This window comes from Mchenga conophoros, linkage group LG19, assembly GCF_057382185.1.
Source record: "Mchenga conophoros isolate Kocher_MC1m ecotype Shallow Benthic linkage group LG19, M_conophoros_male_GT1.1, whole genome shotgun sequence".
Taxonomy (NCBI): Eukaryota; Metazoa; Chordata; class Actinopteri; order Cichliformes; family Cichlidae; genus Mchenga; species Mchenga conophoros.
In genome coordinates this window covers 7,462,092-7,750,449 of record NC_140544.1, presented here as the reverse complement: position 1 = coordinate 7,750,449, position 288,358 = coordinate 7,462,092, and the positions used below count along the sequence as shown (strand labels likewise).

Below are 288,358 nucleotides of genomic sequence, written 5' to 3'. Positions count from 1 at the left end.
TATGTCATTTTGTACAAAACCTGAGCCAAAATGCAGATGCATTTATGAGAAAAACTAAGTACACCCTTGCTGCTTCCACAGGGTATGAGAGGGTAAGAAGCAGTCAGGAAATGCTAATTAAAATCAAGTATAAAAGCAGAGGTTTTAGCAGGTCTGGAGCATCCAGGTGCAAAGACATCAGCACTGCTCTCAAAGAAGCAATTATTTTTGTCCACCAAACTGGGAAAGGTTATAATGTCATTTTCAAATAATCTGAAGTTCATCATTCTAAAGAAAAAGCAGCTGGAAACATTCAAGTCAAATGCCACTCTCACCAGAGTTGATGTTCCAGAAAAACCATCCACAGTCAGACCGAACAATGTCAGAGAAAAAACCCAAATACTTAATCTCAGACTCAGATTAAATGCTAAATTTTAAATGAATAAATATGACTTGTTTGGAAGGATTGCCAGGAGAAAGCCTCTCTAAAAGCAACATAGCAGCATGGCCTAGCTTTACAAAAATGCACTCAAGACTTCTTGAACAGTGTCACTTGGATGGATAAGATCAAAGTGGATACGCACAGCAAACCCAAAGAGAGCGTATCACAGCACATACTCCTCACATATCTGGGGACCTTGTAGTTAGGATTTCTCTCAAAGAGGAGAGGACAAGTTTGAGGCAGATAAGAGGGATCCGGAGAGACCTCAGAGGTGAGCAGTGAAGAGCATGCAGGCAGGTAAGTAACTACTAGATATTCTGTCCCTTGGCAGGTGGCAACCAGGTTGAGTGTACAAGGTGAGGTGACTTTGCTTAGCTTAGAGAAAACATTAGAGAGCCCGATTACCACCATTCAGCAATCTGGCAGAGTGTAGAGGATTGAGCCGGTTTTTAAATACTGCATGCTTGATGAGTTGATGACACACAAGTGTGATGGCTGGAGCTGCAGAAAACTGTAAAGCCCACCTAGAGAGCAAAGCAGAAATGGCAATTCACTGCTCCATCTGAGGGAGAGAGAAAGGAATATAAAGCCAGGCCCATGTGGATGATGACAGCAGCAAATCTTAAACAGAAAGGCTAAAAAAACGAAAGAATCGAGGCGTGGCAAAGTCAAGACTTCGATCCAGCTGAAACCCTTAAGAGAGCTGTGCATAAATGAACACCTGCAAACCTCAGTGAACAGAAGCTAGGCTGCACACTGTTGTGAGGCTGAAATTGCCATACAGAAAAAGAATAAGTTACTTAAAATGATTGACACTAAAAGTTGTTCTAGAAAATACAGAATTGAATGAGTGCTGTTTATAAACTCTCATTTTTAATCAATAAGAGATTTTTTATTATCTCCTGATATGTAAAAATGTGAAATTTAAAGAGGATGTACTTTCTTCTCTCCATGACTGCAGCTTAATTTAGATAACAACATACTGCAGATGCATGCAGAGAGGCATGTGCTGCATATGTGTTATCTACAGTCTGGCTGCATGCTTCCCTAATTACTGTGCAGAAAAGGGTATCAGTTCCCTCATTGCTAGCCATTTGTAAGCTAACCATATGGCATAGTTCTCACAGTAAATATACATTGCAAATATAACTCTACGTTTCCATTGCTATTTATAGCAAAAATGTGAAAACTTCCACTCATATAGAAGAAGAATGTTACCATGCAGGCATCACATGTGCAACACTGTCTGGAAAAAAGAATTTGTTGCAATGTGGCTGAAAATCAGTCCGGTTGGGTGATTGTTAATTTGGATTCATGCTATGTTTTAAAAAAGAAACAGGACTGAAAACTGATCCAAGTTAAGAAAAGGGCACAACCTCGTACGTACACTCTATGTCTCTTGACTCGAGTTAGTAGGTGTTCTACTGATAATAACAAACTTGAAATCTGTCCAGTTCCTACTCATATAAAACCACTTTACGCTATGCCTTTAATAAAATCTTTGCTCTTATCACACTAGAAAACAATCTTAAGACCTCTGCGAGAAATGCTGTTTTTCAATTTTGCCTGTCTGTGTGGGGTTGCCAGGGAGTTAATAACAAAGACAGCAAAAGAGAAACAATTTCAACTAGATGCTGTTACACATGGCCGTAGTCTCAGCTTTCATGCGAATGCTTCTTCTGCTTGCCGTGACGCATCATTACTGGCTGATGCACTCGTTCTGTGATTGCAGCTTTTGTTTTGTTTCAGATGCCTATAGAGCTCATTTATTTGTTGATCACAGCTGTTGTCTCATGAAAGCCTGTAAGTATGCCTTCTGACTGCCAACTTTTCCTGTGTTGCTCATTTATTAAACGCTCAAGTTCCATTTTCTTGGGCCCGAGAGTCAGCTTTAATTAGAAGTGCGTCTTGTCTTATTGCCTGATATTGATTGTAGCTATTTGGGATTCGATCGCACCTACTGCTAATTTTCTACAGCATATTAGAAATGTGCACCTTGTTGTTCTTGTTTTTTCGCAGGGTCCAGATGAAGGCTTCTAAATGAAAATCATGTGGAGGTTATAATGGCAATGACAGGACGGTCGCAACAAATTTCACTCAGATCTTTCTGCTTGCTTTACTCTAATTTGCTTTCTCTTTGTTTATATCCATGCAACAGTTGTGAGAGCTGTTTGCTTTCATATCATTTTATTCTGCCTTTTACTGCATTTATTTTAAATTATTGTTTATTTGCTGACTGCCGTCAACAAATATTTGCTTATACACTTCCTCTTTCTTTATGGCTCGCCACAGTGCATCGTCTGTCTTCATCTCACCCTGTCTGAAATGCCTCTTCTGTCACCAACCCTCTGCATGTCTTCCTTTGCAATATCAATGAATCTTCCCTGGGCTCTTCCTCTTTTCCCCCTGGCCCCAGTCTCTCCACTATCCATCCTTTGTCCTTGTCCAAACAATTCTTGTCTCTCTAACTTTGTCTCCAAACCATTCAAAACCCTCTGATGTAATTTCTAATTTTCTCCATCCTGGTCATTCTCAATGTAAATCTCCACATCTTCAATTCTGCCACCTCCAGCGAAGCCTCCTGCCTTTTTTGTCAGCGCCACTATTTCCAAACCATGCATCACAGCATGTCTCACTACCCTTTCACTCTCGCTGGTTGAATGCTGACCCCAGGTATTTAATCTCACCCTCTCTACAACTATTCCTCGCAAATTGGCTGTTAAACTCGTCTCCCACACGTCTCCCGCATTCTGTCTTGCTTTTATTGGAGATTATGTATGGGAATTTCAGGAGCGGGACCACACCTCCAAACATGCTCCTTCCTGTTGTCATCTACAGTGGGGCAAAAAAGTATTTAGTCAGCCACCGATTGTGCAAGTTCCCCCACCTAAAATGATGACAGAGGTCAGTAATTTGCACCAGAGGTACACTTCAACTGTGAGAGACAGAATGTGAAAAAAAAATCCATGAATCCACATGGTAGGATTTGTAAAGAATTTATTCGTAAATCAGGGTGGAAAATAAGTATTTGGTCAATAACAAAAATACAACTCAATACTTTGTAACATAACCTTTGTTGGCAATAACAGAGGTCAAATGTTTACTATAGGTCTTTACCAGGTTTGCACACACAGTAGCTGGTATTTTGGCCCATTCCTCCATGCAGATCTTCTCGAGAGCAGTGATGTTTTGGGGCTGTCGCCGAGCAACACGGACTTTCAACTCCCGCCACAGATTTTCTATGGGGTTGAGGTCTGGAGACTGGCTAGGCCACTCCAGGACTTTCAAATGCTTCTTACGGAGCCACTCCTTTGTTGCCCGGGCGGTGTGTTTTGGATCATTGTCATGTTGGAAGACCCAGCCTCGTTTCATCTTCAAAGTTCTCACTGATGGAAGGAGGTTTTGGCTCAAAATCTCACGATACATGGCCCCATTCATTCTGTCCTTAACACGGATCAGTCGTCCTGTCCCCTTGGCAGAAAAACAGCCCCATAGCATGATGTTTCCACCCCCATGCTTCACAGTAGGTATGGTGTTCTTGGGATGCAACTCAGTATTCTTCTTCCTCCAAACACGACAAGTTGAGTTTATACCAAAAAGTTCTACTTTGGTTTCATCTGACCACATGACATTCTCCCAATCCTCTGCTGTATCATCCATGTGCTCTCTGGCAAACTTCAGACGGGCCTGGACATGCACTGGCTTCAGCAGCGGAACACGTCTGGCACTGCGGGATTTGATTCCCTGCCGTTTTAGTGTGTTACTGATGGTGACCTTTGTTACTTTGGTCCCAGCTCTCTGCAGGTCATTCACCAGGTCCCCCCGTGTGGTTCTGGGATCTTTGCTCACCGTTCTCATGATCATTTTGACCCCACGGGATGAGATCTTGCGTGGAGCCCCAGATCGAGGGAGATTATCAGTGGTCTTGTATGTCTTCCATTTTCTGATGATTGCTCCCACAGTTGATTTTTTCACACCAAGCTGCTTGCCTATTGTAGATTCACTCTTCCCAGTCTGGTGCAGGTCTACAATACTTTTCCTGGTGTCCTTCGAAAGCTCTTTGGTCTTGGCCATGGCGGAGTTTGGAGTCTGACTGTTTGAGGCTGTGGACAGGTGTCTTTTATACAGATGATGAGTTCAAACAGGTGCCATTCATACAGGTAACGAGTGGGGGACAGAAAAGCGTCTTACAGAAGACGTTACAGGTCTGTGAGAGCCAGAGATTTTCCATGTTTGAGGTGACCAAATACTTATTTTCCACCCTGATTTACGAATAAATTCTTTACAAATCCTACCATGTGAATTCATGGATTTTTTTTTCACATTCTGTCTCTCACAGTTGAAGTGTACCTCTGGTGCAAATTACTGACCTCTGTCATCATTTTAAGTGGGGGAACTTGCACAATCGGTGGCTGACTAAATACTTTTTTGCCCCACTGTATATAGGTTCCCCCAGTTCTGCAAACTGTTCATTCTCATTTACGTGCCCCACCCTCCCTCCGTCCTTGTTCTCAATTCTTTAACACGGTGATCTCCCAGGCCCGGGAGCCGTCGCCGCCCCCAAACCACAGCTCAATTCATGTCCAAGCGTTCACCTTTACCTACTAAAACGCTGTCAAATCTAAAATGAGGACGTGGGCCCAGCTAGTGAACTGACTTTTAATCCTCTTCTCTACAGTCCATACCTCCACCTCTCCAGGCTCTCTTCCACCTGCTTCCTGCTCTCAGTACATATCACAATGTAGTCTGCAAACAGCATAGTCCACAAAGACTCCTGCCCGACCTCATCTGTTAACCAGTCCATCACCTGATTTAATCTCACGCCCACCTTAAACCCATCTGTCACTCCTACTGCACACATCAATACTTTCTCAGAGTCCCCACACACGTCCAGCCTCACACACTTTTTTGCCACTCTTAACTTCCTCATACAGTACCACAGTGTTTCTCTTGGCACCCCCGTCATATGCTTTCTCTACATCAACAAAGACAAAGTGCAACCCACTCTCCTCACTATTCTTTTCCATCAACACAGTCAAAGTAAACATCACATCTGTGGTGCTCTTTCTTGGGATGAAATCATACTGATGCTCGCTGATCGTGGCTTCCTGACCTCAAAATATCTTCAGCAAAAATACTTTATCCAAGGCCAAAGCTGAGAAGCGGAGATTGTGATCATATTTAATTTGTTAATTTGATGAATTTATGTGACTAATCTTAAATTTGACAAATTAAATATCAGGTATATATATCAGGTGTATATATCAGGGTGTTAAACATACTTCCCGGGGGCCAGAATCAGCCCAGTAAAGATTCCAATGTGAAGAAAAGCATAAATTTAGAATTTGTAACTGTATTTTCATACATTTTACAGCTTTTCCTACTGATAAAGACCTACCCCACAGCCATTCACACTGCACAAAAGTAATAAATAAACTATTAAATGAAAGAAGGTGCTGTTTTTTTTTATGATCTACAACAAGAATTTCTGATTTTTACAATTTGTCAAAAGTCAAATGTATAAAAGAAAAATAGTTTCTGCATTATGATTAGAGGACAGTCTGGGCAAAAATCAACCATAACATTTTCTGTAGTTTTATTACATATATTTCAATTTAAGCCCAAAGAGTCATGGTGACAGATTTCTTTCATTTAATAAGGCAGTATTTCTTTAACGTGTTCTTTAACTGGGACATAAAGTTGAAATTGCACTTCTTTGTCTTATTGAGACATAGGGATTAAATGTGTAGTTAAACTTCTTTACACTGGCCCACTTAAGATCAAAGTGGGCTGTATGTGGCAGACGATGTAAAATGAGTTTTGCATCCCTGATGTAGCTTTTTTACAGTGATGCTTTTCCTAGTTTAAGATGTGAGAAGTATATGGTTTGGGCTCTTCTTCCTGGCTGACATTACCTATGTGCTGATGTATCTGGATTGGGAAGAATTTTCATTTATCTGATGATAAATTATCATTTAAAAGTAAAGAAGAGACAGGAGAAACACCTGTTATCTGTTGGCAGAGTTGAGCAGAGCATAAACAGGTAATCCAGGACCTGTTAATTTTTAACACTGTCATATTATGTTTAAGTATACATATATGAATAAGTAATAAGTATCAGCTGATCTGATTTCTAAATAGTTAAATACCAGTATTGTTCTTAAAAATCTTATACTGGTCTGACTGTAGTTGGAAAGTATCTATGTTTTAGAATTTGAAGCTTCTTCATAGCAAAATCTATGTCTAAGGATTTATTTCATCCTCGCAAAAATGTTGTCTTCTGCTAATATCAGTTGTATTGCCTGACACCAAGACTGACACCAACTTTTAGAATGATTCTTCAAAGTTGTCTTTCACCTGCATGTAAAGTATGTTTATGTTTTATTTCATGTTTCATCAGCAGTTGTAGCTCAGGAAGTCAAGCAGGTCACCACCTGCTCTAGCCTAGTCTAGTAACTCCAAGTTATTATCCAATGCACCCATTAGAGTATGATGGATTTAAGCATGTAGTTGGTTTTGGTCACATCAAACAGTAAAATGAAATATTGATAATACAGTAATACTGATATGGATTCAGTGCAAACATGCTGTCATAAATTGCGCTTAAATAGACATGAAAAAATAAAAGTAAGAATAAGAATTAAAAGTGCTACGTAGAAAGATATATGCATGAGATATACATGAGATATATACATGAGAATAAGAATTAAAAGTGCTACGTAGAAAGATATATGCATGAGATATACATGAGATATATACATGAGAATAAGAATTAAAAGTGCTACGTAGAAAGATATATGCATGAGATATACATGAGATATATACATGAGAATAAGAATTAAAAGTGCTATGTAGAAAGGTATATACATGAGTGCAGGTGGTGATCAGTGCCAAAACATGGAATCATGCAGTGAACACAGCGTAGGGTCATGAGTTAGTGGTGGGGACAGTCGTACGTTTATTGTTCATGTGTCCAACAGCAGAGGGGAAGAAACTGTTCTTGTGGCGAGAGGTTCTGGTGAGAATGGACCGGAGCCTCCTGCCTGAGGGGAGCAGGTCAAACAGACTGTGTCCAGGGTGAGAAAGGTCAGCTGTGATCCGAGCTGCACGCCCCAGTGTCCTGGAGGTGTACAGGTCCTGCAGAGATGGGAGTCTGCAGCCAATCACCTTCTCAGCAGAGCGCACAACATGCTGCAGTCTCTGTTTGTCCCTGATAGTGGCTCCAGCGTATCACACGGTGATGGAGGAGGTGAGGATGGACTCGATGATTGCAGTGTAGAATTGCATCATCGTCCGTGTTGGCAGGTTGAATTTCTTCAGCTGCCTCAGGAAGTACATCCTCTGCTGGGCTTTCTTGATGACGGAGGTGATTGTGGGCTCCCACTTCAGGTCCTGAGTGATGGTGGTACCCAGGAAGCGGAATGAGTCCACAGAGGTGATGGGGGTGTCAGTCAGGATGATGGGGGGGAGTGGGGCTGTGTGCTTCCTGAAGTCCACAATAATCGCCACTGTCTTCTGGGCATTCAGCACCAGGTTGTTGTGGCTGCACCAAGACACCAGACGTTCAACCTCCCTCCTGTAGGCAGACTCATCCCCGTCCGAGATGAGCCCAATAACGGTGGTGTCATCTGCAAACTTGATTAGCTTGACAGACTGGTGGGTGGAGGTGCAGCAGTTGGTGTACAGGGAGAAGAGCAGAGGAGAAAGAACACAGCCCTGAGGGGAGCCGGTGCTGATGGTCCGAGAGTCCGAGACATTCTTTCCCAGCCTCACGTGCTGCTTCCTGTCCGTCAGGAAGTCAGTGATCCACCGGCAGATGGGATCAGGCACATTCATCTGGGAAAGCTTGCCTCGGAGATGGTCTGGAAGGATGGTGTTGAAGGCAGAGCTGAAGTCCACAAACAGGATCCTGGCGTAGGTTCCTGGGGAGTCCAGATGCTGCAGGATGAAGTGTAGGGCCATGTTGATGGCGTCGTCTACAGACCTGTTGGCTCTGTATGCAAACTGCAGGGGGTCCAGGAGGGGGGCCGTGAGGGTCTTGAGATGGGAGACAACTAGGCGCTCAAATGACTTCATGACCACAGATGTCAGAGCCACGGGTCTGTAGTCATTAATCCAGTGATCCTAGGTTTCTTGGGGACAGGGATTATGGTAGAGGACTTGAAGCAGGCAGGCACATGACATGCCTGCAGTGAGGAGTTGAAATGCAAGAGTACAGCGTGTTTGCTTGATATCTGGTGCTAATTAGCACTAAACAGCTGAGACAGATGGAAATATGATTCATTTAGCTTGGTGACATAGATAATGCAATACTGACAACCTTAGTCCCACTTTTCCTGTCTGGGATGTAAATGTCTCTTTCTCTTATCTTAGAAACATATACGTACCATTTTACAAAAACTAGATAAGTCAACCCAGTCAACACAAAGGCTGGTATAAAAATTAATTGGGGTCCAATCAGGAACAAAGTAACCAGCAAGTCATCGCTTCCATGTCTAAAGCCATGTGAAAAACATCCATAAAACAAGTGATTACATGTTCGCAACAAGCAGTGCAAGACTTCAGACTGCAAAAAAACACAAAAAAAATCATTTTGGAAGCCTCAGTGTTGCTGTCAAGCTTCTGCTCCCACTTGTCTGTCTAACGAGTAGCCAAGGAAAGTGCCACTACCAAATCCTAACTACTTGTCAACTGTCAGCACAACTCCAGGTACACCCAAGTCTTTCAACACACATCACTGGGGTGGGTGGTGGTGCAAGAAATCTACTCCAATATTTCGACTGCATTATTTATTGAGGGGGAAACTTACTTCTGTTGCCTCGTCTGGAAAGCAATGATGACATTTCTGATTTTCATATGCATAACGATCTGCTCTTTTTCATACTAAATTCAGTTGAGGAACTGATTTCTATTTCTTTGCTACAGCACAGAATGAAATGTCTGGCAAATCGACTTTGTGACATTGCTGCAGAAATCGCATCTCGCTTGGCGTAATCTAAACAGCTTACTTATTTGAGGTTTGCATCCAGTACAACCAACAACATTAGGCGCTTTCACACTTGAAATGAAACTTGAAATGAACACAATCTCATTGTCTCGTGGTAAATACTGTCATATCTCCGGAGCCTAGTTTCCAATATTTACTTTTCTACTCATGTTGTAGATTTTCTGCCAGAAACTGCACTTACCATTTTGTGACAGGCCGGCATTATAAATGAGCTCTGCCACAGTCCAGCATGCTCTTTATTAAAGAACGTTATGATGAGCCAGCTCTGTTAGGCTTGAATCATAGACTCAGTCCCTCCCTCATTAACACCTAAAACTGACTGCACACTGCTGTTGCTTCCCCATTAGACAAGGATATGCTAATGCACTGTTGCTGATGACAAAAAAGTATTGCATATTTTTAATCAGCAGTATGTGCCTGAGTGCTTTTGCGCGTATGCTTGTTTTATACAGTTTTGTGTGTGTGTGTGTTTCTGCACGTGCAAATGCTCGTTCTTGTCTGTGTACACGTGGCTATATGGCTGTCATAGCACTTCCGCTTATATATATGTGTATCGGTCTTGGGTGTGTGATTTTGCTGAGAGAGATCATTAGCAGTAATGTGCGCTGGCCTGATTCTCTGCCCGTCCTTTGCTCCTTTAGATGTATTAATATTTTGAAGGAGTCACCTGGTGAAACTGAAAGCTTATGCAAGCACAATTGCCATGAGAGCGTTGCATTGTGTACACTGGGCCTCATTAACAGGATGAAAATGGATAAAATTTGCACACACAGTATGTTGATACATTTGCGTCGAGGAGATTTGTTATGTCTTGCACTTCTGGACCAAGCTTTTACCATCGCTTTTGCACTGTTATGCTATTTACAAATTTTCACTGCTCATGTGCGAAACGTTTTATGGTTGTAGCTTTAAAGCTGCAGTTACAGCAGAACTCATTTTAAAAATAGTGAAGATTAATGAGACTTCAATTAGCTTGGTGTCAATTCACTGGTGTCAAATCATATATAGGTCAGATAACACAGTGTGTTAAATATACAACATTTAGAAAAACAAATTTAGCCTCATAGGCCTCTGCCACAAAGGCCTAGAGAGCAAACAGCTACATAGCCCCCAGCCTACAACTGCTGACTAGGGGAAAATGGGTATTCCCAGGTGGTGAGTGGTCACAGTTGGAGTTTGCTGGTAGTTTCTCTGGTTGCCTTTCTTCTGGATTCATATTATTATGACGACAAGATTTCCTTTTTTGACCTAATTATTATGAAAAATCACAGCAGAATGAGTTTAACACTAGACAAAACTATTTCCTGTTTAACCAAGCACAGGTGAAAACTCATTTTCCATCACAGCACAACTACCAAAATACACTGTTATTTGTGAAAAGATTGAATCTTCATAACACTTTGACATGCATGTTTCATTTATCAAAGTAACTTTCAACCACTGCAGCACTTTTATCTTTCTGATAAACAGCCTCCTTTTTCCCCTGTAGAAATGGTGTCCAAGTCAAACGTAATCTTCAAAGCGATGCACTGAGGCATCCTCGTGGCTCAGTCGGCTCAGTTGTGTATCCAGTCCTTTGTTTGAATCTGGAACAGGACCTTTGTCACATGGCTTATTTTATTCCTTTTTTTTCTTCGCCATCCTTCTTCCACGGACTAATTAAATAAAGCTTAAAAACAGCAAACTGCAAAAAGATCAAGGTGAAAGCTAGGGTCAAAATCTGACAAATGAGCTGGAAAATATGAAAAAGCAAATACAAATGTATAAATACACATCTGATTCTAGATAATTTCATTAAAAACACTAAAGATGAAAAATGGTGATTCATGGCTGTAATATGTATTAAGAAAAAGGTGACAGTGAAAAATATAAAAACATGCCCAGTTTTACTCATAAACTTAACTTCCATGTTTCCTTGGTTTGAGGTAAACAGATGTCCTTTATTTTTTCTTACCTTCTTTTTACCTTTTATATAGATAGATAGATGTATATACTATAACTAGTAACTATTTGTAACTAGTTGGCCTATACAGTCATCTTCCATCACTGGCTTGTGTGTGCCTGGTTATTTAATGTTTCCATGAGTTCCAGTCCAGATTTCCTGTTGTTATTTTTTAATAAATAAACTAACAGCAGAATGTGCCGTTTCGTTAGCCTGTAAGAGCCAACTAAATTCAAAGAGTGAAAATAAAGTGACTTTAGTGATACTCTTTGTCCCACTTCTTGGTAAGGTTGTAATCAAAAAGTTGGGCATCAGTGATATGGGCAGAACTTTGTGCCATCAGAAACTGAATTTGAATAAGTTAAATTCAAATCTGAATTGTAACTTGAATAAAATAAATTGAAACTGAATTTTATATTTTGAAAATGAATTCATTTGCTTTGGTCATTCATGACATGACGAACAACTTCTTCTGAAGTCTTAAGACGCTGTAGATTCCCTTCAGTAACACTTTCATTACGCTGGTAAACGTAGCACTATTAATCTGCGCTTGATTACTCTGGAACTGGAACCAGATGTAAGTCCCAAAAAACTGAAGTTTGGAACTGAAATTGAATGTTGAGAAGTAAAATACAGTTTCAAAGCAAATGAACGACACTTAAAGAAAAGCAACTGTTAGCTACTTAGCTAATATATATTTTGGCATTTAAGACTTTAAGAAAATTAATCTGGCACACCTTATGAAAGAACTAAGATAACCTAGTGTAAAACCCCAATTTTGTTAACAATTAAGTAAACAAGATAAAGCAATAATACATTTTAATTACCACCAGTCATAGGCAGTCAGTTAAGCTTAGCTAACCAGCTTACCATCAATGTTGTTTTTAGCTTAACAGAATAAATGTTAAAATACGTTTTCCCATTTTCTCTAAAGTGTGTTAAAACTTGTGCAAAGAAAACTTTAGAGCAGCATGATTGCATTAACAAACTATGCTGCACTGAACTGAATGTTCAACCATCAAGCCAGACTTTCAATTAAGGCAAATAAATGCAAGTTAGAACCCACTTTTCCCCTACCTCCACCATATTTAACTCAAGTTAATGAACAATGCATTTAAACCACTTTTATCCCAATAATTCCTTCTTAATAAACTCTGTGTACACATCAGGCTCTACTAAGTGAAAAAGCATGTAATGCTTTCACACTTGAAAATGACAAGGCCGACAGACAGACAAACAGCCTCCACTGCTGCAGATATCAAAGCAGATCATGGAAAACAAGAGCGCCAGAATTAAATTTACTCTAAAGACTCCAGCCAAAGTTATCCTAGTAGTCTCATGTTCAAATTCCCCAGTCTCAGCTCTCATCTCTATCTGACCAGCCCTTAGAGTGCACAGACTGGATGGTGTAATAATTTGTCCATTATCTTGCCTTGTTTGCTTGTTATATTGACAGATAAAGTGTTTGTTTTGTGGTTTCAGAAAGCAGCTGGAAAATTGAAGCAAAAACAACGTTAGACTTTTCCCTGCTTGAGGCCAGTGATGATGCAGATACTGAGTTCACCATCTCTCTCTGTAAAGTATGAACTGCAAACACTGATTACTCACTTAAAAGAAACATTAACATTTCAAAAATTCCCTTTGCTGTTACAGCGATTAGACAAAATTATAGGAATGTGCTTGTTTGATCTAAATAAAAGGAGCACTAGTTACATATTAACCAGACAATAATCGTTTTTGGTGTCCCCACTAGGGCATGACTACAAATTTCAGACGTAAGCATTTTTATGCGGGAACTGGCCCTGCTTTGACAGCTCACAGCACAAAAACCTAAATAAATAAATGAAATAAACTTGAAAAGAGCTCACAGTCCTCCTGGAAAAACTACCAGCTGCAGCAGCTTGTTGGTAAGAACTTTCCCTTACGAAGGCAATATGTGGACTGAGTTTCTTTTACCAGTGGAATGATGGAATGCCAAGGCATTTTGAGTGTTTTCCATTAGTCTAACAAATACTCAAGAGACATAATGTACCAGTTGAACACCTCCCCTTGGAGTCTGTGAGGCTCTGAGTGTATTGCAATGTAAGTGTTTTGGAGAGTTGGAGGAATGAGAGGTAGGCAGGAAGAGAGGGAGGAAAAAATACAGAGAGAAAGACAATAGGATGAAGGTGGTAAAAAAAAAAAAAAGAGCAGGAGAACCAGAGAGAGAAAGAGATCAAGAGGGGAGAGGAGACAGAAATTAAATCAGGGGAAAGGGAGGGAGAGAGGGGGTTGAGCCAGCAAGAGAGAAATGGCATGTAAGCAGCACAGCAGAGAGAAATAACATCTCTCAGAGAGCATCTTGGTGTGAGTTTGTTGGTTCAAAGTAAGAGCACGTCAGGCTCCACGGGGAACCGTGGAGAGAAGCTTTTTGGCTTTCGATGCCTCCCGCAAAAACTGACGTTTGATTCCTAACACAACCTAACAGTTGTGTTTGGCCAGCAGGCCAAGGCTCTGATAGCAATCAGAGGGGCTCTGGGGATGAAGGCTGGTTGCTCACACCAAACATTTTTTGTAATGTGCTGCTTTAGCGGTTCAACATCTCAGAAAAGGTGCAAATTCCAAAGTTCTATAGGATGGTTTGCACCAACAGTCAGATTCATAAAATTTGACACGATTCTTTGAGCAGTAAACACTGCAGACATTTGTTTGGGGAGAGCAAAACTACACTGGACACTGGGTATTATATAACAGTGGTTCATCACCTACTATCAATGGTAGTGATAGTTAGATATGATAGTTAATATGCTGATCTTCCAGTATTACATGTTTTGATTCATACTTAGCGATCCAATGGAGTGTTCCCTGTTTCCTATTCCTTGCTAGAATCATTGTTACATGTTACGAAAAAAGGTTATGATGATTTTAAGTTTGTTTTCCACCACTTCCTAGTTCATTTTAGAATTACTCATCTTGTTTTATTCCTAATAGTTGTTTTCCCACTCTCTGTTTCATTTCCTGCTTTTGAACCCTACGTACCCTAACCCAAATTACTATATCCTGTTTTTAACTCTTTTCACTCTTCTTTCTGTGTGATCTCTTACCTTATATTAAATATCTGGATTTTGAACTGCAAAGAAAGGGTGACCTAGAGTTTACACTGTCATTCACCCAATTAAAGCTGGGATAATCTCCAGTGCACCGTGACTCTAACCTGCATAAAAAGCTAAGAAAATGGATGGCTGGATGGGTATAATGTATGTAGAAAATCGTCATATCTCTCAATCTGTGTGTCATTTATTCATATTACTTGTTGTTGCATCAACTTTACCTTTTCTGCCTTCAAGATATATTATAATGTTTCCTCAATACAGCAGTTTTCCTTGAATCACTGAGGACTTCAAGATATCCTTTTGTTTCTTTTTCAGTCTAGTTTATGCACTGACTGGCTGCTTACCATGCTAATGTCTATCCTGTCCCTCCTTCTGTTTCAAAGTGGGCATTAGGCACAATTTACAACACAATGCTCTCATCAATGCAGGCAGTTGGCAGAAATATAGAACAGCAAGAGGGAGATAATTTTTTTGAAGTTACATTGGAAAACAATCCAAACTGAAGCCAAAGCTACATGCAAAATAGCAATAAAAAAAGACTCAACCAAACCTGGCCTGACACAAAACAATTTGTGGAGGCCTATCAGATATACCAAGCATATGTACTCACCTCATTTGATTAGTGCACAGTCCTGAAATCTACTTTTAAAAACCTCAAAACTGTTGTTTCTGTTTTTTATTTGGTAATTTGCTACTCATACAGCAGAATAATGTGAGAAATGTTACGTCAAGGTGCATTTATAGTTACATATTAAATATGTAACTACCTAATAATTATTTTGACATTTGTAAAGCACGTACAAAAAGTTTCACATTTAACTTGTGTGCTTGTGTTTCACAGAAAAACACTAGATAGCAAAGGTACCGTGATGTATCGTGTTCGCATTGGAGATCATTAACTTTCAACCCAACTTTGACTTCAGAGCAGCTGTCAAATTTCCACTAACAAAATCAAGAGTGTGCAACGTTGATTCAGATTTTTTGTGAATATACATTATATTGAGTCTCTTTTATACTCGCGGCTCATTTGGTGCCCCATTTTTACAAACACTGTAAATGTAGCTAAAGCTACATAGGTATGTAATCTACTCTGTTTTGCCCTTACATTAGTCTCACTGAAGAAAAATGGTCTAACTTTCTAATCTGCTGCTTAACTGCTATCATCTAATGTTCCCTTTATAATATATAATAAGGACAAAATCTCCCTCTTGCCCTTTTAGAAAGTTTCTGGCCTTTTTTCTTGAACCTTACAAAAGGTTCAAGAAAATTAAAACTCACACTCAAATGTACCTTAGGCAGCTTTTAGCTATTATAACTATGATTATGATAGCTTACATATATTTTATAAATTTCAGCTCCTGTGCCATTGTCTTGGTGCTAACAATGGAAAAGCAGCAGGTTGTGGTTTTGCTGGCACCTACCACGCAGGAATGAGATGTAACTACTGTATCAAGGCAAGGTGTTTCTATAGTAGAGAAATGCATACCCAAAGTCTTTTCAGGAGTATAAAACCATAACATAAACAAGTCCCAGGACCACTGAATTTAGTGTATATAAAGTATGCTTTACAGACTGCCTCTTCTCACAAATAAAAATTGGTTTAAATATAAATACTCAAGCATTTCTGTGAATCTATGTAGTAGTTTTCATGTTGTGCTTTGTTTTGTTTTTATTTTAGAGCACTTAGTACCATGACACAAATAGTCGTGGTAGTAAAACACGACCACTTTTGCTTCATTTCACTTCTTATTTGTAAGTAATGACTGCTTGTGTCATAAGTCAACATGCTAGCAAGCATCTGTTTTGGTTTAGTTTTTTTCTGATTATAGCATTACAGTAACACCTTTGCAGGGTGGGATATATTCAGCAAGTCAACAATAATATTCTGAAGGTAATGTGTTGAAAACGAGAACTGGCAAAGGATCTGTAAGGAGCTCATTTAAAATGGATGAGGATCCAATTCATTTGAATTCAATTTTATTCATACAGCACCAAATCACAACAATAATTCCCTCAAGGCGCTTTATATTTTAAGGTATACCCTCCAAAAATACATACAAAGAAAAACCCAACAATCATATGACCCCCTATGAGCAAGCACTTTGGCAACAGTGGGAAGGAAAAAGTCCCTTTTTACAGGAAGAAACCTCTGGCAGAACCAGGCACAGGGAGGGGCGGGGCCATCTGCCTTGATCGGCTGGGGAGAGAGAAGGAAGACAGGATAAAAGACATGCCTTGGGAGAGAGACAGAGATCAATAACAAGTATAGGTCAAATCAGAGTGGTCTATTAACACATAGGGTCTCATAAAAGAGGGACTCATCCAGGCTGGAGAAACTGATCAGGAAGGCTAGCTCTGTGGTCGGCATGAAGCTGGACACTCTGGTGACAGTGGCAGAGAAAAGGACATTAAAGAAACTGCTGGACATTATGAACAATGCTGGGCATCCTCTGCACACGGCCATAAACAATCAGAAGAGTCTGTTCAGTGACAGGTTGCTTCTCCCCAAGACAAGAACTAACAGACTTAAAAACTCCTTTGTCCCACACACCATCAAACTGTTTAACTCCTCTCTGGAGGGGAGAGGGAGGGGAAACAGGAGGACAAAGGAGGGGGGAACAACTAAGCTGTAGTGCCTCTTCACCTCACTGTACAATACCTTGTGCAATACTTTTTGTAAATAGTCAACAGTGCAATAGACTCAATACTTGAAATGTGCAATTCACTTGTATTTTTATTTTTTATTCCTATTTATTCTATTTATCCCCTTTGTATATTTTATTTATATTGTCTCTGTATTTATATATGTGTGTGTGTGTGTGTGTGTGTGTGTGTATATATATATATATATATATATATAACAATTCTGTAACTGTAACTTCGGTCGTTGCTGTGCTTTTTGGAAGTCGAATTTCCCAGAGGAACCCACCCGAGGGATTAATAAAGTTCTATCTTATCTTAAAAATCTGACCTTCTGGGGTATTCCTAGTAAACAGTGCAGTCCAATTGCATAGAAGGCCTGCATTGTACAGAATCCTTAAAAACTTAATGTTGGCTAGAGTGCCAATGAACAGAAGTGACTACATTGTGTTACGACCCGTCTAGGGCCAGGCCATAACATGAGTGAGGCACTCGCTTCCCCCCCAAGACCCAAGCAGCCACAAGAAACAAATCCGTTAGATACAATGCGATTTATTTACAATGTGAAATAAAGGAACCAAAACGGGAGTGTCAACACTTCAGGATGAGCCAAGGCCAAAGCAATAAACAAAACAAATCTACACACATCCCCGCACCCCTGACCTTACCAAAACAAAGTCAAAAATAAAGACAGAGTCTGACCTCCTTAACTAACTCAAAACAGGAGAAAACGGGTGATCAAAAGAAACGGCAGCTCACCCCTACCCACTCCACTTCCACAACTTTTAAGCGCACTGCAGCCAGCGGCTACCACAGGAATACTGCTGGGTCATGAGGAGAAACGCAAGGACCTCTCCCGCTGTAGCACTCCAGCCTCCTTTGACTGACTGGAACCAGTCACGTCGGGGCGGTGTATCCACGCACCAATCGGAGCAGGGCTCTGGCACAGCTAAATTAACATAAAAAGACACAACACCTGCACAAACAAACACATGGACATGCAAGTTCGTAACAATTGTCAGACTATTGAGCAGTGGTAGAAGGTGGCCTGGGCAAATGAATCACATTGATCTTTTGCACATTTGTGGAAAAAGTGAAAGATGGATGCGTAATGGGAAAAAGGAAAGCCAGTGGAAGGAATGCGATGCTCTGGGCAATGTTTTGCTGGGAAACTCTGGGTCATGGCATTTGTATGAGTTTTACTTTGAAACATACCCCTGATAGTGGTGATACCACACTGCAAACATTCTTCAAGAACTCTTTGAGACAAAGTGGGCTATACAATATTAGAGTGGTGGTTTTGAAGTAATGTCTTATCAATAAACTGCAAATGGAATATATCATCAAATCAAAACTCAAAACCAAATCAAATCAATCAAATCAAAACCAATCAAAACCACAAATTACTTCTTGCATAAAGATTTGTTAGGCCATAATTCTGCCCCGAGGGCCACAGGAATTCCATATTAAATAATTTTAATGGATTTTTCCTAAGTTAAGTGTGTATCATCACCAAAAACCACATCCTTCAGCATTATCGGATAAATAAAGAGGCCTAATGTGAAAAGCTGTAGGTGTTAGGAGGACAGCTTGCTAAAACTTTATCTGAAGGTGTTTAAAGTAAGTTAAATAGAGTGTGGTTAATGTATCATTAATGTTAAATTAAGGCAAAATATGTTCCTAGACATACTGCAGCTATAATATTACCAGCATGAGAGCTGGTTGTGCTGTGGCCGGAAGAGCATTTAAACTACTAATAGTCATGGCTGTAAAACATGACCACGTTAGCTTCATTTCACCTCTCATTTGTAAGTAATGACTGCTCGTGTCATAGGTCAGTTTGCTAGCAGGCATCTTGTAGTGTGATCCCAGTGCAAGAGGTTCATGTTTATTTTCACAAATACATATCTTGTTTAATCAAATTCTCTATCCACGCTACGTATCACATGCTCTCTGTTTGAAAAAAAAAAATATTTGTGAGTCTTTGTGAGGAATATTTTTCACTAACAAACAATTATCTGATCAGAAACAAGATGCTTGGGTTAGTCATTTTAGTAGTAGCATTTAACCTAATCAATTAATAATGTCCAAGTAATCAGTTAGAGCAGACCTTCCCAAAGTGTGGGGCCCGCCCGCCATTGCAGGGGGGGTGCGGTATGAAAAGGAAAAAACAAAACAAAAAAAACAACGCTTGGACACTGCTAGCACGGGCGCCTCCACAAACGCAAAGCAGGAGATGAAGCATTGCTGAATATGTTTCCAAACCAACTTCATTCTAAGCCAAAGACTAGAAAATATGGTGAGGCATATCTTTCCTTTGGTTTCACCTGCACAAGTGCTGAGGTAGGTCTCCCTGCATGATTGGTTTTCCCTTTGTCGGGAGCAGCGCTGGACTGTTTAAATCACGGACAAAGAGTATCCCACATTCGTGATTTTTAGTTCACAAACACTTGACTAACTACTCCTGACATTTTAGAGATATTAGCTCTTTATACAGTAAAGTTACAGCAGGTTACAAATAATAGCAGGCTGATCCTGTCATGGCTACTGAACGGACCCACGCGCAGACAGTTCTTTCAAGGAAACAAAAGGGGATTTATTTACAATAGGGATCACCTTAGTGCAAAATATATGTACAGTGAGTTGGGAGGGGGTCCAGGGCTCCAGGGAGAGAAGGGGGGGGAATCCACACACACGCTTCCTCTTCCACTCAGTCACCGCCACCGCTCCTCCGCACACACGCACTCCTCTTCAGCCGCACTCGCTCCAACACTCCACACACTGCCCCACTTGGACAGGTCCGGTGATTCGGTCCAGAATCTACAGACAGAAGGTCAAAGGTTAGTTCCACAACATAAAACACGTGTAAGCGATTCTTCTTTGAATATGCCGCGAGCACGAACTCAGGTGGTTCGACGTTCCAGCGGTGAGCTGCTCTGTGCCACTGCCTTAAATAGCAGCTGGGGAAATCAGCCAGATCAGCCGCAGGTGGACACCATCCACAGGGGTGCGTGGGCCAAGAGTGAGAGCCCGTAATGAGCTCCACCCAGGCAGAGAGGAGGAGGAGAGACAAAAAACTAAAACTAACAACAGCAAAACCTGTAGCCAGCGTGGGCCAACCAGAGAGACACGGGGACCGTGACAGATCCTGCCACGATTTGTTCCCTCGGTTCAAATCACGGACAAACAGTATCCAACAGTTGTTTATGTTTTTGAACCCATTTTGCAGAGGGATTGAAAAATTTATTGATAGCAATGTTGAATATTGTAGCACATGAAAAAAAACAACTACGTGTAAAATAATCACACCATGACGCCTCTGCCTTTGTAAATGGAGGGACAGTATCTGCGTGTTTATATGCAAGCGTGTAAAACCTGCAGATGGTCAGATTAACAGTATTTTGTCTCTATCTGCTATTCTGCAATTCATCTCATGTAAACAATAACGTGGCGCACAGTGTGACGTGAAAAAAGGCACATACCTTTGACATTGCGTGATGAACTCTGTATTCCTCGTCCACACGTAAACGCAAAAAAGGAGTTTTAAAAAATCTCAGTTTTCGGTGATTCGAAACGCCGTTTACGTGTGGACGACACAGCTGCGTTTTCAAAAATACCCGTGTAGGTGTAGACGTAGCGTAAAAGAGTTAGTAGTTTATATTCTTACTACCTGTAATTTATTGCAGATTACTTGTATTTGCTTAATTGCTTAGTAAATGTTTGAAGTGTGAAATAAACCGCAATGGAGCAAAATATGGGTGTGTGTGGTTGGAGGATGTATCACTGTTGTTGTGATTTGGTGCTATATAAATAAAATTGAATTGAACTGATTAGAAAAAAACCTGTTCGTGGTGTATCATGACCGTTCTGCCTGAATTGGGTTCTTTGTCCTTGTCCTGATGTAGTGATCAGTTGAGGCTGTGCTGCCTCTGCTTACACTGATCTGATCTTAGCAGGCTCACGTGGAGAGACTTAATGGTCAGGCCATGGCAGCAGTCCTGTACCTCCTTCTCAAAGGTGTTCAGTCATGAAGGTCATTACAGTAATGCAAAAGGTTTTTTGAGCTCCACTTGCCTGTGTGCACAACATGACTGGGCCAGGACCAACGGGAGCAGAAAGTTAAGTCAATTTTCAGACCAATATGACCAACACGGCATAAAGCTACTGCAGAGCCATATCCCAGCTATGCCCGCTCTGTCTCACTTCAACCGAATTCCTTACATTTGTTCTTTCTTCTCATTCCCTGTTTCTTATTACATCTGAGTTAATTTACATATGATTTGCTGTAAAACTCAGAGCTTTACGCTTTACTCTCTTCTCCAGCAGCTTTAGCGAACAGAATCATGATCTGAATGCACTGATGTGCCAGACACATTTCGCTTTGCCAAGCTTAGCTCTATAAACTCCTGTAGGTTCCTCTTTATAAAGTAGCCAGTTTCTTTTTATTATATTAATTGTTATCATTCACATTATTTTATATTGTTTAGTAATGCCAGCGCTGACATGTAAGAGGAAAGGAGAAGAAAGTGAGAATTAAAAAAAAGTAGACCTGAGGCCACGTGTCCCAATGACAATTGTGTGCCCGCTCCAGCAGAAGGAAGAGGGAGGCCAAACGACAAGAGCCATAGAAGACTACTAGAGGCTGACCATTGCAGAAATGGCCAGCCTTTAGCACAAGCCAAAGAGAAAAGCCCACGCCCCCAAGTATGTGAGAATGCTCCCTTCCTGCAGGCACCTGAGAAAGAAGCAGTTCAGCAACCACGCTAAATACTTTTAAAAACCTCAAGACTGTTGTTTCTCTTTTTTATTTGGTAATTTGCTACTCATACAGCAGAATAATGTGAGAAATGTTACGGCAAGGTGCATTTATAGTTACATATTAAATATGTAACTACCTAATAATTATTTTGACATTTGTAAAGCATGAAAAAATTGTCTCACATTTAACTTGTGTGCCTTTGTTTCAAAGAAAAACACTAGATAACAAAGGTACCGTGATGTATTGTGTTCGCATTTGAGATCATTAACTTTCAACCCAACTTTGACTTCAGAGCAGCTGTCAAATTTCCTCTTCCACTTTCCTAACAAAGTCAAGAGTGTGCAACGTTGATTCAGATTTTTTGTGAATATACATTATATTGAGTCTCTTTTATACTTGCAGCTCCTTTGGTGCCCCATTTTTACAAACACTGTACAGCAAGCACGCTAAATCACACATCCGCCTCGAAACTCACATCCTGGGTGATGCAGCAATGAGCTTTATTCTGAACGACAGTGTTTGTGTGTTCATACTTTTCTCCTTTTTCTGAGTGGAAAAACATAATTTCCTAAAACAATTTTAAATATAAATGTCATTTATTACAAAAAAGCTACTCTTCAAAAGCCCCCTCAGTCCCAGTGTGCTTTCTTAACAACTAAAATAATTCTGCCTGCTTAGCTAAACTAATGCATGACTGTTAAAAAATACTCGTACGCCTGCAAAGCAATAATCCAAACATTATTTAGTAGGAGTTAATTTGACAGTCAGGACTCTTCAATCTCCACACAACGTGCACAGACATCTGTACTCGGCAACTCGCTGAATCCTAATGAGTACGCTTCTACCAGTAACCACAAAAACAATGGCTGCCTTGCTGTTCATTTGTACCTGTAGCAGCAGCTCTGCTTCGCTCCTGCGATCACTTACAGACACATGAATATTCCTCATTACAGATTAGTGTCTCTAATCAGCATTCCATCTGAGACCTGCACTGCGACTGAGATTCATCCACACGCCTACCTTCAGAGAGAAGAGAGACTACTCAGATATCGCAAATCAATGTGAAGATACTTTGGGATGAAAAGAAATCATGTCTCTCTGTAATTAGTCTGTATTCACACGCAACAAGACTCACAATTGTTTTGTGCATGTACTTGGCATGTTTGTGGTTTTGATGATCAGGCTGCTAGAGTAGCGGTGTTTGGGGAACTATCCTAATAAATACTGCTGAAAAGGAATCTATAGCACAGTTGTGTAAAACTTTAATGTGTCCTCAAAAATTCACATATGCTATCATTAGCTTTGGCTACAGTAGAGTCTTTAACATGATCAGAATCAGAATCAGAATCAGAATACTTTATTGATCCCTGGGGGAAATTATTTTTTGTTACAGTGCTCCATTTTAAACCAACATTAAGACAAGACAGACAATACGCTAACTAAGAATAGTACAATATATACATATATATACATACATACATACATAAGTCACTTATAAATATGTATGTAGTGATGAAAGTGGAGCAACACATCACACATGACCTCATAGCTTCAAGCATGCCATCGTTAGTGTTGGATGAAAAAATCATGAAGTGCTCGAGTGAGCTTTTCACAAAAGAAAAACAAAGGTTTATTTGCACATTATGCACAATACATTTGCTTATAGTTTAGTGCTTCAGCCACTGTGTTCAGCTTAGAAGTCTAGAATACTTTTTTTTTTTTTTAACTCCAATTGCTTATTTATACTATGCTTTCATTTCAGAGTGTAATTAGACATTAAACTGCATAATTTTCAATTAAAAAAACATGTAAAAAATCAGGGTGTTCTTAAATTTTTGACCGGTAGTTTATTAAGCAGTTTTCAACTGTGTAAAAGTTGTGTCACACAACAATGGGAATCAAGTAGTTCAACTAGTAGTTCCTGGTAATTCCTCCTTGTTCAGTTCATAGGAATTATTCTGCTTGCTCATTGATCCTGGTTATTGGTTCCACCTGCACTTGAGCTACAATCAGCTGATTTCACTTCATATGCCAGAGGAGGAAAATACAGCCTGCAGCATGGATATGGACATTACTTATTACTAGTGCTGTCAATAGATTAAAAAAAATTAACTAACTAATCTCACAATTTTCTGTTATTAATTGCGATTAATCTCAATTACTTTATTAATAGCCTGGCTCCAATTACATTTTTTTATTCTTTATATTTTAAGTAATTATCGTTGTTCACCGAAGTCCAGTGGTCTCCGGTGAGAGCGACATTCCTTACTTGCACAAGCTTGCTGGACTGCTGAGCCCTCTGGTCCCCATACAAAGTGTGCAGTCTCGACACAATGGTTCCTCTCGAGGGCAGATTGTAACACTCATCTCCTGATGCAGCACGAATGACTTCTCTCAGTCTTCTACTATGCTAACTGGTCGGCAGTTTTTAGCTATCCAAACAACCAAGGAATTGGTTACCTTTTCTCTCACATTTTTTGTTATTCGTCCACAAGCACCATACTCCTGAAGCGTAGACTGGCGAGGTCCCGTAGAGGTGGATTCAGTTGGGTGTTTTGCTCTCAGGTGATACGCCAGTGATGAACTGCTTCTGTGGTACTTGAATTCAGCGTTGCAAATTGTGCATCTTACTCTCGTTTTGTCCAACAAGCCATCAGGCAACTTCTTAAAGAGAAACTTTCCACCCAAAAGTCCGCCCTCGTCCATGCTTGCGTGTGTTAGCTAGTGTTAGCTAGATAGTAGCATGGTGTCACTTCTTCTTCTTCTTCTAATCATTTCTGTCAGGCCAAACGCCAGCATAGCACACTGTTGCCTCCTCCTCCAGAGGTGCTCATGAATTTAAAGGTCTTAGATTACAGGAAATTAATAAAAAAACAAAATCAGCGTTAAATTTTTTTAATGCATTAAACATTTCGCGTTGATCTTAACAATTAACGCGATAATTTTGACAGCACTACTTATTACTTACTTATTTTTATTGCACGAAAGGACAAGAACGCGATGGTCAAGTAGAACCTGCATCCAAGACAAAAAAAACTGCATCATGCTGCTGACACAGTGTCGGCTCTTTGCAAGGATCTGCACAGGCAGCATGCTAATGCTAAGCTAGCCAAGAACCCGGAGTAAGAGAGTCTTGGGTCGATTTGTGGCTATTTTCAAATTTCGATTACATGCCATTTGCACAGTGTTGAATGGAATATAGCGAAAGTCTGCAAAAAAAAGTTCGGTCACATTTACTGTTAAAATTTCAGTATGACTTCCGGAAATTAGCTTCAGTGGCTAAGCTAGCGATAAACTTACACTATCGGTCCTAGTGGTCGATTTGTGCCCCATTGAAACCCATTATAAACGCTATTTTTCACGGCAAAAAAATTACGGTCAAATCGATCGTGATCGGTTATGTTTCCGTTTCCGCTTGCAGTACTGGCCTTAGAGTTGTAATTTTTTTATTTGTCCACCGGGTGGCGCCCTTGCTCCACATGTGACGCCTGCTGGAACATACACACCTTCTCCAGCGGCCTGCTCGAGACAGATACCCGGAAAAGGCAGACTAATTTCCCGCGTACAGCAGCAGCTTGGCCCGCTGCTCGTTCCGGACCATTTTCTGACCTTAGGATCGTTTGAGGGTGCATTAATTTTTTTTAATCAACAGGAAATGACGTATTTGTTTTCACGTGGTAGCGGAAGTGTGTGCTGCAGACACGGGAACCGAACCATATGCTCCGGCGCTGCGCGAAACACACCCGCGGCAGAGGCACTCCTCCCCGGGGGAGCAGGAGCAGCAGCGCCGCCTGGGGACATTTTCGGCTTCTGCAAAAAAAATTAAAACCGGATCGAAATTAATGTTGGTGCCAATCTTTTGTCCATCTAAAGGCCTAATTATAATAACAATAAAATATTACTTCAAATGTTTTTTTTGGAAAATATTTTATGTTTTATGTTTTATGTTTTTGGGGCAAAAAAAGCAGTGCGCTCATGTGACGAAACCGGGATATAAAGGGTTAAAATCCGCGAAATGTAATTAAAACTTGACATGAATATTTCAAGGAGAAGTAGGTCTAAAAGATTGGCTAATTTAAAGTGGAATAAAATATTAATATATAAATTTTTTATAGCACTTTTTGGGCGTGGTCGATAGTGTGCATTTTATGAAATGCGCTCCTGGAAAAAAAATAAAAGGCGATCGAAATGACTGTTGGTGCCAATCTTTAGTCCATCTAAAGGCCTAATTATAATAACAATTGAATATTACCTCAAATGTTTTTTTTGGAAAATATTCAAGTTTTTTGTTTTTTGGGGCAAAAAAAGCAGTGCGCTCATGTGACGAAACCGGGATATAAAGGGTTAAAATCCGCGAAATGTAATTAAAACTTGACATGAATATTTCAAGGAGAAGTAGGTCTAAAAGATTGGCTAATTTAAAGTGGAAAAAAATATTAATATATAAATTTTTTATAGCACTTTTTTGGGCGTGGTCGATTTGTGGCTCTAAGACCGATAGTGTATGCATTTTTCTAAGACCCTCCAGTTAAAGCTGAGTGAATGCGGCCCAGCAAGCAGACCCTTAACGTCAACAGGTGACACAGGGATGAGCAGTCAGGCTGCAGCCTGTTCATGTTTCTAAAGTAGAATCAGCATAGTGACTGCTTTAAAGTCTCCTTGTGCTGGTTTTCATCTTTGCTTTGTGTTCATACCTAAACATTAGGAGAAAGCTCATATGTGTGCCTCATTAGAACAGAGATTAGTGTTGGTGTGTGGGACTGTAGCCTATAGGTTTATATTGTTAATTATGACACAATGTGCTTCAAATCATTTTTAATGTACCATACTGCCTTACTTTAATGTCTTCTGTGTAATTTGTGTAACACATTACTTTTACAAAGAGTAGAAATACCTCAAACATATAAAAATAAAAATGTGACCACATAGCATACAGTTAATTTGCATGAATCTAATCCTGATAACTAATATCGATAATGGATTCTGAATCACCCAAATCTGATGAATTCCCATCCCTAGTGACAAAGGGAAAGCAGATCTGTTGATTGTTCTGCTGTTGACAGCATTTTGCTGGCATTAATGGAACATTTCTGTCTTTCCCTGGATGACCATACCTCAATCCATAGGGTTGGCCAATATCAATATGATATGTGGTATGACTTTTTGCAGCAGAACACCTATGGGATCATTTGGATTGGCTTTATTTCACTATAATTAAAACAGTCTTCTGGAAGATCAGTGTGTCTTCCCTGCAGTAGAGAATTAAGACCAGAAGAATTAAACCCAGGGTACACTGAAGGCGCTCTGGGGCACGTGGTGGAAATAACCTTAAGTTGCTTTATGTTGGGTTTAAATTTAACACTAGTTTATGTGAATCTAAAATACATTATTAACATGCTTCAGTTTGCCACCTAACTTACTGGGATTCACTTTTTCACAAACATGTGACATGTTTCAAGTAATGTTTGGTACTGTTTAAGACAATTCTTGCGCTGCTTTTTATCTTTTTTGATATGAAAGGTGTTCTGTATACATCTTTTAATGCAAATTGCTGAATCTTCCAGTAGATATTGATTTTGGGAATAGGTCCTTAATAAAAAGTTGTCCCTGACTATAGAATGAATTCATATCTGAAGAGACTAGATCCATTTTTATATTCTAGAAACGGAGAAACCCCCATGTCACTTGTTTCCGTTGTTCCTGGATTACATTGCTAAAAAAGCTGTTTTCTCACTATACAAAAATGTTCTGTAAAGACACAGAATATAACTAAAGTCTCTTAGCCCAAGCAATAAAATTGTGCATATGTGATGCAGAAAGACAGATTTGGTCCAAAGAGACAACTCTGCTCAGCCCTTCAAAGAAAACAACATCAAGGGATTTTCAATAGATTGTTATTGGAGCGCTATGCATGTTTGTCTCTGTAGTGAGCACGCATGAGTGGACTTCACTGGTTCACTGCTTCTAATGTCCTGAGTACCTGGACTCCGTGCAAGGAGATGCTCCTCAGACCTTTTCGCCTAGTAGACAGAAAGAAATGACAATTGAAAAGCAGAAAACAGACAGATGCAGAAACAACATAAACAGATGCAGACAGACTGTACTCTGGATGTACCTGTATCTCTCAAACATGCCTACATACACATAAAATCAAAAACACACTCATGTTAACATGTGCAGGCGCATAATAGGAGGTTTGCACACATACACACAGAGGTGCAGCCACAGAAAAGCAAACACAAATTATGTTCGCATGCACGTTCACAGTCAAAAACGGGACAGATGGATGTGCGCGCACATATCAACCCTCACCCAGCAAGGAACTGACAGTGATGCACAGCAGGCAGGAAGATTAACACCAAGAAAGTCTGCTCAAAATGCTGATAATATCATTTGTAATAAATGATATTGAACCACGCAGGAAATTAAATTAAATTGAAATCTAAACTAGAGACCATCTTGCACTGGGATCTGCTGTGGTACCAGTTGACTCTTCAGGTTACAACAATATTTTAAATCACCCTTCAATGCATGTCAAGCTGCACACCGCATCTTGCGTAGATGACGTTGGGTTTTTTTGTCATATGAATGGCAGAGAAACAGACATGCAGATTAACTGTCTGTTTCACTCTGGTTCTGGAAACAGTAACAGATATGCTGGTGCAACTGTGAAAACACTGTGAAAGGCAAATATGACATTTTCTTCTTTTCCAATATTGGTATACTTAAAAAAAATTATAATTCAATTCAATTCAATTCAATTTTATTTATATAGCGCCAAATCACAACAAAAGTCGCCTCAAGGCGCTTCATAGATAGCTGCATCTTGTTTTGCTTGATGTTATTCTTAGTGAGAAACAAATAGTATTGCACAGATTTGATGAATTTATTTGAATTTAATTACAGTTCATCGATAAGCTAAATGCTAACTTAATTGCTAGTTTTTTCATAGAGGTGTGACAAAATAGTGCGTGTTGTTTCTGTTTTACTAACCAAACCCTACAAGTATTAAGTAACTATACTCATTATTTGGTAGTTAGCTAAATGCTAAAATATTAAATGCTAAATGACGTTCTTCCTTCAGAGCTACAGGTAAACTTAAAGTGACTGCTATGTGTTGAAAGTGGCTGTTTCACAAATGGCAGTAACAGCTTTGCAACTGAAATTTACTGTTCATAAAGAGGGAAAGGTTTATGTGAAGTACCACATGAAACTTGTATAATTTGTTGAAATGACTTTAAATGTCTTTACAAATTACATGTTTTTGTTGTCAGCCAATGCTACAAATTTATTGACCTACTAAGAGAGTTTGATGGTGACGTCATGGAATTCCAATTTTAAATAGTTTTTATAATAAAAGTTTTTCCATTTGACGTGCATATTTTTGTATAGAAGTGTCTAAACAGAGTGATATCCATTTTTAAAATTTTTTTAAGACAGTTTTTTAAATTTACATCTTTTAAAAGTGTTTATTTCAACAACAAACAAACTTAAGGCTGGAATTTGTTTTAACGTTCTATATAATATAATTGAAGTGCCTTAAAAACAATAGTGTTAATAAAAGAAAAAAACAAGGAAAATCAAGGAAAAAGGTAAATGTGGGGTACCTGTGGGGTACCTGAGAGACAGTAATGTATAAATACCGGTACGTGTGTGTAAAAATATGCTGTAGGAGGTGATTTCCAGACAGAAAAACAACTCCCCTGAGTTTTCAGAAGATGTTTTGATTGATAAATTGCATGTAAATACGTGCAGTGTTCATTATCCACTGGGTTAATTATGAAACAAAACAGACAATTAGAGCAATGCGATTATTTAAAAAGTCTGTCTGGAAAAAGAGCTTGGTAGAGGTGAATTATAGAGTCAGCAAACAGCTTGATTTTGTAAGCTGTAATTAGTATTGCATGCAAATCTGCGCAAGGCTGATTATGCAGGCAGCTTATGGTGACCAGTGATCACATTAACTTCACACTTCTCGGTCAGCGTAATGTCTGTGTTGAAGGTGAAAGGTAACATCTCCATGGTGAAGGGAGGTTGAGGGAGAAGGTTATTAGATTAGTGTGAGAGAAGTGTTTCACCAATGGTCCCTACAGTGCCAAGTGATTGAGCTCTGAGGACAGATTGTGTGCAATTACAGTCCATTTGTTCCAGTCTAGCCTCCCCTCCCGTTAGAGAGGACCTGGTAATAGAACAAGCTCGCTGGCTTTCGTCGGGCTCCTATTGTCTTTGACTTGGCTCCTTTTCCCTTCTGTCTTATTTCCCTTTCTTTTTCTATCTGTCTCTATCTCACGACTCCCATCTCACTTTTCTCTCGCGATCAGAAACACTTTGCCCTCACCAGTTCAATAAATACACTAGATCTCCCCTTTTCTCTTTAATTCCTCTCCTTCTCCCTCTTTATCTCTTTATCGCTCCTTCTCTTTCCTTTCTGTCTCTCGTTCCTTTTTTCTGTCTGGCTGAAGCAATTATATGCTTTCCAGCTTCCAACTAAGGGCCTTTTCCTTTTTGAAATCAAGAATGTCCCCCTCCCCCGTCATCCCACTTGGCCTCCTCCAAAGGACCGGGCAGAGTCCGTCTGCTTGCAAGATATATCAAGTGGAACTTAATTAGATGAAGCTCATGGAACCTTGCATGCAGTGCACAGAGACACAGAAAACATATAAGTAACACACCAAACTACAAAAATATACAGAGTCAACAATTCCACATGCCCTTATCATCATTTCCTCTTCTTTTTTTATATTTCTATATTCCCATAAGCTTTGTAGCTCCTTGCTAAAGCTCTTTCCTTTCAACACAACCCCTTTCCTGCCTTTTTGTCTGTCTTTGTTGCTTCTAAAGCAGTCCCACTTTCTGCCTTCCTCGGTACCTCCTGTCCCTCCCTCAAAGTCCCTAAGGAGTCAGCCTCTTGGGTGTATCTCTGCAAGGTTCAGAGACAAGCACAATTAGATTGCAGTGCAGCTGGAGAAAAAGGTAGAGTGACCTTGCAAACAGTCCAAATGAAAGGGAAGACCATTGTTTTATATCTCAGTCAAGCAACATTCATTGTTCAGATGTGGTGTTATATTTATGTGAACACAATGTTGTATATGTCTTTGTTTTAACACCTGCACTTCATTCATGACCAACAGTGCATAATGCAGTAAAGGGGCAAATTTTAATCCAACTCCAAACTTTTCCAGAACTTATTGAAGCCGCTTTTAGTGTCTAAATCCAACTGGAAAGTAAGGAAAGTAAAAGGGGATGAAAGTGGAGTGAAGCAGTAAGTAAAAACAAAGTCAACAAAGGGGACAAAAATCAAGCACTCCTGACTGGCAAACTTGTGAGATCCTCTTCCCACAAATGTGCACTTTGTTGTTCCTAAAAAGAATTCTTAAAAAGCTATTTACTAACTAGGCACAGTGTCTATTTTGCAAGAGAAAGACTTGAAAACATTTATTTTTGTGTCTTGCCAGTAATTTATTTTCAGATCACAAAACTTCGGGAAGTTATTTGAATTACCCAGACAATATAGAAGGGTCGAAAGGAAGATTGCATGGAGCAGTGGTAGTAAAGGTGAGTTTGAATAACAGGTGTCAACTATCCAAAGAAAGGGACAGTGCACAAGAAAGGTGGACAGAGTGGAGACAAAGGGAAGGTTTACAAGGTGGCGGTGAGACCTGCATGTACAGTATAGTTTGGGAACATTGGTTTTCACTGGGTGTGACCAAGAGTGCAGTTTTCATAACCAAGGCAAGGCTGAGTTTGCACATGTGCAGCAGAAAGGTAGCTGATATTCTGGGCAAAAGACCACCACAGCAACCCTTAAGGTATCAACCAAAATAAGCAGAAGGGAAACAAGTAAATCTGCCCTTTTAGTGTGTATCCAGTGTTTTCCAACAAAATGGCACAGAGAGGGACAAGGTAAAATGAAAAGTACAAATGAATGTCTTGTATCCCGTCTTCCTTCTTTCACCCCAACCGGTTGCAGCAGATGGCCCCGCCCCTCCCTGAGCCTGGTTCTGCCGGAGGTTTCTTCCTGTTAAAAGGGAGTTTTTCCTTCCCACTGTCGCCAAAGTGCTTGCTCATAGGGGGTCATATGATTGTTGGGTTTTTCTCTGTATGTATTAATGTACAGTGTACCTTACAACATAAAGCGCCTTGAGGCGACTGTTGTTGTGTTTTGGAGCTGTATAAATAACATTGAATTGAATTGAATAGTTTAATCAAAGTTATTCAAGATGTTTTAAAAGGTGTTCCACTTTTATCCATGAAAAAAACTTAAAGTCGTTATCTTACAGATAATGAACTGCACTTGAATAACCTTTAAAAAGAAAAAAAAAAGATAATTAGTTATAGAGAACAACAGCCCACCACCTCAACCTTTCAGGGAATCTTTTTTTTTCAATAACAGATTTAAGTTGGATGGACATATATTTTACAAACAGGTGTATTTTTCCATTGTTTTCTCTGCTTTTTAAACCAGTTTTTATTACCATCTTCCTTCCTCGTCTTTACTACCAGCCCTCCTGTTGTGCCCTGGCTCTTCTCTCGCTGTAGCTTTTGACCTGCTCCAGAGGACCTCTGGTAGTGCATGCCTTTGTTTCATGCTTGTAAGTTCTCTAGTAAAACTTAATTAGATGAACTGACTGAGTAAGACAAATATAGCTATAACCCACATACAGTGTGTTGCAGAGAAACAGTGTTATTCACACAGATCATGTTCATGTGCAGTATGAAATTAGGGCTCAGTGCTCCATGATTCCCATGTTCTTTGTCACTCTTTTGTCTTCATTTATCTTTCTGTCTGACTCCAGCAATTACCTTGTATTCTAGCTCTTTGCTAAAGCCCTATTTTTACCCTCTGCTTCTTCGTGGTTTTTCCAACTTCTCTGATTTCTTTTCTCATTCAATGCTATGACTCCCCTGAGGGGCACTGTAAGTGTGCCTCTTGAGTGTGGGACTGAGTAGAGCACAATTACATGAACTTTCTACAGTCTGAGCAGATGTCAAAGATCACCTCATTTCAAAATTAGGTGGACAGGCTCTGTTAGAACACTGCCATCAGATGGTAATTAGCTTCAGATTTGATGTTGTTCTTTTGACCCTTTGCTATAACAGAGGCTTTAGATTCATCTGACTGCGTGAAAATGTTGATAAGACAGGGGACAGAGGGGGGAAATGTAACCTGTCAGAGATGAACTGTTGCGGGTAAACAGCTACTCCCACACCTCACACACGCTTCCCCTGCACTTAAATTTCCAGCCATTAATTTTAGTATGGACAACCTCATCCATCACACCAGATGCACTTCTGAGAGTAGCCCGGTGGTTTTACCATTAAGGCCTGTCCTCTGTAGCCCTTTAGCATGAATCTGAGTGCTAACACTCAACAACCCTATAATTTTTTACTCATTACACCAAGTTTCAAACTAGCCCAGTTAAAAAAATCAGACAAAAATATACTTTTATTTAATAAAACACGTGAGGAGAAAAGCATGAACTTTTAACCTCAGATGTTATCTATTGATGGGATGACAATCAGGTGCGCAGCCAGTCTGAAGAAAAGAATGGAGGATTATGAAAGATGGATCACTTAAACACATGTGAAAAAGTAAATCATGCCACAAGGTGAAGATGGGAGGACATCAGAAAAAATTGTTCTTTATGCTTAATAAGGTTGTAAAAGATTACAAAATCATAAGTTCAATAAGGATTGATGGTTTCTCCATAAAGAGAAAACTACTGTCCATCTGCAGTTTGCTGTGTATGATATGGGCAAACCAGGATGCTCTGTTATGTTTTTGTTTAAAAGAGAAATATTGTAGGCTGGAGAAATGAAAACACTACAGGCCAACCTAAGAACTTTATCCTATCCTTCAGAAACTGTGGGGGACGTGTCATGATCTGGACTTGTTTTGCTGCGTCTGGGCCAGGAAGGCTTGTCATCAGTGACGGAGGAATGAATGTTGAATTATTAGCAGCAAATTCTTAAGAAAAATGTCAGAACGTCTGATCATGAACTCAATCTCTGAGGACAATGGGTAAGGCAGCAAGAAGACAACCCTAAGTAACCTCAAATCTGATTTGATCTTTGCTAAATTCAAATGTTCTGTTGCAGTTACCATTCAATACCATAATTTCTTCGTATAGCAGTTAAAAAAAAGCACATGGCCGACCAAAGTGCTGTACAGCAAAAATATAACACACTACATACTGAAAGCAAGCTTTCAACACTTCATTCATATGAATCTTTTTGTCCTTTTAGAATTTGTGTGGCAGTTAGTATAATTGAATCCATCTGTCCATCTATTTTCTGCTGCTTATCCGGGTCTGGGCAGCAGGGCAGCATTTTAGGCAGAGATTCCTAGATCACTTTCTCCCTGGATACTCACTCAGGCACTTCTGAGGGCACACCAAAGTGTTCCCAGGCCAGCCAGGAGACATAATCTCTCCAGTGTGTTCTTGGTCTGCCCCAGGGCATCGTTCCAGTTGGACATGTCTGAAACACCTCACCTATGAGGCCCCCAGGAGGCATCCTATTCAAATGCCCAAACCACCTACGCTGGCTCTATCGACGTGGAGGAAAGTGACCATATGTGAGGGCAGGAATGTAGCTCGACAGCTTTGTTTCACACTAAGCTCTCCCTTCACCACAACAGACCGAAACAGCATCCGTATTACTGCCGACACTGTACCTATCAGTCTCTTTGTTCCTCTCTCTCCTTCCCTCACCCGTGAGGAAGACCCAGAGATACTTAAACTCTTTGGGGCAGCAATTCCTTCTGAAGAGTGGGGCAACCATCTCCAACTGAAGATCTTATACCATTTCCTGCTGTGTAGCTAGACTGCAAGGTCTTTTCACAAATTCACATTCCAGATGGGAACCGCTTAAGTGCTGAATAATTGTTGGGTTTAGATTAGATTAGGTTAAATAGTTTGCAACCACAAAAGTGATGCTAGCGGTTCTCCGTGTTGAACTGAATGCTACTTTCTTAAAAACCCAAAGCTAGAAGTCTGATGTTTCTGGTCTGTACGAAATATTGCTTATACCATATAACAACAATAAAACAGGAAATCGAGTTTCATGTGCAACAGTAATATTTACACTTACTGTTGATTTTTTTTAAACTTCTCTATTTTTGTTGAATATGTCCAAAAAGTGTTAACTTGAAAAAAATTGAAGACCCCAACAAAATGCTTTGCAGTTGAGGGCAAAACACTGGCTGTAGTCTGTTGAGCTATAAGGGATGTATAACGCAAAGATGCTTTGTTAACTATTGCATGCATCCAAAATTCCAAATGCAAAACACTGGATTCTGGATGTGTTGCCATGATCTAGTTTTTGAACAGGCGGTTATCAGCAGGCTATAGGTATTAACATCCCCAGTCATGCGGGCATTTGCATGCAGGCCAGCTTACTTCACAAAACAGATGACATATCAGAAACGGAATGCAGAATGAACTTTCTAAGCCCCTCATTTCTATGCAAGACTGATCTGCTGGGGACTTGTCATCAGATCAGGTAAAGCCAGTGAGAAATCAGTGGGACAATTATAGAATGCAACCAGTGAGCAGTTAAATGAACAACATGAAACATACATAGAGCGGAGTGTACAAAGGGCAATAACTTTCACAGTGTCAATAATGTGAGGCCTGAATATAAGTGTGTTGAATGTGTTGTTAAACAGCTTATTCAATAAGTGAACGCAGCTCTCACTGTTCCACCTGTCAAGTAGGGAAGACGAATAGAAGCCTTTATGTTAATGTGTTACATAATGCATGGACTTTAATCTTTAAAAGCAGTATTTCTTACAGTGAAACCAGATGAGAACTACCTGGGTGTTTGCTGGGCAAAGAGGCATTGCAGAGATTAAGAGACTACACATGTATGAGAGGGGATGTACAGTGCAAGCTTTTGCCTTGAAAGGAATAATTCAGAGGCATGTTTGCAAAATGTGTATCAGTGATTCAATGGGGTGCACAGGACAACTTGCATCATTTGGCAGCTACAGAGAAGCATCCATATAGACCCACTCGTCTGAAATTTAGATTTAAAAAGATCAAATGTTTGTATTACAAAAGGTTTGGCTGAAGCAAAATACATTCACTACACTAATGTGTGAACATTATCAAAATCGCCAAAACATGAAATGTGGATACAAATAAATACAAATGATAAATACAAAGTAGTGCACTTGTTGTTCTGTAGGCACAGGAGACAATACTTAACATTCACAAGCAGAACAAACACACACACACACACACACACACACACACACACACACACACACACACACACAGACACAAGTGAATAATTCACCTCAAGATAGAAATGTTAGATATGTGTTCATCTGGCATTCATTACATTCATTAATTATTCACATTAGTTGTAGTTCAAAGCATTTTTTGTGCATTTCATTTTGATCACACTATGCTGCCTTCATGAAATTGCATTCAAAATTAATTTAAAGCATGTTGTCATGCATCCAGAAATGAAGTCACATGATACCCTTAGAGGGCTGAGCCTGGCCTAGGAAGCGTTGCACTCATGTCTCTGCTGTTTGATTTCTAGAATATACTGGCTCTTGATTATTCTTTTAAATTAATATTTGTGGCAGTTCCCCACAAATGTCCATTTTCTTCTGTTAGAAGCTGAATTAGTAATATACTGCTTTAGCCAATACACTTGATTCATCAAATGTTACACATTTGAATTTTTATTCATAAGCAGCAGGGCTTCAGTGATGGCAGTTTCTGTTTTTTTATGGGTCAGTCAGGTGGTTGGTTGCCCACTTCAAACTGTTAGATGAATTAAGATACAAATATGTGTAAACATCACCGGTGCCTTGACGATAAAGCCTGCTTTGCGCCTGCTTGCATAACACATTTTAGATTTTTTTGATCGGCCATCAGGCGAACAGATACACACTATTAAAACCAGCTGTCTCCACAGGTGGTGTAACAGGTTGGTTTACTTGCACTTTGCACTAAAAAACATCAGGTGTTTCAGATGACTTCAGGTCAGTTTTCCTTGATTTTGCATGTGCAACTAAAGCAATCAAGTTCTGGTAGCTGGTAAGTGCAGCCAAATAATACAGGGAGTGCAGAATTATTAGGCAAATGAGTATTTTGTCCACATCATCCTCTTCATGCATGTTGTCTTACTCCAAGCTGTATAGGCTCGAAAGCCTTCTACCAATTAAGCATATTAGGTGATGTGCATCTCTTTAATGAGAAGGGGTGTGGTCTAATGACATCAACACCCTATATCAGGTGTGCATAATTATTAGGCAACGTCCTTTCCTTTGGCAAAATGGGTCAAAAGAAGGACTTGACAGGCTCAGAAAAGTCAAAAATAGTGAGATATCTTGCAGAGGGATGCAGCAGTCTCAAAACTGCAAAGCTTCTGAAGCGTGATCATCGAACAATCAAGCGTTTCATTCAAAATAGTCAACAGGGTCGCAGCGTGTGGAAAAACCAAGGCGCAAAATAACTGCCCACGAACTGAGAAAAGTCAAGCGTGCAGCTGCCAAGATGCCACTTGCCACCAGTTTGGCCATATTTCAGAGCTGCAACATCATTGGAGTGCCCAAAAGCACAAGGTGTGCAATACTCAGAGACATGGCCAAGGTAAGAAAGGCTGAAAGACGACCACCACTGAACAAGACACACAAGCTGAAACGTCAAGACTGGGCCAAGAAATATCTCAAGACTGATTTTTCTAAGGTTTTATGGAATGATGAAATGAGAGTGAGTCTTGATGGGCCAGATGGATGGGCCCGTGGCTGGATTGGTAAAGGGCAGAGAGCTCCAGTCCGACTCAGACGCCAGCAAGGTGGAGGTGGAGTACTGGTTTGGGCTGGTATCATCAAAGATGAGCTTGTGGGGCCTTTTCGGGTTGAGGATGGAGTCAAGCTCAACCCCCAGTCCTACTGCCAGTTTCTGGAAGACACCTTCTTCAAGCAGTGGTACAGGAAGAAGTCTGCATCCTTCAAGAAAAACATGATTTTCATGCAGGACAATGCTCCATCACACGCGTCCAAGTACTCCACAGCGTGGCTGGCAAGAAAGGGTATAAAAGAAGAAAAACTATGACATGGCCTCATTGTTCACCTGATCTGAACCCCATTGAGAACCTGTGGTCCATCATCAAATGTGAGATTTACAAGGAGGGAAAACAGTACACCTCTCTGAACAGTGTCTGGGAGGCTGTGGTTGCTGCTGCACGCAATGTTGACGGTGAACAGATCAAAACACTGACAGAATCCATGGATGGCAGGCTTTTGAGTGTCCTTGCAGAGAAAGGTGGCTATATTGGTCGCTGATTTGTTTTTGTTTTGTTTTTGAATGTCAGAAATGTATATTTGTGAATGTGGAGATGTTATATTGGTTTCACTGGTAAAAATAAATAATTGAAATGGGTATATATTTGTTTTTTGTTAAGTTGCCTAATAATTATGCACAGTAATAGTCACCTGCACACACAGATATCCCCCTAAAATAGCTAAAACTAAAAACTACTTCCACAAACATTCAGCTTTGATATTAATGAGTTTTTTGGGTTCATTGAGAACATGGTTGTTGTTCAATAATAAAATTATTCCTCAAAAATACAACTTGCCTAATAATTCTGCACTCCCTGTAGTTTCCACTCTATTTTGAGATCACTGCAGCTGACTCCTTTACTTTTCTCAGGTTTAATATTTTATTTTGTCTAGAACTTTGCTAAACGCTGGTGTTTTGTAAAGCTACATTCACATTTCCCCTAATACAGCAAATGCTAGAAATTAGCATGTAAGCTATCATTTTAGTGCACTATAGTCTGCAAGAGCCGCTTTTGAAAAATGCATGGTTCAGAAAACATGTTTTCTGGGTGCAGCACAAAAAGTTGCGCGAGCTTTACTTTGTTGGGAAGAAACTTTTGTGTACCAGTGTTTGTGCTAATCTGTCCAACTGATGTTGAGACATTTCACTGGATTGAAAACTTACACTTGCCGCTTGGTGACAGTGAGGAGCTATAATAAGAATGATGTTGATCAAAAGTGAGAAATTGTGACTTCGCAGTGAATAACACCCTTCTACCATTTTTGTGCCGCAAAAGCATCTTTCATATTTCCTGTCAAATCTAACCCTGGTGCTCACAAGGTAAGGATGAGGCTGTCACAGGCGCTAATTCTCCGTGTGACGGACATGTTTGTTTACTGTAATTATAGTGACACTAAAAATTATTTTTGTGATGATTTATTGATGTTAAATGTAGGGCCTTCAATTAAGCAGTCAATTCATTATTTATTACTTTTCCCTGTCAAATACATGAACACATTCGCTCTTTTCTGTCTTTGCATAAATCATACCCACAGCTGTCTTTTAATCTCACTTTAATCTTTAATCTTCTGGTCTCAGATTTGCTTAAAAACTTTTAAATTAATTAAAAATCCCAGTCTGCAATTAATACAATACAAAATACTTCATAGAGTGCACTATACAGGTCATCGGATGTTCAAGATGGGCTTTACATCTTCCAACAACTGCTCACACTGTCAAGGCAATACACCAGACAATTACATCCACGCTCTTTGGTTCTGTCCACCAGTGCAAAAGTTTTGGCGCGAGATATGTGAAGACTTATCAAAATGTCTGAAATGTAACATTCCAACCTCCCCCTTAGTGTGTTTGTTGGGCAGCTTAGATAATGTCACTTCAGAAAAGAATATAGCCCATATGATCTTCACTGCCCTATGCATAGCCAAGAAAACAGTCCTCATGAACTGGAAAAATAAAAATAATCTTAATTCTAACCAATATAGAAATTATCTATTAGATTACATTAGTCTTGACACAGCCTCTGCCACCACATTAGATCAATTGCTCTGGGCCCCTTTTATCAGCTCCATCACCTAGTGGGGGTGGGGGGTCATAGTTTGGTCCCGCCTTCACTGTTGTGATTGGTGAGGGGGTAGGGACAGGCTTAGGGCGTCGGGGGGTTCCCCGGAGGCATCTTCCTTGGGGGGCTCAACCCGGGGTAGCGGTCACGTCCGGTTGAGGGCTCTGTTGGCTCTCAGGTGACTGTTTCCTCGCGGCTGCGTGCAGCGGGGCTAGGGGAGGGTCTGTGCTGACGGACGCGGGTTACTGACCTGGCAACCTGGCTGCCCCTGGGTGGGTCCGGGATGGGCGTGAGGTTCTGGGGGCGCTCCGTCTCTGGGCTGGGGCCCGGGCCGGGCCTCGGGGGCTCGGGTCCTGGTTGGTGTGTTGCCGGGGTTGTGGGCGGGTGGGTGCATGGTGGCCCGGCCCTGGAGCAGGGTGCCGCCGGTGCATCGAGCCGCCTGGGGGGCTCTTCAACTGGTGGGGGGGATGGTCACATCTTGCAGGAGCTTTCTTCTCTCAGGAACTCTCTGCAGGAGGGGGAGATACAGGAGAGGTGGAGGAAGATCTCAGCCTGGGCGTTTACCGTCTTATGTAGTCTGGAAGATGTGTGGTTGGTGGGGTGGGTGCAGTTTTCTCTGTGGTGGGGTTGGGTGGACTGTCCAGGGCTCTGTGGAGCCGGGGGGCGCTACTGCACTGGGCCCCGGTCTGATGGGCCTGGGCCCCCCTTCCCTGGCGGGTCGCGGAGGGTGGGAGTGCCTACTGGGGTCAGCGGGGGAGCTGGCCCCAGGGAGGGGTTACCTGTCCCTCCCTTCCTTCCCTCCCCATCTCCAGCTGCCTCCCTCTTCCCGCTCCTCCACAACCACCCACACATGCAGGGCCTTGGAGTGGGGGTATGTCACCAGGGTGCAGAGGAGGCTACCCCCCCCCCCCCCCCCCCCCGTCCCCTTCTGGCTGCCTCTGCCTCAATTTTATCCCACAACTTAGACATTCACATTATTCACACTCTCATTACACATACATATAGGATCTTGGGGGTGGGCACAATCACGGAGTCCAAATCACCATCAGGGTGTATACCTCACCCCTGACGTCGTTGCCCACCTCTCAATTTTAAATACACTTAGTCATTGAGGGTTAGCAGGAGGGACTATGCGCTTACCTGCTGCTCCTTGGCAGGTAGCTCCATGCCCTCCTGGGTTTTAATTGCACCTTAGAACACATATGCATCAACACTACAATGAGCGGGTGGAGGGAGGTTTGGAGTCTTCTCCCACCCCCATTCTCTGCGGCCTGCTGGAGCGGGAGGGCTAGTAGGAGGAGTTGGCCGTCCGACTGCGGTCTGGGGTGTGGGGCCTCCCTGCTGCTGCGGAGTCGGGGCGGTCTGCCTCTCCCCACCGCAGGGAAAAGGGTAACACCACCTGGGTCTGGGTGCAATTCCCCCCTCCAGGGGCAAGGGTACCTAGACCCGGTTTGTAGAGTACGCTTGGGGAGTGTGATTGTGTGTACAGCGTCTCTTTATGTCTGTCTCCACGTTGGTTGAGTGTGGAGTGAGTGCATATGAGAGCATGAGGGTGGGAATGGATGTTTGTGTCTGTGTGTGCCTGTATGTCTGTGTCTATATGTCAGGTTGGGTATCAGACGCCACCTCTCTGGGGACACCTCAGGCCCTCCAAGGTTTGGAGGCCTATCTCCACCCACCACCACTTCCCCTGCCGGTGGCGGACTCCCTCAGGTGTCGGTGTGTTGGTGGTTCTTTGTGTCTGGGGGTGGGCGTCCGGGTACACACCGGCTCACTCCTTGGCGGCCGCTTGTCGGGGCCTGGGGCCTGGGGCTCGCTCGGGCCCCTTTGGAGGTGGGGTGCCCCCGGCCTCTCGGCCTAGGGCTCGGTCACTCAGGCGCAGCTGGGGGCCGGCGGAGCTCACGGGCGCGTCACTGCAACTCCCCCTGACTTCTGCTCCGCGGCTGCTGGGCGAGCCCTCATCTGGGACTCTCCTCAGCTCTTACTGGGACAGTGGCGCGGCTGCCCCTCTGTTGGTCTTCCATGGTCTCTTGTGTTCTGGGGGCCTCTGGATGTCTGGAGTTTTGATCTCCTCCATACCCGCTTCACACCCTGGAGGACGGGGCTGTGGCCCCCCCACACTCCCTAGCAGATCATTACATGGAGAAACCTTTGGAATGCAAGCATGCTGATCCACACAGGTATGCACACATGGGTATTCACAGACGCGGACTAAAGCTTTCTTGGCTGCTGCCTCAAAGCACACTGTGCGCTGTCTATCTTGCGTGCTGCACAATATTGTTTATTACTTAGTAAATACTGATATCTATGACTAGCTAGTTTATTGTGATGGTGCTTTGTTTTCTCTATTATTATGTTGCTCTTTGTTGTTTGCTGTCTCCTCTGTTTGTTTTTGTTTGTTTGTTTGTTTGTTTTTTTTCTCCATACAGGTGACCCAGGAGTTTTTTTTTTTTTTTGTCTCTCTTCCCCCCCCTTCTCACCGTCTCTTCTCCCCTTTGGTTTTCTTTCTTTCTCTCCCCCTCTCTCTCTCATTCATTCCCCCTGTCCTATTTATTAAAAAAAAAAAAAAAAAAAAAAAAAAAAAAGTCTCACTAGGTCGCTTTCTTTTGCAAACATATCAATGTCAGTATACTGTATTAACGCTGAATTTATTTTTCTCCAACTCTTTTCCGCAGCTCTCCCACTGTCAACTTGCTTTTGTTTTAAGTTTTTTAAGGGTGAGGCAGAGACCCTGTCGTAAGTCCTTGGAGTTTTCTTTCTTTACTATTATTATTCATTTTCTTCACACTAAAACACTTATAAAAGCAAAGGTGAGACCTGGATGTGGTTTCAAAGTTCTCTTACGACCCCAAACCTGAGGTAAAGCACCCATAAATGGTGGTGTAAACTTTAATTATATGTTTGTGAAAGTATTAGAAGTTGAAGTCATTGATGCAACATTTTTACAATACTTTATTCAAGATATGATATTATTACAGTTTTTAACATTCTGCAATATGCTGATTATTGCCATAACATATATTGCCATTTACTGTCTTTTTTCAACTGCAAATTATGTCCCCAAAGTTCTTTTTTATCCAATAAGGGAATTCGAATCTGAATCAGTTGATGAGTTCTCAAACTTGGTTTGTTTTCATACAGAGAAAAATCCAGGTCAACTCCAGGTGAATTTAAATACGTCACTACAAACCACGTGCTCAGTCCGCTCTCTGGCCAGATGTGTCTGGGGCAGGAGCAACAAAGGTAACTCAAACTTAAGCTCAAGCTAAAAACATACACCTGATTGTTGGTTGTGGTCGGGGTCAGGTCACATTCACACCATAAACAAAATGCTCTGGAGTTTGTTTGGAACCATTGTCACGGTTCTGGGTCCGTTGGACCCAGTATTTTGAGTTCATTATGTTTTGGTACTTTTGCATCATGGATTTTCCTTTATGTTTCTCTGGTACTTGGTGTTTCAGTTATCTTGGTGTTTTTCTATATTATGATTTATGATCTGATACTGTTGTGATTATGATTATCATTTAGTAGCCTTTGGTCAGTGTCAAGTCTGTCTCTGTCTAGTCTGTGTCTTAGTAAAGTGTGTTTTGTTTCCTGTTTTACTTTGAGGGTTCTTGTTCCTGTCTGATGTTAGTGTGTGCAGCTTTGTTCCCCCTGTCTCGTTAGCCCTGATCTCTCCCAGCTGTGTCTCCCTCCTGTTGCCGATTCCCCCGTTACTACCCTGTGTATATAAGCCCTGTGTTTTCCCATGCTCGGTGTCGCGTCGTACCATCAGATTATGCCTGTGTGTCCTTGGTCTCAGTGTTCCATCATCACTTCATGTTTGTTTTCCTGCCAGCAATAAAGCTGAGGTTTTTGAGTTTCAATTCTGTGTTTGAGTCCTGCATTTGGATCCTCATCTCTGCCTGCCCGCACACAGAGCCCTGACAGAACGACGCGACCAGTAATGGATCCAGCAGACTCCGTATGGTATCGGCGACCCGCAGTCTCCACCTTCCTCAAGGAGAGGGAGAGGCAGGGGGCTAGGTGTGCCTGGGAGCACGAGTCACCATTCGATGGGTCTCGTTTGGCTCTGGGTGGGCCCCGCAGCTTCCAAACTGCGATGGCTACCGCTGTTTCATCAGCTGTTCCGTCAGGGATGCAAGGGGCCAAGCGCTCTCCCTCGACGGCAGTAGCTCCTCCGTTTTCTGGCGTCACTCCACCGCTGCTCTCAGAATTCAGGCCCTGCAGGAGGGGCAAGCAGCGACGAAAGAAGGATTATGTGGTGGAAGACACTGGGCTTACTCCACTGCAATCCTTTGCTTTGTTTTTGGGACTTCCACGTTCGGAGCTACACAAACTTCCCGCCTCTTCGTCCCAGCCCGGCCCACCGAAAGACTTTCGGCCCGGTCTGCAGGAGGATTCGCAGTCTGGCTTATCTCCCTCTTCCCAGAGTGAGCGACGCTCACGCAGCCGTCGCTCCGCTTCCTCTGGACAGTCAGCAGTGGTGAGCAACAGACTGTCTATCTCATGCACCTCCTGAACTCATGAACATAACAAACAATAAATCCAGCCCTAAGATTCTGAAGACTACCTGCCATTCAAGTGAATCTAAATCCACTAACTTAAAGGTAGTTGAGTCTGTGTTTGTGAACCCCTGCTCTGAGGATTTAAGAACCGGTTTTCATTCTGCCCAATCTGAACCTAGTGTTAAAATGAATAAGACTACTCCACTTAAATCTGGGGGGAGAAATGTTCGAACTGCTGTGAAATTTCCGGAGGCTTCAAGTTCTGTTTTCAAGTCAGCTGAAAGGGGGGTGGTTAATGTTTTTAAGACAGCCTTTCAACCATGTACTGTTCAGCAAGGGCGCAGGCAGTTGGTAGGGACAGAAATTGCAGGCTGTAACTCAGGCTCTCTGAAGGAAGGGGCTGTCTGTTCCCCAAGGACATTTAAGGACTCTAGTTGCACCTCTCTACAGTCTATTAAGACCGTGGCTCTTCCCAGGGACTGTTCTGTGTCCCGGTTGAATGTTTCTGAGGTTGCCCACTCTGCTAAGACTATATGCCCAGACCCAGTTGGCAATATTGGGCATTTTGAGACCATTCCTGAGCTTCTCGCTCCTCCTGTTTCTGCTCCTAGGGTAGCTCGGGCCCAGCGTTCCCCTCCACCCATTTCAGTTCCTCGGGTGGAAGGGTTTGGTGTTCAGCTGGTGCCGGCACCCGTTCCTGTGTCAGCTGGAGGCTCAGGTGAGCCCTTCCAGCAGTTTTTGTCGTGTTCAGAAGGCTCAGGAGGATTAGCTCAGTCACCATCACAACCACCATCACTACAACCTTTATGGCAGTTCCCAGCTCAGCTTTCTGATCAGCAGCCACCTTCAGCTCTGTTTTCCGGTCAGCAGCCGTCTGTAGCACAGTTTCCAGTGTCACCTGGTCAGCAGCCGTCTGTAGCCCAGTCACCAACTCCACCACCACCACCACTATCACCTCAAGTTCAGTTATCCATGGCTCAGTCGCTACCTCAATCAGACTTTTTGCAGACTTTATTACGGTCCATGGCCCAGTCAGTAGCGCAGCTAGTGCAGGAATCGTTAGCTTTGTCTTCTGCTAAATCAGCCTCTCATCTCCACCCTCAGTCAGGGGTCCCTATTGCCTCTGGCCCTGCATCTACTCCAGCTGGAGGGCCCGAGGAGCCCGTCCAGCCTCAAGTTTCGTCTGCTGGGGGTTCGGGAGAACCCAGCCAGCCTCCTCAGGTTTCGTCTGCTGGAGGGCCCGAGGAGCCCGTCCAGCCTCAAGCCACGTCTGCTGGAGGGTCTGAGGAGCCCACCCAGCACCACGCCTCGTTAGCTGAGGGTCCTGGGGGACCCAGCCAGCCCATCCTCACACCTGCTGATGGTCCGGGGAAATTGGTTCAGCCATCACCTGCTGAATCGTCCCCCGCGACTTTTACATCATCACCTGCAGCCGTCCCACTGCCGGCAGGTTCCGCAGCCGCATCCACGCCTGGTCCGGCCTCCGTGTCTTCATCCACGCCTGGTCCGGCCTCCGTGTCTTCATCCACGCCTGGTCCTGTGGTTGCCACGCCGCCGTCAGAACCAGCTCGACCCGTTCCGCCTCGCCTCTGCCGGCCGTTTTCCGGGCCTCTAAGGTGGCATCATGGCCTTCGGGGACGGCCTCCGGAAAGGGTTTGTCGCCGCCGCTGGCATCGCAGCCGCCCTCCGAACCTGCTCAGTGGCCGCCACTGCCTTCCAAGTGGTCGGCCTCCGGAACTGTTCGCCCGTCGCCGCCGTTGCCGTGTGCACGGTCGGCCTCCAGAACTGTACGCCCATCGCCGCCGTTGCCGCGTGCACGGTCGGCCCCCTGAACTTTTTGTGGACTCTTGGTGAGCTCTGGTTTCGTTTTGTTTTTGATATGCTCTCCTGCGTTTTTTGGACTCTGGTGCTCCTTTTTTTTTTTTGTTTGGGCTCTGTCCCTCCATCCTGGACCCCCTCCGCCTGCCCTGGCCTGGTGCTTTGTTGTGCTTTTTTTTGTTTGGGGCTGTCGGGAGTCAGCCCTTAGAGGGGGGGTACTGTCACGGTTCTGGGTCCGTTGGACCCAGTATTTTGAGTTCATTATGTTTTGGTACTTTTGCATCATGGATTTTCCTTTATGTTTCTCTGGTACTTGGTGTTTCAGTTATCTTGGTGTTTTTCTATATTATGATTTATGATCTGATACTGTTGTGATTATGATTATCATTTAGTAGCCTTTGGTCAGTGTCAAGTCTGTCTCTGTCTAGTCTGTGTCTTAGTAAAGTGTGTTTTGTTTCCTGTTTTACTTTGAGGGTTCTTGTTCCTGTCTGATGTTAGTGTGTGCAGCTTTGTTCCCCCTGTCTCGTTAGCCCTGATCTCTCCCAGCTGTGTCTCCCTCCTGTTGCCGATTCCCCCGTTACTACCCTGTGTATATAAGCCCTGTGTTTTCCCATGCTCGGTGTCGCGTCGTACCATCAGATTATGCCTGTGTGTCCTTGGTCTCAGTGTTCCATCATCACTTCATGTTTGTTTTCCTGCCAGCAATAAAGCTGAGGTTTTTGAGTTTCAATTCTGTGTTTGAGTCCTGCATTTGGATCCTCATCTCTGCCTGCCCGCACACAGAGCCCTGACAACCATACTGAGACCACGTCCTCCAAAGGGTCTCGGTGTGGTGGTTTTTGTTGGCACCTGAGTGCAATTACTGTGTTCACACCTGCACATACGGCAAACAGCAGTAAGTGGGAACCAGAGTTTGATTTTGATGGACTAAACACTGGAGGTGTGAAAACAACCCAAAATACATGATTTCACGCCACTTAGTTGTTGCTGCAAACTGAAACTGTCAGTAACACGACACTGAGTCAGTCTGATGTCGGTCTGTGATTGAATATCTGCTGTTTACATAGACAAAATTTTAACATTTAACAGAAGAAGTTCAAGTGTCACCCCAACCTGTTTCTTCCTGTTAAAAGGGAGTTTTCCGTCCCACTGTCGCCAAAGCGCTTGCTTACAGGGTTCATATGATTCTTAAGGTTTTCTTTGTATTACTGTAGTGTCTTTACCTTACAACATAAAACACCTTGAGGCAACTGTTGTTGTGATTTGGCGCTGTATAAATAAAATGGATTTGAATTGAATTATTACATTTATACTTAGCAAACTTCCTGTTCTATAGGTATATAACCAGAAGACTACTAGCTGACGGCCAGTCGAGGGGTTCAAGTCCCCTTGAGTTGGCAACATGTTGGCAGTCTGTCTGCATTTATACAGTTATTTTTTTTTTTTTTTTTGAAAGGAGGTTGCTTCCCTATTTTAACTGGTGCCACTGAACCATTAGCAATTTAAACTATTATTAGCCTAAAATTCTTTGGACTCCAAGTTACTTACCAGTCTACTGAAAACGGACTCAGGTTCCTCTACACTCCAAGTTATTAATGGGATTTTATTTTCCAAGTCAATTAATTGTAACTAACATGGTGATTTAGAAAAGCTAGCAATACTTTAGGAACTCTGGGATATCAATCTGAAATTTTAAGCTTATATTTGAGTGTCAAAAACAAAACGAAATGCATATCTGTAAGTGAACTGAAAAGTCTGTCAGTCTGTATCTTTTATTAAGCTATATAAAATCAATTCACATGTATGTCAGTGCAGAGTTATTTAGACGTTAATAACACTGACAGTAAATCTTTGAATACAGGCTTCACATAGATCATATGTTTTTAAATGGTTGTCAGATATGCTAAATGATGACTTCACAGTCTATTAGCATGAATTAATACTGATTAAGATTTTTTTTATTTGTCCAAAACCTGCAGTTTGATTTTTTTTAATTTTTTGCAGATATCTTTGCTTATAAGTCTTTAAGTTTGCTTTTGAATTTAATAATTGACGCCACTGCCGTAGCTCGTTAGATGGCGTGTGGAAAACCTCCCTAATGGCACAGTCAGTAATGGAAGCTTGTGGTATGTTTTGCACCTCAATCACTTGAGGCTATTTTTTGAAAAAAAAAAAAAAAAAACTGTCTGTCCGTAACAGGGTCCAGGTGCAACTCAGTGGGAAATTTCTCCTTCCTCCGGAAACCTGGTGATTGCAGGACAATTACAGTAAACACTAACAGCCAAGCTTCATCCTAAACACAGGCTTTATCAGTCAGTAGGCCACCTCTCTCTGGGCAACACTAGCATTTATCTCTATCTAGACAGACAGACAATCCTTCTGGGCAACAGAAGTAGCTTCACTGTAAACATGTTCTTCTCAAAAAATTGTTTAATCTGGCACTCGGTTGTATCATCTCAGCGGAGAAATCGTAAACATTGTTAATTGAGGCAACAGCACCTTTTCCAGGGGAAATACATGTTCCAGGAATGTCCCTCAAATGTCCCTCAGATCAGTCACAACATCTTTAAAATTGACTGATGATCCCGGTATTAAACAATAATGCTAATTTCTCTGCTGTTATCATATTTTTTCTTATAGGCCTACTAAATGTAAGTAGGTCCATAAGATTTTGGTACTGACACTTACTTCTATGGAGTCTAACAAGATGCAAAAATGTAAGTGAAGCAGAACTTTATTAGGCTGAAAACAAAAATAAACATATCAGAGAGATATTTAAAAAAACAACAACTAAAACTAACAGTATCCGCTTATTTCTACAAAGCTTAACGCCACCTTTAGACACGTTAGATGGCTGGATGCTTCCTGTGTAGTTTCTCTCAGTTATGTCCACAGCCTTGTCCTTTTGATTTACTTCAAGCAGCCTTAATTTCTCAGAGCAGACTTTCATGTCCATCCAAGTGTTGGAAGACTTCCAAATATACATGGGGGATATGATTAGGCATTATCTATTTAACACAGTCGCACACAAGAAAAAACACATCTCAACTGTCTCGTTATCAGGTGGCTGCCACAGATGCACGCCTAATACAAACGACTTACAAGTGGGATCTTTAATTTTGTGTTTTATTGTTGGTGTAGCTCTAATGTAACTCTCGTGACTCGCAATGCTGGAATCAGGGCTGGGCAAATACAGCATAAATATTACATAAACAGTAAGTATCAAAAATGTAATGTTCCCCACCGAGGATGCCATACGCTGTAATTTTCTCAACGGGGTATGTTATTTCACACCGCAATATTCTGGTGCTTTGCAACTACCAATCAGGTCAGCTGCACAAACTGCACCTTCAACCCACACACACACACAGTAGTTTCAGTTTGACGGTCTATGAAAGTAACAAAACAGATTGAAATGTAACATGAGTGTTTTTTGTGCTTTTCTTAATGTGCTGTTTGTGTTATTTAAGAGCATGCCACCTTTAATGTTACAGTCCACCTGAACACATGTTTGTTATTAGTATTACATTGAGATTCTCAGCGGGTTGCTCTGATGTTGACCAGCTGTCCTGCTGTTGGCTGTCAAATACAAAATAAAATAGTAATTTAGGTTAATGATGCCCATTCAGAGCCGAATATACTGCATAGCCACGAGGAAAGACAACTTGAAACACAAGGGCAACGCAAAATCCATCTGTTCTCCTTCTCCACCTCCGCAGTCTGTCACGTCTTTCTCTTCTGCACCGTACGCCGCCGTGAACTCTAGGAAACAACTATCCCGCAGCTGTGTGTACACTGATCCTGTGGTAATGTTGCCTGCACTACTTGCTGATTGTCATGCTGTTGCTTTCTCACAATATGCAGTGTTGCACAGTGTGTTCTGCAAGCACTTCTCTTTGCAGAATCAAAGTAGTGTGTGGGTGACGGTTTTCTTTTTTTGTACGAGAAAAGAAACAGTTTTTACTTCTGCTGAGGTGCACTTACAGTCTCTTTGTCCAAGGGTAGATATTTTTAGATGTTCTTTACTTGGGCACTGATATTGAACACAAGTAAATGCAGCTTCTAGTTATTCAGGGATATATTAGCAATTCCATATTAATGCAGAAAATGCCTGCCAGCAATTGCTACATTTCTGTGTGGAGTTTGGATGTTTTGTACCTAAGGCTGGGCAAACACTGTGCGATTTCTTCAGTCGCGTTTTTCAGCTCCTGCTTAAACTGTATTATTGAATCGCAGGGGTTAGAAGTTCGTAGGTCACGATGCAGGGTCTCACACTATACGGCCCGATGCTCTGATGTGACCTGAGTGCTCACACTGTGCATCAATAACACGAGGCTTATAACACAAAATCTGTCTCTCGCTCTCCCTCTGTGTTTCACTCACACAGACACACACACACCACCATCAACTTGTCTAAATTGCTAATAAAAAACACTGACCAGGCAGCTGCAATTGAGCAGCAATGTCCATCCAACTCTTTTCACGGTTGTTGTGGTCGTGATAATTTTGTGAGGCCACATCGAAAAGGCTCGGAGGAGCTTGCCAAAGTTCTACAAGTTGTGCCTCCATCGCTTGTGTCGAGATCACACGCTGCACTGCCGTGCTACTCCATCTTTTTCACTTCCATTCCTGTGTTTGCGCGTGCGCAGTGTGAGAGGCTGCGTTGACACCTTCACGAGGGGCGACAAGATTTCAAACAGGTTTGATTTTCTTGCGACCATACGATTGATGATTGGGAGCTGGTCGTGAGGTGTTAATCGCTTCTTATTACCCCATGTATACTACACAATGCACGACACACGATTAAGGCAAAACTCAGGCCAATCCCCAAAACAGTCACACGACTGAAAAATCGGTTCAAAATGGGCCAAAAATCGCACAGTGTATGCCCAGCTTAAGTGCATGGGATTCTCCTTGGGTACTTTCACCAACCAACCATGATTTCGTTTTTCCAAACAAATAATTGCACTGCTTAAACATCACCAAGAGAGATACCTTTAATGAATAATGTATTCAAAACTGATGATGAGACAAACTTGGGTTTCTGGTGTGAGCAACCAAAGGTGACTATTTCATGAACTTCTATGAGACGGGGTTGTAGCATGACCTTACCTCAGTCTCGCTTCTGTAGACTTCTGTAGAATCTTCATCACATTTCCTGGATAACAGATTTTCAGGATCCTTATCTGAAACTTTAGGTAAACCTCGGTTTTCTTAACATCAAGTCTTCTTCGTCTCTGCTTGTTTGCATAATCAATCATTTCAAATTTGCAAATCTTGTTATCTTGCGCAGGGCCACTGGACCAACATCAGTTAAGCGCTTGGTATGTGAAATTAAAATGTACCAAAGCCCTCAGTGTTTTCTTTGAATACCTCATTTTCTTTTGGCTATGCAACCCGTCTATCACATTTGCATTTTCGTACAAACACAACATCATAGCGTAGATTGTTCTTTTCTTTTAATCACAGCCAACTGGCCGTGCAGGAAAACAAATAGGGTTGACACAGACAAACATTACGGCGCAATCGAAGCCATGATCTAAAGTGTTCTATTTAACGTCAGCCATTCATATGCTGATTTTAAATTGCTACAGCACCATGCTGTGCCAAGTGTCTATAATCACAGTGACAGTATACAATATTCTGGCCCGTAGGCGAGAGCTCTCTCTCCAATTATGTTTCTCTTGGCCTGAGATTGAATCTATTACTGTGTAATTGCCTCTATATCTCCAACTATCACCCCGAGCAGTTCCGCGGATTATTCACACATATGGTGAGTAAATGTTTGGTGGAAATCAGAGCTATTTTTAGGATGTTGTTGATGTTGAAGGAGCAGTGTCCTGATACTCGCAGAAATTGTTGAACAAAGTTATTCAAAGGACTGTTTTATCCTAAACTGTAATGGTGACCTGGAGAGTGCCTCGATATATGACTTTTTTTGGATTGCAGTGAGACGACCACTCTGAGAAGCACATGTGTGCATGAAGCCAAGGTAGTGACAAATACTTTTTTTTTTAAACATTTCCTCTCATCCTTTTTACCCAGGTGGGTTCAGCTCACTGAGTCAAGACATAGACAGCATCACTCAAGCTGTCAGGGACTAAGAAGTAGATTTAAGCTCCAGGTTTTACACTGGCCAAAAAATACCACACAAACTTCCACCCTTTTCTCATCAGCAGCAAAGTGTTGGCATTCATTTCCAGGTGAACCGATTATGCAGTAAGCACAGGTATTTATTGGCACCAACTGAAACATGACCCGTATGCAGCAGTGCTGTGCAACAGTGCAAATGTGGAAACTACATTTTGTTATTAAATAATTGGTTAGTATTGCAAATGCAAATATTCACACAATTCAGTGGGCTGCATACCAAACTAAAGGGAAATAAACAGAGTCATGCTACTATCAATCAATAGTATTGACACTATTACCAGCATTGGTATCTATACTATTGATATTTGGATCAATGCATTAACCTTTTTACAATTTTTCAGTCTTATACAAACTTCCTTTTGGTGGTGCTTTGCTCACGGGTGCAACATTGAGTTCTGAAAACACCCATTTACTGACAGAAGAAGTAACAAGAGTTCTGACAGTGACGGGAGCACAGATGCGTGGATACAGAGAGACGTGAGAGATCCCTTTTACTGTTCTGAACACCAGCTAGCAACTCACTCTCAAATGCACTGTGAATTGCTGTGAATGCACTGGCACCTGCTGTTGTGGCCCAGACAGAAATATTGCTACAACACTACATTTTAAACACGACATGCTCAGATTTTTCTGTCTTTACTGGAATGTACAGGCTACGTTTTGGTAGCATGGTATGTCATACCAATGTATCTCAGCAGGCTGAAAAGCCGATAAACTAAGCAATGGTTATCATTTAGCGTAATACTCACACTTCCCTGGTCAGCCATGTAGAGTTAGCTAATCAGTGGACATTTCCGTCTGTTTCACACAGCTAAAATGTCTGAAAAAAAGTGCACACCAAATGGCTTCTTGCCATTTAGCAGCTGTGTTCCTGTTCCACAGTCACACAACAGATGATAGCTCAAATGCCCTCTTTTCCCCACCCAACATGGACAACAGGAGGGGTCAGGTTCCATGTAGAGTCACTCCAACAGCTTTTACCAAGAAAATAATTACGAATGAAAAAGAGAGAAAAAAAAAATCAAACAGTACTCATGTTTTTCACATCCTGCATCATGTGACATTTTTTTCATGTGCTGCTACTTTTCTGAATTCAATAGTGATGGGATTTTGGTTCGGCTCACTAAAAAGAGCCGGCTCTTTCGGCTCCGAACCGGCTCTTCAGGTTGTTTTGTTGCTTTAATTAATTTATTATTAACAATAATATAAAATTATGCACAAAAGGAATTACTAACGTTAAAAAAAAGTGATTTTATTTATATATGTTTATATATAAATATATGCGATGGCCCCTAGAGACAAAGCACGTACAAACTACAAAACACATTTCTAGCATGAACTGAACTTCCAAAGCAGAGCTACTAGATCACTTAAATTACACAATTGAAAGCATGTGTGTGTTGGTTGTGTATTTATACACAGGCACTCATATATATTCAAATAATTTAAAAAAAAGTTCATTTACCTGTTACTACCACACACCAAATCCGGTCGTTGGTACTTGCTGGCTTGTGTAGCCACAAGATAACAAAGGCTCAACACTGCGCCCAGCATCCTGGAGCACTTCTGTTGTCTTTTGTACGTGTTTTGAGTTTTTATGTGCTTCTGAGTTTTTACGTGCTTTGGAGTTTGTACGTGTTTTTACGTGTTTTGGAGTTTTTACGTGTTTTGGAGTTTGTACGTGTTTTTACGTGTTTTGGAGTTTGTACATGCTTCAGAGTTCGTATGTGATTTGAAGTTTGTATGTGCTTTGTCTCTAGGGGCCACCGTAAATATACTTTTATTTATTCACTTCACATAAAATGTAATAAATAAATCATATAATACAAAAATCAACTATTCACATTTCAACTTTTAACTATTTAAATTTTCAGCTTTTTTCTTTTACAAATTTAAAGTGAAACAACACAAAACACTGCAAGCCACAACACAATTAAATATAAATTATAATATGAAAACAAAAAGAACATGCACATTCTCTGTCATATTAGCCTGCATGAATAAACTTTCTGAATCCTTCATCCACAACCAAAAATAGTTGTGGATGATTACTATACCTTTCTAATGTGACGTTGTTGTCCCTGGCTCTCTTTCTCTCTCTCTCCCTCTGGCTCGGTTCCTGTGCTACTGAGTGTAACTACCGCCCCTCCCCCCTCTGCCCAGCATAAAGCACAAGGCTCGCATGCAGAGTGAAGCGGAAAAAAAGAAGCTCCTTATCGGCTTGTGATAAGGAGCCGGCTCGCGTCGTTCACGTCAAAGATCCGGCTCTAAGGCTACGTTCACACTGCAGGCGAAAGCGCATCAAATCCGATTTTTTTGGACCCTATGCGAGCCATATCCGATCATGGTATGACAGTGTGAATGACACAAATCCGATATTTTCAAATCCGATCTGGGTCACTTTCGTATGTGGTACTGAATCCGATACATATCCGATGTTTTAGAAAGTGACTGCTGTTTGAATGGTCATGTCGCATTAAATCCGTCTTTTACGTCACTGACACAAGACAGACGCCAATTATCAGCTCTGGAGAAGCGCCCGAGAAGACATCGCGAACACTTCCTTGCCATCCAGTGTAGATGTTAGTGAATCTGTTGGGAAGACAACGTTGGGGAAACGTGAACATTTTATTTTCACGTATATTTTATGTACTGTATAATCTGCAGATTCTGACAGAAATTTGCAACTATCCTTTGAAGCACTGCTCCTCTAAAACAGCAATAAGGATCATTATTAGGTTATTTACATTATTATGTAAATAACAAAATAACTTAAAGCAAAAATTGGGAAACGTAAAGTCGGAAGTCTTTATATTAAGGGCCATCAGCCAAACAAAACAATATTGTTTGCTCTGGGTATAAACGGGGTGCGTTGTGTGTGACGTCTACTTTTGCGCATGCGGGTCGCTTTGAGCGTTCACACTAGAGCGCGTTTGCATTCGCATTTTATTTGTAGTGTGAACAAGCAGACAAAAAAATCGGATTTGATCAAAAAATCGGAATTGAGCATTAAGACCTGCAGTGTGAACGTAGCCTAAGAGCCATTTCGTTCGCGAACGACCCATCACTAGAATTCAATCACCCAGTGTTGATAAGGAGGCTCTCTCTGCGCCTTCCAGTTCCTGAGAATCATTTGCCATCTTGTCATAATAGCAGTCTGAATCCAATACTTAAATGATTGTGAAATTCCAGATAACATGTTCCAGTCTTACATAAAATGTTGGCTATCACATTAGCTTCAATTTTTTATAACATTACCAACATAACAGTAAGTTTTGATATGAATTAACCAAATGAAGTTTAGCGTTCACTCATGTTTAATAAAAACAAAGGTTTTGACATGTCACCACATGCTGAGAAAACATAGATCATTGCATTGATTCAGCAAGCCTGAAGCTCTACAGAGGGATGGAAAACCTTTTTTACTTCAGTCGTTATTAAACTCAACAATTGAGCAGCTGATACCTGTTTGCTATTTGCTTCGGCTATGATGACCTACATGTATTTTCTACTATAATGACATTGTGAACTCCGCTCCATTCCATTTAAGTCCATGATCAGGCCATTTCCACACCAACAAAAAAAACCAAGTCATTTTAAATAAGACCAATCACAGAATATTAGTTACCGACAGTTTTTAACAATTTCTAGATTTCAGGCACACCAAGCAATATAAGGATGACCCGTAGGGATGGGTATCGAAAACCGGTTCTTGTTGAGAACCGGTTCCCACTGTTTCAATTCCTTGGAATTGTTTGCCATTTTTACAAACGATTCCCTTATCGATTCCAGACGCCTCGAATGACGTCACCACGTTGCATAGCGTCTTTTACTCAGTAGGAAACACGGCGCCTAAGCGGCACAAATGCTCAAAAGTTTGGTTACCCTTTATGAGAAAGGATGACAACAGGGCAACGTGCAATACTTGCAAAGTAGAGATTTCATCAAAGAGAGGAAACACTACGAATATGCAAAAGCATTTGCTCAAAAAACACGTGATTGCTTTAAATGAATGTCGTGTTTTTGATCCGCTCCGGACTAGCAAAGCTCAACCCAGCAGCAGCGTTAGCGTTTGCACGTCCTCTCCCGTTAATACTGCAGGTAACTAATCAACTAGCATTGCATATTATGTTAGCACGTTTTGCCTTATTACAAAACCTGCCATTACTGTGCGCTGCATTTAGATGACCATGACGAGAGAGACAGACAGAGTCTGTCTGGCTCAGATGCTGGCAGTTCTCGCTGCAGTCTACAGGTGGCTTCTCCTTTCACAGAGGCAGGGAAAAGTAAAATGACACAGGCCAGGATAGACGAATGTCACCGAGCAGTGACTAAGTTTGTTGTAAAAGGCTTGCACCCTTTTGCCACAGTAGATGCCCCCGAGTTTCGGTAAGTGAATGTTTAATTGTAGGCTAAGTCAGGAAATGTCAAAGTTTAAGGATGAAGAGGTCCCACATGGCAAAAGTGGTCCTGAAGGAGAAGCAAGAGTTGCTCAGTAAGCATAGTAATAGTTTTTTAAGATTGTGTATATTATAATCATTAGATCATGATCAGATTAAATTTATAAACTAAGATAAGGAATATTACATTAGCATTTAAGTTGTGAACGCGTTACCCCTCAGAGCTGCCCAAGCATATGCTGCTCCTAGATGTAAAGACCAGATGGAACTCCTTGTATTTGATGATGGACAGATTCTGCGAGCAGTTTCCTGCCATCCAGGCTGCAGCCATCGATCCACAAATAAGAAAGTCCATGGAAAAGGAAAGGTGAGTAGTATTGAAAAATAATGATAATATGGCTTAACTTGGACTCAGGTTTTATTTTTGTTTGTTTTATGCAACATATCTGTTGTATTTTTGTTTTGTTGATTTTGCAGACTGGCTAAAATGGGCAATGATGACTTAAGAAAAGCAGAGGAGTTTGTGGTACTCATGCGGAAGCACTACACCTCCACACTAGCAGTGTCCAGTGACAAAAGTCCGACCTGTGGTGAGATTTTGCCCATCCTGCAAAAGCTACAGTAACACTACACCGTACAAGAAGATGACTCTGCCTTCACAAGGAGCATAAAGGAGAACATTTGGAAAGATCTTTCCAAACGATACCAGGTACAATTGATGATTTATTTATCATAAATAAAATGACAGTCATGATGTCACATTTTCCTCCCTCTTAAAAATGTAAGGACGCTGATATCAAGAGCTTCCTGGAGGAGGCCACCATCTTGGACCCCCGATTTAAATCCAAAGTGGAGAAGGATGAAGTCTGGCACAGGATCAGGGAAGCAGCAATTGCAGCAAAGGCAGAGGCAGGAGCAGATGAGGTATTTCAATATGACAGTGTTTTTCATTGTTGCACATTTCCATTGTGAGAGTGAGACCTTTCATCTATGGAGCTGTGGTACTTAGTTCGATTTGCTTGTTTATTTGTCACTTTCTACTCAAGCACCTGGAGCAAGGAGACACACAGGGAGAGTTGTTCGAAGATGAGGATGAAGAAGACTATGTAAGTTTAGTTCATTGTGATGATAATTTAAATGTCATTGATTGTTCATTTTTTGCTTATTTTTTTATCATGTCAATTTAATTTCAGGCGCCACCAGTAAAGCAAAGAAAAACGGCCTTGGAGGAATTCTTTGAAGAAGAGGACAACAAGCTGCAGTCATTCCAACAACGGCATCCCGTTCTTTCCCTGGGCCACAGAGTGGATCAGGAGATCCAGCTGTATAGAAGCCTAACCCCCAACCCCTGCAAGGATAACGCTGCCCTATGGTGGTGGAGCAAGAGAGGGGGCTGTCAGCACTGGCTGAAAGGTTTCTGTGTGTGCAGGCATCCTCCACCCCGTCTGAGAGGGTGTTCTCCACAGCTGGAGAGACCATAAGTCCAGAAAGATCACGTATCCTTCCTGAAAAAGCAGATATGCTTACATTTCTGCAAAATAATTTTTAATTCTCTATAGTTGATGGATGCAGAATTGCACAGTGCACTGTTCCATTGGACTTGAGTTGATTGTATTTTTTGCTGGCTGATATAGTTTTATTTTTGAGTGCCCAGCTCATATATACTTTTAAAAAGGAGAGTGTAAATGTTGCTGGACATTCTTGTGTAATTGCCACTGAATAATTTATGTTATACTTTGTTATTGCTACAACAGAATATTTATTTTATTATTATTTTACATTTACAACCTTTTTTTTTCTGGGGTCCTCGTGGCATCTTAAGATCTCACTGTTGGGTTTGTAAGGTCATGTTACTCCTACATTTCTGTCTGTTCAAAGATAAGATATAAAACAAAGTTCAAAGCTAATCAACCTGTGGGTTCTCCTTTTTTAAAAATAAGAATCAATAAGAAAATCGATAAATAATCGAATCGTTAAACAGAATCGAAAATGGAATCGGAATGGTGAAAATTAATACCCATCCCTAATGACCAGTGCTACTGAAAACTTCTCGTAGACTTGTAAGCATAATTCTGTGGGTTTACAGCTTTGACATAACCCAAAGCTGGATGGCTACTCAAGGTCACAGAATTAAAGCTAAATCATGGCTGGACCTCCAGGACCCTTGAGGAAGCAGATCAGAATCTGCTTTCATAGTTATGGTCGTGCAGGCGATCATTTGTTTTTGAATATCTAATAGGAAGCTTGGAAAGCACAAACACATCTGGCCTAGTAATTATGGTGCAGTGATTGTCAGCTAACAGCCACCAAAACAAAGACATGAATCAGATCGTTTGAATGCACGGTGTGGAGGGTGCTTTCATGCTGTTTTCTGAAAGCAATAAGGAATAATGCATGAAGATTCTGGTCTATTTAATCCAAAACACACTTAAAGAATGAACTAAACTGCAACTATCTTTTTCACAACAAACATATTCATGTTATACACTATGTATAGAAAATATATGCGTTTGCTTAATGGCTCAGTGAGACTAGAGTATAAACAGGACTCTTCTTCTAACTCGGAAAATCCGTCACTGTGTCTCTTTGCAGTTGGGCTCTCAACTCAACTAGTTGTCAACTGGTTGTGTTGTGATTGTATTCCTATATAAATAATGTGACAGCAACATTTTTGGATGGATGGATGAAAATAAACTTTCTACTACAGACCTGCTACTACATGGTAAAACGAGTAACTCAAAACATCAGCATGATTTGTACATGGCTTGATCAAACCTTGAAAGACATGCAAGAGTGAACATTTGTTGACTTTCGCATTCATGATTTGAACAGTAACGTGATATCAGGTTTCAAACCACTGGGGTATTTTTTTTTCCTGTAGTAAATCAAAATCATATTCCCTCACTGACCTTAATTGAGAGCTGTGGGTTTCAAAACTTGAGACCGTCTTACAGTGAGATTGCACCAGTCATTGCATCAATGAGCCACCATACTTATCTTTGAACATTTTAACCCTGTAAAGCCTGAACCATGAAATAACTGACAGAAAAGCCAAAGTTTTTGACACTGGGTTGCTTATATATGTTTATATTTTCTTTCAAATTAAAGAAATAAATTAAATACAAATTTGCACATGTACATTTTTTATCATTTTTTTTTTTTGCTATATCCAACATTTTTGTGCAATTTATTACTTAAAAATGTATTGTGTATGTATTTATTTTGATTCCTCTGGAGAATTTTTTTTTTACTCATTTGACATTAAAAGGTTCATAAAATGAAACACTGATAAAGATGGCTCAAATGCAGTGTTATGAATATTAACAAGAGTGTGCCAATGGCATAAAGTCCAAGGCCCTATGCTTTTGATGAGTCAGACCACCCTTGACCCATCTCCCACTCTCTTGCACAGACACACGCACACACACACACAAGTGGTTGGTTAAACTGTGCATCCTTGTGAGAACATTCATTGGCATATCGAATCCCCAGCCCCCCTATCCTACCATTAGCCATTTTCAGTCAGTAGTTAACCCAAAAAAACATCAAATCTAATACCAGGTCTTGGAATTAGGTATCCTCAAACAGTCATATAAAGGTGTGCGAAAACAACATCAGCCCCGTCATGCACTCAGCATTCGCAGATGTTGCACTGCATTATTAAACAGATGGTTGAAATATGTAACTTGCTAGATACCTTAATCACCAGCAGTTCCTTATTATGTATGTATAGTAGAAAACACAATAGAAGTATTATTATATTTCCAGTACAACACACTGTATTTGCTCTGGCTGTTCCTTTTATACAGGTATATAGCATGTTTGCTTTTGTGTGTACCTCACTCTTATATTAGCTCCAGCTCGAGGCGGGCAAGTCAGTGTCTACACAACAGGTAGATGTGAAAGTTATTACTTATGGTATGTTTTTCTGATGCAAGTAGACATGTACTGTTAAAACAGGTCATGTCTACTTGCATTTCTTGCAAATGCATAATTGGAATTGAAAATAAATGTCAATGCAATGTGTACCACACAAAGTTACAGTATGAGAGAAGTGATTGGATCTTACATTCAGTTAAATAAAAAAATTCTACTTTTAGTCTGTGTTTAGTAAGTAAGTAAAGTAAGTAAAGTTTATTTATTAAGCGCTTTTCATAGACAGGTAGTCACAAAGCGCTGCACACAGAGATTAAAATAAACAGTACGATAAATAGCAAAATGCACAGTATACACAATATAGAGTTTAAATGTAAATTAAAAATATAAAAATGTAAAACGCATTGGTCAACAGAAAGATTGTTTAAACAGTAAAGTTTTTAACTGTTTTTTAAAGGATTCCACAGAGTCAACCAAACGTAGTTGTAGAGGTAGACTGTTCCACAGCCTTGGTGCCACAGACTGAAAGGCTCTGTCCCCTTTCGTCTTCAGACGTGTTCTGGGAGCAACCAACAAACTCTGAGTCTGTGAACGGAGACGGCGAGTGAGAAGCTTGGATAAATAATCTGGGGCTTGGCCATTTAGTGCTCTGTACGTTAAAACAATAATTTTAAAATGAATTCTAAAATCTATCGGGAGCCAATGTAAAGAACATAAAATAGGAGTGATGTGAGCTCGCTTGCTAGAGCGTGTTAGTAGTCTGGCTGCTGCGTTTTGTATAGCTTGGAGGCGAGAAAGAGATGATTTATCCAAGCTGGTAAACAGGGAATTACAATAATCTAAACGCGATGACACAAATGCATGGACAATTTTTTCCAGTTCAGCTAAGGAGACCACATGTCGCAATTTAGAAATATTCCTTAAATGAAAGAAACAGGAACGAGACAGAGATTTTAGGTGTGAGTCAAGGCCCAAAGAAGAGTCAAATATTACTCCAAGATTTTGAATATTTGGCTTAGCAGAAGAACAGAAAGGGGCAAGAACCTGACTGATTTTAGAATATAGATCAGGAGGAGCAATGATCATGGTCTCTGTCTTGTTCATGTTTAAAGCAAGGTAATTGTAAGAAAGCCAATCAGAGATTTGAGTTAAAGCCTGGACTAGGGTGGACAGCCTATCCAGCTGACATCCAGGACATATACAGCTGAATGTCATCGGCATAGAAATGATAAGACAGGTCACTAAAAGACTAAATAATGCCAGCTAAAGGAAGCATATAAAAAGAAAATAATAATGGACCCAATACTGAACCCTGTGGAACCCCGCAGGTTAGGGCAGCAGTGTTAAAGAACCTATCAGTCCTAACAGAAAAGGTCCTGTCTGATAAGTAGGAAGAAAACCAGTCTAAGGCGGTGCCAGATATACCAGCCAGAACCTTCAGCCTGTTGAGTAGGATTTTGTGGTCGATGGTATCGAAGGCTGCGCTAAGATCTAGCAAAAATGATCACGGAACAATTTCCTGCATCAGATGCCATTAGTAGATTATTATAGACCCTTAAGAGAGCGGTCTCCATAGAGTGCTGCTTTTGAAAGCCAGACTGAAAAGGGTCAAAAATCTGCATAGTAAATCGGCATAGTAAGTATCTGAACTGATTTTCTACAATTTTTTCTAGTAATTTACTTATAAATGGCAATCTTGAAATAGGACGATAACTACTAGGGGAGGTAGGATCTAGATTCTGTTTTTTTAACAGAGGGGTTACCTCAGCATGTTTAAAATAGGACGGAACACAGCCTTGCCTCAGTGAATTGTTGATGATGGATAGTGTGGGACCAATGCTGGTGAGAGTCCCAGACAGGACAGAGGGAGGTAATATATCTAAGGAGCATGATGAGGATTTCATTTTACCTATTACTGCAATTAAGTCATTGAGTGTGATTGGAGAAAAAGAAGTAAATGACCCGGGACAACAAGGGGCATCTTCATAAGGGGAGGCACTTGAGGGGATTTTGGATCTCAAGTCCATCACCTTATTTACAAAGTAATTGAGGAAAGTAGTGATGGGATTTCCGGCTCTTTCGGTTCGGCTCACTAAAAAGAGCCAGCTCTTCAGGTTGTTTTGTTGCTTTAATTAATTTGTTATTAACAATAATATAAAATTATGCACAAAATGAATTACTAATGTAAAAAAACTGGTTTTATATATAGGTGTATATGTACACCTATATATAAAAATATATATATATATATATATATATATAAATATTTACAGTGGCCCCTAGAGACAAAACACATACAAACTCCAAAACACTTTTCTAGCATGAACTGAACTTCCAAAACAGAGCTACCTAGATCACTTAAATTACACAATTGAAAGCATATGTGTGTTGTTTGTGTATTTATACACAAGCACTCATATATATTCAAATAATAAAAAAAATGTTAATTTACCTGTTACTACCACACACCAAATCCGGTCGTTGGTACTTGCTGGCTTGTGTAGCCACTAGGTAACAAAAGCTCAACACTGCCCCTAGCATCCTGGAGCACTTCTGTTGTCTTTTGTACGTGTTTTGAGTTTTTATGTGCTTCTGAGTTTTTACGTGTTTTGGAGTTTGTAACGCGCTTTGTCTGTAGGGGCCACCGTAAATATACTTTTATTTATTCACTCCACATAAAATGTAATAAATAAATCATATAATACAAAAACCATCTATTCACATTTCAACTTTTAATTATTTAAATTTTCAGCTTTTTCCTTTAAAAAATTTAAAGTGAAACAACACAAAACGCTGCAAACCACAACACAATTAAATATAAATTAAAATATGAAAACAAAAAGAACATGCACATTCTCTGTCATATGGGCCTGCATGAATAAACTTTCTGAAACCTTTATTGCTGAATCCTCTGCAACTGAAAATAGTTGTGGATGATTAGATTAGATTAGATAGAACTTTATTAATCCCTCGGGTGGGTTCCTCTGGGAAATTCGATTTCCAAAAAAGCACAGCACCGACCGAAGTTACAGAGTTACAGAATATTATATATGTATATATATATATATATATATATATATATATATACATACATACATACACACACACACACATATATATAAATACAGAGACAATATAAATAAAATATACGAAGGGGATAAATAGAATAAATAGGAATAAAAATAAAAATACAAGTGAATTGCACATTTCAAGTATTGAGTCTATTGCACCGTTGACTATTTACAAAAGTATTGCACAAAAGGTATTGCACAGTGAGGTGAAGAGGCACTACAGCTTAGTTGTTCCCCCCTCCTTTGTCCTCCTGTTTCCCCTCCCTCTCCCCTCCAGGGAGGAGTTAAACAGTCTGATGGCGTGTGGGACAAAGGAGTTTTTAAGTCTGTTAGTTCTTGTCTTTGGGAGAAGCAACCTGTCACTGAACAGACTCTTCTGGTTGTTAATGGCCGTGTGCAGAGGATGTCTGGCATTGTCCATAATGTCCATCAGTTTCTTTAATGTCCTTTTCTCTGCCACTGAAAATTACTAGACACGATTACTAGACCTTTCTAATGTGACGTTGTTGTCCCTGGCTCTTTCTCTCTCTCTCCCTCCCGCTCTGTTCCTGTGCTACTGAGTGTAACTACCGCCCCTCCCACCTCTTCCCAGCGTAAAGCACAAGGCTTGCATGCGGAGTGAAGCGGGAAAAAAGTGCGAGAGAGAGGGTGAGAGAAAAAGAAAAAACCCCGTGGCTCGCGATAAGGAGCCGGCTCGTGTCGTTCACGTCAAAGATCCGGCTCTAAGAGCCATTTCGTTCGTGACCGACACATCACTAGAGGAAAGTGCTACAGTCTTCGTCAGAAAGCAACACAGCATGCTGAGTTGGAGGAGAAACAATACTGTTGATAGTATCAAATAGAATTCTTGGGTTAGTTTTATGACAATTTATGAGATTATTGAAGTAAGAGGATCTGGCCTCTTTGACTGACTCATATAAGTGAAGAAGTTCTTTGAAGTGTTCCCGATGGACAACCAGCCCAGTGGACTTTCAGAGACACTCTGCTTTTCAACAGGAGCGTCGAAGACCACGGGTTTGATTATTTAACCATGGTGTGCAGGAACTAACAGTGCAATGACTACTTTTGAAAGGAGCAACCTGATTAAGAATGGCAAGACAGTGTTCATTAAAAGAATTAATAAGGATGTCGACATCGTCAGAAGAAGGTTTAAAATTAAAAAGAGAAGAAAACTTTAAAATGACAGAGTCATCAATAAAGCGCCTGCACCTAATAAAACTTTGGGGAAGAGACGCTGAATTGAACGATACATTAAAAAAGACTGACTTATGGTCGCTAAAAGAAACATCATTTAAGTTCATGTGGTCAAGGGAAACACCACAGGTGAAGACCAAGTCCAGAGCATGCCCAGCTGTGTGAGTAGGACCTGATACATGTTGAACAAAATTGAAAGAGTCCATAATGCTCAGGAACTCCTTAGTGGTACTATTTGATGAGTCCTCTGCATGAATGTTGAAGTCACCAACAATGATGACCTTGCCCAGTTTAATCATGGAAGTTAAAAATTTTTGTAGGTCTGACAGAAAAGGTGCAGCAGACCCAGGTGGACGATAAATTAAAATGCCGTATATGGGCTGTTCTCGTCCAATTTTTATCATAATCATCTCAAAAGAGTTGTAACAGCTTGAGGAGATCATCTGGCATAAAAATGTCTTTTTGAAAATTACCGCTGTTCCCGCCTCCTCATCCAGATATTCGAGGTGCACAGAGAAATGAACAGTCAGCGGGACACAGCTCTAAAAGATGTGAGTCTTCATTCTCACGCTGCCACGTCTCAGAGATAAACATGAAATCTAGCTTCTCCGTACAGAACAAGTCATTTAAGATATAAGACTTGTTGGCAATTAAGCGGGCATTAATTAACATCCATTTAACGCTGCAACCCACCGGGACAGGGGTAGAGTTTCCAGGAACAGATTTAGTACTATGCGGTAAGCTGCGCAGCAAAACAGGGTTCCTGCCGCGATGAGGCATTCCTTTCCATGCTTTTAGGCGGAAGCCTGGGTGGTAAACACAGTGGGTTGTGGGGATTAATCCAGCTCCGACAAGTCTCAGGCAGATCTTACCGCTAGCAGCCCAAGAATAAAGCCCCCGAAGATCTGCCTCTTTCCAAAGACGACGGAGCAGGACAAGAAAGCCGGCTCTCTTCCCCCGCTTCCTCCGACGAGGCCTCTGAAGCAAAATTGAGCTGACCAGCAAGAGTGGAGGTAAACCGGGTGCTGCGTCGCGCTCAAGCGGCGGTGGGAAAACAACGTCGTATTGTTGACTCTGAAAGTTATCCATAGCAGATTTGATCGCCAGTAACGCCTGGCGATCATAAATCCGAAGGGAGATGACACCGGACAAGACTGAAGCAAGAACATTTGCATAACATATAAAGTAAACAAACACACGGACGAAGGCAGCGGCACAGCCAAACACAGGCGCCATCTTGCCAGTCCTGTTTATAATTAATGCTTTTTAGTGTCGAAGTAACTTGGAGAAAAAGATTTCAGGAGTGTTGCTGAGTACATTTCCTCTTGTATGTTTTTTTCCCCCAAACCTTATTAAAAATATCATAAAATCTGCAGGAGAATAGGTGAAGAAATTTCTTGTCATCCGTTGCAAAACAGGGCTGCTGCATTTTTAAAAATGCATGGCTTCATGTGCATCACCACACTGCCACTCTTTGTGTTCCTGAATCTCCAAAGCAAACGTTCTGTGTGGAAATGGAGCTGACTGCTGCTGAATGAATGCGTTGGTGTTCCACTGATGTTTGTGACATCTGATTGATTTATTCATCTTCCCTGGCTCTGCCTTGCCCAGAAACTATGAACATCGCAGTCTTGATCTGGCACCCTGAAAGAGGTTGCAGGGCTCTAGAGTGCGACCAATTTGGTTGCAAATGCGACCAAATTTTTCAGTGGTGCGACTAAAAAAAATATTTGGTTGCATCTGTGCGACCGACGTTTCGGGTAGCAAAAAAAAAAAAAAAATCTGCAACCTTCACTGTGGTCAACAACAGACACACATTATGCCCCTATCGTGGACTAAACCAATCAGAGATAGTAAGGGGCGGGACCTCTCTGATTGGCCATGGTCCAGTTGAAAGTGCAGGTGGAAGTGGGAGGTGAGTAGCTTGAATAAAGCGATATCAATTCATTAAATCCTGAATCGACTTTTAAATATAACTGTGTTTTGCCAGAAACGCCAGATTCTCAGATTAAAGCTCACAAAACCATTTCAACAACAACCAAACAGCAGGTATGAGAGCAGGTACACGGATTCACACAAAGACGTAAACACAGAACGGATCAACGCATCAGAATCAACTTTGTCTTTCTCGGCTTTCTCACCCGACGCCCCGTAGACGGACACGCTGTCGGAGCTTAGCGATTCTGATGTGTCGGGTCCGCGCTGTGATTACGTCTTTTTGCGCTGATTCTGAGCTGCAGGTTTTGTCTCTCCAACCAAAATTCACCGAGCCTGCAGCAAAAGAAGCAGCAAACTGCGCTTCACATTTGATCAATGTCATCATGAATTTTGCTGTTTTGCTTCCACGACTATTAAAATCACACTTCATGCACAGCTAGCTCTCTCTCTATCTCTCTCTGTACTTCAAGAACAGTTTCCTGTCTCCAATCTCTGTTTTCTGTATTATTAATTCGCTTATTGCCCACCAGTCTACCGTTGTTTACAGCGCTGTGGCTGCTGTCTTTTTCTTTTCTTTTTCACTTAAATGACCTCGGACAAGAAAGCCTAGTTTTTCTGTTGTTGAATACTGAAGAAATTTAGACTTTATATGCAGAACATTGTAGAATATTTTTAAGGTTATCTGCTATAAAAAGCCAGACCAGGAAAATCTCCTTCATGTTTTTCTGTGTTTTATTCTCAGTTACTTTCACACAAAGGCATCTGCTGTGATGTTCACAATTCTGATGAAGTCAGTACTGATAAATGATCAGAATTATAATATTTCTGACTGTCTGAGGCTAAGTTGAATCGAATCGGGACTTTGAAAACCGGAATCGAATGGATTATAGAAATCAGTGATGATACCCAGCCCTAGTGAGCAGCCTAGGCACAACAGAAGTGGATGTAGCTGTAATAGGAAAAGAACTATTGCTAACTTTTCTGTTAAGTTAAGGCCTGATCCTTCTGAAATTCATAGCCAGTGCTCTGACACAGTGTCATCAATCTTTGAATGCTTAAAAAGCACAGTGTATCCAGAAAAACACATTATATTATATAAATTATTATAAAATTTGTGTGCGCCTAACATTTGTGCCGGTACGCCTAACTTTAAAAAGTTAGGCGTACCGGTACGCCCATGGCAAAAAGTTAGTCTAGAGCCCTGGGTTGGGGTCTGGCTGTGACAAATGCAATGCTATTTTTTGGGGGGGTAGGGGTAGGGATGGGTACCGGTGTCCAGTGCCATGATGGCACCGGTTCTGACATAAACGGTAGTAACCAGACCGAAAAGCAGCGCACATTTCGGTGCTTTATTTCGGTGCTTTATTTTTTCCTGAGCTGTGATACACTTCTAGCCAATCATTTTACGTTTCCGAGGATAGTAGGCTGGGCCAGGTACGTACGTTCTTTTAGAGCAGAGCTACAGATTAAAAATGTCCAAGGCGAAGCGGTCAAAAGTCTGGCTGTACTTCACAGCAAAATATGCAAACTCAGCAGCAACAAGTGCTTTAAGCTGATACTGTGATACTGTCAAAGGAGGTAACACCTCGAATCCGATGAAACACCTGGCGACGCATAGCGTTTTTTTTAAAAGCCCAGAAATGCGCCGTATTTGATAGCTTGCTGCGAGACCTCACACCGTGCACGTCGGGTGGGTTGCCAGTTATCGGACCCGGAGCAACATCCCCCAAAAATAGAGTCCTGGCCCCTAGCCCTGCCAGTGTAGCAGAAATGATGAGGATGATGATGCAGCAGCAGCCGTTCTTCTCTGCGTGAGTAGCTTAATGTTGTTCGTGTGTAATTTACGTTGAGTAGGCTAACCACGTTATTACATTAATGCATGTAAGGTGAACTAGCAAACATCATCATAGCTACATGCGGCTGTCCTCTTGTTTGATGGCAGATACTCCCTTCACCCTGGCCAAAAAGGCTAAAATGACCAAAGAAAAAGTGGGAAACAGTTAAACATGAGAGGTTTAGGACAAAGTTTGTGTTTTTTCCATTGTTTAAGCACTGCTTCCAGCCAAGAGTGATACCATATATGCCCCATAGCTGCAGAAAAGGCTAACATTGTTATCTTTTTACAAAAAAACAGCTGAACATGAGAGGTTTTTGGACAAAGTTTGTGTTCTCCATTCTTTAAGCACCGGTTCGAGCACCGTTTAAGCACCGGCACCGTTTCAAAAGTACCGATTTGGCACCGGTATCGGATAAAACCTAAACGATACCCATCCCTAGGTAGGGGGTTGGTGTAGGTACCCTGATTTTCATGTTTGCAATGAAATTGGGACTTTATGGCTTTATAGGCAAAAAAAATGCTCCTGTGCAAAAATTCTCAAAATTCTGATTCGAGAAGAGCACACAGTTTATAACTTTGTGCTTATAAGTGCTTCTCAATAGGCTATCAGACCATATCTCGCTAAGCTTGGGCTACCAGCTTTTTAAATACACAGCCAAGGAGAAGAATTCAAAGCAGACAGCGGGTTTAATGATAGAATAACAGACGTGGATAAAGGCAGGTTAAATACTTGCACTTGTTTCAGACTGGAGATCCAAACTGAGGGATGTTACCACATCAAGACAGTCAAGGTTTCGCCAATGCAGAAAACCAAGGCAGATTTAACACTGTGGAGGCTGGTTTGAAGCGTGGGGGTTATTGCTGCAAACTGCATCACTGAAAAGAATAAAGTGCAAATACCCAGTTGGATTCTGCACAGCTATGTCTGTTGCATTTTAACAGATGATTTGCATCTGTTTTCAATTTTTTCACCTTGCCCCATTGGAACACTTGTGTTGGATTCTTCCATTATGATGCATGAAGTTCAAATGTATTTCCCTGAGCATTGTATGCCTGAATGAACCATTAGATAAAATCTGGAAAGTTCTGTAATTGGCAGTCAGGAGGGGATTCTTTTGGAATCTCATACTACAATACCAACTGGTTTACAGGTAGATCCATTTATGTGAAATTTCTCACAGCGCATTAGTGTATAGAAAGTGTATGGCTCCTCTGTGACGTCTATAGTAACAAAGTTCTAGTAAATACAGGTCTATTTTCACAAATATTAATTTGGCAGCAGACCACTTAAGACTACAGAAGAGGACGAAGTGCTCATCCCACTCCGATCTCACTGTTTGTCAGGTGCTGTATGCATCTTGCGGTTACACACAAGGTGTCTATTGTGATGGATCACTTGATACATTAGGTTGTTGGCTGGGTGGCACTGGCATTACTCACAGGTTTATCAGCATGGAGACTTTGGTCCACATCCAGATTGGACCTTTGACTTCCCAGTTCATACGCGAGCTGCTGACCTTGCTGAGTTTCTGGGCACTAAATGATTTGCTGTGTCATGACAGATGACTGAACATTCTTTTTGAACTAACCTTTTTTTAGTTGTTACATTTTTGCGCTTTTCTTTTAACACAGCAATGATTTGGCAGCTTGACTCTTAGCAATACCAAGGAAATGCCAAAGAAAGGACAAGAAGGAATCCGAGAGTGCAAACCTCCAACAAGGAAGCTCACTCTATGGACAATATTTACTTTTGAAGGAATGGTATTGTGGTTTTTATATATTCATTCATATAGTCATCATTATATATTCATTTTGTTTTCTTTGGTCTTTTCAAACATACCTTAAGAGGCTCGTGGTGCAGTAAAAAGAAGTGCAAACTGCAGGCTTTTGTTATTTGTCATTAAGCTGACCTTGAAGGCAAATTATAAAAGATTGTTAACAGTCCACCTTAACATATGACTCCACTCTAAAAGTTGCACACAAACATTACCAAAAACGTTAACCTCTTTGATGAAGGTAATAAAACATAAATTCCAATAAAACTGTGGTTGTGTTTTAAACATTTAGCATGGCCACTTTACAGTATGTTTATGTCTAAGTACATCAAGCTCTGTATAACTTAAACAAGTGTATAAAGCCACTGGCACCCATCCAACAACCTAATGCATCAAATAATCAGTGACAAGTATTTAAATCAGTTTGTTGACCCAGCATAATGCTGGCTTGGTCGAAGCTGTGATGAAGTAGGACTGTACCTAATCCAGTACTAATATTTTTCAAGAACAATAGTGGGATGCAAACATTCTTGTTTACTGTCATAAATGTATGAATTTGCCTCTGCAGCATTTGTGAAGCTGAGGCAACCCATGGCTGTTTGTGCCTAATGAGGTGCCTAATGGATCTGAGAACAGTCAGGCTTTTTGGTTTGCCAGCGAAACATTTCCATGAATCTTTGTCTCCTATGCACAGGAAGTAACGGAAGATGTTACAGGTAACAGAGGGTAAGCATCTGATTATGCAAGACAGCATGTCATAGTGGGAATCTGATCAAAAACGTCTCATATCATGACATTTTCTGACATACTGTAGTGTCAGTTCAACAAGAAGAAGACAAAAAAACTGGTTCAAAAAGTTTTATTTATTATAGGGGGAAAAGTTACACTCACTCATTTATATGTCATATAATGATGGATTGGATTTATATAGCGCTTTTCAAGGCACCCAAAGCGCTTTACAATGCCACTATTCATTCACTCTCACATTCACACACTGGTGGAGGCAAGCTACGGTTGTAGCCACAGCTGCTCTGGGGCAGACTGACAGAAGCGAGGCTGCCATATCGCGCCATCGGCCCCTCTGGCCAACACCAGTAGGCAAGTAGGGTAAAGTGTCTTGCCCAAGGACACAACGACCAGGACAGAGAGCCCGGGGATCGAACCGGCGACCTTCCGGTTACAGATACGCTTCCCAACCCCCTGAGCCATGGTCGCCCATGTCCTTACATGTCCTTATATGTCCTTACTGCTATAGGGAATTTGTAGATAGTAAAAGAAAGAAGTCTGTTGCTTTATACGTCTGCTAATCAGAAGGTCTGTGGTTTGATACTGAACCCCAGAGTTGCCCCCAATGATATCCACAGCAGTGGGTGAGTGAATGTTAGGTTAAGGTGTTTAGTGTAGAAAAGAAAAAAAAACACACGTGTGAGTGGTTGAATGAGGCTTGTAGTAAGAAAGCACATTGAATGCGTTTTCTTACTACAAGCAGTTTTAATTGATTAGAGAAGAGCTATGTAAGTACTAATCCATTTACCAGTTTCTTGTTTGCAGGTACAGTAGGAAACACCAACTTTCTGGACTTTACAGTTTGTACAAGGAAGTGCAAAGGAAGAAAACATGGATGAGCTATTATGATTAAAACCTCACATGCTTCTCTGCATTGTTTGGCAGAGTTATATTGTGCATCTGCACTAACATGCAAACCCAATTCCAAAAGCAATGGGAAGATATGTAAACTCTATATAAGATCAGAACATGATGATTAGCAAATCTAGTATTTCATATTTTATTCACAATAGAAAAATAACTTGGAAAGCATTTTAAGAAAAGTATTGGCTAATTTTATATTTGATAGCAGCCACCTGTCTAAAAAAATGTTAGGACAGTGTCTTTTTGACCACTGTGGAGTATCCCCTCTTCTTTTAACAATGATCTGTAAATCTCTGGGCACACAGGAGACGAGCTGCTGGACATTTTTTAGGGGGGGGGAATGTTGTCCCGTTTTTCTGTGTTACAGCTGCTCAACATTCATGGGTCTTCTTTATCATATTTTTTGTTTCATGAAATTTTTGATTTGTCTGTTTTCCACTTTTCCATACATTGTTTTTTCTTTGCACAACAGAGCTTAAACTTGCATACGGATGGCACGGCAAACTGTGTTGACTGGAAGTGTCCTTGAAGGCCATGCAGTGATTTCCATGACAGGATCTTGCCATGAACAATAATCATTTACAAACAGATTTTTCAGTTTAACAAATTTAATCGTTTTCACTTTCATAAAGGTTCCTTTATGTACAAATGCCTAAAACTTTTTTGCTCACTAACAGAAATATGAATAAAGGTGCACAAATTGCCTGAAATGCACAGTTCACATCACATCACATGTAGATGTGGAGTTTTGAGTATCTTCACAAAGCTCCACAGATGTAACCTGTGTTCAGCTGCTAGTTGAAAACTGGGACATCTGAGTTTCCAGAACATTCCTTTGTTATTTCAACTTCATTGTATATAGATGATACAGTAGCACATGAAGTTTAATATATGATTTAAATATATGGTGGCCATTCTTCTGTTTGGAAAACAGAGCGTGCAGATGAAAGAAAACCATGGTCATACACCCCTGTGGCTCATCCTCTGAAGCGAGTATATGCTAAATAATCTCTTGTCCACTTTGAATATAGATATAATCCAGCTAATTTGGGATAACTACATCTGACAATTGCCATCTTACAATTGTTTGGTATCAACAGACCAACATTAATGTTTGCTTGAGGACTAATAAACAGTTGGTATCAGTGCTCATCCTTCTCAAATTTTACTCAGCAGTACAGTTTTGTACAGTCTTATTAAGAGAGTGCCTGCTGTTCCTGAACTATCAGCATTTTGTCATCTGAATTCAACAACAGGTTAACAGCTTTCTGCTATCAGCTAAATACAAAGCAAAAATACAAGAGATTAGTTCTGATACTAAAATACCAAACTTAAAAAGTTGCCTGTAAACAATTACTATATCTGGTTTTAACATGTAAGTTCATTAAAAAAACCCAAAAACAAAACATGTCTTACATGTTATACATGTCCTCACATTACTTTGCATTTGTGTGTGCACCCATTTGTGAATTCTCCAAATTACACAATGTAAACATTTGTAAATCTTAGTTTATGTTTTTGAATCACAACATCCACGTTTTTCACAAAAAGAAGAGCCAGTGTAAAAATTTGAGTCACAAACTGTGCACATGACACATTTCTGTCGTCGACATTGTAAACACTGCAATCTGCATATTGCCACGCCCATTTTTCTGTTTAAGGAAACACGTTTACCTCAAGGTACAGTGAAGAAAGCCGTGAAGTCATTCTTAGGTAGAAGCCTCCAATGCAAAATACAGACTGTCAAACTGAAAAAACTAAAAAATGATGTCTGAGCAGGCACTTCTTTACCTACAAGTGATAATAGTTTTTAAAAAAAATTCAAGGCTCTGGCTTCAATAAATGTTTTATGCTCTGAGACCAGGACTGTGGTTCAGATAAAGAAAGAAAAAGTTTGACATCAAACTGTGGTCTTACACACATGAGTAAATGTGAAATTTTCTTTAATTTAAGGAAAGGAAAATATCAAATAATATTGATCGGCTACTCATGAACAATTGTTTTGTTTCAAAAAGCCCTGAAATGACACTATAGTGAGTTCGTGCTTGGCCGCTAACATTAAAATGCTTCTATCGTGCTACACAGCCCGTAGCTGTGAGTATGTGTCTGTAAACGTGTTTCTCCCTTAGGCCATAATGTTGTAAATTAGAATGTGTTCTGAGTCAACCTACCATGCTAAATAACAGTTAAATGTACTGTAAGTCAGCGATTTTCAGACTCGGCAGCAGGGAATTTTGCTGAGAGGTCGCTGCTGTGGATATCTGTCAGAGATATCCTGTTTCCTAGATCAGCTTTAATGTAAACTACAATTCGGCTGACTTCAGGCGGACCCTGAACGTAGGGCTGCTTGGCATTTGTTTATTTATTTTTTGTAAGTCTCAATAAATAAACAGCTGATTATTTTTTAAGCCGAAGCGAAGATGTGGGTAGTGCAGCTGAATATCTTATGAAAGCAGAATCAGTAATGCTGCTTGTGAGATTCTTAGTAAGGTAATTCAGTGCTCAACAAGGTGTCACATTATGCAACACTGTGTTACAGATGTCCTGAGAATTGGCTGTAGGAATGACACCGGACTGGGACAAATGTAATGCTTCGGCTGTCAATTTGCCTACTAAAATTGGGCTCATTATAGCGTAACAGCCATCAAATCCACTGAATAGTTAATATCCTTTTCATTGTGAAGTTGTACAAATCCCTTTCTGTTTCACAGGCATGTCAAATGTGGCTTTAACAGGAGTAATGAAAGCAAAACCCCCCTGCAAAATGCAATTATAGTCTGCAAATTACAAACTGTAATGATTCTTGAGCTACTGGGACAACTATTGTATTTCATTTGTAGATACCATGATTGCAGATGTGTCTTGATTTGGCATTTTCAAAGCGAGGGCTTCACTGGGAGCCTCTTTTTCCTTTTTTTATTGATCCCAACAAAGCAAGGATGCCTGAGGATGCCTCGCTGCAAAAAAAAAGAAAGAAAAGAAAGGCACTCTGTATGTTAGAGGTTCGTAGAAGTTCAGACAGAGTTTACAAAGCCTGCACAAAAAGGATTTTTAAGAAAACATGTGTCTCTGGGGAGTACAATAGCAAGAACTAGCCCAACGTGATTTAGATGTTTTTGTCACAATGTCACCAAATATGTTTTTAAATCACAAGCCTGGTGACATTCTCTAGTTTGTTATTGTCAGTAAGAAATATTGATTAACTATTAGTACCCACTGCATCACAGTGGAGCAGTGGGTTGCACTTTTGCCTCACAGCAAGAGGGTCCTGGGTTCAAGGGCCTTTCTGTGTGAATATTCCCCCAGTGTCTGCATGGGTTCTCTCCACGTACTTTTTTTTCTTCTTATAGTCCAAACACATGCAGTTAGTAGAGTTGGATTAACTGGTGAGTCTAAATTGGACACTGGTGTGAATGTGAGTGATTGTGGGTCTCTCTGTTTTACCCCCGCAACAGGCCTGTCAAGGGTGTACCCTGCCTCTCGCTGTATGGTAGGTTAGGATAGGCTCCAACCACCTGCGATCCTAAACTGGAAGGAAATGAAAATAATTAACACCCAGTAGGTTCCGTTAAACAGCTTCCTTAACCTTACCAGCTTCCTATCGACAGATAGCCATTCACGATCACATTCATAACTATGGACAATTTAAAATCAACAGTTAACCTAACTAGCATGTCTTTGGGAGGATGCTGCAGTACCCACGCAGGCATAGGAAGAACAGGCAAAGTCCGCAAAGAAGAATATTCAACCCAGGACTGGTTTTTGCCATGAAGCGGCACCACTACCACACCACTATACCACCTTGTAACAATAGTAATTAACAGGAAAGGTGGAGGTCAAGCTAAAGCTTGGAAGACAAAAACAAACATTTAAATTAAAACCACCATCTGACTGCAAAACACCTTTAGGAAGATTTACCAGAGAGTGGAAAGGTGGTGCCATGTATAGAAAAAAGACTTCCCTCCGTCCTAACCACAAGATTTTGCCCATTCAGAGCTGCACCTCTAAGAATATAGACTAATCTAATGTTATTATAAAACCTGCTCTAAAAGGTACACAAAGACCAACACTGTGTTGGACAGTGTTTCACTAAAAGCATAGCGTTGTAAATCACTGACTTCACACTGAAAGAAGCTGAACTATGGCACACTTACTTTCAAAGCTGCTGAGCAGTTATGTTGTAAAAGTACTCTGAACTGCTTCCACTTACCTTTAGGGAGGCAGGCCGGCCCCCAAAGCAGTAGTAGAATAAGCACAGGTGAAATTGAACTACCAGGAAGCTACTGCAGAATATAGTGCAAATGCAGCTGATCCAAACAGATCTAAGAGTAGCAAAGAAATGGTGCTCCACCAAATAACCTAACCTAAATATTGACATAAATACTCTGAGTCATTGATGAAGAAAAAAAAGAAATAGCGTGTCATGTGATCAGAGATAACAGTGAGTCCAGCACAAAATAACTAGATTGCGAATGTTCTCAGTTTGCAAATTATAAGTCCAATTTAAAGGCCTCTAATTTGAACCTCCTAATTCACTAGTATGCCCTCAAGGTTTTCTTTCTCCTCTTATTTCTAGTTACATAAATGCTTTTGAGCATTGGCTCAACCTAAGAGTTCCTAAAAGCCACAGTGCTGTGCAAAGTGTATGTCGAAATAAACCACTGCTTGTATTTTCTAGTTGGGGAGGACAACTCACATACTCATTGACTCAGTTTGGATTTCAGTGCCCTGATGAATGTGGAGATTTGGAAGTGTACAATTGCAATCTGAAGATCCCCCGTAGGCTTTGCAAAGCCTTTTGACCTTGTGGAGCAAAAGAATGCGGCAGAAGTCTCGGTGAATGTAATTACTTCGCTGTGAGCAGTTCCTCCAGCCTTGCACGTAAAGATTTATTTGTGTAAAGCTCTTTGCTTTGGACTCACCCCAGCATATTTCATCAAATTTAACCACAATATCTTTATCATTAGTTGCTTTAGAGCCAGCGAAGAAGCTCAACTGCGGTATCTGGGGGATCAAAATGAAATGGGGGCGCAAACTTCCCTAGTTGCTCTTGACCTCACACTATCTCAATTAAACGTTGGGGCTTTATTGGTCTGCAGATTTGCATAATTTATGAAGTGCCCTCAGGAAGTTCCTCCTCATTACAAAGCATGTTATTATGGTTTATTAGGTTCAGAATCAGGGTCTTTGTGTGCGCTGCCTGATAACATGGCTTACACAAAACAAACTAGTGGGACACACAGTCTCTCTTTAATGTCTTCCATTAAGTTTAAGCATGTGTGACTCATACAGCTCCTTGAAACTCAGAGACCTCATCTTCAGGAGTGAGAGGAGAGTCTGTGAAGTTCAGTTTCTGGATGAGTGCTTGGTTCTTCATTTGTGTTGTGTTTCAGCTGTTGATAACATTTTGTAATATTATTATATTATCAGAGCATTACCATTTCAGCACCATTTTCTACTCTACCGAGAGGAGCCAGTATTGCTTTTATTATTTGTATTTGCTGGCTGATTTTCATGGGTGCAGCTACACCCTCCCCCTTAGGGTTTGATTTATTGTCACATGTGAAAATGTCAAAAATATCTTCATTTTGCCTGTTCTGACGAGGAGCGCGGCGTTAGGATTCCCTAACATCCTTGTTATTTACGCAAGCTAACAAGGTTAGGACAGAATTTAGACTCCTGAATGTCATGACGGCTTTAAAGAACTGAATTTAATAAGCTCCACTGTCAGGTTAGGGTGCAGCAGTGCATTTATATGCATGAATATGTATGTAAGCACCTCTTCCTAACGTTTAACGGATTAACAGCTGAGTCTGTTACCTGTTTTAGAATTGCCAGAGGAAGAACGTTTCTGAATCTAATGGGGAGGAATTATTTATTGTCATTATTATTATCATGAGCTGGGGGGAATGCCGTACTGAGCTAATGTTAGTAACTAAAGTAAAGCTGGTTTAAAATGCTGCACTCCTTTGGCCTACCAGAATTACTTGAGATCAATTTACATATTATGATAATTTGTGAGTCATATGGCGCTTTCCTTGTTCGCTTTTGTGAATTAATAAGCTCCGACTGCATTGTTTGGGTAGAGGTGGAGATTCTTGACCCAGTCGCTGGAGTCTGTGTCACTGTTGGTCCGTTCAGCTGAGTCAGGTCTGCCCTTCCCACATCACCTTATCCTCTGTCTCCTATCTCGCTATCTCCTTTATATGCCCTCATCATCCCCAGGCCAATATATTCCCATTTACTGTGGCTGACAGTGGGTATGAACAGAGCTACAAATAGCACTGGGTCATTAAATGAGGGCAGAAGTAACCTGAAGGTGAGAACAATGGGCTTGTTGCTTGAAAGTTGCTGGTTTAAAATTTCTGACCAGGGAAACAGGACTATGAGAAATTCATTTCTTGCAGCACTCATTTGATGACTTTTGTGTTACTCTGTAACATGGTGAGATGCATTGTCACGTAAAGGCATTTCCAGTTTTGTTTTTAAGTGTGACCTGCCACAAATTTTCTTTAGAACTATAACATACACACCGTATACAAAAAGCTACTTTAAAAAAAAATTTTTTTTCATTTGCTTCTTTAAAATGTCCATGTTCAGCTAGGTGAGGGTAATTTAAGAATGCTCTATGCTAACAACGAGCTAACAACATGTTAGCCTGTTGCTGTGACCTCGCATATTTGCCTGTGCAGTTGTGCGCACCTTGTCCATTGTGAAATGGACTGGTTCATTATTGAAAATACATCATGCTAACTCCCTGGTCACAGCTGAGAATGCTGGAAATTAGCTGATTCTGTCATGAAACTCAATCTTAAAGAAGAAACACGTTATGAACACATAATCAACAAATACATTTTTCTTCACGAATATCACCACCACAACTTTACTGTAGAAACATGTACACAGTAGCGGTTTTTGATACGGGCGACACGGGCGGTTGCCCAGGGCGGCATCGTGGTGGGGGGCGGCATCACGGGCATTGGCAAAATAAAACAAAATAAAAATAAACCAACAATCACGAAAACACCAGACATTATGATACAGACTTATAATTTGCACCGATATTTTTTCGAAATTCTATACGCTAAAAGTGTCCAAACCCGGGTAAAGGAGCAGGGTTGGAATTGTGAAATAAAAAAAAACAATAATTGCTAAAAGAAATTTAATTAGTAGTTCTAAATAAACTCTAAATGCATGTTTTTTACTCACTTTATGTCTCTTCCACGATGTTATTTCTCTCTCCAACAACGTAGGTTACAATTACATTTACAATTACATTAGCATGACCAATTATGCAAATTAGGCATTGATGTCATTTAGGGACTTCTAGTGACTTTTAGGACAACCAATAACGATTTTCCTTACTGGGGAGTTGACCACACTGGGCTCTTGCTAGTTAGCTTGGCATTTGCTCACATTTAATTTGGTTTGATGTCAATAAAGTCATATAGAGTTAAGTACATAAACATCCAAGACGCACAAAGAGAAAAATAACACAATTCTTACTCTGAAGGTATCAGAGAGCAAGAGAAGAGGAAAGCGGAGGGAAGCATTCCCGGAGTATTGGCTGAGTAAAGTTACAGTATGTATGGATACACAATTTAGTATAGTGACTCCCATGTTGTAATGCATTCTTTTTTTAAAATTATTAGATTCATCCTGTTGTTCTATATTAGAGTTCAGTGTGTGTTGACAGAATATCCTGGAAGTCAGACACAATTGTCATGTCATGGTAGAGACATCTTTTAATAATGTCAATTCCAGTGACTTTTATCGCTTACTTGACATCCCCTTAAGTGCTAACCACTTATACTTATCTCTTTAAAACAAAAAACAGGCCAATATCATACCATCTGAAAGTGGCCTTTTAGAAAGTAGGAAAAATATCATCACCTAAGCTGAATTTCTCCTTGTTTGGTTGCAACTTGTTTATTGTAGGCAGATGTGAAGACTTCTGCAAGTTTTAGAGATTTCTAAGGCTGTTACTTTGTGTTACACTTACAGTTACTCTTGGGTTCTGTCAAACTCTCAAGACTGCAGACTGTGCTCTTTCGAGAAAGTCAGGTCATCCAGGGAGAGTGGTGCAGCATTCCTGAATTTCTCCAGACTGCAGTCAATGTTTCTCAACAAGAGCAGACTTAACGATAACCACAGTTTGTATGAATTTATTTCTGATATAGGGAAATGTCTACAACCAGTACTTCCAATCTCATCTCTTTTAATTGGAATGCCTAACTCCTAATAGCTTTTGAAAAACGTTGTTAGCACCGAGGTCTACTTACATCAGCTTTCACGGAGTAATGAAAGTACACCAGCCTTCATGTCAAGTGATAGAGTCAAGTGACTCAAACATGGCAACGGACTGGATAGTTAGGTAAATGTTTCTAGCTAGTTAGTTGCTGTGCAGTGAAATGTTTCAAGGTATTTCAAGGTAAAGAAAGAACGGTAAGAGTAAATGAGAGCTCGCTCATCACTGAATCTCATTTCAAAGTGATCCTTTTTACAACAGCTTAAAGGTCACAATGCACTTTTTTAGCTCAGGCATCATTTATGTTAGATCCCTTGAGGTTATTACATTACATTAATATAGGTGAGGTGTTAATATGAACAAAAATCCGTTAAAAAAAAGCACAAGATTATGTGTTTAGCTGTACCCGTCGAGCAAGCAGATTTTATTTCACCTCTGAGATCTCACATCACACTTGAATTGAAATTTGACTGAATTGCCCTATAGTATTAAAACTAAAGTTAATTAACAGAATGAAAAGCAGACAAAGCAAAACCTTAGAGAACCAGAGCTGTAGCAGAGTTTTGATATTCCCACAAAGAAGACGAGGAAGCAGATTTTATGCATTTAGCTTCACTACTGTATCCTCGCTCAATTCTCACTCACAGAGGTGTCAGTACAAGTTTAAAGAGATCTCTCGACCTTATGTCAGCCTGCTGGAGTTGACCAAAGTTGCTGTTTTGCTGATGGTCAAGCCTCTTTGATCATAAGACATGAATTGAGGGCCTCCGGCCCTATAGTGACTAAGCAGATATGACTCAGTGAGGCAGAGAGTAACCTGACTCAGCTGAAAATAAAGACTCTGCTGTCATAACAACAGGAGCAGCAGGGAAAATTAAACAATAGCTGACCAAACCCGAGGAAAACAGTGATGACAGCTACAGTAACACATCCTGAATAAAATGCTCTGTACACCCAGGAGACTGTCTTTATTTCACAAATTACCTTGTATAAAAAAGATTAAGTTATGTGCGAGCAAAAGCAGATCTGGGAATCCTGAGAGAACAAACCTAATGAATTCACTCTGTTTCCCTTACCAGCGTTTTACCCAATAAGGATACAACTTTAAACATTCAAAACACAGCACCATAAATAGAAATTTATTAGAGCTACAAAAAGATCCACTGTGTGGCCACAGGCAATCGACAGGCATCAAGGGATGAAGTGAGCATGTGAGACGGAGGAGAAGAATAGTAAGTGAATAAAAAGACAGGGGTGGCTAAAGCACCCGGAGGTCAACAACAAATGCTTCACGGGCTAAAATAGAGACAGCTGTGCCTCAGGATATCAACTAATGAGCATGGAATGCATTTCTTTCAAGAATTCAGGAGCGCATGTTATGAAGTCGAGGACATGGGAGCGGGTGATGGTCTGTGGCAAATGATCATTATTAGAAAGACAAAAAAACCCATAATGAATAATCAAATGTTTTTTAAATGAGGGCTTTAATGCCAAAAGTACAGATGTATTTTGGGGAATGTTTTATTTCCAAGACTACATTAATCATAAAATAAGCACAACATCAAAAAAGCACAAGTGATCATCAAAGCCGCTTCTTTGCAGAATCTTGAGTAATGCTTTAATTATGTCCTTGACTTTCATGCCAGCAAAAATTTTGTATGAGTGTACTGCAGTTTTGGGGGTGATTACCTCATCGCACTGCAAAAAAAGAAAAGAAAAAAGTTTGTGTACCCATGCCCCTTTTCTAAAATACACCACAGGCAGCCAGTTTATGTTTACTTAAAAGATAAAGCCTGCACACAGCATTGCTGTTAATAATCAACTTCCCAGCCAGCTGCTGGCACTCAAACTTTAACCCAGTGAAAGTTATTGTTATAATTCTTTAAAATCAGTTAATTATACTGTGTTATTGTATCAAAACAGACAAACAACAAACAGAAAAAAAATCATATAACATGTGGGCACTGCAGGTTTTTTGCAAACATTTTAGGACAGCAGCAGAGGTCTATGATGCAGGGATTTGGGATTTTAGAGGAGAAATATTAAATATTAATATTAAGGTGTTTATTAAAGGTCTTTAAACATAATAACACAACTGCTGCAAGTGCATTTTTATCTGCCAGTAATAGTGTGTTTAATTTTGCAGTAGACTCAAAACTCAAATCCCTTCATTATTAATCTAAGCATGCAAGTGATTTCCACAGAAAAACAAACAAACAAAAAAATTATTAGATATATAAATGACAATGGCTGCGAAGAACTGAATATGTGACTCCTATATACATATCTATTTTATCTGTTAACACTACCTGGCCCCTGTTGGACTGGACTTGGTTCAGCTTTGTCTAATCATCTCCTATCTTAAATTTTTATTATATTAATTGATTGTCTTAGTTTACATTGAAACTATTTAGTTCAGCTTTATAATAATGAATGTACATTTTATGTATATCGTTGTATTCCAGTAATAGCACTGGCAGATGATATAGTGATATTAACTGTTGCTCAAAATGCTAAATACTTGATTTTTGGGGTATTTTTGAATGTAGGTTTACTTTTGATTTCCACTGATCATTGTTATTTTGTTAAAAAAAAAAAACCCCACAGTGGGTACCTTTAAACATTTCCAACATGAATAAGCATCATCATCCGATGTGTGACTTACAGTTGTGGTCAGAAGTTCAAACATTGGATTGACCAATACGCGGAACGATGGGAAAGACCAATGAACTCCATGAAGATCTACAAAGGAGAAATGTAGATTTGCACAAGTTGAAAAGGTTTCTTGTGGCCATTTCTAAACAAATGCAGTTTCTAAGATCATCAGTTCAGTTTATTTGTTTGGATCTGGTTTAAAAGAAGATCCCAACTGTCCTCAGATGAGAGTAAATTGGGTAGGACATTAGCATAAACAAAGAGGGTGCTGTCCAAGAAGTTTGAAACTTTACACCTTCAAGCTCGACTCAGATTTACAGCTACCAACATGCACCAAATGCCTTTAGTTTTTAAACTTTGTCAGAGGAGACAAAGGTTAAGCTATGGTATGTTTGGAGGTGTAAGGTGAGACTCAAACGCTGTACCTACTATCAAGTATGGTGGTGGTAGCATCATGCTCTAGGGCTGTTTTGCTGCTGGTAACAGTGCAATACATTACATTATAGCAGAAGGGGAAGGATACATGAAGAAGGATTCTTCAACCTTACCTCAAATCAACAGCTAGATGATTGAAACTTGGATGCAATTCCAACACGACAATGCAAAGCAATGCATTGTTCACAATGCGAGGTGGCTCAAAGCTAAGCAGCATGATTCACTTTTTGTCAGAAAGCCCAGAGAGTGGTACATGAAGGTGGACCCAAAGACACCAAAACAAGACAGTGATTAGATTTACAGATGTTACTGTAAACACTGGAGGAAAATAACAAGGGAGCCCCCCATATGGAAAAGATATATATAAATCTTATAAAGTTTGTATCTGTCTTGTGTGAAACTTGTATGAAAAGCATATAAGTGTGAAAACAGATATAAGATCCCTTGAAAAATTATATAATGAAACTTGCATGTTTTGGATACTTACTAAAACAATGTATGAAAGTAATGCGAAAGTGGCCACTTTCATGAGTAAATCATGTAAGCCTTATATGATTTACTCATGAAAGTGGCCACTTTCATGAGTAATCACATATAAGTTTTTACTATTTCTTTTCCGTATGGGCCTGAGCAGGGAATCACTTGGCGTGACGCACTGCAACAGAGGGAGAGGTGGTTAAATCAAATCAAATCACTTTTATTGTCACATCACATGTGCAGGTACATTGGTACAGCACATGCGAGGGAAATTCTTGTGTGCGAGCTTCACAAGCAACAGGGGTGTGCAAAAATACAATAACATAAGAACAAGCAAAATATAAGAATGGGTAAATCTGAGAGTTATATGAATAAATATATGTACAATATAAGAGTATATGCGCATTACTGAATGTGTATACTAAATATGGATATCTACGCGTGTGTGTGTATGTATTTTAAAAATTAAATAGAATAAATAATAAAATAAAATATACAGAGGTTGGTAGTTGGACATGTGCAAAACAAGTGGCATTTATATACAGTATGGAGTGCATAATGTTGAAGTTCCGGTAAGAGAAGGTGAGGTGTTTATGAAGTGCTCAGCAGTCTGATGGCCTGGTGGAAAAAGCTGTCTCTCAGTCTGCTAGTTCGGGACCGGATGCTGCAGAACCTCCTTCCTGATGGAAGCAGTCTGAACAGTTTATGGCTGGGGTGACTGGAGTCCTTGATGATCCTCCCCGCTTTCCTCAGGCACCGCTTCCTGTAGATGTCTTGGAGGGACGGAAGCTCACCTCCAATTATCCGTTCAGAACACCGCACTACTCACTGGAGAGCTTTGCGGTTGTAAGCGGTGCTGTTGCCATACCAGGTGGTGATGCATCCAGTGAGGATGCTCTCAATGGCACAGCGATAGAAGGTCCTGAGGATGCGGGGGCTCATGCCGAATCTTTTCAGTCTCCTGAGAAAGAAGAGGCGCTGCTGCGCCTTCTTCACTGTTTTGTTTATGTGTACTGACCACGTAAGATCCTCAGCCAGATGTACACCAAGGAACCGGAAGCTGCTCACTCTCTCCACAGCAGCGCCGTTGATGGTGATGGGGGTGTGTACTTCTCTGCACCTCCGGAAGTCCACTATCAACTCCTTTGTCTTTGCGACGTTGAGGGTGAGATGGTTGTCTTGACACCAGTGGGTCAGGGCACTGACCTCCTCCCTGTAAGCCGTCTCATCACCGTTGGTGATAAGACCCACCACTGTAGTGTCGTCCGCAAACTTCACAATGATGTTGGAGTTGTTAGTGGCCGTGCAGTCGTAGGTGTAGAGTGAGTACAGGAGAGGGCTCAGTACACACCCCTGTGGAGCTTCAGTGTGATGGGGGATGAGGTGATGCTGCCCAGTCTGACAACTTGGCGTCTGTCAGACAGGAAGTTAAGGATCCAGCTGCAGAGGGAGCTGCTCAGTCCTAGATCCTGCAGTTTCCTGTCCAGCTTCGAGGGAACGATGGTATTGAATGCTGAGCTGTGATCTACAAACAGCATCCTCACATATGTGTCTGTCTTCTCCAGGTGTGAGAGGGCAGTATGTAGTGTCAGGGCTATGGCATCATCAGTGGACCTGTTGTGGCGGTATGCGAATTGAGTCCAGTGAGTTGGGTAGTGAAGAGCAGATGTCCCTGACCAGCTTCTCGAAGCATTTGCTTACGATGGGGGTCAGGGCTACAGGTCGCCAGTCGTTCAATAAGGAGATGGTGGAGGATTTGGGTACAGAAACGACAGTGGCCATTTTGAAGCAGGCTGGGACTACAGACAGAGAGAGTGAAAGACTGAAGATGTGTGTAAACACTCCAGCCAGCTGACTTGAGGACACCCGTCCGGACCAGTAGCTTTGCGTCCGTTCACCTTCCTGAAGCACTTCCGCACATCATGTGTCTGAGGAGGTTAAAGACGAATGAGGAGTGAGCACCAGAACACTGAGAGGAATGTTGGGTTGAAGGGCTTACCTGCAGGTGGAAGTCATTCAAGTTTGGTGGGGGGGATGCTGAGTGAGCGTTCAACAGGTGAGTGGGTTTCCAACCGTCAGAGGATAGACTTTAAAGTTCTGATGCTGGCCTATAAAGCTCTGAATGGTTTAGGACCAAAATACATCAGTGACCTCCTGACCCAGTATGAACCATCCAGATCCCTCAGGTCATCTGGATCCGGTCTTTTATCAGTTCCCAGAGTCAGAACCAGACACGGAGAAGCTGCATTCAGCTTTTATGCTCCTTATATCTGGAACAAACTCCCAGAAAGCCTCAGATCAGCTGAAACACTCAGTTTATTTAAATCCAGGTTGAAGACTCACCTGTTCTCAGCTGCATTTGAATAAAGCACCAAATCCACACTTTAAGCTTAAATTTCAAAACTTACATTTAACTACTGATTTTATCTACTGTTCTGATTTTATCTGTTTTGATTTTATATACTGTTGTTTGTTTGTTTGTTTGTTTGTTTGTTTGTTTGTTTGTTAATTAGTTAGTTAGTTTATTTGCTTGTTTTAATCAATTTTAAATCATGCTTTTTATTTGTTCTTGTTTCTAATGTCTCTGTAAAGCACTTTGAATCACCTTGTTGTTGAATTGTGCTATACAAATAAACTTGCCTTGCCTTGAGTTACTGATGTTCCAGAGAAGACGGCAGGCAGGAGGACGGGCAGGTGAAAACGGTGAACATCCAGTTTCCAGAAGTGGAACAGTGGAGCTGCTTGAGATTATTGTCAGGAGACCAGTGCGTAGGTTGTAGACTGCAGGATGGTAGTGAAGGCACGATGAAGAAAATACGGACACAGGGAAACATGGTAAGTACAACAACTGATTGCGAGGCACAAACAGAGTGTAGGGCCTGGTTACCACCATAGGTAGATGACGGACTGGCAAAGAACTGATGGTTCTGAAATTTAACTTAAATCTGACTGTAAGACTAGTCAGTTTGTCTAATTGTTGTTCCTTGTTTATTTGACTAAGGAATTAGTCGCCAGGAACATCCCTAATAAAACTTTCATAATTAACATGACATTCACGGTCATAACGAGTGAATGTAAAGTTCTGACAACAGCTATAGGTTCATTTAATGTTCTTTTTTGTTTATTTGCTTCTTTTTCAGATGTGTAGCCAGCATTTATTGTATTTACACTGCAGAAAAGAGGTAACAGCAGATAAGGTGAGGCATAGGGGACAGTGTTAGACTATGGTTTTGAGCTCTGTGGTAAGTGAGGAAAATAACATTTTTTATTCCACAGCAGTAACTCCTTGATAACTTTTACTCCGTAAAGTGCTTTTTGCAAATTCATTTAAAAATACCAATCAAATCACATTGTTTCACAATGCAATGGCGCCATTTGTTTCTATTAAATAGATTTTAATTGTACTTGTCTTTGAAAGATGAACTGTACTGTTGTGAAACTGCTTCACGTTGTATTTGCACTGCTGCAAATAGCTGTGAAAAACACAATTTTTCATGTGTGTAGACGACATCCTTGGGGTTGAAATTAATAGCGAGAGCACTGCTAATAGATTGTCTTGTGTAACCCTTTGCACTCTGCTGTGCAACTAGGTAGACTGCACACACAATGCCACCGGTTCTCATAAATTCCCAGCCGAGGGTGAGAGTGAACGTTGACGAGGACTGAACCTTTATCTGAGAATGATAAATCCCTCTCCACTGCCACGCAGAGGATCACTGAGGAACCTTGAGCTGATTTATCGAGCTCAGAAAAACAAGGAGAGTGAAGAAGCTGTCCTCTGGCTTGATATCGCTGCCATTCTTCATTTGGGTGACTTTTCACTCAACCCTTGAAGAAAGTCCCAGGGAATACTAGGCTTGCTGTTTTAAGGAAATTTTTTGTGACATTTCTGCTTCATAAGATTCTGTTTAGAGACAAAATAGGAAGAGAAAGGAAGCTTGAGAGTGATAAGAGAGGGTCATAGGATTCATTCAAAAGTCATGACATTGGAAACAGGTTCTTATTTTTCTGTTGTTGTTACCATGTCTCTGTGCAGAATCTGTACACATGCAACATACACAATACTGTGCACAGATCTTGGATCAGCCCTCATTTCTTCATATTCTGCTTCCAAGGAGCCAGACTTTCTTGTAATTTTTTAATCATCTTGAGGCCTCCAGGCTTTCTGGAGACCTTTCAGAGTTTTTCTTTGGACACTGGCTGTTTTTTCAGTCATTGTCAGTCCAGTTTTTGTACCTTATCCTTTTCAAATGAATGATTTCTTTCCTTTTTAAGCCATTTAGCTCTGACCTGTGAATCAGTCAAGCATCAAAAGAAACCCAAGTCATCAAATTAAACTATGCAAAAAGTTCAACTTCACAAAGAACCAATTTAAAATTTTATCTTTAGGCACTTTTTTTCCTTTAGTTGCAAAAATGCATAATTTGTGACCAAAATTGTGACCAAATTTATGAAACATGACAAAGATAACATAGTCTGACATGCATAAAGTGGTATTTTTACACCAAAAAGGTGATTTCCAAGGAGATATTAGCCGAGAACTTTGTCAGCATGGTGTGCATAGTATCCTCAAAAAAATAAATAAATAAATAAATAAAGGAAATTGGACAAATGCAGGCTAAAGGAAGAAGCAGCAGGCTTGAAAAAAAAAACACTGAAAGAGGATGAACTGTATCTGAAAATCATGTTCTTAGGAAAGAGCAAAAACTCCAGCAGGACCTGAGAGATGCATCTGGCGCTTCAATTGATCCATCTATTGTTTATCAAAGGCTAATTAGAAAGCATGTAAAAGCTGAAGTATGTTTAAAATCAGTAGCAACACCCAGAAAAGTATTACCAAAATTTGATCCATCCTCCAATAGCATGTGGAAAGCATCTGATTGGCAACAGCTTCAATTTTCAGCATGAAAATTATTCTAAACACACTGCCAATACAGTAAAAGCACACCTGAATAGAAAAACACATAATGGAGCAGTCATGGATTGGCCTCCCCAGAGCCCAGACCTCAACATTATTGAAGCAGTGAGATCATCGTGACAGAGAAAAGAACAAAAGACAGCCAACATCCAAAGAAGAGGTTTGAATGTCCTTCAAGAAGCCTGGAGAACTATTCCTGAAGACTACTTAAAGAAATGACAAAAAAGGGCGTTCAGGCTGTGTGGAAGAATAAAGATGGCCATACTAAATATTGACTTTTTAAACTGTTTTTGCCTTATATACTGTATTTCCATGTATGTTTCCACATGTTTGAACATATTTCTGCAGGCGTTTCCCATTTTTCCTAGCAAAGAAATGAGGGCAAGAGGTCAGAAAGTGTGTGACAAACTGCACAGACTGCACATAGCCACGTCATGCTAGAGCTGCTGTATTTCATAGGAGAAGGGAAAATACCTTAATGTACAACAGTGAGAGCTGGAGAAAGATTTATGAAAGAGATGACAGGAGAGAAATAGGAGAGTTTATTTTCAAAATTAAGGGCTGATCTTGTTGGACTGGTACAGTGCAAGCAATGTTAGCTTACATCAAGGGTAGCAGTGAAATGCTCCTAGTACCACTAGGGACCACTTTGGACTTTATCTTCCACATCTGCTCCAGTGGTTCCTTCAGCTCCCTAGTACAATTTCCTTGTGCACCTTCTTCCTGATGTTGCTGTCTCCAGGGACTGCAACATCTATCACACTGTGATGTTCTGTTCTTGTATTCTGTTCCTTGTGAACCACCACTCTGTCTGGTTGGTTCTTTGGCAGCTGCTTCTCTGTCTGGAACTCAAAGTCCCACAGGATCTTAGCCCTGTTGTTCTCAACCACTTTTGGTGGCATGTCCCACTTTGTCCTTGGGGAGAATCCCAGCCACTTGGTTATGCCTTTTTTCACACACACACACACACACACACACACACACACACACACACACACACACACACACACACACACACACACACACACACACACATACAAGTATATATAGCTGACAAAACAAGCTATTAATGTGACTTATTTCTGAGTAATTCTTCACATAGTGCACTGCTACACCAGACCATAGGGTTCCCCACCTGCTAAATCCCACTGTAACCCCTGGATATATATGCAGATATACTTTTAAGATGTTGGTGCCTGAACTAAAAGTAATAGAGCTACTCTGCAGTAATGAGCTTTATCAAAAGCTGTGATCTGTCTGGAACACCAGACACAAACTCCTAAGAGTTCTCTGTGTTCCACAAAGTAAAAAAAGAAAATGATACATATATATTTGTCTAAACTGATTGTCTGTCTCTATTACTTGAGTTAACTTTTCAACCCCAATCATCCAACCCTAACTCCAAGTCCGAACTTCACCTACAACCAGCATTCTTTTCAGAGGCAACGATATAATGATGCTAATTATATTCTGTCGCTGCAATCCCCTGTTTAGCTCCAGTGAGAGACTGTAGCTACATCAGCCATTAGAGAGAAATTCTCTGTCAGCTTGCCTTCTGCATTTGCTTCTTTTAGCCTTTTATGCAACTTTATGCAAAGTTCATAGCTGTTCTACTAAATGTAAAAGCAGACATAAAGCAGGTAAATCAGGTTGAAGGACAATGGAAAGATACTAGAACATTTACATCGCAAAATCAGTGCCTCCCAGAAGACTCCGAACATTACAGATCTATCAGTGTAAGAGTTCTCGAGGTCAGACATTTCTTTCATACACAGTAAGGTTTTGTGGAATCTTTCTCTGGACTCATTACTGAAAGCCGCACATCCAGCACAGCTGTTCTGTCGCCAACTCAGACACATGACTAAATAATTAATTTTTACTTGTGTTGAGGTCTGGGTTTTCCTGCTGCTGTTGTTGCCTGAAATATGTTCATTAAAAGCATTCGTTACCAAAAGAGTGAAATTCTTACAGCCTGATGCACAGTCTGAATCATTTGTAAACTAGAATGGCATTCAGACTATTGCCTTTGGTGGAGGCAATAGTTCACAATCATATACAGAGCCTTGCCACGTGATTCATTTATGGATAAAATATCAGCATTATTGGACAAACACACATTTTTCTTTTTGTTGTATTCAGTGAAGGTAAAACGCTATAAAACTTTTTGTTCTTCAAAATGTTTCCATGTTACTGAAAACACTTTTGCGATAGACAAGGCTGGGATTGAATATCATCTGTGGTAGTTTAGCTGAATTGGAATGAAAAAATGTGTGGTATTGGAAATAATTTCAAAGTTTGTCATAAAATCTAATGGTCGACTATCCACTATAGCAGAACCCAGCTTGATCCAACGACTCCAACAGCACTTCCTGTGTGAAAATAAACATGGTGCTACAGTGCTAACTGCAGTTCACTATATGAGGTATCTGGTGTGTAAATATTTTGTGGGTTTTTTCCGATGATGACCTTGAGTTAATTTTACTTGACTTTTTAACTCCAGGGAGCACTTTATGTGCTTTGTCACATTTCAGGAAGCTCCATTTAAATCCACTGAAGACTTTATTATTTCTGTCATAAACGCAATGCTTTCCAAAGCCTGTAAGCAGTTTTTAAGTTGTAAAGTGTAAGTGTATATTTTTATGGAACAACTGTCAAGTAACATTAAGCAATATGAGGGTTGTCGGAGGCCTTGAAACAACCCTTCACATGGAGGTAGGTCAGCATTGCCTCTTAAGACAGAGGAAGGTATCTCTTTACCTTCAGGCCCTTATGTTCCATGTTGTGTTCTTTTGTTATTTCTCCCACTAATCACTGTGACACCAGTGGTGACACAGCTGGCAATCATTTGTCTCCAAGTGACCTTTGGACAAAAGCAGAGTGATGTAGTTACACTTCAAACCATGTGTACATCCTTGTATCCAGGTTTTAAACAGAGTGGACGGATACACAGATTGATTCCATTTCAAATTTCACTTAATCAATTCATTACTAATGTAAAGTTTGCTACTTTTAAAATAGGATACAAACAAATGTTTGTATTCCCTTTTCATTTGTGTGCCTTGATGATCAACATGAAAGCAAGGCAGTGATGCATATGTGAGATATGGGAGGGATAACACTGATTTATTTGGAGATTGGAAATTGCAAGATTTTTTTTTTTTTTGAGACATACAATTTTCCTTCAAACACAGTAAATTAAATGGTGAGTGAGTTTGTTATTTTTGTTGTATTTTTGGCTGAGGAACCAGTGTAAAAGCGAGATCGAGTTCCTCAAAGCAGGTGCGATGGAAAAATGAGGATCATTTCTGCCGGTGTCTGGTTTTGCCCCAACAACACCAGTTTGTTCAAATGTAGCCATACATCTTGGTTGAGCGTGATTACGAATGAAGAGAGACAGGGAACATGAGGCTGCTCATGAGGAGCTTCAGTTTGGGGCGTTTCGATTGAATCTACCTGCATCGTGGGCTCGAGCCGGAGCACCTTCACCGCTAAACATATCTGACACCTTAATGGCGGAGGCAGACGGGCATGTTTGTTTAGTCTCTGTAAGGAAGACAATTGTTTTCAAATTATCTCTGCACCTGTCTGCTACATTGCTCCAGTCAGCTGTTTGCTCTACCCAACCCCTCCCATCCCAGACAGCTGCTGTGAACGCTTGGCCTCAGCTGAGACACGATTGGCCAGATGCAGATCCATTCAGCAGTAGTCATACCAGTATACATGCTTACATTTGTTAGCTTTCCACTTTCGTATTGCACAAATTCAGTTTAGAATGATAGCAGTGGCAGCTACAATTAACCATAGCTGTAGAGTAGATAGAAAAACAAATGAAACCGATGTCAGGCGTTGTTCCTAATAAAAGCAAGTTTCCCAACTGTGAAACCATGGTAACACTTTCGAACACTGATTTAGATTGTTATTTTCTGCAATTCTTTTTAAATGTGGTAATGCTACCCAGTTGCAGTCACCTGGAGCAGCAGTCCTACATCAAACCTTCTTATAGTGCAGTTGTATAAAGATGAGTTTTATTAGTATTTCCTGCAGACCGTTAAATTCCCTCTTTATCTCTAGATTGGCTAGACATTGGATATCTTTTTTTTATCCTTGATCTGCAGAACCGAGCTCTAAGATTTTTTTGTTGTACCGAGCTCTAAGATGATGTAAAAAAAAAAAAAAAAAGGCATTCCATTGAAATCAACCTATCGCACCTGTTTCAACAGAAGCACATATGATTATTTGCAGAAAAATACGCAAGTGGTGGTCAGAGTTTGACTGATTGCTCTTAAAGAAGCTCATAAAAATCCAAGGACAAGTGTCTAAAGCCTACGATTCTTTCACGGCCTTGATGCCAGCTGGATTAAATTTAATTTGTTCTTTTCAGTTCCACTTACTCCATCTCACACAAACACTCATAGTCCCGTCGGTGGCATTGATAAGATTATTTATGAAAACCATTTATTTAGCCATGACTTGATCAGAGGCAAAATAATTGCACACACCCGTGATTAGCAAAAATACATGCAATTAGATGCATGCCTACAAGTGTGCTTCTCCACCACACTGGGCCATGCAAGGCTATGGTGCCTTGCTAAAGAAAAATAACATTATGCAGGTATATATACGCTTACCAGCCACTTTACCTTATTCTACCTTAAGCCTTAGCAACATTCCTAGAAGAGTTTGGTCCATGATAGCATCAAACAGTTGCTTCAGATTATTTAGATTCAGATCCATGAAGCAAGCCTCTTGTTACACCACATCCCAAAGGTTATAGTGTTTAAACATTGGCCAAAGTTATTTAAAATAAAACTTCAAAGGGTCATCTTGACCACACCTAAATTCCCTGAGTTGCTGTCATGTAATTGGCTGATTAGATACTTGCATTAATGAGCAGCTGAAAAGGTGTACCTAATAAAGTGACTGGTAAGTGTGTGTGTTTATTTCAATATTTATATTCCATTTCAACGTTTGCTTTTGAAACCAATAATCTATTTATATCAAAATCTACAAATGCCACTCTCTATTTAATATACATGTAATAGCTTTGTTTACCAATGCAGGCGATGCTGTGGCACTGGTTGTCTATTTCAGAAAAGTGTCATGCACTCACAACAAAGTTAAGCAACATTATATATGTAATACTATAGTGTATAAGGGAATGAAGCTCAAGAGCATTGCAAGTGGGTAATGAAACACAGTGTCTAGAACAACATGAGTTCAAACAAAACTGCCAAAATTTGTTGAATTTTTGCAAATGCTTTGCTCATTGTCTCTGAATATATAATTACTCAACTCAAATATGTTGTGTGTTGGAGGAATATCGCTAGCTGAAAAACAGAATTGTGAACTATTTTATCTCTGCTCTGTTTGTGCTGTGGCAGTAAAACTATCCAGTAACATTCCAGTGGGCGTAGAATGGTTATTGCGAGCACCAGCAGAATTCCTTGTGACCTGGCCAGGTGATTGGCCTGTAATACGAAAGCAGTGTTAAAAATACATAACTTGTAAATTACAAGGCAGGCACAGCCACAGAGTCCAACCCTGCTTTTGACTTAAACGCTGTGATCGCCAGGTCACTGGTCACGCATTTATGCACATCAACATACAGTAACATTATTAGTGCTTTACTGAAGTGCAGTAAAACCACAACACGTCTTTTGTTATTGTATCCTAATGCATAAGGACACTGAAATGGTATTCTCTGGCAGGGCCATCCTTAGTAAACATTCAGTAACAACTACCCTTCCTGAGTCGATTGCTCGGTCTCGCATTCCTGGCTTGAGATGTTTGCCCACCAGACAATAACAACATGTAGCATTATGTAGTAATGGAGCATGTGACATGTTCTTCATCAGTGGGGGGAGTTTACCCAGTCGTTGTGAATGTTTTTTTGTTATTTTGCCAGGTTAGTATTAAAGTTGATTTTACAAAGTCTGTTCTTGACCTTTAAAATGGCAGTGGACAAAGTGTCTCATTACATCTCACCATTGTGTCATTTGACAGCAGTAAAAAATATTTTAAATGTAATTCTTTTAAGACTGAAATTTGATGACCTTTCCTAAAGTGACCAGAAATACACAAAAATTCACACTGTTATACAGGTGCTAGACACTTTTGTACAGTGAGGCTGCTTGGGACAAATTTGACCCATATCTGTTCAGGTGGATTTTATATCAAATCAAGTTAAATCATGTTTTTAGGGAATCTTGTGTCTGTGTTATTTTTTTTTATATCACAGTGACTCTGTAGATGAACTGCACTGAATAAAGTGTTGCATGAATTTTTGGTTAAAATGTGGGTCATCGTTAAAAGAGCTTTTAGTTATTAGTATTAAAAAAAATGCTACAAGAATGCAAGAATGTTACATTTGCACCTGCAGTTTACCTAAATCTATTTATTCCTAGCTAACTGAGATTAAAACAAAGATCCAAATGGGAGTTTGAGGGTCCTGACATTATAAAGGCACCTGCGACTTCACAAGCCCCACACATGCAAGGTTTCCTGTCACTGATTTGAATGCACAGGCTAGTTTGCAAGAAATAGCGTTTCATGTTTTGTGTTCCTCCTGGTCATTTTTGCTTTGAGTAAAATATATTTAAATTATAATGTCTGGTATGTTTTCATACCTTATGCAAAACAAGACTTATGTTGTGTGATAATAGATGTTTTTCTCTAAAATGAACTCTGGTAAATCCTAAAAATACACTTTTCCTAGCTGTCTGAAATACTTAATTAGGGTTTAATCACCCATTCATGAATGCCAGATGGGTTATTTAAACATTCTAATAGAGCTGTAGTTTAGAATTCAGTATAGACAATTATTATGGGTCTATGATATTGACCTGCCCCATATTGTGAATGCATAAACAGCATGTTAAGAGTAGTTAAGCTAGTCCGTAATTTTGCAGTTTCAAATCCATCCATCCATCCATCTTCTGCCACTTATTCTTGGCCGGGTCACGAGGGCAGCAGCCTAAGCAGAGAAGCCCAGACCTCCCTTTCCCCGGCCACCTCCTCCAGCTTGTCCAGGGGAAAACCAAGGCGTTCCCAGACCAGCTGACAGATATAATCTCTCCAGTGTGTCCTGGGTCTGTCCTGGGGCCACATCCTGGTGGGACATACCTCAGTGGGCATCTGATAAGGAGGCATCCTTGCCAGATGCCCGAACCACCTTAACTGGCTCCCCTCCACTTGCACAAAAGAGGTGACATTCCATGTCCCAGTTGCTAGTGCTTCGTAGCCAGGGATAAGTCTGCCAAGGCCTCCGCTCCTGGTTGCCGCCCAGCACACATTGCCCCTACAGCGCCTGCAGGAGGATGGGCCCATGTTCGTTTTTCAGGCTGTGCCCAGCCGGGCCCCATGGACTAAGGCCATGTCACCAGACGCTCATCCTCAGGCACCCAGGCACCCTGCCCAGGATAACCCTATCTTTCACTCATAGAGGTCTGCTGAATCGCTCATTGTCTGGTCCCTCACCCAGGACCAATTTGCCATGGGAAATCCTACCAGGAACAACATAGCCCCTGGGGTCCCTGGGACACACAAACTACCTCCACCATGATAAGGTAGCAATTAATTCCCAAATTAATTGGGAAATTCCAAGATTAATATTAAGTTTGCCCAAATTTTGTTATACGGCATGAGGATGCACAAGCACAGGGTGTGAAAATGAGAGATGCAATCCAAGATGATATGTTGTAGAGTTTATGTGTGTAATAATGTCGGGGTGAATGTCTTTCGAAATATTCAAAAGAGACCAGCTGCAGAGGGTTGCACTTCCATCAGAGCACTTTCAGATATTATAACTACAGGTCAGCTGTTTCAACGTTGTCGGTTATTACAGGAAGAACTAGGCCAGTGATGGACGTGACACTCAACTATATAAGTGGTTAAAAAACATGATCAGTGGATATAAAGAAATACATAATTCTAACTGTTAAGGTCTCTTTTTTTTTTTTTACCTGTGTTTAACATCGACCTAATGGTCAACAGTTTTAATTATGAATTCGACATTAGTATCACAAGACATGCTATTTGTCTCCTCCCATCACATAGTTGCAATTTCCAAGCAGCTCTATCTGGTAAATAAATTCATCGAGTGTCTCAAAAGGAGCGGACATCAGTCACACTGAGCACATAGATATTTGCTCAAAGCACTCTTTGAAACCAGTTCACCAGCAGTTTCATTTTGTGCAAGCTTGAGTCCATTTGCAGTATATTGCTGCCTTCAGGAACGAGCAGTGCAGATGATTGGCTCTTACATGTTCACACCTGGTTGAACATGGGTGGTTTGACATTCATCTGAGGCTAATTGTGTGCCTGATTTTGAATTAAACTGATAAGAACATTAGGACACAGCATATCCCACAGTTGAACTGTCTCTATGACGAATCAGTTAGCGGCATTTTAAAGCCTCTTAAGTGCGAGGAGAAAGGAAGAAAAATCTTTTCATACAAGAATAATATTTTCCCGATATTTAATTTATCTACATAATGTCTTCACTACACATCATGAGTCACATTCAATCTCAAGACATGAACTCATAAGCCTGTTATGCACCACCACCTGCTGAGCTTCTCAATTAATTTTGCCACCTTTTGCGAAATCACATCAGTAGAATTAAGTCTGTGCAGATATGCAGTTAAAAAAGTGAACACAATGTTCAGCCATCCTCCGCTTTGCCCGCGATAACGCCACAATTTCCCCCCTAAAATGAATCCAGCACAAGGAATTACCCGCAGTGTCATTTTTCCTGCATGATCACACAGATTTCCCTATCACAGGTTTTTGCAAAAAAAAAAAAAAAAATTATCAGTTTATCTCTGCCATGTAGAGAGGAAGTTCTTCACCAGTGATGCTGCTGTCAGCAGTGCAAACAAAAAGAAGCTGATTGCAGTGCAGAATTATCTAGATTACCTGTCTCTGTTAGCATCCGAAGATATCATAGCGCCAGAGAACAGAGAAAGGCACTTGCCTCGTGCGTACTTGTTTATAAGATAATATCTTTTTACGATAAGTCCCCATTCCCAAGCCCCGCCCCAAACAATATAAATGTATATGAGGGAAAACTAGGGCAAGCCTGAATCAGAATTTCAATAGACCCCGTTTTTGTTTAGACTTGCAATTTTGCAGTAAGCACCACCACACTGAGAATATCAATCAAATGCTCTTATTCTTACGTCTCCGAGATGTGTTTTGAGAGAGACGCCAGTCTGCTCAGTGGAGGTGGCACCGCTGAGGATATCGACAGTAATCACAAGCAGAGGCAGATGTCACAGATTGTTATTTTATTTTTTTGTGCTGCATGAATTATTCCTCTGATATAAAGTGCAGTGACTCTGTCACCTCTCTCTCCCCCACACTGCTATGAACACCTCGACATATCCAGGACCTCCGCGACCTCGCCATACATTAAAAGGCAACACTAACTGCTGTTCTGCTTGCTGATTCACTTGCACAGTTATCGCTGGAATGATGCTCGTGGATGTTTGGCAACAGACGGCAAAAATAGAAACAGGGCGATGATGGATCGTAAAGTATTTGGTTTATTGAGCATAATGGCGCTCCGTTTATAGGGAGAATGGTGGACCATTGAAACAGGAGTGTCAGCTGTGTAGTTTAGACACCATGAAATTCCCAGCTACCTTCAGGGCATTGCATATCTGCAGGTAGAAAGATTTTGTACACATACTGGCAAAGAATAATAAATGTGAATGCTGTGAAATGAGGGGGTCAAAGCCATAATGACTTCCAATTAAGGCACACTGACGGTTCAAAGTCAGAATTCAGGAGCTCATTGTGCTAGAGTCCAATATTTCATTTAATTGCAGTGTGGTTTTACTTTTAAAAGAAATTAGACAATTTTTTTTCTTAAGATGTCAAGGAAATATTTTTAGGTATGAGCGCCACGTACTATGAAAGCTCCATTTTTTGAGGTATCAGCTAGAGCTTGACATGCATTCCTGCCACTTATGGTTGCCTTAGCTCGAATAAAATGAAAAGAGACTTGTGGGTGCACAAAAATGTGGAGAATGTTAAACCAGCAGGCAGCACAGGTTTGCTTGCAACCCCACAGAAGCATATTTAAACCCTTACAGCTGATTGACTCCAGGCTCAGCCTCATTAGTGGGTTTGGAGAGGAAAGTTTCATGCAGGTTGGGTGGGGAGCGAGTTTCATAGAGCATGAAGGCCAAATACGCCGCATCCCATGACAATACCAAGGACACCGTTCTGCCGGCAGCAGAACCAAGGCAGAATCCTTGGATCATCAAAAATGCTGTTTTCACGTAATGGGAGTGAGCTGAAAACAAATAAACCAAGCTGATAATGAGGCTTTCCCTCAATTTCTGTGACATTTTTCCAATAAGAATCATCTGTGCTTTTTAATAGACAACAAACATCTGTGCTGCTCAGTACCACGGAGTCTAATTTGTCTGGTAATTGTTGGCCGAGGGCGGAGTGAGCTAACCGCAGTTTTTGTCAATAGCTATTAAAGTTCTTAGAGATGTAATAAAATGGTTATTCATTACAGTATGCACCACTCTCATAATTCAACTGCTGATATAAGAAGCAAGTTAGAGAGCAGCTTTAGAGGGCTGCTTGCATAGCTGTGGAGACCGAGCCTGGTTACATTTCAGAGACGGTAACAGATGGATGGTTTTATTGCTGCTAAGTTTAAAACAACCAAATAAACATGTTGTAAATATCTAGATTAAAACTGGAATTCATTTATTTATAAAACCTGAAGGGTTTTTTTCTGCAGATCTAGCTGGAACATAATTCATTATTCAGCTTTAAATGTATACAAGGATGTACAGCTGTAATGCACAGCTGTAATGCATTTAAAGCAGTTGCCATCACTCCAGCAGTATAGAAGTTTATTCAATTAGCTGTGATTCTGATGCCTTGCTAATTAGAGAGGAAAATAATTATGCTCAGTTGACATCCTTTGGGGGCACCTTTCCACTCAACTTGATCGTAGATGTGCAAATTAAAAAAGATAGACCCAGAACGCAGCTAAAAACTCAATTATCTCCTGTGACTCAGTAGCAAGAAACAGGTGGACATGAGCAAACGATATCATTCCCTATCCTTCTACAGTCAAGTTCTTACCCTTCACAGACAGACTGTGATAGTTTGTCTACGCTAAATTTCTTTCCATTTTAAGACTTTTGTTCTTTTTGATGTTAGCCAAAATGCTTTTTTCTCAGAAAATGAGGGGGAAAGTGAAGGGGAAATGCTTCTTGTGCCATGAAGTGATGAAGCTTATGTGTCAGTTCAGTTAGGAACATCTTTAATCAGTCATCTGCCTGCTTTCCTGGGCGTTAGTTTCCTGTTCTGTTCGCTACATCACTTCCTCTTTCCCAATGCTGTCCGTCTCAATACAGTCGACCCCCGCCTATTTGGGGTTCGGTATTCACGGGTTTACCTACTTGCAGTTTTTTCTGTGGAATGTAACTCCAAATTATTTGTGGAAAATTCGCCTATTCGCAGATTTTTTCGTAGAGCATCTAAAATGTTCGCTACATATTCTCATTCTATCCACACGAGTGTTCGAGTGTATGTAAGCCATATATTTTAAGGGTAATGTTGTAAGATGGCTTTGAAATGGTGTTTCAGGATGATAGTTTAAGGTATTTTTGATGTTTGAACTATTAAAACAAGCACTTTTAAGCATTTTAAGAGAGGGTTTCATTTTTCAAATTTTCAATTCGCAGGCGGTTGTGGTCACCGACTGTACTGTTGCCCTTACTCTACTTCAATCAACTTCTTGCCAACCTTCTTTGGGTCAATCAGCCTTGACTTTGTGTAGTTTAAATCCCTTGCAATCCACCTCCTCCCCACCTTGATCTCACAGACACCTCATTTGGAGCTCCATCCTCACCACCCATCTACACTCCAGGGGGGTCCTATCCTAAATCCTATCACCACTGGGACTCCATTCTGTCATGATGGGTTTTTCGCTATCTCAATAAATCATGTTCTAATTCTTCTAAATGATCTTTTCTTATTAAACTGTGAAAAAGTATTTCCCCCCTTCTTGGTTTCTTAGTTTTTATGTATTTTTCACACTTAAATTATTTACATCATCAAACAAATTTAATTTAAAAACTATATTTTATATTTTCTCCTGTTATCATTGTCTAATATTACAAATTTGCTTGATGATTTGAATCATTTAGATGTGACAAATATGCAAAATGCTAAGAAATCAGGAAGGGAACAAATACATTTTCACAGCAATGTAGCTTTTTAAGAGAGGACCTTGAGTGACAAAGTGATCTGAAAAATGCATAATTTTTCTTTTCAGGTGTTAATTGGTGGACTTCATGGCTCATTGTGCCGTGTTTGATTCAAGTAAGTGGTTAGAAAAAAGGAACTTCAGTAAAAATACTGTAATGTAAGCTGTTATCATCCACACATGAACGAAAAGAATGTGATTTTAGCTGATGGTAGTTTTTGAAGACATTTTCTAATATTACACCAATTCATGTGGTTCTGAACAAAAGGATGAGTCAAATAAATTAGCTTCTTTTTAAAATGAGGAATGAGCTATTTTTAAAGCTATATTTAAAGTTTTGCTCTGGCTTTTACTCATGCAACACTAGTCTTGCATACTAAGACCTGCATTTGTGGTAAAAAAGAACACTTACTCTTTGTCAGTTCTAAGATGTATCAGAATTTGAACCTGCGCAGGTCTTAAAATAAGGTAAATAAAACCTCAGATTAACAGTAATCGCCATGATTTTCGGGCTTTTCCATTAGGTCAAAGTATGTGGTAACAGCTGTTTTTTTTAGTACCTGCTCAGCTAGGTTTCCAAGCAATCCGAGCATGTACTAAAATGTGATGTCGTCACACTGCGGGCCTCCGATTGGTTGGTCAGCATCACTCGATGAGTCGTGAGAATCAAACCAGCGAGGCAAATGGCTACAAAAAACAACACCGTGCTCCCTGACGCTGATGAAAAGCCAAAGACTGAGCAGCAGGTATATCCCCTCACATTCATGTCACATTTCGTCACAGGATGCTCTGCAGGGTTGCCATGACAACAACCACGGACATTAGGACTGGAATGTAATGGAAAACCAGTCGATCCAAGCCTAGTCGTGGCGATCCATGCTGAGTCCATCAGAGTAGGTACTAATGGAAAAGGGGCTTTACTAACAGTGCATAAATCACACGTACAAACATTTCACACACAAATCCACATACCAACTGTCAAACACGGTGGTGGAGGAGTGCTGATTTGAGCTTGTTTTGCAGCCACAGGATTTTGGGAACTTTGCAGTCATTGAGTTGATCATAAACTCCTTTACCACAAACCTCAATGAAATAAAGCAGAGGAAATTCTGCTTAGTTGAATAAATAACGTTTCCCAAAGTCTTCCTACCTCTGTTTGTTTTTTGTTTTTTTTGGAGAGATAGGGGGCAGGGGGGTGTTAAACAAAACTATGGGACATAATTACGACACTGCAGCCAGCACAATCAAGGCGGAAAGGTGCCGTCAGAGGTAGGAGGGAAAGTGGTGGATAGATTGGACACTGCTGGTGCTGGGCTCACACCACCGAGAACAAAACAGAGGACCCTCTTAGTTATGGTGGCGAGGGAAGCGTAGCGCTTGTAAGGAAAGTGGAATGCTGTTGTGTTTCTTCTTCACGCCTCATCTGCTCCTGCTGTTTTGATGATGACAGTGTGCCACCATAGGTTTGACATACCCTTTTAAATTTTCCTTGTAATGATGTAGATGTAGCGTGTTGTCTGATGTGTGCTGAGGTGACAGGTTTTCTTTTCTCTGGCAATTTTTGATTTGGGATTTTAAAAACACTGTGAATCTCAGAAAACAGACAATACCGCTGCAGAAAGTAAAATACAATAAAAATAAAAGCATTTATTAATGAATTTATACAAAAATGACCAATCACTACCAATATTTCAGAAAATAAAATGCTGTGACAAAAAATATAATATCAAGCGAACAAAACTGTGCTACAACAGAGATAATAATATGAAAACGCATAGAGCAAAAAGATAATACTTTACCACAGATAGCAACAGCAATCCATAATCAACATCATAACACACTTACACAACAATACTTAAGAGGCAACCAACACTTAAAAAAGCCCCTCTAAAGCAATACCATAGATAAAACAATAAAAAAGCAGGCAGATAGAGGGGGAAGTACAAAGCCAAAGCTGCATGCGATGACAAATCTAAAAATCTAAATCAACTATATTAGCCAAGTGCTGAAGACAAACAAAATTGTAAATGTGTTTTCCAGCCTGAGATATTAACTGCGTTAAGTATGAGATGCCTCTGCAGACAGTTCCACCAGCCGGGGTGGAATTGATATGAGAATAAAATTGGAGTGTAAAATGTTATTTTACAGCCAGTAAAGAGCTCGTGTGCACAAAAGTGTAGGTTGTTCATTACTGAGCATACGCTGCTTTAAGTCGGACTAAAATAAAACTATGCTGACGGCAGAGCGACTTTTTTCAAATGTCATTTCAACTGCTGTAAACTACACAGAGTCCTTTTCTTCTATTGCTGGAAAAATAAGTTTTTCTTGACTTTACTGTTCAAGGTGCCTTACCTTAGCCGTGGCCCGACTGCAGCAGTGTTGTGTTGTGAGTTTTGCTTGGGCAGAAGAATATAAACACTAAACCTTTTATTCTGAAGCGCTGGCAGTACAGTTAATACCGATCTGTTCTGTTAAAGCACGCTGCAGATTACAGTGTATGCGCTTAATGAACTAGATTGAAATGTAAATGGGGCTCACTTGAAAGCAGCTGTTTAATGTGGAGTCTGTTTGTACTTGTGCTTTAACAAGGACGTCGATTTGAATGACCTTGTATTAAGGCGGCATGTTGTAAACTAGAGCCCGGATGCTGTTGGACATAATTTCCCTTTTCAATGCTGCCAGTTTTGGATCCTAATAGTCCAACACATTTTCTTTAGTTCCTTTTTGCTGTGACATTTAACGGCGTTATCGTCAAGACATAAAAAAACAGCAACCGTGTCAACTATGTCAATTAGAGCCACAACAGAGAGAATGCTTCTGTTTCAACCAGAATCACAGTCTTAAAGGTAGCTCTCTGTGAAAATAAAAGAGCAAACGTGTGGGTTGTTTGTGTCACTAATGTCACTCATTTTACTTTTAAAGCAGGTGCATTTTTGGAAAATGTGCTCTTGAACTAAACCTGCCTTGCGTTAATGGAAGCTGTGCTGCTGGAGGTGCGGGTCTGCAGCCCTCCAGGGATCCTTGATAAAAAGCCATTAGTCTCCTGTGGGCAATACCTGGTACTTTACAGTATATAATGGACTTAACATGCTGGTCGTGTAGCTTTGTGTTCTGAATTTTATCCACCTTACTGGGATTAATCCCTAAAGGCTGATAGATGCTAAATGAATATTTATGACCCCAAACAATGAGGGTGAGTAGTGAGCACTGGGCCTCCCCTCTCACCACAGGTGTGTCTAAGTGTGTGAGGATGTGTGTGGTTGTGTGCCTCTGAACCGGCCAACATAATCAAATCCTCGTAACATACTTCTAACTGGAGCACTTTACCGCAACACAAGTTTATAGATTTTTTTTTTTTTCAGGAGTGAAATGACGCCCTGCTGGACACCAAATTCACTCTGTGAACAACTTTTTTTTTCTCTTGGTCTGGGCTGTGTGAGGGCAGAGCTGAGAGGATAGTCAGACATTTTCAGCTGCTTTTGGTTAAGCTTTAAAGATTATTTCTTATATTGTACTTATTTCTTACAAGTCTTCAGTGCTATTGCCGGAAAATCCTTAAAGTATAACTTGTACACATATACTTAATTCTCTTTCATTCAATTCATGAGGCACTTCGTGCACAGTATAAATGGTTTCAGAAGTTTCATCTTCAGCATTTACATCGTCACCATCTTGGTTGCAAAAATAAACAGATGTGGCAAAGAAGGGCAGGTCTGACTGTGGCTGATGGCTAATGACTTGTGATCAGCAAATCAGCTTCATTCCACAGATGATCCTTCATTTTGAAACATGGCTAAGATTTCCAAAACACACTTAATTTTTGTAATCAATATGGCCCAACATGAGTGAGTGAGCCCATAAACTCAGCCGTCAAGAGAGAAAGCTGTTGTGTCATCGACTCAGAAAGACCAGAAGAAGTCTTTTTGGTGGTCTTTAGACAGAATTCAGATTTTAGGCACATTTTCTAACCCAGTAAACTGTCCAACCTGTTTATGGTGCCATCCTATGAATTAAGAGTTTTGCTGTACCTAGTGACAAACCAACAACTCTCAGTGTAATGTTTGCCTTTTTTTTTGCACTTAACAAATGAAATAAATGGCATTCATTGAATAGTAAGTAGGACTACTCAAAATATCAATTGGTTCTTAACATTTGGTAACAGCAAAATGTTCTAGCCTGACAAAATTTTCTCTTATAAAAAGCTTTTTGGGGGTCTGCACGTTGGCTGAACCAGCTTTTTTTTCTTGTCCAAATCCATAAACGTAGTGTCCTTTAGTAACTTGTTGATTTGAATAATTGCACTGTGTGTGGTTCTCCTGGTTCTTACTGAGCTGCACAGAGAATTTCGTTTTTAACCATGAAAACCGGTAGTGTCACGCTCTGCCCATCGGGGTGTACATGAACACGGAGTAACCTGACAGTGCCTCAGATTTGCATTAAAATCTTTCTGATGTTATTTTAGGAATCTGGAATGGCTTTCATGCAAATGGTAAAACTCTCCCACACAACTGTCTTTTTGGTGATTTAGGGCACTTCTTGAAATTGATTTTGCTGCAATGCAGTTCGAGCCATCAAGCTAACTCGCTCTTTTTAACATCAGCCGTTTGCTATGGTTGCACGAAATTGCAAATCAGCGGCTGGTGACACTCTCTGTCATGTTTGCAATGAGAAACAGAGAAGAGAGGTAGAGAAGAGAGGAAGCCGAAACAGTATCTAACACCTGCAAATGGAAACTGTCACAGCTTGATAACAAACCTAGAGGAGGTGGAGCAGAATAAACACTAAGCTCTCTAGTGTTGCTGCTTAATGAGGTTTTCAATGATACAATTCAGTGAGATGGAAAGAAGCGACTGGCAGTTGTGAATGTGATTCACAAAGGAAGCCAAATCCTTTGACCTCTGCAAGGATCTGTAAGTCTTAGTGGCCATACATTTTGTTCCTTTCAATGACCGAGATCCTATAGAAGATCATAAATGGAGTCACCGCCACGGCTGGGCGCTCAGCTTCATCTTTGATTTAGTGCAGCGAGACAGGTAGAGACACTGGTGCAGCCTTGCATGACCAGAGGCAAATGAAACAGGAAACTGACCACCTCATCTTCTCAAGGGTGTCTGTGGATGTCTGAGGTGTGTGGGTGTGTGGTGGTGGAGATCAGGTGGGGTGGGCAGACGCGGTAAGGTTGGGGGAGTATATTTTACTAATGAGGACATACTTGCTGTCACCTATGGGTGTACAAACAGATGATGCAGAAAAATAAATTATGCATCATCATTGCACCTGAGCATGTATACAGCTGAATACTGCAGAGCTGTATAGCCATCTGCTTAGTGGCAGTATTGCTATTAAATGCACATACAGGCCTATTGACCGGTGCAAATGCAAAAGATGACAGCATACAGATTGCTTGCTGTCTGCTCACTTTAGCTAGTTACCCCTGTAAAGATGTGTACTTAGAGAGTTTGAGAAAAAATCTATGAGCCGAAGCTGAAAACGTTAAAGGCACCTGACAAACATCAGGACTGCAGCCTTTATTGGAAATGTTAGAGGGGTGGATAGATTGTTTGGACATAAGGAACAAACAAAAGCACAAAACAAAGAAAAACAAATTCAGCCACGAAATGAATAACAACGAACAAAATTTTAGGATTAACCTCAACATGAGGTTGTGGTTGGAAGTTTACATACACTCAACATGGCTATGAATGTCATGGTAATTTTGCCAGAAGCTTGTTGATGGCTATCAAAAGCAAGGTCCACTATGTATATATAGTCCAAAAAATAGTCAAAAAAACTGGACAAGTGGACATTTTTGACACTTTGTTTCCAGCACTGGAGACTGAATGTGTGTATATATGTCACGCCATAAATAAATTGTTACAACGGTTATTCTGAAATACTTTTAAAATCTTCCATCCGTGTGTGCTATCTTGCTCCAGATATTAGAAAGCGTTTTTCTCCGTCAGTGATCTTGTTGGTAAGATTTATGATCTTCTACCTGTTCAGAAACATAGAAGTGTGGATCTTCCTTTGATGTGCACGCATGCTGTTCTAGATACTTACTGCATAAACATCTGCAAAGCGTTATTGGACTGAAGATCAAGGATCATGATTGTCTGCAAACGGAAGAGAAAGGTTAGGGATAAACAGCACTATAAACTCTTTAAACAGCGAATTATGTGGCCCATAGGAAAACCCGTTGCATACCTGATGTCACTAATAGCATCTTTTATTTGAAGATTTTAGAAAGTCTAGTAATAATCAAAAACGAGAGGCAGATTTGTTTTTAATTAAACACTGAATGTCTCGAGTCGGAGGTGTTTGGCTGAGGCCATTAACCAGAATGACTTTGAATGATTTAACTAGTATGGAGTGTTTCTCAAGGGGACTCTGAATAGCGTGCCTCCTCCTGAGACCTAACCTGTGATCCTTTTTTTATTACAGGATTACTTTGTGAGAGCTAGGCTACCTGCGACCTTTAACTCCTTGTGCTGGTCACGGTTCACGAGTCCCCAATCCATTAAGGTGTGAGAGGCATGGGCTTCATTACAAACAAAACGGTCTGTGCACATCGGGAGGAGGAGAGAGGAGTGTCTTATTAAAAAAGTGGACTTCTTTGCCTCCAGCTGTACTTTGAGAGTGACAGGAAAAGCCTTCGTCTTCATGGTTCTGCAAGTGGTCCAACTTCATTATATGCAGCAGTGACACTTGAGCCACAAAATGCCAAAAGTCCAAAAAGATGACTTTCCAACTGTGTGACTATGACCAAATGCTGTTTCGTTTAGCTGATGCTTTCATCCAGAGCTTTTTTACGGTCGTCAAACACTGGCATTAAAAGAACCCTTAACCATGGCAGTCCACATTCAGTTAAAGGACGTTTGGAGCATTTTATTCAAAGTTTGCTTTGCTTTTCTCTTTCAGTCTGTATCAGTTGGACAGGTGCAAAGAATGCTTTTCAAACAGTGCAGGTCACTAACCCTGACAATGTAATACAAACCAGCAGTAGGAGAGAGGTATTAGAGAACACATGATGATATCTTATATCAAACCCTGGAAAGAACAAAATGAACTGAGGGCAGTCGAGTGAGATGCTACTGGTATATTTCTTTATGTATTTTTAAGCTGTGAAAATCATTATTCACAGTAAAAAAATAAATAAATCCCTTTTTAAATAAAAATAAAAATATTCCAAAGACTAAAAAAATCATTCACCCTGTGTACAACAGTATTTCACATATTCTGTATCTGCTTGTTACAGCGTTTAAACAAAGCAACAGTATAAAATGCTGACACTGAGTTAAGCATCCAGACCCAAGAAACTGTGTTTTTATGGCTGCGGCATTAAATCAGGCTGAAATCTGTTAGACGTATTGAGCATAATTTTATTCACATCCTCCTGGAAGTCATCCTAGTGTATTTGTATCTCTGGAAATCTGGGGGATATCCACTAGAATTCAAATAAAGTCAAGATGGTTTTAGTGGTATAAACACAGAAAAAAACACACACGTTCAAGTCTCTTATGGTTAGCCATTGTCAGATATATCTCATATTTATTTGTCCTTCCCCTTGGAGAGTTGAGGGAAAGCTGTTTAGTGTGATAAGCTAAGACATATGTCAGTCCACAGCACATTTTTTACAAACTTTGCAATCTTACTTTCTTAGTTTAACCTGTTCATCTCTGGTATAGCGATTTCATTTTGGCTTGAAGTCTAAGCTGTGTTTACCACTACTAGATTTTGAAAATCCCCTTTACCTTAATGTCACTGACCTAAGCAGCACGCCTAGTGAAGATGAATATACTCTAATTTCACCGTACAATTTTTGACCAACTCTAATGCGCTCCGATTTCACACGTGTACCTTTTGGACACAATTCCGCATGATTGTAGTCAAAAGTTCATTATAAAAACAAATAAGTGCGATCAGTGTGGCGACACTGATAACGAGGTTCTGTTCCTCATCTCTGTAATGAATGGAATAATCATCTCAGCGAGGCTGCTGTCGAATAAACGTCAGCACTAAACCATTTCTCTTCCACACTTCTTCTCCCCCAATGGGCTCATTAGTGTGCTGCTGAAAGCTGCGCTCCACAGTTATACAACATATTTATTATGTAGTGGGTTTTTTTTCTGTATTCTACTTCTTTGTCTTCTTTGTTTGCACAGCGACGTCCTGCACATTTCACACTAGTGCTGTAATCGAAACTACTATGATCCACTATATTTAATGTGGCTCTCAGTCATTCTTTTCCCAGTAAGAAATCTATAGAAAAATGACACATGCAGTGGGTTTATGTGTGGTACTTGGATAAGATCCAGAAACTGTATTTGTTTCAAATGTAGAGCCGTTATCATGAACTCATTTAGCTCTTTTTTAGCTAACCAACCCTAAAAAACTGAAGCCAGAATAAAAGCATCTTCACCTTCAGTGTGAGGTTTATGACCTTTTAAAGGTTAGTCGCTTTCAGCACATTCGTCTGACGTCAGCACTGTGACGTGAGAACAGAACATCCTCGTTACAACTGCTGTCAACAAGATCTGTGATGCAGGAAACATCGCACAGATGCAGGGTTGGCTTTGCTCAGAAGACACACTGACAAGCTTGAAGTTGCACATCTGTTTGAAGCATGCAGATTCAAGAAAAGATGAAGAAAATGGGCTTGATTTCACAGTAATTTTAGACTATTTACTTTTCGTGCTTTAATATAATGTTTGATGATGAAAAGGTCAGGCATTTTCTTCCTGTTTTATATGCCTGGGATGTACAGTACAGGCAAAAACTATTTAGATAATAACATTTTGTTGCTGTTTTTTCAACAGGGCAGAAGGTTTTAGTGTTATAATGTGAATTCCAAAAGTTTAACAGTCAGAAAGTTATTAATGCAACATATACAGTAATAAGCCATAAGACATGCAGGTATATTAAACACATTATTGCTTTAATACTTTATTCAGTGTATACTTTAGAAAAACAAACTGTTTTCTTTTGCAGTGCAGTTAAAAGGACAAATGGAATCCAATCTTTTGGAAATTATACTACTTCTTTCTACCTATCTAGCAATAGGTACAATGAAATCATTGTAATATATATATTTTTTGTCATTCTCTTAGCCTGAAAAAGTGACCCAAAATACAGAAAATGAAAACATTTTTTTTAAATTGTACTGTTATAGAGGAGCTACTGCTTTGAGGCATATTAATTCAAATGGCTTTTTTGATAAACCAGTGTGAGTCAAAACTTTTAAACTGTGCATGCCATGTCCGTTTGTATCTTGTACAGGACAGTGGTGACACAGTTAAGGCAGGATCATGTCTTTGTTGCGAGAACTGTGTTCCCATTACAATTGCCCAGGTTCCCCCAGAGACAGGCACTTTCTGGTCTTCTGGCCACCTTCTGGTAATTAGTGATTCTATCCTGGCTGTGGATATGAAGTAGACAAAGTGCTTGAGTTTTAATAGAGCCAAATAGAAAAGTGGTGTACAGTGGTGCCTCGCTATTACACAGTTCACCTTTCGCAGCCTCGCTGTTTCGCTGATTTTTTTTTTGTGTGTGCAATTTTGCATGCTTTTTTGTGTTCTGCATCCTGATTGGCTGTAGCCAATTTCAATCAATCTCCTCCATGAAATGTCTCCTGTACAGTACAGAATGTGTTCAGCTTGTCAAATTTACATAAATCCTTGATCGCTAGCAGTGTGACTCTGAAGTGCTGTACTGTATGTTTGTAAGTTTTCTCCCCAACAAACACAACAATGTCGACGAAACGTTTTACACCGTCAAAGGCACCTGCGGTAGCACCCAAAAGGCAGAGGAAGATGCTAATCATCACACAAAAAGTTGGACTTCTGGATATGCTAAAGGAAGGTAGAAGTTACCGTATTTTTTGGACCATAAGGCGCACCGCATTACAAGGCATATTAAAAGCAAATCAAAACAGTCAGATAAGTCAAACTTTACTCAACTCATTCTTCTTGCTTCCTCCACTTCTGTACCATTGACTCATTAATGTTGAATTCAAACAATATGTGGACTGTCCCACCAGGGGAGAGAAAACTTTAGACTTACTGTATGCTAACGTCAAGGATGCATACAGCTCCTCCTCCCTCCCCCCACTTGGTAGGTCAGATCATAACCTGATTCACCTCACCCCCCGCTATGTGCCAATTGTGAGGAGGGAACCTGTGACCACCAGGACTGTCAGGAGGTGGTCAGAGGAGGCAATAGCGGAACTACAGGGCTGTTTCGAGGTGACCGACTGGGAAACACTCTGTGAGCCTCACGCCGAGGACATCAATGGGCTTACTGAGTGTATCACAGGCTACATAACTTTTTGCACCGACTCCATTGTTCCAGCTCAGACTGTTCATTGTTACCCAAATAACAAGCCGTGGGTGACTAAGGACATCAAAGCCCTCCTCAACAACAAGAAGAGGGCTTTCAGAGGGGGCAACAAAGAGGAGGTGAGGAAGATCCAGGTGTTACTAAAGGACAAGATCAGAGAGGCTAAGGAAAATTACAGGAGGAAGCTGGAGTGGAAACTCCAGCAGAACAGCATGAGAGAGGTGTGGAGGGGCATGAAGACCATCACTGGATTCAGGCCAACCAACAGCAGGGGAACTGAGGGAGGTGAGAATAGAGCCAATGAGTTGAATCTGTTTTTCAATAGATTCGACACCACAGTGTCTGCTCCCACCCCCACAACCTCACCTGCAGTCAGCCTGGAATCCAGAGCCACACCACTGTGCCAGCCTCTCTCTTCACATGTTGCCTCCTGTGAGATTCCTGACACCCCTCCCCCACCCATCACCTTCACTCAATACCAGGTTGAGATGCAAATGAGGAGACTTCACTCAGGCAAGTCTGCTGGACCAGACGGAGTGAGTCCCCTTGTCCTCAAGGCCTGTGCCCCCCAGCTGTGTGGAGTCTTTCATAAACTGTTTATGCTGAGTCTGAGTCTGCAGAGGGTCCCGGTGATGTGGAAGACATCATGCCTCGTCCCTGTACCAAAGACGCCTCGTCCTAGTGGCCCCCAGGATTACAGGCCCGTGGCACTGACCTCCCACATCATGAAGACCCTGGAAAAGCTCATCCTGGACCAGCTGCGACCCATAGTAAGACCACATCTGGATCCCCTTCAGTTCGCTTATCAGCCTCGTCTCGGAACAGAGGACGCCATCATCTACCTGCTCAATCGTGTCTACACCCATCTGGACCAGCCGGCGAGCACTGTGAGGGTCATGTTTTTTGACTTTTCCAGTGCTTTCAACACCATCAGGCCGACCCTCCTGGGTGATAAGTTAGCAGCGATGCAGGTGGATGCTTCTCTGGTGTCCTGGATTGTTGATTACCTGACAGGAAGACCACAATATGTACGTCTCCCACAGTGTGTGTCTGACAAGGTGATTAGCAACACAGGGGCACCACAGGGGACTGTCCTCTCCCCCTTCCTCTTCACCCTCTACACCACAGACTTCAGCCACTGCACAGAGACCTGCCATCTTCAGAAGTTTTCTGATGACTCTGCGGTGGTTGGATGCATCAGCAGGGATGATGAGACAGAGTACCGGGCTGTGGTCGACTCCTTTGTCACGTGGTGTGAGCAGAATCATCTGCAGCTCAATGTGGCAAAGACCAAGGAACTGATCGTGGACTTCAGGAAGACCAGGAAACACTTGACCCCTGTTTCAATCCAGGGGGTCAGTGTTGACATTGTGGAGGACTATAAATACCTTGGAGTACACATTGACAATAAACTGGACTGGGCTAAAAACACCACAGCACTTTACAGGAAGGGCCAGAGTCGTCTCTATTTTTTGAGGCGACTGAGGTCCTTCAACATCTGCCAGAAAATGCTGAGGATTTTCTATGAGTCTGTTGTGGCCAGTGCGATCCTCTATGCTGTTGCATGCTGGGGGAGCAGGCTGAGGGTCGCAGATGCCAACAGACTTAATAAACTGATCCGTAAGGCCAGCAATGTTGTGGGGATGGAGCTGGACTCCCTCAAGGTGGTGTCGGAGAGGCGGATGCTGTCCAAGATAAAGACAATGTTGGATAACACCTCCCACCCACTCCATGACATGTTGGTCAGCCACAGGAGCTCGTTCAGTGAGAGACTGAGATTACCGAAAAGCACCACTGAACGACACAGGAAATCATTCCTGCCTGTGGCCATCTCCCTGTACAACGCATCCACTTAACACACTGTTTGCTGCTACAGCTACACATGTTTCTTTTCCAAATATTTATTTATAAGTGACTTATGTATGTATGTATGTATATATATGTATATATTGTACTATTCTTAGTTAGTGTATTGTCTGTCTTGTCTTAATGTTGGTTTAAAATGGAGCACTGTAACAAAAAATAATTTCCCCCAGGGATCAATAAAGTATTCTGATTCTGAATTCTCTCGCAGCTGCTCTATTCTCATGTTCTGGACCTGAAAAAAGGGTTTGATCTTTGGTTTCGTTCTATAATACTGGACTTATTTTTCTACCAAGGTTTGAACTTTTACAGCCTTAACCCTTGTATGGTGTTCGGGTCTGTGAGACCCGTGTTCAGTTTTTTTCAAAAGAAAAATTAAACAATTAATTATTTTTTCACGTGTAAATGTGTTGTGTCTTTCCACTCACTCCACTTGATTATAACTGATTTATTTATAACATTTTATATAAAAGAAAAACGAGAAGCACATTAATTCATAAATGTGATCTAACAAAGGTAAAGGGAAAAAATTAACCATGTTTGCTGTTCATATGTCTTGTAATTGGGATGAAGTAAACATCTGTTGAGTAATTTAACATAAAATTGTTTGATAGTGTTAATTTGGAAAGCCAAAACTCTAGCGGGTCCACCAGACCCATGAACACTGGCTGAGTAACAAAAATACGAACACCACACAAGGGTTAAAACATCTATAATAATTGTAAAAAAGAAAGATGGCTACTTCGCAGATTTCACCTACCGCGGGTTATTCTTAGAACATAACTCCCGCGATAAACTCATCGCGATAAACGAGGGACCACTGTATAAATGTCTGGTCAACGGTAGTTAGGGCTCTAACACACAAAAATGTGCATAAGCATGCTCGCTTATTTCTGACATTGTCGCAGTTATTTATTGTTGTAATTATTTATTGTCAGCAGATTAGATGCAATTCTCCCATTGCAGCTAACAACAAGCCTGCTAAACAACAATAGCTGGTTATAAGCTAATGCTACGTCAGCTAATGTTAGGCTCAAGGGTCCTAAAAATCCCACTGATGAACCGTTTGAGTCCAACAATGTCAGAGCCACTTCAAAGGAAGTTTCACTAATGCAGATTAACAGCAACTAACAGTTGCAAAAACTGCAGCGCTTACAGAAAAGTTCAGGATATCTTCAACAACTCAACTCAATATGACCGTCATCAGAAAGAAGTGAGCTTCACTGACCCTTTAACACTTATCAGACTCGTTTCACAAAGGTTTATAGCCTCACACTCATGGACACATATTGACAGCTGAGGTAAACGGCAGACTGACAGCTTATACTCACTACAGATGAACGGCAGCTGGGGTTGTTTGTCCTACAGCAGCCTAGATAGGGTTATGGACTTGAATTGGAAAGGGTAAGAAAACAGAGCTCAGCTGACTGCAATCTGCGATCTACTGACAGCTAGTAGTGAAGTTTTACACACTGAACCTTTAAAAAAGCTTTGAGTTGTAAGGAAGACTAGAAAAGTACGATTTAAATCTCAGCACATTGCAATGTAACAAAGTACCCTAAAGCCAAATCAGAATCAATTTATTCTATCTAAGTAAGCTTAAAACAGAGAACAGGGGGATCTGGAGGAGATAACAAATTTTAATGGTCCCAGCAGTTCCAAAAGGTTTTTGTTTTTTGCCATTTTCAATTTCAAAACATTGAAGTCATTATTGCTGTTATGTTTCCATGTCTCAGGTAAAACAGCACGTTGATGTTTTTTCTCCAAAAATGAGTGTTGTAAAACCTTCATAAATATACTCCCCCCTGTCTCTGAAACGTTAATTAAAAATGATAATCCATGTATTAACGATGGTTATTTATACATTCTGAAAAGATCTGTAGTATACAATTCCTTATAGAAACTTATAATGAGGGAATTCTTGGCCCAAGTCAAAACTGACCCTGGGCTATTCTGTTAAGGCATGAAATATGAACAGTATATAAGAATTCGATTTATTTCACCTTTCTGTATTAATACAATACAGGGCTGATAGCAAGACTTAACAGAAAGCCTTTAAATCTAACTTCAAGCGGTAAACATAAAAATGTTGCACACCACACTAGGCTACTGTTTTACCTTTAAGCTTGAGAATAAAGAACTCAGTCTGCATAAGAAAAACATTTCATTTACAACTTTACATGACACTGAGCAAAGCTGTTTTTTTCTTTTTCTTAAATCTGTAAAGGCTACTTAATTTTCTTTGGCGTGTTATTCTATCAGGTCTTACATTAGGATTTAATAATGGAGAGGTGTTGCTTGAATAAGATATCACGTGACAATCTGAAAATAAAGGGTGACCATCGTAGCATAGTAACAAAAACACTGCGACTGCAGAGTAGATGTGAGGAAAATTAATGAGTATTTAAATTGCTAGTGTTGACATTGCCTCAACCCCACACTGCTCCAGTGCAGCTGCTTGGTGTTCACTAGTATGACTCTGTGGTTATACTGGGGAGCCCCCAGCCATGTGTGTGTGTGTATATGTGTATGTATGTGTGTGAATCTGGGAGCTGCTGGAACAGAGCATGCATGCTCAATCAAGTTCCCCAAGATAAATAATATGGAAAGAGATTAGTGCCAGCAGAGATTGTATTTGTATTGCATAAATTTAAATTTGTCACCCTCATATTAAGCAGTTGATTTAAAAAAAAAAAAAATGAATTTGTTGAATAAATGAATTCTAAAATTAAATATGAAGTGAAATTAAGGGATTTATGTCGGCTCTGATTACATTTAAATTAATTTTAACAAGCCCACATGATCTCTGTGTTTTCTTCTTTGCTATGTCTTTTGTCGAGATTTGGACCAAATGTAGCCAGTCATGATATGACATACAAGACCAGGACACAATAAGAGCTAACTGGTTTAAAGCTGTATAAAAAATAGTGATATGACAAGTGGATTTGTCATTTAATAGCCTTTGTGCAGATTACAGAGCTTCTGTCAAACAGTGTTAGTGACAACAGAGTAACAGGAAATGCTAAAACACTGTGTGACGGTGGCACAAATAAAGATATAAAGTCATTAAACAGTCCAAGGAATTTTTGCTTCTGATCAACTGAGGTTAGACTGGAGCAGCAAAAAGTGTAAAAGGTAATTAATACATATTTAGTCTACTGCTGTACTAAAGCACAGCAGCTGTTATTTATTTAATTTCACTCATTGTCAAGTTAAATTACAATGTTGGTGCTAATAGACTGCAGTTTTTGCTCCACACATTTAGCAGACAGCTATTTTTTTTACAAATATTTTAATGTATACAGAAAATGTATCTAGGTTTGTTCCTTTATCATGTTCAGGCAAATTTTTATTAGAATTAATTATTAGAAACTCTTAGAGTCTAAATATAACTTCCACCATTACAGTTGTGTCCATAATTTGTTGTATAAAGACTTATTTTGTAGTGCATCCACCAAAAAAGTGCAGACTAATTCAAAGCATTTAAAAGGATTACATTGACTGTTTATGAATTACAGCAATATTTATACACAGGGCCTCATTTTCAGAGGCTCAAGTAACTGGAAAATTGGCTGACAAAGCAGGTTTACGGCCAGTCCTCTTGTTATTTCATGCCAATGAGGCAGATACAATATCTGAAATTGATTCAAAATGTTGTCAAGGTTTACAGTCAAACAACACCTTCATGAATGGAAATACAGAAGGCTTTGAACAAAAGAAGCGCTACTTACACTGGAAGCAAAAAGGTCAGATTAGCCTTGAAATAAAACAACTAAATGAACTGGCACAGTTCTGTAAAAATAAAGTTCTTTAGACAGATGAAACCAAGATTAACTTGAACTACAATGATGGGAAGAGAAAAGTATGAAGGGGGAGGATGGACACTGCTCATGATGCGAAGCATAACACATCATCTGTCAAACATGGAGCAGCCAGTGTTGAGCACGGGGATGTATGGCTGACAGTGGAACCAGGTCACTTAGTGTTTATTAATAAATTCTAAAGTTTAGATCACTCTCTCCTCAGATTCAGTCAAATGCTGCAAAATTGATCGGAAAGAGTTTCACAGTGACCCGAAACAAACTGCAAAAGCAGCCCAAGATGAGATATTCTTTAATGACCAATTCAGTCACCTGATCTCAACCCAATAGAGTTTTACTGCTTTACAGTCACTGAAGACAAAACTAAAGGCAGAGAGACCCACAAAGAAGTAGCAACTAACAGTGACTGCAGTAAAGGCAGCGTTTAGTGACATTCAACTTCTCATCAATTACTAAAAACGTTCCCTATAGTTCTGATGTGTTTATCCAATTACTTTTGAGAATCTGAACATGCGAGATTCCTAAACACTTAATGCAACTTTTTTTTTTAGTTTTTCAGGTTTTGTTTGTTTGTTTCTCATAGGAAGATGTGTGCTCTTTCATTTTTTTTTCCAAAGGACTGTTTGAAATGAGCCCAGCACTTGAGTGGAAGTTGAAGTTTACAGCTGCACATATATCTGTCCCTTTCTGTACTCTTCACTCTGCTTCATTTCTTACTTTTCCAGTGGACAAAATTGAAAATGTCCGTAAAACTCACTGCTCAAAGTCACTGCCGATAAAACTTGGAACAAGATATCAGATTTTGGCTGCAGTGTCTCCCCTGGCACAGCGAGGAAATTACTAAAAGCAATAATTCAGTTCTGAAGAAAAGTAGCATTTTTTATATTTTTGATACTTTTGCCTGTTTAGGAATTCAGCACCTTTGGCTGCTTTTTAGCTCAGGCTATACCGCAGGAAACACTCAGGCTTGCATTTAGAAACAAGTTGATGTCTTCTTGCTCCTCTGGTCTGAAAGATAATGTTGCCAGTTAGTAATAACTGATATCAGAACTGGAGGAGAAAGCCCTATTTCCTGAAATGACATCAGGCCCCCCTGGCAACACATTTACAGGTTGACTGCTTCTGAAGTGTTTTTGGAGGTGTTGATGCTAAAAAAGTTTCTGATTCTGATTGCAGTTTGATGTAGTAACTTTTGTTTTCCTCTCTACATCTACGTTTAGAGTTAAACTTGTTATTTTAAAGGATTATGTATGAGTTTTCAGACTAAATAATTCCCATAATCTTCAATAATTACTTGAACTGACAGTCATCTAAAAGAGTAAGTCTATTACTTTATGTTTGTCATAGAGACACGTACCAGCGAAGATTTAATTTCTTGAACTGAAAAATGTGAACAGTGATCTTTATTAAAGGCTTGTTTGTCGTTTGTCTTCACAGTAAGTGACGTATCTTTGTTTAACTGCATTTGTCATGTAAAAGGTTGCTGTGACTCAGTGTAGCACTGTGCATCTGTACCAGTGGTGTTTTCTCAGGAAAAGCAAGGCAGGGAGTGTTTGCCTTGTCAAATCTAAAAATAGACAAAAATTAAAATGTGCCAAAGCAAACTGACCTCTCCTTTCATCTCAGGTACCGCTGTCACACATGTAAAGCTCCTCACCTGTTTCCATCCATCCGTTAAATAATGTTGTGAACACACTCGCTGAAAGCTGCATTTATTCCATGCTCACTGGATACTGTAGCTCTCTGTCATACCAGCATGTCTGTCTCCCATTAACAATGACTGGAGCTGGGTAAACTGAGAGACCAGAAGCTTTTTCTGGTTTATTTGTCATCCGTACTGTGGATAAACCTCTGGTCTTTTGTACTAAACTAATCAGAGACCAAGCTGCTGGCTCAGCTTTGACTGCTCTGAGATCAATTACGACTTGAGCTTCGTATGGGAACACAGCTAGCATTAGCAAGTAAACTAGCATTAATGATGTAGCATCATAACAGATAACTTTTGTATTTTTAACCACCTTGGCTAAAATATGTGATGTAGACAAGGTGGAGGGTGAAAAAGTTGTTAATAACTCCTCTAGTGCATTTTTAAGGAAAGTTCTAATGGTGATGGAGAAGGGACGGCAGGTCCACCCATGTCCATAAAATAGGCAAGTTGGCAAGATGCAGCCACCTTCTTTGGTGGCACAAATAATTACAGAGGTTATCAGTGTCACATGAAAAAAAAACCCACTGTACCTGTTTATAGTACAGCTAAACAAACCAAAGTCCATCAGTGGCTGCATCGGACAACCGATTAATGCTCCACATAGTACCCATTGTTTTTCCTGCCGCAGTGGGACGCAGGAAAGTCGGTTACCTCACTGAAGAGCTGTGGAGCCTGTCACCTGCAGCTCTTCATCTAGACGGCTCATTGCAACTAGTCCTTCTCATGCTTTCCTACACTTCCTTCCCTTTACTCCCTGTGGTATCTGATCCAGTGTTGTCTTGTTGTGTTGGCACATTTCTGATGGACAGTATGCGCATACCTCGCTGACATATACTGTATGTAGGAGACCAGGTTTGTGCACATCTAGGCAAAAACAAAATATCCAGGTGCAAGACAGAAATGACACAAGATGTCATAAAACAGGCACTGCAGAGCTCCAGTTTAATAATTTAAGTCCATTTTAAATTATTATTTTAAATGCAGCAATTCAGACCACAGGATCTTCTTCAGGTATGCGATGACAAGTCTGGAGGCCATTCTCTCTCTCTTTTTTTGACACATGTGGCTTCATAGCACACCCATGCAGGGCATATAATGTGAAGCAGGAGTAGCACTCATATGATGCGCAGAGATAGAACAGTCAGACTGATATTAATGTGATTACATTTATACTGAATTACATGGATGCATTTCCTCTGAGAGGGAAATTTGGTGCAAAAAGGCCAGGCTTCGCTGAAGAGTGCACGCAGTGAGGCAATCACGTGTAACTGCTAAGTACGAAGAGGTGCTAATCATGAAACATATGAAAACCCAGTCTGAATCCATGAAAAGGTTTGCAAATTTTAGGTGCTAGGTGATACCGCGTCACAAGTTACACACATTGCAGTGGAAACATTAGTGTCCGTCTCTGTAAAGATAAAAGTCAGTTGAAAGTTAAATGCTACTGCGACATTTGCACTCCATTTCCTCCACACTCTAGTTAAATGAGCACTCATTTAGAAATGATGAATAGCACATTCGTTCTCTGTAATATATATATATGATAGCGAAGGAGAGCACAAACACTTTTCTCATACGTCCAGTTCATGCATTTGATTGTCGGTAATGGGCTTGTATTCCAGTAAGTTTGAAAGTAATGCATACAGTTTAGTGATTATGTAATATGTCCTGCAACTAGTTTACACCCAGTAGACTTGGACCCTGTAAACAGGCAGTCTCAATCAGCAGCATGCAGGCAGATAATACGGGCACATGGATTTCTGTTCCTGATTGCAGCAAAATGTAGTGCCTTTCATTTAATGAAGCAAATAGCTCGAGTTCAAATGGTAAGGGGTTATTTATTCAGTCATCTCATGGATGTTGTCTACATTAAGCATTATAGCATGTAGCCTATTAGCTCAAATTTGTTGTCTGCTCTTCATAATGAGTCAGATGCTCAGTAGCAATAACAGTGTCACAGCCAGATGTGTAACTTGATTGTTCTCTGTGGTTGGCGTGTACAGATATGTGTGTTTACCCAACCTCTAATCTGTCATTAAACCGGTGAAACAAAGCCTCGCATTCTCTGCGTTTGATCAACAAATCGTGCCGACGATTTAATTTATCAGACAACAAAATCGATGCTTTTGCACAGTTTAACCAGATGACACACTTTGTTTGAGAAACCTTAGCGTTGGTTACATTTTTAAGTCAGTGGGATGTTTTAGATGGCCCGCTGTTGCACCGCTTTCTAATCAAGGCTGCACCTTGAGTGTGAGGGAGACAGTGAGAGGTGTCGTCGTGTATGCCTGTGTGTGTGTGTGTGTGTGTGTGTGTGTGTGTGTGTGTGTGTGTGTGTGTGTGTGATGACTACTGACTCAGCTGGAGAGGGCAGACAATGACAATGATGATATTTAGCAATGCACATGGCAACTGGGGCCTTAATTTAGACATGCAGCAGTTACCAGCAAAGTACAAGGTCATTTTATTCCATGTTCTTTTTTGTACTTTTGCTAATTGTGCCAAATTTATCATTCAGACCCTGATCTGTAAACGCAACTGTGTCAGATAATGAAAAAATACATAACATGCAGTCCTTTTTTTGGTTGCATAACTTTAACAAATATTCCATGACCTATAGCTTCCTTCAAGACATATTTGAAGGGAAATTTCTTTCATTTGTGCCATGAATGGTAAATGGCCTGTATTTATATAGCGCTTTTCTAGTCCCTAAGGACCCCAAAGCGCTTTACATATCCAGTCATCCACCCATTCACACACACATTCACACACTGGTGATGGCAAGCTACATTGTAGCCACAGCCACCCTGGGGCGCACTGACAGAGGCGAGGCTGCCGGACACTGGCGCCACCGGGCCCTCTGACCACCACCAGTAGGCAACAGGTGAAGTGTCTTGCCCAAGGACACAACGACCGAGACTGTCCAAGCCGGGGCTCAAACCGGCAACCTTCCGATTACAAGGCGAACTCCTAACTCTTGAGCCACGATCGCCCCATGAAAATAACAAGAGTCTGTCTCCTTTTTTTCCATCTCAGTAATGAATGAAATAATTAGGTCTGTGAGGCTACTGTCGACTGAACGTCAGCATTAAACCATTTCTCATCTTGACTTCCTCTCCCCAGATGGCCTCATTGATTTATCCATTTCCACGCATCCTCGCTGTGCATCTGAAATATGCCCCTGCAAACACATCACGAAAAAAAAAAGAAGCCACGAGTTGCCAAGGGCGTATGGGTCTTTTGGTCTCTGTGCTTTGCACTTTTTTTTTTTTGGTGCAAATCCTTCTCATCACCTGCCCACTGAGATGGGCAGATATGATTGTAATTATGCCACAGGCCTGCCTCGAAAAGCCCAAACACACCACAGACTCATTTGGCAGCTTTTTTATTCCTGCCAGTTTCTGGTTACAGCTCGAGCCCGCAATGAGAGCAGAAGCTGATGCTGCAGTACGCTGGCACCACTGCAGGCGAGGCTTCTCATATTCAGCTTCATCTTCAAAGGGTTTTCATTGTTGCTGGAAAGACTGGGTGACGAGCTGGCATTTCGATGACATGCACCCACGCTGGAGGGGCAAAGCGGAAATATGTTGCCCGCCACAAACTCTAATCATTGCTGTAGCCGGTGGCGGGAAGCTTATCTAACCTTAAGGATAGACAGTGTCTGAAATGAGATACAGGCTGTGGTGAATATGAAAAACCATCCATCTCAGTTAAAAGTTCGGTATGTATTAAACTGGTAAAAGTACAGCAGCAAAATATCCTTGAAGTCAGAGTGCAAAAAGTTACTGATTCATTTATGTACGCACAGTATATGGAGCATTTAAAGGCTGTCACTGTGCAGGTGGCATTAGAGTTGACCTTGCTCTTGTTGTGCCCTTAAACAGGGGAAATAGTGAGGAGAGGTGAAAGAACGGCACAGACACGCAGCTCTCACTCTCACTCGTCTGTATTGAGTTTCAGAAGCAATACAACCAAAACAATATTCTTATGGATGCACTCAGTCTCAGGACAACTGTATCCAAACTAAGTCACTATTGTTCGCTGCATTAGCTGATGAGAATACTTTAGGTAACATGAACTGTAGCATTAGGCAAAAACATCTTTTTAACTCGCACATGTTAGCTGACACAGTCACTAACTTTCCACAGCAATGAAATAATACTTTAAGTACTGCATGTCTTTCAGTAGTTAACTTATACAGATCGTAACAGAAAAATCTTCACACAATATGGCGGAGTAATAGCGAAAACTAGCATACACAGCAACAGAGATTAACTGGAACTTCTCAACAAAATAGTCCGCAATTCACATCTTCCGCTACAATGAACAATGATAACAATGTAATAATCAACAGTAACACACATTTATACAGATTTGTGCATGACAGTTACCTTAAACAGGGGAAATAGTGAGGAGAGGTGAAAGAACGGCACAGACACGCAGCTCTCACTCTCACTCGTCTGTATTGAGTGAAGGAGGAAGCGCGCGAACCCACCTACTGGAGCCCTGAGGCATTAACAATGGATCGACGCACAATCAACCCAGGCAAAACTTTCACTACTTATCTCCCTCTATATTCCCACTGCATTTCTATTCGAAAACAGTCAAAGCAACAAATAAAACATTAATAAGGGCATGACATGAAATGTAAGGAACAGAGATGTACAACTTGAAAACTAATCAAATTATCAAATTTATGATCCACCACATACTCCCCCTCAGAATAGATGTTGTCCTCAACATCCAAATGTTTAACATTTAGCACAAACGTGGAGTTATGAACATTAATATCACCAAAACCACATACAATAAACCATTGCATACTATAACTGTTTCTTGTACCTTATATGTACTCTACAAAAATAGTTTCACAAGCTGGAACTCTTTTCATACATTCTTTAGTGTGGGTTATTACCCAAAGTCTTTCAGTGTTCTCATACAGTCTGTATGAATTACAGTGTCCATGCAGTTACATTAACACAGTCTGCTGCTGGCTTGAGAACAAAGTCATTTTAGTGCAGCTTGTCAAAGCAGTCACTCTCTCCTTTGACAAATGTCCATGAGAGTGATACAAGTGGCCGTAGCCATGTGGTGTGCTTTGGATGTGTCTGTTAAGCTGCAAGCACAATATGAATCAGTTCAATGTCCAAAAGTCACTTTGAATATGAATTCTGTGTTAAACAGTCCATTTCCTTGTGGTTGGTGTGGAGTGTAAGTACATTGTCTCTGTTCAGTAATGTGTTTCGTGTGTGATCACAATGTTTCTTTTCACTCAAGTCCAAACAGTTATCAGTGGCAGTATGCCTGAACAGTCCGTGGAACCATGAAGTGTGTATGATGTGATGGTGTTCTCAGGTTATAACAAGCTGGTGAACCAAGCCGATCATATGTGAAGATCTTTGGTGGCTTGCGCTCTCTACTCGGTCGCTGATGCTCTTGCTCACAGGTCCTGCTGTGTTTGTCTGGAACAGGTGCAGGAACAGGTTCCTCCACTGATGGCTCCTCGACATAATTTTCCTCTTGGTCGGGTAGTTGTTCACATTGGTTCAGTACTTCATGTTCATTCTCTGGCTCAGATGACATGTTTTCCACTGTTTGAAGGTGTTTGGCTGGTTCATCAGTGCTCATAGGATTCAGTGTCGGAGGGTAAAGTGGCTCAAATGGCTGCTGAGATGACACTGGATAGTACTCATCATCGTCATCCTCTTCCTCAGCTTGTTCCACTTCCTCACTTGTCTCCACGGCTCTTTTTCTTGTTCGTGGTCGCACTTCAGTTTCAACAGGCAGATGGTCACATGGCAGAAGAAGATTGCGATGCAATATCCTTGATCTCCCTTTTGCTTTCTCAGGTCTGAGTTCATAAACTGGGATATCTCTGCTGACCTGACGAACGACTGTGTGAACCACATCCTCCCAGTGGTTCCTCAGCTTGCCTGGACCTCCTCGAGGTGTCATGTTCCTTATTAAAACACGATCACCTGGCTGTAATACTGAGCTCTTCACCTTGCTGTCATAATGTCTTTTACTTCTTACAGCTGCTTTATGAGCATTTTCTCTCATGATCTCATATGCTTCTTCCATGCCTTGTTTCCATTTTACCATGTAGTCATGATGATTGCCAGCTCCTTGTTCTGAGGTCAAGCTGAACAGCATGTCGATTGGCAATCGTGGGGAGCGTCCATATAACAAGTAAAAAGGGGAAAATCCAGTTACCTCGCTGCGGGTACAATTATAGGCATAAATCAGTTTGTTAAGTGAGTCCTTCCAGTTAGTTTTCTGACTCTCTGAGAGTGTTTTCAGCATCTGGAGTAGTGTCCTATTAAACCGCTCCACTTGTCCATTCCCTTGGGGATGGTAGGGAGTAGTCCTGGACCCAGCAACTCCACAGTAGTTTTTTAGTTGTGCAAACAGATGATTTTCAAATTCAGCACCTTGATCATGATGTATTCGTGCTGGAAAGCCAAATCTTAAAGCATAGTCATTAAAGATTTTGTCTGCAGCCGTTTTACCTGATTTGGAAGTTGTGGCATACGCTTGGGCGAAGCGTGTGAAATGGTCAATGACTACAAGGATGTATTCATAACCCCCTTTGCACTTGTCAAGGTGCAGGAAATCAATTGAGACAAGTTCAAATGGGTGAGTAGTGACAATATTAGTCAGTGGTGCTTTGCTCTCATAACACGGCTTCTTCTGTTTTATGCAAACACACCTTCTGGTCACATAATCCTCTACTTCCCGTTGCATATAGGGCCAGTAAAACCGGTCCCGTATCAGTGACAATGTTCTCTCTACACCTTGATGGCCCATTTCATCATGTAGCTCCTTTAGTACAGTACTTTTGTGTATTTCTGGTAGGACCAACTGTTTTCTGTTTGCTGTTTTTCTGTGCAAGATCCCATTCTCATCCATCTCCAATTTGTTCCACTCCCTCAGGAGACATATGACCTGTGGGCTGAGTTTTCTTAGTTCTGAACGTGATGGTTTTTCCTGTGTTAATTTACACTGAATTACAGGTCCAATAGTTGGATCACTTCTCTGGTCCTGTTTGATCTGGCCTTTTGTCGGTGGAATGATGGAAACATCTGTGGCCATGGCTGAACACCTGACTGAGACACCCATGGACCATGACACATTGGAGTCATCCTGCCTTTCCACTGCCTGTGTGGTTGCTCCAATTGCATCGTATGCCATTTCCTCTGTGCATTCATTCATAAACGTTTCCATGTCTACCGGCATCCTGGAGAGGCTGTCTGCGTCCACATTTTCTTTACCAGGGCGATATTTAATTGTGAAGTGAAAATCTGCCAGTTCTGCTACCCATCGACACCCTGTTGCATTCAGTTTGGCAGTGGACAGTACATAGGTAAGTGGATTATTGTCGGTGTACACGGTGAAGAATGGTGCATAATATAGATAATCACGGAATTTTCCTGTGATAGCCCACTTGAGAGCAAGAAACTCTAACTTGCCTGAATGCAGATGGTAATTCTTCTCAGCTGCCGTTAAAGTGCGGGAACCATAAGCAATCACACGAAGCTTTCCATTCTGCTTTTGGTACAACACGGCACCTAATCCCTGGTTTGACGCATCAGTGTGAAGGGTGAATGGCTGTGAAAATTCTGGAAAGCCTAGAACAGGGGGCTGAGTTAGACAGTCTATCAGCTGCTCTAGTGCTAACTGGTGCATGTCGGTCCACTCAATAGGTGTACTCGAAGGGACACTACACCTGTTTCGCTTTGTTTTCCACTTTAATCTTGTGTTTCGCTGGGTTTCAGCATCTGCAGGTCCCTTGAGCAAGTCATACAGAGGATTTGCAATTCTGGCAAAATCCTTGATGTATTGTCTGTAATAACTTAGTAGGCCCAACATTGCTCTTAGTTCACCAACAGTACCTGGCCGTTTGTTTTTCAAAGCTGTTACAGCAGCAGTGTCTGCGGAGTCTATCCTGCTTCCCTCTGCTGACACAATCCTGCCAAGGTACCTCACTTCTGTCCTAAACAGGTCACACTTCCTTGGTTTGAGTTTGATTCTGTACTCCCTGAGTCGGCGCAGCACTTTCCTGACATCCTCAACATGATCCTCAAACGTTCTGCTAAAGACAAGGACATCATCGAGGTAAGGCACACATATTTCATCCCTTAGCCCTTCTAAGCACTCCTCCATGCAGCGTTGAAATGCTGCCGGAGCGTTCATCAGTCCAAATGGGATTCTGACCCACTCATACAGGCCCCAGGGGGTCACAAAAGCTGTTAGGTGTTTACTGTCTTTGCCCATGAACCCCTGGTGGTATGCTTTACCCTGGTCCAGTAGAGAAAAGAGAGTGTTGCCACCTAAGTTGTCCATGATGTCTTGTACTCTGGGAATGGGGTGGCGGTCTGGGTGAGTCTTCCTATTCAGCTCTCGGTAGTCAATACACAAGCGCAATGTACCGTCTTTTTTTCTCACACAGACTACTGGAGAGGAGTAAGATGAGTTTGATTTTTCCACCCACCCCTGAGCTATTAGGTCCTGTAGGTAGTTTTTCATTTCCTGATACAAGGGTTTTGGTACAGAGAGATAAGTCCGTGTGACTGGCTCATTATCTTTCAACGAAATGTTCATTTGCAAGTTTTCAACACAGCCTATGTCATCATCAGATTTAGAGAATGACTCTGACTCTTCTCTTAGCATCTGACTAACAGCTTGTCTCTGGTGGTCATTCAGGTGAGTCAAGTCGACAGGTGGGTCCCATTGTTCACTTTTAGGTGTGTTCTCACCTGAGCTCTTAGCCTGGATGGGACGGACCGATGCAGTAGGGAGGCAGTCAGTTTTGAATACATTAGCAGGATATATTGATGCAACAGACTGCACATTTCCGATAACAGTCCTACTTGGCAGTGTGATGTCATGGCTGGTGGGATTTTGTACACTAATGACAATTTTTGGTGTCATACCAGCCTTTACTAAAACAAGGGTATCACAGAACTCGAGTCCTTCAGGCCACTGTGGGTTCTCATGAGGCTCGAAGATCAGGGTTCTATCTTCTTTGAAAGGCGGGGCTTGCACTCGACACTCTATTTGGACGGAGCTCTGTTTAGGCACTTCAACTCTCTCATTTGTTGTTCTTACACTGTGCTCACATGGCTGTCCCACTGTCACTGCATTAACAAAAGCTCTTGCCCTACTCTTTCTGAGGTGAGGAAAAGCTACTTTTACTGTTTTCATGAGTTTCTCTTTATTCTTATTGTTTGTCTTATCCTGTACTCTGTTTGCAACTAGGTGTGAAATCACATTGAAGCCAATTATGGGGCATGACTGTTGGTTGCCTTTTAACACTAACACAGGTATTAGCAGATCTTTATCATTAGCAGTAAGTCTGAAGCTTACCTCGAGCCAACCAATATATGGTATTTCCGTCCCATTGGCTGCTTCAAGTTGCAGTGGTTCAAGTGGGTCTACTAGTTCTGCTATATCTCTTAGTTGGACATCAGGCAAATGGGTCTGTTTCCAGGCCGCATCTACAGCACAAATTTGTGAACCTGTGTCCCAAAGTGCCTGGATTCTTTGGTTGTGCAGAAAGCACTGAATGAGACATTTCTCTCCTACAAGCTCTTTTACAGTAGGCATCTTCACTGGATTACTTCTTTTCCTACACTTTGGTTTGCAACTTGACTGTGTTTCCTGTTTCTTAATAGATGAACATGTATGTGGCTTACAGTACCTTCTGTGCACAGACCAGTGTGTCTCTTGACAGTCTTTTGAGCAGTACAATGTTATTTTACAAACAGAACAACATTTTAACTTCATACTCTCTTCCTTTCCCTCACAGTTAGCACAATATTGGGACTTTTCAATGCTGTCGGTTGCCCCATGTCCCGTGGGAGCAACCTCCCTTAGTTTAAAGGGCTCCCTTTATCTGATTTTGTCAGTCTAGGTGCTTTACAACCTGCACGGAAATGCTCACTACTCCCACACCTAAAACAATGCTGGCAATATGCCTCACCTGCCTGCACACATGCAAAACATCTGGGACGGTGACTTGGTGAGGGATAATATCGCTGTGGTGCGAATCTTTGTTGAAACTGTGCTGTCCCATACACATGCCCAGGTCCATATGCTGAGTGGTGTTCCTGTGCTGCTGCAGGAGGGTGCTGGTGGTAAAATGGCATGCAGTTTTGTTCAGCCTTAATGGGGAAAGGCTGCTGAGGTGCTGGGGTTGTCTTTTGAATGGTTTCTCTGATTTGGGAAACTTCAGCCCTCAAGTCTTTCAGCAGCACCATGTCAGCACGCATTTCCTTTATTTCTGTTAGAAGATCAGGGGGTGGAGGGGCTGGTTTCTCTTGAGCTGTGCTTCTCTTTCCCACTGGGGAATCATTAGACTGGACAGTATTTACAGCTGTTACTCGTGATGGAGCGGCATGTTTCTTTTTGTCCTGTCTTTCCTTTTCATTTGCGACTGCAATATTTACCTTCTCGAGCAACAACTCATCTGAAGTATTTGTTTGCAGGAGGTAAGGTTGCAGGTCACTTTTAATATTGTCATTCTGAAGGCCAGTCAGGACAGTATGCATAAAAAGGCTCTGGACTAGTGCTGGATCATACTTTAGACTGGACTCAACTTCCTGAGAAGCAAACAGGATTTTCTGTCTCAAGTCCATTGTCCTGATCAAGAAATTTTGGGGTGTCTCTTTACTACTCTGAACCTCAGAGGTAAGTTGTTTGTATAACTCTGTGGCACCTTTCTCCTGGTAATGAGACCTGAGGATTCTCCTAAGAGCAGGTAATGTGAGGTTTTCTTTTCCTTCAAGATAACTCCTTAGCTGCAAGCCTGGCGTGATAGCACGAATTACAGCATCAGTGATTTCTGATTCTGGGTAGCCTCTATTAAGCCCGCTTTCAATTTGTCTGGCCAGACTGGAGAATGTCAGCCTGTCTTTTTGCCCCGGCTCTCCTATTTGGCCTGATATCTTAAAATCTTTGCGCCACATGGAACTGTTTGGTGCTGTTGGAACAATGTTTCTCACTGGGATGCGAGGACTTAAGGCAGGATTCATGCTATTCCTCATCAAGTCATGCATTTCACCCTCTTTTTGTTGTAAGAGCAGTCTTAATGTCTCTATCTCCTCCTGGCTACTTTCCTGGTCCTGAACAGCTGGATCCACTGTTTCATTCACACCTTGTTTTTTATCCATTTGTATGTCACTTATAATGTCCTGGACATTAAGAAGTTCTGACATACCTTCATCCTCTCGGGTAGCCAGCTCGGTGCGTTCAAGGTGCTTAACTAAATGCGAGACTAGCTGACTGCGCGTTCTATTAATCACAAACTCTTTTCCTGGTCCTGAGATTTGAAGTACATCACATAATTTAGTCAGCTGCTCTAAAGTCAGTTGATACAGTGTTCCTTTAATCTCCAGCTGAAGCTTTTCTAATTCAGACTCCATGTTGTCAGAGGAGTTAGCACAAGCAGTCAGTTGAGAAATGATCAGACTTAGTTGGCTTTTACTGCCCCCTAGTGGCCACTTTTTCACTTCAGGATACAGATACCAACGTAGGTCTAGCGATGTCTCTGCTGCTTTACTATGCTCCTTTCTGATACCTGGGTCGTCTGGGGGGGATGATCAACGAGAGGATTTCTCTTACAGGTCAGGGATGGTCCTCGAATCAATCATCCCAGCGGTGCCTCCAAATGTTGTGCCCTTAAACAGGGGAAATAGTGAGGAGAGGTGAAAGAACGGCACAGACACGCAGCTCTCACTCTCACTCGTCTGTATTGAGTTTCAGAAGCAATACAACCAAAACAATATTCTTATGGATGCACTCAGTCTCAGGACAACTGTATCCAAACTAAGTCACTATTGTTCGCTGCATTAGCTGATGAGAATACTTTAGGTAACATGAACTGTAGCATTAGGCAAAAACATCTTTTTAACTCGCACATGTTAGCTGACACAGTCACTAACTTTCCACAGCAATGAAATAATACTTTAAGTACTGCATGTCTTTCAGTAGTTAACTTATACAGATCGTAACAGAAAAATCTTCACACAATATGGCGGAGTAATAGCGAAAACTAGCATACACAGCAACAGAGATTAACTGGAACTTCTCAACAAAATAGTCCGCAATTCACATCTTCCGCTACAATGAACAATGATAACAATGTAATAATCAACAGTAACACACATTTATACAGATTTGTGCATGACAGTTACCTTAAACAGGGGAAATAGTGAGGAGAGGTGAAAGAACGGCACAGACACGCAGCTCTCACTCTCACTCGTCTGTATTGAGTGAAGGAGGAAGCGCGCGAACCCACCTACTGGAGCCCTGAGGCATTAACAATGGATCGACGCACAATCAACCCAGGCAAAACTTTCACTACTTATCTCCCTCTATATTCCCACTGCATTTCTATTCGAAAACAGTCAAAGCAACAAATAAAACATTAATAAGGGCATGACATGAAATGTAAGGAACAGAGATGTACAACTTGAAAACTAATCAAATTATCAAATTTATGATCCACCACACTCTCACACCAGTCCAGTGCAACAATGTGCAGAGCAAGGACATTATTTTCAATCGAGAGTGCACCTGCCCCTTCACGAGCATCTTCACTCCTGCCTTTGCAGCCAGACTGGAAAGATTCACATCAACACTGACACCACAACACAGAAGTCCCAAGGATTATGCTTCAGTGCGTTTTGATTATTTCATACTGTGTATATAAAAAAAAATGGTACAATCTAGTCTTTATAATTTAAGTATGAAAAATTAGTCTTAGAAATGTAACTCCCCTGTCACAGAGTGAATTAAACTGGATGTATCTCATGCTGACTGAATTCATGAAATACTAGGAAGGAGCTTCAAGCTTGCTTTTATTACCTCCTTTAGCATAGGATAGAATGGAACATCCTTCATGAAAGATGAATGATCCATCATTAATTAGGAGTGCACTTTCAATTTCATGCTATAATCTGCCGTTTGGAACCATCAGTGACAAGCTACGCTAAAACCACCAGTTAAAATTATCTTAGTGTAATAAAATCTTCTACTTAAATGAAGAATGAAGTTTTTTTTTAGTTCTATAAACAAAGATTATGAGCAACAAAAATTATCAGAGTGAATTTAAGGTTTGCAGTACCTTACGTTCGCATAAGTATTGCCAGCCTTTACTCTCTATCAACAATCAGTTTTACTTCAGTCATAGAAAGCCTTAATAAAGCTGAAGATGGACAATCGCCTCAGCAGGAAGAGGAAGTATTTTATATGCAGTATTATCTTCATTTATTTGTCGGGTGATAGAGTGGCTGGTGCTGTCACCTAACAGCATGAAGGTCCAGGGTGCTGGCCAGCTCCTGGTATGGAGCGTGTTCTCCCCGTGCCTGTGTGGATTCCCTCCCACAGTTCAAAGGCAGGCATGTTAGGTTAACTGCTGATGAGTGTGAATGTGGGGGTGAAAGGTTGTCTGTCTCTGTTAGCCTGCAGTAGGCGATCTGTTCAGGGTGTACCCCCACCTTTTACCTCGTGACAGCTGAGATAGACTCCAGCTCCACTGCAACACTGATTTGGATAAGAGGAAGAAAATATATGGATGGCAATAAAGTCCCATTTCTAACTGAGTCATCCTCGTCTATACATTCTGCATGAATCAACACGGTGAAGCGGGTGACGTATAGGAGATGCACTTTTTTGTAGTCTTTTGTAGGAAGATAGTTGCAACATGGCAGTCTCATGTCAACAACATCCACCATCACATTATCAAGCAGTGCTGTCAGGTTCTCCGACTCCCGAGTTTCACTTTTCCCCAGCTCATCACACCTTTCTTTGACTAACAAGATGAAGCAAAGGGCTCAGAAAAAAAGCAATAGGTTTTTTGTTGTTGTCTTTTTGGTTTTTTTATCACCACTGTGCTCTCTCTCCTCTGCCTTTCTTGTGCGTGAGTTGGGGACAGCTGACTTCAGTCAGGTTAAGAAAGAGGAAACCGTCAGTAGCAATGAGTCCGTCTGACAGTGTTTTAAAGCATAGGGTGTGCACTATATTTAGCCTATTTTAAATTGATCCTTTCTAAATGTGTGGACAAATCCTAATTATGTGATTAGATTTTTTGTTGGCTGGATTCATTTAAAGCATTGTGTCATATTTTTGTAAGCTTTTTATAAAACTGTTGCACAGTTTAAAAAACCAGAGAAAGTTCAAAAAAGGGGAAATGGTCAAAAGTTAAATTATAGTATGGAGAAATATATGGATAAAATTCAACCTCACAATATTATTAAAACCAACTGCAGATACACAGAATATCTGTTTGGAGAGACATCAGGTGACTTTCTGCTGGAACTGTGCAGTAACTACTCAGATACATTCAGTACAATTCTGAAGTATGTGACTAAAAATAAATGTGCCTTTCAACTTCCCATCCCTTTACATAATTTTGTCTTTATCCCAAAGATAAAATGCAGTACGATGCACATTAATACCGAGAAAACATTTTTCAGTTCATTGTTTCTCCTTTTCACAGAAATCTATCAACTGAGACGCTCCCCGCTGAAAAGTTGCTTGGACATCAAATGAGACGTGCTGAGTTTCATTCGACTCAGATTTCAAATCACTGCTCACAAACGATGTCTGCACTGCCGTTAAAGGCTACAGCGTGCGGGAAATATTTTGTAGTGCTACAGCTTGATAATATTGCCCACAGCAGGGACAGAATTTGAAAATGGGCCAAAATCAGTGTGACAGCAAAGAAAAAGTGTCATCAGTCCAAATTGTCAGTTGTTTCAGTTATGCCTCTGCCCAAGAGGAGGAAGTGAAAAGTGTTTTGGGCTAAATAGAAACTCAGTGCGATACAGAGAGGTTTTTTGACCCTCATTTCTTCTTGCTGCCCCACTGCCCTCAGCTATGTTGCTGAAAGCCAGTAGGTTAAACTTCCTTACTGCAGAACAGTTTAAGTGCTAAGAACTCTGGAGCATGATAGGATGTCATATACAGTGCTGTGTAAAAGTCTTGAGTCACCTCCATTACTTTCATGTTTTGCTAGGAAAATGGGAAATAGTCCCCATAATAGTCCACACATGGATATGCAACATATTTAGCAAAAGTTGAGTTTGTGCAGTTCTGACTAGCTTCGAAATCAATATTTGGTGTGAGTACCTTTTTTCTTCAACACAGGCTGAACTCTGAAAAGGCAAAATCTAAGGTAATTTCTTTATGTAGGCTTTAGGAATAGTTTCCTAAAGGGATTCCAAAGCTCTTCTTTGGATGTTGGCTTTTTGAATGCTGAAATCTGGTTCTGGAGAGGCCATTCCCAGACTGATAGCGTTCCACTGTGTGTCGTTTTCTATCCAGGTATGCTTTGACTGCATTGGCAGTGTGTTTCAGATCATTGTTGTGCTGAAAAATGAATCTGGTGCCAATCAAATGCTTTCCAGATAGTACTGAATGGTGGAGTCACATCTGCTGGTACTTTTTTACATTGATAATTACACAGACCATTTCTGTTGAAGTTTCAGTGAGCAGTAGATGGATCACCTGAAGGATCAGTCATTTCTCAGGTTCTGTGTCAGAGTTTTACTGGATATTTTCCTGTTTCTTAAAGACATGACTTTCATATCCTGTTCACCTGCTGTAGATAGTTTTTTTAGACCTACCACTTCTTTTGTCCCCCACTTGTCCAGTTTCCTCTTTTTTGTTTGGTTTTTTTTACGAACACACTCCATACCATGGTGAGATATGCCGAGAGTTTGTCTTATAGTTTTTTGGTATCTTGTTTGTGGAAAAATAATATTTTATGCTTGTCAATCTGTTATACTATGTGTTTTTATGACAGACAGCTAGGAACAAAGTGCCAAAGATTCAACTGAAAATTGATTCCTTTTTAAGTTGTCTGTTATGCGTAGCTAGGTTCATCTCTTTAGTTAGGTGCCTTTCTTATGATTGAGTGATCCATAGATCAGTGTTAGGTGGCTTTACAAAAAACACACAAACAAAAAAAATATTCTAAAATGATCTGGACCAATATAATTATTGCTCAGGACCAATTTAAAAAATTACAAGAAGATGTGGCTGAAAGCAAAATTTAAAGAACTGAGGGGTGACTCAAGACTTTTGCACACGTATGAACAACAACTACTTACTAATCGTTTTTCTTGGCAAATCTGTTTCTACGTGACCGATTATGATCAAAGGCACTAAACCTTCTTACCAAGAGCATGTCCTGGCATATAAGACTTTGGTTTGGTGTGGCTTCTCTAAATGCCCGTCTCAGTACTGTGTAATTGGGCCGACTCTGGTAATTATCTGAGATAATTATGTAAATTGCTTGCAAAAATGCAAAGCAGTTATGTAAGGGTTAAACGAGAAGGTGAGAGAAACAAGAGAAAAGCGCGTGAGATGGAGACAAGATTTCACGGACACGGAGCAGAGTGTTGCACTGCAGTGGCTTTGTGTCATCATCATGTAGCTGTACCTTGCCCAGCAAGTCTTTGTTTATATTCTCCGGCCTTGAAAGCTGTTCCAGCGTCTGATTCAGCTCCATCGCTGGTCAATAACACAACTACAAAGTGACTCCATCACAATTGTGGAGTCGCACAGAAATGGCGGTGTGTAGGTGGTGCAGCACCACATCTCTCTCTATGTATTCTCTCTTTCTTTCCTCCTCAGTCTCACCCTCTAATTTCTCTCTCCATGTGTCTAAGCAAGATTGTGCAGCAGTAGGCAGACACAGGAAAAAAAACAAAAAAACCCCAACAACAACAACTCAGGAGCTGGCATTAATTTGAATGCATTAACACCTCTCAATCAACCTATAAGATTTTTTTCTGCTTTTGCATGGCCAACACAGCAGGAGCTTGTCCCACATCCTCACCAGGCTTATGACATCAGTGTTGCAAATATTTGGAGGGCAAGGCAGCTTTTTGAGTCACATCAAGAGCTGGAGCGGAGGCGGGGACGCAGAAGATATTTCACTAGGAAGATTGGATCCAATGTGGGGAGGGGGACGCTTGATTCAAAGGGGAGAGGTGGGAATCAGAGGCCACAAACTGTGATTCAGGGAGTGTTGGAGAGGGGTTGAGGCTGCGTTGAACTTTGGAAATGTCGGAAATGGAAAGACACGACGACCCTAAAAGGATTGTTCTCTGTTCCCAGCCAACTCGCCCTTGAGCAAGGCAGTTAACCACCAGCTTTTGCTGCTGTGGAGCAATCAGTTAATGCACTGCTAGACAGCTGCCAGGCTACAAATCCAAACCTCAGACTTTACATTGTCCCTATCAAAATAAAAAAAAAAAGAAAAGTTAAAACTGAGTTTTATTTCTTGTTAAATATGCGCATTGACAGAGCTGCCACAGACAAAAGCTTCAGATTGAATAGTGAAGTCCAATTTGTGCTGAATGTTGTTTTCTTTTCGTGTGTGCAGACAACAGAGAATGCCACCGAGTGACCACTAGCGCATTTTAAAATGATTGTTTACTGAGATAACTAACAACCTGACAAATCAGGTCACAGCATACAACAGGACTGTTCAGCATCTCTAAATGATTTTTTTATAAACTTACTGCACCTCAATGGCATTTGTTTTATATATTTAAAATGTACTATTTTAGAGTGATACAAATACTCAAAGCTTCACTGTTCAGTTTACTTTTTTGCATCCTGTGATTATCATGCTGATTTTTATACTTGCAGCGTGTTGTATATTTGTACAAAACAATGAGCGGTAAGCAATTAAAACTCACTTCAGGCTAAAGAAGAATCTATGCAAATATAGTTTAAAAAAAAAACTTGAAAAAGCAATGTGGGAAAAACCAACAACGGAGTCTGCTGTGGTCCCTGAGCAGTACATGCTATTGGCCTCGAAGCATAAATGCTCCTTGAAACTTCTCACCTCCTGCGGTATCTTTCTTCTCACCCTCCCTGTAGCCTCCGTATAAGCAAATCCTAAGAGGAGCAAACTGCCCACTCTCTTTGAGGGGGAAAAGTAGAACAGTGAAAAACAGAATGGGGTTGTGTTTCTATTTTTATTTATATATTTATTCATTGGGCATGATCCTTCCCACGAGTATCAGTCTTTTTTTTTTTTTTTGCATACTGCACAGACACATTTTTTGGATTAAAGTGTCCCTGAGATGCTGTAAAATGCCGCAAAATAAGCTTGAAGAGGCAAAACAACTCCCCGAAGAGAACCCCAAAAATGTGTTTGTCATCTAGAGTGTGGGCTTCGACGCTCGGGGATGGAGGGAGGGGGGAGGGGGCAAGCTATCAGCTATCAGTATGTACTATAGAGTGCGAATATTCTCCAGAACTTGTGGAGTGTAACTTTTGTCTGGTCTAATTCGGTGATTTTGGGTGTGTGACAAATTTCCTTCAGATTAAAAAAAAACTAGGCTGTGTCTTAAAAATAATAATAGTGCATGTCTGAAGCGCCAATCAGACCCACTGTCCTCAAAACCCAGATCAAAATAGCTTTTCTTTGTTCTGTTGTTTTTAAAAAAAGAAAGAAAAAAGGACCAGCATGAGCACATTAGACAGCAGGTAGCCTCAAACAGCTCACGCTGGCTGCAAGATGGTCTTTTCATTTTACCATTAGGAGACAGACACCGTGAGTCAGCCTGGCTCTGTTTTCACCGCTGCTCCTTCTGCCTCCGTGGGGGCCCTTAAAAAGATTTTCTCTGCTGCCTCACTGATTCTCGTTTAAGTTGATTGTGGTAGTTACTCTTTTTTTCTTTTTCTTGGAGGTGTGCGTGTGTGTGTGTGTGTATGTGCGTGTGGGGGTATAACCTACTTTCAGAAAAGTGTGGTTATGGTCTACCCACCGATGCAGGCTATGCACCATTTTACGCGGGGTTGTTGTTTCCATTTTATGGCAGTAACGAAATAGCCTATCGATTTAAGTTGTCCTATTTCAACTTTGGTCAAGATTGGATTTTTTAAACGAGCTGGGTTGGGCATCTCCGGCCGGCCCGCCTGGGAGCTGAGGATCACAGCGGGGACTGACTCTCGGGTCGGAGTGCGCAAAGCAGCGCGCCAGTGATTCAGCCGCAGTTTCCAGACGGCGCGCAGGTGGAGGCGACTAGGAGAGGAAGCAGCCGCTCAGGACGTGCTGATGAACCGCACGGGGATGTTCAATACGCACACGATTTGTTCCACGTAAAGACCGAACTGCTTCTTTTTTCTTCTTCTTCTCCCTCCGCGGTGTGATTTTGGTAGCGGTGTCTTGGTCTGGCTCAGCTGTAACCCATTTCCCCTCCAAGACAAAAGTTTGCCTGCTAAAAAAAAAGGAGAAAAAAAAAGGAAAATGATGTTCTGGTCCGCTAATGTTTTTTCACGCAGTGTTGTGGATTCCGGCGTCAGCGTAAGTGGACAGTCATCACTTGAGAAATAGCTGCGATTTTTTTTTCCGCTCTTAATTTCAGTGCCAGTTTCAACAAAAACAGCGGGCTTTTATTCTCCGCACATCATCTCTCGCCCAGGATTGCATCCGTTTGAATTAATGTCGCACTCCATAATGGACTTCCTCGGACTGTACTTTTTACAGCTGGCTCTCATCGGTAAGTTGATCAACACTTGAACAATTGATTGTGGTCGAAACCAATGCGCCGTCCTGTGACTGCCCAATGCAGCTCGCATTCGGCTTGATTTTATTTTATTATTCTGTTGTTACTAGCTTTTGTTAAGTCTTTCTTAGTGCGAATGATCTTTAAAGGTCCATATTCGCTTGCTTGTGTCAAAGTTGCATCATGAGATCATTCTTTTGTTTTTTTAACCCCTTTGCAGAATAAGCCGGTTTGTTAATGAGATACACGGATGCACGACAGGGTCAGAAAATGAGGAGAGATTGTGATTTTCTTTTAAAGACCACACAGAAAGCCCGCAAGTAACATCCTATGTGTGACTGGGGAGTGATGAAACAGCGGGACTCTGACAGGCTGCTCACATTTTCTCCACTCGAGAGATGCTCGCTTGTGTTTTTTCGCAGTCTTATTTTGTTCTTTTTTCTTTTTCCCACCCCGCGGGCAGAAGTCCCCTTTGTACATCCCATGTATTTAAACCGTTTCCCAGCACCGGCAGATGGATGTGATGATAGATTACCAAAGAAAAGATAAAGATGCCACCAAGCTGCCGCTGCTGCTGTTATCCAGCTTCGCTGCGAAAATGCCAATGCAGACAAGTGTATGTCAAACTGTTGGCGTGCGCGCCCGCATGTGCCACTTCTCACGGTTCGGTGAGCGTGCGTGTTGGAGGAAGGGGCATGGTGGTGGGGGGTTACGCGCTTGTGCACCTGCCTTTGCAGGTGAATTGTGTTGTCAGTGCGTGAATAGGGAGGAAAAAACAACGTGGTGGTGGTTTGCGTGCGTGCATGCGTGCGTGGTGGCAGGAGAGGAGTGTGTGTGAGCGCGCACACGCTTGAAACGAGCCAGTCAAACAGGGTGTGCGTGATCACATCAAACGCTGAAATCATGAGCAATGACCACCAGCACTGCAGACGCACACGCGCACACACGCACGCACACATGTACACTCAGCTTTTTTCCATTCCTCCACACTTACTTGGGCCAGGTGGTGCAAGTCAGTTTCAGTGCCAGCTTTGTTTTGTGTTTGCCAAACACAAGAGTAGACACCCTGAGTTTTTTTTTATTGCATTCTATTGTGAAAAAAATATTATATGGAGGGAAAAAAAACTTCCTGCAGAACGAATGCTGGCTGGAAACAGGATGTACAGACGGAGGGATTTGTGTTTGTTAGATTTATAGCCTCAGTGTTGACAGCTCTCCATCCCGCAGTTCATTTCCTTTTTGCTGCAGATGTGATTTCAGCCACACTCCTGGTGCACTGACAGCAGCCTTATACGCTGGGAGTGAACTGGAAACTCGGGTCTTAGACAAGAGCTTCCACCACCATGAATCCTTAACAAACACTTTCAGCGGTGCTAATACCCCCCGCCCCCCTTGCTGTCTTCCTTCACTTTTCCCATCATATGTAAAACCTGTGTCACCACACTGCTGTCAGTCAAGATATGAGCAGGGTGGGTAACTGGAAGCAATATGTGCTCGGTGGAATAGTCACTCCTCGTCTTTTCTCTGCAGATATTCTCACCTTGTCAAAAAGATGTGTCAAAACGGCCGAGTCACTTAGCCAGGGCCTCATGATCCCGTCCATCAGCCACACAGGGAGAGACGGAGGGGGGATGAAAGGCAGGAAAAGCAGTTTATTCTTAGAAAAGGGGAGGGAAGGTGGCTGGTTTGAATCCTCAGGCGTAGACTGGCTTAACTGAACTTAAGAAAACCAGCAGACTTTATGAGGATTTTTTCTTTTTTTCAGTTTAAGAGGACACATCGGCTATGTGGGATTGCATGCAGCTTTTTTCCTGGGGCTCCCTTACATATAAAAGCATGCTTCTCTACAACTTGCTGGGCCAAACCTGAGCTTTAAAAGCTGCCTGTGGTGTCCAGGGCTGTACTAATATCCTTCCAATCTAATGAATGTTTCTCTCTTACGAAGCGTGCTGTGTGAAGTGGATGTATGCAAGATTAGTGTGCTGTGTTTTTGCATTTTGTTAACTTTGCAGGGCTAAACTCGTGGCATAAAAACGACGGGGGGAGAAACAAGCATCTATTTACTTCGGCTTTAAATTAGCATATTTACCGCTCAGTCTTGTGATGCTTCACTGATTATCTGCCCGCACAGCTCTGAACATTTTGCAATCATTACTGCAATTAGTTGACCAGGTTTATCTGCATATTATTCTTCTCTAAGTGGTGTGGAGCAAATGAGCATGCCCTGCCTTGCCATTTCTGACATGGGAGAGGGTTTGTAGTGCTTAGCATTCTGTGTGGTCTAATCTTTTATACATGGTAGTGCTTAGCTGGCAAATAATAATGATGGTAAACTCGAGTGGCTATGTTTTTGCCTAACATGTGTTTGTAGCGACTGATTCTCGCAGCGGTGGAGGAAACTATAGATAAGATGTGTCAAGGTGAGGGGGCTGGCTGGGAGGACAGTGTCACATCCTGTAATGAGAACCAGCAGATTAAGAGGAAGGGCATCCATCCACTGGCACTTTGTTTTATCAGCCTGCTTTGTCTAATGGCTGATTAAGTTTAATCTTTTTTAGTACAGTAGCTGTCATAGTGTTAGCTCCACAAAAAGAATAAGATAAGAATCTGCATACATAAAAAACTATTTCTGAAAGTAATGCAAAGCCACAAGATATTATTGATTTGCTAAATGTTGGTAATTTGTGGGAATTAATAATTTTCCTCATCACAACAGGAATATCTGCTATTAAAAAATATTGAAAGTTGCCTGAAACTCATCAATAAGAATGATGAGCAGCATGAGAATGTTTGACCTTCTACAACAAAAGCATGTTGAAAATAGTTCAGCGGGTGTAGGTTAGTCGGTGGTTGTGCTAGTAGATTACCCGTTAAAGCAGAAAGACACTGGAACTGTATCGCTAATATATGCTTTTTAATATTTATTAATTACAAGTAATGTTATTTTTGCAGTCTTGACATTGCATGTGACAGATTTTCATACTCTAACACAGGCCTAGTCAACACTGTCCATATAAAGTGCAGAAACATAAATGAAACATCAACTTAAGCTTTGTATGCCGTGACAGTTTTATTTAGTTTTAACAGCAAGGACTTGGCCATTGTCCAATGTGGATATCACTTTGGTTTGTCCCCTTCTCCCTCCCTCTACCTGCTGAAACAGCACCCTCTCTGGGGACCTGCTGATTGCTGTGCATATGTAACAGTGTTTGTCAAACAGTGTCCTTATAATTCATCAGTCTAATTAAAAAGCAAATCAGTGTCCCAATAATAATCGTCAAGTGTTGATGGTAAACAACAGAGCAAAGTATAGATCTCACTGCCTTGTCCCTGATTAAGTTTACTCATTTATCTCATTCCAGCACATTAGTAACTGGTGGTCCTGATTTTTGATAGATGAGATCAGGCAGTAGACTCTGTGTGGACTTTGACATAGTGAGGAGGAGGAAGAGGGCCTGGAGAGGTGGAGGTATGCTCTGGAGAGAAGAGGGAAGAAAGTGAGGAGAAGCAAGACAGAATATATATGTGTTAATGGGAGGGAGACAGGTGGAAAGGTGAAAATGCAAGAAGGAGATATAGTGAAGGTGAAGCCATCCAAAGCAATGGATGGTGCTCAAGAGTGGTGAAGAAGAGAGTGCAGGCAGGGTGGAGCGAGTGTAGACAAGTGTCAGGGGTGATTTGTCTCACAAGGATAGCGGCGAGAGTAAAAGAGAAGCTTGACAAGGTGGTAGTGAGACCTGCTGACATGTATGGTTTGGAGACACTAACGCTGACAAAAAAAAGGAGCTTTTCATTAGAAATGACCAGAATGAAGAAGATTAGAAATGAGTACATCAGCTTAGGATGAGCAGTTTGGAGACAAAGGTGGAGAAACAAGTCTGAGATGGTTTGGTCATGATCCACTGTGGTGACCCCCAAAACGGATCATCTGAAAGAAGAAAAAAATGGTCATGATTTTTTGATCTTGCGGCCACACACTACTAATTTCGTGGTGGCAATCTTGTGATCACTCAGTAACATTTGATTTCCAGACATAGGTGGCCTGGGGACTCTAACAGAATGTTCAGAGTTTGATTCTGAAATTGTAGCATGGAATTAGATCTGTCATAATCACACAGTCTCACAATAAACACAGCAACCGATAATATTTAACTGTGTTTACACCATCAGCCATTCTGTACTGTAGCTAATCACGGTTGTTGATCGTGTCAGTGCAGCCTTTCAAATCACTGATTGGAACAAAACACACATTTTGATTTTATATTTTAAGTGTTCTAGATCAAAGTTTCCCGAAAGTAATTACAGCGCTGAGGCTACTGAAAGTAAGCCTGCTGATTTCCATTTCTTGCTAGGCAATTATTTACTGATTAACTTTCCAGTCCAGTTGAACAGATTTTTTAAAGTAGTGCTTCCTTACCTCAGATTAGTATTCACGCCATGGGGACGTAAGGAGGAGCACTGCAAGATACAATACGTTTTTCAGAATCAGAATCAGAATCAGAATACTTTATTGATCCCTGGGGGAAATTATTTTTTGTTACAGTGCTCCATTTTAAACCAACATTAAGACAAGACAGACAATACGCTAACTAAGAATAGTACAATATATACATATATATACATACATACATACATAAGTCAACATGTGTGCTCAAAAAAGTAAATCAGCCACATACTTAGTACTGTGCCCGTGCCGACTGAAGTTGCACACAAAATTGGAAAAACTGTTATTGTTGTGTTTGTGCCTCTCTGATGAATGCATGCCCGTTATTCTTTCTACTTTTAGTGGTGGTTTGGTCTCCACAGTACCTTCCCTCATCCCAGGCAAGCAGGGATACATGGGTGCATTAACATTTATTAGACCAAATGCTTGTCAAACATGCTAGTTGCGAAACGTGAGCCCTGCAGCCAAACGGTCTTTTATGGCACAGCGTTGGTGGCTGTTTGCGTTGCTCTCCACCTTTCCAGACAAATTATGGGAATTGAACCTACTAGGAGGCAAAAATGCTCCAATAACCATTTTGTGGCCCACTGATACTGTTTTTTCTTTTCTTTTTCTTTTGCAGAGTCTGATTTTTTTATTCTAAAAACTGTGCCTGACAGCACATATAAACAAAAAATCAACTTACCTTCAATGCAACAATTTTATTTTCTTGGTTTCCTTGAAATTTCTCGCAAACTGCAGTAAGTTACTGGATCTTCACTCACTTAAACAACTGAAAATAAAGTGCTCCTTCACTTGAAAGAGGTATAAAGAACTAAATGAAAATGAGTTACTGTACAGCCATCTTTACCTGACATGTCTGACCTTAACAAACAAAAGCAAGTGCAACAGATTTTTCTTTAACTGTTCTGACCTGTGATCCTTACTGCTCATACCGAGGCTCATACTGGCACTGCTGGCTTGCGGCTGGTTCTTAGCTCCAGATGGTGCTAGCTTTGGCACACTTTGTCTTTGTTAGTTTCTTTAAATTTTCCACATTCGGCTAGGTGAGGGTGATTTTTTGCATACATGAAATGGACCATCTCAACATATGGGAAGCTGACTGGATGGTCTGGGCCGAGGATACTGAACATCATCCTGGTCCCTGGCTGGTCGATCGTTGCAGCTCTAATTGGAGGCTCTGGGGCTGTGCTTGCCCGCTGTCCATCGATGCTTAGATTGAATGCTGTGTGGCTGAAAATGTAGCATGAATAGGAAAGTAAGAAGTGTGAAAAACAACAAAAAGCAATTCAACAATCAATCTCAAATTTCAGATCTGCTAAAAAGATGTTTTATGTATATGGTCTTTTACATGATGGGGCTAAGCTAAGACCAGCACAGACTGTTGGTTATTCCACATGTAGATGGGGCCTGCAAAGCTCTGTGCAGCACCTCTGCACAGCAGCCAGTTTCTTAAACAGTTAACGAAAAGTTTTGTTTAAATGAAAAAACAACAAAAAAGTAAAGAGATGAAATACATTTGAAAAGTTTGTGGGAAAAAGCTGCAGTGCGTCGACATTTTATTTTTTTATCTCCGTTACTAAAAACCCACGTTGCCGTTTAATTCACAGTTATGTAATGTTGTTAATTATCACACCTGTAATGAAGAGTAAATATAAAGAGTTTAGCTGTGGGAAACATAATCACAGCTTTTAGAAAGTTTCACAGGACAAATATTCAAGTGTAGAGGGACAGTGGAAGAGATTCCACAGAAGATAAGCTGAACATTTCACTCCACGCAAATAGCTTCCTAATTATCAACCCACGCACAGTCTTGGCCAAATTAACCCACGCTCAGTCTCACACGCAGACACACTGAACGTCCTCCAGTGTATACAAACCAAACTCCTACTGTTGCTGTCAGCAGTTTTTCAAACTAATCACTTTGCTTTGGGTGGGAATGAATAATTTGCTCCCTTCATGTTTAGTAACCTTGCATTGTAACTGCTAATATCGCAGTCATTTCCCCGCGTGCATTTATTCGGACAAATCTGAAGCCCGCCCCTGAAACATGTATAATTCATACCCACCCTCCTCTCTCTCCAGGTCTCTGTAGCTGGCGCGGCGTTGCATAGTTTCCTGATTTCCCTTACTTGTAGATACTTCGCTGTGCCTTCAAGTTCCACTGACAGAGAGAAGCGAGAGAATATTGTCGGAGAAATTACAGAAGCAAACACAGCAGAGAGAGGAGGATGTGAATGTGAATAAGCCATGTGACAGCCAGAGAAGGGATTTATTTTTCTGTGAGGATGGAGCTGTCGTTGGGCATCTAACATAGAGGAGATACGTAGTCTCTGTAGAGAGTCTCACCCTAACTGACTTTCTCTTTGGATTCCCGGCACATCGGCTCAGTTCTAAGCCTCAAATTTACTCAGCTGGCCCTTCAAAATCTATTTATACACTTGCGATTGTTTTTCATGCAGAGCACCTGTTGCTCCGCATCCCTAAAGTGGAGATTTAGAGATGGCTTTCCCAAATCTGCACGCTCAATCTTCCCATTTGCAGATACGATTTTTGACGCTCACTCTGTCTTGTGTGATTTATTGGTTTCATTTGTCTAGTTGCTGTGATAATGCTTTGGAGTCACATGGGGGGAAGTGCTTTAGGGACTCTCATTATGACTCAGTGATAGTGACACACTTGGATACTTGGTAGGTGTGTTTCATCGATGGTTGACGGTTATCGCCAGCTGTCTTGATGATTTTCTCACTGCTCTCTGCTATCTCTGACAGAAAAAGCATGATTTTAAGAGTATGTGGATGCAGTTAGAGGCAGTTGGAGGTACTGGAGATAAACATTCCCTGAAATAGAATGAATCAAACTCTTGGTAGAGACCAAAATGACTTCTAGTATTAAAACCCTGTCATTTCCATTTGCTTTTGTCGAGGGATGATTATACCACATAGAAAATTACCCTGCCCTGTGAGCTAAAAGGATATGGCATTTACTTCCACTGTATTCTGTAAGTTTGTAATGAAAAGGCTGCAGGATGGTCCAAGCAGATTGTAAGAAAGCCTAAAAGGCTGCAATTAATCAGAAGGAAAAGGGTTTTTTTCCCTTAGTTTGAGGGGGTGGCGTTGAGTTGGCAAGGCAGAGAGAATGAGAGGTGGTAATGAAACAAGCTAGCAAGACTCCAAGGCCCTTCATCAAATGCTCACAGTACTTAAAGCCTGTAAGTGTGTCTGTCAGTGCTTATTTAAGTATAAGGAACTTTAAGTGTCTTATTGCAGCTGGTGCAAACCATTATTCGATCCCATACAATAAAGGCTCTTATCACTCCACAATTTTATTGAGAGAGGTGACAGCCGTTTCAAACATTCTCACATATTCTCATTTCACACAGACAGGGCCAGCAAGAATATATCTGATTATCATGAGGCCTCAGCTTCCATTCCCATGATCCCACACATTAATCACACATGCTGTGCCAGTGCCTGTCTGAGAGACTGAGCATACATATTTATTTTTGTCACTTTTCCAGTGTGAACACAGCACAGACTATAAACACTAAAGAGAATATGGTTGTCGCATGGAAAAGGAGCAGGCTACCTTTCTTCTACCTGACAAAAATGGAAATTGGACAATTTAACATGTTTTTTTTTTTCTTTGTTTGTTTTTTTGGTCAGTGGGAAAACTGCTTTCAAGGTGGTGCACTGATCCAACCTGATCCAAAAGTTATCTGCCAACACTGAGTACTGATCCAATAGACTTTCATCCCAACTATGAGGAAGAAACTGGGACTCAAACACCAAACTAAAAAAAAAGATTTTAAAAAACTAAAAGTGTTTTAAGTTTTAGAGCTGATATCTCCAAACTGCTGTCGTTTCGCTGTGACACATCTTCCTCCATGCTACTGAACCGAACTGAACTAAATGAATCGTCCCTACATCGAGCTGTTGTGCAACCAATATCCAGTCCAGCGTCTTAAGCCAGGATCTGACTAATAGAGATGTTAAGAGATGGGAATCACCACAATATGATAATATCGCAATACTTCACTCACGATATGATATTATTGTGATTTTAAACATTTTGTGATATGATGAACATTGCCATAACACATGTTGTGATTTATTGCCTTTTTAAAATGTTTTTCAAACTTTTTTCAGTATCTGTTTAAGACAAACTTATCTCATTTCAGTTATATTTTTATTTATTTAACTGCAAAATTAGATTGTCAAGCATCTGCTGTCACCAAAACTGTTTTCTATAAAACAGTCTGCTATCAGTCTGCAGCTGAATGAGGTCAAGTTGACAATTACACGCAATCTGTTTCTGATAATACAGCAATTACCTGTGAAAACTGTAACTTTGTTAGTGAAAATCACATACCTATTGTTGTCTACATAGACTGAAATTCACATTTAACAGAAATTTATTTATTTATTACATTTTTTGTCAGTACCCTTTCTGCTCTATAGCAATATAAGCAGAAAACAACAAGCTGTGCTTAAAGACTAATGGAAACATTTTGCCCCTGTTTGCATTTTTTAATTTAGTGGCGAGTATTTGCAAATTGTAGGCTGTTTACCTTACAATATAAAGCACCTTGAGATAACTATTGTTGTGATTTGGTGCCATATATAAATACAGTTGAACTGAATCAACTGTTTGTCAAGCTAAGTGTGTCCAGTGTTATTTAGTTGAGCCAATTTGGTGGGGGTTTGTTCAGGTAACATTGTCTCAGGATGGTGCAGTATGAGATGAGGCGTTTTGTTCATAATATTCCAGAATATTTGAATTTAGCTAACAAAATATCAGTATTTGCTAATGTTTGTCCCTGTCTTGAAATAATAAAAAAAAAAAAGAAAAACTGTGCTATAATTCTGTTTTTTCACTCCTACCAAATATATTAGAAACTTGAAGCCATTTTCTTTTTTCTCATATAGCAGAAATTGTTCACGTCTGACAGCCTGTGTAATGTGAAAGAAGGTGCACATGTACGTTTCATGTGGTTTCAATAACTTTAATACCATAGATTGTCACAGTTGTATGGTATATAGCCATAAGTTTTCTTAACATATACCAGAAACTGCTTGAACCCAAATGTCTTAAATCTTTTTATTCTGTCTGTCGACTGTGTGTCCGCTGAACCACTCAGCCAGCTTTCCCGTAGAGGACATGAGTGCATGATAAGAGTGAACCTCTTTATTATAGACATCAGCTTTACAGCATCACCTGTCAATTAGTGTAGCAATTCAATGACATGTTATTTTAAAAAAATTGAACAGCATAAAATGTCTGTCTAGTGCAGTTAGACCAGAAGTCAGTAGATTTCTCTGTGGTGCTGAAACACAACGCTTGTTAGAACCTGACAGAAAGTTTGTAAGTGGTTAAAAGTTTGGGGAAATGATCAAAAGGCTGAATCCTCTGCTGCCAGGTTTCTGGTAGGTAGGTATGTTTGTTTGGTGTCAAACTCAACTAATCAAAGATGTTTTAAAAAAAACCTCTTTCACCCAGCAGCAGCAAATTTGAACTTTGCTGAAACTTGACCTGAAATTTGATCTTAAACGTAATCATCAATCCACGACTAAGCAAGAAAAAGAAATACATGCGAGACACAAACAAGTATCCAAAGAAAATCAATCTTTATTAATCTTTTCCTACTACAGCTCACATTTAACTCAGGCTGTGTTAAAGAAGTAGCTCTTCCACTTGTCATCTTACGTTTCCCTGTGAACCCCCGGCAAATGAGAGCAGGCTGCTTCATCCAGAGCAGCAGGCGAATCGTGATGATATCCTGCACCGGGATCTGAGGAGCTAATTGGTTTCTAATCAGGGCTTCAGTTTCTGTGGTGGCGTTCTGCTCAGTCTGTCGAGATAGAAATAGAGGAAAAGTGTGAAATCGAGATTCAGGAATCAGGTTCAGTGCCAGGCTGTCAACTGACTAGACCATGGAGAGGTGGAAGAGGATGGGGATGTGTAGCAATGGGCCAAATCGCTGCAGGCTATCTAACAAGGCAGTCTCAGATGTGTGCCAAATAGCATTTATGAGGGCTAATGAAAGAGCTTGCAACTCAACACTCTTACAAGGTTTCCACTCTGTTGTCTGTAGCAGGCCACCCAGCTGATTTACACTCATCACATGTGCACATGGAAAAAAAAGAGTGATGGGGGAAAATTAAATCAGAAAAATGTTCAATATTTGTTAAAGAGGGAAAAAACTCAAAATAGGACAATCTGTATTTTTCTGCAATCTTTTTCTACAGCTTGCAAAAACACTGCAATATGCAGGGATGACCCTGTGAATAGTCAAGAAAATCATATTAGGGATATGGAACAATTTAAGTATACTAGTAAGTGAAGAAGGAGTTGGTATTTCAGGCGAAGCATAGTTTCATGTAGAATTTATTTCTATAGGTTCGTCATCTCTCTAAATTAGCACTGTAGTTTGACCTGAAGTTGGGGTGTTTGAGTGATTAGTACAAATGAGTGCAATAAATACTAAAATAGTATTTGATAAAGTTTGCGTGCATTAGATAATGAGGAGAAGCTACAGTATTTGCAGCACAAAAGGTTTTTCAAGCTGACCTGTAAACATTCACTTAGAAAATGTACAATTCTGTTGCCTACACATTTGTGGATGTGACTGTTGCAGGAAATGAACCGTGTCTCATTTTTAATCCTTTCTTTTAGAGACTTGAACGTAAACTACTTGCATGTGTGTGTAATGAATGTAAACCTGATAGTGCTGTCTGAAACTAGACATGGCAGGTTGTGCATATACAGATTTAACAACAGCGTTTACAAGTTTATAAGCAGGGGTGCACATAAGTGGTCCGTAGGTGCGCATGCGCTGTCAAAATAAAAGACGCGCACCAGATAAGAAGTTGCAATGCGCGTTTGCGTACATAAGATTTTCTGGAGGAGGACAGACATTTGTTTTGAACTCTTAGAAATTTCAAAGAAGAAAGCTCCTTTAAGCAATTACTTTGGTGTTCCTCCACCTCCAAAGAAATGTCAGAAGGAGCCCAAACCGCAAAAGAAGAGCGTATTCTCGGAAAAGTGGTTGCAGGAGGTGAGCTGGCATTTGTTTGAAGCCAGCTCACAACGGGCATAATCCTGTATGCAATTTTTTAAGTGATTCATATACTTGGATGCGTATTTAGCTGCATCATCTGTAATGACACAAATAAACCTAATGGTCAATAACGGCAATTAACGTCACTGGAAATAAGTCATTGCACATTTGTCATTTTTGGTACTTAATTGGCACTTTGGAGATGGTGGAGTTTGCTTAGATTACATTGTGTCAGCAAGCAAATAAGTGACTTAGAAAGGAGCAAATTAGATCAGGGTTAGGGTTTTGACAATAGTCATAAAGGTACTTTGCTTAGAGTCTGCAAGCAAAGTTAGTGCTGCTAGCATTACAGTGTTGATTTTGAACCATGGAAGATCTGTATTTCCAGTAAGGATGCATATATCTACCATTAGTGTGCTTCTGCAGCTGTTTATCATGCTTGAGTATATATCTGAATGATGGCTGACAAAGGATTGCCTGAGCATGCTGATAAAAACCTATCCTTTTTTATATAATATAAACTGGAGAGTCAAAATGAATATCAGATTCCTTGAAATAATATTTATTTTAATTTGATTCAGTGTAATTTCTTTAGCTAGTTGTTTTAACACATATTTCAACAGCTCGATTTGGTCTTGCTTTCCCTTATATTGTCCTTGTGCCTAACTGTGTGCCTAATTCCTGCTTAATGTGCTTTTTAGCACACATGTATCTAAACTATATTCCATATTGGTGTTAAAATGCTAAAACGTTTAGCTAGCTGGTTGCCCATTGGCTGGTTATGGTGGTCTGGCATCAGTAAGGCTAATGGGCTTTTCATTAACCACAATCAGTTGCTCTCTGTCCCTTGGACACTCTCTCCTTTGCAGGGTAAATGTAAATCTGCATGACTGGGATTGGAAAGCATAAAGGTAAAGGTCATCTAAGTGGAGATATTTGGTAATGAATTGTGTTTGTAAATACAATAAAATAATCTCTCCTATCAAGAGAAACAAATACTGGTAACGCCTGTAAAACTCTGTTGGTTCTTCAACATAAGTGACCCCTTTCACAGGGCACAAATAGCTTCACAAACTTTGATAGCTGGGTGGTAAGATGGCAAGGCTAGCAATAAATAATGGAGTTAGGCAGAATGCATAAACAGGGCCACAACGTGTCAGCAATAAAGGAGTTGTGTTTATGGCAGTTTTATCACGTTAAACTGTTCTTTTTAAAATATTAATACATTTATGTCCTGCAGGCCTTGAGATGGATTCCATGTGAAAATCATATGCAGCTTTTTGCCAGGCTCCATATAAGCTGAGAATAAGACGGGGCAACCCCGTCTTATCTCCGCTCAGTGGATCATCTCCCTTTAACTAAGCTGATAAATCCTGCCTTCAAGGTCTTTTTGTCCTAGCACATCTAAATACTTTTTTTTTTTAGATTTATTTCAGAAGGGATTTTAGAGTATCTTGATTGACACTCTGCACACAATATAATAAGGAATTAGTAGCTTTCCTTCTTTTTCATGTGGTACATGTACCCATTTCACCAGCGGGATCGGAAACTTGATTTGCAGTGTCTCATAAACGGTCAAGGGAGTGGACATATTACATATCATGGGGATTGTGTCTTTCTTGAATTTGACTTTGTGATTAGCCATTCTGCTGCATTCTAGATGGTGCATAGGGATTAGATGAAACCCTGATCTTTTTGCCTTTTTGCCTTGAATATATTATATGTTGAAGATTAGTTGAACCAATATAACTAAGGTATGGAAGCTTAGTAGCACAAGAATGAATGTAAATAGGATTCTGTGGCGATGAAAGGTACAAAGTGGTCTAATTAAATCCCTCTCGATGTGAATTCAATTTCCCCAGCCCTCACGGCATCCTGTCAGTGACAAGAGAGCTGCTTCTCTTTGTCTTCCTCTGAGCAAATTGCAATTAGGTGGTGGGTGTATGTTGGCTTGCCAGTCAATCACAGTCAAAGCCCATGTTTTAAAGATGATGACAGTGGCAATATATACAGACTCTAATGCTTTTGGAGTCTCTTGTTTAGAACAATAGACAGTTAACAGAGATATTGATTTCTTTTTATATGCTTGTTGAGTAGGAGACTCGGTTCATTTAGAGACTGGCTATTTGCTGCTCTCCCTCATCGCTCTTAGGGTTCCTCCGAAATATCACTCACACAGCTGTTTTGTAGTGTCGCAGTTTCTTCAGGCAATTAACACTAGCGCCTACCGCTAAAGTGATTTTCACGACTTTCGAAACTGAAAATATTTTTTCCATGTTATCGTTATGGATGTCGGTGGTTTTACAGTCTGCCAACAAGGAGCTTTTGTTTTTAATTAATGTAATCTGACAAACTGTAAAAGCAATGAAAGCACCTAATAATGTGGGGGAGAGCAGTCAACACCTACACTCGACTTAATCTGACTGAGCCTTTGGAGCAGGAGTACGTGAAAGAAAGGGAGACCATAGTTCCACGCCACTGCTGCCTCAAACCACAGACACACACTTACAGATACACACACAGATTTTCTTCAAATCAAATTACTGATGCCCGTTACGATGGCCAGCGACGGCTCGGTTTCAACCATCATCTGCGTTTGCCTTCAGAGAGCCTCATTTATTTTGAGTAGACTTTTTTTTATGACACGCTCCCTCATGTGGAACACTGAATATAAAATATAAGACCCGTCTGCCTGGTGACTTTGGGCCATGACGAGATCAAACAACAGAGCAAAGGGAAAAGGATTGGAGAGACGGAGAGGTGAAAGGAGAAAAAAAAGAGTGAGGGAAAATATTGGAAATCTTTTCCAGATGACTGCTGGCTCGCCTTTGTCCCCTTGGTCACTACATGTCTTATCTTTAGTTCCTTTTAACTCAGCCCATCGGCCTTTCCGTGTGATCATGGATCCTTGCCCTGCATGGCTTTAGGCCTCGCTTCTGAGCTGCGTGAGGATCACTGAAGCTACTGAAGTGTGACCCAACCTTAGTGCCATTGATCTTAGGTCACTCGCCGTCACGCCAGTGACATTTCACAGATTCCAATTACTTGATAATCTGCTGCATCATTCATCCCTCAGATGAGTCAGGTATGAGATTTCTCCCCAGTGCTCAAGTAGCTACATGAAACCCAGCTTTTGGAGGATTCTTAACTCTTTGAACACCATCAAAGTACTGCTACTTTTTTTTAGCCTTTTTCTGCTTTACCTAATAGTGCTGCTATCGTGAAGATGAAGGATTATGAGGAGATAGCCTCTGAGGTCAAAACCACTTGACTTACTCAGCTACTGCTTGATGATATCTAAGTAAGGTAATAGACACAGCCTTCCGAAAAGTGAAGCTTAGCCAGCAGCATAGCAGGTTGGTTATCATCAGCTCCTACAAGGCGGCAGATAAAGTAAAAGCCCCTCCTCCCCCGTCAGCTGCCATGACCTCACGTCTGATCAGCAACCCGAACAAACCCGAGGTTACGTGTTCACAGAACAGAACAAGATGCTGTCCAATCTTGATAACCACTAGATTGGATGAAAGCCATTGAGTCACAGAAGAATACTCTTCTGTGGACCCCAGCTATCACAGGGTTCACGAGGTTTTAGTTCCCATCAATATCGCTTAAGGACTTACACAGTGTACCAGTACTCCAGTGTTCTGGGAGCCAGGTAGTACTACGCTCCCTAGCTGAGGGTGCTAAAAGCCCAAAATGCATGAAAAGACCAAGAGGCTGGCCTAAGACGCGGAGCCAAGATTCTGCCAGGGCCAGAGCCATGATAGATGATGAGGTGTTACGAAGGTTTTATTGAGGCTGTAGCGCAGCTTGTCGTGACAACCAGTATGAATGAGATCCTTGGCATCTCTGGGCACTGTCACCCCTCCGGTCCCATTTTTATTATTACTTATTCACGTACAGCAATAATGTTGGTGTAATTTCTGCTGCTATCAATTTGCAACCTTGGCTCGTAAACAGTGAATTATGCAACAAAAAAAAGAGGGGATGTCAGCTAATCACCACTACTATGCTGAGGATATTTACAGCCTGCCTTTGCTCCCTGGAACTGTTTTACACCAGTGAAGGGAAGAAAACATATGGAAATATGTGAACACACATCTTGACTGTAGCAGTTCTCTGCTGGTCCTCTTGATTAGTTAAATGATAAATCCACCCTCCCCGCTACTCACAGTATGATGGTATTTGCATACAGTGATTAGAGTTTTTTTTATAATCACTGGTGTATTAACCATGCGGTCTTTTTCTAATTTAGCAGGGATTGCTTACAAGAATGTGTATATTGTATGGTAGACAATATGCCATTATACCAAGGTGTGTTTGTCAATAACACGAATGCTTAATGGAGTGTCTGTTCGCTAACCCCGTCCCAGCCTTCCACTGATGTATTATGTCAAGACAAACTTGTGAGCATGTTTGCCTTTTTACTGTTCAGCTTCTTGTCCTTTAGCTAGTTTTATTAATATAAAGTATACAGTGTGGTTTTGGAGTTTGAGTTTAATGCTTGTTGGGAAATACTGGCTAACTTTACACTGATGGAGTTAAGGCAGATATTAAAATAGCTCTAAGGACTGAAAGAAGTTTTATAAAGGTCTCTTTAATTTTCCTCACTTATCTGAAGTGTGCTCCAAAAAGGAATGGCTGTAGTTCAAAAGGCACAGTAGGGCTTCCATTAATCAAATGAGTTGCTTTTTCAGGTGGAATGCAGGTGTAAATTAGTACGGCTAATGCTGTACTACATAAAAGCTGTTCATCGGCATGGAGGTTATTCAAACATATCGCGATATGTATCGTGTATCGTGATCAGAAATCAGAGGCAGTAACGCATAACTAACGTATTTAGTGAAGTAATGGATTACTATTGCAAAAAAGCAATTAGATTACTGCTACTTTCCCATAAGCACGCTGCATTACTGCGTTACTAAACCGTCGGGATTTAGTAACGCGAGTGTCTCATGACAATGACGCAAGCACATGGACGCCCGTAGCAGCAACAGACGTGTGTATATCAAGATTATATCAAGATTAAAACTCATAAAACAATTTTTAAAAAGAGACTTTCCATTTGATTCAATTTTATATCTGTATTATGCATAAAAAATAAAATTGGGCTGAAAGGTCTATTGCTTTATTACGTATTCAGGTTGTGTATCATGTTATTAAGAAAGTAAATAAGTAACAAAGCAACTAATTACGTTCGAAAATAAGTAATATATATATGCTCCCTACTGAGCCTGGTGGGAGTCCTTACCTTACATACATATTATGTACCTTGAAGCAACTGCTGTTGGGATTTGGCGCTATATAAATAATGTTGAATTGAATTGAATTGAATTGAATTGAATTGCCTATGCTACGTTTGTGTTTATAATTCACTAATGCCGTGTCACTACTATATTGGACTACATTACTGCTGCTGCTGTTGGCACCTTGTGATAGTAGATTCAATATTTGAATCATGTCGTCTGTCATCAATGAAAATAGCTTTTTGGAGAAGAGAGATGGAACATGCCCCTTACTTGGTTTGCACTAATAAATGCTGCTGCCTGTGAGCCACAATCACCGATAAAACATTATTCGGAATTTTATTTTCCTTTTCATCGCATGTATCATTATTGCATACTTTTTTGGAATTGCCTTGATATAATTTTGAGGCTATATCGCCCACCCCTGTTGAAGTCCCCTCTTTATAATTTCAGTTCAGGGCATTGTGGTTAGTGTTCTGCTCACATTAACAACCCAGTTTGTTGCATGAAATGGTTTAGTGATTAAATAGTCCACATAAACTAAAAATTATGGTTTTCTGCTGGCCTGGAATCAAAGCAAGGCAGAGCCTTCCACTAGGGGAAACTAGTTTTTTAGGGAAAAGCTAATTTTGACAGGCAGCAGAAAACAGCTGCTTGACACTGTGTGTTTCAGACAGCAAATGGAAATGCTTTCATGGACTCAGTATCAGTTAAATGTTCTGCCAGTCAATGAAAGCATCCCCAGATATATTTAGATAGAATGATTTAGGCCTACTTTATTCACACATTGTTATGGTTCCTGCTTCCATCTATATTTGTGCTGCCGCAGAGACATAAGGAAGACATGCACGACTGTCCTCCTTGATCATGTCCGACATTTATGGTCAATCCTATGATCTGGCGCCATGTTCCTATGCACTCCTCGCTTTCTTTAACAGGACAGCTGAAATTTCCCTCTTTGCATATTAAATCCTCTGACCAGAGAAATGTCGCAATAATCCCCAACCGTGTTATTAGGGGCCATTGAGATCTGCTAGCATGTTCAGCTACGCTTGACTGGATGATTCCCATTTATACCTAACTTTCTTATCCTCCCTGCTGTCTGGGAAGACAAGAGCTGCCAGGTTCATCTGTTTGCCTGTCTCCTGACTTGTTAGAAGCCTCTGTCAGCCTTGTTACTGAGCCTACTGATCCATGGCCATAAACCTGTGCAAAGGTGGAGAGGTATTAGCGAACCAGGGCTTTACACAGCTGTTGGATGGGGTGGCTTTAAGCCCAGCATCTCTCTCAATTCATTACTGACACTGTTAGCAAAAGCTGAACTAGTGTCAACCTAAAATAGATAAACAAATGCGTATTTCCTCATGTCTGATTCTTCCTTTTGAGTTTTAAAACCTGTTTTGTGCGCTCTCTTGTATTGACAATGTTGGATTGTATCAGAATCATTTTGTGTAATGACCCCACAGTAATGGCCTATGCGTGCATTGCTCAATAAAAGCAATGAACTGGTACTGTTTCTCAGCCCTATAATCTCCAGCTGTCCTCTAGTACTGCTTTATTGCATCCACGTCTGCTGGCTTTAATATCCTGGTTTGTTAAATCAGTACATTTCACTGCTGGCTATGCTGATTTGTTTCCAGCGGTTGTTGTAATTACCCCTGGTGGAATCAGTTTTGTCGGTGATGTTTACCAGACAAAAACACTGGAAAAACAATTTACCCGAGGAGATGAAGATGTATTTGACCTCATGGGAAATCTTTACTAGATCAACACCATTAATTACTGACAAAAGATTCCCGTTCGATATGTGTGTAAAGCCAATACGTGTTAAGGACGGTGTGCGCATGTGACTTATTTATATTTAATGAAGCCTGAAAAGTGAAAAAAAAAAACATGTTTATTTTTCAAAGGTGTGTTTTTTAATATTTATTCACGATCTTTGCTTTACTTCCTTTATTTTTTTTTCTCGCTTTGATAAACCCATCTGGACATTTCTTTGTAACAGCTCGTGTGTAATTAATTTCACTCTCCTCACTGCACACTTCATCAAATAGATGTTACCTGTAGCTGGTACAGTTTTATCTCTGTCTTTGCTCAGTGACTTTCATTAACAGCAGGTAATGTTTGCGAACAAAGACGCAGCTTCCAGTGTTTATTCCCTCATCTCCCGATGCTCTTGCGAATGGAAAGCACACCCATTGTGGCCACCTGCTCTGAAAATAGCTGGTGTAAAACCTCAAGCCATAAGTCAGCTGGCACAGTGGCAGAAACTGAATTGTTTCAAAATGCAAAGTATGTTGAACGGTGCGGGGAAAAGGCAAGAAAGTGTGAAGATGCATGAAACACTACATTTTGGCTTTTTGGCTCAGAGTCCCATGAGAAATATCCCCCACTGGCCATCATTCTTCATGCACTAAGAGATATGCACAGAGACAAAAATAGAGGAGATGGGACACTGAAATAGTGAATTCAGCACCAAATGAAAGAGCTGAGAGAAGGTTTAAAAGGTGACGCAGAGGGTGAAAAGGACAAAAAGAAACAGCAAGATGAAGAAAGAGAAAGTTGAGAGAAAGTGGACAAGATTAATTAACTTATTTCCAACAACAGATCCCATTAAAGTTGCTGTCAGCACTCACTGACTTCTTCTCACTGAGGCCGAATACTTTATGAGCTGTGATTTTAGGTTCTGCCACGTGAACCTAAAAACCGGGCATTGTCTGCATGCTGTTTGCCGTTTTCTTTTATGGCTTTCCTGAGATTGCTCCAGCAGCGGTCAGGTATCTGTTGCTACACTATTACAGAGCGCAGCAGATAGCAAAATGGCAGGTAGAGCTGTAAACAGAACATCTGAGTGATTCAGTATAGCAGGCAGGTGTATAATACCAAAGAGCGATGGAGTCAGAGAGAAGGAGGTGGCGTGTGGGGTGAGAGGCCAGCTGCTGGGAGACAGCAATGAAAGATTGATCAAGGAGGCAGATGCCTTTTCAAGGTGAGATCTCAGTTCTGAGGGAGGGTGGGACCTCATCCTCACCTTCTCACCTCCTCAGTTCAGATTTTTCTCTTTTCTTTTCAGTACTCTGGGAGAAAGAAGATCTCAGAGAAGAGAATAAACCTGAGCTGGAGCAGCAGGAAGTCTCAGATTAGGAGAGTGGGCTGTTGTTTTTTTACCTGGTGGACTCTAGTAACACTCTAATACTGTACCTTCCCATAGTAGTTTTTTAATCATTTTCTCTTTAAAACTTGTTTTATTAGTTTTAATCTTTTAATTTCATGCACATTGCATCAAGCAAAAATGAAATTATATGCAAAAGTGTTTGACATGAAGAAATTTGTTTAACATTTAAATGTATTTTCTGCATACAGTGGGGCAAAAAAGTATTTAGTCAGCCACCGATTGTGCAAGTTCCCCCACCTAAAATGATGACAGAGGTCAGTAATTTGCACCAGAGGTACACTTCAACTGTGAGAGACAGAATGTGAAAAAAAAATCCATGAATCCACATGGTAGGATTTGTAAAGAATTTATTCGTAAATTAGGGTGGAAAATAAGTATTTGGTCACCTCAAACAAGGAAAATCTCTGGCTCTCACAGACCTGTAACGTCTTCTGTAAGAAGCTTTTCTGTCCCCCACTCGTTACCTGTATGAATGGCACCTGTTTGAACTCATCATCTGTATAAAAGACACCTGTCCACAGCCTCAAACAGTCAGACTCCAAACTCCGCCATGGCCAAGACCAAAGAGCTTTCAAAAGACACCAGGAAAAGTATTGTAGACCTGCACCAGACTGGGAAGAGTGAATCTACAATAGGCAAGCAGCTTGGTGTGAAAAAATCAACTGTGGGAGCAATCATCAGAAAATGGAAGACATACAAGACCACTGATAATCTCCCTCGATCTGGGGCTCCACGCAAGATCTCATCCCGTGGGGTCAAAATGATCATGAGAACGGTGAGCAAAGATCCCAGAACCACACGGGGGGACCTGGTGAATGACCTGCAGAGAGCTGGGACCAAAGTAACAAAGGTCACCATCAGTAACACACTACAACGGCAGGGAATCAAATCCCGCAGTGCCAGACGTGTTCCGCTGCTGAAGCCAGTGCATGTCCAGGCCCGTCTGAAGTTTGCCAGAGAGCACATGGATGATACAGCAGAGGATTGGGAGAATGTCATGTGGTCAGATGAAACCAAAGTAGAACTTTTTGGTATAAACTCAACTCGTCGTGTTTGGAGGAAGAAGAATACTGAGTTGCATCCCAAGAACACCATACCTACTGTGAAGCATGGGGGTGGAAACATCATGCTATGGGGCTGTTTTTCTGCCAAGGGGACAGGACGACTGATCCGTGTTAAGGACAGAATGAATGGGGCCATGTATCGTGAGATTTTGAGCCAAAACCTCCTTCCATCAGTGAGAACTTTGAAGATGAAACGAGGCTGGGTCTTCCAACATGACAATGATCCAAAACACACCGCCCGGCCAACAAAGGAGTGGCTCCGTAAGAAGCATTTGAAAGTCCTGGAGTGGCCTAGCCAGTCTCCAGACCTCAACCCCATAGAAAATCTGTGGTGGGAGTTGAAAGTCCGTGTTGCTTGGCGACAGCCCCAAAACATCACTGCTCTCGAGAAGATCTGCATGGAGGAATGGGCCAAAATACCAGCTACTGTGTGTGCAAACCTGGTAAAGACCTATAGTAAACGTTTGACCTCTGTTAGTGCCAACAAAGGTTATGTTACAAAGTATTGAGTTGTATTTTTGTTATTGACCAAATACTTATTTTCCACCCTGATTTACGAATAAATTCTTTACAAATCCTACCATGTGGATTCATGGATTTTTTTTTTCACATTCTGTCTCTCACAGTTGAAGTGTACCTCTGGTGCAAATTACTGACCTCTGTCATCATTTTAGGTGGGGGAACTTGCACAATCGGTGGCTGACTAAATACTTTTTTGCCCCACTGTATTCCAGCATAAAAAATACCATATAACTTTTGTGTTTACACATATGTTGCTGCCGGACGTCGCGTGCTCAAACCTCATTGTCATGGGACACTCTCACAAACAAAATCATGGTTTAGTAACGCAGTAACGCAGCATGCTTATGGGAAAGTAGCAGTAATCTAATTACTTTTTTGCAATAGTAATCCATTACTTTACTAAATACGTTAGTTATGCGTTACTGCCTCTGATTTCTGATCACGATACACGATACATATCGCGATATGTTTGAATAACCTCCAAAAACAAATTTTTTTTTTAACCATATAGTGACTAAAATTTCACTGGTATAGTCACTCAAATTACCCATTCCATAAACAAAATCAGAATGAATTGAAATGTTTTTTTAACCACAGAGATGTTTCCAAAATGACACTACTGTCGCAGTAAGTCTCTTTCTGTGGTCAACACTGACCTTTAACGAAAGATCATAGCAACAAAAAAGGACATCAAGCAATAATTCATGAGACAAAATAAAGCAATTAAAATTGAAAAGGTGCTCTTTTGTAATTATAACATATAAAAATTGTAAAATAAAAAATGTGATGACCTCAAATTACAAAAACATATGCCTAGATAATGACTGTTAAAAAAGCTGACCAAGAACAGTCACAGGGATCACAGCTGGTTAATTTAATGTTTTCTTTGGTGTGTGGGGAGATGTTGACATGCAGAGTTTAAGAAAATATCCCCCACACTATTAGACCACCTTCAGCACCCTAAACTGTTTATACGAGGCAGGACAGAACTTCTTCGGTTTTTCCAATTTTGGTTAGTTCAGGTAATTGTGCCATCACGTTCCTATTCTCAGCTGGCAGGAGTGACATCTGGTGTGGTCTTCTGCTGCTGTAGCCCATTTGTTTTTACATTTGAAGTTTTGTGCGTTCAGAGATCCTCTTCTGCACACTGTGGTTTGTAACAAGTTGTTATTTGAGTTACCTTTGCCTTCCTTTCAGCTTGAAGCAGCAGCCTGGTTCTGCTCTGACCTCTGGCATCAAACAACCACTCAGAACAGCTGCTCTCTTTTTTTCAGTCCATTGTGTGTACACCCTGGAGATAGTACTGTGGGAAAATCCCAGTAGGTGAGCAAATTCCAAAATACTCAGACCATCCTGTCTGGCACCAAGAACCATATATTACATAAATCTTCTTTTTTTTTTTGTATTTTACAAAGCAGCCATGGCCCACTGAGGCTTTTTAAACATTTGTAGAACTCTATTATATCTGTCAGCATCATCAAGCACAATGACAATAGAGCCTCTGGGTGTGAATCTTCACCTTCCTTCATATTTACTGCAGCACCATTTGATCTTTTACAACTTCCTTCAGTCCCCTGCACTGCTTCTCATTTAAAACCATGTGGGGGTTTGATCTCACTATGACAAAGCTTTTCTGACACTTAAAAGGGCATCTCGCCACTGTTCAGCTCTCACATGCATTCCTAATAGTGAGAATGATAGTTAGCAGTAAGTGCTAATTTCACATAATTGATTTTTCCACTCGGTTCCATTTAACACAATGTAAAAACCGTAATTGGACTCTATGTCAGTCTGCACATTGTTTTTCACTTCCTACTATGTCCCCTTTAGAGCTTCGGAGGGAACATATATAATGGATCACGACAAAGAAGCTGGATGCAAGAACCAGGTGCATCTGTGGTTATCAGTTTGCAGGTTCAACTCAGGCAAGTGTGGTTGGAGAGAGCAAATTAAGAATTTTATATATTCCCTGTCGTGCTTCCAAGGTGCCTTTAATCAAACCTCTTAGACTAAAAATATTCTTTAGGCCTTTTTAAATGTTAAGTGTTAAAAACTCGTCTCTGATTGCCAGGAGATTCCAGGAGTTGGTTCCTAACAAACTGTTATAATTCACCCGCCCCACAACCACCACATAACTTTAGTGATTTATTACTTCTTCTACAATTCCAACTTCTAAAGAACGAGTCTGGACTTGTTGCTTGCTTTTTTCTGATAATGATAGCACTGTTATTAATATCTGTCAGCGCCAGGGCTAGTTTGTTTCCAGTAAACTACAGCCTTACAACAACTATCCTCTGGCCATTTTGGGCATTCTTGGTTACTGAGACTACTGGCCATACAGAAAAGGCCGTGTACTGTTAGAATAACATTGAAAACAGAAAATGATTAGGGTCATAATTAACTTTTCAGCGGTGTACTTCACTAACTAGTTAGAAACTTACCAGAAGGCACCACATGACTCCACACCACCGCTGCACATGTCTCTTGCTCTACATGTGCTTCTAGACAAGGTTGAGAGTTTTGTAAACAACGGACTTGGAGATGCTCTCCTTCACAAATGTGAGGTTGTGATGACACCACTTATAACATGCCCAAGATAGGTTTTTCGCTGCATTAAAGTTTGTGAAAATAAATAAAAACATTTTCATGATGACAGATACTTATATACTGTATATGTACAATAGAACAAAATATCAATACAGCCATAGGGTTGGACAATATTGTGATGAGGTAGACCAGGTCATCTACTAATTGGACGGATGGTGGTTCAATCCTTGGCTGCTCCAGTCTGCATGCCAAAGTATCCTTGGGCAAGATACTGATCTCATGAAGTTGCTCCTGATGCGCTCATTGAGTGTTTGATAAAAAGCAATAGGTGAATAAAATGCTTTGAGTGCTCCAAGGAAAGGGAGTGGGAGAAAGCAATATAATAATCAGTCCATTTACCATAGTTGTGGTCTATGTGCTGTATATTAATTAGGTCTACTGAGTCTTCATCGTGTGTTTCACGAGGTTGGTGCTTTGGGGATGCAGCTATGTGTGAGTTGCTGGTAGACTCATCGACAGCCCTGCGTAACGATCTATTGAAATGCTGTAAAATGTACGCAGGCTATGCATGTTTTCCTATAGCATTACAGTTCTGAAAAATAAGTTCAGCTTTAATAAAAACAGTGTTTCTCCATGAAAAGATAATCAAGTGCGCTGGCTGCTGCTCAAGCCAGATTTGCAAAATATCTTGCTGATAATTATGACCACTGACATGATTATGCCTTTAAGTATTCACAGGCAAAGCGTTAACAAAATGTCAATAGTAACCTAATTTGCTTTTAACCTTTTAAATCTCAGGGAGGTACCTGCTTGAAAATGACAGGCCTAAAAAGAATGGATTATTTCTCTACAATTACAAACTCTGTGTAAACCATCTTGGTATCAAAATAAACTAACACGTGTGAGACTTAATAATAGGTGTAAGCATTACAGCAGATGCTACAGTATCAAAGTAACTGAGGATGGAAGACAGAAAAACAAAAGTTGAAATTTCTTAGGTATTGAATAGCAAAAATTAGCCGTACTTGTCAGACAAATACACAACAGTTTACTGGAGCGTAAACAGGCAAAGAAGGCAGGAAATAGTGGTTCATGATGGGAAACTGCTCTTGAAGCACACTGGGAGATGGAGCAGTGCAGGAAATGTGGTTTTATTGCAGTGGATTTTTTTTAGGAAGCGAGACCGCAAAGGTAAGACAGAATTCATGCTAATATTTTTCAAAATTGAAGCATAATTTTGGTCTTTTTTTGCTGCTGCTTCAGTGAATTTTGGTTGGATCCGAGATCTGTGCTTTCAGCAGAGATATGGTTTGGCCACGTACATGCCATCGGAGTGAACAGGTGACTATGTACTGTGTGTTTAAATCTTTTCATGGCATCTGTTTACCTGATGCACACCCCGTGTAATCACGTCCCCCCCTTTACATTGGGATTCAAGAGGTTAATGCAAAATATAGGGTGGCAGAGCATGAAAGAAGATTGTCTTAATTAAAAGTTTTCACCCTGTGTATTTCTCAAGGATGTCTCCTCTCCGGTAACTTGGGAAATACTAGCTTCCTGATCTCTTGCTAGCGGTTATGTTTGTGATTAGCATACTTTGCATATAAATATATAAGGTTTTGGAATATTTGTTGACTTTTAATTGCTTGAAAACAATATAAATACATAATTTTTATACACTAGTATCTGAACATTATTGTGTAAAGTTTCTTGCAGCTGACAAACATGTGTCTGTGATGAGTAAGGACAGACATTCCCATCAATGGCACATTACAACACAGAGTCAGTGTGCATAGAATCTTAATAGACATGTGTATATGCATAGTACTACATACTATATAAATCATACACATTAAAATACACAATAAATCACAGAAGCACACTTTTAAATAGCTGCCAAAATGAGTAATGGTGTGACACTGCTACAGAAAAAAGGCTTTTAATTTACACCCTGCAGAAGCTTCACACGCGATGTGTTCACCGCAGTCTAAAAGGGCATCCAGCATTGCAGACGACTCTGTGGGAGATCAAAGATGTGCTATTTGTGACATGGATGGGGAGGTAGTCTTGGATTTTTTTCATTTTCATTTGTCCCTTCTTTCTGACATAACCCCCCCCCCCCCAAAAAAAAATAAAGATACTGTACAAAGAATTTTTTTCTGTGTGAAATTTTGACATAATGTAATTATTTCAGATGTATGAAATTGTAACTGAAATTGGACAGAAACAAAAAAGCACCCTTACTGGTTTCTTTCCAACATGTATCCCGTGGATATAATCCAGAGGACGGCTGAAAAATCTAGCAGGTGCAGTAGTGATTATCGAGCCTCCTTATGCCACAAGTGGTTATGTATCCAAGGAGGAGTACATGTCATGGTGTTGTAGGACCTGTGAAATCCACTGCGCATCTTGGTTTAAAGTTAACAGAAACACCGCTGTTAACAAGGAAACAAGCATTTTCGTTCCTCTAGAAACAGTTACCTGCATGGAGAAAGGCAAATAAATCGACCTTAATGCAATTGTCTCACTTTCTGCTTAGTCATGTGTGCTCAAGGAATTTATATTTATACTGCAGATGGTTAAAGCTGTTGTATCTAAATGGAATAGATTCAGTTTTAATTCAATTCAATGTAATTTTTCATTTTCATTTTGTTTTTTACTTTATTTATATGGTTTTGCAAGTTATGTTTTTTACATAAATTAAGCACGTTCTTGCATTCGAGCCAACACAAAGTGTGAAACAGGTGTTACACAGGATAATTTTATTTGCTTGATGAATAGGGGTGAATGGGGTAAACGTGTAGACTCTAGCTCTGACACTCATGGTAAATCTCTGGTTCACTCCTGTTTTTATCACTTGAGAAACATTGCTAAGCTGAGTCCCACTGTGTCACGCTCTGAATTGGAAATTGTCATACATGCATTTGTTTCATCTCGTTTGGATTATTGTAATTCTTTGTTCTCTTGTTTATGTAAGGCCTCCTTGGAACGTCTGCAGGTTTTTCAGAACGCTGCTGCAAGGCTCCTGTCCAAGTCTCCCAAGTACTTGCATGTTGCACCACTGCTGATCCAGCTGCACTGGCACCATCCCCGCACCAACATACATCCCTAATCTTTTACATCCATACATCCACAGCAGGCCCCTGAGGTCATGTGATCAAGGTTTGTCGGTTGTCCTTCATATGAGGCTGAAAACGGAAGGTGACAGAGCTTTTGTAACTGTGGCCCCCAGACTCTTGAGATCTGTGGACTCAGTGGTCTCTTTGTGATTTTTATCTTGAAAGGTGCTTTACAAAAAAAATTTACTTACTTAGACATATGGATAACATGAAACAGCCTAAAAAATACATTTTTGCTATAATTTTAAGCTAAGTTTGTTCTAGCTTCGTGTTACTGTAGGCAGTTTACCTTACATTATAAAGTGCCTTGAAGCGACTGTTGTTGTGATTTAGAATAGAATAGAATAGAATAGAATAGAATAGAATAGAATAGCTATGGGCAAGGGAGGGCTCAATCCAGCCAACTGAGTTGTTTTACCCACCCAAACCAGCCAGTAGTCTGCTGATCGCCTACAAAACCTCCCCCTGCAGAGCCATTTAGACTTGAGGTACAAGCACACAAAGAAGCAGACTGCTGTGAGTTTTAGATGGTACAGAGATCCCAAGAAATAGCCAGTATAAACTTATACACATGGACCTATACACAGTCCATGTTTAAAAAGATGAATCAGTATAGCATTGTTGGTTATTGTTTATGACAATATTCTCTGCTTTCAATATTTCTGTCTAGTTTAGATTCACCTGCTGTTCCTGTGCTCTCAGGTTAACACATTTGATGTGTGGATCATTACCTGTCTTTTCTGGTTGGTAAAAAATTGTGATTACTTCTGTTAAACCTATCTGAGAGTTTCACGTATTTGCATCTTTTTTTGGACTGGCTGCACTGAGAGATGGATGCACATTATGGTGTTGAATCATGATTTTTCAATTGTCTGGTGTGCTTTTACTCACAGACTGCATCAAACGAGAACCCTAACAACAGGAAAATAAGCTCCATATGAGCACTTTCGGTATCATGACATTTCCTGGTGGCCCAAACCTTTTTTTTGCTCCAGTGAATAATTTTGACTCAATTTGAATGAGTTGACCTAATAGAATCCACACATCAGGTGATACTGTATCTCCACATACACTCTCTGCTCTCCAAATAATATCAATGGCATGCAGGTGCACACCTCAGAGACATTCACTGCGAATAAATGTGCAGATGTTAGAACAGCGACAGATGTTCAGTGACATCACACAGCTGCTACACTGGAACAACTTAATGTTTTTTTTAATATTAGCTTAGTCAATTTGTCTTCTTATCTTTTTCATGGATAAGGCACAAAAACTCAGAGATGTCAGCATCCGAAGGTGAACTCAAACCAGAAAACCTAAGATCACTTAGTCAGCTATTCTCAGTTCCTCGTTTCACCCAAGTTGGCCACAAGGATTGATAAAGAAAACCGTACTCAGATACTAATCAATACTAAAAATTAAAACCTTAACGATACCACCAATAGTATCTTTGCTTCATCCAGTTGATGAATAACTTCAAACGGCCTTGTGACACGTAGGCTCAAAGCCCCTCCCTCACTACCAGCTAGCATAACATCTATCCATCCATTCATTCATCCATCCATGCATCCATCTTCTTCTGCTTATCTGGGCCCGGGTCGCGGGAGCAGCACACTAAGCAGAGAAGCCCAGACCTCCCTCTCCCTGTCCACCTCCTCCAGCTTTTCCGGGGGAACACCAAAGCGTTCCCAGGCCAGCCAAGAGATCTGGGTCTGCCCCGGATCATTTATTAGTAATGTGTTTCTGAGTGGATGGTGGGATGGGTGCAGTTTTCTCTGTGGTGGGGTTGGGTGGACTGTCCCGGGCTCTGTGGGGCCGGGAGGCGCTGCTGCACTGGGCCCCGGTCCGGATGGGCCTGGGCCCCCTTCCCCTGGTGGGTTGCGGAGTATGGGGGTGCCTACTGGGGTCAGCGGGGGAGCTGGCCCCAGGGAGGGGTCACTTGCCCCTCCCTTCCTTCCCTCCCCATCTCCAGCTGCCTCCCTCTTCCCGCTCCACCACAACCACCCACACATGCAGGGCCTTGGAGTAGGGGTATGTCACCAGGGTGCAGAGGAGGCTACCCCCCCCCCCCCGTCTGTCCCCTTCTGGCTGCCTCTGCCTCAATTTTATCCCACAACTTAGACATTCACATTACTCACACTCTCATTACACATACATATAGGATCTTGGGGGTGGGCACGATACACGGAATCCAAGTTACCATCAGGGTGTATACCTCACCCCTGGCGTCGTTGCCCACCTCTCAATTTTAAATACACGTAGACATTGAGGGCTAGCAGGAGGGACTATGCGTTTACCTGCTGCTCTCTGGCAGGTAGCTCCATGCCCTTCTGGGTTTTAAAGGCACCTTACAACACACATGCATCAACACTACAATGAGCGGGTGGAGGGAGGTTTGGAGTCTTCTCTCACCCCCGTTCTCTGCGACCTGCTGGAGGGGGGGGGCTAGGAGGAGTTGGCCGTCCGACTGCGGTCTGGAGTGTGGGGCCTCCCTGCTGCTGCGGAGTCGGGGCGGTCTGCCTCTCCCCACCGCAGGGAAAAGGGTAACACCACCTGGGTCTGGGTGCAGTTCCCCCCTCCAGGGGCGAGGGCACCTAGACCCGGTTCGTAGAGTACGCTTGGGGAGTGTGATCGTGTGTACAGCGTCTCTTTATGTCTGTCTCCACGTTGGTTGAGTGTGGAGTAAGTGCATATGAGAGCATGAGGGTGGGAATGGATGTTTGTATCTGTGTGTGCCTGTATGTCTGTGTCTATATGTCAGGTTGGGTATCAGACGCCACCTCTCTGGGGTCACCTCAGGCCCTCCAAGGTTTGGAGGCCTATCTCCCCCTACCACCACTTCCCCTGCCAGTGGCGGACTCCCTCAGACATCGGTGCGTTGGTGGTTCTTTGAGTCTGGGGATGGGCGTCCAGGTACGCACCGGCTCACTCCTTGGCGGCCGCTTATCGGGGCCTGGAGCCTGGGGCTCGCTCGGGCCACTTCGGAGGTGGGGTGCCCCTGGCCTCTCGGCCTGGGGCTTGGTCACTCAGGCACAGCTGGCTGCCGGCGGAGCTCACGGGCGCGTCACTGCAACTCCCCCTGGCTTCTGCTCCGCGGCTGCTGAGTGAGCCCTCATCTGGGACTCTCCTCAGCTCTTTCTGGGACAGTGGCGCGGCTGCCCCTCTGTTGGTCTTCCTTGGTCTCTTGTGTTCTGGGGGCCTCTGGATGTCTGGAGTTTTGATCTCCTCCATACCTGCTTCATGCCCTGGAGGACGGGGCAGTGGCCCCCCCACACCCTCTAGCAGATCATTACATGAAGGAACCTTTTAAAAAAACAAGCGCGTCCATGCTCACAGGTGTACACACGGGTGATCACACCCACAAACTACACCCTTTTTGGCTCCTACCTCAAAGCACACTGTGTGCTGTCGATCTTATGTGCTGCACAATAATGTTTAATATTTAGTATTTACTGTCATATTCCCATATATCATTGTGATGTTGTTTATTCTATTACTCTTGTTCTCTTCTACTTGTTTTCTTTTTTCTTTCTCAACAGGTGATCCAGGTGATTGATATATGCATTTTTCTTCTTTTCTTTTTTTTTTTTGCTGCCCATTCTGTTGGTTTTTGTTTATTGCCCTTCTCCCCCGTCCCTCTTCTCAGCTGTTTCTCTTTCCCTCTTTCTTTCTCCCCTTCTTTCCTCCAGTCAAGTCTGTCCCGTATTCAGCAAGTGAAAATAAAATAAACAGTAGAAGGTGAATCAAATGGACCATTATGGCAAGGCTGGGATGGTCAGTTTGGTAAAGTAAATCCGTTGGGCATCTTTCTTTGCCTTTAGACAATAATTCTGATGGCAAAAGAGCCAAACGGGACAGGCAAAAAAAAGAAAAAAAAAAAAGTAACGTGTTTCTGCTGTCTTTAGTATCTATCACTCAGTGACTGCCTAATCTGATGCAGTTTTCATGAAATCAAAAGGTATAGTTTGATCCCAGCAATGCAATTTTTTTTTAAAGAAAAAGGTCAAATAAATATTACAGTTACACTTGTGGCATTTGTCTGATGATGACTAATCTGGTATGATACTGCACTCTGTCTCACAGTGGAAGTGCTAGAATTTCAAAAACCTTTAATCTCTTGGCTTACTACAGTCTGTTATGAACGAGTGAGGATTTGCAGTTGTAGCTCGTCAGATGGTGGAGAGATGAGACATCTGAAGGACAAACGATGGAGGTGGGTGGTGTTTTGAAGACTCCACAGCACCTCTGGAGCTTAAGGTGTGTTTCATGATGAAGATTAACTCTCCTGTGACTGCATCTATTCTGGAAATGCAATCTCTTTGTCACTTTCACAAACGAAACCTATACTCTACGCGTCTTGTGAAAGCAGTGTTTAGTCTCTTTCGCTCAACATGCAGCGTTACCATGGTTACTCACTGTATATCACAGCTATTCATCTTTGAGTTTAAAGTTAAAGCTACAGTTTATAGTATATTCAATTTTTTTTCTAATGGCGTGTCCATCCTCCTATCATTGTCCCTCCGGTTGTGCTGTGTAAGAATTCTCTTCTTCTCCACTATATCATAATACGTGTACCTCTATCCTTCCCTGCCTGAAGTTAGAGTACAGTTAATCTCACCCTTCCCCTCTTCTGCCTTATATTTTGAGACACTTTATCTTTCTCTTTCAACTTACAGTATAGGAGCCAAATTCCAAACCTCTCTCCAAGTATAAGCTTAATCTTTCCATCAACCCTTTCCCCTCTATGCGCTTCTTCCCTAATTTGCAACAGAGTTAATGTTAAACTACCCAAAAAGAAGAAGACTCATAGCCTTCTGTTAGAAGTGTAAATGTGCCGAAAAGTACTTTTGCAGGAGGGTTTAAGAAGGATGAGTGGGGTTAAAGGGTTGGATTTTAATCTTAACCACATCAGTGCTGCTATATTTCCATTTGGTTGCTGTGCTACACTCTGAGTGTCACTCACTGATGAACTGATCCGGATAAGGCTCAAGTGGTTTTACATTAACAGGACAGCGTTTGATAAACAGTTTTTCACCTTGTTGACATGAACTCATCGCATGCTACTCTTCATCTAAAATCACTGCAAATTGTCAATCAGTTTTTTATTTTACTAAAACGTAATCAACAATTCATGGTAGCTTAACTGAGAGGAGACAAAAATGTTCTGGTTCCATTTCCATCAAGCCTGTGCTGGGTTGACTGTTGGGGACATTTAATGTGAAAAAGCAGCTTGAATTGTTAGAATGTGCGGTGCTGTAATATAAAAATGATAAAGCCGGTATGGAGTAGCAGAGTGGAAGAATGGTGTATGAACCAAAGAAGAATACATTCACACAATAACGTATACATTTCTTCATACAGCAGGACAGTAATCAAATATCAAACATTTTTTTGTAAGTGTAACTGCTTTATTTTAATAACAGAAGATGGTGTTTCTTATACACTGACTGCGTATAAAAGATGAACTGTCACCCGTTGGTTGGTGAAGTCCCACTGGGAGCCTTAATGTGAGTGTTTTCATTGACCATGTTGGTGATTTGAACATATGGCTACCCCTCCCCAACTCTCTGGTCCTGGTGGAGTGCACTAACTCATAGAGAATAGCCTGATCTGGTTCTCTGTCTGTTATGGTTGGGTCTTACCTTTAAAATATGAAGGCTCTTGAAAAGACAGCTGTGTTGAACTTGGGCTATAAGTTTAGTTCAGCTGAATTTAAACTGGGCGAGACAATCGGAGGATGAAAGGGTGATGGTAGCAGCTTGTCAGCTGGGAGTAATGTTGGGATCGTTACTCAAAAAAAAAGCAATGTGTTACACATTACAGTGAGACAGTAATTCGTTACACTACTCGCTACTTTACTTTCTGTCATTCTTCTGGGTCGGTGACCCCCGTGTTTTTGATTTTTGTACTCTTATTTTTGATATTATAAATTATGACAGTTTGTGTTTTGGTTTCCCAGTTTTTATTCTGTGCTCCCTCTGTTTTCCGTCGTCTCTGCCTGTGTATGCCTGTGTATCCCCTGTAATGTAGTCAGGTCTCTGTGTTAAGCCATTGTCTCTTAGTCTGTCTTTGTGTTTGTGTTTCCTGTTTTATTTTGAAAGTCCGCGTCTGATCTCAGTGTGTTCACTTTATGCTTCCTTGTCTCATCAGTTCTGATTTCCCCCAGCTGTGCTCTCCTTCTGTGTCTCATTCCCCTCGTTACTTCCCAGTGTATTTAAACCCTGTGTTTCTCTGAGTCAGTGTTGTGTTGTCCCTCATGTTGTGGATCTCCCTGTGTCTCACTGTGAGTTTAGTTTAGTTTAGTTTGCTTTTGTATGACTTTCCCCTGCCAGCAAATAAAGCCGAGTTCTATGTGTTTAAACCTCGTGCCTGAGTGCCTACATTTTGGGTCCAACTCCTGCCTGCCACACAGCGATTCATGACACGTTCGTGTTACTCTATCAAATGACATGAAATGTATTGTCATAAAATTACCAGTTCCCCACACAAATCCATATCCTAATGAAGACACACACAGAATCTTTTTCTATTTACAGATGAAAACAGGCAAAATAACAGAAAGCCAATACCAAGGGACTTCAAAGCGATCGCCACAGTGATTCTGCTGCAGGATTGATAAAAATGGATGCTGCAATGCCACAAGGCTGACTGCTTATCGCTGCCGTTATTACCTGTTCAGGATCAGGCTCAGGCTCCGGTCTGGGATTTTTAACAGCTTTAATATGATTCTGGGTTCTTTGCTAGCTTTGTGTTGGCATGCTGTCTGTGCAGATGCTTGTGCTCTTTTGCTTCCATGCTCAGAAATAAAATTAATGTCCATACCACCGGGCTTCAAAAGCCTGCGGGCCAGAATCAGCCCGACAAAGACTCCCATCCAGCCCATCCGCCCCACTGGACTGCTGGAAACTGTGAAGGAGGGCTTACATTTTAGACTTTTAATTGCATTTTTCATAAGTTTTACAGCTTCTCCTAATGATAACATCTCCCATGGCCGTACTACATCTACTACCACAAGTAATTAATTCATACATAAACAAATAACAGAAAAGTACAGTGTTTTTCACAGTCTACTATAATTATTTTTTACAATGGGTCGCAGTAAAAAAAAAAACAAAAAAAAAAAACATGTATATACACACATATATATACACACACACACACACACACACACACACACACACACACACACACACATATATATATATATATATATATATATATATATATATATATATATATATATATTAGGGGTGCAACGATATTCGTATCGATATTGAACCGTTCGATACAGTGCTTTCGGTTCGGTACGCATATGTATCGAACAATACAAAATTTGTAATTTATTTTATCAACTTTCCTTCTGACGATGCTGTCTGTGTTGAGCGCTCAGTGAATCTGCGTTTGACTACTCCGCCTAGGCTCGACAGTGCAGCCTAGGCGGAGTAGTCGAACGCAGATTCACTGAGCGCTCAACACAGACAGCATCGTCAGAAGGAAGAGCGCAGGGCAAGCTAGCGAGACAGAAGTAAAGCTCACCTTTTAACATGGACCTCCCCCACTCTCATTCAGATCTGGCGTTTGGAATTATTTTGGTTTTCATGTGACATATGACCCTGAAGGTAAGCGAGTCATGGACTAAAGTAAAAGAGTATGTTGGATGTGCCACGCAATGCTCAATTACATGGGTGGGAACTAGTGTGTTAGCGCAGTTAGCTCGTTAACGTGTTGGCCGTCTAGCCCCATGCACGGGGCGATCGGCGGTAGCTCGTTAACGGAGATTTGCCGTGTTGTGGCGTTAAGGTCATTTCAACGAGATTAACCTGAAAGCACTAGTGGGAACACAACGAATATGACTGCACATTTACGCCGACATCATCCTAGTGCAAAGACAAGTGGAAGCAGAAAAAAAACAAGCAAGCATGCTACTAACTTTAGCCGAGTCATTTAGACAGCTGTTAGCACATGATTCTCCTTATATGTTTAATATGCTGCTGAGAATATAGCCCAGAAGAAGCGGATAGTATAGCTTTTATTTTGGAAAGAGACATTTCTCTGTAATAAACTCTCTTTTACAAAGATGAGTGATTCCTCAATCAGATACAGGGCTCGCAATATCGCTAGCCCGACGTCCCGGGGCTAGCGATTTTTTCAGTCGGTTTACCAAAATCTATCTCTGCCCTGCCCGTCGGGCTATTGTAGGAAGGAAAAATATATGTCAATGCTTTTGCATTCTTTCAGAAATGTAGCTGGGTAATTATGTCATTGGCATCGGTGAGCCACTGTCAATATGTGACATATTGCAATCGCGTTTGAATTTGCGCTTGTTTTTTTGCTTTCACTTTGCAATCGCGCGAACTGTGTATAGAGAGCGACAGCACTGATCTGTGAGTGATGATAATTTGTGCACCAATTCCTCTGACATCGTCTTATTAATCGTTAGCTTACTATGCAAACATGACAAGTGAAATCACCCGCAGCTTAAACATGTGAGAGGTTGATCGCGCAGAGAATCGCTGAGCTTATGTGAGTGCGTGTGTAAAAGCAGCAGGATATATATTTGACTACAATGACCTGGATGACTGAGAACCTTCACAGACAGATATATATTTTAGTTCTGCTGAGCCAAATAAGACAGGTCAGGGTGAAGAAGTGACAGCCAAAGAAAAGCTTACCACAAAACGGAGAAGTTATGACAAATCAGACTATAAGGCAAAAAGAAAGTGCAGCTTTATGGTTTCATGGACAAAATAATTTCTGTGGCTGCAATATGACAAGCTAATTTGGCTCAGCAGAACTGAAATGCTTTTACACATGCACTCACATAAGCTCAGCGATTCTCTGCGTGATCAACCTCTCACATGTTTAAGCTGCGGGAGATTTCACTTGTCATGTTTGCATAGTAAGCTAACGATTAATAAGACGATGTCAGAGGAATTGGTGCACAAATTATCATCACTCACAGATCAGTACTGTCGCTCTCTATACACAGTTCGCGCGATTGCAAAGTGAAAGCAAAAAAACAAGCGCAAATTCAAACGCGATTTCAATATGTCACATATTGACAGTGGCTCACCGATGCCAATGATATAATTACCCAGCTAAATTTCCGAAAGAATGCAAAAGCATTGACATATATTTTTCCTACAATAGGCCGACGGGCAGGGAAGAGATAGATTTTGGTACCCCGACTGAAAAAATCGCTAGCTCCGGGACGTCGGGCTAGCGATATTGCGAGCCCTGTATCTGATTGAGGAATCACTCATCTTTGGAAAAGAGAGTTTATTACAGAGAAATGTCTCTTTCCAAAATAAAAGCTATACTATCCGCTTCTTCTGGGCTATATTCTCAGCAGCATAAGGAGAATCACGTGCTAACAGCTGTCTAAATGACTCGGCTAAAGTTAGTAGCATGCTTGTTGTTTTTGTCTTTGCACTAGGATGATGTCGGCGTAAATGTGCAGTCATATTCGTTGTGTTCCCACTAGTGCTTTCAGGTTAATCTCGTTGAAATGACCTTAACACCACAACACGGCAAATCTCCGTTAACGAGCTACCGCCGATCGCCCCGTGCATGGGGCTAGACGGCCAACACGTTAACGAGCTAACTGCGCTAACACACTAGTTCCCACCCATGTAATTGAGCATTGCATGGCACATCCAACATACTGTTTTACTTTAGTCCATGACTCGCTTACCTTCAGGGTCATACGTCACATGAAAACCAAAATAATTCCAAACGCCAGATCTGAATGAGGGTGGGGGAGGTGCCCTGCGCTCTTCCTTCTGACAATGCTGTCTGTGTTGAGCGCTCAGTGGATCTGCGCTCGACAGTGCAGCCTAGGCGGAGTAGTCGAACGCAGATTCACTGAGCGCTCAACACAGACAGCATCGTCAGAAGGAAAGTTGATAAAATAAATTACAAATGTTGTATTGTTCGATACATATGCGTACCGAACCGAAAGCACTGTATCCAACGGTTCAATATCGATACGAATATCGTTGCACCCCTAATATATATATATATATATATATATATGTATATATATATATATATATATATATATATATATATAAAACACCCAGCACGCCCCTGTGGGCGGTTTATCCTTCAAGCTCGGGTCCTCTACCAGAGGCCTGGGAGCTTGAGGGTCCTGCGCAGGATCTTAAGCTGGGCTTACACTGTGCGATTTTTGGCCCATTTTGAGCCGATTTTTCAGTCGCGCGACCGTTTTGGCGATCGGCCCGATTTTGGCCTTCATCGTGCGTCGTGCATCGTGTAGTATACGTGGGTTAACGACAAGCGATTAACACCTCACAACCAGCTCCCGATCATTAATCGCTTGGTCGGGAGGATATCAAACCAGTTTGAAATCCTCACGACCATCGTGAGGGTGTCACCGCAGCTTCTCACACTGCGCACGCGCAAACACAAATTTCGGTGAAAAAGACGGAGTAGCGCAGCAGTGAGTGCAGCGTGTGCACTTGTAGAACTTTGGAAAGCTCATCCGAGCCTTTTCGATGTGGCCTCACAAAATTATCACGACCACAACAACCGTGAAAATAGTTGGATGGACATTGCTGCTCAATCACAGCTGCCCGATCAGTGTTTTTCATTAGCAATTTAGCAAAGTTGATGGTGGTGGTGTGCGTGTCTGTGTGAGTGAAAGACAGAGAGGGAGAGCGAGCGACAGAATTTCTGTTAACCTTCATTTTTATGGACGCACAGTGTGAGCACTCAGGTTGCATCAGAGCATCGGGTCGTATAGTGTGAGACCCTGCATTGTGACTTACGAACTTCTAACCCCTGCGAGTCAATCGCACAGTGTCTGCCCAGCTTTAGCTGTTCCCAGGACTGCGCCCTTCTGGACAGAGATCTCCGATGTTGTTCCCGGGATCTGCTGGAGCCACTCGCCTAGATTGGGAGTCACCACACCTAGTGCTCCGATTACCACGGGGACCACCGTTACCTTCACCCTCCACATCCTCTCGAGCTCTTCTCTGAGCCCTTGGTATTTCTCCAGCTTCTCGTGTTCCTTCTTCCTGATATTGCTGTCATTCGGAACCGCTACATCAATCACAACGGCCGTCTTCTCATGTTTGTCTACCACCACTATGTCCGATTGGTTAGCCACCACCATTTTGTCCGTCTGTATCTGGAAGTCCCACAGGATCCTAGCTCGGACATTCTCCACCACCCTTGGGGGCATCTCCCATTTTGACCTCGGGACTTCCAGGTTATGCTCTGCACAGATGTTCCTGTACACTATGCCGGCCCGATTAAGAGATCCTTAAGGTTATTTTCTTCCAGACTATCTTTTTGCAACCAGAGGAGTCAGAAGTGTCTTACATGCCAGTTGAATGGATAAAGTATCGATCTTTTATGTACAATTTGTCCTCTGCTGTGCAGAACAGTCTGAAAGTTACAGTTTAACACTCAAATATTCATCTATGGATGCTGTCACATTTTAAACAACTAATAAAACCTTTCCAGTGAGAGAATTCAAGAAGCCAGAGTAAAGTCAGTTTAGTGCATTATGTCAAATTTAAGGTTACCATGAAGGTCAAAGTAAGAACATTCATCCAGTGATACAATCTGAAATGCCGCATTTTGTCTCTGTCTGGTGTCACGCAGAAATAAAGTTGTATTTACTCACCATCTATAACTTTTTCTCTATCTTGTGCCCTCTCTGTCACTTGAACCTTGTGTCCATCTTTCTCTATTCCATTTTCTCCTTCAACTTTTTTACCTCTGTTCCCTCTGTTCCCTCACAATGACAATATTATTTACAGTTGTTTGAGTTCATATCGTTGACCCTCCCAGCAGTGATAAGGTTATGGGCTTTCTGTGCAGGTGGCTGGTTGCCCACCCCCACCAGAACACACACAGACGAAGACACATAAACACTCACTCACGACTGCTCGAGCATCGGCTGTGAATCATGGTCTGACCTGGAGAACAGGGGACGGACCTGTAATTAAGGCCTGGTGCTATCATTCCTCTTCTCACCTTTGGTCCCCTCCACCTTCTTCTTCTTTGTCTTTCTCTTCCTTCCTCTCTCAGTGCCTTTTCTTTCTATTTCCCCATGCTCCATTCTTTCCTGTCACATTGTCTTTTCCTCAATTTTCCTTCCCCCTTAAACCCTTTCTGATATTTGTATTTATGCAAATAACAGACTGGCAGTTTTATCAGGCAAAATTGCAGGCTGGCTATTGTAGCCGATTCTCATTCTTCCTCACTGAGATGCGCAGGCTCATCCCCTTTGCCCAGATGAAATTGAAGCGTTGGACACTAGCAGGGGATCTTTTATTGTCATCATTACTCTAAGCAGCCACTGAGAGGGAATTGAGATGTGAGAAGAGCATTGTAATTTATGGGTAATGAAGTTCTTCGAGTGGTTACCTCCTGTTGCTTCCCGGTGCCTGGTTTTGTGTCACATTTTATCCAGACTATTGCAGCACTGCACACTCCATAAACATTCCCAGTAGCTCTTCCTACATATACATATGAAAGAGATTCAAACACCCCACAAGTCTGGAATTTACACAGAAGACCTCCCGAGATGGTTGACCTCTCCCCTGCAGCCTCACCGTGTGAAGTTTACTCACATTTAAAGTGGAAAACTTTGGATATAAAAGCTGTTTTTAACTGTTGGACATCAAGGAGGTTTCTAAGCAGTTTAGAGCCCTGTTCCATGTTCGAGTGCACCTCAGTAGAAGTCATAGAGAGGATGCTTTCTTTGTGTTAATGCCTCTCTTCCCTTCCTTCACTTGCATCTCGTCCTTGCCTCTTAGCTCCTCCCAGCTGGAATATGTGCTGCAAAATAAGAATACCTGTCTTCTACAATGTTAATCTTAAGCTACGTCACTTAGCTATGACCAAGAGCTGAAAAATAAAGGCAGTGGGTACCACCGGAGCTTTAGCTTATAAAATGTTTTGTGGGAGGTTTTTTGTTATTTTTTGTAACTCGTCCATCTGGATACTGAAATTAGTGGCTTGGGCACTATGACTGACAGGTTTCCAACACAGCCAGCTGGAGGCGATCAGTGTCTGCTGTCTGCTCACCTCCACTACTTTGAGTCATTAACTGGGCCTCTATACTGTGCTTATATTGGTCCCTTTTGGAGCCTTTTTAATGGATTATCTAATTATCATTATTATAACTTGTTGTCTAGAATAGACCGTGCAAGAAATATTTGGTTTAGTTCTGGTGAGTGAAATATTACGGTTTTATTCTTAAACAGACAACATGTGTTTTTGCACATTGCACCTGCACCTGTTTGTAGATGTACTTTGGTGATCAGGCTACTAAACATAGCTTCTGACTCCAAAAACAGCCAAACCACTGATGTCTGAAGCTTCAGAATACAGAGTACCAAAAGTAATCGGTGGCATCCCTGTGGGTCCTTTTTTTATATATATATACTGTGGTTATGGCATGATGCAAAGCTGGATCAACTGTCAAGTGAAGTTGATTTTAATAATTTCTTAATATGTCTTTTAAATCTTCTAAGTTACGTATGGATCAGTTCTTTTATTTCCATTATAATTTCTTAGGCTTTATAACTGTGGCTTTACGTCAAGCTGCTACATCTTGAAATCATTTTTCCTTTTGCATGTTCTCCCTGTGTCTGTGTAGATTTCCTCCAGGTGCTTCAGCTTCCTCCCACATCCAAAGATGAGCATGTTAGGTTAATTGGCCATAGATGTGGTTGGGCATGTGAATGCCGGTCTATTTGTGTGTGTGTGTGTGTGTGTGTGTGTGTGTGTGTGGTAGCCCTGGACTGATACACTGGCATCTTTTCCTGGGTCTACCCTGCCTCTAACAAAATGCCAGGTTCCATGTAGCCTGCACAGTTGGTCACAGCTTGTGTTCGTGTTTCACACAGAAAGCCAGTGCATGCTTGAGTATCAGCACAATTGTCTGCGCCAACTGTAGCATGAGCATGAAAATGCCCTTAAATAATAAAATGCCTTTGACTGAAATATGGTCTCAAGAAACAGATGAAATTGAAAAATTGGTTGCCGTGAAATTGTATTGTCTTTTTTTTGTCTTTTGGATATATGCAGACTTTCAAATGACACTAATCCAGTAGTGAATTCATAATAAAATCCTGCACTTAGTGTAACTCCTTTGCGCTGCTCTTGTGGTGCTCGGCCTACGAGCAAGTGCATAATCTGCACTCTTCATTATTTAAAAAAAATAGTGACATCGTTTACATATCAGAATGTCAACAGGGTATTTGCATATTTTTCATGAACTCTGCTAAATTAATGACTTTGCTGTGAGGCTGTAATAGGAAAGACCCCCTGCTTAATATTGATATGTGTTAGGCCATTATTCTACTGAGCACAGCCAGTCAGCCATGCTTAATCATCAAGTCAATTCAAATAGTTATATTAGTAGCTTGATGGTGGGACATGGGTACACGCCTAATGCTTTTTCAATATGGTTCAGTGTGACTGATCGGGCAGTGGATTGGATGATGACTGTGTGCTGATGGAAATTATTCAACGTGTATCAAAGTTGGCAAGTCAACAGGAGAGGTTTAAATAAATAAGCTATTCCCCGCAGCCCCCGGTGCCTACTCTGAGTCTGTGTGTAGGTGGACGGCTTGTGAGGGAGATGGTGCGTATGTGCGTGTGTGTGTGTTTGCGTGGGCAGGCAGGCCGCTCATTAGCATATTCACTTCAGAAATTCAGAACTAAAGATGGCATCCGTGAACCTGCTTTCGCTCTTAATCACACCTAGAAAGTGTGCACACACACGCATTCCTCAGCATGCATGCAAACACAAAAGCCACACAGCCTGTCAACACAGAGACACTCCTTAAATCACACACTCTTAACACAGACACTACATGCACACTTATACACATCTTTGCCACACTCAAACTCTCTCTCACTCATATTCGCGTTTCACATTAGAGTCCCCAAGTGTGCTGTTTGATAAATCTTCCCCTTAAGTCTATTATCCATGGAATACTCTGGTGGCACGAAAAAGCTGCTTTGAAGTCTTCCACCCTCTTCCTGCTTATTCTTCAGTATGAAAACACAGATGATGCTCTGCAACTCAGCTGCCTACACGCAGCAGATGCACAATATTCTGCTTGAAGAGTTCACTTCCAAAGTGCAAGATATGCATTTTGGAAATCGTTCAAAGGCGTGTTATCTACCGGTGCAAGAGAAAAAGTGCACAATTTGTTTTGTTTGTTTGCTAACAGACATTTTGTAAGAGTGGGTGTTATCGTGCTACTTGAAACTCTTATTGAAGGAAGGCTTATAATGCTGCTTCCAAGGCAAGGAGCTTGCAAGGCTGCAAAGTGAAGTTCATAAAGGCTCGTTTTGGCCACTATCAGTAGTGCTGTTCTTAGCACCAACCAGAAAGTGTCTAAAACAGAAAAGAATTTTAATTTTTTGATTGAATCTTGATTGAATTGAACTTCACCTTATATGTTTTGCTACATTGGTGGATGTAATATATTCCAAATACTTTGCTCTTCAGTACAGTTTGGGGTACTGGTACAATTGGCAAATACTGTTTTCTCAAATACATTTACTTGACAGCTTAAGTTACTTTGTCCACACAATACAGAATCAAACAGTAAATGTCTAGTAACCCTCAAGGGTAAACCTGATTAGCAATCTAAACACCTAAATTTAGCTAACAAATCATTTAAAAGTGCCAATTATAACTTAGTTTTAATTCAAAGAACACAAATGGCTCTTTTAAACTGTATATGACCAAATAAAGTTTGTACATTTAGATTTTGTGCATTGTTTTCCCATTATCTCTTTCTCCATCAGCTCTTTCCTCTCTCATCTTCACCTTACCCTCCCCCTCCACACCTGAAGCCTCATCTACCGAACTGAAATCAACTTTATAATAAAAGAAACCATATGTAAATATGGTTATTCATCCAGATATTGTCACTTTTACATTTTGCTAGCAGATTAAACATACAAACCTGAAGAGCTGGCCAAAAGCCAGCTATAACAACGTTAGCTGGTTATAAGCTAACATTATGCTAGCTAACATTAGCAAATCACACGTTACATCTGATAAACAGTGTGATTACATTCCCACATTGTATTAGAGTTTATTAGATAATTGCCTCAGTCTGACAATATTAGAGCCACTTCTAAGAAAGTTTTGGTAAAGACCTCGATACCTGTCACATTGCTCACATTGTGCACCACAGGTAATGTAATCACACAGTCATATCCATTTATGGCTGGCAACAGCAGATATGACCTTTAACTTCAACTTTGGTGTATGATACATTCGCCAAAGTTAACGCTGTGGGGATAAAGGAGGCCTAACAGAGGCTAACCATGGCTAATGGTGGCGCTAACAGAAGCTAACACCAATTCCAGCCCTTACCAAGAGAAAAATTCAGGATATCGTGAGCTATATTGACTTGTCAACTTGTATTGAACTGTACAGTCTCCTCAAGAGTAAACAGATGTGAATGCTTCACACCAAGCACTTTGACAAATGAGGTATACAGCAGAAAGACACGCTTCACTTAACTACAGATGAACTGCAGCCATTATGGGATATAAACATCACTACAAAAACTGTATCAACAATTAAAGTCCAGTGACCCAATTTTTTATTATTCTCATGAAAACATGATGATTCTTATAGTTGTGGCAGAACAGTTCAATGGTGGTGAATACTACGCATATGCTTAGCCCCCAAATTAATATTCATATTAATCTGCCTTTTTTTAATGCTAAAATTCTGATCCTTGTTTTAGCTTAGGCTTTACTCATTTATTACGTTTTTAACAACATGTCTTTATTGTTGCAAGAATCCAGGAAACAACATAAAAACTCTGTAACAACTCCTGCTGGCAGTTTCTAAGTGTCCTCAATGATAAAATAAATTTTACAGCCGAATTTGCAGTTTCAGCTTTCTAGTCTTCTAATTTCTGATAAATCCATAAAAATTGTTTTCGTTTTTATTTTATAGTACTCATGTAAATTAGGTATGTGAGTAAACTTAATAACTGAGAGGAATAATAGTCAAAACCACAATAATTGCCCACAGGTAAATAAGAGAAGAAAATAGCTCCTCTCAGGAGATTTTGTAGCCAGTCAGGAACAAAACCTCTCAAATCTACAAACTTTGTTTCACATTTTTTTCCCTGCAGGAAAAACAAAGACCTTTCTACAAAAATAGGATAATAAATAGGAGTGTGTGCCTTTGAAATATGTTCTCATTGATGTGAAAGTTAAACACATTGTGGGTAACATTTTCTTTTATCGTACTTTCTATTTTTTCAAAGTTAATTAACCAAAATTCTCGAATATTACTCCAAATATGTTCTCAAGGGAGTCCTCTTCGTTGCTCAGCCATATAAGGACTTTTGGGCTGAGTTAAAGCACAGAGTTAAAAGTGGTGCTTTCCACAGATACTTGACTGTTACGCAGCTGAAAGAGAACACACAGATAGAAGCTCATTTTTGTTCTCTTGTGCTACCAACCAGCAGGATCTATGTTTAATGGAGGCAAACAGGCACTTGGACAGAAACAGAGACACTGATATGATGAAAGCTTTTTTACCACTTGGCACAGCGTGGGGGGATACAACGTCACAGTGAATTTAAAATATAATGATATCTCCCTGATGTTTTATGTGGCAAATGCAGGAATGGTGGGCATAAAAGAACACTTATTTGTCATTGTTGAATAATTAACATCACCGTCTTGTTAGAAAAAAACCTTTTGTTGTCTTCTCACCGACTCGAAGGCAATCTAAGCCACCAGACCTCCCATTGGCACTGAGTGCATTAAGCGAATTCTCTTCCACTGCTGAAATTGAGCAAGTCACTCAGGCATGCTGATATCTCTATGAGTTAGATGTGTAGTTTTGCCTTTGCACTTGTATAGCAGGGCATCAGCTGTAACATTAGCTACAGCTAACGTTTAGGCCAAGTTATATGCAAACGTGCCCACAGACAACTGTAGACTTACATTGGCTTATATACAAACCGCAATTGGGTTCAGGCACACATTCTTGCGTGGATGCTGCTGAAGAAGAAGAAGAAAAACCACTTTGTTTTTGTTTTTTGGCTGGATGACATAAAAAGCCAAAAAAGAGAAAGCAGTGCTTGTGATAAGTGACCAAGAAACCAGCCAAGAATTTTCCATCACCTGAACAAACAGATAAATGACTGTGAAACCCGTTAATTGGTGTGAGAGGTAATAGTTGTTTTCACTCACACTGCCTACAGTACATATGGTTTAGAACACACAGTTTTCTACCTGTAGAGATAACATTTTTATTCACAGCTTGTATTGCATTACAGTTTTACCATGTCTCATTTGAGTAAGAAATGGCACTAGTATGAATAGTTGGCTTGTAGAAAAACATTTTTTAAAGTCAACTATTTGTATTACATTCGAAGTAACCTATAAGAAGGACAATGTATGACATGTGTATATTTTTTTTTTTTAATGTAGCGTAATAAAAAGTTTAGATCTAAATGGCCTGTATTTATATAGCGCTTTACTAGTCTCTAAGGACCCCAAAGCGCTTTACATATCCAGTCATCCACCCATTCACACACTGGTGATGGCAAGCTACATTGTAGCCACAGCCACCCTGTGTCATATGCTGTGGGAGTGTCTGGTTGGGCGTGGTCCAGGTTCCTGTCATTTGTCCCTGGGAGTGGAGTTGGCCAGCTCATCACCTGTTGTCAATCTCCGGGGCTCCACCTAGAGGGTTTTTAAGCCAGCACGGCTTGCCACTCCTCGCCAGTTCGTCCTACTACCATCTATTCTCCACCCATCGCACTCACCAGTAGTGCTGTTTTTGGTCTCCATCCTGTCCTCCCATCTGCTCGGAACCCGAGGATTATATACTCCACTTCTCCTCAGCCTGCCCTTCAGTCTGTATTCTCCATCTCTTCGAAATCTGGACCGGACTCTCCACTCTTGACCCTCTTTGGAATACACCCCTGGCAGCCTTTTCCCCGTTAAATGACTAGGGTCGCCAAGTAAGCCCAAGACTATTCACTGGCACTCCGTACCTTTGTCCCTTACTCGTTTGTTTCCCATTCAGTAACATTTCTCCCCTGTGTTTACAGAAGTTCCCGTTAGAAGTCTCCCCGTGCTCTACGCCGGTTTCTCCGCCCACGGATTTCCTTTAGTTTTCTGCGTATGGTTTTTGTTAAACCCAGTTCCATTCACGTTTTGTTCTTTTCAATAAATTATACACAGTTCTAAGCAAATTGAGTCTGCTCTTGAGTCCACCGCATTCTCGTCCGTGACACCCTGGGGCGCGCTGACAGAGGCGAGGCTGCACACACTGGCGCCACCGGGCCCTCTGACCACCACCAGTAGGCAACGGGTGAAGTGTCTTGCCCAAGGACACAACGACCTGAGACTGTCCAAGCCGGGGCTCGAACCGGCAACCTTCCGATTACAAGGCGAACTCCCAACTCTTGAGCCACGATCGCCCCATCTAAGTAAATATACAGACTGGTATGAGGGGCCGTACAAGCCAAAATTCATTCTTTCACTCTCACACACATATATTCTTCTGTCAGACACACATATTGTCACTCTCACATACATATATTACTCTTTCACATACATATATTTTCACTCTCACATAGTTTTATTTTAATTTTTATATTTAGATATTTTTATTCTCATGTTTACACATATTTAACACACACATTGCAATATTGTGCTCTCTTATACATGTATTTTAATGTACATATTTACAAATTTTCACTCTAACATACATGCATTTTCATTTATGCATTCCTACATTTTGCTCTCATTTACATGCATTCAATATGCATTTAATCTCACAAATAATATATGTATGTAAGAAGAGAATGCATACATGTCTGAAGAAAATATATGTATGCAAGAGAATAATGTATGTGAATGAAAGAGTATAGTGGAAGTGAAGAATGAATTTTGGCCCCTCATAGACTGGTTGTACCTGGTAGACTAAGGAGCCTCAAAAAAGCCTAAACATTCAGCCTTCTTGGATTTCTAATCATAATTTCAATAGAAATAGCAGCTGCACTGACAAAGCTCTGACGCTGCACCTTGTAGCATTCTCACCGACCTCATTAACCCGCCGCAGATATTACACAGACATTTCAGTATATGAGAAAGTAAAAATACTACCTATTTCTTCTTTTAAAAGACTTGGCACCCAATCTTTATAAATGGCAGAGATCTTCATTTGCAATAAAACTGCTCAAGTGAAACCCAGCTAACCTCGGGGACTGTGGAAATACCTAATCTGTTCAGCTTGATCTGCTGGATCAACTTTTGTAACCCCCACAGCTCAGTGAGTCGAGTACATTTCCTCCTTGAGCCCCAGTACATCAAGATCAGGAGTGTGAGTACAGGTTAGGGCCACGGCTCCATCCCAGGACTTATAGTCTGAGCCCTCATGGTCATTATAATTTAAATAGAAGTCACTATCAAAGCTCAAGCTGTCTGTCACATTGAAAATGGTTGTGCACCAGATGAACATAAGGATTTACACTAAAAGCATTTAAGGTCATCCACTCATCGTGGTCAGCTTGAAGGAATATGGTATCCCTGCAATGCTGTACATCCCACTATGTCTTTGTAATGCCAAATGACTTTTAGTCCCCCATCAGATTTCCCTGTTGGCTGCAAGGGCCCTTTTTCAGAGATATGCTGTGGAAATAAGGGCATGGTTTGCAGGCAGTGGGGCAAAACGCAACAGACAAATAGCACAGACAAGGAGCACCTTGTACAGACGGACCGGACATGCAAACAGGTAAACAGGAAAGGGTAAGAAGTCATATAGAGGACATGTCAGAGACGGTTTAGCTGACAGATTTATCCACAATGACTTTCATTGAGTTTTCCAACCCGAATAAACTTAAATTCCTCGATCAACAATATGACAAGCCATCAAAGAAAAAGACCTCAAAGGTCAAAGCAGCAGCATGAATATAGATGTAATAAATATTCCCATGTCCCTCAAAGTGCTGCATACTAAAATAATGGAGTGAAGAAAAGTTAAGGTGCAGTTATATGGCAGAGAGAGTTTTTCTTCAATGCACTAAAACAAGCTAATATTAGATAGAGTTATTCACATTTCCATCTCAGTAAGCCTTGGCTAATATGTAAGATAGATGTAGTGGATTCAAACTAGACAGACTGAAATCCCTTGGGGCAAAAACACATGTACAAATAGGTGTACAGGATTAAAGAAAGGCAAACATACAGGCATGAAGAGAGGAGACAAACAGCAGGATGGACAGTGCCCAGAAGAGGAGATAGATGGGATAGACTGACAAACTTAAAGACAGAGTGATAAGACTAAGGAAAACACACATGCATAGAGACAGACAGCAGACAGCCTGGTCTTTTCATGGCTCATTCTGCAAGAGATCACGGGAGAGAAACGGCCTCTCAGCAGATGGAATATTTATCATGTCTGGCTCTGGATTCGGTACGCAGTCACAGCTGAGAAGCAGTGAGACGGCTGGGACAGATCTGGGCTGCACAACACACACCGAGCGGATTGGGACATGCCGCGACTTGGGCTTGCCGTGCCCATGATGGTGATGAAGGCCTTGTCACCAACCTGTCACTCGCCAGCCGCATTCAGCTCAGCCAGGCCCTCAGCCAGAGACGGCACAAAATAGCCCACTAATGAATACAAGAGAGTGCTTAGTGGTTTGATAGCTGCCAGGTACAAGTTACAAGCAAAGCTAGTTAAAGGGGTTTGTGTGTGTGTGTGTGTGTGTGTGTGTGTGTGTGTGTGTGTGTGTGTGTGTGTGTGTGTGTGTGTGTGTGTGTGTTAAAAGACACACACACACACACACACACACACACGAACCTGTGGGCATCGCTGCAACTCTCTCTTGCTTCCTGTCATCGAGTGTAAGTGGAGTCTGTTGACAGCTGAAGTAGGAAAAATGTCAACATAGACATTCATGATATCAAGACAACAAAAATGACCCACTAAAGTAAACAAACACAAACAAAACAACTCACTAATGGCATCTCAGAAGTACAAGTGACAAAGCTACAAAATGTGAAAGTTTGTAGGTGTCATTTAAGCTGCTGTGATTTCCTTGAGTTTTTGACAAAAAGGGGCTCTGTTATTTCAGAATTGTGTGCAAACTTTTAGCGGTACAAAAACTTCCCTGATTTGAAGTCACATTGTGTAACCTGACAATGATAGAAGTTTTATAACCTCAAGGCCAACCCACGCTTATACTACTCACTAAAGCTTGAGTGATGCATTGTTAGTCATCTGTCTTGTGGAGAAGATAAGACTCCATTGTAAACAATGTGTCTATCCATGCTTACTCCGAGGGACATGCGTTACAGTATATGCAGTTTAATAATACCTGTAGACGTTCTTTGTTGTCTTTCTTTTGCCTTGACTGTCATCCCTGTAATCACCCAATTTTCCTGCCTTTTATACTCTGTAAAAAAACACACACACACACACACACACACACACACACACACACACACACACACACACACACACACACACACAACAACAGTATTCTGCTCATTTTCAGCCATGATATTATCCATTTTAATGGATGTTTATGGGATTTTCCATAAATTGTCAAAATCCACGGATGATTAAAAATATCGAAAAATATCCAGAAAAAAATTAACACTGAAAATTAATTCGCATTAAAAAAGTATGATAATGCTAAACTATTGGTATTTACAAAGAGAGCATAGTGACCTGAATCCATGCAGATTGTTGTGGCTCACCCTGTTTCATATGTATTTCTGAGAGTTCCTTACTTAAGATGCAAAATATATTAAGGGGAATTTTTTAAATCAGGCATGCTAACTAATTAACCAACCTTTGCCACGTTCACTACAAATTGCACCAAAAAAAAAAGCGTGCCTTATCTTGAGATATATATATTGCACAGCGCAACTTTTGTACATCGCCCATAAAACTATGCAGACCTGTATTTGGGGTTTGGGGTTTACTCATATTCAGTTGAGTAAACCTGCCCCACAGTGCTGTTAATGTGTATTTGCACTTTTTTTTTCAGTGTAATTTATGCTCAAGACTTGTGTCCCACTATAAAGCTATAGAGCGGTGATGACGGGATAAAAAGAGGATAAAGACGTGACTTGCCAGATCTCTGCTGGTGAGAAACTCCAAAGTAATGAGTCCCTATAGTAATGGGTAGCTACTGTGTTTTTTAACCAAAGTATCACCTGTTGAAAGGATTTTTATTAAGCTATTAGACTTCTAGCAAAAATAAAGAGGGACAAGTAAACTTACTTTACTATGAGATTGATTTCTAAATACAGCATGAGTTATCCAAAGTTTAGATAGATAAATTGGTTAACTTAGTTAACTAAGTTGACAATGACTGCAGAATGGCAATCAAACATAATTTATATAAAAAGAGAATATAATGTTCATTGTATATTTTATGTGACTGAAAGTTTGGAATCAGTCACTCGTCACACTGCTGATGGATTATTTAGTGTGATTTAATTTTCAATTGAATTCAGTTTTGTTTGTACCAAATCACAATAACAGTCACCTCAGGGCACTTTATATTGTAAGGTAGACCCTACAATAATACAGCACCTGTTCTGGTGTTGGTTTAAGCAGTGAATCTTTAGACAAAATAGGTTAATTGACTTACTCTGTCATTTAATTTGATTTGAAATAACAATAAAACAGAGAAACTGAAATAAATCTCAGCGAAACATGATGCAATATTTCTCACAGGAACAAAGGATTTCCAATTTGATGCTGTCAGAGTGGAGTGTTATGATCTTTTACCTTTGTTAAACAGGGAAATGAAATGTTCACCAAGCTGCACTGCAGAGTTGAAACAACTCTTTCAAAGCATCAGTGCCTCTCAACAGGTTTTCTAAGCCAGAAAACAGCACTTGTGGAGATAAGTTCCATGCCACGTTAGGACTTAAGGATAAAGCAGCAGTGTTCTTGAGAGACATTTCTCATGTAATGATTTCTTGCCCCAGAATCCAATTTAAACAAAGGAATTTAGTGATCCATTTCCTGGAGTTAAGATAAGAAGAACAGTTTAACATGGTGGCTAACGGCTCTTGTAACTTGAGCTCATTTGCAGCCAGACAGCATCTCCTGCTCCTGCTCTCCCTCCATACTCACCATCTCCTCCTCCTCTTCCGTCCTTACCCCTTTTCTTCTCTTTCCTCCAGGGCTGTAGGCTGGCAGAGGCTGCACTGGTCAGCCAAATCAGTCCAATTAGAGAGGCTCATTTGGGGCTGTTGGAGGGGCTCAGGTGCTCTACTGGGGTGGTAAATCTCTATTAAAACCACAGCCTTTACTGTCCTCTTCATATTAATACCTACCCTTCCCAGCTTTCAGTGCCATCAAGGTGATCAAATCCAGCCCTTCCCTTTTTGTTTCTGTTCACTCTCCTTCCACTGTTTCCTGTATAAATAGGGCATCTCCGTGCCAGCAGTCTACCTCCACCCAGAGGCAAAGAGCACTGGTTAGCAGACTAAGTCTGGGCCAGCTTGCTTATGTGGATTATCCATCATCCTGTCAATGCTTTTAATTCAACGCAGTGCAGACGCCTTTAAGGGGACTTGACCTGAATAAGTTGTTGTTTGTATTTTGATGTAAAGGTCATTCCATTTACTAATGATGCACTGAGGGACTGTGATTGGTGCTAGCCTTGCTGTCCAGGGGTTCAGAGGGCAGGTGTGCTCTGGCGGGGTGCCCTGTTTCAGACAGCTGGGTTCAGCAAAATAGAAGCGTAACACAGCGGCAACCCGGCTTACCGAGCACATATGTATCTATTTGTTGGAAAAGTAACCAACACAGGAATCTCAACGAGTGTTTCCCTACAACACCTAAAAATCAATACTATAATCGCAACAAAAGAGCATCCAGGAGTCAAAAGAAGATAAAAATAAAAAGAACACAATACAGAACTTGTGTGTGTGCTTGGGTGACTGAGTGATCCTTGGTCTGTGTCGCATGAATGTGCGAGCACGTACATGTGGATTTGCGCTACCCGAAGTGCATACAAATAAATCTGCAGCATATGAGATCCTCGGTGCATAAACATAAAATCACTGAGTGTTTTGTGAATATTTTATTTGCCTTTATGATCATGGGTATGTAAATAAGAATCCAAGGATTCTTACGAGCCCTCGGTGTAATCGCAGGAGAGATGAGCTGATCTGAAGGGAGGGGAATTACAATAGAGGAGCCGAGGCGTCAGGTACAGCTAACAAGGCCAGCGCTGCCAGCTATGCAGATTGTGCACCATCACTCGTCCTCCGCAGGGAACCCGCCCACCCCATAAGACGATGACTGCAGAATGTTTAAGGCAAACTGACAGTTCATTATATCAATGACAGACATCTATCTCTCACACCTATACACTCTCTAGCACTTACGTTGCTTAGTATTCAGTGTAATGCGAGCAAGAGGGATTTTCAAGGTGCTCTAATTGCATGACGGCTGTAATATAGCTGGATTTATGATTTATAATCCTCAATCAGTTTCTCAATCAGTTTACTAAAGTTTCTAAAAAAGTTTGAACTGGGTTCAGACTTACTGTGTGTAGGTTGTTATAAACTGTCTATGCCTGTTTTTAATTACAAGCAAAACTTAAAAAATATGTCTATTTACAAAATATACGTACTGTGCTGTGCATAGTTGCTGTAGGCACGATCTGATATCCTCGTGTTGGTGTTGTTCCCAGATCAACGTAGTAAATGTTGTTCCAGGATCAACATTGCAAGTGACCAATCAGAATGTTGTGACGTCATACTTTTGCGACTTCGGGAAAAAACGCCGTAAAACAAAAAACTGTACTTAAGGTGTGAGAAACCGCCTCTGTCCGCCGATCAATGGACCCTGACCCTAACCCTTTAATAAACGCTAAGCAGAATTGATATTGTCCTTGCAACATTGGAATTTCATAAATACATGAATGGCTTGGCGCGCCAAAGAATAACATCACAAGAATGTGATTGTTCACTTGCAATGTTGATCCTGGAACAACATTTACTATGTTGTTCCAGGATCAACACCAAGACGACGATATCAGATCATCCGTTGCGCTAGAAGGAACTCCAGCAATTTAGTCACTTTAGTCACACAGTTGGGAACTAGAATAGAAAAGTTAAAGCACCTGAGGTTTTAGATGGCCTTTTTATACATTTAAAGATAATTAAAACAAAGAATTTGTACATTGTTATCATACAATTCACTGTCACTTTTTGAAAAATGTTGACATGTGAACCTTTAAAGTGGTAATATGGTAATTGTAATATCAACAGTAAGTCATGATCAGAAAACCTGCTTTAGTGCATTGTTGTGTTATCATACTCATACATACATACTCATCTATTTACATTTATTATTATTAGTTCTTTATTTATCCATGTAAAAAAATCTCATTTCCAAGAGAGACCTGGCATGACATTTGAGGGCTTGGTTCACTAAAACTTTGAGTAGAACACTGGAGTGTTATATGACTCATTTGCCCAGAGCCCGAAATGTCTTCACTCTCATCTCACCACCTACTCAACAGATAAACTCCAGTGATAGTTTATATAGTTTGTATTCATTATACAAACTATACAGACATTCATTCAGCAGTTTTTGGGAAGGCTGCTAGACATTTATTTCAGTAATTCCATCTCATAATTATGTAAATGTTTTCATTTATTTTGCTAGGTAGTTTTGTGTAGTCTAAACACAGCCTTATCAAGATATTCAAAAATATAAATTATTCATGCAGTGCAAACAGTTTTTCAACACTAAATTATCTTCAGGTCCAGAAATAAGTTGTTAGTGGTTCCTTAATGATTTCTAATAGTCTGTTGCTCCCAGTTTAGTATAAATTTGAAATTAAAAGCAGATTCTACTGTAAATTTAAGGCATTACAAAAGATGTACTTTCAACTGCAAGGTGAGAAACGGACATTTTCTTATATAAAATAATGGGCAGTTTTGACTCGCTAGAAGAAAAATAATTTGTATAAAACAAAACAATATCTTAAATACAGTTTATTCACTATCAGACGCAGCTTCTTATAGAGGCAAAACGTGTTTGTCAGTTATAGAACGACCCAAAATAATTATTAGCGGTCAAAGCGCTCTCTTGGACGTTGCAATGCTCATATTGTCAGCTTTACAGGTACCAGAATTCATCTCAGAAGGTAAGTTACTTAAGAAACTTAGCTTTGTGCACTTTTTGGCATATCCATTGATATATTTGGAACTTTGTTTTAGATGCATAACATGCATTAACACAAAGATGGCTCGTATATGTTAATATCAAAATTCATACTGTTTGTGCTGCAAACAGTATGAACAGTTTCTAAGTCAGGTAGCCAACTTATATATTTTTTGAATTTACAAAATCATTTATTATATTTGGGGCCAAGCATTCAGACTCTGCACACATAAGTGAAAGTATGATTGTTCATTTATTTCATTTTATTTTACATGATGATACATTACAGCTTATATCATGATGCTGTTGAAAAATCTAGGCTAATTAACACGGTCATTAAAAAAAAGATGAGCGATTCAGTGGGGTTTTTTTTTTATCTCAATGGAGCACTTAGGCGCACTGGAGGGATTAGTGTACTACGAGCCTTATTTTAAGGGCACGATCGCATTTTCAAGGGCGAAAATCACATTACGAGAAGTGACTCAGGGAAAAGTCTTGTCCCCGATGTACCAGGCGATGGTGCAGCGAAACTCTGAATATTTCTGAGTCCTTTGGCTGTGTAGAGATTTGTAATGTTTTGTCAAGAAAACAGTTTATCGACAGCGAAATACCCGGCCGATCACACAGCTCCTTGCTCACTGGAATTGTGTTTCTATCTCATCCTGAGATCCCGCGGTGAAAAGGTACTGTTATGTAAAGTGTGACTGCCCAGCTATATCCATGCCCACACACTATCCATCTAGTCTCTGCACACCTACCCAGCCGTGCCAATTTATCTACCCATCTCGCCTTCCACCCATCCATTTTACTCTCTGTAGCTTCTCTGATCTGCTACCCTATCATAATCAGCCAGCCCTCAAAGGCAAGGGAGGGTTTTTTATCTCAATCAACCATGCTCTCCTCCACTATCACTGACACCATCTATGGACCTCCTCTGCAAAATTAGATGCCGTATTTTAAATATGTATTCCCAGCCCCTGCTGTCATAACCACCTGCTGACCCACGATCAGACCCATCAGCTTGGCCATGCCTTTGCTTTCAACCACTGTGCTTTGATGAGATTATTTGTATTTGAGAACAACATGTAATTTCCTGGTTAGGCACAGAGGAGTATATTTCACCTGCCTTCAGGGTAAACACAGCACAGCTTGATAGTCCAGTCCAGTTGAAGATACTTCCAATGTGAGAAGACAGTTATGTCTTAGAACTGAAGGTGTGGGGGTGTTTTTGCATAAGAGTTTGTTTTTCTAAAAATAATTTCATTGCTTTAATTATTTTCTTGGATAGTTCAGTAGCTAATAAGCGAAAACATGTAAATAAGATGAGCTTAAGTGTTTCTAGTAAGTAAGTATTCTGCACAAATCTCCCTCCTGAACAACGATGAAATGTAATACTCCTTCTAGTCCCAGTAAGACAACAAGCAAACACATTTTTTTAAAATAACCTATTTATTTAACTTTTGGGTCACTGGTTAGCGAATGTATGTAGTCAGTTAATTTTTAGCAATAAAGTACGTGTGCTATTACTTGAATCTACAGTATGTAAGACTGTCTGTCCCTGTCTGTATCTCTGTGTCTGTGTCTAATCCATGGCTGTGGGAGAGCGACAGGGACACTGTACATCTGAGAGTTTCTGGGAGATAATTGGGACCTTTTCTCAGGTGATTACCATTCAGAAGGAGTTAGGATCAAAGCGAGGGCACCCTGGCAGCTGAGGAGAGAAGCCACGGGTGCCTTCAGTAATCTTTTCAGATAAAACGCTCTCCCCCCGCCTCCCTGCAGGGCTCCGACTGTCCCAGTCTTTACCTGACTGTTCATCACTGTCAACGCAGACCCACGTTAGACTTGTCAATTCGACTAGATTTCAAAGATAAGATAAGGATTGCGTGATGTAGGAGCAAATTTCAGCTTGAATAAGTCATGTATGAGCCAGTTAAATCTATGACTATATATTACTTAAAGGAGTTTGAGTTCAGGAAGTAGCCCTGTGCACAGGAATGTTATAACTTGTGATTTTTCTAGTTATTAAGAGCATCTTTTAAAGACATTATTATCCAAAATGCAAGATTACACCTGATGGATACGATGTATTCGTTATTCCACAAGCTACATATCATAATGGTAAAAACATCTGTTAATAAAACCGGTCAAAAGTAATTGGTGATAAGCTCGGTTCTGCAAAATTTGTGAGAAAGGAAAATCTTTTCATTTGTCGTACAAAGAAGATCAAACAGCCAGGCATTTGTTGTTTTTTTCACTGATACCGTCTGAGTTACCCAATACTACTTGTATATCATCAAAAACATTCATTAAACTCAAATATGTAACTGTAGCTGTCGTGTCGTTGTCGAATAGCACTCATTATAAAAATAAGTGTATTTAGCGGGACAACCTGCTGGAGTTTCTAGGTGAGGTGATTAAAATAGCGATGTGAATTGTGCGGCATGGCAAGGTGTGTTGGATTTGTACAAGGGTTAGCTGTCAGTTAGTAATTGGAAAGCATTGTGCAGTCACATGTTTTTATAATTTCTCAACACAGCACTGCTGTTGTTGTTGGACATAAAGATACCTAAGGAAGAGACAGAGCTTTGCTCCCACGCTGCTTCAGTAATGTTGAAGTCTGGGCTCTGCGGAGGCCAATCCATGACTGATAGTGTTCCATTGTATGTTTCTACTGCATTGGCAGTGTGTTGGGAATTATTGTCACGAAGATGAATAGCATAAGCTGTTGCAGTGTTGCCGTTACACCACTGCAGTACATGGTGTGAGAGCCTCCACCATGTTTTGCAGATGCTGTAGGCACTTGCTGTTGTACCTCTCTCCTGACCTGCTCTGCATATATTGACAACAACTGGAACCAAAGATTTTTGTTTTGAATTATCACTCCTCGATACCTGTTGCCACTGATTTGCAGTCATGTTCTTGTGTAATTCTGCATGCCTCAGCCTTTCCTCCCTATTCGTTCCTTCCTTCCACTGAGACCATTTTGGACGAGGCTTCTGGAAACAGTATCACGTGAAAGGGCAGATTTATCGCTCAGGTCCTGTGTTAAGTCTTTGCTGATTTATTGTCCTATTTCTTAAAGACATGACTTTCTGATACTGGTTATCTGCTGCAGAGGCCGACCTTATCTTCTTCTGTCCTCCACCTGTCCAGTTTCCTCAATGTTTTTAAGGACACACTGCACACCATGCTGACAGAGTTTAGCTTTTTGGGAATTAACTTGTTGGTGCTATTTTTATATCTGTCGAACTGTGTTACAGAAGAAATGGGAACAAATTATGTGCTTTTGTGACAGATTGCTACAAACAAATGCAGTTAAGGAACTCCCCAAAGGTAACACATGTTCATGCCCAGATAACACCAATAAAAATGTTGTACTTCCGCTCCTGATATAAATTAGCCACTGAAACTTAAATGTAAAAATTGGAAAAACGTTGCATATAGTGTGAATCCTCTGCCTGATGTTATAGTAGCAACTATACGGATGAAGTGTTGTGATAAGGCATATTGTGTTTTATGGAGGTCGTTATCACAATGGCGCACTTTGGTTCAAACCCTGATTCTGTCTCTCTACAGCACATTCATCATTAATCCCATTCTGCTCTAAAGTTATTGTGGCATTATGTGATGCTGGATAGAAGGTCAGCCTTGGGGTTAGTTGCATGCTCTCATACACTATGGAGATAAAGTGATATAGTGCTTCCACGAGTTTATTTCAGAATTCTATGATAACCACAAAAAGTGAGTATCTTTACCTCTATGTCTGCAGTAATATGGTTTTCTATTGTTAAGAATCAAAGTAAAATTAACAAAAAGGATATAAAGTTTTATTCCGCTTGTCAAATCATCTTTAATTACGTAATTTTCAATAGTGTTACAAAATAATGACTGAAAGTTGTGCTCAAATGACTGATTTAATTAGGATAGTCATAATTACAGCACAGAATTCATCAATTTATCACAACTTCAATGACAGACACATTGATATGGATGATTTCTTCAGCCTGTCCATACAGGGACGTCACAGATGGAAGTAATTCCAAAATGTGATTCCGCCTCAAAGGCATTTTGTCCTTTTCCTTTATTTGAAAAGACAAGTTGAGTGTTTTTTCGCCAGCTGGTTACATATGAGATAACGCTGCCGCAGAAACATATCAACACTTAGAGGCCACCGGGACATTTCCAGTCTTCGTGTCTTTTTCATTCTTATCCTCTTCCAGTGTGTCTAGTCACGTACGTAAAGCAGGCAGCACTATGAATGTAAATGCATGTAGACCTTATCTCAAGGCATGCCCCATCAAGAGACCTTTGGCAAAGCGAGGGAACCAGGCTGCATTATTCACAGCCACAAATGAAACTGTACCCCCATGAGAGATAGCAAACCCAGGAGAGAACACACACACTTGACCTGGCCTTCTGTTCATGCTGTTTTCACATCTTTCGGCCCCTATGAATCCCTGCAAAACACTGTAGAGGTGCATACTGAACAACCAGCCACATCCCCCATGGACTGGCTCCAGGCAGCTTGAATTAGCAATGGGAAGCGTTTGTTTCAAAGCACCGTGATAGATAGCTGTGAAAAAATTTCCTGAAATGTGTCAAATGCCCTTGACGTGGTGAAGACTCTCTGACACGCAGGGTGCCAATGAAAACTTTTGCTATAAAGTTTCTGCCAGTGGCTTAAAAGCTTGTATTTACATTGCCATAAACCAAAACAACAACAACAACAACAGTTGACTGTGATCCCATTTTGTTGTGTTTCTAGGAAGAATGGCTACTTTTGAAGCATATTCATTTGTATTCTTCTCTTTTAGTTTTTAGAACACAAACACCGATAAGGCAACATGTCACTGAAATGACCTGCAGGAGTAGACACCAAAGAGATGAGATTTTCTTTTATCAAATTGTTTGTTGTTGTTTTTTCAGTTGCAGTTGCCTTTAATTATACTACTTAACATTTCATGGTTAACTTGTGAGTTTTTGCTCAAAAGGATACCATTATTGCTGCACCTGAACAAATACTTATGATACCATTCAGTACCAAAATATCAGATTTTTTTATGTGGTAACGTGCTTAACTGTAGGCAACATATGTACAGAGGTGCCAGTACCGCGAGAACGGAAAGGGGCAGCAAGTGTTCTAGTCTATCTTTACATGCTAGAAGAAGGTCCACAAGCACAGAAAAAACTGCAAATGGAAGATGGTGACAAGTGTCAAAATATCTGTCTTTCAAGTCATTCATAAGAAAGAGCCGTTCAGGGTGAAGCATTTAAAAGACCAGCATCCACATTTGCTCAAAGAATTGAAGTTCACTAAGTTTAGGTTGACAGTAACAACATCCAAAGTGTTATCTCAATCTTCTTGCAATGAAATACACGTTAACATTTTCTTTGTGACAGCTGACATTGTTCCACAGGCTGAAACATTAGCAATGTTTGCAATTGCTAACATTAAATGCTTAAGCTAACATAATATAACTGCAACATTAGCAGGCTACTCAACCATTTATGCTAGCCTTCATGTTGAAGTACGTGGGGTCTTGATGATAGTAATTCTACTAGTATTGGCACCAACTTCTAACTTTTCTTGTATTGTGATGTTGCTATCCTGAATGTAAGTCCAGGTAGTTAAAGTAAAGAACAAGTTAGTAGTTGAGTTTGAGTTTGTAGTTAATAAGCTATAAGTAAAAAAAGTCAGTCAATGTGTGTGTGAATAAATGAGTGTGTAAATAACAGAGTTAGCGAGAAGTTGACTGAATGAGCGAGAGGAAGTAACGGTGATAAGTAGAGCAATTTAAAAGACATTTCTCGTTTGTCTATATTGCCTCCAGAAGGGAGGCTAGTAACCCTCCAGGCTTTTGCCCTGGGCTAGGATATCCTGCTGCACCGTGGTCGTTCAGGGATGCATGGACAGCAGTGACAATCCTGAGGTGAATGCAGAGCCCAAGCTTTAGTCAATAAATAAATCACTGGCTGTGACTGATGTGCTTGACCATCGAACCCAAGTGTTTGAAAACGTGGCACTTTTTCTATAGAGTCACGGTCTGACCATTCTTGTCTCAAGAGTATCGGTAAGATAAATCTCGACATTTTGCTTGCCCTTTTTGCTCTACTGTAGCCGACACATTCATGCGTTAGATTTGGGTGTTGATTTCACTTAGTGAAAGAGTTGTCTTTATCATTTAGCGATGAAAGCGTGAAAGGGTTAATTTGCCTTAAAAACCTCACTATCCCAGTACTATGAAATAAATTCTGGGTTTCACTGGAAACTTTTGTGTTCTCTCTTGTTTTCACAAATAGTTTTTACCACTACAAGCATATGCAATTGTAAAATTAATGGATTTGAACAAAATCTACTTTTTTTGCCATGACATTAGCAACATAACTATTCAATTCATTTTTTTAAAATTCATTTTTTTTCATATAATAGCAAATCGTACCAGCAGTCGCTTCTAGGCACATTATAGTAAAGACCAAGTCCCTCTCTTGCTCTGGGTAATAGATCCTTTTCAGGGACAGTGGAACAGTGAGTGAATTTCTCACACATCTAATACAACTAATAATTTAACATGCATTACTGGGCATGTGGCAGGTTTGAAATAGGCAACAGCTGTCTGCTTAGTTTAAGTTCGGCTAATTTGAGTTAGTGAACTGGATCACCTTTATTGCTGTGTCTGGCATGTTGATGTGTTTGGAGCATTTTAATGCTGTTGTCTAACAAATAATGTGCGTTGCTGCGTGGTGCAGCCCATCCAAAAAAGTGAAATTCTATTCGTTTAATTACTGTATATACAGTCGCTGGTTCTAACGTAGTGGAATCAACAGCACAATGCTGCACGGCATAAATGAGAACTGACAGCATGTTGATTGTGCTGGGTGTTCCATCTCTGGCCTGAATATGCAGCTAGCACAGAGTTACAGCAATCTTCTGCAGAAACTTATGAATCTCCTTTCATCTTTAATGCATGTATTCATCAGTACATATGCACTGTATGTGACCAGATGGCTCGTGTGTGTGTCTGAGGAGTTTCATTTCCACCCGCTCGCTCTGTTTCTGTCTCGTCACAAAAAAATAAAAAATATGATCACTTCAACAGAAGAATACTAAGTGTTGAGTATCATGTGTGGGGGGAAAGGATTTGAATTGCAAAGAGGTAGGAATTATAAATAAGAAGTGACAGTGACACTGGCAGGGAATGGCTTGAATGCTTGAAACATTTGGATTTGTAATTACATCTCCTTTGCAATTCAAATCATTTCTCTTGCACAGTCTATGACTTTCTGCCACCTTTTCAGCATTGAGACCCATTAATGTCCATTTCTGGAGTGCTACTTTAGGCTGTTTGCACAGTTTTGGGTCCCAAGGTGTGAAGTTTCATATACTTCAGCAGCTTGAAGCCGTGCCTGCAAGGAAGTTATTGATTTGCAGCAACTACCAGTAACAGATTGAAATGGACCTAGCCCTGCCTGTGAGCGCTAATTCTCCTTCCAACTCACCTGAATCTGATTTTCCGTGTTTCTCGTGCTGCTGTGGTTGAGCAGTACAATGTAGAAATTATTCCTTTTGAATAAACATGACTCACCGGTATGTAATTTATTAATAATATAATACACGATAACATTTAAAGTAAGAGGATCAACATTCAACTCTGCTGCTTTCTGAAGCTTTTAACTTTTAACTAATTGTTTTAGATTTTTGGGATGCAAATTTACTCTTTGACCCGACAGGTGGCTGTTTTCAACAAGGGAAAAAGACTGATAAATGGATTCACACCCACAATGTGCCAACAGCAAAGTGTTAGTGACATACCAAGCAACGTAAAACACTGATTATTTTGCGGAGGCCAAAGCTGGCCTGAAAGTAGTAGAAAACATTTACCCAATAACTTTTACTAAAACCTTAATTTGTTAGGTATGCTAACAATCAGCCCATCGTGATAACTAAACCTCGACTTGAGAGACTAAATAATCACCGTCTTCCTGTCCTGGAAGTAGCTGCCTGGCAACTAATTTAGCAGAACTGTGATGGTGCCAGCATATAGAGTTGCCTCATAATGGAAAAAAATCAAATACAGAGCATGACCTTTAAAGGTAGATGAGAAGAAATATCTTTATGGCTTGTAATTCTGGAAGTTAGTTGTTTGGTTTGTAAATGAGGATTAGCAGCCCTCCAAATGCTATCAAATGACATTCATCAAAAGTATCAAAAGTCCGGTTAAGAAAATCCACTTATCCATCAGCGTGACCTTTGCTGAGGTCACACTGATGGCAGAAAATAATTTAACTCGCACTTGCATAAGTTTTGACTGTACTCAGTGGCACCTCAGGCTTCTGTCTGCAGCTGTGTCAATATGAAGCAAGCTGCTGTTGCAGATGAGTGCTTTCAGCAAACTCACCCTAGAAGAAAATTTCTGGAAAAATAAATGGTTTACTCAGTTCAAGACAGAAACTGAGGATAATGTATGAAGGCACATGATGCCATTCGTCATTGTTTACGAGACATGTCCTCCCCCCAAATCAAGATCTGATAAGTCAGTCCTGACCTACAGGATATTTTATCACAGCCACTCGAGCTGGTTGATGCTTATGATGATACATGCCTGTTAGTATTTCATATTCCTCATCATTACACCGGCCTTACAAGCCATCATTTATGAGATATTACCCAGTTTAAGCTGTAAGAGAGAGGATGCCTGTATTCAAAGCCAACTCTGAATTTTTGTAGATCCAGTGTGACAGCTCACCAAAATAAAAGCTTCAAATGACAACATGAGTAATTATATAATTTATATATATATATATATATATATATATATATATATATTTTTTTTTTTTTTTATAAATATATATATATATATGCATGTGCACACATATACACGCACATACCAATGTGCAAAAATCCATGTACACACATGCCCCATATTTATTTATTTGTCCAGAGTCCCTCATTAGTAACTGATGTTACACTTGCATCACATACACAGATTCCTTCACTCTACAGCTGCAGCTGACAGGCCAGCGGGCTGTGTCATTGTCATCATTGCAGTCCATGGCAGGCCACTTCAGTGTGTGATGAGTGTAAATCCTGCATCAGCGCTGACTCCTCTCGCAGGCCTGCCACTGCTGGCACACGGTGTCACTCCTCATCATGTCCCCAGACGGACAGCTCACCACTTTTCCTTGTCCCGCTGCCATCCACCAACTGCCTGGCAGCTTTTAATCTGACCCCCTTCCCCCATGTTGGTGTGCAGGGATAGCGGTAAGTAACTAATTACTCCAGTGAAATTACCTTTTGTCTGTGTGTTAATCCTCCTGACCTGCTGTGGGCAAAGCTACGGACTATCATTGATCTCGGAATAATGTGATGCTGGATTAACTTTGATTATTTTTTTAAAAAAAGGTCAAACCTTAAAATGTTAACATTCATGTGGTGTCATCAGCTAACATCATGCATCAAAACAGTAGTTTTAAATTGAAGATAAAAATCCACTTTGCTATTGCTTTGATGTTTCACACATAGCAGGTTTGACAAACACTAAGATAGTTTTAAACATTTGGACATTCTATTTTAATGCCTGAAGGTATGGCACTGTTTGTGTGTCCATCATTTGACTCCAGACTAAACTAGTTGATGGTTTAAAATGAGCCACCCGTGACTTCCAGAGGATGAAATCTAATGGGTTTTGTGATCCCCTAACTTTTCATCTGCAGACAGGTCAGAACGCCCGTAAAATATCTCAATATCTCCGGGATGGATCTGAGCAAAAACTAGCACAAACATTCATAGTTCCCATAGCATGCATCTAAATGACTTCGGGCATCCTTTGATTTTCACCTTTCCCTCTAGTGCCATTACTTTGACATTACTATTTCTCCAATAAAATATCTCCTTACCACTACTTCACTGCCATGAAATTTCATACAGAACAGACATTCATGGCACCCTCAGGATGACTTTGGATTAACTTTTGCGATCACTCACTTTCTGTTTAGCAGTTACTGGTGTGCACTTCAGTGTTTACACTCCTTAATGTAAATTCATACAGTTGGTGTTTTCACGCTGAGCGTATGGCAGCATTCAATGCACTTCAAGTATGCAGAATGTGTATGTATAACAAGGAAAATGATGGCCGGTTTGATGCTGTGTATGCTAACGCTGACGCTCAGTTCTGGCCTTAAATAGTTTTCATCTGACCGAATTTCTAGTCACAAAGAAGAGCATACACAATTACTGCTGATGCCAATGCCACTGCTAGTTTCCTAGCAAATCGTAGCAGCTTTTCATTGGCCAGCCACCCTTCGGAGGAAGCTCATTTCCGCCGCTTGTATCTCGTTCTTTCGCTCACTACCCACAGCTCGTGGCCATAGGTGAGCGTAGGGACGTAGATCGACCGGTAAATTGAGAGCTCGCTCTCTCTTCACCACGACGGACCGGTGCAGCACCAATCCGTCCGTCGATCTCCGTCTCCCTTCTCCCATCACTCGCGAACAAGACCCCGAGATACTTGAACTCCTCCACTTGGGGCAGGAACTCATCCTCAACCCAGAGTGGGCACTCCACCCTTTTCCGGCTGAGAACCATGGCCTCAGATTTGGAGGTGCTGATCCTCATTCCCGCTGCTTCACACTCGGCTGCGAACCATTCCAGTGCAAGCTGGAGGCCATCACCCGATGAAGCCAACAGTTGGTGTACTATAAGCACATATAATGATGAAATTATCAACAAATAAAAAAGACAATTTCTTTTTCTTTTTTTTTGGTTTATGGTCAAATATCAAGGAGAAACTAATGACAGAAAATGTTAACCTGCAAAAAATAGGTTAACTATGTCATTGCAGCTATATCAGATTTCTGAGCATGTAGTACACAACTGTCTTTGAATAATTTCCTACCTCTAAAAGCTGATTTTAGAGGTACACGCTGGAAGCAATTCATCTCAATATGGCAACCAGGAACCATAGAAAGTGAATGACATTTCAAGCACATTATTCATAGATCAGCGATAGTCTGTAGAAATAACCACTGGTGACTGCAAAAGAAAGCGCACGTCCACTGTGGAAGCTGCTTTACAGTCTTCTCTGTGATCACAGGTTGTTTCTGTATAAGGGTTTCTAAAGATTTCATTTTTCTTCTTCTTTTTTGATAATGAAGCTTTTCATTTCGACTTACTAGCCGAGAGTAATAATGTAAGAAAGTCTTTTGTATCCGGAGAAGACAAAAACATTGTAACTCACCTCCTCAGCATTTTCTATCTGGTCTCAAGACAGAATTAGTGCGCATTATTAACACTGTATACTAGTCACTTTGTGTTAAGGCCTTTACTTCTGTTTCATATACCTATCTTGCCTCTGTTAGTGATTTCTCAAACTGTCCCATCTGATTTCCCAAAAGAGCCTTTGTGCAAACGCTGATGGCGTCAGTGCTCAGATGTTTCATGGAAACCAGGTCGCTGAATTCTCTGAGGAATGCACACACACGTGCACGCACACACACACACACACACACACACACACACACACACACACACACACACACACACACGTATTCACACATACCTACACATGGTTTAAGGAGTCTATTTTAATGGGAATTCATCAAGCACTTATTTTTAGTTGAGGGCAGTCACTTTACTGGTAACACAGCATAGTACCTGCTGCCAGCTCACAGCAGTAGGATTCCTTTATCCATATTGCAAAGCAAGATGTTTGTGGGAATCTCTCAAAAGATAATTGATTATTCACCATCTGGTACTGAAGTCTTATCACAGAAATCTGTGGCAAACCAGAGTGTGATGCAGGGTTTTTGGACTCATACAGAGTCAGACAAAGATAAATGTTTAGTAAAACTTAAAACTCCTCTTTTAAATCCTTCAAAAAGTAATTGTCCCTCTATAGTTCACATTTGGTGTCTATGTCTTAGCTGTTGACATTTTTTCCATGTTTATGGTGCAGTGCTCTAAAATACATTCAAATTTGTTTTAACTGCAACTTGAACTTGTAAATTAAGCATTAGTCAATGTTAACCAATCAATTTTTTTCTTCCAGATGTGCGCATGTTACAGAGACACTCACACCCACACTCACAGTCTGGTATTTTATGTCTCCACTGTTTGTTTAATTTCTCTTGCATTGTCATGTTACCTCCATTCCAACATGGTTTTCTTTGCAATTAATTTCTGAAGTTTAAATCAGAGAAACGCCTCAGTAAAATAGACAAGTGATAGAAATTAGTCATTAAATTTCAGGGGTAAAGTGGTTACTTGCATGAAATCAAGTGCATTGTTTACCTTGGTTCAAAATCTTTTTTTTTTTGCACTAGACATTTATGGGAAATGGAGTGCAGTAATTGGTGGACAAACTAAATATGGCTTTTCCTAAAGTGAGTCAACAGCGATTTGCAGGAGAAGCACAGTAATGCTTAGCTGACTTGAAATGGTCATCTGTCCAAACTGTGCTTGTTTTTGCCAAAACTAAATGACCAGGCATGCACTGGTCTACTGCCAAAGTGCTTCAGAAATAAATTTAGACAAACTTTATGGATTTTGTGGCACTAAAACTGATGTTTAAAAGTATTGGTTGGATCTAATTTTCATCATACACTACTAGGTCAGTTTCAAGAGCACAAATTCTTCACTGGCACCAGATTAAAATACAGAATTAGGCAAAAATGGTCCGTGTCACGGTACCTGCTAATTTTCAGTTACTCTTCCAAAACTGTTTTGATTACACTTGAGGAAGTTGAAACAATGAAAAACAACTGTAAAATCTCAAATTTGTCATATTACCTGTTAGGACTGTTCGATATAACGATATATATCGGATGACGATATAAAAACGTCTATCGTTTCATTTTACGCTATCGTTTGTTTCGTGGTGTCGCAAAATAAACAGCAATATTTTTTCATCGTTTTGATGGTCACTGTAGTGGCTATATTAATTTCTTAAAGTTCTCCCTTTCTCTTATATTTAATATAACCACACTACGGATGGACATGCGCCTGTTTTTATGCGTTGTCGTTAGCAACAACGACGGTAAAACCATCGCATGTCCGCTTGTTTATTTTCCACATAAACCTTTCACAATAAAGCTCAAGATCCTGTTGAGACTTTTCAAAATAAACGTACCCATGTGAAAGACTATGGAATGCTTACTGTTGAGAAGTAAAAAAGAGCCACTAGGTGCTAAAAAATAAACATTAGACTCACACGTTAGAACAGGCTTTTCCCCGCAGCACGCCGTGTAATAAATACTCACAAAGAAAACAGCGGCTGTTACAACTTATGTCTAAAAATGTATCGTTTCATGCATCGGTTAAAGCACTCGCCTCCAGGTACACGATGCCCAGCTGGAAACACTTCACGCAAGTCGAGCTGCCCGAGATTCACAGAATTTACAGAAAATGTTAAAGTTTTGTGATTTATATCGTTATCGGACGATAGAAGTCTTATATCGGGATATGAGATTTTGGTCATATCGCACAGCCCTATTACCTGTAGTTGAGCTTTGGATGTTTACTCTGACTGTGGATTTGGTAACAGGAACTTTTTAAAAAGTTTTTTTAAGCATATTAAAATATCCTACAAATAATGCATTTTATTTTGTTTTACAATAAGCGTTTGAAAGTCCTGTGACTAATCAAAGTTTTTCCAGTGAAATACCTGTACAGTAACCTTTCCTTGTCATTGGTTGGCTTCCTACAGTGAGCCGGCACTGTCTCATAAATAAATTAAACAACTTGACATCGATAGACTGTCTATGTCTTTTTGTAATGGCAATGTTAATTAATGAATAGGGATGGAAATGAGAATCGATAAGAATTTAATTTCAATTCCACTGTCGATATCACTCATCAATTTGATTCTCATTGGGTCCTCACCGCTTTGAGAGTCACCACCATCTCTAAGCAACATATCAGAGACATTACATTCATGCAAATTAATTGCTCTGTGGTCAAATGTTTGTGCATGTTGGAGGCATTTCCCATCTTTGTTGTGATGTGTGTTGGGGTCATTATTCATAAAAAGTAATAAAGTTGCTATTATATTAAGTAACCATAAACAGAAGAGAAGACATAAGCATAACAGCTATCTAAATAGTGTACACACTTTATATATTTATGTAGAGAGAGAGAGAGAGCAAGAGAGACGCGCCTCCCCCACGAGGACTGTATCAGAAACATCGGATGCTGAAAGTCTTTCGTCTTTTGGTAGCTGTCTTTTTTGTTTTATATATCGGAAAAACAAACTGAGAGTTATGAGTGACAGAAAAAGCATGGAAACAATCTGTTAGAGGGAGTAGCACAAGATCCCTCCAGCAGTGGTCTGATCGATTCCGCATTAAAGAGGTCTTAAAAAGGGATTAAACAGGGGACATGGTGATATGTTAATTTTGTTCTGTTTTCTTTTTAAAAACTGTTCAGTTGTTTATGTTGATACAAATGCTCAACACATCTAAGTGCAATCAAACTTGCATGCCTCTTCACAGAGAGAATATGTGTAACTTCTGTTGCAGTTCATGTAACGTGGGTGTTTTACCAAAGCGAGCCAAGAAGTGGGCTTTAAAACCAGAATTTCCAGCACCTGCGAGCACAGAGTAATTGAGCCATTAGTTTTGATCAAGGACCCTATCAGCCTCTTGCAGATATATTACGGCCATTTTGTAGCAAAAGTAAAGAGTAAGTTAAATTCTCTTGGTTTTATTCTTTAAATCTGTTTCCCTCGAGGTTACTAAGTAGAAAAGAATTCCTCTCGCACTGAAAGAAATTAAGTAGCACTTTGAATTGAACTGAAAAGGAAATGGAATTAAACATAACTGACTGCAACTGAGTGTGGCTAATAAAAAGAATTATCAAATTAAAATGTTTTTAATCACACTCCCTCTAATTCTATGTTATTCCATATAATCCATGACCTTCCAGCCACAATCAAACGGCAGTATTACCTTATTCACTCAACCCTTCACATCGGCACTAAATCCCATTGATATGTACAAGGAAGCATCAATTACATTTTGTCTTTTCGTTTAATCCCGCCGGGTACACGAGCCGTTAATGTTTAAATCAAAATCAATACATAACTTAATCATTCAAACTCGTTTCTAATTTGTTTGTCACAATCGATTGCTTTGGCCTGAGCGTGCTGTCTGCCCCTCTCCCCGTCAATTAAGGTGTGATGTGAGCAGACTGTAGCTGCTGGATCGGAGGGACAGCGGGAGGTTTATGACCAGCCCTGCTGACATTATGATCTATCAAATGTTATGACCTTGGGGATATTAAGTAGAACTAATAAAGAAGCAGTACAAGTAGAAATGAAATGACAGGAATGATTTCTCATTCCACACACAGTGCTTGTTCAGGGGGAATATAATTAGAGCATGGGTGATCCTCATCTGCACAGGTACATTTTTATTATGAAAATATCATTTTAAAACACATTCTTCCACGTGCAGTAGTGCAGCTGCTATAAAGTCTCAATCTCATATATAATACATGCATTCTCTTTGTAGTCCTAGCTCTGGATAGACTAAATCTGCTTGATGACTGAAGGGGCACCCATAGGAGCGCTTAAAAACCACTGCAGGGGTGATATCAAAGAAATAGTTCGATTGCTCAAACAGACTGGTTGATTCAGATTCTAGTCATAACCTTTGACATTAACTAGTAATTTGTAAGAGCGTTGCAAAAACCGCCTTGAAGAGAATGGAATATTGAACTGGGAGATACAGTAATTTACCCTGAATGAAAAGCCTTTTACAATAAGTTACTAGAATTAGCTTCGATTCTTAGAATAGCAGCTGACTTTAAAAACTACAACTGAAAGCTGCAGCATCTTGACAGCAGATGAAACAAATGTGATATCATAACAGCGTCTCATATAAAAATCTGTGTTTTCATTGACAGCACTCATTCTTTCATGTTTGCTGTTCCCATGTGAAAACACTGTGTCAGCAGTGATTAACTGATGCAGCAATTATGGCTTACATAAAGCTATGCCATGACAACGTCAAAAACAAATCTGTACCATATGCATTGGTGAAGTGCTGCTCAGAGGACACAGCAGCAGATTTTTTTCATGTCATGTACTTGCAACGTGTCAAGCTAATTTCAAACTCATCCTTTATTAGTTCCCCTGAAACAAATTAAATGAAAACCTGCCTACGTCATTCATATTCACAGATGTTAAGGTATTTCCTTCCAGCAGCTTGGGAATCAAGAAAAACGAACTGCGATGTCAGTGTTTTGAAGGCTTTGAGGGCTTTAAGTGGTACTAAGTTAGAAAAACAGGAAGAAATAGTTACCTCCTCTCTGTGATCAGGGGGGGATTTTTACAAGAAAAATGGCTTACTATTACAAGAATAAACGAATTGCTGTCAAGGTAACTCCAATTGCAACTGCAACTCCAAATTTGGTTATTTGGAGACTTTAATTAAATGATTTTATCCTCTGCCATTCAAGAAAAGCCTATCAGGATATGACTTTATCAAAATCTATTTCTAAGCACCCTGGATAAACTCACCTGAATAGAAAGCCCTTTTTTGAATGGCTGACACTGCTGAATTCAAGACGATTGCTTGATAGTGATAGTGACACGTACTGCATGCTCAACTCTCACCCCGTCTTCTACCAACTTCATTTCCCCTTCTGAGATATGTAGAGGTCTGCCTGCATACAAGGTGGAAGTAATTTGCTTAGAATATGGTCATAAATCTAGCCAAGCACCGAAGCTTTCTGAAGAATGCAGGGTTTATCAGTAGAAGAAGGACTGATCGTTTATCTTAACTTCAGCAGAGCACGCCGCACACTGTGATGAGGCTGATTGTGTTAGAACTCACAGCAGATTTAAAGCTCATAAACACTATCATCATCACGAAATCAGGAAGAAAGTCATTAGCCAGCATTGCAGTGATTCGCTTTGTATATTCACACTGTTGCACATTATTGAGATATGAGCCCATTGTGCCAAATGTGAACTTATATGCCCTGAACTTTACCTTCACAAAATATATTCAGTGTCTTAAGTTCCCTTGATATATTTCTCTGTCTTTTCATAATAATAAAATGTTTCATCTTCTTAAACACTCCATCAACTTAACCTGCAGTACAAGTGCAGTTGGTGGTGTACCATCTGGAGAAGTCTCTTTCAAACTACATGAGAAATTTGTTAAAAGAACTATTATTATAAAATTGACAAAGCAAACTTGTGAGATGATCTATTTTTTCTATTGAGTTTCCTCAACAGAAAGAAAAAGAAAGTAAGACAAAAAAACCAAAACAAAACTGAATTATTGTCTAAAGTTTTTGCCTTCAATGACTGAATCACTTCTCTACTATAAAAAGTATGAGATTGTAATGTTTTGGCTTTGAGTGGGTGTACAATAGTGGAAAACCCTCTGCTTTTTAATATCTTTCGTAAAACCTAATAGATTTTTTCACAAGTTATTTTAACGATATTAATTATTCCCATTAAAAGGTTTCTTTTGTTTTAGTTTGAAAAGTTATCAAAACGCAACATGGTTTTTGCTAACGCCATACTATAATAAAACGTGTGTGTGTATGTACCTGTTTAGAAATATTTGTGGGGACCAAATATTGGAATGTTACTATACTTGTGGGGACCAACAGCCACTTGTGAGGACAAAGGTGCCTGTTCTCACAAGTTTGAAGGCATTTTTGAGACTCAAAATGTGATTTTAGTGTCAGGGTTATGATTAGATTATGATTAGGTTTAGGCTAAGGGTTAGAATTAGGCATTCATTTTTGATAGAGTTGAGGTAAGCGGGTGGGAAAAGCATTATGTCCTCACTAAGATATCAAAACGAGAGTATGTGTGTGTGTGTGTGTGTGTGTGTGCGCGCATAATCCTGCTGTAGATTTTTTTCTTGCTTTAAGAGGGTTATTGCCTACAGGCCTAGAGAACAGTCGGTGAACCCCAGGTAACCTCTGGTTGCTAGGGGAAACATATCTTACAAGATGAGTGGTTGCTGGATTTTTCTGCCTGTTGCTAGGTGAAATCAGTCACAAAGACATGGCTGCAGCAAAAACCTTGTGATTGCTTTCGTCCATAGTTTGCATGGAAGAAGCTGACTTTAGCAGCAAGTAGTTGGTGAGTGTTTGCAGAGAAGTTGGAATCTTCCATTCAACCTACAGGCGACCAACACAATATGCTAACAGCCAAAGCAATTGCAAGCAGGTTTTTCGTGCAACAAAATTCACTTCTTTGGAAGCAACTTCAGCTAGGGAACAACTCACCAATAGGTTCCCTAGAAAGTGGAGATTTTTCAGTTTGGGGATTTGGATATTTGTATTTTGTTAAATGTTTTTCCTAAAATTGTGTTAAAATATAGAACCATCTGAGCTTCAGCGGTCTGCAAACATGTTGCGTAAAGTAGTGATAATTATGCTGACCCCCCTTTTTTTGCCAACTGAGCAACTTTGTTGATAGGTTTAGTGACTCTTGGTAGTGATTTTTGTTTTTTAAACCAGCCAATAAATTTTCTCTAGCAACCCCGCTACCTGGTTGTGAGAGTGAAGTGCGCAGCACTCAGATCGAGGTTGCAGACTACATGAAAGCAAAATTATACATAGAAGGAAAAAATAAGAAAGACATTCTGACTATTTCACTTGTAAGTGTATAAAGTTCAACCATTTCCCAACCACACCTACCAATTTGTAGTTCAAAAAACTGTATTCACAAAAAACTATTTGGTCTTTTGTATATATATATATATATATATATATATATATGACTCACTTACGGATGATACCATACAGCATGTTCTTTAATTGGAGACATATCTTTTTAGAGGCTTTACAATGATGTGTTGCCTGAACCTTTACAGATAAAACATTCCGTGTCTCTCTTTTCACTTCTAACAACCCCAGAACCCATCTGCATTCAGAAGGTGATGGAGCAATATGGCAAGTGAAGTTAGAAGCAGTCTGGCAGGGGCAATGAGCAGCGGCCTTCATCTTTGAGTGGAATCGATTGCTTGTACAAGTCAAGGGAAATGAAAGAGATCTGACCACCTTTGGATTGGGTAGATCCCTCATAGACAGAATCATAACAAGAGAGAGAGCTTATGGCCCGAGTGTGTGTTTGTGTTTCAGATTGATCAGGTGTACATGCATGGTTATGAGGAGAGATTTACTGGTTGAGCATAAAATGTTTTGAAATATGTAAATAAGATATCACATTTCTGATTGAAGTCATTTTAAGATTGTTGAATTGTGCGGGATAAGCGTGTGCATGACCAATCGAATTCACAGAAGTAAATGATTGCATCAGCATTCTTAATACTGTGAAATTAAAATTGTTAGCATGCATCAGCCTAGGAGCCGTTTGGGTTATCAAGCAGTGTTTGAAATCTCATATCATAATGGGAAGACCTCCCCACTTTGTGTGAGGATTTGCCAGATATGAAGTGGTGAGACAGAGGGATGTTTGATTCTCTCCCAAGCACTCTCTAATTTGACTTCCTCGCTTTTATGTACACAGTTCAATGAAAACACTATGGAAGCATTCAACAGAAGGTTGTTTGAAAGAGACCATTCATTTTTATTTAAATAATTCTAGGTGAACAGTTGAGTACAAATCCAACTAATATGGGTAATTTACTCAAATACATGCATCCTCTTAGTTTTAAGTTGTGTAATAACTATTCTTTAAAGCCAAAGATAGCAGCAGTGTACTACAGATGTAGAGCTTTAAAAGTGCATTGACAATAGCATTGCAGTGTCCCTTACCAACAGTATAAAAAGATTTTAGTTAACCATTAGTCAGTAGTTTATTTTTTTATTTGTTGTGATAATATATGTCTAAGATGTCATTAAATGGGCTTTGATTTAAATGTGATTTACAACAGATCGGTTATTAAAAACAGAAAGTCCTTGAGCATTTTACAGGCTCTGCAATTTTCTCCTTGGACTCTAATAGCAGTCAGCACATCGTGATAGGTTCTTTAATTTTCCCTGCCTTTTAGTAAGCTAGAACTTATTCCGGTTTATAAGTCGTTTTTAAAAATTGATATAGTAATAATAATAACAATAATGGATTGGATTTATATAGCGCTTTTCAAGGCACCCAAAGCGCTTTACAATGCCACTATTCATTCACTCTCACATTCATACACTGGTGGACCGTGGCTCAGGGGGTTGGGAATACACAGACTATGTAAAAGATGTGTTTAAAAGTGGAAATTAATAGATCGCTGTATGTTAACGTCTCTGCAATGAATACTCACCAGCCACTATATTGAATCTAACACATTTGTTGGTGCCAAACAGGCTGATCTGTGTTTCAGAAACTGCTAATCTACTGGGATTTTCCAGGGTTTACAAACAATGGCCTTTAAAAAACATAGAAACTATGCACTATATGCTCTGACCTTTGTTGTTGTCAAAGGTCAGACTGCTTCTATGTGAATGCAACAGTCATTCAAATAACAGTTAGTTACAACCAAACTATGCAGAAGAGCATCTCTGAACAAGCATGTTGTGTTGACAAAGATGTACAGCAACAGAAGACCATACCAGCTCAAAAGAGCTCACTTAGCACAGGGTTAGTAAAATTAGACAATGGAAGACTGAAAAATATTGTGAGATCTGATGAGTCTTTATTTTTCTGCAACATTCAGATAAGTGTCCAAATTTGGCATAATCAACACTATCCTGCCTTCTGTCAGTGGTTCAGGCTACTGCTGGGGATGTAACGATGTGGGAGATATTTTCTTAGTACAGGTTAGTACCAGCTGAGAGTCTGCTTGAGTGTTGTTGCTGACCACGTCCATCCCTTATGACTACACTGTGCCCATCTTCTGAATCTGTTTCACGTCACAAAACTCAAATCATCTCAAACTGGTTTCTTGAAAATGACATATTCAAATGGCCTCACCAGATCTCAGTCTAACAGAGCATCTTTGTGATGTGGTGGAATGTGATATTAACATCTTGGATGTGCAGCCAACACATCTGCAGCAGCTAAGTGATGCTATCACATTAATATGGAACAAAATCCCTGAGGAATCTCTCCAGCACCAAAGTATAACCTGATATTATCAAGGTACCTGCAAGAGTGGCCAGTATGTGCATTTTGCAGACTTAAAAGACCCAACCTTGATTCAGCAACACCACCTGCTGAGCTGCTTTGCACAGTCTGATACATGTGCTGCTGGCTGTGCTGACAGCATAAACAAATGAATAAATATAATGACCAATATCGGATGTATCTGTGATAGAAGGAGCTCTATTTTTTCAGCCATGGTATGAGATTATGGTTACCACGCTCTGTGTTAAAAATTATTTTGTCCCTGAACTAGGCACTACTGTTTCTGCTGACTGGTATTTACTGCAGATTGATGCTGACCGAGTAAAAATGAATGAGAACAGTTTAAAAGGTTCTCTTTTTTTGGAGGATTGTAATGTGATCAGCGCTGAAAAGGAATCTGCAAATGCCTGCTAAGATACCTGCGAATAAAGAGATGAACTAGATAAACTAAAGAGGGGCAAGTAATTCAATTAGGTCTCCCTGGACATCAAATTAGTACCCATAAGTGGGTGAGCTACATTATAAAAGTACATTTTGAGCCTTTTTCATTTTAATGACCAGCCAAAAACTAAGAAGAGTCACAAGTGGTAGTTTAAAGCAATTCAAAGTACTATTCAAACATGGCTAATGCTTCCAGAGCTCAATTTAAGGAACTATTAGAGCTGAAAGGAGTGCCATCTATGACCGGGTTAGTGGAGGGCCAGAGATTTAACAGAACTAGACAGAGGTGGGGGTAGTAAGGGCAGCCAGGGTGGCTTTGCTGGAAATGGAGGCCATAGATCTGTTTGTTTGGGGATTAGGCTGGGATTAGGCCTCTAATTCCCTTCCCTCGTGTGCATAATTGAAAAATGTGCCTCATCTAAGGAAGACGAGAGGCCGCAGTCTGAGCCCCTTGCATCGCTTGATTTTGAGGCTGTCGAGCTCTGAGCGAAGAGGAGGAACTTTTAACAAAGAGCTTCAGTCAAACCAACGTCCACAATTGATTTCTGCTCAGCTACACAGAGTCGGTCTGTCCTTCCATCCATGTCTGTGAAGGATGAGCTCTCTGACTGCAGCAACAAAGCGACAGACAGCAGCATCTAACCAGCTTTTTGTTCCTTGGCTCTGAGGAGAGAGTGGCTGTCATTGCGGTCTATAATAGTGAGCCTGTCCCCTTGGATTCTTTGTGCTTTATCCCCACATTTCTGCACCCTTTCTTTCCCGCTGGCTCCTTCTGGACTAAGCACAAGCATCTGCTGGAAATTTCCTGTGTGGTTTTTGTTTTTTGCAGCGCATGATACAATGCAGAACGGTATAACTGTGTAATTTTATGGCTAATGCCGAGCTGTACACGGATTCAAGAACAAGGACACCACTCGCAGAGTGAAAATCCATTGTAATTGTGTTTTATATCCCACTGCTCTTTGGATACACGTGGCACTGAATGACGACATTGCACAGTGGATGATGAAGAGACCAGAGATGTATTGCTATAAATCACATCAGATGGTGCTGTAGAGCGCCATGTGACTTGCACAGAAAAGGTATATTTTAGAAGATCTCACCTCCTACTAGATGGAGGGTAATATGTTTGAAATACCATAAATCCAACCAGACTGTCCAGACTTTAGTGAGAAATGTTGGGTTTATCCACGATTTCTCTCTTTTTATGTCAGCATAGTCAAATGCGTCCTGGAATCATTTCTGCCTTTTATCTTAACTCCTGACAATACACACCAAGCACTTGCTTGCAGATTGAGCCGTCGCTTTTTCTCGTGCTGTCGAAAGCACAGCGTACACTGATAACAGATATGATTACACTTTGACATCTAAATGTTTCTCATCTCAGGCCCAAATAGACTCACTCATCTCTGGTCTGCAGCCGAGCATGAGCTCTACCCGCAAACATATCCTTCTCAGATCTTTCTTAAAGTAAAAAACTCTCTGTCCCTGAGAACATGGAGCTAGTTTAATTTTGAAAATACTTGGGTTTAGTAGTCAGCAGTATTTTAAAAAGGTAGAAAATTCTGTCTGTTTAAATATTAACACTTTCCCTTCCTTCAACTATTTTCATGGTGCCTGTGAGCCAACAGTGCTCTATACCCACAGTAAAAGCCTCTTTGCAGGCTCCCTCTTGTGAATTTATAGCTTTAACCAAATGAATATAAAGCCGGTGGTTGTTGAAGGAGTGTGTGTGTGTGTGTGTGTGTGTGTGTGTGTGTGTGTGTGTGTGTGTGTGTGTGTGAGCCCAGCAAACTTTCCCAGTATGAATAAAGGTTAAGGCACTTAAACTGAATTAGGCTGAAAAAGAATTAAAATACATTTTTAATACTTTTGGGAATCCCGGACGCAAAGCACAATCGATCATATCGTACCACTTGGCCAGCCAAGATAAGGAAGGTGTCACTAAGACACTTGATCTCCTCTACTTGTGAATTAGGCTATTAAATGTTGCATTTGTCTTCGCTCAGAGCTAATTAAATACACGCATCTGCCCAGCGAACCACAGACATTTAATTGAAATGCAGATTTGAAAAAGTAAGTTTGTTAGAATGGCAGAACTGCTTTCACCTTTTAAAAGAGTGTGAAAGTGTGTGATTAGATAAGAGCGAGAGATGACCTTTTTGAGTTTACCCATACACCTTAATTAAAATTCATCCTCCAAGGCCAAATGACTTTTCTTATTTAGTTGATGTATTCTGTTGAAAGGAAGGCAAATTAAATTTGACCAGCGCTACATTTAGCCAGTGAACAGTAAGCGCTGTGTAGGAAGGTTTTATGTGTCGACACAAAGTTATGAGGACTCTTAATTTGATATGAGCTCATTGTTAACCACCGAGTGCACAACCTAGCTGAGTAGCTTTATAAAACAAGTGGAAAAGTGTAATTTAAAAAAAATTAAATTAATGAATTATCTATTTCCTGTCCACCAACCCCTGAGAAATATCTGCCTTAATTGCTAAATACTTCAGCGGTATAGTTTAACATAAAAGGATTCTGTAGACCGCTACAATGGTTAGAGTGACCCAAAACATTAAAATTACCAGGTATATTTTATTTATCAGTCACATTTTATATACTACATTCATACTGTTTAAAAAAATAGAAACATGTTGAAACAGCAAATATTATTCATTTTAAAAACAGTTTTTTTCTTTATCTTTGCTATTTTAAACACCTGCAGGTTTTCCAGCTTCTGATTATTCAGTGATCTGTACAGCTGCCCTAACAATGTTCTCCAGTTGTCTTTTTTGCTATCAAAATTTAACAGTTAATAACTACTAATACTATTATTAATAATATTAATAAAATCTCAAAAGACCAAGCAGCAAACAGTGTAGTCTGTACATGTGCTCTTGGGCTTTAGTACTGCCATGATTTATGCCCTCTTCATTCCTAAAAACAAAGATTTCCTCAAGCTTCTTCAGGTTTCCCAACTCTAACTACTGTATGTCAGTTTTGTTGCTTAATACGGCTACTTTGAAAAATCTTTACACATTTTGCCTTCATTCAATGAAAGCCTTTAGAGTGATGACAATAAATAACATGAAAAGGAGAGAGAGAGAATGATGGGATGAAGCAAAGGTCATCTGACAGATTCGAATTGTGGATATTATGGATACATGTCTGGGAGTTTGTGGAGTGCAGGAGACACTATTCTCAAGTGGATGCAGATAAGTGTGACCTTCACATGTGATCAGAATTGAATACATTTCACATTTCTGTTTCAAAATATTGTGCCCTTCTTTGAAATGTTCTGTGGGAACATCTTTACTTACTTACATAAAAAATAAGAATTAGGTGCACAAGTTTGAATTCACAACCTCAAGCTTGTACAAGCTCTGTTGATTATGGTCATAAAGGCATAAATATAGCCTTTGTTACCATGATCAAGCCACATGAAACACTACTGCAAATATGAACACTTCAAAAAATCCTTATAAACAAGCATTGATGACAGTGGAAAGAAAAATTGAAGAGGGAACATAAGAACAAAGATTACAAATAATATGACATTTCCTGTTTATCCAAAGCTGACCTCAGCACACTGCTTTATTTAACTGATGTAAATAGGAATAATACAGACATAATTCATATACACTGTTTTTCTAGTAAAGAAAAAGTTTCTAAAAAGATTTCTTACAAGTACCAAACATGGAAGCATTAAGGCTTCCCTTTTGAAATGCAGCCTTTCTAAATCCCTTTGATAATGACACCCTTTCACTTTCTAAGGAAGATAATTAAATGTTTAATTTCTAACTGACTTCTGTTCTTGCCAGATGAAAATATATGAGTTGCATGGGTGACTGTATATAACCTCCATGCAGTACAGCTGCAGGTTTTCGATGTGCATATTATGGTCTTATCAAGCCGCTGACAATAGACACGCTGCATTACGGTGGCTGCAGGGAGGCTGTAACTGGAATGGACAAGGTCAAGTGCGGCACTCCCAGTTTTAAAGAGAACATAGTGTGTTTTCTCCTAGCCTAACTATGACAGCAACACAAAGTGACATGTGCTCATGTAATACTGGGGCCATGCTTCCAGATAAGTATGAGGCTATGCATCAAAAAATTACCTGTACGTGTTTTCCTAGCGAGCAAATGAGGAGACGTGAAGTGTCTTAGCTGAGAAAACATGTTTACCAGTCGTGGGAAATGAGAGGAGTAAATTTCATGAGAGAGCGCAAGTTTGTAAACATGTTTACTCGTGGAACTGAGCTACTCTGATAAGGGTTTGTCCTGAAATGCAGTGGAAGGCAATGGGGACCCCAGGCCTATTGGCACTTTGGCATCAGGGGTCACTCAAAGTGGACTTTTCTGAGTCCTAAGGGTGATGTGAAATGAGCACAAACAATCAGTCCGTGCACACAATTGTATGGCGCACTAGGGTTAAGATAAGCATCTCACATGAGATACGTGGGAATCTAATATTTCGCTGTTAGGCTAATTAGTATTCTAAGAAAAGGTGTTGTGACGCAAAGGCTCAGTTAATTTGCATTATTCATCAGGACTCTGCATACTTGCTGTGGGAAGCCTCCGTGTGTTTGTCTAGAGCCCATGGGAAACGCCTCACAAGGAGTTCCTGTTGAGCAGAAACTTTTTTGCTTGCAACCCCAAAAAACAAAGTGCTGTCTTTTCAAAAAAAAAAAAAAATCAGCCAACTTAGATGCTCTTGTCTAAAATGGTGAACTTACTTGACTACCGGTAGATCAGAGAGACTGTCACATCACCAAAAGGTCAAAGATGTCCTCGAGCAACCTACCTAATCCTTTTCCTGTCAGTGTGCATAAGACTCTCACCTAATATGGATGTACTTTCTTTTTCCAGCCTTAACACTGTAACACAGGTTTAGAGGCAGCACTGTATATATTACCTCTGGAAAAGCTTTTCCCTTATAATGCCCCTTTCGTACCATTAATAGCAAAACTCAGTATAATCAATCAGATTAGTTGACAGGTGTTTATCATCATCTTGTTTTATCATCTGCTTATTTGTTTGGTTTTAATAGTTATTCTATTCAAAGATAATTTTGCTAATTCTACAGGAAGCTGTATCTAAATATTTTTTGATATGTAAAAAACCTGTTAACCATTTTTAACTTGTTGTGTTTCAAATTTTCAGCAGAACATTGTGTACTAAATGACATTGTTGTAGTGGTAAACATGGCTTTGGCATTCAGCAGAAGTATCATGCGTCAAATTGATTTTGTGAGTAAAGAAATGCTTTCTGCATTGTGAACCTGTGGCTAGACTGAAGGTTTCTTAGGGGGCAGTGGATGGATCTCTGAAACATTTTGTGGAAAGTGGATCAGTTGTATCCAAAGCACAATCAGGCAAGCAAAAAGTGACCGCCCTATCAGAAGATCAATACATCAAGCTTCGTTCACTGAGAGATAGAAAAACAACTTTGGTGCAGAATTTGCTTTTTGAAGATAGCAACACTCCAATTAAGAGTCCTGTGAAAAGAAGGGCCTGTCTCAGGGGATAAGCAGACTTTGTGCTCTCAGGGGATAAGCGGTGTCTCCTCTAAACCAATTCTCAGGAGGGAACAAAGCCTCAGACATACCAGCATTTTACAGTGGCTGACTCAAAGTCCTATTTACTGATGATCCGAGTAACATAAGCATGTATGTAAGGAGACAAACAAGAGAGAATGATACCTGCGTACATAGATCAAACACAAAGAAAAATACAGCCATGGGCATATACGATGTGGTAAAGTCTTCTGTGCTGGGACACCTGCACCAAATTAAGCGTCCAAATGACCTCACCTTTGGAAGAGGTACTCGAAGACAAAAAAAGGTTTTTGCAGATTGTCCTGCACTTTCTACTGAGTTTAACCCCACTGAGCATCCACAGTCCCACCAATGTAATTGAGCATTGCGTGGCACATCTGATATACTGGTTTACTTTTTTCCATGATGCGCTTACCATCAGGGTCATACTTCACATGAAAACCAAAATAGTTCCAAACGCCAGATCTGAATGAGGGTGGGGGAGGTTCAATTTCGGCTAGCGCTGAGGCAGTTTGCCATGTTGCAACGAGCTTAACTTCTGTCTCGCTAGATTGTGCTGCGCTCAGTGGCTCTGCGCTCGACAGTGCAGCCTAGGCAGAGTAGTCGAACGCAGATCCACTGAGCGCTCAACACAGACAGCATCGTCAGAAGAAAAGTTGATAAAATAAATTAAAAATTTTGTATTGTTCGATACATATGCATACCGAACCAAAAACACTGTATCGAACGGTTCAATAGCGATACGAGTATTGTTGCACCCCTAATATATATATACTATATACCATTGTTAAGGTTCAATGCAGGGGACTCAAACGCGGGACTCCTGAATCAGCTGATCACAAGGATTTATTTACAGAGTTCACCAGGTGAATATACAGAGAGTGCCGGGCAGTGCTATATACAACAATGTGAGGGACGGGGCTCCAGGCAAATCCAAGGGGGATCGCTCTCCAACTCTCCACATACACGACTGCAGTTCCTCTCTTCACACTTGACACACAGATTCACACGGGCAAGGTTATCCAGGGGGTGCGTGGTAGACAACGATCCAGCAAAGACCAGCAGTCACCTCCTGGCTTAAATGCCGTTCACCTTGATGGGCATCAAGTGTGTTCTTTTCCGTGGTCGTGGGCCGAGGGCGCGAACCCACAATGAGTTCCGCCCCGGTGACAGAGAGGAGGAGAGAGAGAGCGCGAGAGAGAGAAAAGAAAGAAAAAGGCCGATCAGCGTCTCGCCGATCCCCCAGGCCGTGACAACTATGTACTGCATTTAACATGCTAATGTTCATATCAGATAGTATTATGTACCCCAGATATTTTAATAATTACATTCATTGGTTTGGGAATATTGTCTATTGAAGCGTCAACCCTCTCTGAAGTAAACCAATATAACAGTGTATCATTTCAGAGCCCGGTATTATCATATGCTTTCTTATTGTAATTTGTAAGTACATTTCTCAGTCCTTTGAGAATTTCTTACCCTGTCTGTGGACCATGGTGCATTGATAGTATTAGCCTTATTGTTCAGCGTTAGAGTTGTCAGCTCTAAAAGTATCCTCCAACAATAACTTCATCTGTGGGGATCCGAATCTGTAAATAAACAGACAGCGGTGTGGCTTAAGTGGAGCAGAAAACAGCATAAACTTTAAACAGACCGCGCATGAGTTTTATGAGTGTACCAGCAAGACATTTTACTTCTTCATCGTTGCCTTTTCCTTTCAATAAAATTGCTCTCTCTGTGCTGTCTGCACTATCAGCAGAGTAAAGAGTGCAAACCGTAACTTTGTCAATTCTGGGGCCAAAACCACCAGTTACTTATTTTGCCCACCAACCAAACTCTGTTGTGCAGCAATTTTGAGATGTACTCAATCTCAGGTCAGTAATAACGCTGTTCCAGGCTGACTCACAAAAACAAAAAAAAAAAAAGAGCCTGTGCGCTGCCTTGTGATGCATAAAATCTGTACATTTCTTGAGGGGAGGATTTTTAGCTAAAATCCAACAGATTCTGCTAGATTGTGATTCAGTGAATCATGATGCGCTGGAACCATAGCAGAACACAATCTTCTCATTGTCATATTGTAAACAGATGGGGAAAGGGGATGAAACATGACGCGGCATCAATAAGCACAAAACAGCCTATTTTAGACTTGCATTTTCGTGGCTCTGCATGGTCTCTGCATTGCAGGACCCCATTGTGCTGCAGATGGGTAGAAATAAACAAGCAAGATCGCGGCTGTTTATAATGACGTTTCTCTCAAGAGATTCCGAATGGAGTCATTCCACTGTGATGCTTTTCTACCAGGGATTTAGATATGCCTGTTTCTTTCTTTCTTTCTTTCTTCCTTTCTTTTAAACCAGGAGGTATTAAAAGTAATTATGCCAATAAGATAAACATAATTAGCACAGCATGAAACTTCATTCCTTTTCCTGTGAATTTTCCAACCCTAATTATGGCTGAACAGTTTTTTAGGCCTGTTCCAAATAAACATACGCACTGTTGCAGTTAATGTCTATCTATTTCGTGTAACAAGTCTTTATTTACATTTTAGTCATCATCAGTTATCACCGAGTTACTCTGTACTTGGAAAGAAGTCTTTAAGGAGGGCTACTTAGCTTCACTGTGTATTCATTAGATCTACATCAAACTTCATGCAACTCTTTAGCCCTCAATCTTTGCTTATATTGTCCTCTAACTTCTGATTTGCGGTACACTCGACATTGTTACGTGGCTGCTTCTTGGGCTTTACACAGTTGTCAAAAGTATGCGGATGGTTTCCAAACTTCCCTCTCTAGCTGCCTCTCGGTGGTGACAGCCAACAATGTTCCTTCATATCGGTGACTCCCTCGCAGAGTCAAGTCAAGTCAAATCTATTTATAAAGTGCTTTTAACAACCAGGTTTGTGCCAAAGCGCTTCACAAAAGGAGAAGAAATGACAGAGAACAAATAAAAATGAATAAAATGCAAAAAGGATGATGGTCGGACGGGAGATTAATTAATGAAAGACCAAGACAGACTTTTAATTCATTTGAAAGCCTGATGCTTAACATTGTCCTCCCCAGCTGTGAAACTCAGAAACCAGTCTTACTTGTTATCATCTATCGTCCACCTGGGCCTTACACAGAGTTTCTGTCTGATTTCTCAGACTTTATATCTAATTTAGTTCTGAGCTCAGATAAAATAATTATTGTGGGTGATTTTAACATCCACGTAGATGCTAAAAATGACAGCCTCAACATGGCATTTAATCTGTTATTAGACTCAATTGGTTTCTCTCAAAATGTAAAAGAACCCACCCACCACTTTAATCACACTCTAGATCTTGTTTTAACATATGGCATAGAAACGGAACATTTAACAGTGTTTCCTGAAAACCCTCTGCTGTCTGATCATTTCCTGATAACATTTACTTTTACAATAATTGATTACACAGCGGTGAAGAGTAGACTTTATCAAAGTAGATGTCTTTCTGAAAGCACTGTAACTAAGTTTAAGAATATAATCCACCCACTGTTATCATCTTCAATGCCCTGTACCAACACAGAGCAGAGTAGCTATCTGAACGCTACCCCAACAGAGGTCGATTATCTTGTTAATAATTTCACCTCCTCACTACGTACGACTCTGGATACTGTAGCTCCTGTGAAAACTAAGGCCTCAAATCAGAAGTACCTGACTCCGTGGTATAATTCTGAAACACGTACCCTAAAGCAGATGACTCGTAATCTGGAGAGGAAATGGCGTGTCACAAATCTAGAGGATCATCATTTAGCCTGGAGAAATAGTTTGCTGCTTTATAAGAAAGCCCTCCGCAAAGCCAGAACATCTTACTATTCATCACTGATTGAAGAAAATAAGAACAACCCTAGGTTTCTCTTCAGCACTGTAGCCAGGCTGACAAAAAGTCAGAGCTCTTTTGAGCCAACCATCCCTTTAACGTTAACTAGTAATGACTTCATGAACTTCTTCACAAATAAAATTTTTATCATTAGAGAAAAAATTACCAATAATCATCCCACAGATGTAATATTATCTACAGCTACTCTTAGTACCATTGATATTAAGTTAGACTCTTTTTCTCCAATTGATCTTTCTGAGTTAACTTCAATAATTACTTCCTCCAAACCATCAACGTGTCTTTTAGACCCCATTCCTACAAAACTGCTCAAAGAAGTCCTGCCATTAATTAATTCTTCGATCTTAAATATGATCAACCTATCTCTAATAATCGGCTATGTACCACAGGCCTTCAAGCTGGCTGTAGTTAAACCTTTACTCAAAAAGCCATCTCTAGACCCAGCAGTCTTAGCTAATTATAGGCCAATCTCCAACCTTCCTTTCATATCAAAAATCCTTGAAAGAGTAGTTGTCAAACAGCTAACAGATCATCTGCAGAGGAATGGTTTATTTGAAGAGTTTCAGTCAGGTTTCAGAGCTCAGCACAGCACAGAAACAGCTTTAGTGAAGGTTACAAATGATCTTCTTATGGCCTCTGACAGTGGACTCATCTCTGTGCTTGTCCTGCTAGACCTCAGTGCAGCGTTCGATACTGTTGATCATAATATCCTATTAGAGCGATTAGAACATGCTGTAGGTATTACAGGTACTGCACTGCAGTGGTTTGTATCATATCTATCTAATAGACTCCAATTCGTGCATGTAAATGGAGAGTCCTCTTCACACACTGAGGTTAATTATGGAGTTCCACAGGGTTCAGTGCTAGGACCAATTCTGTTTACATTATACATGCTTCCCTTAGGCAGCATCATTAGAAGACATAGCATACATTTTCACTGCTATGCAGATGACACCCAGCTCTATCTGTCCATGAAGCCAGATAACACACACCAATTAGTTAAACTGCAGGAATGTCTTAAAGACATAAAGACCTGGATGGCCGCTAACTTTCTGCTTCTTAATTCAGATAAAACTGAGGTTATTGTACTCGGCCCTGAAAATCTTAGAAATATGGTATCTAATCAGATTCTTACTCTGGATGGCATTACCTTGGCCTCCAGTAACGCTGTGAGGAACCTTGGAGTCATTTTTGACCAGGACATGTCCTTCAACGCACATATTAAACAAATATGTAAGACTGCTTTCTTCCATTTGCGCAACATCTCTAAAATTAGAAATATCCTGTCTCAGAGTGACGCTGAAAAACTAGTTCATGCATTTATTACTTCCAGGCTGGACTACTGTAATTCATTATTATCAGGATGTCCAAAAAACTCACTGAAAAGCCTTCAGCTAATCCAAAATGCTGCAGCAAGAGTCCTGACAGGGACTAGAAAGAGAGAGCATATTTCTCCTGTTTTGGCTTCCCTTCATTGGCTTCCTGTTAAATCCAGAATTGAATTCAAAATCCTGCTCCTCACATACAAGGTCTTAAATAATCAGGCCCCATCTTATCTTAATGACCTTGTAGTACCATATCACCCTATTAGAGCGCTCCGCTCTCGCTCTGCAGGCCTACTTGTTGTTCCTAGAGTATTTAAAAGTAGAATGGGAGGGAGAGCCTTCAGTTTTCAGGCCCCTCTTCTGTGGAACCAGCTTCCAGTTTGGATTCGGGAGACAGACACTATCTCTACTTTTAAGATTAGGCTTAAAACTTTCCTTTTTTCTAAAGCATATAGTTAGGGCTGGACCAGGTGACCCTGAATCCTCCCTTTGTTATGCTGCAATAGATGTAGGCTGCCGGGGGATTCCCATGATGCATTGAGTTTTTCCTTTCCAGTCACCTTTCTCACTCACTATGTATTAATAGACCTCTCTGCATTGAATCATATCTGTTATTAACCTCTGTCTCTCTTCCACAGCATGTCTTTATCCTGTCTACCTTCTCTCACCCCAACCGGTCGCAGCAGATGGCCGCCCCTCCCTGAGCCTGGTTCTGCCGGAGGTTTCTTCCTGTTAAAAGGGAGTTTTTCCTTCCCACTGTCGCCAAAGTGCTTGCTCATAGGGGGTCATATGATTGTTGGGTTTTTCTCTGTATCTATGAAGCGCCTTGAGGCGACTTTTGTTGTGATTTGGCGCTATATAAATAAAATTGAATTGAATTGAATTGAATTGAGATGGTGGAAGATTGAGGATGGCATCTGGTAATGTCAGGCAGATTGTATACGTACACCTGTATATGCGTGTGTGTGGGATGACTAGAAAAAAGGGTGTTATAGACACAAAAAGCTACATGCAGAGGGATTTGTCATTTGTCTCCTAGCAACCGTAGCTGTCCTCATCTTGCAGGTTTATATGGGAGAAATCCTCACCTTCATCTTGGCTTTGCTCCTTTTGATTTTTGGTGGCTCACAGATTAGAAAAGCACAGATAAGCAATAAACTACCGTATTCCAACTGTGAGTGTGATATACATCCAGACTACATGCATGTGTGGGTTTTAATCTCTGCAGCATTCATCTGAACATAATTTACTGTTTTTATCAAACAGCAGCTTAGCTAATATACAGCATTTCTGTTTGTAGTAGGCCAGTTTCCACAGACAACAAACATACGATGCAGTTTTATAACTTCACGTGTTGACAATAGGATAAAAAGTGTATTCAATGTCTTTAATGTTGTAGGAAATGAAACCCGTTCAAAATAAATGACCAGAAATGAGAATTTCAGGAGCAGGACAACACTGCACAAACTTCCAGTTGGGCGTCTATAAATGCCTTCCTGTCCTACATGCCAGTTTGTTCTTGTTTTCATGCCCCACCCTCCCTCCCCCTCTCTCAGTTTCTCACTTCCTCTTGTTAATCCCAGGGGAGCTGCCTGGCCCAGGTTCTCACTGAGTCCTTCCCCAAATCGCAGTCTCTGGCCTAGATCTTTGCTCACTCCTGCCGTTCTCTTTCAGTAAATATTGTTAAATTATATTTGAGGTTGTTCTTTGCTGGTGAAGTTCCAGTTAGAAAATATAGAGTCATGCTGATGTTTACAGAGGATTCTTTTAATACTTGGTCCTTATTCTTTAGTCTGGCCTCTAAGTTCAAGAGGCAGTGTGGCTGGGACACTGTAAGCACTGTGGCATCGTCACCATCGGCATCTGCAGACAGTAAGAGGCCGTTTCCATTTGGTTGAAGTGGGGATGGGGTCAGCAGTGACATCTGTGACAGAATGCAAATTCTGTCTGTTGCACTGCATTGAAAGTGAATGCTACCACTGAGTGCAAATTAGATGTGCAAAATTATAACTGCAAATGTGGTGATCTTCTACAGCTATAACTACTGTGTCTCAGTTTCATACATGACGTGGCTTACGTTTGTCCGTCCTTTAATGCCTTTACTGTGGATGTGAACTGGTGCAAGCCAGTTTCAACTTTGTTGCGTAACAATTTTTCAGATGGTTCATAAAAAAAAATAGGCTTTTGCAAGATTTACTTGCAGGATATAATAAAACTGATCTTGATTCAAATTTGATCTGCTCTTAGAGAAAACGGCATCCAGTCCTGATAAATTTGCCCCATTAACACTGTATCAATATTTAAGCGTGATGCTGTAAACACCCATAAAGAAATGAATACAGAAGCATGCACAGTGTTGTTAATTTCCTTTTTTTATTCATGGGGGTTGAATAAACTTTTAAATTCTTTATATCGGCTTTGTGCAAAAAAGGTACTTGAGGATGTTAGCAGTAGTGAAACAAGAGAGAGGAGAGTGCAGGGGGTTTGCAGTATTCGGAGACATGTATCTATTTACAACATCGGCATGTCTTCCAGCTCACAGGCTTCTGGAAAAATTAAGACAAGGGGGAGAAAGAAGAAAAGGTGTTCATAGTGGCGCCCCAGTGCTGCGGTGCCGCTGCCTCAGCCCCGTGTGTCACTCCAAGTGTCAGCTTGATTAATGAGCCTGTGGCTCCCAGGAGGGACAACACAGATCAATACGCTATGAAAACTAGTTCCAGAGGTCCCTGTTCATGGCCTCTGTAGGTTCGTCTGTGATGTCAGGTGACTGAAACATGCGAACAATAATTCTGCATGTTTTTAATGGTGCCTCAGACGTAACAGTTTAAATCAGTCGAAGATAAAACAGCAGCTAAAAATCCCAGGAGGCATCAAACATATGCTGTGGCTTGATTGATATTAAACTCACAGTACAGCGTTTGAGTGCACGCTTCTAAACCGAAGTGCCCTGCGGCAGTATCTTGGCTCGTTCTCAAGACAAGATAGCGAGCTCTTAAGAAGCGTCTCTGTGTGTGATTTAGACTCTTTACTCTCACTGTCTTATTGCATCTTTTTTAATGAACTTTTTCTGGTGTTTGTATCAATATCCCGGCCTGTAAAGACAAAGCATCCAAAGTCTAGCCGGGGTTTTAATTGCTTTGGCAGGAGCACAAGTCTGTCTCCTGCTCAGATTTGGGACCAAGTCGGGGTCGATAGCTCACAGTCGATATTGCTTTGTGTCAGGGAGAGAAGGGGGGAGGGTGACAGTGTCGGTATTTACGACCCTGTATAGGAAAACGATTTTAAACAAGAGAATGATTGTTGATATTGAACATCCATGCATTCTAAATGGGGCAATTTTATTCCTGCTATTTCGGGGACAGTAAGTGATGCCGGTTTACTTCCTCCTCACTGTAAAAACCTGTTTTGCTGCAGGCTGCGGTCAATGGACTCTCGCTGCATCACATTCATCACATTTATTTTGAGCTTTCCTGAAAACCCATAGGGGTGAAACTGATAACATTTTCTGCGTGCTCTTCCCTGAGTATCTGTAAAAGTTTCGTGCCCATAAAAATTCAAGGAACTTCAATCAGTTTTCGCTCCTAAAATTTCCAGAGTGACAAAGATTTAAGATTCTAAACTGTGCTCGGGTGTTTGAAATCATCACAAAACTCAAGCAGGCTGAACATAAGATGTCACTCAAGTTTCTATGTGTGTGAAGACAGATGAGAGAATACTACAAAGCAATATGTGTATTTCATATATTTCAGATTGCCTGAAAATTAAACAGTGTTAAACTGTATTACTGACCGGCTCTTTCCTTCACACAAGACTTCTCGTCTTGGAAAAAAAGAATGAAATTGCTCTTTCTTTATTTCTTTTCTCAGCTTTTTCTCTCTGTAAATAATCTTTCTGTGTTTGCTGTTGTTGTGTTAAGGCTGCTTACACCTGCTTGATGGAAACTTTGATTCTGCTTTCAAAGTTTGTGTGAAGGAAAGAGCCGGTCAGTAATACAGTTTAACACTGTTTAACATATTGCTTTGTAGTATTCTCTCATCTGTCTTCACACACATAGAAACTTGAGTGACATCTTATTCTTAATCCATAGGGTTTAATATGATGTTGACCCATCTTTTCCAGCTATAAAAGCTTCAAGTCGTCTGGGAAGGCTTTCCACAATGTTTATGGGGCCCTCACAAATGTGCATCAGATACTGATGTTCAACAAAAAGGACTAGCTTACAGTCTCTGCTCTAATTCATGCTAAAGGTGTTCTGTTGGGTCGAGGTCAGGACTCTGTGCAGGCCAGTCAAGTTCTTCCACACCAGACTCACTCATGCATGTCTTTATGCACCTTACTTTGTGCACTGGTGTGCAGTCATGTTGGAACAGGAAGGGGTCGTCCCTAAACTACTCCCGCAAAGCATGAAATTGTCCAAAATGTCTTGGCAGGGTGAAGCATTAAGGGGTTTTTTTTTCACTGGAACTAAGGGACCAAGCCCAACTCCTGAAAAAAAAACCCTACACCAAAACATCCATCCACCAAACTTTACACTTGGCACAGTGCAGTCAGACAAGTATGGTTCTCCTAGCAGCCGTCAAACTTGAACACTTCCATCCAATTGCCAGACAGAGAAGCACGATTTGTCACTTCAGAAAACACATGTCTGCTCTATAGACCAGTACTACACTACTGCATCTGACACTTTGCATTATGCTTGGTGATGTAAGGCTTGGATGCAGCTGTTCAGCAATGAAACCCATTCTATAAAGCCCTCTATGCACTGTTCTTAAGCTAATCTAAAGGCTACATGAAGTTTGCAGGTCTGTAGCGAGGCTCAAAATTTGGATCACTATTTCTTTTACTAGCAAAAATCATCAACCATAGCAATCAATCAATCAACCATACAGGTGACTTTTGCCAGGCCTGTGGCATTTCTTCCACTTCGTTCGTGTACAGAACTTAGCAACAGAATGACATATACATGATACTTACAAGCTACATAGTAACTTGTAAGTATCAAGAGGACAATTTGAACTAATTCATTTGCCTATGATCATATACTACTTTTCCTTTATGCACATGGTTAATTTTAAAATACCTTTCTATATCCCAAATTGCACAGATAGTCAAAGCCAAACAAAACTGACACAGAGTCCCCGACGGCAGAGAGTCCACATGCCCGTTCATGTGGAATGGCAGCCTCTGTGACATGAACACCAGGACACAAACCTTGCCCAACCTTTTCAATTTAAAATGATCTGAAATGCCATACAGAATGGCACCTCAGCACTACAAATGTTTATTACAGGGACATCACATCATATATAAATCTATATGAGTTAAACGCATATCGGTTCAGGGGCTGTAAAGATACACACACACACAAACACACACACTCGAGCCATTTTCTGCTCAGCACAATCTCACCACAACGTTTGCCTCTGACCGTTTAGATCAAAGTTACATATCCCTGAATTATATAAGTGTAGAAAAAGTTGCTTGCCCATGGGACTCCTTTGAATAAGCCCATGGCATGGCCTCATAGTAAAAATATTAACTTTAAGCTTTATTCGGGTCAGCGGCATCTAACATCCTTTTTGGGGCTGGGATGTGCATGTGTGCATGTGTGTATGTGTGAGGGGGAAGATAAATAAATAAACATGCATGGAGCACTTTTAAGAGCTTATTTCAGTCAAATCTTTTGGGAACATTTTATCAGACTTCCCTACTCACTCTTGTAAATTAAGTGCATTAAATCAGTTATTTTCCATTGGAGCTGAAAGTGCAAAGGTTCTAATATACTTTGCAAGAAAAAAAATGCATTATATGGCGGCACAAAGCCTTTGTCTACACTTTTTCAGAAAGTTTGCCTCCACTATTACACAAAATGTTTGGTCTTAAAGATAAGCTCTTATGAAAAACCACTGTTCTTCATATAGTTTCCACAATAAATGGAGAACATTTGTCACAGCGAGCAGGCCAATATAGCTCTATATTTCCTTTTTGTGAAAAAAAAACTAAACAAATTCTTATACAGCAGCTCTCTGGTGTTGTGTATGAGCACAGCAGGATCACAGCCCCAGACTCTTCCTCTGTATGCTGTATGTGCTAGTAATATGTGGTTATATATGGAAATACTATGGCAGCAAAAACACACACAATAGAGCATTCAGGCGTTCAAGGAGGAGAGAGAGAGATCGGTTGGAAGAAAAGAGCTAAATTTGTTTAAATAAAATATGAAGATGCAGAAATGAAGTTTGTTTGGCAGATTCTGATGAGAAGCGACATCATAAAACCGAGTCCCAGATAAAAGTAAGAGATAGTGACTGGACCCTGGAGTCCGTAGATGGCTGATAGAGACTTTGGATGAGACACCCTGAGCAAGGGTGACAAGAGGGGAAGGCAGACAGCCGGAAAGGCAGAGTGACAGATCACACATTTTAAGAAGTGTCAACAAAAACAGATAGTTTTTTTAGGCTTAAGTAGAGATGTAATCTTGATTGACATAATTTTGCGTTGGATAACACAAGTGACAGAGAAAGTAGAGCAGCAACAACGGCCCATATCAGCGACATCCTTGTTATCCTTATTTCTCCGGCGGTGTCAGTAATCCGTGCAGGAATCATAAAGCAGCTTCTTATAACCTCAGCTCCTTCCTCATATCAAGCAGACTCGTGCATTTCCTGCAGCTGTAAAAAAAAAAAATCCATGTAACTTTTGTCTGTTTATCCATTGTCACTGCATGAGCAATAACTGCTGGCCTCTTACGATGCAACACAAAGGCCACAGGCTAAAACATCAGAGAAATGTAAAGCATTAAATATGGCATTCAAACCCTTGGAGTCGTTAATCCTCACATATTTCCACCCCGAGATCTACTTTGAAGACAGACATCTTCAGTAGAAAATCTTTTGTTACGGGCTATGAAGAGTGAAGTATGCAGAGTGGCCGAGAAGAGTGGAGTCTTTATCCAAAATTTCTAATGTAAACAGACACATTGCTAAAGATTTTCATGTCAAATAATTGATACAGGAATATAGAAACAGTCTTTGTGTGTGTGTGTGTGTGTGTGTGTGTGTGTGTGTGTGTGTGTGTGTGTGTGTGTGTGTGTGTGTGTGTGTGTTCCTTTGTAGTTATGATTTGTCAATTCCTCCGTGAGACAGTTTAATCATTTTTTACAAACCTATACATGCAGAAAATAAGGGGGGCTTATAAGGGTCAATAAAATAAAATAAAAACACAGACAGCGTCGTAACAGGGAATCGAAACTGCAGACCTTGTTAAACAACACAAGCACAGCTTGGCTCTGTGGGATAATCGCCTCCAGTCTGCTCTCTGTGTTGACACACAGCACAGAGGAGTCGATGTGGGAGAGGGTGTCCAGGGTTTCTTACTTCACCTCGGAGCCAGAGCTTGATCCAATCTGCCTTTCCCACTGAGCCGTCGTGAGGCAGCTGGCATTTTATTCAAAATTGATTCCTCATTGTGATATGAATTTAAAAATTGATAGTCACACAGGATGTTAAAGGTTCAATTTTCACATTAATTTACTCTTTAAAATGAAATATTTACTTTTCTAGTTTTTGTCTTCTTTGGAAAAGAGCTGAAGTATTTTATTTCTGGCTTATGTCCCCTTGGCAAAGTCCAGCAAAAAGAGACCCAGGATGAAAATATCCACTTACGATTAAAACATTCACGTGCAAAACGCCTTTTTTTTCCGGTCTTGGTAATGGCAGAGCTCCTCCGCATGCAGATGGGACCTCGTAATTCCAAGCTCGTGAATTGCTTCCGTGAGGCATCTGCATACATAAACTAAAGCTGCATTCACAATAGAAAAGATAATCAAAGTTTTATCTGTTTGTGGTGCACAGAAGGCAATCTTTACTGTTTAAACAGAAGGAAATGATTGACTCAATGAGGCTTTTCATAGCTGAGAGTTTGGGGTCATATTTGGGTGGAAGATTAAAAAAAAGAAAAAGGGCATAGGAGTTATTTGTACTCATCTATGAAAGGATCAAATGTGCATTGAGTTGTTAAAACCTAATGTTTCTGCTTTAATTCTTCTAACAACCGTTTACCACCAAATAACAGGTGTTTTCTCTCGTGCTACGTTTATCTGTCCAAAAGTTCCCAGTCACTGTTATACACTAAAGAGGATGTTTTGGCAAAAGTGTTCTTGTAAACCGCACGGGAACTGGGTATTAAACCCCCACATCTTTACGGTAATTCAACATCAAAGACAGATCAGCTGGAATTTGAAAGCACCGAGTGGGTGTGAAAGGACTTTAAATACAAGCATAAAATATAAATGATAAAATAAGACATTGTAATGCGTAAACCCCGACTATAATCGCTGAATGCAAGTGTTTTTGCAGTTAGTGGATCGCTGACTCAACACAGATCCTGACAAACACCAAACTGTTTTCCAGAGCAAAGCCAGCACTACCACTGCTCTTAAAAGCTCACTTGATATATGTGCACAGCTGCTCCGCAGATTACATACTGTTGCTGCTTAAGTGTCTCATATGCAAGTTAGTGAAACAAACCTTATTTCTTCGTTCATATATTATTATAATAATAATAAACCTATCTTGCTTTTTGTCCAGTTTTATAAACTTTACTTAATAATATCCAAATAATTTCAAAAAGACAAAACTTAAGCAGGAAATTAAGTCATCTTGTAGAAAACATAAGCAACTAACTAACTACTAAAAATAAGAATTATTTAACACTAAATGCATTAAAAAACTAAGAAGTGTTACATATGCATATTTTAAGTCCCAGTTCTACCAGACTGTATATAAAAGATGGGCACAGACCCCTTGTCTGAAAAGTGAAGCTGATGCAACCGTGCAATAAACATGTACTTATGTAATGGCCATCAGGTGCAAAAAATCAAATTCAATTTAGTTGTTTTCATTTAGCCCCAAATAACAACAATAGTCACTTCAAGAGTAGTAGTAGAGTACTACAGTATTTGATTGAAAACCACAACAATCACATGACCCCTCTATGAGGAAGCACTTAGCAACTGTGGGAAGGAAAAACTCCCTTTTAACAGGAAGACACATCCGGCAGAAGCAGGCTCTGGAGGAGCGGTTATCTGCCACAACAGGTTTGGGATGACAGGACAAAAGACATGGTGCGGAAGGGAGCCAGAGATGAATAATAACTAATGATTGAATGCAGAGTGCTGTAAAAACACATAGTGAGTGTGTAAGATCCCTGGTGTCCAAAAGGAGTCTGGTTGTATAGTCTATGGGAAAACAACACTTTCTTTGTAACTTCAATAAACACTTTCCTTATGAGTTTATGGTTTCATTAGCTCACTAGTCTTAATACAACATGTGGCTCATTTTGTAAATTATTGATCCCAATAGGATCAGAAAAGGAGGATAACAGAATTGGGCTTTGAGGTGGGTCTACTTTGTGACATATAAATTGTACGGGTGTGACAAGTCCCTTAGTTTCTCAGTCCGATCCACATTTCAGTCAAAACATGAAGATGATGATGACATCAGAAACACTCAGTTTTCAGACAGCAACAATGTACCAGTGTCTGCAGACAACCACGGCACACCTTGATATGCGGTAATAGTTTATGGGACGTCACATAAGGGCCAATAAAACAAGCCAAGTGCCGCAGAAAATATATACAGCAGGGCTGCTATACAGGAAGTTGATGTTAAAAGAGAAAAGCGCAGTTTTAACGAGACTTTTTACTGCAGTTCCTTAAATGCACTTCTACAATTTTGCTGCCTTTTTTTTCAAAAGCACATATTTGATTGGGAAACAAGACTTTTCATAGGCTCTGAGTAAAGTAAGGCAGCTCTGCATGCTGTGCCCTGCCTGACTTAAGCTACAGCAGCAGCTCTGCGCCGCCTACACACTCACACCCGCGCCAAGAAAGAGCTCACTTCCAATTCCTCTCCTGCGCTGCGTGTCGAGTCAGCGTGGACCCGTTTCTCTCCTGCTAGTGAATAGTTAGAGCACAGCACTCAGGCCAAGGGAGCTGTTACCTCGCCTGACAGAGGGAGTTTCATCATTATTCGATCCATAAGAGAGGATTTTGTCACAACAGCGACAGCAAACGCTGCTCCAGTGAATATCGTTAGCACTGCTTTGGTCTGAGTTTCACTGTGCACTTCCACAGCTGCTCTAGAGCATGTTGTCTGTTATGGGCACAGATTTAAAGGCTGTCATCCAAATCCATTCACACTGCAGGTGTCTTAAGCATGGTTGGAAAAATATACTCTGTAACACATTTTAAATGTGGTTACTTTAAAGTCTAAAAATTAGCTCTCTAACTGGACAGGAGAGACTGGGTAGCCAAATTTTTCTTTTTAATTACATGGGCAGGAATATAGTAGTTAATTATTGGAGGGTTTTTGTTTTGTTTTTTTGCTGCAGTGTTCTTCATATGTACGCAGCCTTGATTGCCCAGATCATTTTGTTTGTTTCCCAATAGATTAAAATTGCTGCAAACAAAAGCTTGAACTAATCAATCCTGTATGGAACATCACACATATGGGACCTGACAAGCTTGCCTTCTCTATTTATTTTTCTATTTAAATTTTGCCCTGATATGGGCACAAAAAATAATAACTTCAAAATAACCTCATTTTCTTTAGGTAAACATCAGGTCAAAGTTCAAAAGGATTCAGTTTACAGCGCTGTAACGCAGGAACAGGAACATTCTTCCACTTTGGATACTACAACGACCAAATGTTTGATGCCTTTGCTTATGGAAGCGCAGGAATGATTAATCAGTTATTGAAACCGCCTTGATTAATATTTAGCGTTTGATTAGGTAAACCAATTAATCAGCTAATCATATCAGTAGCAACAAATTACCTGTGTAACAAGAAAAGAGAGGGGAACTTTCCTCCACAGGGACCGTGCAACATGAGCGTACTTTCTATTTAAACCACTATATTTATTTTAGTTGAAGCATTTAATGTCTCGTGCTGTACCTGAACTGTTCACAAAATGGTCTTTTTTGCCCTTGCAACAAGCAATTTGTGGATGAAGCCCCGGTGCAGATGGAGCCCTCAGCGTGTTTTTTATGAGTGAACATGGAGAAGCTTCTCTGTGTGTTCCCGACCTGGCAGTCTACAACGGGCACTTCAAATTGCTTCTGACACAAAGAGAGCCTAGCTAGTCATTTGTGTCTGACTTGATCTGTCTCTGTGGGGCTCGAGCATTATTCGTGTCTGTGGGTTTCTGTGTCTGCGCTCCTTGTGAGTGTGCACATACAGACTAGCAGGACAAAGTATTGGCTGGGTCCAGGCTTGTATCAGGTCAGCTTGCCCCTCTCACAGTGTCCCTCCTCATTAAAAAGATGCCTCAGGCTCCAAACTCGTGACCACAGACCTAAACTGAGAAAGCTCTCCTCGACGTGACAAGGACCACATTAATACTGCGATGCCCTCCACTCACTGGACTACATTTGCAGGACAATACTGACATCACTAGCACTAGTTAAAAGAAAGGGAAAAAAAGCAGAGTTAAAATTGGCCAAAATTCAATTTCAAAGTCACTCTTCCAGAGAGACATCAAATCCAGCCAAAGCTCAAATCTATTCCACTGGATGCTGCCATGAGATTCAAAATGATGATCTGCTCATGCAGAATGATATTGCTCTGAAAGTGTAACAGAGCATAAGGTAGCTGGAGTGAGACAGAAGCAAAATCTGTCAATACACATTATCATTTCATGCTGATCTCATATGGAACACAACGCTCTCCTACCTTAGATAAGGGGACGCCAGAGCCATCTTTTAATCTGCTGCCTTCCATAATGAAATATCAGCTCACCACCTTCCTCATCACGGGTCATGTCCCAAGGAGTGTGTGTGACCACAGAGCCTTTGCCAAGCGCTTACGTCAAAAGCCCTTCCTATTTTTATCTTTTGGAATGACATTGTTAATTAGCGGGCATCCACAATCAGTAATTAATGCAGAGTAGATTCTTGGCCCATAAGGGCACCCACCGTGGAGAACGGAAACGATAACTCAGTAATCACGCCACCGTCAAAATGGCTCAAAACCATTTTTCACTGTGTAATAGATCCATTTGCCAGTTTCAAGGTTAGGTTTTCCACTCGTCCAAAAGTCTTTTTTTTCTCTGATTTTAATTGTCTGCTGACCTTTACCCTGCAGGTTAAAATATACATTTGGAGAGCTCTTTGTAGAAGTTATAATTGGGGGTCGGTGATGCAGTCACAGCCCGTCCCTGCAATCAGTGTGTCCTCACTGCGTTGCCTTATCTGACCCAGGCACATGTACAGGCAGGGCCAGGCACTCACTTTTTACAAAAATCAGACAGAAAAGCTAAACACGACCAGCTACGTGAACACACACACACACGGCATACTCCGTCAGTTGCGCTGAATTTAAAAGTGAAACACAGCACTCACAAGCCGACATCTATATGTACTCAGTCATTTCCGAGCCTGCAGCAGGGAGTATTAAATCCATTTCACACCAGGCACGAAGATCTGCAACTTTCAAATATAATTATTTTGTAGCGTGTAATGGAAGATTGCACACTAATGCAGAAGGTTGGTGAGGCACAAAAAGTGACTGGAAACAAAAAAATAAAATCCTTCAGATCCTGAAACTAAAAACCAGGACTCGCAGATTACATGCAACTTTGGCTGGTAACATGCTACTAGTTAGTAATTATGGAGGGTCACAAGTGCCAAAAATGAATTAAATAAATACATTATTAAATAATTAATCAAATGTGCCATCAATTGATAAAAGTAAAATAAAATTAAAAATCTGTTCATTTTATTTAAACAATGTAATCAATTATTTATTCATTAATTTCCGATGTTCAATGATTAATGACATGTTTAAGGAGTTGTTTAATAATTTATTAGTTATTTAATAATGTATTTACTTCTTCATTTTGGCACTTATGGCTCTCCGTAAGTACTGACTAACAGCTATTTTCAATAGCGAGTAACTGAACTGATCTGCTACTGTGTACTGTATCTTAAATTGTTGGTGAACATGAATTAAAAGGATATGAAACCAACTAGCTTGTAGTTCTTTTAGCTGTGGGGTGTATACTTAGGTAACCTACTAACTAGCCCGTCACATAGTCAGACCTATCACACGAAAAATGGCCAGGCTCGTCTTTGTGGTATGGGTGGGAACAGCAGTAAATAGTAACATGCACACAGCAGAAGTGAAGAACCACTGGGAGGTTCATACCAACACTCTCAACTCAAACTGGCTCAAACGACCGTGAATACAATGCCAGTTCTGAGTACTACGCTTGTGAGTGCAGTGTGTAGTCACTGGGACTAATGTTAAGCCTGCTACTGGAATGTTAATACCTTTAAATCACAGTCTGCCTGCCTGATTATCTGACTATCCCTTTTTTCCATCTTATATGTACTACTTAAAAAACACAATGCATGGCATTACAGCAGCTTTGCAGACTTTCAGAAAGAAACTTTGTCTGGAACTGGCCGGGTTTGTGTTAGTTTTGTTCAGTGCATCGCATGTTCCTTTAATTGAGGAATAGGGTTGTCACAGCTTGAAAGTACTGTGAAAAATTCCATTTTCAATACCACATGAGCAACAAATCACAAAAAGTAAGGCCTCAATCTGGGACTTTTTAGACACCAACACTTTTTAGACACAAATATGTGTGTTATGCTGTTAAATTAACACTGTCCCTTACAATAGACATTACAGACGAGCAGAGCTGATAGCATTTGGCCACCTTGCTACTGAGGAATTTTGCACATGCTGAAGTGAATGTTTAAGCTACGCATAGGAAGTGGCTACATTTTTCAAGAGCCTTGTTTGTGTGAGCACCAGGTTCAGCACCATGGACAGCGCACCAGGGCAAACCATCCTATCAACAAGGACGTGTCGGACTGAGAGGAATTGAATTTTTGTGATTAAAAGATGGATCACACCAGTGCTACTGTACAATTGCCTTCTTTTTTTTTTGGTGGGGGGGGGGGGGGGTGTCTTCTATTGCTTCTAATGCTTCACACAACACAAACCAACAGAGATACACAAAATAAGCTGCCTATTGCCCACATGAGCAACGTGGCAGGGTACTGATAAGCAACACATTAGATGAAAAGACCCAGCTTTAAAGGATTGCCAAGTGCAGCTCAGGGTTTATTGGGTCAGAATATTTACTATGCTGCATCATTAAGTGTGGGAGTACCATTTCCAGCATGGCCTCAAACTGTGCTTCTGACATTTGAAAATAGTGCTTTTATACCAATGACACACGCGTTACCTCGTAACTACTCACTCATTGTTATCAAAGGTGCTTTCTCAGGGGGCAATAGAACACGAGAAATTGCCGCGACAATCAGACTACCGCTTTGGTTATGTTAATGCGTTCACGTTGGCTGATTGCTCCTTGAGAATGTTGAGTTTCTTGTTTTGTTTTGCTCTCATCATCACCAGTAATGAGTGTCCCATCGTCATTATTTTTGTTTGACACAGGTAGTGTTGTATTGATTCCTAAAAGCGGTTAGCTTGTTGTTTTTCCACACAGATGAAAGAGATTTTTTTATGAGGTCTTATGTTTGTTGATTAACAACACCCTTCCCTCCTAAAATAATCCGCCCTTTAGCAAATTTGTTAAAATATATATTTAAAAACACTGACAGGGGGAACGGAAATTGTCATTAAAATTGTTCTGACATGTTAAGGCTTCAGCTCCACAAGACCTCTTAAAGTGTCCCAGCAACAAGGTTCAGCAGATCTTTCAAGTCTTGGAAGTTGTGAGGTGGGCCACCAGGGAATGGGCTTGTTTTCCTCGCACATCCCACAGACGTAAACACTATGTGATGTTCTTCAAACTACTCTTGAGCAGTCTATGCGGCAGGGTGCATTATCATGCTATCTTGCCCACTGCTGTCATCAAGAATGACGTCTGTGGTCTGCAGGAGGAGGAGGCACGTGTCAAAGGATCATCAGCATGAATGCCAGGGCTTAAGGCTTTGCAGCAGAACATTGCCGAGAGCTTTACACTGCCGTGCCGCCATCTCACCTGATGATGGATGTAAAAGAAAATATGATTCATTGCATCTTCTTTCATGGTCTTTCATGGTCCAGTTCTGACACTCAGAAGCCACTAAGGCACTTTTGATGCCAGACAGGGGTCAGCATGGCAGCTATGCACCCACATATACAGGAAGCTATATGCTGTGACATCTTTTTTTTTCCATAAAGCTGTTTCCCAGTCTGGGAACCCTTTAAGTGTGTTCTTGTGTGTGTTCTCATTTGAGGAAATATTCCTTTATGCTTTACATGTGACACACACATGTATGGTAACGTTTTTACTGCAGTACCAAGTTTGAACAATGAAGGATTTTAAGGTCAGATTCTAACGAAGCATCGTGGCAGAGTGGCACCCCCAACAAAGACAGGAAATATGGTGTCTGGGATCAGGTGGAGATGTGAAGGAGAGTCCGGAAGGCAGAGTCAGAGAATATCATTGAGTCCTAAAGAAAAGGGGACTGATTCACAGAAGATTATTGGATCTGGGAGACGACAACAGAACCGAAGCAGGAGTGATGAAACGAATAGAATTGCACGAAGAGCTCAAATATAAAGCAGTGCAGGCAGACCTTTACTAGACTTGTGCAAAAGCCATAGATTGTTTTTAATCCAATTTTCTTTAAACTAGTCAGTAAGTGTTAATGCCCTGTATAGACACACCTATGTTCATGATGTATTTCCCGATTTCTCTTTTTCTCCTTTAATTTGTTCCTTTGGATCTGTTAATTTGCAAACCAGGATGTGACATAACATGGTCAGAGCAGCCAAGGCATAAATGAACTACGTAAGAAGCAAAAGCTAATTGCAGATGAAATTCCTCATGTGGACAAAATGAATTTTCAAGCCTTGTAAAAATCTGGTTCAGATAATCAGTGCACTGGCACCGATGCTTCAACGCAAGACCAAGACACAGTAGCCTTGGGCTGCCTAGGTAACCTTGTTAATTAACCTGATGGCCCCACAAGATGATAAATGACGAGCCTTTGGTAAAAAAAAAAAAATGTTTTAAAAAAATGAATAAGTAGTTCCCTGCTTCTCTCTCTCTCTCAAGTTACTCTGAACAAAGCATCGGAGAAGCTTTGTTTCTGTTGTTCTGCCCACTTGGGATTAACTCAAACAATAAAATTATTTCCACCTGCACAAAAAGACAAAAAAAAAATGTTTACACAAATGTTTGTGTAAGAGCGTGCTCGCACATAAATGCTGTAAACAGAAAAACGCAAGGAGGATGCTGACAGGAAAGAGGCACATTTGTAATCCTCAGCAACAAAACTGTGGATGCAGACAGGTAGCAACATGTGCGCACACACACACAACTATGTTTTCTGGCTCGACCCTAGTTAATGCAGACGTAGGGTGTCCCGGGGAGATGAAGCGAAGAGGTGAGGTATCAGCGGAGAGCATGTTCAGGGCATGTGAGGAACACCGAGGCGTATTTGTGTATTTTGGCCGTGACGTTTCATTTTTCTGTGCATGCGGCATAAAAAAAACAGAAGAAGAAGCAAAAAAAATGAAACAATAATAAGAATGTGCGGTTGTGTGCGACACACAAGAGACTGGGTACGAGTGTGCTGTGTTTGATGTTTATTTGCAATCTGCACATAGTGTGTGTGTGTGTGTGTGTGTGTGCAAGCGGAGAAACAGCAGCTCTGTTCATTTCGGTGTCTGTGTGTATTCACAGCTTCATGTGTTCTTATAACAAAAAGAAGAAGAGATAGGCGATGATGCAGGAAGGAGGAGGGGAGTGCAGCTATTTTGGCATGTGTATTTAGAAAGTGAGAGAACGTAGGGTTTTATTTTTTTTCTTTAATGCTTCCTTCTGTGCTCCAATCAGACTTTATAGCACCTTGTCTCTGGAGGACGGTGAGGATATAGCAGTTCATGAGAATAAAAATATCATTAGAGAAATATGAAAACCTTTATGTGAGAAAGCAACAATATATCGCCTTAAAATGGGCCAAATGCCAGTGGGAACAATAGTTATAATAGAGAAGCATTGAAAGGTGGATGCAAGGAAGAAAAATAATGCCAACAGGGTAGACTGTAATACCTCTGCCTATGGATTCCCATCCATACTGATCATGAACCACACCAAATGTGCAAAGCATCTTCTTGTTTTTCACAGACAGAGGTTGGAGACAGGGTGTCATAATAAAATTTCTTTTGGAAACTCTTGACTTTGCCTGTGCTGTGCTCAGAAAGTGTTTGGGGCTTGTTATAAATGGGAACCCAAGAACAACAGCAGCTCTGACGGAGACCGATGCTTTCTGAGCTTTGCTTTAGCACTCAGGGCAGATAAGGAATTGTAAAACCTTGGTGCGGCAGGTGTTCGGGAAGACTGTTGAGGTTGTCTTTCAGGCGCCTTCTGAGATTTCCTAGACAGCCATTCTATCACTTCATAAAAGGGATGAAATCCAGGCTTTTAGCCACATGTGGCAAGAACTGATCATCAGAACAGTGGATGTCGTTGAACTATAAAAGTCCCTGCTTGGGAAAAAAACAAAGCCATTAGAAATGGAAACATATGGGAATAATTATTTCATAACAGTTACTATGCTCATCAGTGGCAGCAAGCTAACAGTAGACAGGCTTACAAAATCCCAGGGACAACTTCCTTGAATTGTCCAGAAGGTGCCAATGATTGAAAAGAATGACTGGTACTGCACCAAGTAGTCTACTAATATGCCTTTCTCTCAAACGTTTTATTCATAGCAATAAATGGTCAAAAGTTCTCACAATCTGTTGCTCATAACCCCCCAAGATCATCTTCACATGTACCTCATGGCAGCAGCCTCTATGATTCCCTCGTAGGGTGTTTAGGGTTCACTTGAAATTTGGACTGTGAGAGCAAAACATTAAAAGCAAAAATTGCTCCGAGTAATTTAAACTTATCAGTATTTTATCTGTATTTTTTATTTTATTTGTAGAAATAAGGTTCTGTCCCAACATCCTATATGTGACAGCAATCCACAGTAAAGTCTACAAATGTTAAAGCCAAAAAGCAGTAAGGATTGTAAGGTCAGAAGACAGCACCCAGACAAAAGATGAAACAAATAGCCTTATTTCCCCAGATTGCTCTCTAACTGAGAAAATTGGCAACAATTACATCTGGACTGACACTTCATGGATTTCCTGGCACTACAAAAAATATCCAGTTCAAGAAAACACTGCCTGTTCAATGTGTCCTCTCTCGGCATTTTACTCACGAGCTGACATCATTTTAAGAGTATTTTTCTACCAGCGTTGTGGTCTGCAACAGAACATCTGTTGGACTTCACATAAGTTCCTTCTTTGTAGCAGGCTTTCTCAATCAACATGAACAAGAAGAAGCTGAACAAGCATGTTCGGCTTCTTCTTCCCGAGCAGCACATTAACAAACAAACAAACAAACAAAAAACATAGGATGTCTTGTTGACAGCTATTGTGTGCACAGGATCATTGGCACTTTCCACAACACACTCCTGCTTATGACTTTGGCTTGAAATATTTGGTGGCTTGAGGTGATGAGGTGAGGTTATCCACGTTATTTGATGGATAGAGCATTGGACGTATAATATTGCTGGTTGATCAACAGCTAGAAATTCATTCTATAGTTTTTCATAGGATAAATATTCATGCTAGGATGGACTAATCTTCCCTTTGTTATCAGCTAGCTATGAATGCAACTTCTATTTCAGTTGGAAGAAATAAGTCTGATCATTCTAATTTTCCTTTTCCCGTTTAGGATCAAACTCTGGTTCATCGAGTGCCACATAGTCTTACCTTTGCAGTTGAAGCTATTACTTGCAGCATTGCAAATGACGTGGGGGAATTTCCATTATTTATTAGGCAGTATTCTGATTGGTTGAAGGATAACTTAGAGCGACACCTCTTGCCAGTTAGAGCAGGCTGTCATGAATGATGCAAATCGTATTCAAATAGCTACCAAAACAGGCTGCTGGAGGACTGAGAAGAATCAGGGATATGGGGAATATCAAAGTTTTGGTGAATAGATTTGGGATATATAAGAGACTGTATTTAACAGACCTTTTAGTCTGTAAAGTTGAGAAAACTCAATATAAAGGTAGCTTTTTGCGTTTTCTCAAGTTTTGACTGTTGTTGATTTTAGCTAGATTTAGTTCTGGCAACTCCAGTTTTGTTGTTCTCCCAATTACAATAATCTTGTTAGGTTAAAGGTTTTTGGTTTGGGGCTGATTATTACACCTGACACCTTCCTGCAACCCTCCCATTTATCCAGGCTTAGGACAGGACCAACAAGGACTAACAAGGACAAGGCATTATTTTCTTCTCTGTCTGACTGTACTTGTAGATTTCTGTGTAGACTTAACAAGAGGCACAATTCTGATATAAAATCCCCAAAGAGTCGTAAACAATAAGAATAACAATAAGAGCTTAAATGTGTTGTTTTTGCTGTTTAACTAAGTGGTCTCCCTGGTGTTGTAAGTTGGTTATCATAGCTGGAAAGGATTCAGCATAAGATGAACTTGGCATCACTTCTCTAGTGGCTGAACAGCCAATTTGGACCAAACACTCAGTAGTCCAAGGATTCACTTTTTCAGATCCATCGGGAAAAAAAATACTGACCAACACTGGACATCTAAAATCTTTGTGTGGGAAAAGGGAATGGAGATTCTTTGCTCTCCCACAAAGACCTCACACTGTCTACAGCTGAATTTGCTGCTCAGTCCTCAGTTCTTCCAAACTCAACTTTGCTCTTTTACCTTTTTTTTAAAAGTCACCCCCAATTTTTTGTACTGGCCTTTCACAAAGAAGACTTCTAAAAACAAAATAACTCACCATTGCCTTCATTTCTTCTGTTTGGCCACCTACAGAAAAAGTAGTCGACAAACACTGTCTGGCTTTTCTGGGAATTTTCACTGAATCACATAGTCCTCCTCATCATCAACAGACTGAGTTTGCTCAGCTGGCTTGGACCTGGACACTTCAGACTTTCCATGTAAGAGCAAATACATTTACCTCTGAAATGTGGTTGAGGGAAAACAGGTAAAATGCTCGAGTCTACCACTGGGCTTCAACAGTTTGCTTGATTTCTACCTTAAAGTGCCAAATGCTGTCAATTCTATTACATATTATTCTTCTCTGTGTGAATGTGTGTGTGTGTGGATGGGTGGATGACTGGGTGGATGACTGGACGTGTAAAGCGCTATACAAATACAGGCCATTTACCATTTACCATTTCTCTCATGCTGTATCTGTAATTCACATTTAAATAAAAACCCACATTCATTATTATAATATTAGTGTCAGTACTTTTTTGAAGTACTGAGCCTTTTTCCATATCTTTTCAAACTCTGATCTTGTAATCTAACTTTAGCATAATAATAATTAAATTCTTTCACATCATTCCTATCACTGAAGCTCAGTCTAAAATCAATTTAATATTATCTTGCAAAACATAAATGTCTCGGCAAAAAGCATGATCTTTATATTAAAGGGGTAAAGTTACTTTCTCACTGGAAAAAATTGATATTTTTTTTTGCTACTTTTTTCCGTATACTTTCTGGGTAAATGATACACATTTGAATTCGAAGAAGACAGAAAAATAGAGAAAAAAAGAGCAAAAATGCCCAACTTGCATTTGCATGTTTTTTTCTGAAGCAGCTGTGGAATAATATTGACATTCTTTGGGATGGATTAGTCACTGAGGAATCTGGGAAGAGCATTAGTATTCTGCATCATAGCCAGAGTACTTTGGATCGTCTCTAAATTTCATCATGCATTGCAAGTTGTTGTCCAAGGAGACTTTAATACAAACTAAAGTTATGCTAACATGCTTATATTCTTTTGGGTTTTTTTTTTTTTTTTACTGCTATGAGGACATTAATGCAAGCATGTTGGATCTTTGACACTGACGTGTCCATGCATTTATGGGAAGAATATTGCATTTTTGGCAAAACTGGTGGGGAGGAGAGAGGGCATTATTAGTAGCTGTGAAAAAAAGAGCAACAACAGAGCAGAAAAGCCCCAGCAGACACTGTGTGAGTCATCTCGGTTAAAAAGTGTTCAGGGAGGCACGGTTAGCTAATAGGGAGCTACAATACAATAACAAAAGCATTGTCCCTTGGTAGTGCTGTCAAAGATTTACCAAACAATTCAAGAGGCTGTTATCCTTAATAAGATTCATGATATTGTCTTATAGCAAGTTACTCAGCTGTAGCGCGACTGATGAAGCAAAAGATTTTTTTTTTCTAGTCAAATCAGAAGAAGAAGAAAAAAACTACAAGCAGCATGGAGACTGCATCAGCTCAAATAGAGATAACAAACTTCAGTCATCAGTTACAGGTCCAGATCTTTGTTACGTCAGTGTTTGAAACTTGTAGCTGGAACATTTAGCAAAGAGTGGAATGCTTGCTTTATACTGAGTTAAAGACTGGGCAGTTGTTTTTGGTGGGGTTTTTATATGGTGATATTGGGAATAGTCTTTCTAAACAGTATGTAAAGAAAGCTTTTTTTGCTACCTCTGGGCAAGTTCAATAAGATAAATTAAGTTTCATACACAATGTCTATTTACTTTCATGGCCCACAAGTGTGGCACCAATAAGTCTTATTGCTTTATATCACTATTTTGGAACAGCAGCAGCACTGACAGCAGCTGACTTGTTTTTCCACCATTGATGTTTTTCCAGCAAGCTGTATATGGCAGCTAAAGCTTCACTAATGTTTTTGATGGCTACAGTATCTTCATTCAGACACTTGTGTTAGTAGACTGCTCACATACTAGTGCTTGAGCTTCCATAGGGTAGAGTTGTGTGAAGTTAAACACAATGCAGTTATTGTAAAAAATGAAAATGGCTGTTAGCTAGCTAGCACTGGCATTTCTATTAACATAAGTGCTTTTTAAAGGCTGGAAATTAGTCGATGGTCCATCTCATTCTGCTATAGCAGAGGATGAGGGGAGAGGCTTTTATACAGAACTTTTTGCCAGTTATGATACTGGGTATTCATAGTACACCGAGTACACACAACATACTGCAGGTAAAATAAGTATTGAACACGTTAGCAATTTAAAATATATTTGTAAAGGTGTTATTGACATACAGTTCTTACCAGATGACAGTAAAAACCCATCCAAACCACACATGCAAAGAAATCAAACCATAATGTCCATAAATTAAGTAATGTGCAATGATAAGGGGAGAAAAGTATTGAACACATAAAGAACAGGAGGTGCAAAAAGACATGGAAAGTCATGACACCAGCCAGAATCTGTCAGTAATTAGAAAGCAATCCTGCCAATGAGTGCAAATTCATATCAGCTGGTTCAGTCCCGACTGACAGCCTATAAAAGGTGTCACACAAGAAACATCTCATGATGAGTAAAACTAGTGAGCTCGAGCAAAAATGTTGATTGTATATTATTTCACCAAAAACCGGCCACGACCAGGTGCTCCCTACAAGATTTCAGACAGAAGAGATAAAAACATTATAAGAAGAGTCGTCCAAGAGCCACTTGTGGAGAGCTTCAAAAACACCTGAAATCAGCAGGGACAAGGCAAAACTCCATTTCTGAAGATAAAGCATGGTGAAGCACAACATTTAGACAAGCCTTCGACATATAATCTGAGCACCATGTTTGGAGGTCAAAAGGCACTGCATATCACCCCAAAAACACCAGACCACCAGTGAAGTTTGGAGGTGGGGCTGTTTTTAAGTATAAGGCCCTGGCACTCTTCGTGTAATTGAAGGAGGAATAAATGGAAAAATGTTTTGAGACATTCTCGATAAAAAAAAAAAATTCTGCTGTCATCTACCAGGATGATGAAGATGAAAAGAGGGTGGATGTTTCAGCAAGGCGATGATCCCAAACACACAGCCAAGGAAACTCTTTCATTTGGTTTCAGAGAAAGAAAATAAAGCTGCTAGAATGGCCCAGCCAATCACCTGCCCTGAAAATTTATAGAAAGAACTAAAGCTTAGAGTTCACAGAAGGAGCCCACGAAACCTTCAGGATTTGAAGACTGCGTGTGGAAGAAGGTGTCAAAATCACACCTGAGCGATGTATGTGACTAGATTCGCAACTGTAGTGTTGCACTTTGCAAAAGGATGAGCATATACAACATGACATCATCCATTATATTTGTAACTCTGTCTGTGGAAGCCGCAGCTTTATGTCCACTTTCATCCTGATTTTCTGCCTGTGAGGACTCCTGTCAGCCAAAGGAGCTACACCCCGAACTTAGTGAGTTATACAGAAATCACATGTTATAAAGACTATTAGCTACTGAGATTGTGAACATTGTACCGCATAAACTAATTTTTCTCTCTGAACTTAGTCACTTTAACACCAGATTCTATGGGAACTAACCTTTGGAGCCTCTAAGCTATTTAAGGAACTGCAGCTCAACTGCAGATCAAACACTGTATTTCTAGAAAAAATAAATAAATTAAAAAGAAGAAAATGAAAAACCTGAAGATGGAAAAACAAAATTAGAAGATGTAAAAAGCTCAGAGCACCGGGAAATTAAAAAGGATTCCTTCCCCTGTAACAGACGGCGAGTGGTCTCTACTCGGATTCTCTCATTAGGAAATCTTAACATGATTCTGGTTCAAGCACACAGCATGTTTTGAATACTACATCGTTTTATTATTGGCTTGGCTGTCCTCCACACCCTTTAATCATAATCATTCTTTTCATGAACTGCTTGCAGTGATGGACGTCAGTTATTAAGCATTTCTCAGCTCCTTTCATGTGACATAAGAGAACGTGACGCTTTTGATGGAGCTCATAGATTTTTAAAGGATACTGGCAGTGATTCATTCTTTGCACTGTGAATTGACACGTGACGTGCTTTCCACGGTTGTTTTCAATTCGCGGTCCGCTGTGCCGCCATTTAAAACACAATCATTTCCCCCCCTGTTATTGCTAATGTGAGCACTTCCATGGTTTCCCTGTCAAAAAAAAAACAAAACATTGTTAATTCTTCGTGTCTGTTTTTGTTTCCGGCTCTAAGAATAAAGCCAAATTGGCCCGACATCACAGGAATGACAAGTGAATTCAGTGTTGTGTTTGTCTGCTTCTTCATTTTCTTTCCATAAAAAAAAACGTTTATTTACTAAAATGTTTCTCTGATTTCAGAATCTTCTCTTTGAACTGTACCAGGTGTGTTTTAGCGCAAGCTGGGTAGGGGGCCATGACAGGAAGAATGTGGGGAAAGCATGGCGTGAAAGAGGGAATCAGTGGAAAAGCAGGAAGAGAAACAAAAAAGCAGAGAGAGAGAGAGAGGGTGCCCAAATAGTTTATTTACCTCGGTGGGGTAAACAGGAAGTGATATAGGTTGGAACGAATTTGAATGACAAGGCAACTGATTTCTCCTAATTGGTTTTGACTGTCTGTCTTTGAACTGCCGGTGCGCCGCGGCTCTGTTTCCAGGCAAACAGTTATCTCTGGCAATCTGGAGTGCTGCTTAATTCCTCAGACAAATATCAAACCTCTCTCCACACTGGATTAGTTGCAGTTTAATAAGATTCGCACTGCCACTGCTCACAGGAGCTCTCCCCCACCCCCAACCGCCCCCACCATACTTGAAACCAATTGCAAGGAAAACTCTGCTTTAAGTTTCCTCTCTGCTCCACCTTCTAAACCAGAACACCCACACACAGCCACACACGCACGCACGCACGCGCGCGCCACCCACGAATCCAGCCCTCACCTGCAGTTCAAACGCACTCGCGTGAGAGAAGCAAAACGAAGCAACTCCAAATGTGTTTAAATATTGTTTCTCCTCACCTCCAGTGAAGGAATACCGCCACGGGGATGAGGCAATGTTGCGCGTTTCCAATGCGAATCTGACTTTTTAGGGGTTTCTTAGAGCGAGTGAAACATCTTGACATACGGCAGATTCCTCCACTCTTTCTTTCCTAGGTACCATCTTTTGATCCAAGAAAACTCTCGAGCAGAGCTGATTTGCATCAAAAACGAATGACATTATCTCACCCTGCAGTTCTTTTTTTCTCTCCCCACCGCCCCGTGCTTTACATAAGATACATCAGATTTTAAGATTCTATAGTGAAATAACTGATTTGGTGAGGAGGGAGGTGGGTTCTTTTGTAGTTGTTGTTGTTGTTGTTTGGCACAATAAGTTCTGCCTGTCAAGACCTCAGCAAAAATGAGCTCTTCACTTGAGTGGCAGATGCTTTCTCTCAGCAGCATCCACAAACATAGCAACAAGCTTCTTGCCTCACTGTCTAAGTTTTTTATTGACAGGCCGCCGCTGGATTAGCTCATTCCTCGGCACAGTTGAGACGTATCCAGCCGGGCACGTGGCAGTTAACCCATTTTCTTCACGAGTGTGGAAGGCTTCAGCCAAAGAAGTTGTAACCTTTTGTTTTATCTGATCGACCCCCAAGATCCATCCAGGGAGAGTGACAGTCTGAGTCAAACAGGGATGAGCAATTCTGACAGTTTTGTGGGTTAGTCTAAAACTAACCCACAGTTAGTGAGATGGAATTCAATTTTATTAAGCTGTAACTGGCCTGTATGTCTCATTTAGGCCTTAAATTTTCACTTTGGTGTACGCAAACATGAAAAGTTGATATTTTATAGCTGCACCATTCCCTGAAATTCAAGCGTTCTTGGTGCATCGAGATGTTTTAGATGCTTTTCACCAAAATCCAGCCTGACATATATGCAGTGTTTAAAACTTCAGGATATCCACAACAGTTAAAAATTAAGTTTTGCGGAGAAACCCAGAAGCAGTGTGGCTAGAGCACAAATTCAGCAAGTCCCAGGTTCAGTTACTTCAATTTGCACCACTTTCTCTCCTTACATTTCCCTTTCTTCTCTGCAGCTATGAAATAAAGACACAAAATGTCACTAAAAGACAATATTTTAACTCTTTTTTATTTATTTATTTTTTTGCAGAAAGTGTTGAGGTGGCATTGTTTGATCCAATCTTTGGGAATCTGAATCTCGACATCTGTCATTCTCCTCTTGAGTCGCCATGGTGACATGAATAAAATAAAACTATTTGATTGATTGCCAAAGAATTTGGTGCTGTACTCTTAAGTTTCCTTGCACCATCGTCCAATTTAAAGTTTCAGCTCTCGCAGTACTTTTGCTTACGAGCCTGACAAACTTATGACATCCATGTTAGCAGTTAGCATGAAAATAATTAACTATTTGCATAAGACAGTGGAGATGTCTAACCTCATATCCTGTTGTTCCTCTGCAAATTTGCATTGTCAGCAGACAAACATTAGCATTCGCAGCTTAAGATAGTTTACATGGCAAAAAAAATTACTGATCCTTTCATTAATGAGCCCAATTAGAGGCAAAAACGGGCTATCACCACTGTACACTCTTATTTAGCTCTTTATTTTTTAGCATTTTTCACTCACTTCTAGCTTCTTCTTTTTTTTTTTACTCTAATAATAAGATGTTTCATTTAATGTTACATGCACTGTATATTTTGAATATTAAGCAGGAACTCTTAGACAGCTGGAAATAAATATTGTCCTTAGGGGAATAAAGCTTGCATGTTATTAGTGCCACATGAAATAAAAAGGCAGACGGTAAAAATGTTGTCCCCCCCACAACTAATACAGCTGCTCTCTGGGCCAATCTGTAACAAATATGACACTTTGTTTTGACTGGAGCTGAAACGCTTCAGTGTAATTTAGAACACGTCTGGTATTGGTGAGATACAAGTTTCATCAAAACCTAGTCAGTGGCACCAGATGGATTTCATGTGACATGTGTATGAATTCATGAATAATATAGCGCACCCCTCGGGTTTATGAATGTAATTTTTTTTGTTGTTTTTTTTACTGGCAAGAGGAATCATTGACCGTGTTTGATGGCTGCTGACGAGGGATGCGAAAATGTAATCCAATTATTAAATTCAGCTCAATTGCTTTGTCTTAGAGATGAACCAGCGAGTCATAAATACTTCGCATTTATTTACAGCAGTTTGTTTTGATTTGCTTAAAGGAGCAAACCCATCAGCTACGCACGTCAAAGTGAGCTCTCTCATCGCGGGGGGAGCAAATAAAACGTTATGAATCCCCACTGTAAGTCTGGAGAGCTTTAACTACTCTAGTGCACAAATTAGCCGTGAACATTTTTTGATTATCCCCCATGATAGTGTGCCGACAAGTTTCACATTATGGGACACGGGCACTCCAAGTTTATGACAAACATGAGGGGCGCACAAGTGGACTTTTATCAGGAGCTTCACTCATATTAAAGACTGAAGTGCGTACTAAATTAGCTTTTAATTTGAAAGTAATGCTTTCACAAAGTAGCAAAACAGCTTTGTCGGGGAGTACAGAAAATGAGCCAATGAGATCAATAATTAAACAAACACGGGGATGGTAGCTACACCTGTATAAACAGGAGGGCAAAATATGTTGGCTGACCTTTTGTCTGTTAACTCTCTATCCTCAAAGTAAGTAAGTCAAAGTCTTTTGTCTGATGCGTTTCCACCTTTGATAACCTCCGATTAGCAAAGCAAAAACTGGTTAATACAACTGTCAGTACGTGAAAAAAAATAACAAAGACAAAACAGATCTACACGGCTGTCTCTCGAGAATCCATCACGACTCTAACATGTCCTCTCCCTTGTCTCACAGGAATCCCACGTATGGCCCTCTCTGTGGGTGGGAGGGACTGTCTGCGTGCTGGTGACACCTGTTCCAGCGATGACACCTGTAGCCCGCGACTGCGCACCCTCAGGCAGTGTGTGGCAGGGGACGGCAGCGTGAAACTGGGGCCCGGGGCGCGAAACCAGTGTGAGAACGCCATGACGGCACTTCTGTCCACCCCTCTGCATGGCTGCCAATGTAAACGAGGCATGAAGAAGGAGAAGAACTGCCTGAGTATCTACTGGAGTCTGCATCAATCTGTGCTGCATGGTAAGATTCGCATTAGTCCCAAGGTCACCAGTAGGTGGGCCAGGATCCGGATCAGGACCCAGAAGCTGTTTCAAAAACTGTGAATTTAATCATTATTTTATTATTCATTATTAATATCCTTGTAACTATATATAGTTACAGTGAACTGTTGATTATGTAGTCTATGCTACTTAAAACGTATTGCTTTGAATCATGCTAAATGTGGAACTTTATGATACTTTTGAAACCATTTTTTGAGGACAGTTTCTCTAACTGGATTTCCTTCAGTTGAGTAGCATTAAAAGAGGCGGGCAGAAGTTGGGGTATCATGTCACTGCGATTATCAAGTGTGTGCCACCCAGTACACATGAATTAGACTTCCACCTCCAGATGGCTTGACAGTAGATTCCAGGCTGAAATGAAAAGAGTCATTATTATGTCGAAAACTGAGCATTGTGTGTGCATATTGATAATAGCAAAAACGCAGCAATGACTTTTGTTCACTCAAACTTAGCTTTTCTTCGCTCAAAATAAATTTCTCCTCAAAATGCAACACTTGTACTTGCACATTTTTTTTACGTGCGCTCAGAATAGTGGCACAAAAATAACGCCATAAAAATCCAGAGGCCCTGTAAAATGCGTATGCTTTTACATTCAGACCAAATGGAAAAAGCTCGACTCTAGAACAAAGCTGACAACAATGTAAATATAAGTACGGATAAACCAATCAGTGTCTGTAGAAAACATTTATGAGGTCAATTTCATGCAACACGTAGACAAAACAACACGCATGCTTTCAAGCAATCACGCCTCTGTCGTGCATTTTATGTAATGGACTGTTGGTCAACCAAACATTACTAAAACATCCGTTTATGTACGGCAGTTGCTCCTCCCCAATCAATATTTATTCATTACATTTCAAGTTCAGAACTAATAATAAATATTTATTTTTCTAACTGCATGTACTTTATATTTAAACATCGCTTCATCTCTATTTAAACATCAATAACATTTTATGTCATAGATAGATATATATACTTCTATTACGGTTACCCACTTAATTCACCAGGAACACCTTGCTAGTATGCGATTGGACCGACTTTTACCCTCAGAAGTGCCTTAAATCGATTCAACAAGGTGCTGGAAACATTCCTCACAGATTTGAAACCATATTGACATGATGGCATCACGCAGTTCCTGCAGATTTTTCAGCTGCACATGATATGAACCTCCAGTTCCACCATGTCCCAAACGTGCTCTACTGCAGTGTTTCCCAACCTTTTGGAGCCATGGCACGTATTTCACATTAGAAAAGTCACACAGCACACCACCAAATGTCACAAAAAAGCATTTTTCCCTGCCACCAGGCATAGCGGAATTGGATCAATTTGTCCTTCTTTGCTTTCTTCTGACCACTACTCATGCTAGGGCCTTCATCTGGGTTGGAATTTTCTTCAGGACGCAGGACAGATTGGCTACTTTTTTCCTTGTATTGCTATTATGCAACTGGCAGTTGGCAACCCATTTAATTAGAGCAGGTAGTTGTACTGCCCTCTAGTGGAAGAGAATGTAATTGCTTTGCATGTTACGCCAGTCACTTGGGCTACGTTCACACTGCAGGCGAAAGCGCATGAAATACGATTTTTTTGACCCTATGCGAGCCATATCCGATCATGGTATGACAGTGTGAACAGCGCAAATCCGATATTTTCAAATCTGATCTGGGTCACTATCATATGTGGTACTGAATCCGATACATATCCGATGTTTCAGAAAGCGACTGCTGTTTGAACGGTCATGTCGCATTAAATCCGTCTTTTACGTCACTGACACAAGACAGACGCCAATTATCAGCTCCGGAGAAGCGCCCGAGAAGACATCGCAAACGCTTCCTAGCCATCCAGTGAAACTGTTGGGAAGACAGCGTTGGAGAAACGTGAACATTTTGTTTGTACTGTATAATCTGCAGATTCTGACAGAAATCTGCAACTATCCTTTGAAGCACTGCTCCTCTAAAACAGCAATAAGGATCATTATTAGGTTATTTACATTATTATGTAAATAACAAAATAACTTAAAGCAAAAATTGGGCAACGTAAAATCCGAAGTCTTTATTAAGGGCCATCTGTCAAACAATACTGTTTGCTTTGGGTCTAAACAGAGCGCGTTGTGTGTGACGTCTTCTTTTGCGCATGCGGTCCGCATTGAGCGTTCACACTAGAGCACGTTTGCTGTCGCATTTTATTTGTAGTGTGAACGAGCAGACAAAAAAATCGGATTTGATCAAAAAATCGGAATTGAGCATTAAGACCTGCAGTGTGAACATAGCCTTAGAGTGCTTATCAGGTGGAACCAGGTAATATTCCACAGCACGCACAGTGGTTGAGAATCACTGCTCTACTGGACTGAGATCTGGTCACTCTTCATCAGATAATCAGATTAAGACAATTTGACCTTTGTGACATGACACAGTCAGGGTCAGCAGGAATACTTAGGTGGCACGTGAACGATGCTAAAGATGTCTAAAGTGGGCCAATAAAACCATTACACCAACAACAACAACCTGAACCACTGATTAGATTTTCAGCCAAAGGTCCAATATCTGATCCTACGGTTCCAGTGTCACAGCAGAAATCAAGACTCATCAGACCAGATGTGGTAAAACACGATTGTTGTTGTTTTCACTTTATGGTTTTAACTTGTGGAAGCAGCAGTAATCTGTGCTCAGTGACAGATGTTTCCAAAAATGTTCCTGAGTCCATGCAGCGATATCTAAGATATAGTAAAGCACTATACAAATACAGGCCATTTACCATCTACTAAAGAATCTTCACACAAGGATCTGAAGATCACAGTTATTCAAAGATTTGCTCCTTTTTCTCCTTGTGTGAAGATTTCTAGCTGGTTTCTCTGGATCTTTGAGAGACTTTACATTCCACAGATGACAGAATCCAAAAATTATTTGGACTAGTTGCACTTATGAGTTAAGAACCCATCCTTCCATCCATCCATCCATCCATCCATCCACCTTCTTCCGCTTATCCGGGGCCAGGTCAAGCAGCCTATGCAGAGAAGCCCAGACCTCCCTCTCCCCGGCCACCTCCTCTCACAAAACAGCCTCCACCAAGGCGTTCCCAGGCCAGAGATATAATGTCTCCAGCATGTCCTGGGTCTGCCCCGGGGCCTCCTCCCGAACCCTCCTAAGTGAATTTTGCACTACTCATCTGCACCTATAGTCCTGTCTCAACTTTGTCTCTTTCCTTCCTTGTGTCCTTTCCTTGTTTTCCCTGTTCCATTTACCCTATTTTATTCTTCTAGAGTTTTTTATTTGTCTGTTTACCTTTGATTTGAATTTTTAGCTTGTTGTTATCTTTCATGGGTCTTAAATCTCTTATTTTTCTCTGTGCCTGACTACCTTCATGATGTCCTGCTTTTGAATCGGCTGAAGAATGTTTCTAAACCATAATACATTTTTTTACAGTCCGTGTTGCAAGCATCAAACTACAAGAAAATCCTTCTTTTGTAAACATTAGATTTTGTCATGTTGCCTTTTTACTATTTTCATTGAAATTTTCCATTTAAATATAATTCAGGGCAGCTGAGCTGTGGCATTAAGCCGTACATTGTGTGATGGTCTAATAAGGTTGTTGAGCACTGTGTGGTTGATTTTCTAGCAACTTCTGTAACTAGCTAATTTCTAATAGCCTGTGGTAATTTACACAAATGTGAGGGGTTTGCATGTTTTGCAGCTTTGTGCACATCTATAGCTTTTATGAGTAACACTACATCCTTCAACAGTGTTACACGCTGGGATTTAGGACTTTGCAAAAATCTTTAAAAAGAAGAAAAGCCATTTAGCTAACTACTCTCTTTCCTCTGTGTTGGCAGGACTCAGCCTGGTGGAGAGCTACCCATATGAACCAGAGGAGAGGGGCACTGACTACGTTCGTCTGGCCTCCATCGCTGCAGGTAATCAAATGAGCAGTTACTGCCTGGCCAGGGGGGGAAAAGTCATTTAAGTAAGTTAAGTATCTATTTTTAAGAACAAAAAAAGGCTAAGTGGGTTATACTATACTACGTGTCAGAGTAATAACAGATCAAGTTGTGATTCTGCGTTGTTTTGACAGAGCAGATATGCAGGTGGTTTTGTGAAGCGTTTGATGAGTAACAGTCTCACTTTGCTTCTGTCTTGCCTCCAAGCCTGTGGGCAAGCTGCAGGGTTGGTATGTGCTGCTGTTAGCCCCCAAGGCACAGATTAATTACCTATTTACTTAATGCAGCTGGAAGCAGCAAAGCTGCAGTGGGTAAAGAGCTGAAAGCCAGAGTGTGAAGTAACGACAGAAACAGAAGAAAAGAAAAGAGGTTACATGGAGAAAGAGACAGAGGAGGCGAGAAAAAGAAAATGGCAGAGCTGTTGACTCATATAAAAAACACTTTGTTTTCTTCTGGAGGAATGGAAAAGACAGAGGCTGCACAAAACTGACAAGTTGCTTTTTTTCCACTGCAGAGGACGTGAAGTTAAGTGTTTTATGTTTTTCTGACAACAGTTACACTCAGAGAGTCTGTGAATTAATGACAGAAATGAAGTGATTTCTATGGAAGGTATTCATGCATTACAGCAGAGTATAATGATAGTTGTCATGATATACTATCAGGAAGAACCTGATGCACCTTTTCCAGCATAAACCCAACAGGTCAACGAGAAAATGAACCAAATTGTCTTGAAAGAAGAAGAAACAAAAGGAAAATTGGTGGGTTTAAAAATTACCACCACAAAATAATAAATGTTAGAAATGTTAAATATGCAAAGTCCAGCATCAAATCTATTAAACCTTTGTGATATTGATGTGGTCAGTTAAGTAGCAGAGGGGATTGTTAATCAGTTTCCACTGCTTTGGTGTTAATGACATTAACAAGAGGTGAACTAGAGTGGCAACAATGAGACAACCCACAAAATCTGACTCTCTTTTTTTTAACTAGTTTTGCATTTTGGCTAGACTCAGTGTCACTGCTGTTAGCTTGAGGTGATACCTGGCCCTTACAGAGGTTACACAGGCAGTCCAACCCTTCCAGGATGACACATCAATATGTGCCATCTGCTGTGTCTCCCAGCACAGTCTCAAGAGCATGGACTAGATTCCAGCAGGCAGGCAGTTCATCTAGGAGAGCTAGACAGGGACGTAGAAGGTCCTTAACCCATTACCAAGACCGGTATCTGCTCCTTTGTGCACTGACAGAGCTACAAAATGACCTCCAGCAGGACACTGATGTGAATGCCTCTGACCAAGCAATCAGAAAAAGACTTCATGAGGGTGACCTGAAGGCCCAGCGTCCTCTAGTGGGCCCTGTGCTCACTGCTCAGCATGATGGTGTCTGATTGGCATTTGCCAGAGAGTAGAAGATTCGCCACTGGTGTCCTGTGCTTTTCACAGATGAGAGCAGGTTCAGCCTGAGCACATGTGACAGATGTGAAAGGGTCTGACGAAGCCAGAGGGAACGTTTGACTAACCTCTACAGGTTAGTCAACAGCACCCTGACTGCCATCAGGTATTAGGATGAAACTGTCAGACGCTACACTGGTGCAGTGGGTCCTGATTCCCTCATCAGGAACGACATTGCCTGGCCTCATGTGGCAAAAGTATGCAGGAAGCTACTGGAGGATGAAGAAACTTCCAGAGACTTTATGTTTCTGTCCATCCAGGTTACCCCTCAGAGAGCTCAGTGATGTCCCGATCCAGATCTGGGAGGAGATCCCACAGGACACCATCCATTGTTTCATTAGGAGCATGCTCCGACATTGTTAGGCATGCATGTGGGGGCCAAACAAACTACTGAGTACAGTTTTGAGTTGCTGCAATAACATTTTGGCAAACTAAACTTCCTTGCTCTGATAGTTTCCATTTCATTTAACCGATGTGGCGTTCTTCTGTTCCTAACACATACTCAGTCCATATCAATATTGATATCTGGCATGATTTTTGTTTCCCATTGAGATCTGATGTATTTTTCAAGTGTTACTTTAATTCTTTTGAGACCAGTACATTAATATAAATATTAGAAGTCTCTATGTTTTTACACAATTTTGTACTATTTAGGTATGTGGCGTGTACACTTTAGTCATGTACAGAGGTGAGGTGAGGTGAGGAGTGGAGTGGAAGCACTCTGTGCCACAGGAGGTTTCTTCTTCCCACAAGCTGTAATATTTATTGTATTTATCATGGGATTTAAAGGTAGTTCTATATTTTGGCATCCGGTAATACCAATGAGGGATCAGTGTCAAATACCAATTTCATGTTTCCAAACCTGAACTAATGCAAGTTGACACTGGTAAACTGTACATCCTCTTTTCATGGATGGGAAAGCATTTAACGGTGAGATGAGGGCAGTTCAGGCCATAGTTTGCATAATAGCCTTAAAGGTAAATTCAGGTTATGTAACAGGTAACAATGTAACTGAATACAGAGATGCAGAGCATGGCTTTTCCTCTAAATGGAGCTTTAGAGTGAAGACCACAGAGCATACAAGCTGGTTTAAGATTATAAGAACACTATACTAAGTAATTACTACCACCTGTGAATGCAGTGACTTGTATAAAGTAAAAAAAAGTATCAACTCTATACTGTAACCAGACATGTACTCCCCCACAGCAGAGCTACTCTGCACAGCTTCTCTCATTTTCAAGGATCTTCCCACAACATCCCAGCCAGCTTTTTTCAAACCCACTAAGGATCTCAGCGGTGCATTATAGTGGCGATATCAGCTCAGCACCATTCATGGCTCCCAGAAATGCATAGTGCATGCTGTAACATTCACCTTCATCTCCTTAACCAATTCATTTTCTTCGGGCTTGTTGTGCATAATTTAGTGAGATCACAGATTAGGCAAATTGGATAAACCGCGCTCACCTGTTTGCACGAAACTGTGTTTGCATCTGTAAAGACTGTAAAGAAATGCACACAAAAACCATAAGAAATACCAAACAATTCAGGTTTAGTGCTTGTCACCTTTTACGCGTGATCACATACATATGCTGCTTTTTTAAAACGAAACCTCTCATCCTGGGCTGACGTGAATTACAACAGCACCAGGCCCGCACTGTAACCGCCTTCTGGTAAATCTCGCTCCAGTACCTCCACAAGGGGTCATAGTTGACATCCGTGCCATGCATCTCGACAAGTCAACTGCCAAAACAACAAAGACGTGATTAATGGATGTTTTTCCGCCCTTATAGCATCGCTCCTCAGACAGAGTAATGACCCTTTTTGAAGATGCAAGTCAGAGTCCCAGCTCATCATATTTAGCGAAATATTCAAATAACAGAACAGTTCACCCTTTAACAATTAATCAGTTAACTAAAGTCAACTCGGTGATGCTGAGAAAAGGCTTTCTGTTGAAGCGCAGCAGATGTAGGGCAACAAGAAAGAAACTTTTTTTAATGCGTCGTTGACCCGAGTGTGATCAGTCCTTTTGTCCTCACAGCGATGCTTCAAGTTTGTCACAAGCTTTGTAAAATCAATCAGCCTTTTAGATACAAACCTCTTTGGAACAAGAGGCACTCTGAGATCACAGGCGTGACAGATGATTACTTTGATTATAAAACATTATGTAGGAGTAGGTAATGGATAACAGGCAGTGATTTGTAAATAACTGGACATGAATACCTTGAGCCTATTATATACTATTATAATACAGGATATTTCTTAGTAACAAGGCAGCTCATTCTCTGTGTCTTCACAAAGGTTTCTTTAAAGATATAAACACATTTTGGGGTCAACTTGAAAGAAATGGGAAATGTAAAAGTGAGGTCAGAGGTCAAATTTGACCTGATATTTGGATGCTAACTATAGTGTGAATCCCCGTACGCCAGTATCATTTCCTAAATCCTGCCAATATACACAAAGCAGAAGACGTTTAAACACAGTTTTAAAAGTAAAAGACATTTTATTAAAGTTTGACCTTATTTGACCTCGACGAAGAGAGAAGAGGTCAAAGTTCCAGAGTTTCAGAATCCCCATATCCCCTATATACCTATTTATTGTTAATACAAATCTATGTGTATATATTGTAATTAGCATTCTTATCACTCTGACCTCCAGATCAATCTAAAGACCTTGAAGGTCAGAGGTCAAATGTGGCATGATATTTTAAATCTTTATATGTTACTTTCTATGTGTTGACATTACACACCTCATCTGTGAGAATCATAGTTTCAAGTTATGAGGCTTTTTGTCTGTTTTCCTTGAAGACCTTGGTGGATTTACGGCAAAGTTGAATGGCTTGTTAATATGACCCCACTCTACACCCCTACAAAGTTTTATAAGAATCCATTATAAACTTTTTGGAGATTATATATTGGAATTTCAGGAGCGGGACCACGCCTCCAAACACGCTCCCTCCGGCTCTCATCTACGTGCTCCCAGTTCTGCAAGCTGTCATTCTCGTTTACGTGCCCCTCCCTCCCTTCCCCTTTCAATTCTTTAACTTCTTCACTTCTATTTAGTACATGTGGATCTGCCAGGCCTGGGAGCCGTCGCCAGTCCCCTTCGAGGCCTTCCCCCAAACCGCAGCTCAATTCATGTCCAAGCGTTCACCTTTACCACTAAAATGCTGTCAAATCTAAAATGAGGACGTGGGCCCAGTGAGTGAATTGAGCTATTATGTTTACAGAAAGTGACATGCACGCACTCATACGCTACCAAAAAACTTAGCAAAGGTAAGAAGAAAATGCTTGTGTTGTGTTTCCATCCAGATCAGCTGAACAGTCATTGTTATACTGTGTAATATTTCAAGGTGGTCTTTAAAAAGGCTTCTGTTTGTGAGATGTTTGTGTAATAAGGATCTGACCACGTTCAGAGACACTGGTGGCTTTAAAGGGAGAGAAAGCGAGAAAGCTTACCGCAGAACAAAAGAAGTTGAGAAGTTTCACGTGGCATAATCCACTCTTTCTTTCACATCCTTTAAACTACAGACATTTCCACGTCACTTTTTCAAGCATGCAGTTTGCGATTGTGGTTTTTTTTTCCTTTTCTTTTTTTGGACACACATTTTTTTGATTTTCATAGACAAATGCTGGAGTTTTCCTTTAAGGCTTAGGTACTTTACGCTCAGTTGCTTTCTATTTTTCAAATCCATTGTGCTAGAAGGATGGTGCCAAAACAGCTGAATGTGTCACTGTCCAAACACAGAGAGACTGGCACCACGTAATTAAAATTTAGACGCGTAATCCTGAACATTACAGAATCTGGTGTGAGACTGGATAATAATCCTCGGTATGTTCGATCTACAGTCGGCCCGGTGGCAGCGCCGGGCTGTGGGTAACTTTTGGATGCGAGTGCATGACACATAAGTGTGCTGCATGCTCAGCGAGCCTCCTTTGAATAAATAACAGGTTACAAAACCATGGCGTGAAGGATTTCACACTCAAGCGTGTGGGAGTATTCTCCTCCCCAAGTATGCAGATACTGGATCCAGTTTTCCAACCTGCACTCCACCCTTGCCCTCCGCTGGCTACTTGGTTAAGCTGGGAATAACCTGTGCTTTGCGGTGGGTTGTTTGCCTTCTCTCTGAGGCCATTCATATTTTATATGACAGCTTGGTGAGAGTCAAACTCACCAGGAGACGCAACTACAGGCACTTTACAAACTAATGAGCAGCACTATCTGCCAGAGGAGCTGAGCGTCATCATGGCCGTATTGACTGGAAGGTCGCTTAGGAAAAAAACACACACGCACACATATAATGATGGATTGGGAAATAATACAATGGGGAAAAAAGGTGCTTATGAAAGGGGTTTCCACTGCCTCCACAGAAGGTGGCTCATTACTCGAGAAGTCAGCAGGAGCATGGGCACTGAGGGAGGCAGAGATGGACAAAGTTGAGGAAGAATGGATGGGAGAGAGAGCTAAGCAGGGGAAGGGACGAGACAGATGGAGTGGGGGCGATAGCGGCATCGCGGGTGGCAGGCACATAGCGAGGGAGGAGGGCGGCGAGGGAAGGAGGGAGTCAGGTGAGTGAGGAATGGGCCCAGATGTAGGGAGGGAGTGCTGGGGAGATGGATAGATGGATGAAGGGGGGAAGGAACAGTAATTACAGGCCTTGTTGTGCGGCTGGAGAGATGGAGGAGCAGCTTTTTCAGCGCTGCCACTCTGCATTAACCCAGCAGAATGAAATATTCAGCCATTAGGCCTTGGCTGAAACACATCCAGTGCCCGCACTCATACAACATTTAGACACCATTCATGTTCTATTCATTACAGGGAGGCCTGTTACATACAATCATCATTTTGGTTTATTTTCTTCTTCAAGACATCTTGTTTGGTTTTGTTTGTTTTTTGTTTTGTTTTGTTTTGTTTTGTTTTGTTTTGTTTTGTTTTGTTTTGTTTTGTTTTGTTTTGTTTTGTTTTGTTTTGTTTTGTTTTGTTTTGTTTTGGGGGTTTTTTGCACTTGTAAATGCAACTCTGCATCCGAGTGTAGAGGTGAGGGCCGGCGAGTCGATCCTAACTCCAATTAGTGCTTCAAATCATTTGTAAACATTGCTTGAGATTTGATTTTCTGCACACGAGGATGTAAGCCTTTCTGCCGCTCACTTGTGTCTTCTTTCTTCCTTTCAGAGTCTGAAGTGACGACAGTGAACCGCTGCCTGGACGCTGCCAAGGCGTGTAACATAGATGAGACGTGTCAGAAGCTTCGTACGGAGTACGTCTCCTCCTGCATCCAGCCGTCTGCCCGCTCGGGGCCGTGCAATCGAGCAAAGTGCAACAAGGCGCTGAGGAAGTTCTTCGACCGCGTCCCCCCTGAATACACCAACGAGCTGCTGTTCTGTCCCTGCACCGACACAGCCTGCGCAGAGCGCCGCAGGCAAACCATCGTGCCGTCCTGCTCCTACGAAGACAAGGAAAAGCCCAACTGTTTGGCTCAGCTGCGGATCTGCAAGGCAGACTATGTGTGCAGGTAGAAATGTGAAAGAAAAAAATCTGGTCTTACATGCTGCCTCCTGCTAAAAACATTTCACACATAATTTCTAGAGTTGACATCACTTTTCACACTAAATTGAGAATCATTTTCAGCAGCTGCAGCTTCTATTAAAGGCTCACAAAAGGTCTTTTTCCATATTTTGACCTAAAAGTAAAATCACTTTGTTAAATGTTTCACGTCATGGTTATCACATCCTGCTCAGACGCTTATTCAGAACACTTGAAATAACTAATCCAGGACAAACGGATTGATTCAGAAGGTGCCCGTTCTTTAAAATGATGCTCAAAGACTTAAAACTGAGATAAATGTTATCTGAAGTGTAGAAGCTGAAAGTAAACTCCCACTTAAATGGAGAAACAGGCTTTAAAGACTGTATCAGCTTATCGAGTTCTTTTGTTAAACTTGTTGGTAAACACTCGCCTGAGGTTACTGACACATCGCAGATCTTCTTTGATCTGTCGGCTCTTGAGGAAACTATTTGAGTCTTGCCTTGTCGTACGCTTTTAACACCAGCTTTTTTTTTCTCTTTGACTTTCTGCTTTTTACGATGAAAAATTTAAAGCTTGATTCATTTTAAATGACAGGGCTCCTGAATACCATAACAATCACACAGTAACCGAGCGAGGACACGAGAAGAATAATGCGATCGGTAGTTTCTTACATGGAAATTGTAGCCATTAATTTTTGACCACTAGCTGAAAGACAAGCTGCACATAAAAGAGGTTTGCTAAAGTGTTAGCAAACAGTCCCCACACACACATCAAGCAGACATAGAGCAGTTTTATTATTTATGATCATTAGCATCAATATAATTAAAGTTTGGTGTCTAGGCTCCAAGGCCAGTGCACCCAGAAAAAGTGTTGCATGCAGAAATCTGAGGGTGTGGAGCGGACGGGTGGATGTCCGCTTCAACCAGAGAACCTTCAACCACTCACCTAAAAAGAAAACAAGACAGTTAAAATAAGATAAAGTAACACCTGATTTATTGTACTGCTCAAAAGGTTTGGGGCTACTTAGGGAGGTCTTTGTTTTTGAAGGAAGCCACTTTTGTTTAGATTTATAATATAACTGAATTGAACAGACATGTGGTAAAGAACAATTGGAGATTCATGGAAATCATTCAGTGTTTTCAGTGCAGCGTGGACATAGATGTAACTTTCCCTGCTCAGTTAGCCGAACGCAACTGTATCCTGTTAAAAGGCTAATTGATTATTATAAGAAAAAAGCCATTATCATCTTCTAGTTGGGTGCCGAAAACATCACCTGCTGTGGTTTCAGTTAGTGTCATAATACCCAAACAAACAAGTAATGAACCCAGTAAAAAAACAACTCACAAAACGATGCATAATGTTCCTTTTACATAACTGGAAAAACTGGCTCTTACTAGAAAAAACAAGCGAGAGGCTGTGGGGGGGAAACTGAGCAAGAACAAAGGCACGTCAGAGTCTCCAGTTCGACAAACAGACCCTTTATAGGTTCTCAACTGGCAGCTTTATTAAATGGCGGCTGCAAAACACCAGTCGCAATGTCAGCAGTGAAGAGGTAACTCCAGGATGCCGGTTGTCTAGGCAGAGTTCCAAAGAAAAAGCAATAACTGAGAGCGGCCAATAAAAGGCAAAAAGATAAAGACGGGCAAAAGGCGCACAGACGACGGAATATTGGACGAAAATACTGATGACAGCAAAACAGGCTCGCCAAGTTTGATTCCGACTACAGTTTACTTCATAACTACCTCTACAGTTGGTGCATTTGGTCAACACTGAGCAATAACAGCCAGTCTTATTGACCACTGAGGGAACAGAGCCATGCTTTATTCACCGCCTTTCCCAGAGTACACGAGGTGTTGAGTGTAAACTGTAAGGGTTTACTGTCCCATTAGTGACTAAGCTGACGAGTTTGCTGACAGGTGACAAGCTAAGTTGCAAGTTGTGTCATGTTGATTTATTTTTTCTGACCGAGTACAAGATGTGGCGTCATCGTCACCGCTGTCTGGTTTAATTTGAAGTGCTCTGTTGATGGTGGCCTCGCTCGCTGACTTTCCCTCAGGACAATAAATAGCGTCGTGTATATCTTGGAAGATGTGTCTGGCTAGGGTGATATGTTCATTTAGATTTAATTAGTCAGTTGTGTTTAATTAATGCAATTGTTATACTCATTAACTGTGTTTAATTAGCTCAATTAAATTCTGCATTCATTTTCCAAGTGAAGCAGCCATGTGAAATAGTCATTATTGGAACAGCCTTTCTCACTGGGGATTCACGCATGGTTTTCCTGGCAAGTTGCTTGGAAAAATGTTTATTAACAGCAGTGAAGACATCGTCAGGATCAGAAAATAGTTTGTAGAAAAAGTGACCCTCCTCGCATGGTGAGTCATCTGAGAAAGCTTAGTTATCCGGCGTTTATGTCCCGATGTATGTGACTACCAAAGGATTTAATTCAAATTTAAATGGGTTGTAAAGCGTCCAGTCAGAAAACTAACAATGCCTTATGAGGTCATTAGGATTCATAGGGTGTGTTTCTCCCAGGAACACGGAGTTCTCAGAAGCATCCAGTCAGCCTCCTCTTACTGACAGCAAATGGTCGCCAGCATTTAATCTAGTTCCTCTTCAAATGTCAGGAAGACAAAGGGCTTCATCTGTCACGGCTATCGATCAGGCATTATTCTCCACTGCCGCCCCGACGGATAGAGCATCTCAAGGCCCCTGCACGGCCCACCAATCGCGCACCAGTCAGCCGGCATTAACTGGCTGCCTGCGGAGGATGCCTTCACTTAGCGCACAGCCTATGAGTTTTACGCACATCATTACAATGACATGACAAATGAGGGCAAAGTGGAGAGTTGTGGTGCCCTGAGGGGATCCCGTCGCAAATGCCAGTCGGCGGGGGCCAATGATGCAATATGATGGCCTCGATAGCCTCGCACGATGACGGTGATGAGGTTGGATGTCTGTGCGGCTGGCAGGAAGGGTAAGGCGGGAAGGCAAAGCTGCTGTGGGAGGAAGTATTTATATGAAAGATCCATATTTGTCTAATCTCCTCGTGGCCAGGCCTGCCAGACAGCACCCACAGTATTAAGAGAGCAGAGCTAAGGCCTATCTTTGCCCCTCATTGACTCTTTACAGCCTGGCAGCTTTCCAGAAGACGACTGCCAGGGAGAAGAAAAAAAAGGAAGAAAGAATAAAGGGGGATGAATGTCACCATGGGTGACTGGAGTAGGGTTGAAGTGCTGTAGAGCGGGAGATCTTGAAGGGCAGAGGGAGTTGTTACGGGGAGCACAAGCAGGTAGATGAGCGTGGTGGTTTTCAAACCTACATTCTGGGGTTAGATGAGAGAAAGCACCAGCGCTGGCCACCACTCATTGACATGATGTGTGCAGCAGCCAAGCACAAGTAAATGATGGATGGCATGTTATTGCTCCCACAGGTCTCGCTGGGCACAGTTCCAGCATGATTGCCAGCCCTCCGAGCAGAGTGCCAGTGGCTGCAAGCAGGAGAACTACGGGCAATGTCTGCTCGCATACACCGGCCTGATAGGTAAGAACTAAATCTTTCTGCACCAGCTCCGGCTCGCCCACCTTCGGTGATAGATTGGGAACAAAAGGTTTTCGAGGGAGGAAGGCCAAGAGCAGACAAGTGCGCTGAACAGGGCTCAAAAGAATGAATCAAGGATTGTGATGAGGAGCGCGCTTTAGGAATCGATGAAGTGCTGATTAATGTGGCTACAGCGTGCCCAGCCAAATCGTTGGCATTATAAGTAGTGCAATTACAACTATTGACTGCTGTTTTGAGAGAATTATCCCTGACGTGACAATGAGCGGGACTGGGTAGAGGCGCAGAACACGGCCTATTGTGCTTCGTACAAAAACTTAACAAAGGATCACATAATGCACAAAAGGTTGTTAAAAAGCACCCAGTTCAAACATGTCATTATTGGACAACAATACCCAAGTGAAGTACTGCAAAAAGAAGGGTGTGTGGGGGAGAGGGGGGTTGTTGGAAAGTGAAGTAGACAGATAAAGGAAGACGGAGACAGAAAGCTGTGCAGCACAGATTGGCCATTGTAGACAACTCAAGACGAAGTGAAACTCTGAGGTGCTGTTGTTTGGAAGTCCCAGAAAAATCAATAGAGGTAAATCAGAACTTTTTGTTTTGTTTTGCCACACTGCCTCGAAGTGCAGCGGTTTTATCCTCACCCTCTTTAAAAAATACAAACTAGAAGGCTTCCCGGGGAATGACTTTCCAATCATTTCCCACTGAACGGTTGAAAAGATTCAAAACGAAAAGAAAGACTCTGACGGCGCCTGAATTTTGTGTCTCAGGCCACTGCTCTTATCAGAGTTTGCCAGGCTGGCGCATGTGGTGGATGCGCATGTTTGGGGAGTTCATAAGTGTAAAAGAAAACCTAAACAACTGCTGCGGTACTTGGATGCTTGGATCTGTTGTAACATCAACAAAGTAGGAAGGTTGCAAGAGATCAAGAGGATAAGCTAGCAGCGATGCACTGTATGTATGATAAATTCACCCACGATGAAAATCACATTTTTGAATAATCACCAGTTACACAGACAGAGTATTTTTAGCTGTGTGTTTGCTATTTTCAAACCAAGACATAATACAGTAAGATTTCTTTGCCTGACTCGGTCCCAGCTGGTGTCCGGCTGCGGCACTAACTAACCTGCCCGTCTGCGCATTCACTCCATTTTCATCCGTTCCTCTTTTTAAATTCCTTTCACTTTCCCTCTCAATGAATACATTTACATACGCACTAATAACTCAGTCTTAACATGATTAGGGCAATGCCGGGATGATAGAAATTGCCATGTAAATGCCTTTATTTGATTATCGTAATCAGAGTAAGGTCATAATCAGGCTAAGCGTAACAAGATTAAATCAGCCAGAATTCAGCTCGAATGACATCAAACTTCTCAGTCAGACAACTTTTTGGGGGGTTTTCTTTGGAAACTGCAGTTTTTATGAGGCGCTTACGAGCAGAGTGTTGCACGGGGAGACGGGCGGAATAGCTTGAATAACAAAAAAGATGTTAAATATTCCGCACAGTTCGGCTAAATCAAAGAGATAGCTTCCTTTTTATGCGAGCTCGCTTAAGGTCAGATTCAATCACTGCATCGTAAAGATAGTAATGTGAGGAGATGTGTTGGCTCAGTACGCCTGTAAACATACAGAAATGTGTTGTTTTCCACCTCTCCTGCCCTCAACAGGAAGCACAATAACTCCCAACTACCTTGACAACTCCACCTCCAATGTGGGACCCTGGTGCTCCTGCGCAGCGAGTGGCAACCACAGGGAACAATGCAGCGACTTTCTCACTTTTTTCCACGACAACATCTGCCTGAGTAAGTAACAACTGCAAAAAGAGAGACCTCTGGCAACAGAGAAGCAATTACAACCCAGACTAAGAACCAGAGCAAGTGCGAGAATTAAGAAAGTCTAGTTGTGAACAGAATAATCTATTGTGGTGCAAAAATCCCTTTGATGTTCTGCAACCCACACGGGAGTCAGGCTTTTTTGTACATAGATGAGAAACAGAGCAGACAGAGGGGTAGTCATTACTTTACTTACTTACTTACTTGCGTTTTCACTTGAACTGTGTTGAATAGAAAATATACACTAGACCTCTTGAATGGCACTTAAAAACAAATATCAAATTAGCCAATCACATGGCAACAACTCAACGCTTTTAGGCATTGAGTTGCTGCAATGTCAAGATGACCTGCTGAAGTTCAAATCAAGTATCAGAATGATGATTTTGAGTGATTTTGAACATGACATGGTTGTTGGTGCCAGACAGGCTGGTCAGGCTGAGTGTTTCAGAATCTGCTGATCGACAGGGATTTGCCCACCCAATGATCTATAGGGTTTAAAGAAAATGATCTGAAAACAAGAAGGTATCTAGTGAGAGTTAGTTCTCTGGGTGAAAATGCCCTGTTGATGCTAGAGGTCAGAGGAGACTATTTCAAGCTGATAGGAAAGCTACAATAACTCAAATAACTAGTTGTTTTAACCAGGATATATATCTCTGAATGCACAACTGGTAAAACCTTGAAACAGATCGCCTACCGCAGTAGAAAACCACACTGGGTGTTATTGCTGTCAGCAGAGAAAGGGTAACTGAAGCTATAATTTGCTCAGGCTCAACAAACCTGAACAATAGACGACCGGAAAAATGTTTGCTGGTCTGATGAGTCTTAATTTCTGTGACGATATTCACGCGGTAGGGTCAGAAACAGCAGGAACACATGGATCCATCCTGCTATGTATCCGTGGTTCATGCTGCTGGTGGTGTAATGATCTGGTGAATGACTTCTTGGCACACTTTAGGTGACTTAGTGCCAATTAAAATCCCATAGTGTACCTGAGTACTGCTGCTGATCATGTCCATCCCCTTATGAACACAATGTACCAATGAAGACATTCTCGAACATGACAATGAGTTCACTGTATTCAAATAGATGGTCACCAGTTGTCAGTCCAATAGAGCTGAGATCTGATGATGAAATTTTGTGACGCTATCATGTTAATATGAACCAAAATCTGCGAGGAATGTTTCCAGCATCGGCAGTTCTGATAATGCATTTACTTTTCTGTTGGATGGTCCATTTAAAATTGTCCATTGTAACTTGGTAACACACTGCCAGCTATTATCCACTGCCCGCTCCTTCTTTGGGACTTAAAACAAATGGGCCTTTCAAACTGCAGCCAACCAGCAGACCAGAGCTAGTTTTATGGTGCAGAGCACAATTCAAAATTTTATTTGAAAATGTGGCAATTTGAATCAGAAATAGCAACCTGCCAAAAGTTGTGTCATCAAATTATGGCTGCGTAATTGTGTGATTTTCTTTTCTAGAAGAGTAATATTTTGGGGAGAAAAACAAATTTAAAGTCTTAATTTGTAGGTTTACTAGAAAAAAATATGCACTACTACTGTGCTGTAGATTTAATTTGAGTTTATAAAGTAATGTATTTGTGAAAAAAAAGTTATAATAAAAGAACTGCATCACATTTGCTTCGTTGACAGAAGAAAAATTAGTCTTTTCTCACAAATTTGTGACTTTAATCTCTGAGAATTTTTATATTGTAAATTTGGCACCTGTAAGAATAAGAAGGGTTTTTTTTTTTTGGTCCTCTTAAATTTGTGAGTCATTCCTGGTTATTTTCAAACATAAAATCTGAATCATCCAGCCTTTAACAGTGGAAATTATTGTTCGATTATTACCCTCAACTGTGCTGCTAAACATCACTTTGCTTTTACCGTGTTTGAAAAGGATTCTTGGGAAAGCTCGTTCTAGTGACACATCAGGGATAGCTCAGTAGGTAGAGTGGTTGCCCCATGATCGGAAGGTCGGGGGTTCGATTCCCCTTAACAGCTACCCTGAGGTACCCCTGAGCAAGGTACCGTCCCTACACACTGCTCCCCGGGCGCCCAATGGCTGCCCACTGCTTCACTGAGTGAATGGGTTAAATGCAGAGAGCAATTTCCCCACGGGACACAATAATGTACAATAATCAGCGACAAAGTAAAAAGCCGCTCCTTCCCCTTTGTTATCGTTTCAGTCAATAGTCATTTATTTATTTTCACAATTAAACTGTCAGATAAACAGCACTGTGAATTATGACAGCGGTAGACCAGTGACACTAATGAAACACTACAGCTGGTGGCACAAAGTAATGGGTTAACACAAATATCACATATGTTTGTTTATGCAACTCGCAGGGAGTTTTATCACGCCAGAAAACAAAAATAACAATAATAGCATGTTTTCTTAATTGCAGTGCATTCTGCTGATAAACTGCAGCTGGTGTTACGTTAGAATTATCCACCAATCCGGTGTAATCTTTTATTCATCCAGCAACGACAACAAAACGGCTATGATGATACGGGATCATCCCTCCGAATGAATGATGGCGCCAGTGACAGAAGAATGACATTAGTGACAAAGTAATACAAACTGTAGCTGCTGGTGTCTCACACACACACACACACACACACACACACACACACACACACTGGGATTTATTTGGGGTTATTATATTTTTTCTAACAACAAAAGCAGACATGTTCTTACAAAGCTGTCAGCATGAATAACAACATCAGTGACAAACCACAGACGCCAGACGTTGGACTGTGTGACTGTAGTGACACTACAAAGCAAACTGCAACTGATATTCAGGGTCAGTTTATACATGTTCAACTGCGACAGAACAGCCAAGTACCAAACTCTCATCAGATGTCAGACAAACGGCCTCTTACCACTGATTTAACCAGACTCCACAGCAACATAAACCCTGCCACGAGTGATCCGATGGTGTCGGCGTGTTATCTGTGCTGCTGTTACTGCAGCATCTCACCCTCTGCTCCTCTGCCTTCACATGATCGCTCTATTTTTCCTGGCTTTTGGTCTTAAGTGTGAAATTTACATCAACACCTATGATTAAAGCCTGCAAATGTACTCGTTTCAGACTGCACAGCTTTCCACGCACCTGTTTATTCTTTACACTGCACAATAAAGCAGAAATACACACTTGATTTTTCATGTCAGGGAATAATAAAAGGATTTAATAGCTGGTCAAAGATAGTGAGATGAGCCATACACTAGATAGTATTTCTGTCACAATTTTTTCAAACTTTTCAAACTCCGCTTGACCAGCTGACGATTCCCAGAAACAATTAATATAACCATGATGAAAAAAAGCTATACAGCAGTAGACCCAGGGGCAGCAGATGTTCACCAAGCAACTTTGCAATTTTGGATGCTTAATAAGACAAAGTATGAAGATTCAAACAAACCTTGTTAACAGAAAACAATGTCTCAGTAGTTTTAAAAAACAGGCCTTTGGATATTTATTAAAATCCATCCATTCGCTTCCGCTTATCTTTTTTAGGAAGCCTGTCTCAGCTGTCTTAGGGCAAGAGGCAGGGTACACCCTGGACAGGTCGCCAGTCTGTCGCAGGGCTCCCGCATTCACTCCTACGGGCAATTAAGTGTTTCCAATTAACCTATCCCCACTAACTGCATGTCTTTGGACTGTGGGAGGAAGCCAGAATACCCGGGGAGAACATGCAAACTCCACACAGAAAGACCCCGGCCTGGTGGTGGAATTGAACTGTGCTAACCACCGTGCCACCATGTTGCCCTTTATTAAAATCTCGCTTTAAAACTCAAAGTTACCAATTCTCCATAGAATGAATTAGATTACAGGTAAGACCTGGCTGATGGATGTCTTGCTGTCCAGTGAAACTCCTCACGGGTATCCTGCAGTCAGGAGTTAGACTTGCTATGGCAGCTCCCGTGTGCTGTTTACAGTAAGCTCCTTAAAGACCCAGAAAAACAGAGCTCAGAGTCACTGGCCTCATTTTCCTGCATCTTGGCCAAAAGTGGAAACAGCTTGAGCGAACGGCTGAAGTCAAACATTCTACATGTGATGATAAGGATTAACAAGTTTCTAATGGGAAAGGACCAGCAGTGCATGTCACACTCATCTCAGCTGGAATTTAGTTGCTCTTCTAATACTCGGGCAGACAACACCTCTTTTTTGGGGGGAGAAAGTGTCCGTAATGAATTGACAAAGCGAGTTTGGATTGGATCCAATAATTGGGGAAATGAATGCACCCTGGGAGAGTTCCTCATTGTTTGCTTTCTCCCATGTTTCTTGTATAATCACAGCGTGTAAAGAATTGTTATTCGTTTTGAGTACAGGGGAAGACTCTCCTGTCTTCAGTGATCGTTCAGTTTTACAAATGGACAGCGACATCATCATCATCGGTTAAATAAATCCTCCTTGTCTTTTTTGTGTGTAAATTTCTTGCAGCTGAATCCACCGTTATTTTGCGCACAACCCCGCCCTTGTGCTGGGGCCTGCTTGCTGAGACAGGACTTCAGATGGCCTTTGATGACTTTGTAATTGAGCCTAATTTGGTTTCCTGCCTCCGAACTAATGAGGCGGACAGAGAGAATAGTGGCAGGGAAGAATACAGTTGTTTGCAGACAGGGGAGGGGGAAACTGCTGGGGAAAAAAAGCCTTCCCTGTATGGAGCGAGCTCAGTCAGGTTTTAAAAACAGCTGTCACCCCACCTTACTTCCTCATCACGGCAGTAATAGTCGCATCACTATGCAGAGCAGCAGCTCTGGACCTCTTCATTCTGTCCGTGGCAGGGGGAAAAAAAGAGAGGACAGATGGAGGTGAAGCTAATTTTATTTCTGCAATTATGTAAAATCTTTTCTGGAACTTGAATTGGTATTATAACAGGGAAAAGTCAGGGTGGCCAACAATACGTTGGGGAGTTTGGGGCATGCATAGGATGGGCTCTGCATTAATGCCCCAGGGAACCTGTGAAGTCAGTAAAAGAGGAAAAAAAGCCCTCAGGAGGAAACTTAAAAGTGGAAGAGATGGCTGTGCTTAAACAGCCGTGGCCAAACATTTACAAAGAAACTGTCACAACAGCTTACCACTAAAGATATCAATTGGCACTTCATCTCTGCGTGATGGCGGGTGGTGAGGCATGGTGGCGAGCAGCTGGAGTTGCATCCTTCGCTTCTCTCATCCGTCACGCTGCCAGGGAATTGCTGTGCGCTGCCGAACCCTAACTGCACGCTTTGAGCGCACTGGCACACTTTCCCACCTGTCCTACCAATGCTAATGACCCACAGCACCATTAGCATGGTAGTCCACAGCCTCATATATGTATATATAGCCTCAAATGGGATCAGTATTTGATTTCTTCTCACTGTCAATTCATTGAGATTCTGTTGCAACATGCATTCCCTAATTAGCTGCAGGGCTAAAGGAACAAACAGGTCACCCTTCCAGCAACTCCAGTGCTCGATGCTGATGCTCAAGTCAAGGCGCTGCATTGACTGCTGCAGAATTTTCTTTGCAGAGGCAAACTATCTCAGGAGGAACGATCAATTTGTTTATGATCCTGTGAGAAATCAATGTCTGTGCGTCACACGCTGATACTCCGCTGAAGACTCTGAATTCACATCACTGAAATTCAGTGAGTCGCTTCTGGGGTTTTTTCCCCCTCAGGAACAGCTGGAAAATGAGGGTTTTTCATGTCTCATGCTCACATTCATCTTACAGTATAAGCTATGGTTATTAATTGATGGATCTGACAGTCATGTCTTTATTTTGAGCATATTTTAATTGAAGTGACTTTCATGAAAACGTAATTGCTGCTGAGTAAGCCATTAGCCAAATGAGAATGAATGCCTATAGAATATTAATTCATTATATGGTCATAATTCATTCTGGTTGCTATAAATCCAACAACTTGATGTAATGAATTTCCTTATAAATCCAGCAGTCAGTAAATTGTACACAGGAAATATAATATGATATTCCTCGCAGTCACAGGCTTCTTATGGTCCTTTTAAATAATCAGTGATCATTTTGTCAAACCTTTACAGAAAGGTGACAGATATTTGAGGGTCTTAAATACATTAAAGGGAACCAGTTCATAGTCCAGTATCCATGTCTGCCGTCTCTGACTTTCTCCACCTTCTTGCTCTGTGTCAACGCTCTGCTAACCAAACATTTCTGTCTGTATTTTACGCGCCTGTAATTTTACTGCATACTTCTGGTAGACAGTGAAGGTAGAAATGTTATCTGTTTCAATCACTCGAGTATTCAAACAGAAATATCAACAGCATCTGTTTGACTGAATTACATCCAAATTTGAACATCTGTTTCCTATGCTCCTGCAAAAAGAGAAAAAGATCTCAGAATTTTTCTAGTCATTATAAATTTGCCGACAAGAGATTTTGATGACAATGGATGGCAGGCAGTAGTCTGTGGAAGTACACATTTGTATATTTGTGTGGAAAAGTGCGTTTTCACACGACTCCATAGCCCTCTGTCAAACTAAGTACACCCCATGACTCAGTAGCTTGTAGAAGCACCTTCAGTACTACTAACTTGAAGTAGTTTTTTGAAGTAATTGATATTTTTATCAGTTTATCTTTGCGGCTCACTCTTCTTTACAGCATTGCTTCACTTATTGAGGTTTACAGGTATTAATTTATACACGGTGCGCTCAAGATTCGATGTTTTCCAGGTATTATATAGTGGATAAAGGGTGGTGATACTTTTTCTGCAGAAATGATTCAATCACTTGTTGACAAAATTACCAACACCACTGGTTGAATGTCGCCATAAACCACGACAGAGCCTCCACCGTGTTTTGGAGTTGTACCTTCCTGGCCTCCTTGCATATTGATGACCTGTTTCCACTGATTTTCAGTACAGTTCTTGTGTAATTTAACATATCTGCATTTGCCATCCTTCCACTGAGACCTTTTCTGATGATGCTTTAGCAAATAATAGATTAACTGAAAGGCCAGATGCATCTCTCAGATCACGTGTCAGGTCTTTCAGAGATTTTTTTTTCCTGCTACTCAAAATACTTTTAATGAGCTGATAGTATTTTAAGCTTTCCTCTCTTTCTTTTGTCCTTCACTAGGGCACACCATCCTGAGAAAGCTTTTAACTAAATTGGTCTTAAAATATTATCACATCTTTGGAAGTTCAAGTTCTCTAGCCACAGCCAGGCCTGATTACTGCCACACCTGTTCTCCATCAAGAAATCGCTTAAATAGGACCTGCCTGACAAAGTGGAGTAGACTTTGTCTGTGTGTAATATTTACATTTGTTTGATGATCTGAAACATTTAAGTGTGAAAAACATAGAAAAAATAGAGGAAGAAAGTTACATTTGTTTCTAAACTTACATTTTAGTAGATCTCTTACATTCCACTGTGGTTTCCATTTGACTGACATTTTACTGGCACTAGAGTAGAGAGCCATACTGTACTGCATCCTCTCCAGGTACACAGACCAGTATTACATGCCAGTGGTTTTAAAAATGAAAATTCATTTATGCAATTCATATAAATCTGTATCTAAATTTTAGATTCTGATAGTATTATGACTCATTGTTTGCTGCTCGAGGAGCTGATTCAGGCTTTGGACAGTCAGAATCTTTTGCATGCTAGAGCTGTATAGAGCTGTATAGAGCTGTATAGAGCTGTATAGAGGTGGCATTGTGCCTATACTGAGTCTCCCTTTTCAACCAACCAACACATTAAGGGACATAATGTTTTAAGACCTGCTGTGTTTAACGACACTAAAAAAAACTTCACATTTCACGTTTTAAACATTATGATTGTTAGCGCATCATTTTCAGCATCTTTTCTTTGCTGGATGGATAACTTCTCACATCTGAAGTCGCTGAAAACGTGATGTTAACATCCAGTGTCTGGCTCTTTAGATGTTAAATGTTCCACTTAGTGTGAGCTAGTTAAAAACGCTGTGTGACATTCGATATTTATACAGTACGGATAAATATACAGTACTTCAGAATCCCAACCATCTATCAAACACATTTTAAAAGCTTACAGCTATAAGAAAATGCTACCCTTACAATTTTGATCAAATCTGCATTTGAACTGACACAAGCTGGTGCTGGTGGTGTCAGTGGATGACAAAAACATTTGGGTCATCCTGTAATCGGAACTCTTTGGGGCACGATACCGAACCCCCATACTGATAAAGATAATATGAAATCAAATCACTTTGTGGGCGAAGACTGTTTGAATTGTAAAGCGCTTTTGGTGGTCGATAAGACAAAAAAAAGCATCAAAGACCTTTTTACTTTTCTTTTTTGTGCTTTTGTTAAACATAATTGTTCACTGTTGCTGCCGGCTAACGCATAAAAACCTATTTAACCTCACCATTGTGTGCTGATTGGATGTTATGACTCAGCTGCTATTCTGTGTTTAGTCATTACTTCACATTCCCAACTTGCGATGCCGTATGCAGAGGACGCTGCACTTCAGTGTATTCTCAAGTGGGACTGAGGCAAGTTTAATTATGCCGTATAGAGAAACTTTGCACAGCGTTGGCCCTTCGTTCTCCTCTCAAGTGTTAAGTGCGGGGCCAGTAACTACCCATGCCAATCAATGAACCCTCTTGTTCTCACTAATCAACAACTACCCCTCTGCTCTTTCATAACATTGTCATACAAGTCACAACAGGTGTGTCCTTTATTAAAAACAGATGTTGTCCAATCAGTTTGTGCATTAAAACCCCTCCGTCTAACACACTCATCTATTTCTAACATTTCACAATGAGATTAATTTCCACATTTCACTAGTAGTACTGCAGTGGAGCACTTTCAGCATGTATTGTGATGGTTTGTGTGCGTTGGCGCTCCACCGCCCATGACCCTGTGTGGTGCTCTTATTTTACTAAAGAGAGAATCCTGCCAGGTTGAGAGGGTCTGAGAGTGTATGTCCTTGGTTTTTACTGAGTGAATTAAAGCACTGGAAAATATGAAAATCCTGCTGCATAATTTTGTGTAATTTGACCTTACTTTAAAATCAATCACTGTGCATAAAATCAAACATTGTACATATAAAGTCTGTCTTGATTATACATTGCACAAGGCATGAATTTAAACAAAGCATATAGGGCTTCTAGTTCCAGGACTAGATCCGTTGTTAAGTACAACTCAGAAGGATTTAAGGCTCTGGGTTATTGCTTAAGATGCCTGATTAAGTGAAACCAAAAAGTTGGAGCTGGTATATGTTTGCTTTATCCATGTGGATAAATTAAGCATATTAATATAAGTAAGTGTGTTTGCAAGTAGAAAAATAATATATATAAGAAACTTAAGCCCTGAATACTTGTTTGTTTAATTTTCATGTTAAATTCTGTTTTAAATTTCTAGTTCCAGACTTTCAGACCTGACTCTCTCGAAAAAGCGTGTGTGCGATCTGACTTGTGTGTGTAGTCTGCACACTGTTTCTATCATAAATACTTTGTGTGGTAGAAAAAACATGCACGTGTCTTTTTTGTGCACTTACATCATTTATATATCCAGTCCCAGAACAACAAAGGTGATAATTACACCTATTAGAAGACACATGCACAACTCTTATTATGCACTGCTGCTCAAGATCTGCCTTACATTCAGCTTCTCCCGCTATTTTCTACATAATACGACTCCTTCTCACAGACACGGTATTTTTTGCCTCATACTTAACCACCGTTCTCTCCACATGCACCATAATTTGTTCCTAACTGTCAGTTTCACTTACACACACCATAACTTCCTAACTACCAGTCCCTTCTTTTTTAGTCAGCTGTCTCACACGAACAACTTTACCAAGGTGATAATTGTGTAGTGTGGATACTTTTTGGCCTTGCAAACCTGCACTGCAACCAGAAGCAACACATTATTTATTTATTTTGCAATGATTTCCTTATAATAAACAGTGAATATTGTGAGATTTATGGATACATCTTTATTTTGGAGAAAACCAGCAGGAAAACCAGTACACTAGAATAGCAAAGTGGTAGCTAAGAGACTTAGCAACCAGGCATGCTTGCAGGGAATTAATTAATTATTTTATAATGTAATTATAGTTCTCATTTTGCTGTTATATGTTCCTGCATTACATCTGACTTGCTGGAGCCCTTGCCTCACAGATTGACGTAATTAAAACCAAAGCCTCCATCTGTATCTCAGGCATTTTTCCATAGTTTGTTTATGTCTCTTACATAAAAAAGTGAGTTTTGGCTCACACGCTCTTTCTTTCTGTCTTGTTTAAGAGCAGACAGAGCACAAGTTTGCTTTTTTTATCGCCTGAGGAATAACATACTGAAACTGATTCCCCAGGTGTGAATAACACAGGTAGCTCCTTACACCGGTGACCCAGCACAGAACCAAGATGTGTAAATTTGAAAACTGAACCGTGGCTGAAGCATTCACTGCTTATTTAGGGACATTTTACACGTTTCTTTCTAAACTACTAAGGTTTTCCTTCCTGTGTGTGTGGTAGCTGCTTCTTCTTTCTTTTTTGTGTGTTGAACTGCCAAATCCAGGGTGAAATTAATGCTTCAGCTCAACAAGCCTGATGAGTCACAATGCAAAGTTGACCACCTTGCAATTTTGGGCCTCTTGTACGTAGCTGTAAAGTGGCCAATCACAATCAAAAGAGTTATGCAGGAGAAAAAAGCAAAAGAACACTTGAGGTGATGACTCATGTAAAAATGATCAAAGTCTCCTGATTTTTCAGCATGAATGTTTCTATTAAGCTTCCAGTCGTGTCAGTGTATCTGCGGCTGCTCTTTTGTTCCAGAAAATGCCATTCAGGCCTTTGGAAACGGATCGGATGTGAAAACGGGGGCCAGTCAGCCTGGAGTGTCCAGTCCAGCAACGGACAACCATAGCCCACACTTGGCAACCACTGCCCCGGGCATCGCTATGGAAACAGAGCAGAACATTCTGCGGGCACAGATACCTACTCAGGTGAGACGAGAGGGAAGACTGAAAATATGACGTACGGCCTTCTCCAAACACACGCGCTAATGGAGACGGCCTCTCCGAGAGTCGGGTCATAAAGCCACAGATATCTTTAATTGTTTGTTTTAACTTAGTGGGAGCGACAGATGGATGAGATTTACACAGTCTGGATAATTTACACAGCACCAGGTCACAGAGAAGTTGAGAAGAGAGTTTATATGGCATCTCGTGCAGAAAATTCACTTCTTTATTTGAGCATCTAAATTCTAGGTGTCCTCAATGGGTCAAGAAGCATCAAGAACAAAATTCAAGAAGCTTTTCTTTGCCTTTTAAACTCACTTGTGTGCTTGCTTTTACTTAATAAATACCAGAATCTCTGGAAAAACTGCCCCTTTCCCCTATATGCCTGAAATTTGGCTGCTAAATGGTAAATGGTCTGTATTCACACACTGGTGGAGGCAAGCTACAGTTGTAGCCACAGCTGCCCTGGGGCAGAGGCTGCCATATCGCGCCATCGGCCCTTCTGTCCATCACCAGTAGGCGGTAGGTGAAGTGTCTTGCCCAAGGACACAATGACCGAGACTGTCCTTCCGATTACAAGGCGAACTCGCAACTCTTGAGCCACAATCTCCCCAACAGTATTTGGCACTGAGTAAAGATATTTTTAATGTCTAAATATGAAGTTTTGCAGGAAATATGAGCCCGATAAAAGATAAAGCATGCTCATGCTGTGGTTTCTATATTATATGTGCTTTATATCCTGTGACAAGCTATTATTGACTCATTAAGTCAATACACTGACCGGGCTCTCCAGCTCAGCGGAGACTAACCAGGGGGTACGAGTGAACTAAAGCATCTTTAACATTTGCTTTAACTTTATTGATTGCAGTGTTGTCATTAGATCGATTGAGCACATAGCCAAGCAAAAAGCAAAACAAAAGAACACATGGAGAGTAAGTGATATAAATTGATTTAAACAAAGGTAAACAAATGAAACTGGAGCACAAAATACCAAACCTACGGATGACACAGTGAGCAAAAAGTAATGTGAATCAAAGTATCTATACGTAAATAATTATGTTCTTAAAATATGTCAAAAAGACATTTTTTGAAATGTAATGTTGTTCAGGAATTAGTAAAAAATAATAATAATTTGCCACCCAAACAAAATGAAACTCAGAAAGTGCAAGAACATGTCAGATTAAAGCAAACATTTGGTTAATTGTTAATTCTTTGTTGATACATTTTTCACTTTCACATAGATAAAAACATTTATAAGCATTAATCCTGACAAACAGGTCAGCCATGGTGAAAAAAAAGGAAAGTACATCAAGGTTTTAGTTAATAAGACTAAAAAAATCAACTTGTAAAATCATCATTTAGTAAACACAATAACACATGAAGTATTACAAAATGTCCTTAATTATTTAACAAAAACTGAGGGAAAAATACAAAAGCAGTGCGTGGAAATCTAAGTACACCTTTACTGTTTCCATAGGAGTTAAAGGGAGTAAGTAGCAGCCAGTGCTGCTAATCAAATGCACTTGATTAATTCCACTCACCACTTTTTACTCTCCAAGTGTTTCCACAGAAACGCAGCGTGTCATTGAATTTTTCTATTCCCGCTCCCTAATCTTTTTTTCCTATCTTGCTACACTTTCTTTATTTTCTCTTTCCCCCTCACCCCCTAACCATTTGAGTGACAGCATTGGTCTTGGAGAAGCATTGTTCATTCTCTACTCATCTCGTGCTCTACAGCCCTCAGTTAGCATGTCAGATGTTTCCAATTCAATTTTCAATTCAATTCAATTTTATTTATATAGCGCGAAATCACAACAAAAGTCGCCTCAAGGCGCTTCATAGATACAGAGAAAAACCCAACAATCATATGACCCCCTATGAGCAAGCACTTTGGCGACAGTGGGAAGGAAAAACTCCCTTTTAACAGGAAGAAACCTCTGGCAGAACCAGGCTCAGGGAGGGGCGGGGCCATCTGCTGAATGTGGAAGTTTGTGACAGTAAAACTAGAAAAAGACTGAACAAGTACAAATTATGAACACAGCACAGGTTAGGTTTGCAAAGTTGCATCTGAAGAAACCACAGAGGAGATGTATATACAGCACATCAGGAAAAACACCTTGTGCCATCAGTAAAGCACGGTGGTGGAGTGGGTGTGATTTGGGTTTATTTTGCAGCCGTATAGTAAGACCTGAACTCCTCTGAATGCTAAGGTTAGTTAAATTTATAGCTAAACATTGGTCCAAATTTGGTCATGCAACAAGACAATGACACCGAGCATAGCAGCAAATCTGCAAAAGAATAGCTGAGAAAGAAAAAGATGTTGCAATGTCAAAGACTTCACCCTGTTTGGTGTGCTATTGTGGGAAGTAGCAACGAAGATTAGGCCAAAATCCCTCTGCAATCATGTGGGAGACTGAAAAAGTTATTTGACTGATTCAAGCAGATTTTTGGGGTTTAGTTTTTGTTGAATAAACAGTAACAGTGTCATATGTCCTGTGCTGTTTTTCTTAGATTGTATTCAGACAATTTCAGAACATGCTAAGGACCAGCTGATTTTTATTATGTCCTGATATGTGAAACTTAAAATTGAAGGATATCATGACTGAATCACTGTATGTTTTTTAAAGACTTATGAGTTTAAAAAAGTCTGTAGATACCCATTGTTGTTTTTACATACCAACTGTACAGCACACAAACACAGCAAAATCAGCAGAATGACTTTCCAGCTCTAGAAATCCGACCATCCAAGGATCACATAACTGTGAGGTTTGAGTTGTCGCTGGCTTTGGAGTGTCCAGGATGGTTTTCTTTTCGTGCTGTGTGTACACCATCAGCTTGAACATACAGAAACTGCTTCTTCATTCACACCATTACCAGGTTCTGTAAACCCCATTAACAAAGCCCATACCATGCAGTCATAAAGCAAACAACTACTGAATTCTGTTGGACATAAATTTTAATGTGAACAGCCTGTTTTGCATTAAACATGCACACAGTATTGCAGATTTTAATAATGAGGAGAAATTTATAAATTATGTAATTTACATCAGGGAAAAGAAATTTGTTCCATGCATTATGCTCCAAATGGGAACCCAAAAAAATAATGCTGATAACATAATTGACAGTCTGGCAACAGATAGAAATAAACTTGACAAGCTAAGTAGGCCACTTACTTAGTTCCAGGGGAAAAGCTGCAGAAAAATGGCCAAAAACCAAATGATATCTTTTTGCCCCGAGTCCTCTGAACGGTGTGCCCCACATGCAATTGTTTCAACAGTCTGTATCATCCTTTCACCACAGCAGAGCTAACAGTACGGTAAAGAGACTCTGTTGAACATAAACGTTTTGTCACCTGATAGTCGAATGTCAAATGAGGTTTGGATAACATACGACTGACTTGACACCAGTCAAAGTTAATTGAATCTGTAAATTAATTCTGGGCAGCTGCCTCAGAGTCATAACAGCAGATATGACCAAACAATATCCTGTCACATTGTTTTTAAACTATCAAGCAATACAGCTCCAGTCTGTAGTACCTCACAAATGAGGTACGAGAGGTAGGAGTGGGGGGGAAACACCCATTTCTAATTAAATATTTTGATTGACGCATTTTCATCCTGTTTGTTTGTTTGATTAAATTCTAAATGCTCATTTTCAAGCAGGAAGTTGTGATTTCATTATCCAATTTCTTTTTAATACATAGTTTCATACATATTGGTGACACAGTTTGTCTGTTATAAGCTCACCTAATGGATGTTGAAAGGTTAAAACTTGTTTAATTTAAATGTAATAGTATTTTACCCCAAGATGAACTATTTGTTTCAGGGTCACGGTGGGGCTTGGATTTAATGTGTGCTGACATAAGGCTGGGTATTCGTGGATCGGGTGCCGAGTATATCACAGGGCTAACGCAGAGAGACAGACACACGCTCACATTTCCACCCACAGCCAATTTATAATCACCAATCAGCCTAACATGCATGTCTGTGGACTGTGGGAGGAAGCCGGAGGGAACCCACACAAGCTCAAGGAGAATATCAAGAGAATGAAGGGGAAAAAATGATGATGATGATTGAAGAGTTTACTCTGAATACATCTGCAGCCAAAAGAAAAAGCTTCTCTTGCTGTGAAATTGCATCATGTTGATAAGTGGCTATGTCCTTGGCATTGCTTATCTTATTTTTCAACTGTGGATGCGGAAAATTCGGCCATTATAACCACATAGTTGGTCATAAAATCGCTGAAGATATGTTTCAACAGATTTTGTTGTATTCCTGTTAAACATAAATGGATGTTTCAGACACAGATTTACATGTTTTCTTTCAGGTAAATGAGAACGACAGATTGTGGGACGATGACGGAGACTCCACTCTTCCCTCTCCGGGCCTTTTGGACCACGGAGCTGAGCCCGTCTGCCTCTCCATGCCGCTGCTCAGCCTGGGCTTGCTGTTCCTCCTGCTCTCCAGTCTGTAAGAGGCCTCGGTTTGCCCGGCCTCCAAAGACAAATGTCAAGATCCAAGGGGGAGGGGTTGGGGCACCAGATGAAAAAAACACAACCTAAAAACAGCCATTTTCTATGTGTCACGTGACGGTGAGGGAAAGGGTCAGCCTCGTCTTACCCTACTCCCCTCTCCCTTTCTGTCACAAAAATCACTTAATCTCTATTTGTGAATCATGACTGAGAGCAGATGTGTTGTGCAGCCCACACACTTGCGAAGACCACCTGAGTGTGTACCACTACAGTGCCATGGGAGGGGGGAGGGGCTCAAGAGGAAGTACACAACTCATTTCCTGCTTCACACCTGCCCAAACATAAACTTTTCCACACAACACACACACACACACAAGCAGACTTCACTTCATCTGAAAATAACATCCAAACGGTGAAAACGAGCGAGATCAGAAGGTGTACAGCAAAAGACACTGATGACCCAGTGCAGGAAAACTCTTAAATATATACATATGAAACAGCACAATTTCTTTTCTTTTCTTTTGTTCTTGAACATTCCTTGGTGTAAAAGAAAAATACTCAATGTTAAGACTTTTCTCGCAGATGAACTGTGATGACGTGTTACACGAAATTTAAGCTGGAGTGTGTGTGTGTGTGTGTGTGTGCTCAGCTTCGCTCTTTATTTCTTCGAAACGCACATTTTAAATTTCGAACTGTTGTTTTGCTACCTGGGATGTTAGATGGAAGCACATCGAGTCAAATCGCAGTGAAAATTCTTTGATCGTTGTCGTGCTCCATGTTTCAGGTATGAAGAGTTCATTTCCAAAACAAAGAATATATAAATATATATAAATATATCTAAAATACGAAATTTAAGTTTAAAATTTAACATTCAAAGAAGATAGAAGTGTATTATGTCATCAAACAAGGACCTACTTTAATGTACTTTGTACATGTTTTTTCAAATGGTGGATACCTCACTTTGGAAGGGGACTCTTCATATAGTCATTCATTAAGCTTTAAGTGTGAAGGCCTACAAAATATCTTGGATCTGTTCCTTTTATAGAACTTTAAAAAAGCCACAATCGTGTGAAGTGGAAAGAGGTTGAGACAAGTTTATATTTTTTCAAAAGTAAGTGGACTTTGTTGCAGAAAATGCAGATGTGTATTGACAAGTTTGGGACCATTCATGCTTTGCTGGTAAAGAGGGATACGGTTGGCTTTAGTCGGTGCACATTTGAATGGATGGTTGGATGCATCCGTCTTTGTGGGATGGAAGCAGTAACTCGCCTGCTACCTGCAGGGAATCTACGTTCAGCGTGGGACGGTGAAGAATTTGCACTGTAAAAGCACAGCTCTGCGTGGTGGAGCGGACATGTCTACAGGAGGCGCTCGAGAAATATATTGTGGGGTGTAGGGACAACCTTCAGTACTGCCATAGAATACAGTTTATTCACCTGCATTGCTAAACAATGCTGATTTTTACACAATGAAAATCAGCTGCGATGAGGAAATGATGGACCTAAGAAACTCCAGATAAGGACGTTCTACTGGGCGAATTCTACGAGGACACAAGTGATGCTCATGTCATTTCAGTGTGTTTTAACAGGTGTGGGGAAACAGTTGTACTATCTTAAAGAACCAGTTCACTCAAATCACAAATATTCTCACTCTCAAAAAATCACATGGATATATAGAAGACCGCTTTAGTGAAAATAGTGCAGCCCATTTATGTGCACTTACATGGAAAGCTTAAAGCAGGGAGAGCACACATCCCTGCCCTTCAGGTGTGTAGGTTTGAATAGCCAGAAGGTGGGGAGTAAAGGAGGAGCTGCAGTGGAGGTGTGTTGCAAAGTGGCTTGCAGAGGCACTGCAGCCAGGATTACTAGCTGAGCTCGACTTAGCGGTCTGCCAGAACTAATGCGATGCTCGGTTTTGGTTTTATTTTCGCAGCTTTTAGAAGAGAATACTTACTGGTCGGTTCATTATGGATACCTGTCAAAATCCATTTCAATCCGGTATAAATGCTCTGCGATAGCTCTACTTTTACAAACATGTCTTCATTTTCTGTTTTTCTAGATGTTTTCAAAAACGTTTACTATGAGAGTAAAAGAGGGTGCTGGGTGAAATATACTTTTAAATGTAATGCAGATGATATCTAGTATAGTCTGGCCCTTGGAAGACGTTTTAATTTAAATTACATATAATTGTCATTTAGGGATATTAAGGGAAATGTGTTTATAAGCTAAATACTCCACTGCATTTACCAGCTGGTCGGTATGTTTGCCAGTTGTTTACAGCCGAGCAGTTAGGGTACAAAGACTTTAGAAGGCAGTTTCTGGTAAAGGTCAGCTCAAACAGAAAAGGCTTAAAAGCTCGTGTACAGTCATCAGACATTTCTCTCCCCAATATGCTAAACATTGTGTTGCCGACAGCAGTTTCAGAGAAAGATATAGGTACTCAAACTGTACAACAGTGGATTTATTAATGGTTAAAAAAAACTATTTGCTGCTTTTACTGACTTCTTAAAGATGAGGAAGCATTTACTATAACTCAAAAGTTCCTGTTTTAGTGGAATATGATTAACTAAGTATCAGTAAACGTTACATTAACAATTAAGTTAAATTAAAATGTGTTTTTATTGTTCAAATTAGTCAAATGTTTTGTAAAAAAAAAGGCGTATAACTATATATTATATATGCAGAGGCCCCATTAATGAATTCGGTGCAAATGGAGCAACAAACAGAAAATGTATCTGTTTGGTGTTGTTTTAATCTGGGATTATCCACAGTAACTAATGACGACTAACTGCTGATGGAAGGACACATTCCTGTGGAGTTTGCAGAGGATAAAAAGATGTGTGCCCAGTGCTCACACATGAAATCACTTCTGCATTCAAGTGGTGTGTTTGTTTTGTCGTTTGGGTGAACTGGCGCTTTTGTTTTCGCATAAGAAAAATCACCTTCATCTATGTACGTTTCGACACATCAGCGAGTCCGAGGGCTCCCGTTGGTTTGCACAAAGCCTCTGTCTCATATCATGATGTGTCACCAGCTGAGCGTCCTGTTTTGATTTGTCCTGTGTTTTATCAGTCAGCGTGCATCGCGGTGCCGTGAGGTGACCGACCAACCTGCTCCCTGTTCGTCTGCGCTGGCAGAATCCCTGATGTGACATGTGTCACTTCCAGAAATAAAGATGACATTGTAAATGGAGGTGAATTCTGACCACTTTCTTGTAAAAGGGGGGAAGAGACTTTTTTTCCACCTGTCTAGAAATTTCTGGGTCCCTTGACAAGATGTGACTGTTGACCTCGATCTGAGTTCAGCTCTCTGTATTCCCCCTTAGCATCCAGTTAAAAATCCATGTTTCATCACACACAGGGCGTGATTTGTAAAGATGTTATAGTACAGTGTATATACTACATGGTGAATACCATATATATGATGTCTATAAAATTCATACCTTGAGTAAAAATAAAAAAGGATTTTATCCAAAGTTTTGCTTTTGATATGTCAGAGAAAATCACCAAGGAGTTAATTCTGACATGAAAACTTTACAAAGCACAACTTTGAGCCCAAACTTGAGCATCAGGAAACTTTAATAAATGAGACCCCTGGTGTAAATAAACCTAGAGCAAATTGGTGTTTCTTCTAAACTACTCTATACCTTAAGGCTATAATGCAAGGATGTGTTTGTAAGGCAGCTGAGGTGAGGCACACTGCAGCTGGAAATAGCCACAGAAACACTCGATGCTGTGGTTTTTGGAAAATCAGCAATCCACACACACAAAAAAGCCTGACAGTAGCCAAATATAACTAGAAATCACCTCACAACTTCTGAAAGTTGCTGTTTGGCTAAAGAAAAAGACTTTAGCCCATCATCCTTCCAAATTGAGACTCCAGCTGCACGTGTGCGCCACCTGTGCTTTGCATATTG

The 288,358-nt window shown here is 40.7% G+C and overlaps 1 protein-coding gene and 1 pseudogene across 2 annotated transcripts; both read left to right on the top strand.

The window, feature by feature from the left end:
* The first annotated feature begins 56,378 nt into the window (after window positions 1-56,378).
* Window positions 56,379-58,086, top strand: LOC146551588 (uncharacterized; annotated as a pseudogene). Its single transcript, XR_014890060.1, has 6 exons — window positions 56,379-56,700; window positions 56,828-56,972; window positions 57,083-57,314; window positions 57,392-57,529; window positions 57,652-57,711; window positions 57,799-58,086. The product of XR_014890060.1 is annotated as an uncharacterized LOC146551588 (transcript).
* Window positions 58,087-137,215: 79,129 nt separating this feature from the next.
* Window positions 137,216-287,917, top strand: gfra4a (GDNF family receptor alpha 4a). The gene is made up of 8 exons (XM_085257623.1): window positions 137,216-138,173; window positions 252,395-252,676; window positions 256,544-256,624; window positions 263,266-263,605; window positions 267,053-267,162; window positions 268,848-268,982; window positions 279,788-279,957; window positions 284,299-287,917. The coding sequence occupies exons 1-8, from the start codon at window positions 138,116-138,118 to the stop codon at window positions 284,443-284,445; spliced, it is 1,323 nt and encodes a 440-aa protein (XP_085113749.1). The 5' UTR covers window positions 137,216-138,115; the 3' UTR covers window positions 284,446-287,917.
* The last annotated feature ends 441 nt before the right edge of the window (window positions 287,918-288,358 follow it).

Coding starts and splice junctions, on each gene's coding strand:
- gfra4a (XM_085257623.1), top strand. CDS start 138,116: ATGTCGCACTCCATAATGGACTTCCTCGGACTGTACTTTTTACAGCTG. Junction 256,625..263,265: donor TCTGGCCTCCATCGCTGCAG/GTAATCAAATGA, acceptor TCTTCCTTTCAG/AGTCTGAAGTGACGACAGTG. Junction 263,606..267,052: donor AAGGCAGACTATGTGTGCAG/GTAGAAATGTGA, acceptor TTGCTCCCACAG/GTCTCGCTGGGCACAGTTCC.